Raw genomic sequence first — 288,358 nt, forward strand, 5'->3', positions numbered from 1 at the left:
ATGCTCACTGTGCAGAAAGCTTTGCCTAGCTGATTTTTCACAGGCTGTATAGACCCCTTGCACTGACATCACTTTTATGTTAGCAACCATTGCTACCCTTATCCAGGGGGACAAACGAACTTTGTTTACATACTGAAGACAAGTGATATTGAAGATGTCAGATGTCTATTGTTCAAAGAAAATTACAGCTTAAAAAAACAAATCTTTACTACCAGAATACTTGGGTAATCTAAGTCAGAAAGAAGCAAAGGATAGATATACATGGAAATTGGAGTTGATTAGTGGTTATGATCAATCAACTCCAATTTCCATGTATATCTATCCTTTGCTTCTTTGATTAGTGGTTATGGGGGTGTTTCAATGGGGGTAGCACCTTTGCGGAATGGTGACTGAGTTTCCTTCGGGGGACTGCTGGAAAGCTTTGGTCCTCACACTGGCACCCAGCTCTCACCTGTGGCTCCAAGTAGCTGGGATGGGCTCCAGCAGCCACACCCCGGTAAACCCTCTTGGTCAGGGCGCCAAACCAGGTGAGGGTAGCCAGTCAGATTTCCTAGCCGGTGAAGGGACAGGTCCTGTCCCAATAAACTGCCCTTGGTCGGTAAATGATTTGGGACCCACCAACGACATCAACCTGAAGAGTACTATGGATTCACGGCACCAATTAGAAGAAGATAGGGGCGGCGACCTTGTACCCTCCAGGGGGCTTGCCCCTCTACAAGCTACTGGAGGAGAGGATGGAACAGCCATGGTCAACTCTGTTACTGCTGATGACGTGATGAGCCCAAACCTGATAGGGAGGCCAGCTGCTGATGACCACAGAGAAGTCCAAGGCAGGTTCAACCTATGCAACAGTGTCCAATTGGGTACCTGGAATGTCCAGAAAATTTACCAGACCGGAAAGCTGCACATTGTCATCCACAAGATGAGACAATGCAACATCCAGATCCTCAGTGTTTTGGAGACTCATTGGATGGGTGCTGGGCACTTCACCACAACAGAAGGAGAGCTGGTCGTCTACTCTGGTGGAAACAGCCACAGGACTGGTGTGGGAGTCGTCATCTTGCGACAGGCCTCGAGCAGCATGCTGTCCTACCGGCCAGTCAATGACAGAGTGCTGCACATCAGGATTAAGGCCTTGTCATTCAACATCTCCTGGATCCAAGTCTATGCTCCCACCACGGAGGAGGATGAGGAAATGGTGAAGGCCTTCTATGGATCCGTAAAAGACACCCTGCGCAAATGCCCGAGTAAAGACATTGTATTTGTCGCAGGAGACTTCAATGCCAAGGTGGGAGCTGATTCACCTGACAGAGATGTCTGCAGGCCATATGGGCTGGGAACATGAAATGACATGGGAAAGCGACTGCAAGACTTCTGTCACAACAATGACTTATTTGTCACCAATACAGCATTTCAACATCCGGAGAGGCGGTGCTACACATGGCAGTCCCCACGAGGCAGGTACAGGAACCAGATCAACTTCATCTTGACCAAGAGATGCTGGCTGAGGAGCATCACTAACTCTTGAGCATATCTGGGGGTTGACTGTGGCTCGGACCACAACCTGGTGGGTGCCATGGTCAAGCTCAGGATCAGGAGGGAGAGGCCTCAGACCACCAGGGTCTGCCTCAACCTTGGTGCTCTCGACAAGCCAACCACGAGGGTGGCTTACAACGTAGAGGTTAATAACAGGTTCGAGGCACTGCGGCTGCTAGAAGAGGAGCGACCCCCAGAGGAGATGTTTGTGGCTCTGAAGGAGGTGATCAAGACTACAGCAGAGGAGGTTCTCGGTAGAAAACCAAGGAGGGCCAACCAGCAGTGGATCTCTGAGGAGACTTTGCAACTGATAGAGAGGAGGAGGAAGCTCAAGGATGGGCAGGCCACCAAAGACGGGGAGGAGAGGTACAGAGAGGCGGACAGAGCGGTCCAGAGAAAGGTCAGAAGGGACAAGGAGAGGTGGCTGGAGGAGCAGTGTGCTGCAGTAGAGGTAGGGCTTAAGCACCACAACATGAGGAAGGCCTATGACCTCATCAAGACCTTGAGGAAGGGCTTCCGGCTACAAAAGAGGAACATCAAAGACCTGGAGGGCTGTGTCCTGACAGATCTCCAGGACATCCTGAGGAGATGGAAGGACTATGGTGAGAGTCTCTATCACAACAACAATAACCTCGACACAGACGACATCCAAGAACAAGAACAAGGTCCTGTCATCTTGGAATCAGAAGTACAGGAGGCCATCAGGAGACTACCCCATAACAAAGCCATGGGTATCAACGACCTTCCAAGACCGATAACCCGGAGATGACCAAGGTGCTCTGCAAGCTGTGCAACACAATTATGGAGACAGGTGAGTGGCCGACAGACAGCCTGTAGAGGGGCAAGGCCCCTGGAGGGTACAAGGTCGCCGCCCCTATCTTCTTCTAATTGGTGCCGTGAATCCATAGTACTCTTCAGGTTGATGTCGTTGGTGGGTCCCGAATCATTTACCGACCAAGGGCAGTCTGTCAGTGTTCATCCCGATTCCAAAGACCATGGGGGCCATGGAGTGTGCAGACCACCACACCATCGCCCTGATCAGTCATACCAGCAAGATCCTCCTGTGAGTCCTGCTCCAGAGGACCCAGAAGACCGGCGAGGAGCAGTTTGCAGAGGTGCAAATGGGCTTTCAGAACATGGCCTTCATCGATTACAAAAAGGCGTTCAACTCAGTGCGTCACTCCAAACTGTGGGACGTGCTGAGGAAGATTGGAGTCAGCGGCACAGTAATTAAACTACTGAGGAACCCGTACAGCAGGCAGCAGGGGGTGGTCAGAGTGGAAGCACGGAGTGATTCACCATCGGGAAGGGAGTACAACAGGGCTGCCTTTTGTTGCCCATATGCTTCAACTTCTACTCCGAGGAGGTGATGCGGCAGTCGGCAGATGAACTCAACTGGGTTGGTATCACCATCAGCGGCCAGGAGCTGAACAACCTATGCTTCAATGACGACATCGTGCTGATAGCGACATCACCAGCACGATTACAGGCTCTGCTAGATGAGGTCAACAGAGTCTCCAGGGAGTACCAGCTGGAGATCAACACCAAGAAAACAAAGGTGATGGCAGCCACCAGGGAGCCAGAACAACTTAACATTCACTGCCGAGGTGTCACATTGGACCAGGTGGAGAAGTTCAAGTACCTGGGTTCCATCATTGAGCAGACAGCAGATTGCAGCCACGAGATCAGGGCTCGGCTTGGAGCAGCAAGATCCGCCATCCAGTTGCTCACCACTCTGTGGAGGGACCGTGCTATCCAGAACACCACCAAGCTGAAATGCCTGAGGATGCTGGTATGGCCTGTGGCATTGTACGGCTGTGAGATGTGGACCCTGAGAGCTGCGGACATCAAGAGACTGATGGCATTTGAGATGGACTGCTACAAACGGGCACTGAGGATCAGCTGGATCGACCACAGAACCAATGAGTCAGTCCTGGAAGAGATGGGCACGGAGTGGCAGTTCATGGCAACCATCAAAATGCAGAAGCTACAGTACTTCGGCCACGTCATCAGGGCACAGAACCTCTGCACCCACGTCCTTGAGGGCAGAATCGACGGGAAGCGGTCGAGGGGATGACAAAGACGCCGCTGGACGGACGACATCAGAGACTGGACGGGGAGACCAGGAGGGGAATGTATGACCGTCGCCAGAGAGAGGAGACGGTGGAGAGCAGTGGTGTATGTTGTGTCCATGGTCCCCGACCCTCAACAATGAGGATGGGACTAGACAGACAGACAGTGGTTATGATCTGTACAAAATTCCTCGAAATGATTGGAATGATGTAGATTTGTGGCCTAGCATTACCTACAATGGTGCTTGAAAGTTTGTGAACCCTTTAGAATTTTCTATATGTCTGCATAAATATGACCTAAAACATCATCAGATTTTCACAAAACTCCTAAAAGTAGATAAAGAGAACCCAGCTAAACAAATGAGACAAAAATATACTTGGTCATTTATTTATTGAGGAAAATGATCCAATATTACATATCTGTAAGTGGCAAAAGTATGTAAACCTTTGCTTTCAGTACCTGGTGTGACCCCCTTGTGCAGCAATAACTGCAACTAACAGTTTCCGGTAACTGTTGATCAGTCCTGCACACCAGCTTGGAGGAATTTTAGCCCATTGCTCTGTACAAAACAGCTTCAACTCTGGGATGTTGGTGGGTTTCCTCACATGAACTGCTCGCTTCAGGTGCTTCCACAACATTTCGATCGGATTAAGGTCAGGACTTTGACTTGGCCATTCCAAAACATTAACTTTATTCTTCTTTAATCATTCTTTGGTAGAATGACTTGTGTGCTTAGGGTCATTGTCTTGCTGCATGACCCACCTTCTCTTGAGATTCAGTTCATGGACAGATGTCCTGACATTTTCCTTTAGAATTCACTGGTATAATTCAGAATTCATTGTTCCATCAATGATGACAAGCCATCCTGGCCCAGATGCAGCAAAACGGGCCCGGTGGGCCACAGTAAACTGTGGGTTATCAGCCACCTACTATGCAGCCATCAGAATTCTGATTCTATTATGATCCATAAGAGGATAAATACATGATACTCCCTATTAGTCAGACAGAACTGAGGAAGCCTTTCGGATGAGAGGTGAAACATTTTCAAGAATCTTCAAACAAGTCCAGTTGCTCCCTTCTACCACCCACAGTTTACTATGACCTGGATGACTGAGAATCTTCACAGACATGTTTCTACACACTTTGGGATGAGATCCCTTCGACTGGTGCAGGAGTATGAGAGGACTTCCAGAAAACTGGCAGACATTTTAGCCAGAGAGGATCATTCTTTTTTGTCAACCTGGAACGGCCATCACTGAACAGAGGCGGGGGTCTAAGACATCTTTTATCAGCCACCTACTATGCAGCCATCAGAATTCTGATTCTATTATGATCCATGAGAGGATAAATACCTGATACTCCCTATTAGTCAGACAGAACTGAGGAAGCCTTTCGGATGAGAGGTGAAACGTTTTCAAGAATCTTCAAACAAGTCCAGTTGCTCTCTTCTACCACCGACACTCACAAAGTATGACTGAAAAACCTTTTACTCTGTGGATCGTCAGTGAAGAAAATGGCAAGCTTGTAGCCACACACTGTGACTGTATGGCAGGTCTTGGAGAGAGCTGTTCTCACATAGCATCTTTGTTGTGGGCTCTCAAAGCTGGACTGAAAGAAAGGAATTCACTGACAGTTACAGATAAAAAGGCATATTGAGTTCTTCCTGCTGTTGTCAGAAAAATTGTCCTACTCCCAAATCAGATATTTCCTTTCTAAAGAAATGCCCAAGTCAAGTTCAGAAGCCACCATCAGAAGTTCAAACAACATTCGAGGGAGACAGTAATACCTTTTTTATAATTTTCTCTATTTGAATAATTGGAACAACCAAAAAGAGCACAAAAATGAACCATATTTAAGACAGATTAAGCCTTGCTTACAGGAAAGATGGTGTCTGCTTGTCCCCCAGGAAAACTCATCATGTGATGGGTGACATCACACGCAAGGGGTCTATACACGGAAATGCAAAAGGTCACTCTTTTTGAACTTTGTTTTAGAATGCACATTTTTTTTTGTTGGTGTTCTTTTAATTGGTCCACAATAATTTGACATGATTACACAAATGACCGATCATGCTCATGAGATAGAAATTACATACGGTAGAGATCAATACCATGATGGCAGCTGTCATATGTCTGTAGGCTTGTAAACCCACAGGTCCTATCAAAGCAATCGGAAAATCTTGGCATGTGAAACGCCAACAAGCAGTTTCAGAAGTGGTCATGTAGTCAGACTGTGTTGAATGAAAAGACCAGATTTAATTCGTCACTTGTCAGCATGACCAGCAGAGGTGCCCAATCTACTAACCCCATACATACCAGAAGACATACAGTTTAGGTAAACTGGCTACTCTAAATTGTCCATAGGCATGAATGGTTGAGAGGAGAAAACATCAATAATAATCCAGTAGAAGGCAACAGCAAACCACTACTGTAATGTTCCCTGGAAGCTCTGATGAATGTCAGAGCCGGACCTGCCATCAGGCAGAACATTAAAGAAGAAGATGTATGTGTTTAATATGCTGTTAATCAGTCCAAAACAACTTAGACAAGTTAAACTTAGGTAAATCCTGACAGATCATTGACATTACTCTTTTTAGATTTTTCTGATGCAGGTGTTTTCCCCCCATATCTTGGTGGGTCAGCTGGTTTGGATATCATTTTGCAGGTTTGATCTGCCAGATGCAGGTCACATGGGAGGTTGGGTTATAGCAGGGTTGCAGTGTATTCAGAATTAAGTCTGACCTTTATCAATGACCATTCCTCAACCTATGCAGACCTCCTGAGAACCTTGTACTCAACATTTCTTTCATTTTTGTTTCAAATCCAGAGCACCAGTCATGAATTACAGCTATTTGAGTAGCCCAGGGTGGCAAAGTGGTACAGTGATTCGCACAGTCACCTCACAACAAGAAGGTTCTGGGTTCAAACCTCACAGCCAAAAGGGTCCTTTCTGTGTAGAGTTTGCATGTTCTCCCCATGCCTGTGTGGGTTTCTTCTGGGCACTCCAGTTTCCTCCCACAATCCAAAGACATGCAGATTTAAATCTAAATTGCCTATATGTGTGAATGGCCCTGTGATAAATTGGCAACCTGCCCAGAGTGTACCCTACCTTCACCTCTGACCCTGATTGATAAATGGTATAGATAATGGATAGATTAGTAATCCAGCTCTGCCTCCTTACAGTTGATTGACATGTGGTGGACATATTCTTTATGATCTCTACATGTTTTTGATCATTATTAAGGTTTACACTTTCCTGAGTAGTTGTACATCAGTTTTGTGAAAATTGGCCAAAAATCCAGGGGGTAGTTTGCAAAAATAGGTTTACCACAAATGTACATGGACAGAGCCAAATGGTCCAAAAGGCAACTATTTAGAGTTTGAGCAACTGAATTAAGCTAAAAATAAATAAAATAAATTTCACTGTACAGCTTATTTTCCAAGAAACCTGCTTGTTTTTGTGTGCACAAACATGAATAGCATCCCTGGTGGCTAAGTTTAATTAAGTTGCATCACATAGTAGGGGGCCCATTAGATCAATGGCAACCTTGTTTAGCCGATGACAGCCATGATTTTAAAATAATTACGTCAGCATTTTCACATTTTTCCCCACATAGTGAGCAGACGCTAGGCCATTGCTATTCAGCACAAAAGGACTGTTACAAAGACATTCACCATCCAACTTTTGATAAATCAGATCACAGCAGCATTCTCTTGCTGCCACAGTACAGACAAAGGCTAAAACATGAAGCTCCAGTTTGCAAAATGGTCCATCAGTGAAACAAGGAGCCCATTAGAATGCCAAATGACTGCTTTGAAACCACAGACTGGAAACTGTTCTGAGAGACTGCAAAGGGAGGCATTAACCTCTATGCAGTATTTGTCATCAGCTACACCACTAAGGCTACATCCACACGACAACGGCAACGAGTTTTTTTTTTTTTTTTAATATCGCGTCCACGTGGGCAACGGATCAGTAAAATATCAGGTACATATAGCAACGCAACGCTTGCTGAAAATGATGCAATACACATGCCACACCTCTACGTGCGCTGTAAGATGGTCCCATCGGAGACACCAGAACAATAGAAGAAGTAGACGCATGCGCATAAACCCCTCCTTCTGTAGCATCAGCCACATAAAGTTTTGATTATTAATCAGTAGCGTAAAACGAAAGATGTGGAAAGAGGAATGAATGGGGGTAGATGGAAGCCGGTACACCAATATTCTGATATCCTCCAGAATTCTTTAATGGTCCGGAATAAATTGAATGCTACACGTTGATGAATTACTTTGTTCTTCTACGCCCTTTTTGAGGAATGTATTGTCGGACTTAAACCAACATCTGAAGAGGTGAGATCGCTCCTTTTTTTTTCCCCCTATTTTTGCTGGCGGAATTGTTTTTGTTTTTGGAAAGCGCATGGGCGGTGCGCGGTTTGGTACTGCTTCCGCAGTGTTTGGACTAAAGACTCTGCCCTAAGGGCTATTCTCTCTCTCTCTCTCTCTCTCTCTCTCTCACTTTGCACCATTACACAATAAATATTCACAGTGAAAATATTTTGTAAGTGCGTTTCATGAACCAAGTTATAGGATTTGTTGACAACTCGCATCGAGTTCGCTACACTTCTACCCAGCGTGAAGCACTGACAGTCATGTGGTTGTGACGTCATTGTAAACAAATCCGTTCTACTCATCCAGACGACTTCGCAATGGCGCCGTTGCCAGATTTTTCCACTCTGGAACCCGTTCTCAAAAGATTTCGTTTTGGGGCACCCAAAATGCCGGTGCCGTGTGGATGCCAGGCCGAAACGATAAACAATTTTATCAGATTCACCTGAATCCGTTGCCGTGTGGACAGGGCCTAAGTGCACAGTACATGAAATCATTCCAAAAACCCCTGCCCATGCATTTCCCAACCAAAAGCCCTAGGTCAATATCCGAACAAAACTGAGAGAATGCACTGCTACCTATAACTTTGGTAATCCAATGGTAGATAGAATTAAATTAAATTAAATGTTATTTGTACAGCACATTTAACAATGGACTTTATTTATTTATTTAAATAAATTGATCCCTAATGAGCAAGCCAGAGGAAATGGTGGCAAGGAAAATTTACCTTATGCAACAAGAGGAAAAAAACCTTGAGAGGAACTATACTCCAAAGGGAACCCATCCTTGTCTGGCTGACAGCAGATAGTGTGATTATAGATCTTCAATAACTGTATACTATAAGGTCAAGCAGTGCTTAGTGTGTTAAAAGGAACATGAATATGAGCATCATTAGTGTGTTATGTTTAAGTTTCTTGTATCAAACTGAAGTTATCAACTGTTCAATGCAGTGGTGAACGGTTACTATTAGAGCTGGGACTTCAGCTCAGCCAAAAGTTAGCCCAGATACACCAAAAAAGCAACTGGACAAATGATTTTGCAAGGGATTAGTGGCAGGCTGCCAGGTAGCTCTGTTGTGTGTAGTTGTCGATGCTGATTTTAAAAGTAACTAAGTAAATTACATAAGGAAATGCATACTTAAGTCTGAGTGAAAAATTGTGTGGGCGAGTGTGTGTAACCTACTATAATCAGTCAGTTACTCTAATAATAACAAAGTCTCTGTGTGGCTAACAGATGATGCAAAGAGTTAATCTGTCAGCATTTATTCTGGAAAACAATGAATGACAGGGCTATCAACACATGGAGACAGGGGAAAGAATTCTGACATCCCCCTTTCCAGACATCCCAAGCACGATTGATTTGATTAAATAAATAAATAAATAAATAAATAATAATAATAATAATAATAAATAACATACTGTAGGCTACATACTGTTTGGTAGGCTGGCTACATTACACTATTTGAGATAAAACAATATAATAGTTAAGCACTTAATACTGATCGTATAGTGTAGTTCACAGTGTACAATAAATGAAATAAACCCTACAGTAATTAATAAAATATTTGACAAAGCTTAAGAGTTTCCTTAACATAGTCAGGCAAACATACCTGGAAAACAATGAATGGCAGGGCTATCAACACACATAGACAAGGGAAAGAATTCTGGCATCCCTGCAATATAATACACCAGTTAGCACCCAGCCAAATGGCTACTCAGATAAACACTCGACTTTTCACACGGAATTTTACGATGTTAATTTACATATTTGATCCAATACAAACAGCGGATGTGTGTCAAAACATTCTTACATCAAAAAAATATCTTGGGGGGGATGTACTGTATTAATGAATATTGTCCATGCAGGATTCACGAAGCCAGCTTACCCCTTTCCAGACATCCCAAGCATGATAATGTCCACAGGTGAGTTACACAATTAAATGCCCCATCAGAAACAATACTGGACGGAACCCAACAAATTAAAGCCTCACTCACAACCCGCCGTAAGTGCTTTGAACACGCATGGATTGCACGGTTTGGTAGTTTGCAGTTGTGCCGCAGGGTCGCAGTGAACCCGGGGGAAAGTTTGGGGGAGGAGTATAGGCAAAGTACTTGTCAAGTACAGGTTGCACACCTGACTTCCTCGAGGCGTGGGAAAAATTGTGCTGTTCGCCCTTGGAAAGTGTATATCTGATGCACGTGATCAGTGTGTGTCCAGTGAGTGTGGAGTGTGTGTGACTTGCATTTGACCAGTTTCCTGTGCTTAGAGTTCGGGCTGCGCTTGTGAAGCGTGTGTGATGCATGTGATTAGCATGTTACAATCACTCATAACTTGCGTGTGATACAAGCCAGGAGTAGGTATAAAACCAGCATGTCTGCAGCATTCTGCATCTGTCTTTCGGCTGAAGAACATTGGATATTTTGTGGGAAAAATTTGAAAATTTTCAGTTTAAAGTTTAGAAAATGGGACTCAAGAAGAAGTGAGCAAAAGTGAAGTAACCCAGCCTGAAACAGCAGAGGGGAAGGAGGAGGAAGAATTTGATGATGATGGTAGCAGCACTGGCGAGCCCTGCACGGACAGGGAGAAGTATGCCTTCAAGCCAGCAGAAGGCACAGCATCCCACCAGAGGTATTTTCACAGGTAAATACATGTGCTTTAAACATTAATTTCACTATCTAGATGCTTATGTAATTAATATTATATATGCTGATTTTTCATGTATGTTTCAGCTTACGATGCCCAGAAGTGAGGACATTGCAATCCCATCATCGCTGTCAGGCCATTGTGCCATGCTCAGTGATGAGGACAAGGATATCCCGACACCCCGTCCCACCACTCAGCAGGAATAGGAGCAGGGCAGCAGCTCGGAGTCAGAGTGTGTTTCAGTGCCCAAACTGTTGGGCTATTTAGTTGGGATTTTTTACAGTGTAATAAAATGCGTTATTCCCTTATACTCATGTTTTATTATTTGACGTTTGCATGGTAAATTAAACATATACTCAAATAAAAACAGCAAATGAGGTGGTCTTCTTCCCTTCTACAATGCTACATGCTACATGATCAGTTCCTTGGTTCCTCCCCAATATACCCAGAGTCTTGTCCCTTGTGTCATGTACAGGTCGCGTGCGCTGCATGCAGGTCATGTGCGCTGCATGCACACCACACATGGGGTAGAAAGTGAGATGAACTTCTGCCTTGCACACCGCACAAATAGCAAGTGTGGATATTTGTGTAGTATTTCTGAGGCACATCACTCATGCAATGACCGTGCGTCACTCATGAGTCTTACTGTCATCGCAAAAAGCCCCTACTAGCCACACTGCTGACTTGGTTCAGGCATACAAAAGGAATACGGGTCCCATACGTAGTCTATGCTTTCTTGATTTGTCGCAATACCCGTAGAATTTGCATGTGCAGGACCAAAAGTCTCTATGGGCAGTCTGCAACCTTCTATGGCGCTGAACACATGCAAGTGTCGCGCAAGTCTCAAGCACGGTTTTGCCAATTTTTTTTTATCATAGACCGCCCATAGCAGCCCGTGCAGCGGGTTGTGAGTGAGGCTTAACATATTTCACAATAGAGGGATTTGGGGAAGTTCACACACAAAAAAAGACTTTTTCATGTGAAATTATGACATTGCTACATGTGCATAAAAGAAGAGTTTGGAGACAGAAATCTTAGTTTCTCGGTTGTTAGCCTGTTCTACTTGCTCTCCGACTCATGGTGGGATTCCAGAAGGCTTAGGATGATAAATTGTTGGTCCCTCCCACTATAAATCAAAATCTGATTGGGTAATTCATGTCACTTCTTACATAAACATACACTGACATGGCCTTCTGTCCTGGCAATAAAGTCTTAACCAATGAGTGAGCCAGCTCAAAACTCTTCTCTGCCTAGAGACAACAAACAAAAATAATCTCATTGGATAACTCCTGTTTTAATGTTTTCAGGATGGTAACCCTTTCATTTCTGAAGCAAATTTCATAGAAAATTAGGCCAAATTAAAATTAGAAGAGAATAATTATAATGAAATTATGAAGGAGAGTAAAGAATGAAATAAATTAAATATAACATTTGAAATACTGATATGTTTTGGCCTTTTCTGAAGGCCCTGACAGTTCCCTTCTGGTTCAACGATGGAGATTTGTGTGTAAACCATTTTTAGCTTTTGACATCTTCAGGCTATCCATGTAAAAACATCCACAGACATCTTTAGGGTGTCTTTGTTGTACCATCCACATTAAACCCGAGATGATCTGAAGGCAACACCTTAGAACATAAAGCAGATAGTCTGCTCCACTATCCATCCATTATCCATAACCACTTATCCTGTGCATGGTCAAGGGCAAGCTGGAGCCTATCCAGGTTGTCTATAGGCAAGGTACACCCTGGACAAGTCACCAGATCATCATAGGACTGACACATAGAGAAAAACAACCATTCACACCTACGGTCAATTTAGAGCCACCAATTAGCCTAACCTGCATGTCTTTGGACTGTGGGGCAAACTGGAGCACCTGGAGGAAATGGGGAGAACATGCAAACACCACACAGAAAAACCCCTGTCAGCCATTGGGCTTGAACCCAGAACATTCTTGCTGTGAAGCAACGGTGCTAGCCACTACACCACCATGCTGTCCTGCTCCACTATCAACTCCACTAAATAATAGTGGAAGAGGAAGCATGCAGTCAAGAACATTCAAGTATCCCAGTTTACCAAAACATTCTAGGCCCATGAACCTTCCAGTTCTGAGTGTTCACCTAAGAAAAACGCTATTAATAAAAGGCTTGACTAAACAAAGAGGTTATAAGCCGAGCCTTTTTAAGTCCTGAACACCAATTGGAAGGCTGTTCTATAACTGTGGGGCTTTGTAAGACAAGGCTCTGCTCCCTGCTATTGCCTTCATTATTTGAGGTGCCAACAAATAGTCTGCACCTGTTGATCTAAGTAGGCATGGTGGGTATTTTATAATTAATGCAAAATTTGATTGGGAGCCAATGCACTGTAAAAAAAGAATAGTTGAGAATACTTGAAATTTCAAGGCAACCGTCTGCATTAAGAATTTTATGTTTTGCCAACGATGTGCCCATGATAATCCAAACTATAATAACACTGTTATCTTTATTAAGAATTCTTAATTAAGTCAATTTTCAATTCCTCATTCTGCCAACATAGATTTCTCTTTTTGCTGAACAGTGGCATTCACAGTAGTACAAAAAGGCAATTGAGGTTATCACAATTTATCATTAAACTATACATGCCTTTTTTCATTGTTCTACACAATTACAAAACTTCAATAATGTACAATAAACTTCACACTTTTTTTGAGATTTTTTTTTTTGGGGGGGGGGCTTTTTTCACCTTTATTGGATAGGACAGTGTAGAGACAGGAAATGAGCAGGAGAGACGGGGAGGGATCAATCCCCGGATTTATGGTATGGCACCTTATCCACCTGAGCCACGACGCCCCCAACTTCACACTTTTTTTTAAAAACTTTATTTCAATAAGCACTTTTGAACAAAATCAAGTATTTGTATAATTACAGCGCATGCCCCCTGAGTTCAATCTATTTTCCGTCTTTTTAAGCATGAATAGGCTACATGGGGTTTCATTTCTTTAATCAAAACATGGCCCTTCAGTACTTGAACTTGGTTTCACAGGCCGAGCTACAGTGCAATAATAAGTGCACTTGTAATTGGGGCGTCTTGTCATTCTAATCTAGCTGCTCTAAAACACAAGCTACATCCATGTCAAAACATTCATGTTTAAGGGGGGGACATGGCCCTTCTAACTGTTAAGATGCAGATTGACTTAGAACATGACCCTGCACAGCCTAAATACACACTGGCTGGTTCAGAACATGGGCCTGCACAACTTCAACCGGAGAGAGAACCACATTGCCCAGCCCTTGCATTTGGGAGAGGAAACCCCGTGTCTTGGTCATTAAGAGCATGCGCTGAATAACCACTTGTAGCAATTATGTATTTTCAATTCAGATTATTCACTATTGTATATTTACACATCATTGAGGTGCACCCTATCAGTTTGATGTGGATTTTTCTGTTCGTTAATAATTATTCATATTTTCTTGTCCATTCAATTGTGAATATGGAATTACTTGAACAAAGCGTAATTCTATTTTTTACAGTGCAGTGTGAATAAGATGGGACTGATGTGGTCATGTCTTTTGGTTCTAGTAAGGACACTTGCTGCTTCATTCTGGACTAATTGGAGCTTCTTTATGCACCTATTCTTTATGCACCTTTATGCATCCGGACAGTAAGGCATCACAGTAATCTAACTGAGAGGTAACAAAAGCATGATCTAGTTTTTTCTGCATTGTATAGTGACACTATATTTCTTATCTTAACAATATTTTGGAGATAAAAGTAGGTTATCCTAGTAAGATATGCCCCTTTAATGCTGCAATCTTCTCCATCATAGTCAAAGTCAAAGTCCCTCCTATGCCAAGATCTGGTCTTCTTAAAGGTAGACTGCCTTTCAGATTTTTCAAATTTAGGTCATAAAAAGAATTTTATTTTTGTTTAGTGGACCGAAAGCTACTGAATTCGAATTACAGACTTCTAATTTTATTAGTTTTTTTTAAATAGAACAATTCATGAATTTATGACCATGTGGCCCTAAATTCTCTGCTATTTTTTCCTGCTTCAACATGACCCAATTCAAGATACTACATCATGCATCACTGGTGGGCTTTCCCCATTCACGCAAGGCATTTTGGGATACATATTTGAAACAGGAGAGCAAAATGGAGGACGTGAGTATGAGAATGAAACATGAAAGACCAACTACAGTAATGGAAAGCAAGAAGAAAAGATATGTTGCAAAGGAAAGGAAAACAAAAGACCAAATTAATAAATATCAGCAGTCAGTGAGCATCTCAGTGTAATCTGCTGTTCATTTAGTGACAAAATGATGTAGCTGTCAGTGCATGGTCAAAGGTAAACCTGTGCATGCACACACAGACTTCCTCTGTCTGCTTGACTGCTCGAAGCGAGTGATTTCATGCACATTATTTGCTAGGGAATCCCCTCAAATTAAATAACTTCCCAGCCACAGAATGGCCTGATATTTTGTGAGATATTACAGACATAAAAATATATCACAAAGACCAAATTTCAGAGGGAACTAAATTTCACTGATTTTATAAAATCGAAAGGCCATCTCGCTTTAAACAGTCTATTGTCCTAGTACTAACCAGGCCCTTAAAGTGCATATCCTGGACCAAATTCTTGTTTTTTATATGAAAAAATAGCCCTTTACACACTCATCCAGAAGGATAATTTTGCACAAGGCCATCTGTCTACAGCAGAAAAAAATAAAATAGCAAAACGCGTCTGGAAAAATCCCAAGGGAGTCTGGAGCCAGATTCGTGACGTCACCTGCGGAAGTGCCAGCAGGCTGCGAGAGCTTGCACGGTTTCAGTGCACAGCCTGTGTAGACCAAGTTTAGCAGCTAGCAATTTTGCTTTGAAATATGGAATTGTCACCTGAGCGCAATGTGGGAAACGATGAGTACTAATCCCATCAAGATTGGTGTTGCTATACCCTCCTACGATACATCTGTTAACCATTTTAATAATTACGTGATAACATTGAAGAAATTTGCAGAAAACCACCAGGTCGTTTTCTCATAAACAAACCAACACTGACGTAGGATTCAGAGGGAGGCGTCCCGCACGTGACGTCACGAAAATCAATGTTTCCCGGGAAAGCCAAATGCCAAGTTTTTTCAGAGGCGGACGAATTCACCTCAAATGGCTTGATTTCAACTGAATTTTTCTGGTATTGTGCAAGGTAAAAAAATTGCACAAAATGCAAAATGTGACAGATATTTGACCAAAGTTTAATATAAAATAGGAGAATTACATTGATCTTGCTCCTGAATTTACCCGTGATATGCACTTTAAGGTGCACTGGGTGGCGCTGAGCTCTGTTTCTCTAGCCCTTGACCTCTCGCCTATTAAATAGCTAGGGTTACAGTGGGGGGGCCAGTCCTCTGGTAACCAGACTCCCTCCTCAGATCTGTTGTGCCTTGTCAGATCTCCATCATACAGCTTTCACAAATAAAGCTACTTCTAATGATGGAGAAAGTATCTCTAAATATCCTGCACTCAACACACTGAAAAAGCTGAAAATTTGCCATTTTAAATATACCTTAGTTGAAGCTTTGTTGAGATGATTTTGGGCAGATCCAATGTGGATATATAGCCTCAACTCTGCTGTCGTTAAATGAAAAAAAAAAAGCATTTTTGAGGAAACGAAACTATGGCAGAAAAGTGAAAAATACAAAAAGAAATAATCTCACAAAATTATAGATGAAAAAGGGAAAAATTGTGTAGTTTAAATAATAACATTGGGAAGAAACACCCAGCAAATATTTTTAAAGCAGGAACTATATCACTGATTCCAGTAGGGTTCCCTTAGCCCTTATTGGATATTTTTAATATTTTTTAATCATTATTAATATTAATTGGTGACATGGTGGTGTAGTGGTTAGCACTGTCGCCTCACAGCAAGAAGGTTCTGGGTTTGAACCTTGCGGCCAGTGGGGGGCCTTTCTGTGTGGAGTTTGCATGTTCTCTCCGTGTCTGTATTGGTTTCCTCTGGGTGCTCCAATTTCCCCGACAGTCCAAAAACATGTGGTTTGGTTAGCTGGCTACTCTAAATTGCCCATAGGTGTGAATGGTTGAAAGGAGATTACCTCTGTAATAATCCAGTAGAAGGCAACAGGAAACCACTACTGTAATTTCTTCCCTAGAAACTTTGATGGCTGGTAAAAGCCATCAGCGTGGCCACGTCATTATATTATAAATAAATAATATTATTGAACAACAACAACAACAATAATAATAATAATCTAGCATTAATTTTTGTTCATCAATGTCCACTAGATGTCGCTTTAGCCTTCAATTGTTTAGGTTTTGTTTGTTTGTTTGTTTGTTTGTTTGTTTGTTTGTTTGTTTGTTTGTGTTTTCCCACAATCCTTGGAGTGCATGCTTCAGGACACAACAAAGATTCTAAAAAGTATTTTGACGTCTTTATATCTGTATTTGTATGTCATATATATATATATATATATATATATATATATATATATATATATATATATATATATATATATATGCTGTATTTAAATTAACTGTTAAGCTATAAAGGTTTACACTATAAATGTCTATATGTTAATAAATTGTTTTTGGAGGCCTCTTATGTGAGAATTTGCGGTGGAGTATGATAAAGCTTAATTTCACCCCATTGTTTTATTTTACTGCTTATTTTGGTGATTAAGGCCCATTCTAAATAAAACATAGGCTCATTGTGCACCATTTGGCCTGTTTATGACCTCCATTATCTGTCAGTGGGGTACAAAAAATTCGGAATAACTGAAAATGTAAAGCTTAAAAAAAACTTTGGAGGAGCAGAATGGGATTAACTTTTGGCTCTGGTATTACAATGAAAAATCTTGGTTAGGTGGCATCTGGGATTTATTTATTTATTTATTTATTTATTTTTAACCTGAACAAAGAAAACCGATTCGTAATGCTACTGTCAACATAGTCAGAATTTGACTCATGAAACCACACATTCAGTGTGTTCTTTTTTCTTTTTCATCTTTTTTTTTGCCAATAGTGCAATAACAAGACTGACTTTTTCTTGTGAAACCTCACTTAATTATGGTAGTTAACCCAGCTATATGTAATGCTAGCCGAGTACGCTCTTAGGAATTTTATAGCGCCCTTGCTATATTAATAATAATATTCACATATTATAATATAATGAAATATATATATATATATATATATATATATATATATATATATATATATATATATATATAATTTTTTTTTTCTCTGCACGCTTTGTTCTTTACAGTTTTTGCCCATGTGGCTTGTCTCTCGTTCAAGTGTGGGAGAAAATAGCGCCCGGATTTAATAATTCCTCCCCACTACGAGACGAAGCTGATCAAATGCAATTTAAGGCAGTCTGCAGTTTGGGGAAAAGACGCATGATTGCTAACCGGAATAAATACATATTTATATAATAAAATTTTATAATACAGTTTGTAGATCCGTGTGTTTATGCATCAGTGTAAGCTCAGAGTTGTCACACAGAAACATTACTGGCACCCATGGATTTCTTTCGACCCTCTCGATTACAGTTCCGACATAGAACCTATGAGTGAACCGCACTGAAGGCTCCAACAGCGTGAACTGGGAGCAGTTGCAGAACGCACAGAACGAATTCATACAAAATAAGCTCTTAAGCCTACAAATGTAATATAAAATTAATCTTCGCATCCTTTAAAACCCTATTTACAACAAATAATGTCAACAGACTTTGCTTATTATTTTATTGATTGGAATATAATTGCTGTATATTGGGTTTCTCGCTTTTACAGAAGGACAAGCACAGTTGTACAATATTTTATCGTGTTTATTTTTTATTTATTTATCACGATATATTATAACGACTTTGTGAAGTACATTCCATCTTCTTGAACCACAATAACATTACACATACGGTTGTATTACATTTTCACAGCAACCATCAGATTTAACAAAATGAAAAATGTCCCACGCAAGTCTATTTTTCATAATACAGATTGTTACACGTATTATTTTCAATATCATTGAAAAGGTCAGTATTAGCCTACATACCACACGGTCCGATTGACAGGGAAAGCAATAATGAAATTATAGGCTATTTGATGTTAGGTACTGTGTAAGCGGCTTTCTAACCGCTCACCAGTAATTTTATACCATTTCTTTCTTTCTTTCTTTCTTTCTTTCTTTCTTTCTTTCTTTCTTTCTTTCTGCTTCTATGTTAGCAGTTATGTCGTGTACATATTGTGCATCATTGTTCTGTTACATCCGAGCGTGTACCTTTTCTGGTGCGGAAGAACATTGCTGATTTTATACGATTTCTCATATTGATGCTGCATGATCCCTCATACCTTTAGAATGCATAGCTATAGTAGTCCTGTATGTACGCAGCCCTATTTATCATCAGTTTCATTTCTTAATTTATTAATTATAATTATTACCATGTCCAGAATCTTTACCATAGATCAATAATATTAATATAATCTATTAATCTATAATAATAATAATAATAATAATAATAATAATAATAATAATAATAATAATAATAATTTACTATACATAAATGTCAAGCAGTTTATGGATCAGAAACGTAGACATATAAATCGTATTTCTTGCTCGAAATACTGAGCGTTGTGAAATTATACAATTCTCTCTTCGATATATTCTGTACAGTTACGGCTGACCTACAGAGAATATATATATATATATATATATATATATATATATATATATATATATATATATATATATATTACACACACCACACACACGTGTATATATATATATATATATATATATATATATATATATATATATATGTGTGTGTGTGTGTGTGTGTAAATGCATCCTTATTATTATCTCGCTCTCTCACACACGCGCGCGTGTATTTTGTATATTTTTGAGGCTTGTATGTGAGCATGTTTATTAGTTTCTTTATTTTGCTTGATGTCGTTTGAACATAAATTGAGGACATTACATTGAAGAAACGTTCGTTGTTTAGATGTAGGGAGCCTCTTCTAACACATCACCATACGTCTGGTTCGTGTTTCTAGCAACTAATCATGTATGTTGTATTTGAACGCTTCAATGAGACCTTCCATTGAATGAATGAAACCAGAAATACTGCATATACCTCCAATAACAAATATAGCGACATCGAAAAAGACTTGGTGCCAAAGCAACTTCCTCCAAAGCAGCTTGAGGTGAAAGAGACTAGGGAGAAGAAAACACAAGCCGGCGCCCGTCAGGCTGCCCGTTAACCCCATCAGTAATGCGAAATGCGGCACATATATTGCCATTAACATCGTGAACACCACAAGGCCACATCGCAGAGTTAGACCCCAGGATTTGAGGCGTCCGTCGCCCCCATAGCAATCTGGGAAAAACGCGCGTCGTCCATCCTGAAAAAAAGTCTTCTCTAGTACCTCAACAGCAGCAAAAAACGGCAACGGATATGACAGCAGGGCCTTAGCCACCAGGAAAATGTTGACAACGGCCCTGATACCGGACGGCAAATTGTCTGTGATAACTTCTTTGGTTTCATCTGCCCACGTCAGATACGCCACTAGAGCAAATAGGCCTTTAAGAATACATGCGGCAATATGAGTCCAGTTCATCATGCAGTGGAACTCGCTAGGTTTCTGCATGTTACCCTCCAACGATGGCAAGAAGATCTGTGAGGTATAGCTGAAGACGATGATACCAATAGAGATAGGGAATTTCTTCACGTCGATGTAGAATTTAACCTTATCCCAGGCCCAGTCTCGTGCTCTAGACAGGCAGTAGGCTATCACAAGTATGTTGATCACGAAGTGAGCGAGAGTGCAAAGCAAGCTGAACTTGGAGACGGCTTTTAAGTTTTTAAGAAAGGCGCAAGGCAGAAGCGCGGCGGTGGCAATGATGGCCCATGACCTCTGGGAGACGGGAAGGGTTGGAAAGCTGTTGTACATTAGGTTACCGCTCACTACGACGTATAAAATGCAAGTCATGACGAGCTCAATTATTTGGGCTACATTCACGATGTGACCTCCTAGTGCCGGAAATCTGGGCGCGCAGCAGGCATTGGCAATGTCAACATACGAGTCTCTCACTCTCACGAGCTGTCCGTCTTCGTTTTCTTCATAGAGGCAAGAGATTAGGATTTTTCCTGTGTAACAACATACAACGGCAGCGAAAATGATAAGAAAAAGTCCGAGATATCCACCGTGGAGAATGGCGTATGGTAACCCAAGTACGAACATTCCCTGTGAAAAAACAAATAGTGAAACGTCATTGCAGTTAAAGTATTGAGAAAAAAATCTGATGGTTTGTATAATATTGCGCACTGGGTTATTGGTTAGTCATGATTATAAACAACTTTTGGCTGAGGTCGTTTGCTTTGCTTGAAACGATTCACGTGAACGCGCGTACCTGAACTATCAGTCTATAGCTGAGCGCGCGTTTGCACTTGACCAATTTCCGTCGTCATTAAGAGAGCTCATAGAGACACTGAATGACGCAGAGGACGTTTGGTTTAGAGGGGATTAAATATGCAGTTTGTCTGTGCACACTTTAAACGAATAAATACCGATATTCTCACTAGTTGGTAAAATTACCTACACAGATCCTGACGCAAATACCGTGCATTTATATTATGTCCAGCAATGCTTTATAAAATGACCTGTACAGATCCTGGCTCAACTACCGTGCATTTATATCCATATGTGCAAGATTTTTTTTATGCATATAACCGAAAACCCAGTGCACAACACATTAACTTAATATTCATGCGCATTTAAGATGACAGATGGTAAATAAAGCCTGATTTTCCTCACTCTCCGAATTATAGTAAGATCACACATTGACACGACATTGTCAATCCATGAGTGTATCCAATTAATTAAACGTTTATGTTCCCGACTAGCCTGTTATTTCACATTTAGCCCCAATGATCATATATTCAGTACAAACTCCAAACGTCGAAAAGAAAACCCTAAAATCGGAAGACCTTAAAAATCTTACCTGGATGGCATTAGTGACGTTCCATCCTGCCTCCCAAGCAGTGATTTTCGGTTTATCTGGAGATCCAAATTCATTACAGATACCGCCATCTTTTGCCACAGAGGGTGGGGGACCTGTGCCATCTCTCTGATAATGACTGTCCCCTTCCATATTTTCATCTCCCACGTTATCAACGCCGACCTCTTCCCCCATTTCCTCATTTTTTAGAATGTCCATCTGCAGTCCTTGCCTGTGGTCATAGTCCAGATCATCACAGGCTGCAAATCCCATTGCTTCTTCATCAGTGGCAGCCTGGAAGCCCATTCTGGCGAAGAGACCACTTACCTTCGCCTGAGATTTATTAGTAACCGTCGAAGCTGCGTTGGACAGTTTGTTGGAAATCTTGCTTCGAATTAATGTAGCCATTTTTTTTTCGTAAACGTTACAGCAGTTTCCCAGACCCTTAGGTATATTTTATGTATAATACTTTTAGTGATGGGCAAAGATTTTTTTTTGTTTGCACATCCAGGGAACACGGCGAAATATTTGTATTCTTCGGTTTAGGCGTTACCTTCCGTTTTCGATGAGAAAGTGCCAGATGCGTTTGATAATCTGGTGGATCATGTCACCTTCAGAGGTCGACGTTTGATGTCTGGATTGTGGTATTCCCCTTCTCTCTTTTTATTTCTGTTAACCGTTGCGCATGTAGATAAGAGTTTCTATACAGATCGTGCGTAAAAAGGCAAAATCGATGGACTTTTCTGTTGTCGGTGGCTGGCACTGTTCGTTCGTGACCGCTAATGATGTCACTGCAGTACGGAAGAACCTGAGGGTGGTGAGTAGGAGGAGGCGTGTGTCACCGCCAGTTTGCCAATGCGAAATTAAAAAAAAAAAAAAACTGTCGCGCACGTCTACGGATTCGAGCGCGCGCAGCCACCCGGCAGCAGAAAAAAAAAATAGATTTGGTGCATTTCTGGAGGAGGTGCTTACAGGATCCAACTGTAGACACATCGAACTATCTTTTATATGGGATAAAAAAGGAGAAGATTTAATTAATTTACCTGAAAAAAGCAGCATTTCCTTCAGAAACATACGGTCTCTATTATTTGAATTACTTTGATTTAAAGTGTCGAACAAGAAATTAACATAGCTAGCTTAGCTCAACGAGCTTTCCATAGGTTTTGGAAATAGCTGTAAGCCTACATTACAGTTAATGCAGCTGAAGTATGTTCTACAATGTGCATGTACATTATAACTCATTCGGAGTCTCTAGCTACAACAGCAATTCTCTTTTGTAAAAATTATTTTTCTACCGTATCTAATTGTAAATTATTAGAGTTTACGTATTGTTTTAAAGGCTATTTCTATGTTATATGTAGACATAAATCTCCGATATTGACTATTAAAACATCATTTTAAAGTATTTCCGTAATATTAGCTAAAACGTATTTTTAACCGGCGTTCTTCTGTCATAAATAAAAGGAGCCTGCACTTATTCATGATTTTAATGATACGCTAATTTTCGCATTAAATTCTGATTGGTCGCAATTATTGGTTAGACTATATAAAATAGAAAATAGCCTTTTTTTATTTAACAATGAACAGAAGCGCGATTAAAATCACGTCTTTACTACAGTAGAACTATGCACTTTACAGCAGCAAACCAACCAATTAGGCCTACAAGTAAATTAATTTGACTTGACAAATTATTGAATGTCAAAAAGAGTATCAAAACATATTTTTGGCGAGATATTGGCTAGATATTACTAATATTTTAAGCAATTTACGAGTAATTTTCTGCATGTTAAATAATTCTATGATGAACGTAATTTGGGTATTTAAGGAAAGGTATTTAAATAATTGTCTCAAAGTACAAATATATACTAGTTTTATGAATAAACAAAACAAGTGCATTTATTGGGCAGCACGGTGGTATAGTGGTTAGCGCTGTCGCTTCACAGCAAGAAGGTCCGGGTTCTAGCCCCGTGGCCGGCGAGGGCCTTTCTGTGCGGAGTTTGCATATTCTCCCCGTGTCCGCGTGGGTTTCCTCCGGTTTCCCCCACAGTCCAAAGACATGCAGATTAGGTTAACTGCTGACTCTAAATTGACCGTAAGTGTGAATGGTTGTCTGTGTCTATGTGTCAGCCCTGTGATGACCTGGCGACTTGTCCAGGGTGTACCCCGCCTTTCGCCCGTAGTCAGCTGGGATAGGCTCCAGCTCGCCTGCGACCCTGTAGAACAGGATAAAGCGGCTAGAGATAATGAGATGAGTGTATTTATTTTTGGCATGCCCGATCGTATGGAATTGTTCTTGTCGATGCAGACCAGGTTTGCTAAATTATTGCAATTAATTATGGTCTGAGTTTCACAAATCGTTTCATCCAAATTACCATTAAATGGGTGAAGGACGACAGTTAAGATTATCTTAACTTTACGATGCTTTTGGAAAATTTACCCTTATTGCCACCAAGACAAAGACAGCGACCATCCAATAATATAAGCCGAAAAAAATCTTGTGAGCGAGAAATGCACCATATTGTTCGTTTGGTAATTCTAAGGGAACATATTATACACTAGCTAAAAATAAATAAATAAATAATGTATTATTTACTAATCTCAAGCAGCGCCAGTACCTTTGCCTTTGTATCATTTTATTATCCGATCACTGCCATTTTCGGTTCAGCTGAAAGCGGCCTAGGGTTCGTTTCCCACGAATGGAAAGGAGGGAGTGCAGTCGTAGCTGTGTACTGCAAACCTTCTTTGTTTTGTACTCATGCAACACTGATTTATTCTGTTAACATACAGTTCTGAAAAGAAAAAGACCAAGACCAAAAATCAAAACAGTTGTGTGTGCTTGTGTGTGAAGGTCAGTCTATGTCAAACGCCACAAAAGAGCAGACAACAACACCAAAAACTTATTATTATTATTACGTAGTAGTAGTAGCCTACTTTTGAAATATTAGGTTTTCTCAGTGAAATTTGTATCTTGTAATTTTCCTTTCCAACAGCCTATTTTGCTTTTCAGGTTTTAGTCGCTTTTACACTGTTTGCTATTTTTTTTTTTAATAGGCTAAGTTGTCAAAAGGGAAATCAGGGAAATCAGCATCGTTGTAGGTAGGCCTAGTGTGTGCTACAGTCAACATCAGACACGTGCAAAGGGGCGGGACGCACAAAGGGCGGGGGGGTTGGTTGGTTGTCAAGGGTTGTCATTTACGGGGATGAGGAGCGAGCACCTGCTCCTTTGCGCCTTGGTGTCCGTAGTAAATGCTATTGCCATTATTATTATTATTATTATTATTATTATTATTATTATATGCCTATTTCATTTTTGGAAAGACTGGTCTGAAATCCGTATCAAGAGAAGGCGTTTTAATTAGCATAATAATAATAATAATAATAATAATAATAATAATAATAATAATAATAATAATAATAATAATAATTACTATTAGTAGTAGTAGTAGTAGTTAAATAAATGTCTATCTGTCCCTGTACATTCCGTGACCTACTGTAGCACCACAGCCACAATCTGAAACCATGCCCTGTGTTCCCATTAGCAATGTGAAGAAGGTGTATTTATTCCTTTGCTTTTGTTTAAAATTATTCTGCTCGATTGTATGTTTGTTTTCGAATTTAATTTTATTGTGCTACACTTGTGGGAACTCGTGCAGCAGAACAGTGGGTTATACAGCCTCATCAGTCGTTTCGTGTTTATACTACAGCCTATTATTAAATATTATATATTATATATACAGTAATTTATTAAATTACCCCAATTTATTAAATTTATTTATAAAAAATGTATTAAATTAATTGAGGATGACCTCACACAATTTCGTGACATCACGCAATATCCTAACAACCATATCCCGTCCCAGAAACTTATTTTCTACTTTGTCAGAGAAAATAGTAAAACATAGCGCCACAAAGTACATAACGTTTGTCGGATATCACTGGTTTCTTCAGGAGCTGCAACCTGCAGAGAGATTATGAAGGGCATAACAACAACAACAGCAACAACAAAACGGCAAACAAAACGGTTAATGTTTTTAACAGTGTGCTGGCTCCTAATTCCCAACACATCTGTAGAGTACTAAACTAGTACTAAACTAGTACCACTAAATATTTTATCCAATTTGATCAAAATTTCACACAGCCGTAGGTATCCGATAGGATATAATACTTTTCCTGCACTATTTAGTACCCCAATATGCAGGCCATCTGTACAAATGAAAGATGCTAGTGTGAACGGTGATTACAGAACACGGAAGGTCTGTCTATAACGGTCATTACAATATTTTTTTTTCAAATCTGAAATATTGGGGGTGCCCCAGTTCCAGAACACACATTAAACTGGCGATTATATAACAAATGTAAATAGTGAAGTTATTGCAATTGTGTACCGCAAATTTATTTTTTAATGAAGGGCGGCACGGTGGATAGTGGTTAGCGCTGTCGCCTCACAGCAAGAAGGTCCGGGTTCGAGCCCCATGGCTGGCGAGGGCCTTTCTGTGCTGAGTTTGCATGTTCTTCGCGTGGGTTTCCTCCAGGTGCTCCGGTTTCCTCCACAGTCCAAAGACATGCAGATTAGGTTAACTGGTGACTCTAAATTGACCGTAGGTGTGAATGGTTGTCTGTGTGTCGGCCCTGTGATGACCTGGCGACTTGTCCGGGGTGTACCCCGCCTTTTGCCCGTGGTCAGCTGGGATGGGCTCCTGCGACCCTGTAGAAGGATAAAGCGGCTAGAGATAATGAGATGAGATATATTTTAGAAAATGACTAGTTTTTAACAAATATTTAAATTTCCCAAACAATTTTTCATTCAGAACTTAGGAGAAGCAGTCAATAAGTGCTCTGCCTATTTGGAAGCTCTAAAAAAAGGCTTCTGGGTGTCTCCTTCATGAAACTTATTGAGAACATGCCAGACCTCATCAGGAATACTGTAGAAATTAAAATATAAAATATTTTGTCAAGTATATAAGCAGTAGTTTGGTAACTTTTGATGTTCTTGATACATGTGCCTTTTTTCTAGTTTGAGCACCAGTCTCTGAAGCCTCCTTCTATTGTTAATTGAGGTCTGCCATTGCTAATATGTTTCTGAGTGCAAAATATAATTTTGCAAATTTGAGTGTGTGTGTGTGTGTGTGTGAGAGAGAGAGAGAGAGAGAGAGAGAGAGAGAGAGAGAGATATTGTAAACACCAAGTGTGACACTCAGCTGACAGTGCAGCTCAGTAATGTAGAACTGATATCCTTTTCACTAATGTCAGTCGCTGTATTAACCTACAGAGAGATTATAAAGCACATTACAGGGTCAGGGTGTTTGTCCCAGGAGTCCTTTCTGCACACATTTTTATCTCTCTCATACAGTACTGATTTTAACCTATTTTACAATACAAAACAAACTGACTGCAGTTTTTCCCCAGAGGGTGATGCCTGTTCTGTGTAGCTCTCGTTCTGCTGAGTTGTCTGGATGGAATCTACCATGATTTAATAGTTCACTTGATCCCTGATTCCAGACTAATGCCCATTGTTACTGTATCCTTGATCAGTTACAATCTCCTTTAACTCTCTAAGAAACAGATTAATCATTTATGGAGCTAAAATGTCAGTTACAATCCTAATAAGTGAGAGTCCAGTGCACAGTCCCACCCCCATCACAACCACAATGTCTGTAGCCATTGCTGTCTGTTTTTTCCCATTACACAGTTGACTGAGCTGGGTGATACTCAATGTTACCCCCTCTTCTCTATATTAAAGATCATTTATTGACATCCATAATGCACAGACAGGGTAGGGTGTGGGGAGGTTTAACACACCATATGATATTCAGGCAAGGAAAAATCATTTTAATTAAAGTTTATCCTTTGAATTGTGCATGTAGCCTCAATGGCCAAACATAACATACACAACTGATATGTTCACACAAATGTTATATTACTACAGGTTGTGTGTGTGTGTGTGTGTGTGTGTTGCTTTTATTTCTGTTTTTGAGAGGTTGTGCTGTTCCATTTATAACTGTGATGTACCATTAAAAAAAAAAAAAACCAGTAGCAGTTTTATAATAGGAGTAGGCTTTAGTGCCTCCCTCCCTGACAGGGCAGCAAAGCAGAAAATAGCACATAACATGCTTCAATTAGAATGAATCTAAAAAGACTTATTTCTGGGGGCTAAGGTGCTTCTAAATTAGCCAGTCAATGCACATTTGCTGCTCTCTGAATCCATTATGATTTGCATTACAATTACATCTACATTACAAAGCTCATTGGAACATAGAAAATCTTTGGAAACACAAGTATGTCAGATATATTGCTTGTAAAATATTCATGTTGTTTTTCCCATGCAGTCTTTCTCTCACTAAGAATAAATATTTATTTTAGGTTGAACAGTTAAACATTACCACAACTGAGATCAACATGAAGAAGTCTAAAAATTCTCTTAAACTTCATAAATTTGACTATTTTCTTCTTTATATGTTATTGCTTAATAATCAATCTTAACATAACCTGTTGTGTAAACACTGAACTGTTACTGTAGTGATGAGACTGAAATAAAACTCAGATTCAGATCTTTTAGATCCCCTCATGTTAAATTGTTCTTTGATACACACAAACGTACATACTATAAAAACACTCAAAAACCCAGGAGAGTGAAATCCAGGTGGTTTTGTGGTGACCACTTAAAAGCCTTTTCATTAGTCCTAATGGGATTGTTTAATGGGCTATTATGAGTTCCCAGGAGAAATACAGATTATATTAACCCTGCTCATGCTGGTCTTTCCATGCCATCATAACTCAGTAAACACATGGTTCTATAGCAGCTAAGAATGGCAAATTTAATAGTGAGAAGTCACAAACAAATATTAACCATTAAAAAAAACTTTACCTTATTTAAGCAAATACTATGCACTTTAAACATTTGCAAACAAAATTAAAACTAGTAAGTAAAATGAATATGAATATTTACATGGGATAAGAGAACATCCCCAAACTAATATATTTATGGTCTATAAACGTGTTTTCTTCATTAAATTTATTTCAATATCACTTATGCTTTATTTCAGTGACCTATATTTAGCTCTACTTTGGGTGGCTTGTCCAGATTCTGTCTCACCCTACTCTGATACCCCTTCCCCCTTCTTCAACAAGCCCACCCACTCTACCCCTCCCTGCGATCACATTAACATTGTAATTGCCTGTTAGCCCTTTTTTTGAACACACGGCAAACAGGGCAGGTCTTTGGGGACCTGAAGCCTGAGGCTTACACAATGAACACAGCAATCTGTTTCCATTTTACACAGGTTACAGCTACAACTTACAAGCATAATAAACTGAAATAGACTGTATATTTATTTTCACCACCTTGCTGTTTGCTGGCATTATACTGCTACTTAACATTTAGATTTTCTAAGGAATTTCAACATTTAATTTTGAAATAAAATTGTTCCATTCTAAACATTCTAATCTGTATATTTCTTTTTATTATTAAAAAAAATTCAGAATAAATATTCAGATGCTTGTAAATGTAATTGCAAGACAATGTTAGGACAATACATTCTCTGTTATTTAAAAAAAATAGCTAAGAACTAATCATTACAGTCTTTAGTTTGTTGCCTGGCAGTTCCCGAACTCCAGTTAATTGTAGAACATATGAGTGTGTAAGGGGTGGCATAACTGATAGTATTAAAAAACCCCACACATCCTTAGACTAGTATAGCAATCATAGTAATTGCAGCAACATTGTACACAACAGCCTTTAGAAAATGGCCCTTAGAAAATTTAAGAAAGACTTACAGTCAAACCAAACCAATAAAAAGAAGCCACTGTGACAGTGTAATCCATTTTATTTGGAATTACTATCATTGGCCATGTTTACAACAGTCTGTTTTTGATTTGCATATATTGTCTAATTGGAGTGCTCCATGAATGACTCATTGAAATTCAAATGTCCTGTCCATGCACTTGTCCATGCACAGTGATTGAAAGGTTTCCACTCCATGGTGTGATGTTCACTAAAAAAAAAGTAAAAAGCATGAGTAAAACATAAGGAATCTTACCATGAATAAATAACCATTATTATCTAAAAGCACAGCACCCTCTTAACTCATGCCACCTGCCAGATAATTCAAAGCTTCTTTGCGAGAGAATTATTGATTTTCATGACACCTTGCAAGACACTGTCCAGGGACTGATTTTTCCCTCCCAGAGTGTGAGTAGTTCTGCCATTTTTTTTTTTACAACTGCTCCCTTTAACCCAGTAGCTGGTAGTCTGGGTCAGTTAGTGGCTGACCCAGCATTTCATTTCTACCACCTGAAACACCATCTTTTTGAACTGCTCTCGAGCAATGTTATAGGACAATTAAATGTTCTCACAAAACAATGTTCAGTTTGGTCAATGTGACATATGATAGCACTGTATTTAAAGGGAGAAGATACAGAAGAGTACTAACAATGAAAACAGTGATTGATTGTGACTGCCATCAGAAAATGCAGATGCAGACAGATTAAAGGAAAAATTGTTGTTTCTCTTATGCAGTGGGGGGCATTTTGCTGGCATGGTCTGGGTCCACTTAGAGAGTAGGGCCACAGCAAATTAAGTCATTCTGATTACCTTTATTCTGTGATGAAACATTTCTATCCTGATGAAAATGGTCTCTTCCAGAATGACTCCATCCATCGGACATAAGGACTGACTGTATGGTTTGATGAATATAGGAATTATTAAAAAATAAATAAATCATATACTATGGTCACCATGTCTGAGCCCAAAAGAACATACACTGGGTTTGGGCTGACATGTTAGACAGTGCTCTCCACTGCTCAAGATTTAAAGAATCTATGCCAAGGCACGGGGCGGCATGGTGGTATAGTGGTTAGCACTGTCGCCTCACAGCGAGAAGGTCATAGGTTTGAGCCCAGTAGCCAGCGAGGGCCTTTCTGTGTGGAGTTTGCATGTTCTCCCTGTGTCTGCATGGGTTTCCTCCAGGTGCTCTGGTTTCCCCACAGTTTTAAGACATGCAGGTTAGGTTAATTGGTGGATCTAAATTGACCATAGGTGTGAGTGTGAATGGTTGTTTGTCTCTGTGTCAGCCCTGTGATAACCTGGTGACTTGTCCAGGGTGTACGCCATCTCTCGCCCATAGTCAGCTGGGATAGGCTCCAGCTTGCCTGCGACCCTGTAGAACAGGATAAGCAGCTACAGATAATGGATAGATGGATGGATACCAGGCACATTGATAGTGTTCTGGGAACTCATGGTGATGCAACAACTTAAGTCACAATGTTCCTGGTTTCCTGTGTCACCCATTTGTTATTATGCAATCCCTGTCAGTTGATCAATAAATAATAAATGTATTTTTTCCCATTTAATAAACAAAATTCAGATTCTATTAAGACTCAGATAGTTAATGCATACCTAATTGATGCAGTCTTAAAACAGCAACAAAATTGTTCCCAGGGGCTCACTTTAGTTCTGAACCACAGAGGAATTGGTGCAGGACCCTACAGCTAACCTTGGGGTATGTGTAAACATTGAAGCCCATCAATAAACATTATTGTGTGTGTGTGTGGATGTGGGTGTAGCTTGTTCTCGATGACAACAAACCTAAGGCTATATCTTGGCTATTTTCTGACACATCAGCTGTACTGACCCTGATCTCATTAGGAATTCATACAATGGATTTTGTTCAGTTCAAGATGAAGAAAAATCACAACCTGTTCACAATCATCCTGTATAGACCCCTTTCACTGACGTCAACTGAAACCGGAAGTAAACAGACCCTGCGCCATTTTGGAAGACCAACAAACTCGTGATTAGGGGGAAATAACGGCAGTGGTATGTGAACCCACGAGAATAAAGTGGAGTGGCAAATGACTTAAACAAACAAATCTGAGCTGTTTTATTTATGATTTATTGGCCCAACAGTAGACTTGAAAGAAACCTGTGTGAGACTTGGCAAAAAACTGTGGATATAATGGATAAGTCTGTGCATGATCTGCGGATGCTTTGAGGTAAGCAAATGCAAGGAATTCAGATTTAAAACATGCTAAAGTGGCCCCAAGTTGATAATTGTATGAGGAGCAAGCCTCCCAGACTTCTACAATTTAACAATAATAATAATTTAGGATGGTTTGGGGCTTGCTCACTGCTGCCAGGTTGGTTGTTGAGTAGCCTGACTGTTTTTTTTTCTTGCGTGTGGTATCATTGTTGACGCGAGGTTGTTTTTTGAACATGCCAATGTGGACACGATTTCCCCTGATGAGTTATGACTTCAGATGCGATGCGTGTGTGGAGGTGTGGAGTCCGTGTGATATGTGCGTAAGATAGGCTTCTCATGTGTTTGGAGATCCGCGCTCTGAGACAAGTGCAAGGACACCCCCCCAAGGGAAAAAAAGGGACCCCCCGAAAATATCGGCATAGTTCGAACACTGAGTGTAGGCACTGGGTGTAAACAACAAATAGTTTACAATGTATGGCTAGCAAACAGATGGCAGAATTGGTGTCAGGTCCTCCTTATGTTTCCATTCTCCCTTGCCGCGAGTCTTATCATATGGGTCAAACCCATCAATCACAGCCAGTTTCTCCACATACCGTGCCCTTTCTGCAACTGGTAATGTACTCACATAACCAGAATTATCAGCCATCATGTCACTTCACTCTCGCTCGTAGTTTGTTTTATATTGTGAGTGCATGTACTTGGTCTTCCAATATGGCGCCTAACAAAATCTCGCGGCGCGGTGACGTCATGTGAAAGGGGTCTATATTAGACTATCTACTTGTTATGTGTTAATTACCAAAACAATATATGAATGCTGGCATCTTTTAAAGGTTTTGACTGCAGAGTTGAATTCTGGGCAAAAATGTTCTATTTCTATTGCTACGAGAGTTTCAAAATGTTTCATGAAGATTCGAAGTTGATTTGGGTTGAAATTGAGGAGTTGTGCTGTTGCACACAGAGCGTATCCTATGTGTAAATATTTTGCTGAAATGAAATGCGTCCTAGGGCGGCACGGTGGTGTAGTGGTTAGCGCTGTCGCCTCACAGCAAGAAGGTCCTGGGTTCGAGCCCCGGGGCCAGCGAGGGCCTTTCTGTGTGGAGTTTGTATGTTCTCCCCGTGTCCGCGTGGGTTTCCTCCGGGTGCTCCGGTTTCCCCCACAGTCCAAAGACATGCAGGTTAGGTTGACTGGTGACTCTAAATTGACTGTAGGTGTGAATGTGAGTGTGAATGGTTGTCTGTGTCTATGTGTCAGCCCTGTGATGACCTGGCGACTTGTCCAGGGTGTACCCCGCCTTTCGCCCGTAGTCAGCTGGGATAGGCTCCAGCTTGCCTGCGACCCTGTAGAAGGATAAAGCGGCTAGAGATGATGAGATGAGAAATGCGTCCTGCATGTTACAATTCTGGAGATTGCTGAAGCAAGTGACCAACAATATCACGTGACCACCATGGGGCATGTTTGACCTACTTTTAACCAAAACCGGTATGGGCAAAAATAGTGGACTACACTCTACCACCAAGCCAGAAGAAAAGAAAAGGAAAATATGAGAGTGAATCAGCTAGAAAGTGCTCCAGAAATGTGATGGAAACCAAAAGGTTGTCCGCAATAAGTTTCCTGAAGGGACAGATCAACTGAAGGATGAAACAGGCATGAAATCTCATAAAGAATTTGCAGTGCTTGTCTTGGAATGGTGAGTCTGAGTATGGAGTTATAGACCTAATGGTTTGATCTTACAGAGAAAGAAATGATAAAACAAAAGCAGTAACAGAGAAAATATATATTCATCTTTTGTTTTACGGATCTATTCATGAATGTCGACCACAAATTACATACCTGTGACTCAAAACTCTCTGAGGTCGATGCAGACTCACGATGAGTTCCACACATCGCCATCTTGGTGTGACCCAGTTCCATAATTATGCTAATTAGTTCAAGCTCCTCGTGTTTGGCTATTTCCATGGGGCCATACTGTTTGGCTCCAAGAGGTAGGATATTCAGTCCCAAAACGAAGTAAAGCGACCCTCAGCACATCAAAATGATCACATCTCATTTGTATGATCTTGTTCTTGTAGGACATAGGAAAAGGCCATGCACAATAAAAAATTAAAAAATTTCAGACAACTTTGCAGTTAGTACATTTAAAGATTGTTTTTGGAAGAATTATTGGGTGGCACAGTGGTGTAGTGGTTAGCACTGTTGCATCACAGCAAGAAAGTTCTGGGTTAAAGCCTAGCGGCTGATGGGGGCCTTTCTGTGTGGAGTTTGCACATTCTCCCTGTGTCTGCGTGGGTTTCCTCTGGGTGCTCCGGTTTCCCCCACAGTTCAAAGACATACGGTTAGGTTAACATGGGGCAGCCATGGCCTGAGGGTGGGCTGAAGTGCCCTTGAGCAAAACACTTAACCCCCAACTACTCCATGGGCACTGCAGCATAGCTGGCCACTGCTCTGGGTATGTGTGTGTGCTCATTGCTCACTTGTGTGTGCATGTGAGTGTTCACTGCTTCAGATGGGTTAAATGCAGAGGTTAAATTTCACTGTGTGCTTAAGTCTGTGCTTGAGTGTATGTGTGACAAATAAAGGCTTCTTGGCTTCTTATAGGCTAATGTGAAAATCCACTGTATAATTGCTGAGTTAAATAATAACATAAAAAGTGACATAACATAATGCAAAGACATTTCAAAGAAGTAAATTTTTCTGTGGCAGTTTTTAACTTTATTTGACAAATATTTAAACTGTCTTCTTCTTCTTTCGGCTACTCCTGTTAGGAGTCACCACAGCGGATCTCATCTCATCTCATTATCTCTAGCCGCTTTATCCTTCTACAGGGTCGCAGGCAAGCTGGAGCCTATCCCAGCTGACTACGGGTGAAAGGCGGGGTACACCCTGGACAAGTCGCCAGGTCATCACAGGGCTGACACATAGACACAGGCAACCATTCACATTCACACCTATGGTCAATTTAGAGTCACCAGTTAACCTAACCTGCATGTCTTTGGACCGTGGGGGAAACCGGAGCACCCGGAGGAAACCCACGTGGACAACATTCAAACTCCGCACAGAAAGGCCCTCGCCGGCCCCGGGGCTCAAACCCAGGACCTTCTTGCTGTGAGGCGACAGCGCTAACCACTACACCACCATGCCCCCCACAGCGGATCTGTTTCGCATATTTGATTTGGCATGGGTGCCCTTCCTGATGCAACCCTCCCCAGGCTTGGGACCAGTATTGAGTCTGCACTGGCTTGTGCAACCCTAGTGGCTGGGCATTTTACCTAATTTGCATGTCTTTGAACTTTGGGGGAAACCTGAGCACCTGAAGGAAACCCATGCAGACATGGGGAGAACATGCAAACTCCACACAGAAAGGCCCCAGTCAGCCGTGAGGTTTGAACTCAGAACCATCTTGCTGTGAGGTGACAGTGCTAATCACTGCACCATCGTGCTGCCAACAAACATTTAAACTGTGGTCCTAGTAAATTTGATGCTCATTTTTAGCCCCTGATTGATGCACATGGTGATGCCGATGTCACAAGGCACAGATGGCACACTGTAAAAAAAAATTAGTCAAGCCAACTTAAAAATGTAACGCAACCTGCTGCCAAAGGATTTTGAATAAACTCAACTCTGGGCCAAATAGTTGTGCTGACTTGCTCTTTTAAGTCGACACAGATGAGTATTTTATGTTGACCTTACTTTATTTAGCAAGTTCAGTGCATTCAAATTGTTGAAATAAATTGAAATAATCATTCCCATTAACTTGGAAAAGCAAGTTGGCACAAAAAGCATCAAGTTATCCTAAATTATTCCTTTTTTTAAGACACTTTTTTGGGCTTTTTCCACCTTTATTGGATAGGACAGTGTAGAGACAGGAAATGAGCAGGAGAGAGACGGGAAGGGATCAGGAAATGACCTCAGATTGGAATCGAACCCAGGTCCCTGGATTTATAGCATGGGGCCTTATCCACCTGAGCCACAATGCCCCAAATTAGCCTTTTAAGTTCACATAGAAGAATATTTTATGTTGACTTGACTTGCCGGGCGGCACGGTGGTGTAGTGGTTAGCGCTGTCGCCTCACAGCAAGAAGGTCCTGGGTTCGAGCCCCGGGGCCGGCGAGGGCCTTTCTGTGTGGAGTTTGCATGTTCTCCCCGTGTCCGCGTGGGTTTCCTCCGGGTGCTCCGGTTTCCCCCACAGTCCAAAGACATGCAGGTTAGGTTAACTGGTGACTCTAAATTGACCGTAGGTGTGAATGTGAGTGTGAATGGTTGTCTGTGTCTCTGTGTCAGCCCTGTGATGACCTGGCGACTTGTCCAGGGTGTACCCCGCCTTTCGCCTGTAGTCAGCTGGGATAGGCTCCAGCTTGCCTGCGACCCTGTAGAAGGATAAAGCGGCTAGAGATAATGAGATGAGATGAGACTTGACTTGCCTTTAGAAGTTCAGTGCAGTCAAATTGTTTAGTTGAAATAAATTGAAATAATAATGCCAATTAACTTAGAAGAGCAAGTTGGCACATCATGGTTCTAAGTTGAGTTCACTCAAAATCCTTTAGCAGCAGGTTGCATTACATTTTTAAGTTGGCTTGACTTTTTTTTTTACAATGATTTAGTGTGCATAACATTTTTTAGTTAACACAAACCTCTCAACACTTAAATTCTACTTCACTTTGCCTATTATTACACAAACAGAAACAAATACCGACATACAAGGAGGGAATTCCCTGGCCTCTGTTGAGGAAAGCTTTCTCTATACTCCTACACAATGTCTCGTGTCAGTTTCCACAGACTTCTCAGGCCCTGTCCACACGGCAATGGATTCAGGTGAATCAGATAAAATTTTTTATCGTTTCGGCCTGGCGTCTACACGGCACCGGCGTTTTGGGTGCCCCAAAACGATATTTTTTGAGAATGGTTTCCAGAAAAATCTGGAAAAATCTGGCAATGGCGCCATTGCGAAGTCGTCTGGATGAGTAGAACGGATTTGTTTACGATGACGTCACAACCACATGACTAGAACAAGCAGCAATCACTCATTCACGCCGGGTAGAAGAAGGGGTTTATGCACATGCGTCCTACTTCTTCTATTGTTCTGGTGTCTCCGATGGGACCGTCTTACAGCGCACGTAGAGGTGTGGCATGTGTATTGCATCATTTTCAGCAAGCGTTGCGTTACCATATGTATCTGATATTTTACTGATCCGTTGCCCATGTGGACGCGATATTTTTTTTACCCACTAAAAAAAAATCTCGTTGCCGTTGTCGTGTGGATGTAGCCTCACTCCACCCGACCGTTGAAACTTTCGAACTTGTGAAGTGCGCATGCGCAGTGGCATCGGTTAAGGGGCGTCAATCAGCACTTGAATATATAAGTTCACTTAACTTAATTTTCCAATTCCTATGAACCTGTGGTGAAGGAAAGGCGTCTCAACTATTTTTCTTAGTTACTTGAACAATTAGAAGGGAAATTTGTTCATTCAACTTAGAATCCTTTTTTCACTCAACAATTTTGCAAGTTACATTCTTTACAGTGCAATACATTCAGGTGGAGTGAGATGGTTCATCTAAGCATGTTGTTTCTTGTGTGCCATGGGCAACAACACTGAAGGTCCTCATAGAAGAACTCCAGAAAGATCTTGCCAGACTTCCAGAACACCTTATGTGTGCTACATGGCAGCACCAATAGCTTAGCATATGCATCGATTCTCTTAAAGACAAGACAAACCATGCCACTGTTTTTTTATGGATTACACCGAAAATTATACATTGTCAAAAAAAAGAAAAAAAAAAGATGTGCAGAGTACCTACTTTGACATCACACAAGTCACATTGCTCCCACTTATGGCTTATTATGTGAAAGATTAATTAAACATGTAATCATAAGTGTCATGGATGATTACAGGAAGGATTCTCATGGTGTTGAAGCTTTTCTGAAAATTCTAGTTGCTAAAGTCCAAAAAGAAGTGCCATCACTCAGAGAATTACATATTTGGACGGATGGGTACAGCAAACAATATGAGTACAAAGTAGCATTTTGGGATCTGGTAAAAAGGAACTCTGCAACAATGCACAATTTTTTTGAAACCAGCCTTGGCAAATCAGTGTTTGATTGCTTGGGAGCAACAGTGAAAGGTAGCTGTTTTTGGAGTGTGACCAGTGGCTAGGACGCCATGATATGTTCTGCATTCAATCTGTACAACCATTGTATGAGGTCACTTAAATATACACCCAGAATGAACCGGGATGGCTCAATATCAGTCCGTGATTTTATCTTTGTAAACAAGGGTGGTGTGTAATAACATGAATTTAATTACAGTACTGTGAAAACAACCAAGAAGTTCCTTTCTGTGTGAGTGGAAGCAGGAATTCAAAAATGTATCAAAATTCGTGCACTCAGCTGTTACTGTGGTGAAAACCCATGCAAGAGCACAGCTTTTGTGGAAGCCTGGCTTGAAGTTCCTCTCAAACTACCTGCCTTACCAGACAATGCAGCACCTAAGAAAATGAGATCAAGACCTGTCCTTTGAAGAGGGTGATTTTGTGTTGGTAGAGCTGACTTACCAGCTGAAAAGAAAGGCTTCCAACAGAAAGAAGAACATCTAGCTCAGGTTCTGCTAAGATTGTCTGAATTTCAATTTAACTTGCATTCAGCTGTTTTTTTTTAAATTAACTATTAATGTTGCTCCAACCTCTTCATCTATAAAGCACATATTCATGATGATCATTTTGTTTCTTTGTTTGTTTTCTTCCAGATTCTGTATTAGTTTTAACTAATAATGTTTATTGTTACATGTTACTAGTTGCCCCTATTAACAGGTTGCAAGTTTATATTTTCTCATATACCAAACAAATGGCCTTTTATATTATTCTTTTCACCAAAATTCTATTGGAGAAGTGTTGGATAACAGGTCACTTTCCTCCATACAAAAACAATTACAATGTTATTATTATTATTATTATTATTATTATTATTATTATTATTATTATTCATTTATACTTATTGTTCGAATGCAATGTCTAAGTGTGACACCTTGGTTTTACATTTCATTACATGTAAAATTTGTAATAAACTTTTTTATGAATATAATTTCAAATATCTGGTGCTTTAATGCATTTAATACTGGTATAATAATTTGTACAACAACAACAACAACAACAACAACAACAACAACAACAAAAGCATTATTAAAGTTAATTTTAATAAATTAATAATAGCAACTATATAAGTAAAAATAAATAAAATTTGTAATAAACATTTTTATGAATATAATTTCAAATATTTGGTGCTTTAATGCATTTTATACTGGTATAATAATTTATAAAACAACAACAACAACAACAACAACAACAACAAAAGCATTATTAAAGTTAATTTTAATAAATTAATAATAGCAACTATATAAGTAAAAATAAGTAAAATTTGTAATAAACTTTTGTTTAAATATAACTTTAAATAGAACTAGTGCTTAAATACATATATACTGACATAATATTTTGTAAATATTTTAAAATAAATTCATAATCTTCTTTCTTTGCCATCGTCAGTCGAGAATGACTATGGATGATAAATCCTGTCTTGGTCTAGTTGGCGGCACAATTACTTGAACAGCTATGGCTGTGGCTGAAGAGCCCAATTCTTGAGTGTCAGTCTTTGCCACAATGGTCACAAATAAAGGTGGATTTTGTGCTGTTGGTGTTATTGTGGTCATGATGGCGTGCTCGCCTAGCTGTAGCCACATCCAGGAGCCTGGTCTCCCCTACTTTCATGTGGTACTTTAGGATGTTCTTCCACAATGAGTGGTTGGAGGCAAGATCTTCCCAGGACATGAAGTCTATGTCGAGCGCTCTTCAGTCTCTTTTGCAGACATCTTTGTAGTGAAGCTTTGGGTGACCCATGGGCCTTTTTCCAGATGACAGATGACCATAGAAAATGTGTTTTGGGATACGACCATCCTCCCTTTGGCAGACATGACCCAGCCAGTTGCAATCTGTGCTGTCTGAGGATGGTGTACATACTGGCTTGACCAGCATGGGATAAGACCTCAGTGTTGGAAACTCTGTCTTGCCACAATATGTCCAAGAGTTTCCACATGCACCTTAGATGGAAAGTATTTCACCTTTGTTCATGTCTGGCATAGGTGGTACATGTCTCACTATCATACAGTAGCATGTTGATAACACATGTATTGTACACTGACATTTTGGTTTTCACCATCAGCTTGGGGTTTGTCCAAACTCAGATTGTGAGTCAAGCAAGGGATGTAGCAGCCTTCCCAATTCTCTTGTCAATTTCCCTGTCAAGAGAAAGGCTGTCAGTGATAGTAGAACTGAGGTATGTGAACTCATGGACAGCTTCAAGCCTGTAGTTGTCAATGGTGATAAAAGGTGGATCTGCAGTGCCCTGAGCCAGGACATTTGCCTTCTTCAGACTCACAGAGAGTCCAAAGTCCTTGCATGCCTGGGTGAAGCGATTCATCAATAACTGTAGTTCCTGTTGGGTGTGAGCTACTACTGCTGCATCATCAGCAAACAGTATGTTCCTGATGAGTTCTTCACAAACCTTTGTCTTATCTTGTAGATGGGGGCAAGGTTGAAAAGTCTTCCATCAGATCTGGTCCATAAGTAGATTTCCTTCATTGTGGCACCAAAGGCATATTTCAGGAGGACAGAGAAGAAGATTCCAAAGAGTGTGGGAGCCAGTACACAGCCTTATTTCATGCCACTGCGAATATTAAAGGGCTCAGAGAATATACCCATTATACTGCACAGTGACTTTCATATTGGTGTGGAAGGATTCAATCATGCTCAGGAGTTTTGACTGGCAGCTGAGCTTTGGGAGAATCTTGAAAAGGCCATCTCTGCTTACTAAATTGAATGCCTTAGTAAAGTCAATAAAAGCAACATAGCGTGGCATTTGTTGTTCCCTGCACTTCTCCTGGAGTTGCCAAAGGGAGAAAATCATACCCACTATGGACCACCCAGCCTAGAACCCACACTGTGACTCAGGATAGGTGTGTTCCACCAGCTTCTGCAGGTGAAGCAAAACAACCCACACAAACACTTTCCTTATGATGACAAGGAGTGAAATGCCTCTGTAGTTATTACAGTCACTTCTCTCGCCCTTGTTCTTGTAGAAGGTGAGGATTACAGCATCCCTCATATCCTGCAACACAGCTCCTTTGCACCAAGACTGACAGGGGACATCATACAGAAAGGGCAGCAGGGTATTATTGCAAATTCTTAATAAGATCTGGAGGGATTCCATCATTATCTTGGGCTTTGCCTAAAGCCAAATTGTCAATGACCTTGTTAAGCTTTTACATAGCCAGTTCTGCATCTAGCTCCAGCATCATTGGCAGGCACTCAATAGCATCAAGAGCTGATGGGTACACTGTGATCTCTCTAGAGTAAAGAGCACAGAAATGTTCTCCCCATCTCTCTAACTGCTTACCTTTCTCAATGATTAGTTCCCCTGAGGATTATTTGAGAGAGGCTGTCTTCTTCTGGGTTGGTCCGAGTGCCCTCTTTATGCCATCATACATTGCACTTATGTTTCCAGTTAATGTGGCTGTCTGGATGGCCTCGCTGAGCTCTGTCCAATACCCTTTTGCACAGCACTGAGCAGTCTGCTGGACCTTGCTCCTTGCAGCCCTTAAAATACACAGGTTCCTTTCACTGGGTGACTGCTTGTACACAGCCAGACCAGCATGCTTGACATTGATGACAGGGAACATCTCAGTTGACTAGGCCTCATACTAGTCATGCATATTCGTAGCCATCTTCCCAAATATTGCTAATACTGTGCGATGCATTGTGTCCTGCAGAGTTTCCCATTCCCTGGTAGCAGTGTCTCCAGGCTGGGTTATGCTGAAATTTTTGCAAAGGCCTCAGTAAACTGCCCATTGAGGTCAGGTTGATTCATCTTGTTGACACTGATGCAGAGGTTCCCCTGTTTCTTAGAATGGTGAAACTTTTTTGGTTGGAGTTTGAATTTCCTACACACCAAGGAGTGGTCAATGTCACAGTCTGCACTGTGGTACAAGTGAGTGTGGAGGATGTTCAAGATGGTGGCACATCTGACCAAGATCAGACCCAGTTGGTGCCAGTATTTTGCATGTGGGTTATGCCAGGAAATCTTGTGCTGAGGTTTGGTTCAGAAGTAGGAATTGGCGATGCACAGGCCATGGTAGGTGCACAGCTCTGGAAGTTTCTGTCCATTCTCATTCATTTGTCCTACACTGATGCGGCCAAGGCAAGAGGGCCATGAATTTTGATCTCCTCCCACTATAGCATTAAAATCTACAAGAAGAAGGAGTTGTTCCTTGCTGGGAATTTTCCTGAGGATCATGCTAGGTAGTTGTAAAATGCATCCTTTATGTCTGAAGAGGAGGAGAGTATTGGGCATACACACTGATGAGGGTTACAGGGCTTTTGGTGGTGTTGAGGCAGAGTGTAAGGAGTTGCTTGGAACCACTGCTGCCTCATTTGACCATATCATTGAGGTTGTTTCTCACTGCAAAACCTACCCCATGCGTCCAGGAGGCATCCGAAAGAGATGCCCAACCCACCTCAGCTGATTCCTCTCGATGTGGAGGAGCAGTGGCTCTACTCCGAGCTCCTCCCGAGTGACTGTGCTTCTCACCCTATCTCTAAGGGAGTGCCCAGCCACCCTGCGAAGGAAACTCATTTCGGCCGCTCTTGTACTTTCAGTCATTACCCAAAGCTCATGACCATAGTGTTAGGTTGAACTGGGAATTGAATCCGGGTCGCTGGCATAGTAACCCAGCACACACCCACTAGGCTAAGCAGAGGGATGACTCAAGTGCAGAGGAGTGAGATCAAAAATAAAGTTTATTTGCCAAGGCTCAGAAGTCCAGAAAATCCACAGCTTGGGTTGGAACAAAAATCCACAAAGGAAAAAATATCGGCCAGACAGGTACATCCAAACACACAGGAGATAAAAGAAAAAACATCCAAAAGTTTCAAGAGTTCAAAAAAATCCAAAACCAAGGAAGAGAAAGCAAAAATCCAAATGCTCAGAAGATACAGAAGGCAAAGTTCCAAGTAAAAAAAAAATAGTCAAAAAGTCCCAAAGAACAACTACCAAAAACAAAGGCAAAGGGCTAAGGCAAGCAGTACAAAAGTAACCAACCATAAAACAACACAAAGACTCAGTGACTAGAAAGACAAACTGGGGTAGTATAAATACCCAAAGTAATTGAACACATGACCAGGACATAATTAGCAATTAAAACAAGGTGGGGCACAAGGCACATGACAAACAAAGAAGCACATGGCTGACAAAACAAAACCCAAACCCCCTAGCTGGCAAAACAAACATGACATGGTAAAGACAAAATAGCGGCCTCTCGAGGCCAAGATAGTCCCAAAGCCTAACAGGACCCCCCCCCCCCCCCCCCCCCCCCCAGGAGCATCTCCTGACATTCCCAGGGCGATCAGGATGGGCCAAATAGAAGTCCTGACAAAGTTCTTTGTCTAAAATGTCCCGAGCGGGGACCCAACAGCGCTCCTCAGGCCCATAGCCCTCCCAGTCAACAAGGTACTGAAGACCGCCACAGACCCGGCGGGAGTCCAGCAGGCGGCGCACGGTGAACACAGTCTGTCCCTGGAGGATGCGGGGAGGAGGGGGACTCCTAGGGGCAGGGGCATAAGGGGACGACAGTACGGGCCGCAACAGGGACACGTGGAATGTTAATTCTCAGCGACCGGGGCAACTGGAGCTGGTAGGCAACAGGGTTCACTCTGCACACTACCTTGAAGGGACCAACATAACAAGGGGAAAGTTTGCGGTTCTCCACCCAAAGAGGAAGGTCTTTGGCGGACAACCAAACCCGTTGTCCAGGGCGAAAACTGTGGGCAGGCCATCTATGGTGGTTGGCCTGAGTCTGGTTGGCCCTGGAAGTACAGATTAGAGTCCTCTGGACCTTGTTCCAGGTCTTACGACACCGTCTCAGGAAATGGTTGACCGAGGGCATCCCAGCGTCCTCCTCCTGTTCCGGAAACAAAGGCGGCTGGAACCCGAATTGGCACTCGAATGGAGACAACCTGGTGGCTAATGACTGAGGGGTGTTATGAGTGTACTCCACCCATGGCAACCAGGTGCTCCACGATGTCGGGTTGTCCATCGCCAGGCCTTGCAGGGTGGTTTCCAGGTCCTGCTTGAGCCTCTCAGTCTGGCCATTAGACTGGGGATGGAACCCTGGGGAGAGGCTGGCAGTGGCCCCGATCAGCTTGCAGAATGCCCGCCACACTCGGGAGGAGAACTGGAGCCCTCGGTCGGAGACAATGTCCTGTGGGAGTCCAAAGACTCGGAAGACATGGGTGAATATTAGTTTGGCAGTCTCAAGGGCAGAAGGGAGCTTGCATAGAGGTATGAAACGACAGGCCTTTGAGAACCTGTCGACTATAACTAGAATGACAGCATTACCTTGTGAATCTGGAAGGCCCGTGATGAAGTCGACTGCCACATGAGACCAGGGATGCCGAGGAATGGGCAGAGGATGCGGGAGACCCTGGGGACACTGCCGTGGGTCCTTGCTCCTGGTGCACACTTCATAGGACAGGACGAATGACCTCACTTCTTTCTCCATGTCTGGCCACCAGAAGCCTCTCTTCAAGAAATCCAGGGTCCTCTGAGCTCCTGGGTGAGCAGTGAGAGGGGATGAATGACCCCACTGGAGAACCTTGGCCTGGGTTTGACATGGGACGTACAAGAGACCAGGTGGCCCCATCCCAGGAGCGGGATTCTGGCTTTGAGCTTGTCGGACAGCCTCCTCAACACCCCAGCAGACAGGGGCCACAATTCGGGACACAGGGATAATAGGCCCAACTTCACTTTCCCTGTTAGTGGAAGAGAACTGTCTGGAAAGAGCATCAGGTTTGGTGTTCTTCGAGCCGGGACGGTATGACAGGGTAAAATCGAACCAACTGAAGAACAAGGCCCACCTAGCCTGTCGAGGATTAAGTCTCTTGGCCTGTTGGAGGTACTCCAGGTTCTTGTGGTCCGTCCAAACCAGGAATGGATGTTGAGCTCCCTCCAGCCAGTGCCTCCACTCCTCAAGGGCCAGTTTGACAGCAAGCAGTTCACGATCACCCACATCATAACAGGACTCCGCAGGACTCAGACGGTGGGAGAAGTATGCACAGGGGTGCAACCTTCCATCCGAGCATTGAGAGAGGACAGCACCAACGCCACTGTCCGAAGCGTCCACCTCGACAATGAAGGGTTGCGACGTGTCAGGGAGGACCAGAATGGGTGCAGTACAGAAATGGTGCTTGAGGTCCTTGAAAGCCCTCTCTGCCTGAGGAGACCAGACAAAAGACCCACCTGTCCTTTTGATGAGGTCAGATATGGGCGCTGCTACCGACCTGAAGTTTCTGACAAACTTGCCGTAGAAGTTTGCAAATCCTAAAAACCGCTGGACTTCTTTCACGGACTTGGGAGTGGGCCAGTTCCGGACAGCCAGGGTCTTGGCTGGATCCATCTGAAGTTGTCCCATCCGTACAATAAAGCCCAGAAAGGAGACCTCTGGGACATGAAATTCACATTTCTGGGCTTTCACAAACAGGTTGTTTCTTAGCAGCCTCTGAAGAACCTGACGGACATGGTGGCGGTGCTGATGCAAGGTCTTGGAGAATATTAAAATGTTGTTGAGGTAAACAAAAGCATATTTGTTGATCATCTCCCTCAGGACGTCATTGATAAGGGCCTGAAAGACTGCTGGTGCATTGGTAAGTCCAAAGGGCATCACTTGGTACTCATAATGTCCCGATGGGATGTTAAAGGCAGTCTTCCATTTGTCTCCCTGTCGGATACAGATGAGGTGGTATGTGTTTCGTAAATCCAACTTAGTGAAGACAGTAGCACCTTGGAGCAGGTCGAATGTGGTGGACATTAGCGGAAGGGGATAGCGGTTGCACACTGTGATCTTATTCAGGCCCCTGTAGTCAATACACGGTTGCAGTCCCCCATCTTTCTTGCCAACGAAGAAGAAGCCTACACCAGCAGGTGAGGTGGAGGGGCGGATGAATCCCGAGGCCAGGGCGTCCTTGATGTATTCATCCATGGCCTTGCGTTCTGGCTGAGAAAGGGAAAACAGCCTGCCCCGAGAAGGGGTAGCACCGGGGAGCAAGTCTATGACACAGTCATAGGCACGATGAGGAGGAAGAGTGGCAGCCCTACTCTTACTAAAAACTTCCCTCAAATCCCAGTACTCTGTGGGAACTTGAGATAACTCGGTGAGGTCAGGGGGCTTGGCAGGAGACACAGGAGAACTAGAGAGCAGACAAGAGGCATGGCATGTAGGGCCCCATTCCACAACCTGGCTTGTTGCCCAGTCTATGCGAGGGTTGTGGCTGGTGAGCCAAGGAAAGCCTAGAATCACTGGGAACTCTGGTGAATGAATCAGGTGCAGGGATATTTCTTCTCTGTGACCTTGAGACTGGAGAAAAACTGGAGAAGTTACTTGGGTGACTCTACCATCACGTAAAGCTTGGCCATCCAGAGCAGACACAGACAACGGAGCTTCAAGGGGTACAGTAGGGACATTGATTCATCGGGCAAAGTGAACATCCATAAAATTTCCAGCAGCCCCAGAGTCTAACAATGCTTGGCAAGAGTGGACGGACTCACCCCAGGAGATGGAGACATGGATGTAGACTCCTTGGCCAGGAAGTTCGGGTGAGAGGGTAGTCCCCATCACAACCCTCCCTGAGCTGGACGGGACGGTCCTTTTCTCCAAGAGCTCGGGACATGATGCTCGGAAATGGCCAGGCTTGCCATAGTAGATGCAGCACTTGTCCCTCCTTCTGCACTCCCTCTCAGATGTGGAGAGACGAGTACGGCCAACTTGCATGGGCTCTGGACCAACACTGGAGGAGGTGGCCAGACTCCAGGTTGCAGCCGTGCGGAAAGGGAAGCTCAGGTCTTGGCTACACTCTCTAATCCTGTTATCAAGGCGGATGGCATGTGAGATCAGAGTTTCAAGGTCACTTGGGCAACCTATCGAGGCCAGACCATCTTTGATGAAGTTGGACAGACCACGGTGGAAAGCTGAAACCAGGGCAGTCTCATTCCATCCACTGACGGCTGCGAGCGTCCGGAACAAGATGGCATAGTCTGCGACACTTCCTCCCTGCCGGATGGACATGAGCTTCCTGGCTGCATCTTTGCTGATGTCCGACTGATCGAAAACACAAAGCATCTCCTCTGTAAACATCGTGAAATCGGAACACTCGGGTCCCTGTCTCTGCCAGATGGCTGTTGCCCAAGCTCATGCCTTATCAGCTAACAATGTTATTACATATGCAATCTTGCTGCGGTCAGTAGTGTAGGTGGTAGGCTGGAGCTCGAAGGTGAGTTGACACTGGGTAAGGAACTCCCGGCACTCACCGTGTTTGCCATCATACCTCTGTGGTGCAGGAAGGCGGGGTTCATGAGATGAAGGAGGGAGCGTGGCAGGAGGCACTAGAGCAGGAACAGAGGGAGGAACAGGAGATGGGGACAGAAGAGTCAGCTGTGCAAGGGCCTTCCCAATTTGCTGAAGTAAGGGTCTCTCATTGGCTTACGAGTACTTGTCCATGGTAGCCCCAAAGCTTGTTAAAGCAGCCATTATCCTCTGAAAGACAGCTGAAGAGGCCTCTGCTGAGTCAGTCATGACTGAGTCTTTCTGTTAGGTTGAGCTGGGAATTGAACCCCGGGTCGCTGGCGTAGTAACCCAGCACACACCCACTAGGGTGAGCAGAGGGATGACTCAAGTGCAGAGGAGTGAGATCAAAAATAAAGTTTATAGAAGTCCAGAAAATCCACAGCTTGGGTTGGAACAAAAATCCACAAAGGAAAAAATATCGGCCAGACAGGTATATCCAAACACACAGGAGATAAAAGAAAAAACACCCAAAGTTCCAAGAGTTCAAAAAATCCAAAACCAAGGAAGAGAGAGCAAAAATCCAAATGCTCAGAAGATACAGAAGGCAAAGTTCCAAGTAAAAAAAAAAAAAAATAGTCAAAAAGTCCCAAAGAACAACTACCAAAAACAAAGGCAAAGGGCTAAGGCAAGCAGTACAAAAGTAACCAACCATAAAACAACACAAAGACTCAGTGACTAGAAAGACAAACTGGGGTAGTATAAATACCCAAAGTAATTGAACACATGACCAGGACATAATTAGCAATTAAAACAAGGTGGGGCACAAGGCACATGACAAACAAAGAAGCACATGGCTGACAAAACAAAACCCAAACCCCCTAGCTGGCAAAACAAACATGACATGGTAAAGACATAATAGCAGCCTCTAGAGGCCAAGATAGTCCCAAAGCCTAACACATAGGTGAGAGTCGGAACGTAGATTGACCGGTAAATTGACAGCTTTGCCTTTTGGCTCAGTTCCTTCTTCACCACGACGGACCGGTAAAGCGACCGCCTCACTGCAGAGGCTGCACTGATCCACCTGTCGATCTCACGCTCCATCCTTCCCTCACTCATGAACAAGATCCCAAGATACTTAAACTCCTCCACTTGAGGCAGGACTTCTCCACCAACCTGAAGAGGGCAAGCCACCCTTTTCCGGTCGAGAACCATGGCCTCGGACTTGAAGGTGCTGATTCTCATCCCAGCCGTTTCACACTCGACTGCAAACCGCCCCAGTGCATGCTGAAGGTACTGGTTTGAAGAAGCCAACAGGACAACATCATCCGCAAAAAGCAGAGATGAAATCCTGTGGTTCCCAAACAGGATTCCCTCCAGCCCCTGGCTGCACCTAGAAATTCTGTCCATAAAAATTATGAACAGAACCGGTGACAAAGGGCAGCCCTGCCGGAGTCCAACATGCACTGGGAACAGGTCTGACTTACTGCCAGCAATACAAACCAGACTCCTGCTCCGTTCATACAGGGACTGGACAGCCCTTAGCAAAGAGCCCCGAACCCCATACTTCTGAAGCACCCCCCACAGCAGGGGTACCCAAACTTTTTTCGGTGGAAGCCACATCAACTTTTCTTTCTGTGATGGGGGGCCAGGGTCAGTCTATAACAAGAAATGATATGGACCAAAGTGACAACCAGTATTATTGTGGAGATTATAATGATCATTTGTTGCAGCTGCACTTCGCTTGGCCTTGGCACCACCTGTTGGTTTGTGAAAAAAAAGTAATAAAAAGTCTTCACGTGTTTATTTGAAGTACCACAGATACTACTTTTATTTATAGAAAATAAAAACACAAACTGATGCCAGGTAACAATGAGGTGATGTGATTTTGTAACAGGTACAGGTGAGTTAACAATTGGTAGGTATTTTGTCTTTACAGGTAGTGAAATAATATTAATACAGAATAATAGTAAAAATCAGAAGTGCTGCACAGTGAAGCACCATCCTGTCGTTGTATCCGTGAGACTTTGTAGAGCTGCCAGCTCCTCGGACACTTCAAAATTTGAATTAACTCCCCGAATAAAAATCAGCAGTTGTGCTGTGTCCTGCACGTCATTGCTCTCATCCATTGCCAATGCAAAACACTCAAAATCTTTAGCTTTCTCTTTCAGCTGGACATGTACATTACGTCCCATTTCTTCAATTCGCCTAAAGGTGAGTTAACAATAGTTAAGTCATTTGTCTACACAGGTATATGTGTTTACTAAAGCTACAGTGAAATAACAATACAGAATAATTGTAATAAACAGGTACATAAGGTGATCCGATTTTGTATTTACATGAGCCTTCGATGAGGTTTTTGTGCTGTGATGATGAGGATCCTGGCTAGAGGGTAGGAGCGGTCAACCACAATCTCTCCTCCTCACTTCAGGGTGGTGCTGGAAGCATGCAGGCCCTTCAGGAATGGAAGATAAAAAACACAAGCAGCCCATCAGCAGATGACATGCTGCAGTCTAATTTTCTCTGTGACATCACTGGTCAATAAACATGTTGCCTATAAAAAGAGCATTACTATACTGACATTTTTTCATATTCATAGTTATTGAAATCAGCAGGCTTACCATATCAGTGTGAGCTGTGGGCTTGCTTCTGACTGGTGAGGAGATCGATGGCAGGTTCTACCCCAGTTGCAGCCAGCCCCAGAGACTGATGCAGGTGTTGATTTGAGAGTCTTGATCTCATCGAATTTTTTATCAGCTTCATGTGAGAAAAAGTTTGCTCACAGTTATATGTGCTCCCAAAAACTGTGGACGTCCTCATTGCATGCTTTCTTATGTTGGGGTAGGTCTCGTTTGGGAGGGAAGCATAGTACTCTATGAGACAGCTGGGGTTGAATGCGTCTTTCAGCACATCACAGGTCTGCAACTCAGCCAGTTCAAATTGAAGAGAAGGCAGGGTGTCATTAATGTCGGCAGCAAAAGGGTTCTGGAATATGAGAATTTCTTTAATGTGGTCATGAAGCTCACGGAACCGCACACTGAACTCCGCCCTCAGCATTTCCAGTGCATCCTTGCACTTCTCGGTTGGGAACGCAACCGCTGGTTTCTCAGCTGAGAGGCTTCGAGTAGCAGGGAGATTGGTGAAGTCTTGTTTTTGCACTTGTCCAAAATTTGCACCAGTTTAACCTCAAATGCTTTGACGTGGGAATACATGTCACTGATTAATTTTCCCTTGCCCTGCAGCTGTAAATTGAGGCCGTTTATATTTTCTGTCACATAATCTCATTATCTCTAGCTGCTTTATCCTGTTCTACAGGGTTGCAGGCAAGCTGGAGCCTATCCCAGCTGACTACATCTGTTAAAAATGCGAGGTCCCATTTCCATCCTGCGTCGATCAGCTCTGGGACAGTTTTTCCCTTTGTCAGGAGAAAGGCGTTGATTTTGGGTAGCAAGTCGTAAAAACGCTTCAAAACTCTGCCCCGGCTTAACCATCGGAGTTCAGTGTGGTAAAGCACGTCTCCATGGGCAGACTCCAACTCAGAGAGAAAAGCTTGGAACTGCCTGTGTTTAAGTCCGTTTGCTCTGATGAAGTTTATGCAGGACACAACCACCTTCATGACAGATTCCCACTTCAGAACTTTGCAGCACAGTGCTTGCTGGTGAATCAGGCAGTGGACTTGTAGTGGGGGGGGGTTGAGACCTCGTCCCTGCATTTCACTTTTTATGCGCCCCACTAGCCCCCTCAACACACCAATCATACTCGGAGCACCGTCCGTTGTGATGCTAACCAGCATAGACCAGTCTAAATCCAACTCTTCCATTGTTTGGCATACTTTACAAAAAATATCCTCTCCTGTCGTTGTATCTGTGAGACTTTGTAGAGCTGCCAGCTCCTCGGACACTTCAAAATTTGAATTAACTCCCCGAATAAAAATCAGCAGTTGTACTGTGTCCTGCACGTCATTGCTCTCATCCATTGCCAATGCAAAACACTCAAAATCTTTAGCTTTCTCTTTCAGCTGGACATGTACATTATGTCCCATTTCTTCAATTCACCTGGTGACTATAGATGCGGACAGACTCACTGCGTTCAGGGCATCTTTCTTGTCCGGACACACCTCCTCTGCGACAGCATTCAAACACTTCTTGATAAACTCCCCATCACTGAACGACTTTCTACAGCTTGCTATCAGTTTAGCTACCTTGAAGCTGGCCCAAACAGATGACAGGCTCATCTGTGTTTGGCATAGCATTGTACTCTGCTGGGCAGCTAATCCACTTTTTAGCCTAGCCACCTTGTCTCTCCTCACTTGGCCCGCAAGCTAGCATACTGCCCTCTGTGGCAAGTTTCATAGTGCCGGCGAATGTTAAATTCTTTGAACACCACCACTGTCTCCTTGCAGATTAGGCAAACTGCCTTTTCCTTGCACTGGACAAAAAATACTCATCCGTCCACTGCTGTTTAAAAACTCTACACTCCGAAACTATTTTCCGTTTTGACATTTTGTTTTCTGCCTTTCTTTCGTTAGTTCGCCTCGCCCACACACACTTGACGCTTGATCACGAGCAAAGTCTCTCATTCTCATCTCATTATCTCTAGCTGCTTTATCCTTCTACATGGTCGCAGGCAAGCTGGAGCCTATCCCAGCTGACTATGGGCGAAAGGCGGGGTACACCCTGGACAAGTCGCCAGGTCATCACAGGGCTGACACATAGACACAGACAACCATTCACACTCACATTCACACCTACGGTCAATTTAGAGTCACCAGTTAACCTAACCTGCATGTCTTTGGACTGTGGGGGAAACCGGAGCACCCGGAGGAAACCCACGCGGACACGGGGAGAACATGCAAACTCCACACAGAAAGGCCCTCGCCGGCCACGGGGCTCGAACCCGGACCTTCTTACTGTGAGGCGACAGTGCTAACCACTACACCACCGTGCCACCACGAGCAAAGTCACGTCGGAATATACGATTGTGTGTGTGTGTGTGTGGGGGGGTTGAAAATTAGCTACCACTGTAAATAGTTCGTAAATAAGGTAAATTTTAATTGGAATGCCAACCTTAATCATTAAGTGTGGATATTTTATAATAGGAAAATGCAATTTAAAAAAATAGGCCATGTTTAGAGGAATTGTTTGGGATCATTAAGTGGGACACTCCAATTGTTTAGGCGGGCCGGATGTGGCCCGCGGGCCGTAGTTTGGGGACCCCTGCCCCACAGGATACTGTGAGGGATATGGTCGAATGCCTTCCCCAGAGCCACAAAGCACATGTGGACTGGTTGGGCGAACTCCCATGAACTCTCGAGCACCTTATGAAGGGTATAGAGCTGGTCCAGTGTTCCATAACCAGGACGAAAACCACATTGTTCCTCCTGGATCCGAGGTGCAACTATTGGCCGAATTCTCCTCTCCAGTACCCTGGAGTAAACCTTCTCGGGGAGGCTGAGAAGTGTGATTCCCCTATAATTGGAGCATACTCTCCGGTCCCCTTTCTTAAAAAGAGGGACCACCACCCTGGTCTGCCACTCCAGAGGCATTGTCCCCAACCACCACATGATGTTGCAGAGGTGTGTCAGCCAAGACAGCCCCACAACATCCAGAGACTTGAGATACTCAGGGCAGATTTCATCCACCCCCGGTGCCTTGCCACCGAGGAGCTTGCAAACCACCTCAGTGACTTCGGCTTGTGTAATGGATGAGTCCACCTCTGAGTCATCAGCCTCTGCTTCCTCAATGGAAGATGTGATGGTGAGATTGAGGAGATCCTCGAAGTATTCCTTCCACCACCTGACAATATCCCCAGTCGAGGTCAACAGCTCCCCACCCGCACTGTAAACAGTGTTGGCAGAGTACTACTTCCCCTTCCTGAGGCACCGGATGGTTTGCCAGAATTTCCTCGAGGCTGACTGATAGTCCTTCTCCATGGCCTCACCGAACTCCTCCCAGTTCCAAGTTTTTGCCTCCGCAACTGCCCGAGCTGTGGCACGCCTGGCCTGCTGATACCCGTCAGCTGCCTCAGGAGTCATGGAGGCCAACATGGCCCAATAGGACTCCTTCTTCAGCTTGATGGCATCCCTTACTTCCGGTGTCCACCACCGAGTTTGGGGATTGCCGCCACGACAGGCACCGGAGACCTTGCGGCCACAGCTCCAAATAGCCGTGTCAACAATGGAGGCAGAAAACATGGTCCATTCAGACTCAATGTCCCCCACCTCCCTCAGAAGCTGGGAGAAGCTCTCCTGGAGGTGGCAGTTAAAGACCTCCCCTACAGAGTGCTCGGCCAGATGTTCCCAGCAGACCCTCACCATACGTTTGGGCCTGCCAGGTCTGTCCGGCTTCCTCCTCTGCCAGTGGATCCAACACACCACCAGGTGGTGATCAGTTGACAGCTCAGCCCCTCTCTTCACCTGAGTGTCCAAGACATAGGGCAGGAGATCAGATGAAATGACACAAAGTCGATCATCGACCTCCGACCTAAGGTGTGCTGGTGCCATGTGCACTTATGGACACCCCTATGCTCGAACATGTTGTTTGTTATGGACAAACCGTGACTAGCACAGAAGTCCAATAACAAAGCACCACTTGGGTTCAGATAGGGGAGGCCGTTCCTCCCAATCACGCCCCTCCAGGTGTCACTGTCGTTGCCCACGTGAGCGTTAAAATCCCCCAGTAGAACAATGGAGTCCCCAGTCTGAGCACCTCGCACTACCTCTCCCAGGGACTCCAAGAAGGCTGGATACTCTATACTGCTATTTGGCCCATAGGCACAAACAACAGCAAGAGCCCTCTCCCCAATCCAAAGGCACAGAGAGGCGACCCTCTCGTTCACTGGGGTAAACTCCAACACATGGCGGCTGAGCTGGGGAGCTATAAGCAAGCCCACCCCAGCCTACCACCACTCACCGTGGGCGACTCCAGAGAAGTGGAGAGGGTTCCGGAGCCCAAGCTGTGCGTGGAGGTGAGCCCGACTATCTCTAGCCGGTACCTCTCAACCTCCCGCACAAGCTCAGGTTCTTTCCCCCCTAGCGAAGTGACATTCCATGTCCCAACAGCTATCCGCTGTGTTCGGGGATCAGGTCATCGAGGCACCTGCCTTTGACTGCTGCCCAATCCACACTGCACCGGCCCCCTACGGCTACCTCTGTGGGTGGTGAACCCACAGGAGGTCAAGCCTACATCACCGCTTCGGGCTGAGCCTGGCTGGGCCCTGTGGGCAAAGGCCTGGCCATCAGGCACTCGCATACGAACCCCAACCCCAGGCCTGGCTCCAGGGTGGGGCCCCAGCTGCACCATACCAGGCGACGTCACGGTCCTTGATTTTTTTATTTCGATAAGGGGTTTTGGTGAACTGCTCTTGGTCTGGCCTGTCACCTAGGACCTGTCTGCCTTGGGAAACCCTAACAGGGGCGTAATGCCCCCGACAACATAGCTCCTATGATCATTCAAGCACACAAACCCCTCCACCACAATAAGGTGGCAGTTCTAGGAGGGGTATTTAATTTATTAAAATGACAAAATCAAATGAGAATAATCTGATCAGGTACATTCACTAGTACGAGCAGCAGTTTAACAAATCAAGGCACAAAAATGCTGATATGAGGTAATAAGATTAGGTGTATATATATATATATATATATATACACAGTGCCTTGAAAAAGTATTCATACCCCTTGAACTTTTCCACATTTTTCCACCTTACAAGCACAAACTTAAAAGTTTTTTATTGAGATTTTATGTGATAGACTAACACAGAGTAGCACATAATTGTGAAGTGAAACAAAAATGATAAATGGTCTTCAAAATTTTAAACAAATAAAAATCTGAAAAATGTGATGTGCATTAGTATTCAGCCCCCCTGTGGCAATACTTTGTAGAGCCACCTTTTGCTGCAATTACAGCTGCAAGTCTTTTGTGGTATGTCTCTACCAGCTTTGCACATCTAGACACTGAAATTTTTGCCCATTCTTCTTTGCAAAATAGCTCAAGCTCAGCCACATTGGATGGAGAGCATCTGTGAACAAAAATTTTCAAGTCTTGCCACAGATGTTCAATGAGATTTAGGTCTGGACTTTGACTGGGTCATTCTAACACATGAATATTCTTTGATCTAAACCATTCCATTGTAGCTCTGACTGTATGGTTAGGGTCATTGTCTTGCTGGAAAGTGAATTTCCTTCCTAGTCTCAAGTCTTTTGCAGCCTCCAACAGGTTTTCTTCCAGGATTGCCCTGAATTCAGCTCCATCCATCTTCCCATCAACTCTGACCAGCTCCCTGTCCCTGCTGAAGAAAAGCATCCCCAGGGACATTTCATCCCCATAGCACCACCATGTTTCACAGTGGGGATGGTATGTGCAGGGTGATGAGCAGTATTAGTTTTCCGCCACACATAGCGCTTTGCATTTAGGCCAAAAAGTTCAACTTTGGTCTCATCTGACCAAAGCACCTTCTTCCACATGTTTGCTGTGTCCCCTACATGGCTTCTGGCAAACTGCAAATAGAACTTCTTATGCCTGTCTTTCAACAATGGCTTTCTTCTTGCCACTCTTCCAAAAAGGCCAGATTTGTGGAGTGTACGACTTATAGTTGTCCTGTGCACAGATTCTCCCACCTGAGCTGTGGATTTCTGCAGCTCCTCCAGAGTGATCATGGGCCTCTTGGCTGCTTCTCTGACCAGTGCTCTCCTTGCTCGCTCTGTCAGTTTAGGTGGACGGCCATGTCTTGGTAGGTTTGCAGTTGTGCCATACTTTTTCTATTTTTGAATGATGGATTGAACAGTGCTTCTTGAGATGTTTAGAGCTTGGGATATTTTTTTATAACCTAACCCTGCTTTAAACTTCTCCAGAACTTTATCCCTGACCTGTCTGGTGAGTTCTTTGGTCTTCATGATGCTGTTTGTTCTTCAGTGTTCTCTAAGAAACCACTGAGGCCTTCACAGAACAAGTGTATTTATGCTGTGAGTAAATTACACACAGTAGGACGCTACTAACTAATTAGATGACTTCTGAAGGCAATTGATTGTATTTAGAGGTATCAGAGTACAGGGGGCTGAATACTAATGCACACCACATTTTTTCAGATTTTTATTTGTTTAAAATTTTGAAGACCATTTATCATTTTCGTTTCACTTCACAATTATGTGCTATTCTGTGTTGGTCTATCACATAAAATCTCAATAAAAAACTTTTAAGTTCGTGGTTGTAAGGTGGAAAAATGTGAAAAAGTTCAAGGGGTATGAATACTTTTTCAAGGCACTATATATATATATATATATATATATATATATATATATATATATATATATATATGCGCAGTGGGGCAAAAAAGTATTTAGTCAGTCACCAATTGTGCAAGTTCTCCCACTTAAAAAGATGAGAGAGGCCTGTAATTTTCATCATAGGTATACCTCACCTATGAGAGACAAAATGAGAAAAAAAAGCCAGAAAATCACATTGTCTGATTTTTAAAGAATTTATTTGCAAATTATGGCAGAAAATAAGTATTTTGTCAATAACAAATGTTCATCTCAATACTTTGTTATAGTATACCCTTTGTTGGCAATGACAGAAGTCAAACGTTTTCTGTAAGTCTTCACAAGGTTTTCACACACTGTTGCTGGTATTTTGGCCCATTCCTCCATGCAGATCTCCTCTAGAACAGTGATGTTTTGGGGCTGTCGCTGGGCAACACGGACTTTCAACTCCCTCCAAAGATTTTCTATGGGGTTGAGATCTGGAGACTGGCTAGGCCACTTCAGGACCTTGAAATGCTTCTTACAAAGCCACTCCTTCGTTGCCCGGGCGGTGTGTTTGGAATCATTGTCATGCTGAAAGACCCAGCCATGTTTCATCTTCAGTGCCCTTGCTGATGGAAGGAGGTTTTCACTCAAAATCTCACGATACATGGCCCCATTCATTCCTTCCTTTACACGGATCAGTCGTCCTGGTCCCTTTGCAGAAAAACAGCCCCAAAGCATTATGTTTTCACCCCCATGCTTCACAGTAGGTATGGTGTTCTTTGGATGCAACTCAGCATTCTTTCTCCTCCAAACACGACAAGTTGAGTTTTTACCAAAAAGTTCTATTTTGGTTTCATCTGACCATATGACATTCTCCCAATCCTCTTCTGGATCATCCAAATGCTCTCTAGCAAACTTCAGATGGGCCTGGACATGTACTGGCTTAAGCAGGGGGACACGTCTGGCACTGCAGGATTTGAGTCCCTGGTGGCGTAGTGTGTTACTGATGGTAGCCGTTGTTACTTTAGTCCCAGCTCTCTGCAGGTCATTCACTAGGTCCCCCCGTGTGGTTCTGGGATTTTTGCTCACCGTTCTTGTGATCATTTTGACCCCATGGGGTGAGATCTTGCGTGGAGCCCCAGATCAAGGGAGATTATCAGTGGTCTTGTATGTCTTCCATTTTCTAATAATTGCTCCCACAGTTGATTTCTTCACACCAAGCTACTTACATATTGCAGATTCAGTCTTCCCAGCCTGGTGCAGGTCTACAATTTTGTTTCTGGTGTCCTTTGACAGCTCTTTGGTCTTGGCCATAGTGGAGTTTGGAGTGTGACTGTTTGAGGTTGTGGACAGGTGTCTTTTATACTGATAATGAGTTCAAACAGGTGCCATTAATACAGGTAACGAGTGGAGGACAGAGGAGCCTCTTAAGAAGAAGAAGTTACAGGTCTGTGAGAGCCAGAAATCTTGCTTGTTTGTAGGTCACCAAATACTTATTTTATCAAGGAATTTATCAATTCATTCATTAAAAATCCTACAATGTGATTTCCTGGATTCTTTCCCCCCATTCTGTCTCTCATAGTTGAAGTGTACCTATGATGAAAATTACAGGCCTCTCTCATCTTTTTAAGTGGGAGAACTTGCACAATTGGTGGCTTACTAAATACTTTTTTGACCCACTGTGTGTGTATGTATATATATATATATATATATATATATATATATATATATATATATATATATATTACTCAGCGGAAATGAGTACACCCTCTTTGAAAAGTAACATTTTAAACAATATCTCAATGAACACAAACAATTTCCAAAATGTTGACAAGACAAAGTTTAATATAACATCTGTTTAACTTATAACGTGAAAGTAAGGTTAATAATATAACTTAGATTACACATTTTTTCAGTTTTACTCAAATTAGGGTGGTGCAAAAATGAGTACACCCCACAACACAAACAACTACATCTAGTACTTTGTATGGCCTCCATGATTTTTAATGACAGCACCAAGTCTTCTAGCCATGGAATGAACAAGTTGACAACATTTTGCAACATCAATCTTTTTCCATTCTTCAACAATGACCTCTTTTAGTGACTGGATGCTGGATGGAGAGAGATGCTCAACTTGTCTCTTCAGAATTCCCCATAGGTGTTCGGTTAGGTTCCGATCAAGCGACATACTTGGCCACTGAATCACTTTCACCCTGTTCTTCTTCAGAAATCCAACAGTGGCCTTAGATGTGTGTTTAGTCATGTTGGAAAACTGCACAATGACCAAGGGCACAGAGTGATGGTAGCATCTTCTCTTTACATCTGTGAATTCATGATGCCATCAGTGAAATGCAGCTCCCCGACACCAGCAGCACTCGTGCAGCCCCACATAAGGACACTGCCACCACCATGTTTCACTGTAGGCACCATGCATTTTTCTTTGTATTCCTCACCTTTGTGACGCCATACAGTTTTGAAGCCATCAGTTCTGAAAACATTTATCTTGGTCTCATCACTCCAGAGTATAGAGTCCCAGTAGTCTTCATCTTTGTCAGCATGGGCCCTGGCAAACTCTAGGCAGGCTTTTTTGTGCCTGGGCTTTAGGAGAGGCTTCTTTTGTGGACGGCATCCATGCATGCCATTCCTCTGCAGTGTATGCTGTATTGTGTCACGGGAAATAGTCATCCCAGTTTGGCTTTTTACTTCTTTAGATAACTACAGTGAACTTGCATGCCAATTTTCTTCAACCCTTCTCATCAGAAGATGCTTCTGTCAAGGTGTTAACTTCCGTGGACGACCTGGACGTCTCTGTGAGATGATTGCAGTTCCATCTTTCTTAAATTTTTGTAGCACTTTTCCTGCAGTATTCTGACTGATAAGTAAAGCTTTGCTTTTCTTCTTGAAACCTTCACCTTTGTGGTGTAAAGAAATTATTTTATTTGGGGAATTCTGAAGAGACAAGTTGAGCATCACTCTCCATCCAGCATCCAGTCACTAAAAGAGGTCATTGTTGAAGAATGGAAAAAGATTGATGTTGCAAAATGTTGCCAACTTGTTCATTCCATGCCTAGAAGACTTGGTGCTGTCATTAAAAATCATGGAGGCCATACAAAGTACTAGATGTAGTCGTTTGTGTTGTGGGGTGTACTCATTTTTGCACCACCCTAATTTGAGTAAAACTGAAAAAATGTGTAATCTAAGTTACATTATTAACCTTACTTTCACATTATAAGTTAAACAGATGTTATATTAAACTTTGTCTTGTCAACATTTTGGAAATTGTTTGTGTTCATTGAGATATTGTTTAAAATGTTACTTTTCAAAGGGGGTATACTCATTCACACTGAGCACTATATATATATATATATATATATATATATATATATATATATATATATGTGTGTGTGTGTGTGTGTGTTGTGTGTATAGGCTTAAATAATTGTTTATGTGTGAAAAAGGTGGGGGAGATGCCATAGGCACTCTGTATGACTGATTAGACAAAGGATTCTAGCAAAAGTACATGAGTAACCTTTGGCCTATGCAGAGATTGAACCCACAATCTCAGCATTATAAACACCACAGCCTAACCAGCTGAGCCAACCAACCCTTAGTTTGTTTAAGTCTGATTGTTCAGATGTGTATAATGTAGGTGCAATAGGCTTATCAAATCAGTCTCATGTAAAAAGGGATCAGTCTCATAAATTCATTAATCATTCATTCAAGTATCTAATAGTTTATAGCTAAACTATTAAAATCAATGGAATAGTGGTGATGTTGCTATAGTTTTAGTGAGTATTGTAGCTCTAATGTAATATGTTTACTCTAGATCTATAACATTCATATAACATCCAAATGGGTGAAGGCAATTAGAATACTTGTTTGGCAGAGGTTGGCACTCAGTGAATGTTGTAGCAATATACAAGACATAGTTTATTCTAAAGATACCACTTATTGAAATAGCTGACATGAATTAGCAAACTAATACTGATCAGATATAGCAACAATAGCAGCCAAGGAATCATTCAATATAAATGGTGATACAATCTATACAAATAAGAATCAATAGTGTATAAAGCAATAGTCAGTAGTAAGTAGAATAATAACCCGCAGTAAACAGAGTAAGAAATCAGCAGTGAATATGATGATAACTAAGGCACTAATGGCAATCAGAAGTAATCGGCTATATGCAAGTTTACAGTGGAGGGGCGAGTGGATGTTAAAATGTGAGAGGGAAATCACGTCTTTATGTGTGTCTGTCTGGGTGAGAGAGAGTGTGTGTGTGTGTGTGTGAGAGAGAGAGTGTAGGTGTGTGCATGTGTGTACACAGCTGCACACTAACAAGATGGGGAGGAGCTAGGGAGAGAGGGCATATGCAGGTGCATGACAAGGAGGAGGGGAGTGAGGCTATGTGCTTGCGTGGGCGAGATAGGTGTGTGTGTGAGTATGTGAATGTAATGTGTGAGCCTTGTGCTAGGCCTCGCCTAAAAGGGGATGGGCAACAAGGAGCGCACATGAGGGAGAGAGAGAGACAAAGGATCTGTAGTTTAAAAACTAGTCTCGGCTAGGCCTTAAACCCAACTTCTACTCAACTCTTCGCTACTCCTGAAATCCCAATGTTGAGGGGTGTAGTGTGACAGAGGGAGTTAAAAAGAGAGAGAGAGAGAGAGAGAGAGAGAGAGAACGCCTGCACGATCTAACTAAATAAAGATAGTAAACAAAGCAAATCAAACAACATGCGGTCTAAGACCAACTTTCATGTGAATCAAAATGCGTACATTTAAACCATGAATGAATTCAAATAAACAACACTCTTCACATTAACTAGCCACAACTAAGACTAACAATTGCCCAGATGCCAGTCTTACTTGAGATTGCTCTTGCTTGGCGACTGAAAGTGCACCGTCTGTTTTCCGAAGAATCCACACAGGTCCAGGGAGAAAACAGTTCTGTTCCTTTTGCTTTTACAACTCGTCAGCTGAAGATCTTTGGTGTCCTGTCAGTTGTCCGATGATCTGGAAAGAATCTTGTTTGTAGTTCGTCGATGTTGTGAAAGGGAAAAAGGATCCGGTTGCCTTTTGTCTTTGAAATACTCCATGGGCTGCAGTAACTAACCGGTTCAGTTATTATTACAACTATGCAAAGATCAAATACATTGAACTTTGGCTAAAGGTCCGGTATCAATAGCTCGTTCTTTGTTCTCTGTTCTTTAGCACAGATGCAATGACATCTCTTTCATGCATGGAATCCACCGCCAGAGAGAAGGAATTTCGATTTCACCATGAGTTTTAAGCACAGTCATAACGTCACTGTATTTGGTATCCGGTATCATCTCTGTATCCAATACCATTACAGGGAGTCAGAAGAATGGGCGGAGATAGAACATGGCATCAAGTACAGGGATTGGGAGAAGATGGTTCATAAAGTGAAGCAGGGAATTGGTTACTATGGCTAAGGCATGGCAGCCCCCCACAATAATAATGTTAGAGAGCAAGCAAGCTAAAAGAGATAAAGCATGCAAAATCTATCTACTAGAGTAAAACTGAGAAATACAAGAAAAAGAAATACAAGATCAAACCAAAGCTATGTGATTATTGTGTGCACACTTCAAACAAGCTTAGGTTTAAATAGCACTTTTCACATAAACTAATCAAACTAAGATGAACGTTGCCCAAAATGTCAGCCTTACTTGGGACCACTCTTACATGGCAGCAATGAAGGAGTTCGTCGGTGATTCTCCATTCAGTGTAGTCTGATAGAAGAGCGGCGATATTTCAGTGTAATTTAAATCAGCTTTGCTGTGTTGCAAAAGTCCTTCCCAGGTGGTCTCTCATGATCCAGAAAGTCCTTGATCGGAAGTTCATTGGTTGAAGATGTGGAGGGAGCTTTTTAACAGTGGCCAGTGGCTCATAGAACCATGTGTTTGTCCCTTTGTTCTTCGCTTCCGTTTTGCAGGCTGCAAATGTCTCTTTTTCAATACCGATGATGCGAGGTCAGAGAGCATGAAGCCAGAGAGCGCAAGGCACATCCATAGCTGTGAGAGGTAGAGAGAGTGGCAAGTCGTGTCCAAACGCGCTGGTCCGAAAAGCCAAAGAGAGCCAGAGAGCGTGAGGCGCATCTGTGTGCGCCGGTCCAAGAGGAGAAGCCAGAGGCAGAAAGAACGAGGCCAGAGAGTGCCAGTCAGAGGGCACAAGGCAAAGAGAGTGAACCAGAGACCAAGGTGCAGCTTGATCGTGCCAGTCCAAAAAGCCAAAGAGAGGAGCCAGAGAGAGCGATACACGTCTTGATTGTGCCAGTCCAAAAAGCCAAAGAGAACGAGCCTTACTCCAGCTACCATTTTTATGGACAAACTTGCATCACAATTTATGTGGCACAGTGAAAGATGAGATGAAACGGATATTGTCTGGGGCAGGAACTGAGGGGATTATGGGAAATGTAGTTGCGGAGATTGTGCTGTACCTACACCATGTTGCGGATGGATCCAACAGAACAACAGACCTGTTATAGTTTGGCCCCAACGACATCACAGGAGTTGCCAGGATGGTGTTAGAAGCAACAATGAACTGGTATTTGCATGATGGTCATTAGTTCTATTTTTGAGCTAATCTGCCCTTTGTCAGGTCTTGTTTTTCATCCTGCTGGGTGAATTTAATAATAATAATAATAATAATAATAATAATAATAATAATAATAATAATAAGCCCTGTGATGACCTGGCAACTTGTCCAGGGTGTACCCCACCTTTTACCCGTAGTCAGCTGGGATAGGCTCCAGCTTGCCTGCGACCCTGTAGAACAGGATAAAGCGGCTACAGATAATGAGATGAGATAATAATAATAATAATAATAATTAGTAGTAGTAGTAGTAGGAGGAGGAGGAGGAGTATGCATTAACTTAAATATCTCTGGAACTAATCTCATCTCATCTCATTATCTCTAGCTGCTTTATCATGTTCTACAGGGTTGCAGGCAAGCTGGAGCCTATCCCAGCTGACTACGGGCGAAAGGCGGGGTATACCCTGGACAAGTCACCAGGTCATCACAGGGCTGGAACTAATCTAAATAATTAATAATGATTATCCAATATTTCAGATTCTGGAGGTGAGTGATTCACCTTTCATACATGCTACCAAGTGGGAAAGGCTTCAAGTGGCCACCTGAGCCTGATGATGACTGGCAAGCAACAGAAAGCATCATAAAAAAGGCTCCAGCCATCTGTCTTACTGAACTCAAGGGAACAATTTAAGTTTGTTGATATGTGAACATTTTTTTTAGATGTATGTGCATCAAGGCTCAACATAGTACTTTTTATCAGTTATGCCTCATAATGTTTGGAGCATTTCTAACACAGTATAGTTACTGGTATTTATTTATTGGTAATTCATAATGCATAATTATTTTATTATTGTATTTTGGTAGATCTTATGAAGGTATTAAGAAAACAAGAATGTTACATTTCATAACATATGAGCCTAAAAGTTTAGTTTGTAAGTAAATTTTTAAAACTGTTCAAAATGTTATGTTAAATTAATCAGTTTATATCTCAAAAAGGTGTTGCATTTTATATTATCACACACATTATCAAGGTAGCTTTTCAAGTTTGGTTTGTTGACAAATTTGCAAAATTTACATTTTAAAGTGACTATGATTGTAATATAACTGAGTTGAACTGTAATAGTAATGTAGTTGCTGTGGTAGGTTTTTTTTTAATGTTATGCTAATACATAGAATGTAGTCTTCATACCCCAACTGACCTTTCATGTTTGCACATGTATGTCTACTGTGTTGATAAGCACATATAGTACTTATAATATTAGTAAAACAATAAGGTGTTGTGAGATTTTAGTAATAAAATTGAACTGTAACTCATAAGGGCATGGATTTTTCAATTGTACAGTTCATTGCTCCCTTGAGTTCAACAGAAGTATCCAGTTTACTTAAACTTTAGGGGTCACAAGCTTTGCCAGTGAAGCTTGACAGGTTTAGAATGAGTAGGTCATGTATTTAGATAAATATCTTCGAGTTTTTCATCATACAAACATGATAAACATATTGACAGAAACTTTATACTTTACACTTTCTTATGTACCCACTGCCAAATAATATTATAGTTTTTAAATTACCTAAATTAGATGAAACATAAAACTTGTCACCTTACTCAGTCACACCGGAGTTGGAGCGCTGAGTGCACACTTACGCATTCATAAAAGACGATTCACATAGTAACGGCATGATAATCACTTTCACTCTTTCAGTTTCGATTGGTTTCTCTTTTGCCATGGGAACATGCACCATAAACAGGACAAAATCTGTCAGACAAAGTTTAGGCTATTTGGAGGTAAAACTTGTTGCGTGATGGCATATATGGATTTTATGTCTGTGAAGATTCTCAGTCATCCAGGTCATGGTAAACTGTGGGTGGTAAAAGAGAGCAACTGGACTTGCTTGAAGTTGGATTATATGGATTTTAAGCGCATCGGATGATTTAGGACAGCGATTCAATTCATGATTCAGTTCAATCTTGAGAACTGCAACACTGCGGCCTTTTTTTTTTTTTACTTCGATTGGATCCAGCCAAAGATCCACTCAAGTAATTATAAATATTTCTCCTATTCATTATGAGCAGATGGGTTGATTTGCATGCACTGTAGTGCATACACAGGAAAAATAACTGAGCAATTTTTCCAGAGTTAAAAGTATTTTTCTCAAAATAGTTAATTTTGCTCGATTTTGAGTTTAGAGAGTAAAATTTGGAGTTGGAGTAAAATTACAGAGTAATTGTGTAACAGAGTAACAGAGTTGGTTGTGGCTTTGAACTGAGTAAAATAGGAGAAGAGTTCATTTCAAGACACACTGAATCGAGTCAAATACCAAAATAAAGTCAAATACCAGATAAATGAAGCTGTTGTAAAAAGCAGTTTTAGAACTGTGTTGAAATGTTTGAAAAAACATTACCTTACCCATTGTGACTTGACCTGATGGGATTAAGAGTTAATCTGATGGGATTAAGAGTTGGCAGTGAGAGGGGTTTCCCCTCTTCTCATTGAATGAATAGTATTTTTTTAAACTTCTCATTGAATACCCCTCCCACTGCCAACCCTTTATCCCAAAACAATGGAACATAATTTTTTTTGATGGCCAGTTAATTGTCCAAATCAATGGAGCAGATTTAAGTTTTTGTGCTTGATACATTCCTAAGACTGAACAGAATTACCTCAAGTGACCAAAACAGTTTGACACAATGGGTAAGGTCATGTTTTTTTTTTTTTTTCACATATTCCAAGACAGTTCTAAAACTTTCACAACAGCTTCATTTATCTGTTATGTTTTTAAAGTACAATCATGACATACATATTACATGGATATTATTGTAGCTGAACTTGTGCTGAATACAAAAAAAGTCACTTTGAAAATATTGCTTAGGTTTGTTGAAATTGACAACAAAATCAGAGCATGCCAAAATCATTAGAGTGCCAGAAATTACCCTCAGACCCCAGAGGGTTAAACAAATAGGCCTACATGTTATGTTTTTACATGAATTTTAATAAAGTTGTTCAAAAAATATTGCTGTTTGTGTAGATGTATGTGTATATATGACTGTGGTGGTTTTGTGGTAGATTTTAATGAATGTTATGCTGATAAATATCCAAGGATGTAGTCTCCATACCCCACATGACCCTTCATGCATACTTTGTAATGCTACACAAAAAGTAAAAGAGGATACTTCACAATATTTGGCAGAAAGCTGCAAGATATAATAGGCTACAAACCAGTTATACAACCCCGATTCCAAAAAAGTTGGGACAAAGTACAAATTGTAAATAAAAACGGAATGCAATGATGTGGAAGTATCAAAATTCCATATTTTATTCAGAATAGAACATAGATGACATACCAAATGTTTAAACTGAGAAAATGTATAATTTTTTTTTAATTTTTTTTGGGCTTTTTTCACCTTTATTGGATAGGACAGTGTTTAAAGAGAAAAATTAGGTGATTTTAAATGTCATGACAACAACGCATCTCAAAAAAGTTGGGACAAGGCCCTGTTTACCACTGTGAGACATCCCCTTTTCTCTTTACAACAGTCTGTAAATGTCTGGGGACCAGAGGTGGGTAGTAACGCGCTACATTTACTCCGTTACATTTACTTGAGTAACTTTTTGGATGAATTGTACTTGTAAGCATACTTGCAGCATACTTTTTACTTTTACTTGAGTATATTTGTGAAGAAGAAGCGGTACTTTTACTCCGTTACATTGGGCTATATTCTGCTCATTACTCGCTACTTTATTTTTATTGATCCGTGCGATGCGTGGTCTGTTTGTTTATGTTTTGTCGAGACTTCCAGCAGAGGCTCTGTCACATGACAGCATCTCACCAATCAAATGTAGCAGCCAGAGACATAGTGGGAGGAGCTATGGTTTAACTCCGTTTTGCCAATCAAACAGAGCCAAGCCGCCGCGCGCGCCCACACACAAAATTCCCGTGGCAAGAGCAGTCCAGGTGGAAAAGAGCACGGAAGCAGGAGAAAAATGGCAGAGACAACGGCCAGCATTTCTCATCAAGCTGAAGAGGCACACCCCTGGCCACACATACAAACCATGTTCACTCTCCAAACAACAAAAAATAATAGTTATGTTATGCGGTGTCACATGTGTCTCCCCAAACCAGTGGACGTTTCAGCTTATAAAAACTCAACGTCGAATTTGAGGAAACACATTGCAGTAAGTAGGCTACGTGCTTTTGGCTGTCTTCGTAGGCAGACGTTAGCCCTGTTGTAACATCATAAATAACTGTAAAATTCATTGTATTGTGGAAATGTATTGACGCACTGCGGCCTCAGATGGCAAGATAACACACCCCCACCCCCACCAGAGAACCAAGAAATAAAACTGCAAAAAATCTTCCTAACAATCACTTTTTATTGTTGTGAAACCAAAAAATGCTCATGAAAATAAGGTTGCTCGCCTAATGGCAGCTCCTCAATAGCATTACAGTTGTACACGGCTCTGGTCAAAAACTGGAAATGGAAGACTGGTGAAAACTTACTAAATAACAAAATGCGTAACATATCGTTTGTGAAATCTCCATTTTTCAAGCTATTGTATTTGTTGTGGATTAGAGGGATTTGTGAAGACTTTAGGTGTTTTTTTCTGTGAGATTTGTTTTATTATTTGTCTACAAGTGCTTGTTCACAAAAGAAAGGGCATTAGCTTGTTAGCTTGACCGCTTGCTAGCAATCCCCACCACCACCCAGCCAAGCTGGGCACTGGCAGCTAGTTAGCAACCTTTTTGCTTGTTACTTCCACTTGCTAACTCCTCTGCGAGATGGATCCAGTAAACAACTTTTTGGGAGATGAAAGGATTAACATCGTTGATCGCATCTTACAGGATTATTTCCAGTCTTTTTCATATGAGGAGATATTACGTGTGATGTTCAGCTGCTGTTAAAGCTGAACAGTCACTTCATGGAGTGAACATGTACGCGCACACACACAGTGTTATGGTTTATGTGCAGACTGCCTTTTTCTTCTTTTTCTTTGTAACCTCTACCCACTGTTTTGTTATTATGTTACTTTGTAAAGATTTAATTAATTAATATTTAATTTATTATTGTTTTCACCTGTTCACGGCTAAAAGGTCACAGCTTCACAGTGCAAAATTGAGAGCCAGCTGCTGTTAAAGCTGAACAGTCACTTCATGGAGTGAACACACACACACACACACACACACAGTGTTATGGTTTATGTGCAGACTGCCTTGAGCTTCTTGTTATTGTTAATACACAGAACTACACACACAGTTTATGTGTGTGAAATATATATGAAATCTCTGCCTGTTATGACATCCTGATCAATAAATAAAGAAGTTACTCAGTACTTGAGTAGTTTTTTCACTTAGTACTTTTTACTCTTACTCAAGTAATTAATTGGACGACTACTTTTTACTTTTACTTGAGTAATATTATCCTAAAGTAACAATACTCTTACTTGAGTACAATTGTTGGCTACTCTACCCACCTATGCGTGTAGTAGTCCTAGTGCTGTTGTCCGGTCGGCCTGCAGCGGGATGTAACCAGCCAGCATAAACACAGCACTGAACTCCCTTGGTAGATCAAATCAAATCAAATCAAGTTTATTTGTACAGCGCTTTTAACAATAAACATTGTCGCAAAGCAGCTTTACAGAATTTGAACGACTTAAAACATGAGCTAATTTTATCCCTAATCTATCCCCAATGAGCAAGCCTGTGGCGACGGTGGCAAGGAAAAACTCCCCCAGACGACATGAGGAAGAAACCTCGAGAGGAACCAGACTCAAAAGGGAACCCATCCTCATTTGGGCAACAACAGACAGCCTGACTATAATATTAACAGTTTTAACAGGTATAACCCTCAACTGTCCGCATGGGGCCGTCCTTCACAGGAGTGGGGCGATAAAACTCTGACCAGACACAGGGCACCAGGATGGATCAAGCAGGTCCGAGGGGCAGAAGAGGCCAGCATCTCAATCCCAGGATCAACATGTAACTCAGAGGGACAGATGGGGGGGGGGGAAGAGAGAGAGAGAAAGAAAACACGTTGTTAGGTATGCCCTAAAAATGACAAGTAGTAAATCTGTGTGGTAGGCTCGCAGAGACGAGAGTCTTTACATCAGGCATAACACACAATGGCATGTTAATATGGTAAAAAATATATCATGACCTGCTCTGGCTGGATGCTTGATTGGGTGATGGGAGCACACTCCTCAGCAATGATGAGATGCAGATGGGACCCTTAGGCCTGGCCAAGACAATTCAGTTACATTTCACCGGGTCTGGGACATGCGACAGAATGTCTGACGGCCGATTCCCTGCAGGCTACGATAGCCAGTCGAGGTCCCCACCGTCTCCACCAAAAGATTTCCTGTTGACTCCATGTAACTCAGAGGGACAGATTTGGGGTGGGGGGGAGAGAAAGAAAACACAGGTGGTTAGGTATGCCCAATGTCACCTGAATAAGTAGGAACAGTATACATATTGCACCGAGTACAAGCAGGGACTCCGGCAACTAACTATGACAGCATAACTAAAAGGAGAGAGCCAGAAGGTAACACAGGCATGAGGGAGCCCCGGGACATAAAGCAGCCAGCCACTACACCGTCAACAAACTTGAGTGAGCAAGCGAATGGGGACTGACAGCATCCATACATCCCAGTTTACCAAAACACTCTATGTCTGAGGACCCTCCAGATCTACTCCTTTACCTCATAAACACCATTAACAAAAGGCTTGACTAAACAGATATGTTTTCAGCCTAGACTTAAATGCTGAGACTGTGTCTGATTCCCGAACATTACTTGGAAGGCTGTTCCATAACAGTGGGGCTTTGTAAGAAAAGGCTCTGCCCCCTGATGTAGCCTTCACTATACGAGGTACCAGCAGATAGCCTGCACCTTTTGATCTAAGTAGGCGTGGCGGGTCATAGAGGAGCAGAAGTTCACTCAGGTACTGTGGTGCGAGACCATTTAGTGCTTTAAAGGTCAATAGTAGTATTTTATAATCAATACGAAACTTGATTGGGAGCCAATGCAGTGTGGACAAGACAGGCGTGATGTGGTCATATTTTCTAGTTCTAGTAAGGACTCTTGCTGCAGCATTTTGAACTAACTGGAGCTTGTTTATGCACTTATTGGAACATCCAGACAGTAAGGCATTACAATAATCCAACCTGGAGGTAACGAAAGCATGGACTAGTTTTTCTGCATCATGCAATGACATTAAATTTCTTATCTTTGCAATATTTCTGAGATGAAAGAAAGCTATCCGGGTGATGTTATCAATGTGAGTTTCGAATGAAAGACTGGGGTCAATAATCACTCCGAGGTCTTTTACTGCTGCACGTGAAGAAACAGAAAGGCCATCCAGAGTTACTGTGTAATCAGAAAACTTACTTCTAGCTGTATGTGGTCCTAGCACAAGTACTTCAGTCTTGTCAGAGTTAAGCAGAAGGAAATTAATAAGCATCCAGTGTCTAATGTCCTTAACACATACCTCAATTTTATTAAGCTGGTGTCTCTCATCAGGTTTTGCAGAGACATACAACTGTGTGTCATCAGCATAACAGTGGAAACTAATACAATGTTTACGAATAATATCGCCCAGAGGTAACATATATAGAGAAAAAAGCAGTGGACCCAAGACAGAACCTTGTGGAACACCAAACTTTACCTCGGTACGTCTAGAAATATCACCATTTATATCAACATACTGATAACGATCAGTTAGATAAGACCTGAGCCAGGAGAGGGCCATTCCCTTAACTCCCACAACATTTTCTAGTCTATCCAGAAGAATGGAATGATCAATGGTATCAAATGCTGCACTAAGGTCAAGCAACACAAGTAGCGAGACACAGCCCTGATCAGACGCCAACAGTAGGTCATTTACTACTTTAACCAGTGCTGTCTCTGTGCTATGATGAGGTCTAAATCCTGACTGATACATTTCATGGATGTTATTCCTATGTAAATATGAGCATAACTGCTGTGCCACAGCTTTTTCAAGGATCTTGGAGATAAAGGGGAGGTTTGATATTGGCCGATAATTGGACAGCTGACAGGGATCAAGGTCAGGTTTTTTAATCAGGGGTTTGATAACTGCTAGTTTAAAGGATTTGGGTACATAGCCAATCATAAGAGAAGAATTTATTATTTTTAGAAGCGGTTCAATTACTCCAGGCATTATCTGTTTGAATAGATGTGTCGGTAAGGGATCTAGTACGCAAGTTGAGGCTTTTGATGTAGAGATTAATGAAAGTAATTCAGTTTCTTTTAGGGGAGTAAAACATTCTAACTGATGATCTGATACAGTTATATTGTTAACTACAAGGTCACTTTCATTGTCTAACCTTAAATTAGTAGTTTGAATTTTTTGTCGGATATTCTCAATTTTGTCATTAAAAAAATTCATAAAGTCGTTGCTACTACATACTGCAGGTGTGCATGTGTTGATAGTGGACTTATTCCTCGTTAATTTTGCTACAGTATTAAATAGGAATCTAGGATTATTTTTGTTATCTTCTATTAGGGAGGAGAAATATGTTGATCTCGCAGCACTAAGAGCTTTTCTATACTTCAGGAAGCTCTCCTTCCAAGCTAATTTGAACACTACCAATTTTGTTTGACGCCATTTACGTTCCAATTTTCGAGTGGTCTGTTTTAATGTGCGAGTGTCATCATTATACCAGGGTGCTAATTTTTTGTCTCTGACCATTTTCCTTTTTAGAGGAGCTACATTATCTAAAGTATGGCGGAATGTTGACTCTAAGCATTCAGTTGCCTGATCAAGTTCTGCAGGGGCTGACAGTGACCCAATCAAAGTTGACAGCTCTGGGAGATCATTTATAAAACTCTGTGCAGTAGTTGACGTGAAAGTAAGTTTAATACAGTAGCGTGGTGAGGTGCATATATTATTACTCAGACATATTTTGAATGAGATGAGACAATGATCTGAGATAACTTCAGACTGTGGAAGTATGACTATATTGTCTACATTTAATCTGAATGTTAGTATTAGATCAAGGGTGTGACCACCATTATGGGTCGGTCCTATGACATTCTGCTTAATCCCGACTGAATCTAAGATGGACACAAACGCTGTTTTTAAAGGGTCTTCTGGGTTATCGAAGTGAATATTAAAATCTCCGACAACTAAAGCTTTGTCTAAGGAAATAACCAAATCTGAGATAAAATCTGCAAATTCAGAAAGAAACTCGGAATATGGCCCCGGGGGCCTGTAAATAATAAGCAATGGAATTAACTGGGTAGACTTATTTTTCGAGGCTACATACATTATATGAGTATGAAGAACTTCAAATGTATTAAATTTATAACCAGGTTTGTGTGTTACACCTAGATAATCGTTATAAATAACCGCGATGCCTCCTCCTCTGCCAGTTAGACGAGGCTGGTGTATATAACTGTATCCAGGAGGACTCGCTTCATTTAATGCTATATATTCATTTGGCTTAATCCATGTTTCTGTTAAACACAGTACATTAAACTCCTGATCAGTAATGAGTTCATTAACCATTAGCGCTTTAGATGTAAGAGATCTAATATTTAATAGCCCCACCTTTAGATCAAAGGTGCTGGCAGCTGCTGTACAGTCAGTCTGATCTAATTTTATATTGATTAGGTTACTGGAACAAACTCTCTGAAAATTTCTACCTTTTTGTTGAGCTCGGGGAACAGACACAGTCTCGATGTAGTGGGCCCTGAGTGACGACTCTGTGCAGCTAGCAGACAGTCGGTTTAGCCTGTTCGTCTGCTCCCTGGCCTTGGCTCTGGATTGTCAGAAATTAACTAGGCCTGTTCTGAGACTATGACCTATGCTGCAGGAAATGAGAGCAGCACCTTCCCGAGTGGGATGGATACCGTCCCGCCCTAACAGGCCAGCAGTGCCCTCAAAATTAGCCCAATTATCTATAAAGCCCACACTGTTTTCAGAGCACCACCTGGACAGCCAGCAGTTCAGCGACCATAACCTCCTGTAAGCTACATCGCGACGCCGCATTGGGATGGGGCCAGAGCATACTACAGCATCGGACATCGCCTTCGCTAATTTAAACACCTCTACAAAGTTACTCTTAGTAACCTCAGACTGACAAAGGTGTATATCATTAGCTCCTGCATGGATAACTATCTTTGAGAACCTGTGCTTGCCTAGGACCCTAAGATTACCTGCTATGTCCGGCGCCCTGGCTCCCGGTATACACCTGACTAAAGCTGCTGGTGCCCCTAAAGGCTGAGCTAATTTCACGTGCCGTATGATAGAGTCCCCTATAACCAGAGCTCTTTCAGGTTTCTCAGTGGGTGCATCACTAAGGAGAGCAAACCTGTTCGACACGTGACGCGGAGAGGAGTGGTGCTCCCGTGGGCGAGCCTCAGCGGTAGCTTTGGCTCTACGCTTATGCCGCCGAGCCGTCACCCATTCGCCCCGCTGTAAGGGCTCTAATGCCGGAGTTGGGGGATTGCTAACTCCACCTAGGGCATCCAGACTTTCCCTAACAGAAACTACACTGTTCTCACGCTCACTAACCTGCTCTAAAGCCTGGACACACGCTTCTAGCACTGAAATCTTCTCCGTCAGAGAGCTAACTAATCTGCACTTATCACAAGTAAAGCTAATAGAGCTATCGCTAGTGACGGAGGAAGAATGACTAAACATCCTGCACTCAGCACACTGAACAGGCTGAAGGTGTGCCATGATGAAAAGATTCACGTACCTTAAATGAAGATCTGTTGATATTAAAGCAGATCAGATGGCCTCCGCTTGTGGACTTTACACAGGAGGAGAGAAAAAGGGTCTGCATTTCACCATCAGCACTTCAATGTCCGCACAACAGTGTTTTTCAACCACCTGTACGTCTGTACACCATCTGTTGTTAACATAAACACACACACACCGCCACCTTTGTTTTTACCAGAAGCAGATGTGCGGTCTCCGTGGTGCATGGAGTGGGTCTGTAGTTCAATGGCCGGGTCTGGCAGGCTTGCAGTAGTCCAGGTTTCCGTAAAAATCAGGGCACAACACTCTCTGATCTCACGTTGGGATGTTATCCTGGTTCTCAGCTCATCCATCTTATTCTTGAGTGAGCAAACATTAGCTAGCAGAAGGCTAGGTAGAGGTGGTCTTGTAGCTCTAGCCTTTAGCCTAGCATCTGGCCCGCCTCTCTTACTCTCCATCTGGGGTGCGTGGATCGTCGGCCGTTTCGCCTACTCGAGACTGGTGGTGATGCGGCCTGCCGGATGGTGTCGGTGTGGCTCTGATCAGTGTCAGCAAGGAGAAGAAAGCTACAGTCCAGAAGGACTGGACTGGGCCCGTGGTGAATTTTGCCAATGTCTAGAAGTATGTCTTTGCTGTAGGTGATCTTAGTGTACAAGCGCTGAGCATTTGTCATGATCAAAAGTACTAAAATAAACAATAAAGATGATCGGTGTCGGGAGCACGTCGCAAACACGTTTGCCATGGGGGGGGGGGGGGGGGCATGATCTTGCTGAAGTCCCTGCTTGCACTAGGGTTGCCACCCGTCCCGTAAAATACGGAATAGTCCTTTATTTGGCAATTAAATCTTGTGTCCCGTATTGAACCAATACGGGACGCGATTTGTTCCGTATTTTCATAAATGTCCAATACACGTCTGTCTCACACATATCAACACTAAATCTAACAATAATGAACAAAATAAAACAGGAAATACTACATTGCGGGATCTACCCAGGACACAAACCCCTCCACTCTGTGTCACGCTCTGTGCGTCTGTGCCTGGCTGCCTGCGTCACTGCGTGTGGCGCTGTCACGGTTGCCTAGAGACAGACAACACACACCAGCGCTGCTCAAAAAACCCGGGCCTTTTAAAAATGTCTGCTGCACCCAGGACTCCACCACGTCCTTAAAAGCGTAAACGCTTACAAAAATACAGACGTGAGTGGGAAGAGGCACATCCTTGGCTGGACAGCATGAGTGGAGACGACTACAGAGCAAACTGTAAAGTCTGTTGGCGAGTGTTTTCAGTGGCGTACGGTGGGCTGTCTGACATTAGACAGCATTCGTCAGGAGAGCAACACTGCAGATATGTAAGAACACAGAAGACACAAGCGTCAGTGTCACAGTTCTTTATACCCCAGTCATCTCCTGAGAGTGATACGGTATGGGACATTATGTTATGATTGTCATTTGTTTGAATGATTGTTTCTTTGAATTAATGATCATTCATCCGTCTGACTGGATGAATGATCATTAGGATGACAGAGTTGATCCACAAATCAAGCTCTCACTAAATCTCAGCACCTCACTCACTCACACACAGGACCCCTGTCTTCCACACTCACCCCGCCCCCTCGCTTTCTCATCCAACCACGTACTTGCCCGTACTATACACATTCACTGACAATCAGAAAACACACAACATTATTATCTCATCTCATCTCATCTCATTATCTCTAGCCGCTTTATCCTGTTCTACAGGGTCGCAGGCAAGCTGGAGCCTATCCCAGCTGGCTACGGGCGAAAGGCGGGGTGCACCCTGGACAAGTCGCCAGGTCATCACAGGGCCAACACATAGACACAGACAACCATTCACACTCACGTTCACACCTACGGTCAATTTAGAGTCGCCAGTTAACCTAACCTGCATGTCTTTGGACTGTGGGGGAAACCGGAGCACCCGGAGGAAACCCACACGGACATGGGGAGAACATGCAAACTCCTCACAGAAAGGCCCTCGCATGGGGCTCGAACCCGGACCTTCTTGCTGTGAGGCAACAGCGCTAACCACTACACCACCATGCCGCCCCAACATTATTATTATTATTATTATTATTATACATTATTATTATTATTAGCACACAGCATTCACATTATAATAGTAACAAATAAATAAATAAATAAATAAATAAATTTCCTAGATTAAAAATTTTATTTTATTAGTGTGGTTTACTTTAACTGTTTGGATGACATGACTTCATTTCAAGCCATAAGACAGACAGCAGACAAATACTGTTCAATTTAATTAAGAAATTGTCATCCCACATTTAAAAGTCCATTGTTGCCCACTTGTACATTATACATTTTTACAGCATTGGCAATAAAGCATTTCAAGCTTTAAGTATGAGTAATTGCTTTCTTGATCACCCCTTTACTAAAAACACCTACAAAATAAAACATACCACTGCTGCGGGCACCCCACCCCATGGGAGTCGTGCCCGTGGTGTCATGGCCCCAAGGAGCCGTGGTGGGCGTCCCTTATTTTCATTTCTGAATGGTGGCAACCCCAGCTTGCACTCAGCACACAAAGTGCACTGTTCATAACTGTAATGTGACAGTGAGCATTCCTAACAACCTGTGTGTGTGTGCGCGCGTGTGTGCATTTTGTATCTGTGGTGCCCAAACCATGGAACAAATTACCTAGGGAGCTTTGCAGCACAGGATCTGTAGATATTTTAAGAAATTACTTAAGACTTATCTTTTTAAAGAGGCTTTTCATCACTTATGTTTATATTTAGATGGGTTTTTTAATTTATTTTATTATTATCACGTTTTTAAATAATTTTTGGTTATGTTTTAGGTAATTTTTGGTTATGCTTTGGTTATGCTTTTAAGCAATTTTGGGGTTAAATTTTTGTGTAATGTTGTATATATACTTAATTATTGTAATGCACATATTAACATATTTGTATGAAACATGTGCAATATAAGTAATAATAAACTTAAACCTCTCTCTCTCTCTCTCTGCCTGATCCATCCTGATGCACAACTTCTGACTGGAGTTATCTTTACTTCACTACTGCGGTGTCATGGTCCAGTTTTCCCTCCTCCTCATTCCTCATGTCTCAGCTGCTTCCCCTCCCCTTTGTTTCTCATTTTGTCTGTTTGTGTGTGTGTGTGTGTATGTATCTGGGTGTGGCTCTCCTGTTCTCCTGCTTCAGCCAATTAACTCCTGCTACCAATCTGTCTGCACACCTGCAATCCATCCAGCAATCAAGCTCCAGCAGTATTTATACCCTGACTCTGCAATCCGGTCTTTGCCAGATTATTCAGTCTACTAGTTTGGTACTGTGTGAAGGCCACCTGTAACTGGTGAGGTTGTGGCTTGTATGTTTTGAGTTTTTGACTAACTGTGAATCTCCTATGCTTCAGATCCACTGTCTTCCTGTTTCCTTTCTGCCAGCCACCCCAGTCTGCCTGCTCCGCCTGTTTGCTCAGATCCCCGGGAAAACCCCTGATCCTCTGCTTGCTTTTGGTTCATAACCCTAAATTCTGAACTGCCAGTATTAAGTCTTACTTTTGGGTCCTGTCTTCTCCACATACTTAACAGAATGAGCTGGCCAGCATGGACCCAGCAGATTAAAACCCAGAACCAACCACCACTCTAAAGGCAGTTTCCAGTCAAGAGCTACTACTCAGACAACATGAACAGCTCATTCAAACCCTCACAAACCGCCATCAACCAATGGTAGATCAGATGGCTTAATTAACCAATCAAATTACCTTGCTAACTACTCAACTAACTCCTGCAGCTCAGCCCAAGTCAGCTTGCTCAAACAACTCCACCTCCAGCATCTCCATCGACCAGAGATTCCTATGGTCCAGAACCAGAACCCTTTGCCAGAGACTTGGATAAATGCAGAGGCTACCTCCTCCAGTGTTCCCTGGTGTATATCCAGTGGCCACTGACTTTCCCTTCTGATCCATTCAAAGTACATTATATTGTGGGATTACTGAGGAGAAGCACTTTGGCTTGGGGGGAAGCAATAAATGCTAATCAGCCTATTGCCACTCTTTCACGAGAAAAGTTTGTTGCTAAGCTTAAGTGTGTTTGATCATCCTAACCATTGTGGAGTTGCCTCAAAACATCTGCAAAATCTCTGCCAGGGGACAAGAAGTGTGGCTGATTGACTCTGGTGCTGAAGGTAATTTTGCTGCAGGTAATTTTGCTGAAGGTAATTTTTTAGATGAGGAGTTGGCCCTCCAATTTGGTATTCCCCTTGAACAGCTTAACTCTCCACACATTGCCAGTGCTTTAAATAGAAAATTTCTGTCTTGAATCACTCACTGTACTGTTCTTGTAACTCTGCTCCTCTCTGGCAACCATAGAGAGAGTATTTCATTTAAGATCATATCCTCTCCTAAAGCTCCTATGGTTCTTTGCCATCCCTGGTTGAAACAACACAATCCTCATGTTGATTGGTCTGCTGGTAAAATTATCAGCTGGCATTAATTCTGCCACTCTTTTTGCCTACGATCTGCTCTACCTCCAGTAGAGGTCACTGGCCCTCTACAGACATCTGAGCCCCTAGATTTGTCTTCCATTCCAGTCAAGTATAATGATCTGAGTGAAGTTTTCAGAAAATATTTAGCTCTGTCTTTGCCACCACATCACCCTCATGATTGTGCCATAGATCTGCTACCTGGTTCCCCACTCCCCACAAGTTGTCTCTACAAGCTCTTCTGTCCAGAGAGAGAGGCTATGGAGAAGTATATTAATGATTCTTTGGCTGCAGGTATAATCAGACAATCTTCTCTCCTGTTGGTGCTGGGTCTTCTTTGTTTCCAAGAAAGATCACACATTACACCCCTGTATTGACTACTGTGGGCTAAATCACATCACTGTGAAGAACAAATACCCTCTGCCTTTAATCGCCCCTGCTTCTGAGCCCCTTCAAGGTGCCACAGTGTTTTCTAAGCTGGACATCAGGAACACTTACCACCTCATTCAGATCAGAGAGTAATCTGAATGAAAGACCACATTCAACAAACCCCTTGGACACTTTGAGCATCTGGTAATGCTTTTTGGGTTAACCAATGCTCCTGAAGTCTTCCAAGCACTTGTCAACAATTTACTGAGAGATTTCCTGAACTGCTTTGTGTTTGTATACCTCAACGATATTCTGATCTTCTCTCAGAACATGTCTGATCATGTCTCCCATGTCCACCAGGTTCTTGAGTGGCTGCTGGAGAATAAAATTTGAGAAAGCTGGGAAGTGTGAATTCCATGCCAGTTCTGTGAGCTTCCTAGGCTACATTATTGAGAGTGGGCAGGTGAAGCCTGACCCAGAAAAAAATCTGAGCAATGGCAGAGTGGCCTAGACACTCTACCTGAAAGCAGCTTCAGCAATTTTTGAAATTTGCAAACTTTTACTGCTGGTTCATTTGGGACAACAGTCAGGTAGCAGCTTCTCTCACTAAACTCACTACTTCCTTCTCTCAGTTCTCTTGGACCCCTGAAGCTGAAGATGCTTCTTCCAAGTTAAAGTTGAGGCTGAAGATGCTTCTTCTAAGTTCTTACTCCTGTCCTGGTCCAACCTGATCCATCATGCCAGTTCATTGTTAAAGTGGATGTCTCTGACACCAGAGTAGGGGAAGTCCTCTCCCAATGCTCTATTTGTGATCAAAAACTCCATCCCTGCGCCTTCTTTTCCCAATGTCTCTTTCCAGCTGAACGTATCTACAATGTTGGCAACAGGGAGCTGTGAGCTGTTAAGTTGAATTTGGAGAAGTGGAGACACTGGCTAGAGGTGACAGAATAATCATTCATGGTATGGACTGGCCACAAAAACCTGGCATATATCCAGACAGCAAAACATCTAAACTCCCATCAAGCACAGTGGGCATTGTTTTTGGTTGTTTTAACTTTACTCTCACCTACAGACCTGGTTCCAGAAGCATGAAGCCTGATGCTCTTCCCCACCAACATGTCTCTGATGAGACTCCCTCCTGTCCAGAACCTATCTTCACTTCAGCCTGTGTTGTGGCAACAGTCTCCTGGGAGATGGAGTCCTTGGTAGGAGAGGTACAGCGGATGCAACCAGACCCAAGTAATGGTCTGCCTAACTGCTTGTTTGTCCCAGACTCTGTTCATTCCCAGGTCCTCAAATGGGTGCATACTTTTCATTTTGTCTGCAATCCCAGGATGAACTGCACCTTAACTCTTCTTAAGTGGCATTTACTGTGGCCTACCATGGAGACAGACACCCATGCCTTTGTCTCTGCCTGCACAGTCTGTGCTCAAGGAAAGTCCTCTCATCTCCCACCAGCTGGCCTGTTGCACCCTCTCCCTCTCCCCAGTTGCCCCAGTTACATATCACTCTTGATTTTGTCACTGGTTTACTACCTTCACAAGGTAATACAGTTATTCTCAACAGAGCTGACCATTTTGCTAAGGCAGTTCATTTTGTGGCTCTTCCCAAACTCCCCACAACCTGTGAAACAGCAGATCTTCTGGCTCAACATCTCTTCTGTCTCCATGAACATAGTCTCAATATGTCTTCCATCTCCATGGACATATGTCCATTGGACAGTCTCAGACCAGGATACATATCAGAGGTTTGGAAGGTATTCGGTCAAGCTCTTGATACCTCTGTGAGTCTCACTTCTGGTTTCCATCCTCAGAGCAATGACCAGGCAGAAAGGGCAAACCAGGATCTGGAGTCAACTCTGTGCTGTGTCACCATAACCAACCCCACCTCCTGGAGCTTTCATCTCATCTGGATTGAATACACCTATAATACCCTGACCAGTGCTGCCATAGGTTTGTCCCCATTCAAAGCATTGTGTGGTCATCTTCCACCTTTGTTTCCCTCCCAGTAGAGTGATCTTGCAGTACCATCAGTTCTAGGGCACCTTCACCACTGCTGTAAGATTTGGAAAAAGACCCATGCCACCCTGCTTTGCACTGCTGAACAAAATAAACACATTGCCAACCGCCACAAGACCCCGGCTGCAACATACAAACCAGGTCAGGAGGTTTGAATTTATTCAAAGAATATTCCACTGAGAATTGAATCCAGAAAATTTCCTTCCCATTTCTTTGGGCAATTTGTCATTGAACACATCATAAATCCATCTACTGTCAGATTGAAGTTACCCAGGACTATGAAAATCCACTGAAAATTTCATGTCTCAGTTAAAACCAGTCTTCCAGGCATCTTTGTCCTCCTTCCGAACCCCCTCCACCTGCCTGGGTCATTGGTTATACTCCAGTATACTCTCTCCAGCCGCTCCTGGATGTACATCAACATGGCAGGAGTTTCCAGTACCTTGTGGATTGGGAGGGATACAGTCCTGAGGAGAGGTCTTGGGTCCCAAGATCCTTCATCTTGGATCCTGACCTTATTGATGATTTCCATCAGACCCATCTGGACAAGCCTGGTAGGTCACCTGTAGGCTCCCATTGAGGGGAGGTTCTCTCATAGTCTACTTTTGCCTCCTCCTCATTCATTGTGCCTCAGCTCTTTCCCCTCCCATTTGTTTCTTATTGTGTGTGTGTGTGTGTGTGTCTGGGTGTGGCTCTCCTGTTCTCCTGCTTCAGCCAATCAACTCCTGCTGCCAATCTTTCTGCACACCTGCAATCCATCCAGCAATCAACTCTAGCAGTATTTATACCCTGGCTCTGCAGTTCAGTCTTCGCCAGATCATTCAGTCTACTAGTTTGGTACTGCATGAAGGCTGCCTGTAACTGGTGAAGTTGTCACTTGTATGTTTTGAGTTTTTGACTAACTGTGAATCCCCTATGCTTCAGATCCACTGCCTTCCTGTTACCTGCCTGCCTGTTCCACCTGTCTGCTCAGATCCCCTGGAAAATCCATGAGCTTCTGCATTTAATAAATTCATCCTGCTGAACTGCCAGTCTTGAGTTTTGCTTTTGGGTCCTTTCTTCTCTACACATTTAATATGCAGAAGATGGTTCCATATGGACATCTTAAAGATACACTTAGAAGATGACTTTGAATAAAAATCTTCAAGATAACTTTAGGACTGCAGTTGCCATAAAAAGTTTTGCACTCAAGTCTCCATCAATGAATGGTTGATAACTTCAACAAAATAGACTTCATGCTAAAACTATAATGAATTTCCTGGTTACACAATTGCACTTTATGACTATATATGACAGTTATAGAAGACAGTTATTTATAGTCATATTTATAATATTTTATCACCCAAATGAAAATGAGTTTCCTTTTGAGTCAATTTCCTCTCAAGGTTTCTTCCTCATGCCATCTGAGGGATTTTTTCCTTGCAACTGTCACCTCAGGCTTGCTCATTAGGGATAAGTAAATTTATTAGGGATACTATTAGTTAATATGTTTCAAGTCTTTATTTTTCTGTAAAGCTGCTTTGTGACAATGTCTGTTGTTAAAATCACTATACAAATAAACTGACCTGACTTCACTGTATAGCCAAAATAAAGAATAGGCCTTGCCCTTCCAATACTTTAAGAGGGAGCTGCAAAAATAACATTGCCATAAAATACCTTTGTGACAATTCTACTGAAAATTATTACAATAGTATGTTAATAATATGTGTAAATTGCTTCTTCTTCTTTTGGCTACTTCCATTAGGGGTCACCACAGTGGATCATCTTTCCCAATTTATGATCTGCATATTTGATCTGGCATAGGTTTTTACACCAGATGCCCTTCCTGATGCAGCCCTCCCCAATCTATCTGAGCTTGGGACCAGCACTACCGGTAAGTATGCACTGGGTTATGCAACCCCAGTGGCTCGGTATTTTTACCTAATCTGCATGTCTTTGAATTGTGGGAAGAAATTGGAGCACCCAGAGGAAACCCACACAGACACAGGGAGAACATGCAAACTCCACACAGAAAGGCCCCGGTTGACTATGAGGTTTGAACCCAGAACCTTCTGGCTGTGAAGCAACAGTGCTAATCACTGCACCACCATGTGTAAATTACACTTTTTATTATAAATCTTCATCTTTTCTTTTGCAGGAAACTCCAGCAAACTAACTTGTTGGATCTCACACCAATATCTCTGAGGCCAAAAAATGGAATTTCCACCTGTTTTTGGGTGTCCGTGTTCAGCATTAAATTTGTCATTTCACAATCGAGAGTAGTGGTCAATGGCAAAAAAAACTTGCCAAGATTTTCTGATTGCTTTGTCAAGGCCCGTGAGTTTACAAGCCTACAGACATATGACAGCTGCTGTTACTGCATGTATATGCATATGTGAGTTAATCTTCATAATTATTGATCTCTACCATATGTAATTTATATCTAGCATGCACGATTGGCTTCCTTTTATATTATGTTGTAAAGAGATCCATATGTTGTTACAGCGAAAACTGTTGTAACACGGTCAGCTCATGGTTCCCAAAATTCCCCAAACTCCCAAAGTTCCTCATGTTCACATTATGAAGAAAGCCTTTACTTAAAGAAACCAAAAAAGGTAGGATGAAAGAATGCATGCCATTAAATATGATCAGCAAAATCTACATGATCACATCATCATTAATCCAGCTCGCCAGCTCCAACTGTCATAACAAGAGCAGGAGAAGCCTCTAGTGTAAGCCTGTCTTCGATCACCTTCCACTTAATGTTTAAACTGGGCTAGTCCAGTCCAAGTTCCTTTATTCTCTCTTTTTTTATTCCAGTATATGCCATGTAAAGGATGTTTCTGGGAAGAAATAACAGTATTTTTTTTTCTCCCTGGGTCCACTTGAACTTGCCATCTTGTGAACACTGTGGTCTAATAAGCAGCGGTGAGTGACAGCTGCAAATATGAAGGTCCATAGAAAACTGTCCAATCACATGAAAAAGAAACTTAAATTCAAGTCAAGTCAAGTTTATTTGTATAGCACTTTTAACAATAAACATTGTCGCAAAGCAGCTTTACAGAATTTGAACGACTTAAAACATAAGCTAATTTTATCCCTAATCTATCCCCAATGAGCAAGCCTGTGGCGATGGTGGCAAGGAAAAACTCCCTCAGACGACATGAGGAAGAAACCTCAAGAGGGACCAGACTCAAAAGGGAACCCATCCTCATTTGGGCAACAGCAGACAGCATGACTATAATATTAACAGTTTTAACATGAAGACAGTTTCGTTGATGTTGTAACACTTCATTGATGGAAACTTGAGTGCAAAACTGTTCGTGACAACTGCAGTCCTAAAGTTAGCAAGTCAACTGTAGTCCTCAGCCATGAAAGCATTACTGTAAGAGTCCAGAGCATCCTCCAGGTGTAACTTTCAACTGTCCTCATGGGGCCATCCTCCACAGGAGCGATGAGACTCCAACCAGACACAGAGCAGGTCCAAGGAGCAGAAGAGGTCAACATCTCGATCCCAGGACTGACATGTAACTCAGAGGGACAGACTTGGGGGGGGGGGAGAGGAAGAGAAAACACAGGTTGTTAGGTATGCCCTAAAAATGACACAAGTATTAAGTCTGTGTGGTAGGCTCGCAGAGACAAGAGTCTTGACATCAGGCATAATACACAACATGAAAGAAGCTGTGTCTGGGGTGCACTTTGCTGTGCCCCAGCCAAATCTTGAATCCACCAATTAAAACACAACCTCAGGTCAGCTGCTCTCCAAAAGTTTGTGTAGCCACATGCACACTGCTTTGGCTGGTGCCCAGGCATGCAGAAGTATACAGGAAGTGTTGGTGTTCACATAAAATTTAAATAAATACAGCTTAAAAACTGATAGCTCAGTTAAAAAAAAAAGCTCCTACATGAATAACTATTTTTGAAAATCTGTGGTGAAGACATTTGGATTTGAGATCAAAATATGAATATGAGATAATTTGAAAGAATGTCATTTGAAATAATCCATCATCCCTGCATCAGAACAACCAATTAGAGCCAAGATAGATAGATAGATAGATAGATAGATAGATAGATAGATAGATCTTTATTGTCCCTTCAAGGGAAATTTGTCTTCACCAACTGTCAGACTTGGAACAGCTACAACATATAAGTACAATAAAGACATAACCAACATTAAACATTTAACAGGTATAAAATGTGTACACACAGACAGAAGACATTCAGACAAAAACAAGTGACAGGCATCAGGACATTGAACAGATATCAAATCAAATATCAAATCAAATATGCTCACTTAGACAAGAAACCATTCAGACAGTAGGCCTACAACATATCTGCATCAGACAGTCCGTCACTATTTACCCAGTCCAGGAAAGTCCGTACAGGGTTACTGGGGGAGACAGTTCAATGCATAGATGGCAGACGGTACAAAACTCTTACTAAAACGTGCCCGTCTCCATCTTAAAGTCCTATACCTGCAGCCAGATGGGAGCAGTGTGAAAAGTGGGTAAAGAGGGTGATTGTGGTCTTCAATTATTGACACTGCGAGGCATGTGACAGCTTTGAGGTTGAGCTCAGCAAGGTTGCGTGTGGGGTGGTGAATGATTTTGGATGCTGTGTGTGTGATTTTTGTCAGTTTGTTTCTGTTGGAGGTGGAGAGCATATTATAGAAGCAGAGTGAACAGTACAGTAGAATAGGCTGAATGATGCTGGAGTACAGAAGGGACAGAAGATGAGGGGCGACAGAGAGAGCACTGAGCTTGCGGATGACATAGAGCCTTTGTTGAGACCTCTTGTGAATGTTAGTGATGTGTTGATCAAATGTCAGCTTATTGTCTATAGTGAGTCCCAGGTACTTGAAATGGCTGACCTGTTCAACCTTCTGATTATGGATGAGAGTGGAGGGCAGAACAGTGGTGTCTGAATTATGAAATACCATTTCCTTTGTTTTTGCCACATTGAGTTCCAGAAAGTTATCTGTGCACCACTGGGTAAAAAGGGAGATGGATGATTGGTAGGCCGTGATGGAGTCATTGTCACTCAGCAAACCTAGGATGGCAGTGTCGTCGGAATATTTAAAATATGTGGTGATGGGTGAGGGGCTGATGCAGTCGTTGGTGTAGAGGGTGTAGAGGAAAGGGCTAAGAACGCAGCCTTGCGGAGCTCCCGTGTTAGTGATAATGGTGGATGATGTCACTGTGCCTATCCTGACAGCCTGTGGTCTGTTGGTGAGGAAGTTGTGAATCCAGTGGATGAGGGGTGGTGGAATGTTGAGGTGGCAGAATTTCTTGATCATCTGGTGGTGTTGAATGGTGTTAAAGGCTGAACTAAAGTCTACAAAGAGGATGGCTGCAAAGTTGCCCGGTGATTCCAGGTGTTGCAGGAGGGGGTGGAGAAGGCATGCAACAGCATCCTCCATCCCCCTGCTGGCCCTGTAGGCAAACTGGTATGGGTCCAGCAGGGGGTGGACAATTGGCAGTATGGTGTGGAGGATGAGCTTTTCCAGGCATTTCATGATAATGGAGTTGAGTGCAACTGGCCGGTAGTGGTTGGGTTCACAGGGGCGTGTGTTCTTAGGTACAGGGATGATAGCTGAGGTTTTCCAGATGGTGGGTATGGTTGCTGACCTATACGAGTCCCAGAAGATGGCATGAAGAGGGGGGGCCAGTTCTGTAGCACAGAGCTTCAGCACCCTGGCTGAGATGTTATCTGGCCCAGGTGCCTTTCCAGTCTTGCATCTGCTCAGCTGCCGCTGTACGTCCTCTATTATGAATGGGGGGTGACTGGGTGTGTCTGAGGGTAGGGCGTTGAAAAGCTCCTCACATGTGGCTGAGTGGTCTTGTGTGTTGAACTGTGCATAGAAAGAGTTCAAGGTGGCGGCAAAGTTGGTGGGATCTATAATGGTGGAGTGAGACTGACTAGCTGATTGTCCTGTGAGCATTTTTACTTTATGGAAGGCTTGTTTGGTATTCATGGTGCTGAATTCCTGTTCTAGTTTGTCTTTGTATTCGTGCTTGGCTTTAATGATGTCCATTTTTATTTGTCTATTTAGTGAGTTGACAGTAGCCCAGTCCTTACGTTGAAAAGCCTTATGTTTCTCTCTCAAACTGTTTTTAATGTGATGGGTGATCTAGGGTTTGGAGTTGGGAAAACGTCTGACAGTTTTTGTAGGAATGTTGCATGAGACACAGAAGTTGATGTAGTCTGTGAGCACTGTCGCCCTGTGCTCCAAGTCCCCCTGGAAAATGTCCCAATCTGTGCACCCGAGTGAGCCCTGTAATTATGCAATTGCATCCTCCGACCAGAGGGCGGTGTGATGTATGCATGGTTTGGTGCGCTTCAGTTCCGGTTTGTAGTGTGGCAGCAGGAAAACAACGTTGTGATCAGAGTAGCCGAGTGGTGGGTGTGCATGAGCAATGAAAGCGTCAGCGATGTTTCCATAACACAAGTCCAGCGTGTTGTTCTTTCTGGTGGGGATGTTCACATACTGATATAAAGAGGGCATGACACAGTCCATTCTGCAGCTGTTAAAATCTCCTAGAACGAACGCCGGGGCGTCCGGATACTTAGCCATCATGTGGCTAGTACCCTCGGCTACCAGATCCGTTGCAGCTCTGGTGTTAGCACTTGGTGGGATGTAAACACAGCTGACCACGATGGTGGGGAATTCCCTCGGGAGGTAGAAGGGGCGTAGTGACAGCGACAGCATCTCTAAGTCCGGTGTACAGACTGTGTGGTGGACTTTGATGTTCATGCACCACCGCTTGTTGACAAAGATGCAGATGCCTCCACCTCTGTCCTTACCCGATCAGCTGGTCCTGTCAGCTCGCAAGGTGGAAAAGTTGTCAAGACTGACCTCCGTGTCCAGGACATCCCCAGCTAGCCAGGTCTCTGTCACGGTGATGATACATGCATCCCTGAAGGCCTGCTCCACCCGGCATTTGGCATGCAATATGTCCATCTTGTTCTGGAGGGAGCGTACATTTGCCAGTACTATGGAGGGGAGAGGGGGTCTGAAGGGTCGCCTTCTCAACCTGGTGCATACACCTCCTCGCCTACCTCTCTTCCTCCGACGAATCTCTGGAGGGAGATCGACTTCTGGTTTCGCGTTGCAGAGGGGGGAAGAGCATAGTTGGAGAAGTTCAGCCCAGTTGTAGGTGAATTGTCTATGTCCGCCATCCTCTGGTAGTAACGCCAAGCAGTTGTTGTTTAGGATCTGTTGTTGTTGTTTGGAATCCATAGTAACAGGCATAGCAACAGGCATATAATCCAGAAAAAATATATCATCCAAAAAGCTTTGTAAAGTGTCCTTATCCCGGGTGTGTAACTTAAACAATACTGGACTAAAACAATGACAATAAACGGTCGATCAACTGTACAAAAAATGATAAACGATAACAAAACGCAGACGTGGTGTAGCAAGTTGACAGAGAGTGTCGTCGCAGCAGCGCATGCGCCGAAGAACTGACTGAGTAGTAGCTACCAGCTGTAGTCAATCATGATGACTAACAAGAGAAGTGTCTGACAGAGTGTCAGACACTGCTTGTGCACAAGTCACTAAACCTCAAGTCCAAGTCCAGTCTCAAGTCGTCAGTGTTCAAGTCCGAGTCAAGTCCAAATCATTCAAAAAAAAAAATTGATCCGAGTCGAGTCCGAGAACAAGACTCCAACCACACCGTTTGACGGTGGCTGTTTTAGCGCCATTAACATTAGTTTGTTCCTGAACATGATGTATGAACAGGTGAATGTGCATTCTCTTTGTCAGGGAGTACGACGTATTCTGTCAGAGATGGTTTGGAGACAGGTATAAGTGCAGAAATTGTGTTTATTAATATAAGTGTAGACTGGTAAAAATCCAGAATGGCAGGCAAAATTGTAAAACAGTGAAACAGGCTATAGGTCAAGCAAGGCACAAACAGGCTAATATAGACTAGGTAGAATCAAAGACCAGAAATAGGAAATCAGGGATCAGGAAACCAAACAAGGAAATAAGGCTCAGTAATGTGTCAGCAATGCAACTCAATACTTCACAAAGTAAGTGCATTTTCACAGTTTTTATATGCTAATTGCACCTTAATCCTGTGAGGTGCGAGTCATTTACAGCACACATGCAAGAATCCGCTTGGCACGCTTGCTCTCCAGAGCGTGCTCAAGAGTCTATCTGATGCATGCACCAAGGCATGCAGGTGTGACACTCTTGCACGAAAATAGTACAAAAATTAATGTAGATATAAATATCTTATGCCAAATTATTATGGCATGTTACAAAAAATAAAGAAAAATCTGAGTCCTCATTTCCAATTTACAAGCTCGAATGCAGTTAATGCAGGAGTCTGAGTCCAAGTCCAAGTCATCAGTGCTCTAGTCCAAGTCAAGTCATGAGTCCTTAAAATTGGAGCACAAGTTGGACCCAAGTCCAAGTCCTGGACTCGAGTACTACAAGCCTGTTGTGCACACAAGCAGTGTTTGATAGTGTCAAACACTGCTTGTGCACATAAGCACATTGCAAGCAGCCCCCTCCCTCCCCTCCAGTGGATTAGAACATACTACATGCTCTCAATCATGAACACCTGAAAGGTTTCAAGACCAATGCCCAGTTAGCCACACTTCTGTTTAAGAGTTAATTACCCCTGTTTGATTCAATTTTCAAAAAATTAAAAGTTAAAAATTAACCACAATGCTAAGATGGTAATGGTTAGAGTAACAGATGACATATGGCATATCGCATCTTACTGTGATGTTGCAGTTAGGCTAACATGAGCTTGTCTCTGATGCTTAGGCTACTGGTTACCATTGTTTTATTTGAAAGTTACTGAAAATATCTTGGTGAAGTGCCCAGGCAGTCATATCTGTTTGGTGTTTCTCCTCATATTTATGTGTGCCTGTGCTCTCATAGCTAAATGTTCTCATTAGTGATTTACTGCTTATTTAGCACTATTCATGAGAGTTTCTGTTATCAAACTTATGTTGTGATGGTTACCAGCATGGTTGCACGTGCATGGCAGCTTCCTCTGCAGGAAGAGGCTTTGGAGACAGGGCTGGAGTGTAGCAGAGAAGTAGGGTGAAGGACCTGGAAGTTGTACTCATTCAAATTTTCAAACTATGTCCACTCTCTTCACAAATGTACCAACTGCAACTTTAACTGCCTACTACCTGACTGTTACTGTACATTCTGGTATGTTTGCATACTACAGATGTAACAGATCATCTGGGTACCATACTTGTTTTTACCTGATACATTAATGAGTTTTGTATGTTCAAGGGGCTTTCATCAATTCCAGTCTGGCCCTCCAACTCTTACTGCTGATGAGTGGTTTGCATCTTGTGGTATAGTTTCTCTGATTTTGCTCTTTAAGTCATCTTCGAATGGTGGATTGTGAAATTTTCACCCCTGCCCTGTGGAGGTTGTTGTTGATGTCACTGATTTTTGTTTTTGGATTTTTCATCACAGCTCTCTCAAAGTTTCTGTCTTTGACTGCTATTGTTTTCCTTGGCTGACCTGTTCAATCAGAATCAGAATCACTTTTATTGCCAGGTATGTGAACACACACGAGGAATTTGACTCCGGTTTCACTTAGCTCTCTTAGTACAAACAGATAAAAAGAAGAGTAGACAAAAAAAAAAAAAAGCTATGTACATGTAGAATCTTTTGGTGCAAAATGGTGCATAGTGCAAGGATGACTTAGTAAATATAAATATACAGTGTGCACAGAATGACGGTATGAGTGTGCAGATATTTCACAGTTGATGTTACTGATATTTGAATCCGGTTTTAGCTGTTCATCACAGAAACAGCCTGAGGGAAAAAACTGTTCTTGTGTCTGGTTGTTTTTGCGTACAGTGTTCTGTAGTGTCTCCCAGAGGGGAGAAGTTTAAACAATTTGTGACCAGGGTGTGATGGGTCTGCAGAGATGTTACCTGCCTGTTTCCTGACTCTGGACAGGTACAGGTCTTGGATGGAGGGCAGGCTGACACCAATAATTTTCTCTGCAGACCTTATTGTCCGTTGCAGTCTGTTCTTGTCCTGCTTGGTGACCAATCCAAACCAAACAATGATGGAAGAGCAGAGAACAGACTGAATGATGACAGAGTAGAATTGTGTCAGCAGCTCCTTAGACGGGTTGAACTTCCTGAGCTGGCACAGAAAGTACAACTTCTGCTGGGCCTTTTTGATGATGGTGACTGTGTTGATCTCCCACTTCAGGTCCCAGGAGATTGTGGAGCCCAGATACCTGAAGGTTTCAACAGCAGTCACAGTGTTGTTGGTGATGGTGATGGGTGGCAGGGTGGGGGGCTCCTCCTAAAGTCCACTGTCATCTCCACAGTTTTGAGCGTATTCCGCTCCAGATTGTTCTGACTGCACCAACAGACCAGCCATTCAACCTCTCGTCTGTATGCAGACTCATCACCATCTCGGATGAGGCCGATGACCGTTGTGTCGCCTGCAAATTTCAGGAGTTTAACAGATGGGTCTCTTGAGGTGCAGTCGTTGGTGTAAAGGGAGAATAGCAGTGGGGAGAGCACACACCCCTGGGGGGCGCCAGTGCTGATAGTTTGGGTGCTGGATGTGATGCTCCCCAGCCTCACCTGCTGCTTTCTGTCAGTCAGGAAGTTTATAATCCACTGACAGGTGGAGGAGGGCACAGTGAGCTGGGTGAGCTTGGTGTGGAGGATGTCTGGAATGATGGTGTTGAACACCGAACTGAAGTCTACGAAAAGGATCCTGGCATACATCCCTGCAGAGTCAAGGTGTTGCAGGATGTAGTGCAGTCCCATATTGATTGCATCATCCGCTGACCTGTTTGCCTGGTAGGCAAACTGCAGGGGGTCCAGCAGGGGGTCTGTGATGTCCTTCAGGTGTGACAACACCAGTCTCTCGAAGGACTTCATGACTACAGATGTGAGGGCTACAAGCCTGTAGTCATTCAGTCCTGTGATGGTGGTTTTCTTGGGAACCGGGATTATTGTGGAGCGTTTGAAGCATGAGGGGACTTCACACAGCTCCAGGGATCTATTGAAGATCTGGGTGAAGATGGGGGCCAGCTGATCAGCACAGACCTTCAGATAGGAGGGTGACACACCGTCTGGGCCAGGTGCCTTCCTGATCTTCTGTCTGCGAAAAAGTTGACAAACATCCTCTTCACAGATCTTGAGTGCTGGTGTGGGGTCAGAGGCGAGAGGAGGCAAAACAGCAGGGGGTGTAAATGGGTCTTTAATGTCTGGGGGGGAGGTGTGAATGTGTCAAATCTGCAGTAGAACACATTCAACTCGTCAGCCAGTTGATGGTTCATTGCAGTGTTGGGGGATGGTCTCCTGTAGCTGGTGATATTCTTCAGGCCTATCCACACTGACGCCAGATCGTTGGCTGAAAGGCTGTTTTTGATCCTTTCAGCGTAGCTCCTCTTAGCTGCTTTCACCTCTTTCGTCAGTCAGTGCGTTTACATGCACATAGAGAAAATCGAATTTCTGCCGTTGCTCGTCTGAAGTCGAAGTTCTAAATGGCATGTAAACACCTTAGCTAGGCTGAAATTGAACCGAACTTGATTTCTCGCAATCGAGCTACACGACCTAGATTATGTGATTTCTGCCGAGCTACTTAGTGCATGTAAACCCTATCAAGATACGTATTCGATCTACTTACTTCAGCACTGCCCCTTCCGGAAGTGATGAGTGACGAGACCACAAGCGGGAAACACAACAGCCTCGGTCAGCATGACACGTCACCTTAGCCGCCCACTTTATTAGGAACACTTCTGTTCGTACATACAAACTACAAACACTCTTCTTAGAGTTTAGAGTTTATTTTATTTTTAAAAGGGACAGTGTACAAATTAAACATTATCCTTGTGGTAAGGACAGATGTCTGTACCAGGTTATAGCAGTACATGCTAATTTCCGCCTGTAGTCCCTTTGTTTATACTCTTGAATAGCTCTTCTTCATGATGACAACCGGAAGTGTACCAACACGATGGGGCGTGTAGCACCACCTGTGGCTCGGGTGCACAATGCACCTCACTCAATAGCTCGATTTCACAGTATGCATGTAGGATTGGATTTCTCTGGCACCCCTGCTGGGACCCTTTGCTCGATTACCGACAGCAGCTCAATTTGGATGCGCATGTAAACGTACTGAGTGTGTTTCTGGCCTGTTTGTACAGGACTCTGTCCCCACTTCTGTAGGCCTCCTCCTTGGCCAGGCAAAGCTGCCTGAGTTTTGCAGTGAACCAGGGTTTGTTGTTGTTGTATGTGCTGAAGGTCTTGGTGGGCACACACATATCCTCACAAAAACTGATGTAAGCTGTCATGGTATCAGTCAGTTCATGCAGGTCTGAAGCTGCAGCCCTCAAAAACACTACAATCAGTGCAGTCAAAGCAGGCTTGTAGTTCCACTTTGGCCTCATCGGACCATCTCCTCACCGTCTTTACCACAGGCTTAGCAGATTTCAGCTTCTGCCTATAGGTCGGGATAAGATGAACAATGCAGTGATCAGATAGTCCCAAGGCTGCATGGGGGACAGAGTGGTATGAGTCCTTTAAAACAGTGTAACAATGGTCCAGAGTGTTAGTGTCCCTGGTGGGACACTTAATGAGAATGAGAAGATGGCGGCATGCGTGGTTGCAGCGGCTCACGGCTCTCCTTTTCAGTGCTCTTTTTTTTTGTTTTTATATTTCTTTCTTGCTTGTTTGTGCACCATTGGTTCTGCGAACATCCAGTATACCCGCCAGACACTTTTGGCCATCGGTGACCAAGACCAGATATATGTTTCGAGCGACTTTCACTACACGCATAACATCCCAGATGACATAGCGAGACCGCCGGGCTCTCCGTGGATTGTTGTTGGGTCTAGGAGGTGGTGCAGATGGAGGAGGGAGAGGAAGCAGAAGCAGGGCCGCAAGTCCAGTGCTATGCTAAGGCTAAGAAAACAACCACACAAGCCACCTCTACTGAGCCTGTATCTCTCCAATGCCAGATCCCTGGTGCATAAAACGAATGATCTGGAATTACAACTTGCTGGAAATCGCTATGTTCGGGACTGCTGTGTTTTAATTATCACTGAAACCTGGCTTCATCCGGAAATACCTGATGCTAGCTTGCAGCTAGCAGGTCGCACTCTGCTCTGCTGGGACAGGACTGAGAACTCCAGTAAGAGCAGAGGAGGGGGGCTCTGTATTTATGTGCATGACAATTGGTGTAACAACGGAAAAATTATAGACAGACACTGTTCTCCAGACCTTGAGTACATCTGTAAGATGCCGGCCTTTTTTTCTACTGAGAGAGCTATCTGTAGTGATTGTCACAGCTGTGTATATTCCACCCGATGCCAGGGTTAACACAGCACTGTCTCTCCTGCTGAACACTGTAAACAAACAGCAGCAGGCCCACCCTGATGGTGTTCACATAATCGCAGGAGACTTTAATTAGGCCAACTTGAAGACTGTACTGCCGAAGTTTTACCAACATGTTAAGTGTTCTACTAGAGGGGAGAACACTCTAGATCATGTTTACTCCAACATCAAGCACGCATACAGAGCCATACCCCTCCCCCACCTCGGCCAGTCAGACCATCTTTCCCTCCTGCTCTTCCCAGCCTACACCCCCCTCAGATGCAGAGCCAGGCCCACCACAAGGACTATCACAACCTGGCCTGACAACGCACTCTCCAAACTACAGGACTGCTTTAAATGAACAGATTGGGACTTACTTGAACACCAGGAGCTGGAGACATTCACAGGAACAGTACTGGACTATATCAAGTTCTGCATCGGGAATGTGACGGTGGATAAAAACATCCGGGTTTTCCCAAATCAGAAACCCTGGATGACCAGCCAGGTCCGCTTACTCTTCAGGGCTCACGATGCTGCCTTCAGGTCAGGTGACAGAGATCTGTACAGAGCCGCTCGAGCTGACCTGAAAAGAGGAATTAAAAAAGCCAAGGTAGACCATAGGCTGCGTATAGAGTCCCAGCTGTCTAGCAACAACACACGGGAGGTGTGGCAGGGCATACAAGACATCACGAACTTCAGAGACTGTGATGCATCAACAGGAGACTGGAGTTCACCGCTGGCAGAGGAGCTAAATTACTTCTTTGCTCACTTTGAAACATCTCAGCAGCACTCATCTGCTCCAGCCCTGCCCCCACCACCACACAGTTCCTACACCACTCCATTCACTGTACAGGAGCACGATGTCAGACAGGTGCTCCTGGCAGTGAACCCCAAGAAAGCTGCCGGCCCAGATGGAGTACCTGGTAAGGTGCTCAGAGCGTGCACCCACCAGCTCGCCCCTACCTTCACCAGGATCTTTAACCTCTCCCTGGCTCAGGCAGTCATCCCGTCCTGCCTAAAATCAGCTACAATAATCCCGGTGCTGAAGAAGTCTCCCGTCACCAGCCTGAATGATTACCATCCTGTGGCCCTCATTCCAGTAATCATGAAGTGCTTCAAGAGACTAGTTCTTCAGCACATCAAGGACTACCTCCCCCCAGACTTCGACCCCTACCAGTTCACATATCGTGTGAAAAGATCCACAGAGGACGCCATCGCCGTAGCTCTACACTCTGTGCTGAACCACCTGGAGCAGCAGCAGAGCTACGTCCGCATACTCTTTGTGGATTACAGTTCAGCTTTCAACACAATAATCCCGGACATCCTCATCAGTAAACTGGACACTCTCAGCCTCCCCCCTCTCACATGTGCCTGGATAAAGGACTTTCTTACCAACCGGCCCCAGACTGTGAGACTTGGACCCCACTTCTCCTCCACCTGCACGTTGAGCACTGGCTCTCCACAGGGCTGTGTGCTGAGCCCCCTACTGTACTGCCTCTACACCCACAACTGTAGTTTGACCCACAACAACAACAACCTCATCGTCAAGTTTGCTGACGACACCACAGTGGTCGGACTCATCTCAAAGGGAGACGAGGCAGCCTACAGAGAGGAGGTCCTGAAGTTGGCAGCCTGGTGTTCAGAGAATAACCTCGCTCTGAACACCAAGAAAACCAAAGAGCTCATTGTTGACTTCAGGAAGCACAGCACCGACCTAGCCCCCCTTTACATCAACAACGAGTATGTGGAGAGGGTCCACACCTTCCGGTTTCTCAGCGTCCTCATCTCTGCCGACATCTCCTGGTCAGAAAACATTACAGCAGTCATTAAAAAGGCTCAGCAGTGGCTACACTTCCTGAGAGTCCTCAGGAAGCACAACCTAAACTCCAACCTGCTGCTGACCTTCTACTGCTCATCCATCGAGAGCCTGCTGATGTACTGTATCACAGTATGGTACAGCAGCTGCACTGCTGTAGACAGGGAGAGGCTCCAGAGAGTAGTAAAGGCAGCACAGAAGATCATTGGCTGCCCTCTCCCCTCACTGATGGACATTTACACCTCCCGCTGCCTTAGCAGAGCTAAGAACATTATCAAGGACAGCTCCCACTCTGGCTTTGATCTGTTTGACCTGTTGCCCTCAGGGAGGCACTACAGGTGCATCAGGACAAAAACAAATAGATTCAAAAACAGCTTCTTTCCAAAAGCCATAACCACCCTGAACTCGGATATGCTCTGACTTTATAGTCTAACCCCCCTGTGCAATACTTCATAATGTGTAATATTTTATTTTATAATGTGACTCTCTTCATGCAATAATTTATAATGTGCAACACTTTATAATGTGACTCTCTCTGTGCAATAATTTATAATGTGCAATACCTCACTCCATAATGTGAAACACAACACATACACCTCAGGATGGGGCACCTTACCTTACCCCCCTTACACCGTCTTTTTTTTTCCTCTACACGCTGTTTGCACTGTTATTGGAGTTGCTTTTAATCTCATTGTACATGTGTATAGTGACAATAAAGGCATTCTATTCTATTCTATTCTATTCTATTCTATTCTATTCTATTCTAATGTGCTGTTTAGATTTTGGCAGTTCGTGGCTGAGGTTTGCTCTGTTAAAGTCCCCCAAAACAATGAGCAGAGAGTCCGGGTGATTTTTCTCCATGTTGTTTATCTGGTCAGCCAGGTGTTGTAATGCCTCAGTAACACAAGCCTGAGGAGGGATGTAGACTCCAACCAGAATAAACGAGGAAAACTCTCGTGGAGCATAAAATGGTTTGCAGTTTATGAATAATGTTTCCAGATGAGGACTGCATGATTTGTTTAGAACCGTGACATCAGTACACCAACCTTTGTTAATGTAAAAGCAGACTCCACCTCCCTTCGTTTTCCCCATGAGCTCCATTTCGCGGTCCGCTCGGTGCAGGTGAAATCCAGGCAGGTGGAGAGAAGTGTCCAGGATGTGCTCACCGAGCCAGGTTTCGGTGAAGCACAAGGCAGCAGATCTGTTAAAATCCGTGTTGATTGTGTTGAGGAGCAGCAGTTCGTCCATCTTGTTGGCCAGAGAGCGGACATTAGCCAGGTGAATAGATGGGAGCGCAGTGCGAAACCCCCGCTGCCTCAGCCTGACGAGCGTGCCGGCTCGCTTCCCCCAGTGTCTCCGGCGTCCTCGGCGGAGACCATAGAGAGCTGCTGCTCCTCCAACAAGTAGCTCTGGAAAACTTTCTGGATCGATCCGATGAAAAAACTTTACTGGTAGTTATTCCAATGTTTATGAGTTCTCCTCTGGAGTATGTGATCAGAGAAGAAGTGCAAGAAACACAACAAATACATAAAAACATAAAAAGTACGAGAGAGCGAAGTACCGAGGCAACCGTCCGCGGCGCCATCTTGGTATGGGATTCAATGTCTGTTTATCAGTACACCAGTGCTTTCTTTTGCAGCATAAATTGTTGCTTTGGTTATGCCAAATGTTTGTGTGTGTACTTTCCTGTCTTCCACAGTGGGTTTCTTTCTTTGTCTTTTTTCAGGGTTATGATGGGAAATATAGGGTAATTTAGAAGCAAACATTTCACTGGTTGCGATTATTAGTGTTTTTCAGTCTTTTGTCTCCCTCAGTGTGAGCAAATCTCTCACACACACACACACACACACACACACACACACACACACACACACACACACGGGAGAGAAGGGGTTATAGCAAAAATGCTTTTTTTTTCACATTCTGCTCTTAAGGGTATACCTTATTCTCACCCCTACCCCCATCTCTCTCTCTCTCTCTCTCTCTCTCTCATGTTATCTAACCTACCAGTATATCCTCTGCACTTAATAACAATCACCCACTAATACTCCCAGTCTTATCAGCAGCTACAGCTGCAACTCAATAAAAAGTGTGAAAGGGAACACCATTAATAGCTCTTCCTTTCATTCACTCCCTCCCTATCTCTCTTCTCTTTTTTCCAACTGGCAAGGAAGAAAGGCTCAAATTTCATAGTTTTATTTGATTGTGCAATTAGCTGCTGCGAATATTCTCGGTTGCTCCTAACAGTTCTTTACCAAAACCCTTCCACTCATCTAATACTTGAATGTTGTTTTAATCTAATATTTGATATAAATTATTTTTAGTCTTTTGATCTTGAATGGGCTAAGCTTGTTTGATCTTAAGATGACTTATTTGCAATGGCCATATGATTTTGCCTTATAAATGTATTTATGACTTTTTCCTGTTCTGAGATTCTGTCTAACATAAATAAGCCAGTGTACCTAAGGCAGGGTACTTAGAGTAAATATGTATCCAAAAGCTGAACGTGTCCAATTTTGACTGAGTAAATTACAACAAGGTGGTTACTGTGTCATAAAATATCAAGTCCTTATTTTACATATGAGGATATTATGTGACAACAACTGATGCATGCTTTGAGAGCCCATAAGCTTCTGAATTAAAGCAGCAAATCACAAATAAATAAAAAATGTCCAATTGGTAGAGGAAGGAGAAATAATCTTTGAAAATATTTTGCATTTTCAAGGATTTTTTTTATTTTTATTTTTGCTAGTTACAGTCAATACAGCTGTCAGTTGTTTGTCACCATTTGTCTTCCCCAGTTCACCAAATGAGTATTGGGGATGAGGAAGGCACGGAAATTAGAGTACAGGCAGTAAAGGCTCGATTAGGAATAAAAAGACAGACATACAAATAAATAGATAGTAGTTGGTTGATGCTGATTAGCCAGCTGCTCTTTGTGCCCACACAATGTGTGTGTGCTTGTGTGGTTGAGTCTGTCCCCATTATGCCAGAGGGATACTGTATTTAACCCATCCCCCATTGGATCCCAACACAGAAGAGCTGCGAGTGGATAAAAAATACATAAATTCATCCCATTCATCCATGCATCAATATATGTGTGCACACATATTTATGAATAAACAAAAACATAGATCCATACTCGATCTTTCTTACAATTCCACAGGTATTGGTAGTAATATCGGGTGTTCTTCTTCAAAAGTGTAATACAGTGCAAAGTCTTTTTGGCATATCTTAACAACTAAAGTAAAATAGTAGGAATAGGATTGAAATTGAGAAAGATATTTGGAAAATAGGCAGAATATAGAAGACAATCCTGCAGTTATTCTATAAAAGAGACTGGAAGTACATCTTTTTGGCATCATGATTTTAGCAGTCACTATTACAAACCATTAGTAAAAATGTTTAGTTGTATATTTAGCCTTGTCTCTAGACTTAAGTCAGCAATGGCTTCTGTGAAAATAGGGTGGCTAGAAAGGAATGAACAGAGAGAATTTTTAGGAAAGCAATACAGAAGCTTTTTCTGGGCTATAGTCCAAGATCGTTGCCATGGTTACAGTAATTGGGCAGCAAAATAAGGTCAGGAAAAGGATATAATTTTTTTTAAAGAAAAAAATAGTCAGAAAAAGTAACAGTGTAAAAAAAAAGATGCAACACTAGAGCATACTACTGATGCAGCAAGAGAATACATTTCAATTTAAATAAATACCAACCCCAATTTACTGAAAGCTTCAAAAGGACATTTCACAAAGACAGTATGCTTGTGTGTACAATTGAAAATCAAATATTATAGAGTAATGATTTGTGTATATGATATACCTCAAATTATATACAGTTTCTCAAATATTCAAATGTTCAAAAATTTAAAAAATACCATGCTATACCTGATATATTCAATGTGACACTGATTGATGAATTCTATCTGAAAATGGGAGCCATTCTACACTTTGACAAGCTCTAGCCAATTTTCCCGTTGAAAATATTAAATATACAATTTTAGCAAAATGCAAAGTGGTATTCAAATATTAAGTAAAAAAAATGAAAACAACAGGAATCAAATTGCTATTGGACTAATATTGGGAAAACATCAGCAGTTTAGTGGGGCCAGTGTGAGATGCCAACATTGATTAACCATTTGATTTCAGGATAAGAGTCTTTCTTTAACTCCCTTAAATCCACTTTGCTATTGTTGGGCCAAGAGTCATAATTTACATTTTCATTTTTGATATAAGCACTCATAAAACTAATTTCTGAATGCATCTATGAATCTATGAGGACACTGAAGAAAATATATACCCAAATATTATTCAATATCTCTATAGGTAAAGAATGTTGCTCATATTTTTTTCTTGTACAAATAAAATATGACTATAATGAAACTATGCTAATTATCCCCCCCCCCCCATTTTAGGAAAATAAGGTCCTGGTTGTTGAACACATCCCTTAAAATGGCCAAAGTACAGTACGGCCAATGTCATTAAAAGAATTAGTTCAAACTAACAATTAGTTCACAAATCAGACATCACTAGTATCTAACTTATTCCTCATTTTATTTTTATTATTAAAAAGTTTTGAGAACCATTTTTATTCTAAAGAAGGAGATGCTTTTAAGGAGCCTAATACAACCAAATGATTGGTAAATGAGTACTAGTGAATATAAACATTAGCAACATTAGCTATTACAAAGCTGAAACTGTGGATGAACCACTTTTAAAAGTTAGCAAAGCTCAGAAATGGTGTAGAAAAGGGTATAGAAGAAGGTGTAGGCCAGTCTCTGACTGTACTAATCTCCTTGGAGTCCAATTGGAGACTTCCATTAGAGGCAATGAACCCCAAGAAGGAGACTTCTATGCAATGGAACTCACACTTCTATGGATTTATTAATTGATTTATTAAAAAAAGCTTTATTAAGTAATTCCTCAGGATGCATTGCAAGACTTGCAAGACATGACTGATGTATTTGTGGAGCAACTTGGAAAATTTGTCATTTAAGTGTCATTCATTTACTTACATGTCATTTAAGTAAATGAAGACAAAGTGGTTGAGCATATCATGTAGGACATAATTGATGAGGGCCTGGGAGACTGATAGGGAATTCATTAGGCTGAAGAGCATGAGCAGCTACTTTTAATGACATGCAGAGGTGTTGAATGCAGTATTCCACTCCAATGTCTAGATTGTCCAAAATCCTACCAGGTAACCCAGGATGCATTGGAAGCAAGGCAGGATTATGGACTGGGCCAGTAATGACAGGGTGAATACAGCATGAGCTGACCATTAGGTCCCCTTGGCACATAGAACTAGGGCTGGTCATTAGGACCCCCAGGCCCCTCTGCCCCCAGATCTCTTATATAGAATATAGTCTCATTCTCATTATCTCTAGCCGCTTTATCCTTCTACAGGGTCGCAGGCAAGCTGGAGCCTATCCCAGCTGACTATGGGCGAAAGGCGGGGTACACCCTGGACAAGTCGCCAGGTCATCACAGGGCTGACACATAGACACAGACAACCATTCACACTCACATTCACACCTACGGTCAATTTAGAGTCACCAGTTAACCTAACCTGCATGTCTTTGGACTGTGGGGGAAACCGGAGCACCCGGAGGAAACCCACACGGACACGGGGAGAACATGCAAACTCCACACAGAAAGGCCCTCGCCGGACCCGGGGTTCGAACCCAGGACCTTCTTGCTGTGAGGCGACAGCGCTAACCACTACACCACCGTGCCGCCCGTATAGAATATAGTGTAGGATCAAAAGCTAGCCATGACCCAACGTCAGTATTTCCAATGTCAAGTAAAGTTTGTTTGTATAGCGCTTTTAACAATAGACATTGTCCCAAAGCAGCTTTACAGAATCGGAATGACCCAAGACATGAGCCAATTTTATCCCTAATCTATTCCCAATGAGCAAACTCATGGCAACAGTGGCAAGGAAAAACTCCCCCAGACAACACGAGGAAGAAATCTCAAGAGGAACCAGACCCAAAAAGGAATCCATCCTCACCTGGATAACAACAGACAATATAACTATAACATTAACAGTTTTAACATGAAGTCAGTTTTGTTGATGTTATAACTCTTCATTAATGGAAACTTGAGTGCAAAACTGTTCATGACAACCACAGTCCCAAAGTTAGCAAGCCAACTGTAGTCCTCAGCCACAAAAGCATTACTGTAAATGTCCAGAGCATCTTCCAAGTGTGTCTTTCAATGGTCCATATGGGGCCATCCTCCACAGGAGCGATGTGATGAGACTCCAACCAGACATAGGGCATCAGGATGGATCAGGCAGGTCCAAGGAGCAGAAGAGGTCAGCACCTCGATCCCAGGATTGACATGTAAATCAGAGGGACAGATTTGGGGGGGGGAGAAGAGAGAGAAAACACAGGTTGTTAGGTATGCCCAATGTCACCTGAATAAGTAGGTACAGTATATATATTGCACTGAGTACAAGCAGGGACTCTGGCAAAACTAACTATGACAGCATAACTAAAAGGAGAGAGCCAGAAGGTAACACAGGCATGAGCGAGCCCTGGGACATAAAGCAGCCAGCCACTACACCGTCAACAAACTCGAGTGAGCAAGTGAGTGGGGGAATGACAGCATCCATATATTCCAGTTTACCAAAACAGTCTATGTCTGAGGACCCTCCAGATCTACTCCTTTACCTCATAAACACCATTAACAAAAGGCTTGGCTAAACAGATATATTTTCAGCCTAGACTTAAATGCTGAGACTGTGTCTGATTCCCAAACACTATTTGGAAGGCTGTTCCATAACTGTGGGGCTTTGTAAGAAAAGGCTCTGTCCCCTGATGTAGCCTTCACTATACGAGGTACCAGCAGATAGCCTGCACCTTTTGATCTAAGTAGGTGTGGCGGGTCATAAAGGACCAGAAGTTTGCTCAGGTACTGTGATGGGAGACCATTCAGTGCTTTAAAGGTCAATAGTAGTATTTTATAATCAATACAAAATTTGATTGGGAGCCAATGCAGTGTGGATAAAACAGGGGTGATGTGATCATATTTCCTAGTTCTAGTAAGGACTCTTGCTGCTGCATTTTGAACTAACTGGAGCTTGTTTATGCACTTATTGGAACATCCAGACAGTAAGGCATTACAATAATCCAACCTGGAGGTAACAAAAGCATGAACTAGTTTTTCTGCATCATGCAGTGACATTAAATTTCTTATCTTAGCAATATTTCTGAGATGAAAGAAAGCTATCCTGGTAATGTTATCAATGTGAGTTTCGAATGAAAGACTGGGGTCAATAATCACCCCAAGGTCTTTTATTGCTGCATGTGAAGAAACAGAAAGGCCATCCAGAATTACTATGTAATCAGAAAACTTACTTCTAGCTGCATGTGGTCCTAGTACAAGTACATCATTCTTGTCAGAGTTAAGCAGAAGGAAGTTAATAAGAATCCAGTGTCTAATGTCCTTTATACATTCCTCAATTCTATTAAGCTGGTGTCTCTCATCTGGTTTTGCAGAAACATACAACTGTGTGTCATCAGCATAGCAGTGGAAACTAATACAATGTTTATGAATAATATCACCCAGAGGTAACATATATAAAGAAAAAAGCAGTGGACCCAAGACAGAACCTTGTGGAACACCAAACTTTACCTCAGTATGTCTAGAAAAATCACCATTTACATCAACATACTGATAGCGATCAGTTAAATAAGAGCTGAGCCAGGAGAGGGCCATTCCCTTAACTTCCACAACATTTTCTAGTCTATCCAGAAGAATGGAATGATCAATGGTATCAAATGCTGCACTAAGGTCAAGCAACACAAGCAGCAAGACACAGCCCTGATCAGATGCCAACAGTAGGTCGTTTACTACTTTAACCAGTGCTGTCTCTGTGCTATGATGAGGTCTAAATCCTGATTGATACATTTCATGGATGTTATTCCTATGCAAATATGAGCATAACTGCTGTGCCACAGCTTTTTCAAGGATCTCAGAGATAAAGGGGAGGTTTGATATTGGTCGATAATTGGACAGCTGACAGGGATCAAGGTCAGGTTTTTTAATCAGGGGTTTGATAACTGCTAGTTTAAAGGATTTGAGTACATAGTGTGGCGACCCCTGCTGTTGAGGCAGCAGCTTCCTGATGAGACTTTGGTTTGTGGGCTGGGTTTGGTGATCAGGGGCACCAGGGCTCGGTGCTCTGAGATTATAAATACCCATGATTGATTTATTCTCACTCTCTCTCCTCTCTCCAGCAGACATCCCATGAGGTGATGTGGCTGCCACGGTGTTTCTTTATTTTCAGTTTATGCATTTGACAATACACATCCATTACATTTTACACATATGCGCACCCTACACTACTGATAATACTGATGTCCATATTCTATTTTGTAATGTTTGTTCCATTTTTCATTGTTGTATTGTCACGGCTTGGCTCAAACCATGACAAAGAGGAAGACACAGGGGGTAAAGTTCAAATAATAATTAATTTATTATAATAACAAAATACAAGAAAAATCAACAAAATCAGCAAAGTGGAATGCATAAATGCGTGAACAATGAGCTTGTGTGTGTTACATGCAAAATAAAACAAAAGGAAGGAAAAAAAAGAAGCTCCCATTGAAAACGGGGAAAAAAGTGGCTTTAAGGACGTGGCGACACCGGGCCCAGGTGTCGCCAATTCCCAGGATGGTCTGCAGCCACGCCTACAAGAAACACACATACACACACACACAAAGCAAGACAAACACATACAAGGCCAGCAGACCATCACACCCCCTCCCACAAAAGCGGGCTCCAAAAATGGAGTCCCGCCCACCAGTCAGGGCTAACAAATAAACAACCATCCCAACAAAATTAAACATAATAGAAATTAATTTGAACATTTGAACACATTAGACCAGCTACTATACAATTATCTAACCCTCTTAATAAATTCACAAACCATAACCTGGGGATGTTAACGTCTGTCCCACAGCTCAACACACACAACCTCTCCCCAACTCGGCAACTGGTGCACCTAGGAAGCACATTCAAGAGTACAGGAAGGGGCAAAAGGCAAAGAACTGTGAGAATAGAGAAGTCCACCACGCCTAGGGGGCCCTAGCCAACGCGTCTGCCACCACGTTGTCTGTCCCCTTGATGTGGCGGATATCCAGGCAATAAGACTGCAGGAAGAGAGACCATCTGATTAGTCTCTGATTCGGACAATGTAAAGAATTAAGAAATGTGAGTGGATTATGATCTGTAAAAACCAATACAGGAGTACTACCACCAACATACACATCAAAATGTTTCAAAGCAAGAACCAATGCCAAAGTCTCCTTCTCCACAACAGAATAATTCCGCTGATACGCATTAAACTTTCTTGAGAAGAAGCTAACAGGCTTGTCTATGCCACGCTCATCCTCCTGAACCAAAACAGCCCCTGCACCCACAAGACTAGCATCGACAAAGAGCTTAAAGGGACAATCAAAACATGGTGCTGCCAAAACTGGTGCATCACAAAGGAGCCTCTTCACCTGTTGGAAAGCCACATGACAAGCAGGAGACCAGACAAACTTTTCCTTCTCCCTCAAAAGATTAGTAAGAGGGGCCACAACCGTAGAAAAGTTCTTACAAAAACTCCTATAATAGCCCACAAGACCAAGGAACCGCATCAACTCCTTTTTAGTTGCTGGTGCAGGAAACTGTTCAACAGCCCGGACTTTTGCATCAATGGGACGAACCTGTCCCTGCCCCACCACCCGGCCAAGGTAGGTCACAGTCGCCCTCGCAAACTCACACTTTGCGAGGTTGACTGTGAGCCTTGCCTCCGCCAAACGAGTGAAAAGTTCCCGCATCCGCTGCATATGAACATCCCAAGTATCTGAAAAACACACTACATCATCTAAATACACCGCACAGCCTTCCATATCACCGACAACGCGATTCATAAGACGCTGGAATGTTGCTGGAGCATTTCGAAGCCCAAATGGCATAACTGAATAGGAATACAATCCCTTAGGTGTTATAAAGGAAGCAATCTCCTGAGCACGGTCTGACAAAGGTACTTGCCAGTAACCTTTTAACAAATCAAGTTTACTGACAAACTTCGCAGAGCCCACCTGATCTACACAATATTCCATTCTCGGAAGAGGAAACAGATCAGGTTTGGTGACGGCATTGACTCTGCGAAAGTCTGTACAAAAGCGTAACGTACCATCTGCCTTTGGAACCAGCAAACAAGGAGACGCCCAACTAGAGGAACTAGGTTTGGCTATACCATTCTCAAGCATATATGCAATTTCACTGTCTAGACATTTCAGTTTCTCTGCATTTGCCCAATAGAACCTTTGCTTTATTGGCTTAGCATCTCCAACCTCAATGTCATGTTCAATCAGATGTGTATGACCAGGTGTATCAGAGAACAAACAAGGGAAGCTACGTATCAGATCTATTAGCTCAGCAGAACGGGATGTGGGCAAGTATGCCAGCAACTCTTCAAGATTAGCAAGGACCTCAGAGTTTTTCAAACGGCCAAGCAAGAGCGCCTGATCAGGCGCAATAACTTCATCCTCCTGTTGATCACAATAATTGGTGACCCAGTTAGCAGGTCCAGCTACACAAGCTGCTTGCGGAACACTTACTTTGGAACCACAGGATGACGGACGGGCGTAATAAGGTTTTAATAAGTTAACATGGCAGAGCTGTGTGCTCTTCCTACGCTCCGGGGTAGCGATTAAGTAATTCTGCTCCGTGACCTGCTTCATCACAGAGTACGGCCCTGAAAACTTGGCCTGGAATGGAGACTGAAGCAGGGGGAACAAAGCCAACACCTGATCTCCAGGGACAAACACCCTACGCTCAGTATTTCGGTCATACCATGACTTCATTTTTTGTTGCGCTGTACCCAACTTCTCTTTCGCCAACGTACCCCCCAAATAAAGACGATGCCTAAACCCATTCACATACGCAATCAAATTGGTTGGAGGAGTCTCCTCCCGCCAGGCATCTGCCAGGACCGCTAATGGACCCCGCACCGAATGAGCGAACACAAGGTCATTTGGGCTAAACCCTAAGCTTTCCTGTGTCACCTCCCTAGCCGCAAGCATTAGCCAAGGTAAACCCTCCTCCCAGTCTCGACCCAACTCTGTACAATAAGCCCGAAGGAGAGACTTAAGTGTTTGGTGAAATCGCTCCAATGCCCCTTGACTTTGAGCATGGTACGCTGAAGCCTTGTTATGCTGAATACGGAGTTGCTTTAAAACCTGAGCAAGTACACGAGATAAGAAGTTCGACCCTTGATCAGATTGAATAATTTTGGGAATACCAAAAATTGAAATAAACTGTGACAGAGCACGAACTACTGATCTGGTTGTAATCGATCGCAGTGGATAAGCTGCCGGATACCGAGTGCTCTGACACATGACTGTTAACAAGTAGTTAGAACCAGACTTAGAGCGCGGTAGCGGCCCCACACAATCAATTATTAAATGCTCAAACGGCTGACTAATTGCAGGAATGGAATATAATGGTGCCGGCTTTAGATGCTGATTTGGCTTATCGGTTAGTTGGCATATGTGACAAGTCTTAATGTAGGCTGAGACGTCCCTTTTCATGCAAGGCCAAAAGAAATGTCTCAACAATCAATTATAAGTCTTCTTAACGCCAGCATGTCCTGCTCCATCATGAGCAACTTTCAACGCAGACTGACGCAACTTAGTGGGTAAGACAACTTGAAAAACAGGGTCCCCAACAAACAAATCTGTGTGCCAAGCCCATTTTCTCACCAATAGTGAATCTTGAAGAAAATATCCACAAACACTGTCCCGCATTTCACTTTCAGGTTGGACCAACTCATACAACCCAGCCAGGGAAGAGTCAGCTTGCTGCTCAGCAACCAACTCACTACGAGACACAGACACAGGGAAATAAGACAGAGGCAGTGAAAATTTCTCCAACAACTTGCTCTCACCAGACTGAAGTGTCGGCTCAGACTCTGCCCGCATCATAGCACGTGTTACTGCACAAGCAGGAAAAGTCTCAGGAAAATTTTGTGCACACTCATCGAGTCCAGCTCTCAGCTGTGGCACAGGATCTACTACCAAAGCAGGAGAAACATCAGACCACAGTTGAGCACCTACCAAGCCATTGCCAAGAATCACAGAGATCTCTTCAATTGGCAATGCAGGACAAACAGCAAGTGCAGCCTCACCCTGAAACAAGTCACAATCAAGCATTACTTTGTGTAGTGGCACACGCATAACATTTAAACTCATTCCCTGAACTGGCACTGAACTGCCCAGTTCAGAATTTTCAGACAGAGGCAACACCTCAGCTTTAATAAAAGAGTGAAATGCCCCTGTGTCTCTCAAGATTTTAACAGGCACTTTTACATCACTGCCAACCATAGACACAAACCCCGTTCTAATGAATGGCAAATAAGAATCAAGTGCATTGACAGAGTGTATTAGCTGTGGCTCGCCATCAACCATATGGCTATCAACAGCAACAGGTTTATTAGAACATCCAGGTGCAGCCAGGCCTGCACCCTTAGGGCGCGAACCTGGAGGTGGCTTAGTATTACCAGACTTGAGCATGTAATAATCAGCTTTCCAGTGGCCACGTTTATGACAAAAATTACAAATCTTATATGCATTACCAGAACCACTAGGCCCACTAGTAGGCAGAGGAAATCTGTTTGAACGATTAAATAATTCAGCAGGTGTACTACCACTATTGGCCTGAAAACGACGATCAGATGGAATGTTTTGATGGATTAACACATAATCATCAGCTAAAGCAGCTGCTTCAGCTGCAGTACGAGCCTTGTGTTCACATACATAAGTGGCAATATGATGAGGAACAGAATTTTTAAATTGTTCTAACACAATTAGGTCACATAGACCATCAAAATCGGACACTTCGACAGAAGAACACCAGCGGTTAAAATAAGTTGTTAAATCCCGTGCAAACTCTAAATGGCTCTATTTTGGCCCCCTTTTCCACGATCTAAATTTCTGCCTATAATGCTCCGGAACACGCTCATACGCTTTCAGTACAGCTAATTTTACCTTATCATAGTCTTGACTATCACCAGGCGACAAGGCTGAAAACGCCTCTTGCGCCTTACCAGTAATCACACACTGAAGCAATAATGCGCGAGCGGAATTGGGCCAGCTTTGTACATCAGCTAAACATTCAAACAAAAGAAAAAATGTACCAGGATCGCTCTCGGAGAATTTAGGCACTAAATGCAAATTACCCCGCATGTCAAAACCCAGTGTGTCAGATTGATCGACGCTAAAATGTAAGCCAGAGTTTAACCGAGGCGCAGGTGTAATTTTGCCCTCCCTGATAACTTGGAGCTTATATTCTAGATCTAAACGCGTCTGTTCAGTCTCCTGACGCAACTTTTCAACTGCTAGATCTTTCTGGAACTCCGCCTCAATCTTATACTTCTCATGCTGAATTTGTAACAATAACAACTCTTTCCGCTGATCAAAACTCAAGCCTTCCATTGATATAGCCAACGGAGATGTAATTGAAACTGGTTCACGCTCAATTAACACACCTGTAGCGACTAAGTTACTCTTCACGATTGCCTTAACCTTATCCTTCGCAAATTGACCATTTACCTCCAGCTGATAATGCTCTGCTAACTTAAGCAGCTGATCCTTCGTACACTGGTCTAATATCTCCTCTGACGGAGAAGCAATAAAATCTTTAACTTCCACCGTCGGCATTATACCGCAGTGCGCAACGTTAAACAAAACAAACAAAATTAAGTGTCTGACTCCATGCACAAGCCCCCCAAACTGAAGGCCAAACAAAAACAATGCCTGTCCCGCTACCTACAAAGCCCCACAACCTATTTAAGCTGCGGCCTAGCTCTTCATGTAGCTACTGGTGGTGGGTAATTAAGTGCCAAAGCCCAGTAGGGAGAAAAAGCAACCAGAAACTGGCGACTCCTCTCACACTATGGAAACACTCCCGAGACAATTGCTCTGACCGCTTTCACCACAACACTACAAAACCCCCCCCGACGAAGTCCAAAGGGACAACGCCGCTCCACCTAACAAGGGACATTCATCGCTCATTTAAATCGAACCAGTGCAACAAGTCAAAGACTTACCTTATTAAGCATTGCACACCGAGGCAGAGCTTCCAAACTTTACCTCAAACAAAACTGCGCTTCCTCAAACAATAGAGATTTCCCGTTTCATTAGCTCTACACCTGTAACCTGAGCTAAACGTGAGGGAATACCCACTACGAAGTGACGTACCTAATGACGACATGCCATTCACAAAATTGACCCGCAACGCTTGCAGATCAAAAAAACTGCATCAAACAATTAAAAAAAAAACAAACGGGTTCTAAATTTGACGAGCCCCCATTTGTCACAGCTTGGCTCAAACCATGACAAAGAGGAAGACACAGGGGGTAAAGTTCAAATAATAATTAATTTATTATAATAACAAAATACAAGAAAAATCAACAAAATCAGCAAAGTGGAATGCATAAATGCGTGAACAATGAGCTCGTGCGTGTTACATGCAAAAAAAAAACAAAAGGAAGGAAAAAAAAGAAGCTCCCATTGAAAACGGGGAAAAAAGTGGTTTTAAGGACGTGGCGACACCGGGCCCAGGTGTCGCCAATTCCTGGGATGGTCTGCAGCCATGCCTACAAGAAACACACATACACACACACACAAAGCAAGACAAACACAGACAAGGCCAGCAGACCATCACAGTATGTGAAATTAATAAACATGTTAACCCTTCTAACATCGGTGCAACTCCGGTCTTGTCATGGCCCAAAGAGCCAGGTTGTGACAAATGGGGGCTTGTCCAGGATTGTCAATGATTTGTTGAATCATTGGGTGTGTAGATTTTTTGTGGTAGGTGTTTATGTTTATGCATTGATCAGCTAATGAGAGTCTGGTGTGTGTTTGGTTCAGTGGTGATCGCCATTTTGTCTCCGTGTTACCGGAAGTTTGGGGTATCATGCTGGATTTTGAAGGTTTAGCATCTGTGGAAGCATTTGGATTTGTTTTTGGAGGGGTTTTTTTCTCTTCGCTTTTCTCTTTTGGCTGAGGCAGTTGTGTGTAGTTTAAGGAGAAGGTAAGTGTTGCCACCTCGATACACTGTGTTTGGAGGTTCCCTGTTAGGCTGTAGTGGCATTTCCCTTTTGGGTTATGTCATTTTTTTTCTTTGTGTAGTGTTGTGGCAATGTGGTTAGTGTCAACTGTCTATGGATGGTTGTCTCGGGAGCACATCCGTGGGATTCTGCATGGTGGCCTGCTTGCAGGTGGCTTCTCAGACCTGTTTCTAGTGCGTAATTACCCACCACAAGCTGCATGAAGATGAGTGGTGAGTTTAGTAAGATTTTGGGTTAGGCAGTCGGGGGAATACTCCTTGGGGTAAGTTGCCTCATTTGTGTGTGTCTGGGGTTAATACTGTATGTTCTGTTTGCTCTGTTGTTATGGCTTCTTTGTCTGAGTTTTTTGATGCGCCCTCGGAGGCATTTGTTAATAGCTGTACTAAAGAACAGTTGTTACAAATAGCTGAGCATTATAATATCAGTGTGGCAGATATAAAACATAAGACTGATGTTAAAATGATTGTTTTGTCCGCTTTAGTGGAGAGTGGCGTTTTGAGGATGGGAGAGTTTTTGTAGGACGTGGCAGCTGTGCCAATGCCTGTGTTGGTGTCTGCATCCGTGTCGGGGCTGACTTTTGCACAGCAGGAAGAACTGCTGATGTTATAGTTTGAGCAAGAGAGAATCCGGTTGAAGGTGGAAATGGAACGGCAAATTGAAATAGAAAAGGTTCGAAATTTCAGCAGAAAAAATGAAATTGGACTTGCAGCAGTATAAATTGAGTTTGATTCATGATGGTGTGTCAGAGGAAAAATTCTCTGAATCGGGGCAGTTTATGTTTGATGTTAGGGCTAATTTGCATTTAATGCCTAGGTTTAATGAGAGTGATCCTGATACTTTTTTCACTTTGTTTGAGTGGATGGCATATATAAAAAATTGGCCTGACACTGACAGGACTTTGATGCTTCAGTGATCTTACAGATCTTACAGGTAGGGCCCAGGAAGCTTATTCGGCGCTGAGTGCAAGTGAGTGTATGAGTTATGCTAAGGTAAAATCTGCTGTTTTGAAAGCATATGTTGGTCCCTGAAGCTTACTGCCAAAAGTTCAGGAATTGTGAGAAAAGTGATAAACAAACTAATGTGGAATTTGCTCATGATTTGCTGTGCCATTTCAACCGCTGGTGTTCTGCGATGAGTGTCAACAGTTTTGATGGGCTTTGTGAGTTGATAGTGTTGGAACAATTTAAAAATTTGATTCCTCAGTGCATTGCGACTTACGTAAGTGAACAGAAAGCAATCACTCTATATAGAGCGGCTGAGCTGGTGGACAATTTTGTGTTAATGCACAAGAGTGGTTTTGGTGAGGTGTGTTCGGCTAGTGATGAGAGACGTGGAGGTAACAACTACGGTAGCTCTCCTTACTGTGTCCAGTCTTCAGTAACGGGTCCTGCGCATGTATTTAAAGCCTCATGTGTGAGAGATGATGGTGGCAGAGGTGGTTTATGTCATTATAGTCAGGGTGCGGGTCACTGGAAAGATCAGTGTCCTGTGCTGCGGAGTAGGAATAAATGTAGATCTTATCCACCTGCTCCAGCTCTAGCCCTGTCTTGTTCCTGTGCTCAGGGACCAAGTCCTGAATGTGTTGGTCCAGAGAGTGATGATTTTGAGCCTTTCATTGCTGAGGCTGTAGTTTCTCTGGTGGGTAGTGAGGAGTGTGTGTCTATAAAGTTTTTGAGAGACACAGGCACTAAGCATTTGTTCATTTTGGAATCAGCGTTGCCTTTTTCACCTGCAACAGAAATGGGGGATTTTATTCTGATGCAAGGTATGGAGATGGGTTTGGTACCTGTACCTCGGCACAAAAGGGTGCTTGATTGTGACCTGGTGCAAGGTGTTATTATAGTGGGCATGCGTCCAGCATTGCCAATTGGTGGGGTGGAGATGATTCTGGGAAATGACCTAGCTGGTGGCGTGGTATGGGCTAGTGTGCCACCATCTCCTGTGGTTACTTCAAAGCTAATGGTAACTGTTGGGCCTGATGAGTGTGGTCGGAAATATCCAGGTGTTTCCAGCCTGCACTGTGACCCATGCACAGCATGCTAGGGCTGCTTCAGATTTTGTTAGTGGAAAGCAAATGGAGACGAAAGTTGTGATTCCTTTACCTGATCTTCCCCCATCCATCCCTCAGATGGAGTGGGTTAAAAGTCAGCAGGTTGATCAGTCTTTGTCCAGTTTGTGGACCAGTGTTTTGTCTGAGAGTGAATTGGGAAATGTGGCTCATGGCTATTTTCTCCAGGATGACTTGCTTGTGAGGAAATGGGTGCCTTGTGAAAGGGATTTTGTTGTTGAGCCAAAGTTTCAGATTGTTGTGCCTGAAAAATTCCATGATACAGTATTAAAGATTGCACATGACAAATCAAGTCATTTGGGTGTGAGGAAAACTTATGACCGGGTCTTGCGATATTTTTTTTGGGTGAAGTTAAAGCATGATGTTTCCAATTACATAAAATCATGTCATACATGTCAACTTACAGGTAAGCCGAGCCAGTCAATCAAGCCAGCACCTCTTTGTCCCATTCCAGCTATCAGTCAACCATTTGAGCATTTGATTATAGATTGTGTGGGACCCTTACCAACCTCAAAGTCTGGTTGTTCTTACCTGCTGACTGTGATGTGTCAGACGACAAGATATCCTACAGCATATCCTTTGTGTTCGATTTCTGCAAGATCAATAGTCAAGGTGTTGACACAGTTTATTTCCATTTTTGGCATTCCGCATGTGATTCAGAGTGACCAAGGTTCTAATTTTACATCGCACTTATTTGCACAGGTGTTGAAGCAATTGAAGGTGAAGCATAACCGTGCGTCTGCTTATCATGCACAGACTCAAGGAGCATTGGAGCGTTTTCACCAAACATTAAAGTCCTTGTTGTGTGCGTACTGCACAGAGATAGGGAGAGATTGGGAGGAAGGCCTACCTTGGTTGATGTTGTCAGTCCAAGAAGTTGTGCAGGAGAGCACTAGGTTTAGCCCCAATGACCTTGTTTTTGGCCATACAGTGCGTGGTCCCTTAGCAGTCCTGCGGGATGGCTTGGGTGACACTAATCCACCCAAGAATTTGATAGATTATGTAAACAGTTTTCGCTATCATTTGTGTACAGCGGCTGTAAAGGCACGTGAAAATTTGGAAGTGTCTCAGTCTAAAATGAAGACTGTGTATGACTGCCAGACAGAGCATTGCCAGTTTAGTTCTGGAGACTAGGTTTTGGCTCTCACTCCAATTGTAAGTTCACCATTTCAAGCAAAGTTCTCAGGCCCATACACTGTGCAGTGACAAATTTCAGAGCAGAATTATTTCATTTCCGCTCCAAAGCGTAGGAAGTCTTCTCATCTCTGTCATGTCAACCTGTTGAAGCCTTATTATTCATGTGAAGTTACTGTTGTGCCTGAGTCTAGTGCACAGAGTTTAGGTGCCAGTTCAGTACTCACTGTTGGTTCTGTGTCCTCAGTTTTGCAGGCTCTGCATATGGTGAACAGGGAGGAGGTGGATGTCCGAGCACCTGATGACCCTGTGATGTGTGGTAGGCTAAACAATTCAGAGACATTGTGTAATTTGGAGAATTTGTTTGCTCACTTATCTGTGGTTCAAAGTAGTGGGCTGACAGAGTTGATCAGGGGGTATCTAGTTCTGTTTGGTGATATACCATCACACACACACCTGATAGAACATGATATTGATGTTGGGGACAGTACACCAATTAAACAGCATTTCTATAGGTGTGCACCACACAGAAAGTAATGGCATCTGAGATCAAATATATGCTGGACAACCACATTGCAGTTCCATCATCATCGAGTTGGGCGTCACCCTGTCTGTTGGTTGATAAATCTGACAAGTCTCCTAGATTCTGTACTGACTATTGAAAAGTAAATAAGGTCACTAAGTCAGATTCATTCCCGTTGCCTCGAATGGAGGGCTGCATAGATCAGGTTGGTGCAGCAAAATTTGTGAGCAAGTTTGACTTGCTCAAAGGGTACTGGCAAGTTCCTTTGTCTGCTCATGCTAGGGAGATTTCTGCATTTATAATGCCTACTGGATTGTATGAGTACACTGTGATGAGTTTTGGACTACGGAATGCACCCACAACTTTTCAGCGGTTGACGAATATGGTTGCAGTAGGTCTTGAATGCTGTGCAGTTTATCTGGACGATGTGGTTATCTTCAGTGACACTTAGGATGCTCATGTTCAGTGCATCCATGCCTTGTTCAGTCGTTTAGCTGAGGCACGACTCACAGTCAACCTGGCAAAGTGTGAGTTTGCCAGGGCGATGGTGACCTATCTTGGCTGGGTGGTCAGACAGGGGAAGGTGTGTCCAGTCGATGCTAAAGTCAGAGCTGTTGTGCAGTTTCCCATTCCAGCTACAAAAAAGGAGTTGATGCGTTTCCTGGGCTTGGTCGACTATTACAGGAGTTTTTGGAAAAACTTTTCAACTGTAGTCGCACCATTGACTGACCTGTTGAAGGGCAAGGTGAAATTTCTGTGGTTTCCTCATTGTCAAAGTGCATTTGAGAATGTGAAATCCCTCCTGTGCTCGGCTCTAGTCTTGGCTGCACCATGCTTGAATGAGCTGTTTAAGATCTAGGTAGATGCCAGTCAAGTGGGTGTAGGGGCAGTGTTGTTACAGGAGGAGGGGGGAATTGATAAACCCATGTGTTACTTCTCGAAAAAGTTAAACTTGTACCAACTAAACTATTCAACAATAGAACACCCAAATGGCTCTCATTTGGGCGTTGCAGCACTTTGAGGTTTATGTTGGTACTGGTGGGGAACAAGTAGTTGTGTATACCAATCATAACCCATTGATCTTTTTGAGTTCACTGCACTGCCCAAACCAGCATCTGATGCGGTGGACTTTGTTTTTGCAGGGCCATAATTTAGAGGTCAGACACATTAAAGGCAAGGACGATATAATGGTAGATGCTTTTTCTCGTGCCCCTGTGGACTAAATAGTCTTAGAACAGAAGTTGTGAGGGTTAATATTGTGATTATAAATTGTTGCAAATTCTGTCATTCTTCCCTCTGTTCCCGTCTCCCTCTTAAAATGCTTCTTTTTCAGGTACCTGGTTGCAGAGGTGGGGGGTAGGTTCAAAGGGGAGGTAAGGTAGTAATTTGTTTTCATTTATTTTTTGGGTTTGCGGTGATCCCTGTCAGGATCCCGTCTTAAAGGGGAGGGTGTGGCGACCCCTGCTGTTGAGGCAGCAGCTTCCTGATGAGACTTTGGTTTGTGGGCTGGGTTTGGTGATCAGGGGCACCTGGGCTCGGTGCCCTGAGATTATAAATACCCATGATTGATTTATTCTCGCTCTCTCCTCTCTCCAGCAGATGTTCAGTGAGGTGATGTGGCGGCCACGGTGTTTCTTTATTTTCAGTTTATGCATTTGACAATACACATCCATTACATTTTACACACATATGCACACCCTACACTACTGATAATACTGATGTCCATATTCTATTTTGTAATGTTTGTTCTATTTTTTGTTGTTGTATGTGAAATTAATAAATGTGTTAACCCTTCTAAAATCAGTGCAACTCCAGTCTTGTCATGACCCAAAGAGCCAGGTTGTGACAATAGCCGATCCTAAGAGAAGAATTTATTATTTTTAGAAGCGGTTCAATTACTTCAGGTATTATCTGTTTGAACAGACGTGTAGGTAAGGGATCTAGTACACAAGTTGAGGCTTTTGATGTGGAGATTAATGAAAGTAATTCAATTTCTCTAAGGGGAGTAAAACATTCTAATTGCTGAACTGATACAGGTATATTGTTAAGTTCAGGGTCACTTACAATGTCTGACCTTAAATTAGTAGTTTGAATTTTTTGTGGGATATTCTCAATTTTGTCATTAAAAAAATCATGAAGTCGTTGCTACTACATACTGCAGGTGTGCATGTGTTTATCGTGGACTTATTCCTGGTTAATTTTGCTACAGTATTAAATAGGAATCTAGGATTATTTTTGTTATCTTCTATTAGGGAAGAGATATGTTGATCTAGCAGCACTAAATGTCATGCTCCCGGGCTCACCTAACACTCTGGACTCCACTTCCCACAATCTCACTCACACACCTGACACTACCATGTGCACCCAATCCACCAATCCAGAGACACTTCCTAGGAGTGGCTTCCCCGAATTCTAATTATCACCTGTACCTTTTTGATTGTTTGTATTTATACCCCTCTGTTTGTTTCGTTCTTTGCACAGTATTGCCTCCACATTTTCCATGAGCCTACTGAGCATTTGTATCTGATTGCATTTCCGTGTAAGATTTTTTGCCTTCTGTTTTTTTTCCCATTTCACCTAGCCCTTCTGTTTGTTTGCTCTTTTCTCTTGCTTCCCATTTTCTTGATCTCCGCCTGTTTCTCGACTCCGATTTGCTGAGCCCTTGTGTTTATTCTGCCTGTGTTTTGCAGATTTCTGGTTCTTGGACTCTTGCCCATTTCATGACCATGATTTGTCTATCCCTCATTACTCAGTTGGATGTCCCGGTATTGACATGGCCTGGTTATTGTACATTGCCTTCTCTCACTGTGTCTATTAAAACCCTGTGTAATGGTTCGTAAGGGTGGGTGGAGCACAGAGGACGGCAGGACAGAGATCAGGTTCGAAAACAGGGCTTTTATTGCCACACTTTTCAGTGAACAACTTTAAACACACCAGACAGACACACACACACACACACGACCGGCATCTGGTTCAGGAATGAGATCCCTCTGCTCTCGCTCTCCCTCCTTAAGTAGGGCACGGTCACTGGGAAGACACACAAACACAGGTTAATTGCCCTCAGGTGTAGTGATTCTGCCACTTACCTTCCCTGACTCCACCCTCCTGTCACAGAGCGGCGCTTGACCACACCCCCACTGCCACATACCCCCACCACCCGACTCAGGCCGGGCGGCCATCCGGCCTGCAGCCGACTCCCCCCCCCCTTGACGGGAGAGGAAGTCCGCCACGACCACCTGCACCCCCGGCCTGTGGGCCACCTTGAAATTAAAGGGTTGGAGTGTCAGATACCAACGAGTGATCCGCGCGTTGGCATCCTTCATGCGGTGGAGCCACTGGAGGGGCGTGTGGTCCGAACAGAGGATGAAAGGGCATCCCAGCAGGTAGTAACGGAGGGCAAGGACCGCCCACTTGATCGCCAAGCACTCTTTTTCGATGGTGCTGTAGCGCCCCCCCGCACCGACTGCTTCCTGCTGATGTACAAGACTGGGCGGTCCTCCCTCTCGACCTCCTGGGACAAAACAGCACCCAGCCCTCTGTCCGACGCATCCGTCTGCAACATAAAGGGGAGAGAGAAGTCAGGGGAGTGTAAAAGTGGCCCCCCACACAGTGCAGCCTTTACCTCAGAGAAAGCCCACTGGCATTGCTCCATCCACTGGACCGGATCTGGTGCCCCCTTTTTAGTCAGATCAGTCAGCGGGCTGGTGACATCTGAATAATTAGGTATAAACCTACGATAATAGCCAGCCAGCCCCAGGAACTGTCTCACCCCCTTTTTGGTCTTGGGCTTCGGGCAGGCCACAATTGCTGCGGTCTTGTTAATTTGGAGACGCACCTGCCCATTGCCCAAGTGGAAGCCCAGATACCGTACTTCCACCCGCCCAATCGCACACTTCTTTGGGTTGGCTGTGAGACCCGCTTGCCTCAGCGACCTACGGATGGCCCTCAGATGTTCGAGGTGCCTCGGCCAGTCATTGCTGTAGACGATAATGTCATTGAGGTAGGCGGCCGCATAAGTGGCGTGGGGGCGGAGGACCCTGTCCATCAGCTGCTGAAACGTAGCGGGCGCCCCAAACAGCCCAAAAGGAAGTGTGACGAATTGGTGTAATCTGAACGGTGTGGAAAAGGCCATTTTTTCTCGGGATAGTGGAGTCAAGGGGATCTGCCAATAACCCTTTGTTAAATCCAGTGTTGAATAAAAGCGAGCCGTGCCTAGTCGATCGAGCAACTCATCAATACGAGGCATTGGGTACGCGTTGAATTTAGACACCGCGTTGACTTTTCTATAGTCCACACAGAACCGGACTGACCCGTCGGCCTTGGGTACCAAGACCACCGGGCTGCTCCAGTCACTGTGGGACTCCTCGACAATGCCCATTTTGAGCATGGCCTCGAGTTCTTCCCGAACCACCTTTTTTTTGTGTTCGGGTAGCCTGTAAGGGCGGCTACGCACTACCACCCCTGGGGGCATCTCAATGTGGTGCTCTATGAGGTCGGTGTGACCGGGCAGGGGCGAGAACACGTCCGAAAACTCAGTCTGCAACTGGGCAACCTCCGCGAGTTGGGTCGGGGAGAGGTGGTCTCCACAGGGGACCGGAGAGGTACGTGATGCCAATGCCCCTTTTTGAACCTCCGGGCCCCAGCTCCGCCTTCTCTGGAACCACTGACACCAACTCCACGGGGACCTCCTCATTCCAGAGTTTAAGCAGATTGAGGTGGAAAGTCTGTAGCGCCCCACCCCTGTCCGTTCGCCTCACCTCGTAGTCGACGTCCCCAACTCGCCATGTGACCTCAAAGGGTCCTTGCCACTTGGCGATCAATTTGGAGCTCAATGTGGGCAACAGTACAAGTATTTTATCTCCCGGTGCGAACTCCCTAAGGCGCGTACCCTTGTTGTACAGGCGGGCTTGCCGTTCTTGGGCCTGCCGCAAATTCTCCTGGGTCAGGTGGGTGAGTGTGTGGAGTTTTGCACACAGGTCAATAACATATTGAATTTCATTTTTACTTTGTGAAGATCCCTCCTCCCAATTTTCCCGCAGCACATCTAGAACGCCTTGCGGCTTATGCCCATATAATAATTCGAATGGGGAGAACCCCGTGGAGGCTTGGGGGACCTCTCGCACTGAAAACAACAAGGGCTCGAGCCACTTATCCCAATTACGTGCATCCTCACTTACGAATTTTTTAATTATATTCTTGAGGGTGCGATTGAACCGTTCAACTAAACCGTCCGTTTGTGGGTGATACAAGCTGGTGTGGATTGGCTTAATCCCCAATAACCCATACAGTTCGCGCAGTGTCCGTGACATAAACATGGTGCCTTGATCAGTCAGAATCTCTTTCAGGATTCCAACTAGGGAGATAACGCAGAAGAGCGCCTCCACAATACTGCGTGCTGAGATATTGCGCAGAGGCACTGCTTCCGGGTATCGCGTTGCATAGTCCACCAGAACTAATATAAAGCGGTACCCTCGTGCTGACCGATCTAATGGCCTGATGAGATCCATCCCAATTCTTTCGAACGGGGTCTTGATTAATGGTAGAGGGTGCAAAGGCGCTTTTGGAATGGCCGCTGGATTTACTAACTGGCATTCGCGGCACGCCATACACCACCTATGAACATCGCCGCGAATCCCCGGCCAATAGAATTGGGCCATTATTCGGGCTAGTGTCTTATCCTGCCCTAAGTGTCCAGCCATGGGATTAAAGTGAGCCGCCTGGAATACCAATTCCCGGCAGCTCTTTGGAATTAAAAGCTGGGTGATTTGCTCTTTCGTCTGAGTGTCCTGCGTCACTCGGTATAATCTATCCTTCATAATAGAAAAATAGGGGAAGGACGGGGTGACGTTCGGCGGGAGCGTTTGACCATCGATTACTCTCACTTGGTCAAACGCATGCCGCAGAGTCTCGTCTCGCGACTGTTCTAATGGGAAATCCGCAAGGGATTCCCCGAGAGAGAGAGGAGGAGCCTGCGGCTCTGTGACAGCTTCTCCCGCCAAGGCGACACCGGGACCTCCCCCTGCTGAAGTATGGCAGGATCCACTCTTCACTAAATGGCTCATCAACTCCCCGAATCCTGGCCAATCAGTCCCCAAAATTATCGAGTGGGTGAGGCGAGGATTAACCGCTGCCTTTACTATAAATTTTTCCCCTCAGAAAAAAATGTGGACCGACACCAAAGGGTAGCTGTGAACATCCCCGTGCACACACAACACCTTCACCCCCTGTGCTCCCCCCAATGCCTTGTTTTGCACCAGGCTTTTCGTGAATTGAGGTTTGATTACAACCGGAATCCACCAACGCCTGATATGTATCCCCTTGAATACTCACCGGTATGCGATATGCTCCGGCCCAATCGAGGATGGCTCCTGGCGCGTCGGGGATCCGAACCACCACGCCCACCTCCCTTGCCGTGCACTGCTGTTGGAGGTGGCCCGGCTCCCTGCAGCGCCAGCAAACCGGCCCGGGCTTCCTCTCCACACCAGTGTTCTGGGGCTCACTCACCTGAGGGGGGGAGAGACAGACACAGAAGGGAGAAACGGGAGGGCACCTCGGGTGCAGTGGGCCGGCTGGAGTGGTGCTGGCCCCCGCCTCTGCGGTGGGGGAATGGGGCGAGGACGGGACACAGGAGGAGAGGGAGAGGGAGAGAGAGAAGAGGAGAGAAGAGAAGAGGCTGTCTGCTGTCCTGCTGCCGGGACAGCCACCAAATGGTCCTCTGCCAGCTCAATGGCCTGATCCAGGAGACGCCGGGCAGTGGCACTGGACCCACTCCGCGGTTCCTGCTGGCAAGCGTGCGATTAACTGTTCCAGTACCACCTGGTCAATGATCTCCTTGGCATTGCAGTTGTCGGCCCTCAGCCACCACCAGCAGGCGTCCCGGAGTTGCTGGCCAAACGCGAACGGCCGGCCGACTTCCTCCAAGCGCAAAGCGCAGAAGTGCTGACGCTGCTGCTCAGGGGTGCGCCCCACACGCTGGAGGATGGCCTGGCGGAGGTCCACGTAGGCCAGCCGGTGGTCGGCGGGGAGCTGTAGCGCGGCCAGCTGCGCATCTCCCGTTAGCAGTGGGAGGAGGCGCGCCGCGCTCTGCTCCATCGGCCACACCGAGGTCTCCGCGACTTGCTCGAAGAGTGTGATAAATGCCTCGGGGTCGTCCTGCGGGCCCATCTTGGTTAGGGTGAGGGGGGACGGGCCTGCGATGGGAGCGCTGGTGGCCCCCGCTGATGCAAGGAGGTGCTGGAACACCTTGCGATCTTCTTGCTGGGCCAGCACCAGGGCCTCGAACCGCTGTTCCTGTTCCTTTTGGAGGGTGACTAGCGCCTGGTGCTGGCTTTGCTGGGCCATGGTGAGGGCGTGGACCAGTTCGGCGAATGGGGCTGATCGGCTGCTGCGCTCCAGAGCCCGGGTTTCAGCACCACTGTAACGGTTCGTAAGGGTGGGTGGAGCACAGAGGACGGCAGGACAGAGATCAGGTTCGAAAACAGGGCTTTTATTGCCACACTTTTCAGTGAACAACTTTAAACACACCAGACACACACACACACACACACACACACGACCGGCGTCTGGTTCGGGAATGAGATCCCTCTGCTCTCGCTCTCCCTCCTTAAGTAGGGCGTGGTCACTGGGAAGACACAAACACAGGTTAATTGCCCTCAGGCGTAGTGATTCTGCCACTTACCTTCCCTGACTCCGCCCTCCTGTCACAGAGTGGCGCTTGACCATGCCCCCGCTGCCACACCCTGAGTTTGTTCTTAAGCCACGAGCATCTGGTCTGTCATTGCTGCATTACAGAATACTGTGCTGACATGCAGATGGCGGATTACCCAGAGCTACAGGTGGTGCTTAGCAGTCAATGACAGATGCTTGGACAACATCACCAGCGTTTTGACTCCATGACCCAGTCCATCCAGAATCTTACTCAGCAGCAGGGTGAGCAGCAAAAACAGTTAGTACAAATCCACAGATGCAGCACTTTGGCACCGACCCCGGGAAAGCACGTGGAGCCTGCTCCACATGCTAATTTGGTGAGTACACCCACTAAGGGGTTGGTCTCCAAGTCCTTCCTCCTGCCTGTGACAGTTTACTGCCCCCCATCTGTCTGTGTGTTTTCAGCACTCATTGATTCCGGAGCTGAGGGGGATTTCATCCACGCCAAGCTGGTGGAGCAACTCCAGATTCCCATGGAGCCGCTGGAGTCACCACTGAGACTGACAGCTGTTGATGGGGACCCAGTTGGAGAAGGAATTGTTACTTGGGTCACGAAACCCATCAAGATGACTGTCAGTGCTTTGCACTCTGAACAGATTCGTTTTTTTGTGTTAAACGCTTGTGAATATGCTATTATTTTAGGTTTGTCTTGGCTCAAAAAACATAACCCTGTCATATCCTGGTCTGATAAGGAAATTCTCTCATGGTCCAGTTACTGTTATGATCATTGTCTCATGCTTCCCACAACCCTGGTATCGTCTACCACTATAGAAAGCCCCAATGACAATGCCATAGTTTCCGTACCCCCTGAATATAGTGATTTGCTAGAAGTATTTAGTAAAAAGAATGCTCCCAAGCTTCCCCTCATAGAAAATACAACTGTTCTATCAAGTTACTAGATGGTGTGGTCCCACCTACATCTAGGGTATACCCACTTACTTAGGCAGAGGAGAAAGCTATGGAGGAGTATATTCAGGAGGCCTTACAACAGGGTTTCATCCGTTCTTCTACTTCCCCCACCACTGCAGGGTTCTTTTTTGTCCACAAGAAAGATGGGGGACTTAGGCCCTGTATCGACTATCGTGGGTTAAACCAAGTCACGAGACCATATTTCTACCCGTTGCCCTTAGTTCCCACAGTGCTAGAACTTCGTGGAGCCCAAATCTTTACAAAACTTGATTTAAGAAATGCTTACAACCTAGTCCGAATAAGGGAGGGTGATGAATGGAAAACAGCATTTCTCACCACCAGGGGGCACTATGAGTATTTGGTAATGCCCTTTGGGTTATGCAATGCCCCGTCTGTCTTTCAGACATTCGTAAATGATGTACTCCGGGACATGCTTGGCAAATATGTCATTGCATACATCGATGATATTTTGATCTACTCCCCAAATCTTGAAACCCATATTCGTCATGTCCCTTCCATTCTCACACATCTACTTGAGAATCAGTTATTTGTCAAAGTAGAGAAGTATGAGTTTCACCTTCCTTCTATCTCCTTCTTAGGTTATGTCATCAGTCCAGAAGGTGTTGTTATGGATGATGAGAAAGTGAGAGCCATAACTAATTGGCCCGTCCCTACATCCATAAATGAGCTCCAATGCTTCCTTGGGTTTGCTAATTTGAATTTCTACCATCGATTCATCCGTAACTTCAGTAGTCTCGCAGCTCCCCTTACCACCTTATTGAAGGGCAATACCAAGTGACTCTTGTGGAACCCCCGGGCACAGGAGGCATTCGAAGCCCTCAAGGTCGCCTTCACCACTGCCCCTATCCTGAAGCATCCTGATCCCACTCAGCCTTTCGTGGTTGAGGTAGACACCTCTGAGGTGGGCACTGGGGTGGTGCTGTCCCAGCATGCAGGTGACCCCTGTAAACTACATCCCATTGCGTTCTACTCTCATAAACTGACCCCTGCCAAATGCAATTATGGTATCGGGGATCGAGAGCTGCTGGCTATTAAATTAGCCTTTGAAGAATGGCGCCATTGGCTAGAGGGAGCTACGCATCCCTTCCTTGTGTTAACCGATCACAAGAACCTAGAATATTTATGTTCAGCTAAGTGGCTCAACCCCCGTCAGGCCCGGTGGTCCCTCTTCTTTTCCCGGTTCAATTTTTCCATTTCTTATGGCCTTGGTTCCCATAACACAAAAGCCGATGCCCTTTCCCGCATATATCCCAGTCCCAAAGCCTCCTTGGAAGCAATCAATATACTACCCCCATCCATTGTGGTCGCCCCTATTAGATGGGAAGTAGATGAAGAGATCGACTGAGAACTATCTGTCACTCCTGTCCTGGAGTCTTGTCCCGTCAGAAGTAAATATGCACCCACTCAATGCAGGGGTAAGTTAATTATGTGAGCCCATTCCTCTCTGTCATCTGGCCACCCAGGTGAGACCCGTATGCACCAGTTATTAGCTGGCAGATATTGGTGGGAGAACATGTTATCCAATATCCATAAGTTTGTTTCCTTGTGCACCACCTGTTCCCAGTGTAAAACACCCAAAACTCTTCCTGCCAATAAACTCATGCCCTTGCCTGTCCCTTCTCACCCATGGTCCCATGTAGCAGTAGACTTTGTCACTGACTTCCCCCCCCCTCACAGAATTACACGGTCATTCTGACCATTGTGGATAGATTCTCATGTGGGGTTAGATTTGTTCCTTTCATTAGCCTGCCCACTGCCTTTCAGACAGCGGAGACCCTTTTTAACATGTCTGGTCAGCATTCTTTGAGGGACTGGGGGTTAATGCCAGCCTCACTTCTGGTTACCACCCCCAGTCTAATGGTCAATGTGAGAGGGTTAACCAGGAACTGGGACAGTTTTTGAGGCTTTACTGTCATGAGAACCCAGCCGATTGGTCAAACTATTTGCCCTGGCTGAAATAGCCCAAAACTTGTTAAACAGCTCTGCTACTGGCCTCACCCCCTTTCAATGCATGCTGGACTACCAACCTCCCTTAATGCCCTGGTCGGCCACACCCTCTGACAACCCGGCCGTGTATAGTTGGATGCAACTGAGCGAGCAGGTCTGGGAGCAGACCCAGCAGCAGGTCAAGAATGCTCTCTGCCAACACAAGAGGAAGGTAGATCACCATAGAGGGGACACCCCTACCTATCTTCCAGGGGACCAAGTGTGGCTGTCGACCCAGGACTTCAGGTTTCCTGAGGGAGGTAGAAAGTTATTACCAAAATACATAGGACCATTCAAAATTCTCCAGAGAATTAATGAAGTTACATATAAATTGGATCTGCTTGCACATTACCATGTTTCTAACTCTTTTCATTTGTCCCTCTTGAAACCTGTTGTACCAGGTCTGTTGGACAAGGCCACACCTGATGTCACACCCCCACTGCCGGTGGACGTTGAAGGTACCCCAGTGTATGCAGTCCACTGGTTGGTGAACTCCAGAAGGAGAGGTGGGATTCTGCAGTACCTTGTGGACTGGGAGGGCTATGGGCCTGAGGAGCGTAGCTGGGTTCCTATATGAGATATCCTGGATCTGGGGTTGGTGGAGGAGTTCCACCAGCGTCATCCAGAGAAGCCCGTGCCTTGGCCTCGGGGCCATCCCAGGTGCTATGGGCACAGCCCTCCTGGCGGTCTGCACAGCGGTGATTTCAGGGGTCATCTGTGACAACGACCCTCTGTCCAGCACTGTGGCAATTCTGACGGCTCACTCAGGAGTCTTCCCGGCAGCATGGGTGGTGGTCGTCGTGGTCACCCTCGTCCCTTGGCCTCCTTGGACTCCTTGGGGGGGGGGTACTGTCATGCTCTCAGGCTCACCTAACACTCTGGACTCCACTTCCCACAATCCCACTCACACACCTGACACTACCATGTGCACCCAATCCACTGATCCGGAGCCACTTCCTAGGAATGGCTCCCCCGAGTTCTAATTGTTATCACCTGTACCTTTTTGTTTATGTCTGTATTTATACCCCTCTGTTTGTTTCGTTCTTTGCACAGTATTGCCTCCACATTTTCCGTGAGCCTACTGAGCATTTGTAACTGATTGCATTTCCGTGTATGACCCATTTTGCCTTCTGTTTTTTTCCCATTTTGCCTAGCCCTTCTGTTTGTTTGCTCTTTTCTCTCACTTCCTGTAGTCATCCTGTAGGTGTAGGTCACTGGGGGCCAGGTGTGAACAGCGTTAGAAGTCTAGAGAGTCATTGGGGTGATCTGTGGGTCTTTGGCTCTCTCTGCCATCATGTGAGTCATTGAAGTCAGCTGAGTCTTGGTGTGGATGTGTATTCAGTTTTCTGGGAAGTGTGCCAAGGACTGGATTGTAGGTGGCTGATAAGTGGTGTTTCAGACCACCTCCTCTGTTTCATGATGGTCATTCCAGCTTGACAAAGACGGCCTCTTTTCCTCCTCTTTCAAACCACTGGTCTTCTCTGGCTAAAATGTGTACATTGCAGTCCTGAAATGAGTGTCTTTTGTTATTGAGATGAAGACAGACTGCAGAGTCCTGGCCTGAGGAACTGGCTCTCCTGTGTTGAGCCATGTGCCTGTGAAGCAATTGTTTTGCTTCCCCAATGTACAGGTCCATGCATTCCTCACTGCATTGAATTGCATACATAACAGGACAACATAGTGTACACAATTCAATGCAGTGAGGAATGCATGGATCTGTACATTGGGGAAACAAAACAATTGCTTCACAGGCACATGGCTCAACCCAGGAGATCCAGTTCTCCAGGCCAGGACTCTGCAGTCTGTCTTCATCTCAATAACAAAAGACACTCATTTCAGGACTGCAATGTACACATTTTAGCCAGAGAAGACCAGTGGTTTGAAAGAGGAGGAAAAGAAGCCATCTTCCTCAGCCTGGAATGACCATCACTAAACAGAGGGAAGTGGTCTGAGACACCACTTATCAGCCACCTACAATGCAGTCCTTGGCACACTTCCCAGAAAACTGAATACACATCCACACCAAGACTCAGCTGACTTCAATGACTCACATGATGGGAGAGAGAGACAAAGACCCACAGATCACCCCAATGACTCTCTAGGCTTCTAATGCTGTTCACACCTGGACCCCAGTGGCCTACACCTACAGGATTACTCAATGACCCATGTGACCTCAACAACCCTCCTTAGGGTTGCTTTTAGTCCGCTAGAGGATAAATACCTGGAACTCCCCACTAGTCAGACAGAACGGAAGAAGCCTTTCGGATGAGAGGTGAAATGTCTTCAAGAATTTCAAGCAAGTCCAGTTGCCTTCTTTAGCACCTATGGTTTTACTATGACCTGGATGACTGAAAACCTTCACATACATACTCCTACTTACCCATCCCTAGGTTTTGCACAATGGCCACTGGCTCACAGGGAGCTCATCCAACTTTTGACAGGTCTTGCTTTTCGTCATGCTGGGTGACATGCCACCCTCCTCACTAGCAAGCTAGTGGGGGAACCAGTTTTGATGCCAACCACCCATCCATGCAGCAGGTTGTACTGGGTTATATTGTTAGCAGTAGCAGAGACACCAATCTCTGACCTGACCTTAGTGAGATATGAGGTGTAAATGAGAAACAGATTCAAGATACGAGAGCAAGAGGATATGGCCACATCTAGATATGACCATTTTGTCAAGGCTCACAAAGAAGCAGCACAGGAGATACTAACATCTGCCCCAAAGAGAAAGAAAGGGACACTTTTCTTTGAGAACCCACACATAAATAAAGCAAGACAGAACATGGAACATGCTTATGTTGCATATACAGCAACTGATAACCAGGATGGTGGGGTATACTTTTCTAAGAAAGAGGAACTATCAAAGGTTTATAGTGAGGTTATGGCTGAAGACCTTGCTGAGAAAATTCAAGAAGTCGAAGCCTGCCATGTGAGCAGCCAACATGTGTAAGTTTGGAACCTGGTTAAAGAGATATCAGGAAGAAAATCATCAAAACCAAGCCAAATCAAGGGGGAAAACTGTTGAAGATCACCTTGATGTGTGGTACAGCCACTTCAAGAATCTGCTTGGCAACCCAGCTGTAATTGAAAATGAGGGTGAAGATATTGAACAAATCCACGAAGACCTCCCAATCTACGATGGGCCATTTACTATCAAGGAATACAAAGTTGTTAAAAAAATCGCTGAAGGCTGGGAAGGCCTGCAGTGAGGATGGTATTGCCCCAGAGGTGCTGAAATGGGTACTCACTGATGACCTTGTCCTTTACATCATCAATAGAACTTGTGAATCATGAGGTTCCAGAACAATAGACAGTCTTCAACATCATACCAACCCCACAAATCGGGGGACCTTACTAAGATGGACAACTACCAGGGAATCAGGCTCATCTCTATTGTTGCTATGCTGTACAATCAAATGATTTTAAACAGAATCTGCCCAGTCCTACTACAAACCAACCAGAAGGGATACCATGAAGGAAGGACCACCATTTCTCAAGTATTGGCACTCCAACATATCATTGAAGCCATGAAGAAGAAAAAACTTGACTACAATGATAACATTTATAAACTTCAATAAAGCATTTGATTCTATCCATCATGGAAAACTCATGCAGATACTCAGAGCATATGGTATTCCTGCAAAGATTGTTCAGGCTATGAGTGACATCTATATCAAAACCTCCACAAAAGTCCAGTCACTGGACAGTAAGATTCCTTCTCAATCCTAACAGGTGTCTTACAAAGTGATACCCTGGCTCCCCATCTGTTTATTATCACCTTAGACTGTCCTTCGAAAGGTGATTTCCAGAAAGGAAGATGCATATGGCTTTACCAGCAGTCCCAGGAAAAGCAGGAAAGTTGGCCCAGTTAAAATGACTGTCTTTGACTTCATGGACAACATTGTCCTTGTCTCAGGTGAAGTATTCAAAGCACAGGAACTGCTTCACAGTGTTGAGCTCAAGTGTAATAAGGTGGGCCTAAGGCTGCATGTGGTGAAAACCAAGGTGATGACCTACAACATAGATGGTAACTTTGCAATATCTAGCCTTGAGGGCTCGACTCTTTGAGACTGTCAATGATTTTAAGTATCTTGGGTCATACATAAGTTTATCTGAAAAGGAAATTAGAATCAGAAAGCCTGGCAAGTTCTCCATAACCTGAAGCAGATCTGGAAATCCTCCATGTCCGATGAGCTGAAACTTCACCTGTTCATTATCACAGTCAAATCAATCTTACTGTATGGGTGCAAAGCTTGGACCCTAAACACAGAACAGGAAGCCAGACTGGCTGGATATTATACCAGAATACTGCAAGTAATCATGAATGTGACATCATTATGAAATCAATTCTCTATGGAAACCTACCCAAGCTCTTGTCTAACATAAGGACCCACAGACTTAAACTAGCTGGCCAATGCATCAGAGATGAAGATCTCCCAGCAAACTCATTGGTACTCTGGGAGCTGAAGCACTGTTGGGCCTCGCGAGGGGGACAATTCCTTAAATACATTGATCAGCTTGAGTAGGATACTGGTCTTGAATCCACAGCAGAATTATACTCCATTATGTGGGATAACAGCGTGTTGCATGCTTTCGTAGTTGCTGAGTGGATTTACCATGATGATGATGATGATGATGATGAAGATGTAATCAAGATGGCGGTGCATACAGATAGAGCGGCCCTTCTCTCTTCACATTTAGTGTCTAAAAGTATGTGTTCTAGTGTATGTCTGTGTGCTTTATGTCTACGTACGCATGTGAGTAGTGCACTGACAATGTCGGTGTGGCAGCGGGGGCGTGGTCAAGCACCAGTCTGTGACAGGAGGGCGGAGTCAGGGAAGGTAAGTGGCAGAATCACTACACCTGATGTCAATTAACCTGTGTTTGTGTGTGTCTTCCCAGTGACCACGCCCTACTTAAGGAGGGAGAGCGAAAGCAGAGGAGCTCATCCCTGAATCAGACGCCCGTTGTGTGTGTGTGTGTCTGTTTAGCCTAAGAGTTGTTCACTGAAAAGTGTGGCAATAAAAACCCTGTTGCCGAACCTGATCTCTGTCCAGCCGTCCTCTGTGCTCCACTCACCCATACAAACTGTTACAGTGGTGCCGAAACCCGGGATCTGGAGCGCAGCAGCCGAACAGCCCCATGGAGTCCTCCCCGTTTGCCGAACTGGTCCACGCCCTCGCCACGGCCCAGCAAAGCCAGCACCAGGCACTAGTCACCCTCCGAAAGGAGCAGGAACAGCGGTTCGAGGCCCTGGTGCTGGCCCAGCAAGAAGATCGTCAGGCGTTCCGGCACCTCCTCGCGTCGGCGGGGTCCACCAGCGCTCCCACCGCGGGCCCATCCCCCCTCACCCTAACCAAGATGGGCCCGCAGGACGACACCGAGGCATTCATCATGCTCTTCGAGCAAGTCGCAGAGACCTCGGGGTGGCCGATGGAGCAGCGCGTGGCGCGCCTCCTCCCCCTGCTAATGGGAGAGGCACAGCTGGCCGCGCTACAGCTCCCTGCCGACTGCTGGCTGGCCTATGCGGACCTCCGCTGGGCCGTCCTCCAGCACGTGGAGCGCACTCCTGAGCAGCAGTGACAGCGCTTCCGTGCTTTGCGCTTGGAGGAAGTCGGCCGGCCGTTCGCGTTTGGCCAGCAACTCCGGGACGCCTGCTGGCGGTGGTTGAGGGCTGACAACCGCGATGCCGAGGGGATCATCGACCAGTTGGTACTGGAACAATTCGTCACACGCTTGCCAGCAGGAACCACAGAGTGGGTCCAGTGCCACCGCCCGGCGTCGCTGGATCAGGCAATTGAGCTGGCGGAGGACCATATGGCGGCTGTCCCGGCGGCAGGACAGCAGACAGCCTCTTCTCTCCTCTCCTCTTCTCTCTCTCTCTCCCTCTCCTCCTGTGTCTCGCCCTCACCCCATTCCCCCACCGCGGAGGTGGGGGTTGGCGCCACCGGTGCCGGCCCGCCGCACCCGAGGTGCCCTCCCGTTTCTCCCTTCTGTGTCTGTCTCTCCCCCCCTCAGGTGAGTGAGCCCCAGAACACTGGTGCGGAGAGGAAGCCCGGGCCGGTTTGCTGGCGCTGCGGGGAGCCGGGCCACCTCCAACAACAGTGCATGGTAATGGAGGTGGGCGCGGTGGTTCGGATCCCCAATGCGCCAGGAGCCGCCCTCAATCAGGCCGGAGCATATCGCATACTGGTGAGTATACAAGGGAATACATATCAGGCGTTGGTGGATTCTGGGTGTAATCAGACCTCAATTCAACAAAGCCTGGTGCAAAATGAGGCATTGGGGGAGCACGGGGGGTGAAGGTGTTGTGTGTGCACGGAGATGTTCACAGCTACCCATTGGTGTCGATCCACATTTTTTTCAGAGGGGAAAAATTTATAGTGAAGGTGGCGGTTAATCCTCGCCTTACCCACTCTATAATTTTGGGGACTGATTGGCCGGGATTTCGGGATTTAATGATACACCTAGTGAAGAGTGGGTCCTGCCATTCAATAGGGGGAGGTCCCGGTGTCGCTTTGGTGGGAGCAGTTGTCGCAGAGCCGTCTACGTCATCTCCGCATCAGAGTGAGGAGCTGCCGGCCCCTCCTCTCTCTATTGGGGAATCCCTCGCGGATTTCCCATTAGAGCAGTCGAGAGACGAAACTCTGTGGCATGCGTTTGACCAAGTGAGAGTAATCGATGGTCAAATGCTCCAGCCGAATGCCACCCTGTCCTTCCCCTACTTCACGATTTTGAAGGATAGATTATACCGAGTGACGCAGGACACTCAAACTAAAGAGCGAGTCACGCAGCTTTTAATTCTGAAGAGCCGCCGGGAATTGGTATTCCAGGCAGCTCACTTTAATCCCATGGCTGGACACTTAGGGCAGGATAAGACACTAGCCCCAATAATGGCCCGATTCTATTGGCCAGGGATTCGCGGCGATGTCCGTAGTAGGTGTACGGCGTGCCGCGAATGCCAGTTAGTAAATCCTGCGGCCATTCCAAAAGCGCCTTTGCGCCCTCTACCGTTAATCGAGACCCCGTTCGAAAGAATTGGGATGGATCTCGTCGGGCCATTAGATCGGTCAACACGAGGGTACCGCTTTGTATTAGTTCTGGTGGACTATGCAACGCGATACCCAGAAGCCATGCCTCTAGCAATATCTCAGCACGCAGTATTGCGGAGGCACTCTTCTGCGTCATCTCCCGAGTTGGAATCCCGAAAAAGATTCTGACTGATCAAGGCACCTCGTTTATGTCACAAACACTGAACGAACTGTATGGGTTATTAGGTATTAAGCCGATCCACACCAGCGTGTATCACCCACAAACGGACGGTTTAGTTGAACGGTTTAATCACACCCTCAAGAACATAATTAAAAAATTCGTAAGTGAGGACGCACGTAACTGGGATAAATGGCTCGAATCCTTGTTATTTGCAGTGCGAGAGGTCCCCCAAGCCTCCACGGGGTTTTCCCCGTTTGAATTATTATATGGGTGTAAGCTGCGCGGCATTCTAGATGTGCTGCAAGAAAATTGGGAGGAGGGACCTTCACCCAGTAAAAATGAAACTCAATATGTTATTGACCTGCACGCAAAACTCCACACCCTCACGCACCTAACCCAGGAGAATTTGTGGCAGGCCCAAGAACGGCAAGGCCACCTGTACAATAAGGGTACGCGCCTTAGAGAGTTCGCACCAGGAGATAAAGTACTTGTACTGTTGCCCACATCAAGCTCTAAATTAGTCGCCAAGTGGCAAGGACCCTTTGAGGTCACACGGTGAGTTGGGGACGTCGACTACGAGGTGAGGCGAACGGACAGGGGTGGGGCGCTACAGACTTTCCACCTCAATCTGCTTAAACTCTGGAATGAGGAGGTCCCCGTGGAGTTGGTGTCAGTGGTTCCAGAGAAGGCGGAGCTGGGGCCCGGAGGTTCAAAAAGGGGCATTGGCATCACGTACCTCTCCGGTCCCCTGTGGAGACCACCTCTCCCCGACCCAACTTGCGGAGGTCGCCCAGTTGCAGACCGAGTTTTCGGACATGTTCTTGCCCCTGCCCAGTCACACCGACCTCATAGAGCACCACATTGAGATGCCCCCAGGGGTGGTAGTGCGTAGCTGCCCTTACAGGCTACCCGAACACAAAAAAAAGGTGGTTTGGGAAGAACTCGAGGCCATGCTCAAAATGGGCATTGTCGAGGAGTCCCACAGTGACTGGAGCAGCCCGGTGGTCTTGGTACCCAAGGCCGACGGGTCAGTCTGGTTCTGTGTAGACTATAGAAAAGTCGACGCGGTGTCTAAATTCGACGCGTACCCAATGCCTCGTATTGATGAGTTGCTCGATCGACTAGGCACTGCTCACTTTTATTCAACACTGGATTTAACGAAGGGATATTGGCAGATCTCCTTGACTCCACTATCCCGAGAAAAAACGGCCTTTTCCACACCGTTTGGTTTACACCAATTCGTCACACTTCCGTTTGGGCTGTTTGGGGCACCCACTACGTTTCAGCGGCTGATGGACAGGGTCCTCCGCCCCCACACCAACTATGCGGCCGCCTACTTCGCCGACATTATCGTCTATAGTAATGACTGTCCGAGGCATCTCGAACATCTGAGGGCCATCCTTAGGTCGCTGAGGCGAGCGGGTCTCACAGCCAACCCGAAGAAGTGTGCGATTGGGCGGGTGGAAGTACGGTATCTCGGCTTCCACTTGGGCAATGGGCAGGTGCGTCCCCAAATTAACAAGACCGCAGCAATTGTGGCCTGCCCGAAGCCCAAGACCAAAAAGGGGGTGAGACAGTTCCTGGGGCTGGCTGGCTATTATCATAGGTTTATACCTAATTATTCGGATGTCACCAGCCCACTGACTGATCTCACTAAAAAGGAGGCACCAGATCCGGTCCAGTGGACGGAGTAATGCCAGCGGACTTTTTCTGAGGTAAAGGCTGCACTGTGTGGGGGGCCACTTTTACACTCCCCTGACTTTTCTCTCCCCTTTATGTTGCAGACGGATGCATCAGACAGAGGGCTGGGAGCTGTTTTGTCCCAGGAGGTGGAGGGGGAGGATCGCCCAGTCTTATACATCAGTAGGAAGCTGTCGGTGTGGGAGGGGCGCTGCAGCACTATCGAAAAAGAGTGCCTGGCAATCAAGTGGGTGGTCCTCGCCCTCCATTACTACCTGCTGGGATGCCCTTTCACCCTCTGTTCAGACCATGCACCCCTCCAGTGGCTCCACTGCATGAAGGATGCCAATGTCTGGATCACCCATTGGTATCTGGCACTCCAACCCTTTAATTTCAAGGTGGTCCACAGGCCGGGGGCACAGATGGTCATGGCAGACTTCCTCTCCCGTCAAGGGGGGGGAGTCGGCTGCAGGCCGGACGGCCACCCGGCCTGAGTCGGGCGGTGGGGGTATGTGGCAGTGGGGGCGTGGTCAAGAGCCTGTCTGTGACAGGAGGGTGGAGTCAGGGAAGGTAAGTGGCAGAATCACTATACCTGAGGGCAATTAACCTGTGTTTGTGTGTGTCTTCCCAGTGACCGCACCCTACTTAAGGAGGGAGAACGAAAGTAGAGGAGCTCATCCCCGAACCAGATGCCGGTTGTATGTGTGTGTCTGTTTAGCCTAAGAGTTGTTCACTGAAAAGTGTGGCAATAAAAACCTTGTTGCCGAACCTGATCTCTGTCCAGCCGTCCTCTGTGCTCCACCCACCCATACAAACTGTTACAGTCGGTTACAAGATATTATCACCACTGCCTTCTAGCTATAGGAAATATGACCAAACATCTCGTCTTGGACCAGAAAGTCATAGAGGAACTTCAAGGCATGGGTCTTCTCCGCCGGACTACTACATCACCAGACTTGCCTGCTGTGTCTTACCCAGAGAGGAGGTGCTGGAAGCGGTGTGACAGAAAACAGAAGCATGGCAAGCAGGGAGGTATCCGGGCTAGGCTAGCCCGCACAGACCCATGATACCATCCCTTATTCTGGCCAATGTCTGCTCACTAGACAACAAAATAGAACTCATGAGATCTGTGCTATGTGATGTGAGGGATTGCTGTGTTTTCATCTTTATGGAATCCTGGCTGATTAACAACATCCTGGACTCTGCTATCCAGCTAGCTGGGCTAACATGCTTCCGCACTGACCGAGCCTTTATGGAAGGAGGCAAGACTCGTGGCGGGGGAGTGTGTGTTTACATCAGCAACGCTTGGTGCCGGAATGCTACTGTTGTGCACAAACACTGTTCTCCACTGGTGGAGTTTATCATCATCAAGTGCCGACCCTTCTACCTACCAAGGGAGTTTACATCGATTCTGCTCATCGCTGTTTACATCCCTCCCACCGCTAACACCAATGTTAGGAGCGAGGCACTCAGTGAACTCTACCAGGCCATCAGTGAGCAACAGACAAAGCACCCAGACGGATTCCTCATAACAGCAGATTACTTCAATCATGAAGATTTAAAGGTTTTACTGCCCAAATTATATCAACATGTGGACTTTCCAACAAGAAGTGACAACTCACTGGACTTGGTGTACACAACTCATAAAGGAGCTTACAAGACCTCCCCCCTCCCCCACATGAGTCTCTCTGATCACATCACCATCATGCTGAGACCTAGACCCAGAGTGAAAGCCATAAGACCATCACAAAAGGAGGTACATGTGTGACCAGAAGGGGCCTCCGATGCTTTGAAAGACTGTTTTAGCACTACACACTGGGACATTTTCCAAGAAGCAGCCACTTACAATGACCACATAGACTTAGAGGAATACACCGAGGTCATCACAGCATACATCTCTAAATGCACTGATGATGTCACTCACTGCAAAACAATCACTGTTCATATTAACCAGAAGCCTTGGCTGACAAGAGAGGTTCACAGGCTCCTGCAGGCTTGGGACGCAGCCTTTAGGGCCAGTGACACCACAGGTCTAGCAACAGCCAGAGCCAACCTGTCCCGTGGCATCAGGGAGGCAAAACATCAGTACAGCAATAAAATATCTGGACACTTCAGCAACACCAGAAATGCACAGTCTCTCTAGCATGGCATTCAAACCCTCACAAACTACAAACCCCCAACATGGACCTGTGAGAGTGACATCACATTGCTAAACAGCCTAAATGACTTCTTTGGACACTTTGAAACACAAAACAACACATGAGCACAGAACACCACTCCTCCCCTGGATAAGCAGACCGTATGTCTGGCTCCAGCCAGCATGGAGAGGACCCTCTCCAGGATCAACCCACGTAAGGCAGCTGGACCAGACAACATACCTGGTCGTGTTTTGAAGGACTGTGCCATGGAGCTCAAGGATGTTCTAGCTGACATCTTTAACATCTCCCTGAACCAAGCTGTTGTCCTCATGTGTTTCAAAGCTACAACCATAATACCAGTGCCAAATAAGCCCCTCCCATCCAGCTATAAAGACTATCAGCCTGTAGCACTGACTCCCATCATCATGAAGTGCTTTGAGCAACTGGTCATGCAGAACATCAAGTCCATTCTCCCTCCCTCTCATGACCTGTTCCAGTTTGCATATAGGTCAAACAGGTCCATAGAGGACACTATCTCTGCTGCTCTACACCCAGCCCTCACTCACCTGGACTCAAAGAACACCTATGTGTGAATGCTGTTCTTGGATTACTGTTCAGCATTCAGCACAATCATTCCCCAGCAGCTAATACAAAAACTCAGACATTTGGGACTCAACACCTCTCTTTGTACCTGGGTGCTGGACTTTCTTACAGGGAGGCCACAGCATGTTTGGGTCAGCAGTAACACCTCCAGGACCATCATGCTGAGCACAGGGGCCCCACAAGGGTGTGTGCTCAGCCTGCTGCTCTTCACCCTGCTGACCCATGACTGTGTACCAATCTACAGCACCAACCACATCATCAAGTTTGCGGATGACATGACTGTGGTGGGCCTCATCACTAACAACGATGAAGCCAACTACAGGAATGAGGTGAGCCAACTGGTCCAGTGAAGTAAAGACAACAATCTCTTCCTGAACATGGAGAAGACCAAAGAGATTGTAGTCGACTTCAGAAGAGGTCACTCACAGCATCCCCCTCTGACCATTGATGGTGCTGCAGTGGAGGGGGTGAGCAGCACCAAATTCCTAGGGGTGCACATCGCTGAGGACCTCTCCTGGTCCAACAACACTGCATTGCTGGCCAAGAAGGCTCAAACTCACCTCTACTTCCTCCACAAACTGAGGAGTGCACGAGTCCCACCCCCCCATCATGTGCTCTTTCTACAGGGGCACCATTGAGAGTGTCCTCACTGGCTGCATCACTGCGTGGTATGGAGACTGCAGTGCCTCCTGGCGGAAGACTCTGCAACACATAGTGAACATGGCCAGCAAGATCATTGGTACGTCTCAGCCCTCCCTTATGGACATCTATCACTCCCGTTTCACCTGCAGAGCCATCAGCATCACTGGTGATACCTCATACCCTTCACACTCACTCTTCAGCCTCCTGCCCTCAAGGAAAAGGTACCAGAGCCTCCAGGCCCACTCCACAAGACTGCTGAACAGCTTCATCCACCAGGCTGTCAGGATGCTGAACTCTGTCCACTACCTACCCCCTACCCCTGGTCTGTAACACATTCATTCACACAAGAAACTCTATCTCATCCATTTGCACATCACACTACAATCATTTGCATTACTCCTGTATCTGCTGCTATTGCTCATTTGCACTACTGTTCATATACACCTCATAAGCTACTCTTCTAGCACCTTCTCTGTTCCAGATATTGTACTGTATTTGCACTACTGCTATTTTGTACATTGTTCAATGTTAGAGTGTAATTTTACCTCAATTATCTATATTTATAAATATTTATGTATATTGTTTTTCTTAATATAAATATTTTTTAAAAATCTTTATCTGTTTTTACAAGTAAGGTGTGAGAGAGAAATGGCATTTTGATTCTCCTATATGTCCTGGATATATAGTGAATTGACAATAAAAAAATATTTGAATATTTGAATCTTTGAATAATGATGATGATTTCTAATCTAATAGGTATGTTTATGCCAAATATCTAATAATTTGGGAGTGGATAGAAATCTTTAAATGTGTTTGATGCTATTGTGAAGCTCTGACTCTTCCCGGTTTCAATCTGATACATAATTTGCCTTAATAATCCATGAGTTTTTTCAACAAGTATAAAACAAGTTTAAAAATTTTGCTTCCAAGAATGCCTAGATTCACATTCACCCAGACCTTATCCCAAGGGGTGAGGTCAAAACCTCAATGGCCAGATCACTATTTTCATGATTAAATATGCATGACCAGCTCACAAAACTGTCATGCACACCCAAAACTTTGAGCTCTTCATGTTTAGCATTGATAGGAATCTCCAAGCTGCAATTCAAGAAAACTGGAGCGCTTTGTTGTTTCCATCAATATGAATCTCCAAGCTGCAACACAAATATTTGCGGCTTCCATCTGCAACCATCAAGATTCACTCTTCAAGAAACTTTAGCCACAAGACCCATGGAACTCCATCAACCTCAAGAAGACTTTAAATGCTCCAGCCTTGAGCTCATCTTCAAAGCAACATGAAAACTTCCAGACAAATGAGCGAATAACAAACTTCTATGCAATCATTGTGATAAACAAGATGCTTTTTGATTGTTTTCTCTATGAGTTCCTCTCCATAGATTGTTACTCTGTTTAAATCTACTGCAACTGCACTGTTTAGGGTCTCAAGCATCTGACTGGTTAAGACAGCAACTCAGTCTTATGGTAATATTAATAATTTCATCTTCACAGTCCATCCATTCCTTCCATATTTTTGTGCTTGTTAATGTTTGTGTCATAATTGTTTTGTAGTTTTAGGAATAAATGTTGTGTGTGTTATAAAGATTTATGACTTGGTGTTTGTATTTTTTAAAATATTTCCTTTAAGTTATAAGGAACTCTTTGACTGCATAGTAAGAGGAGTTTCTCAGTTCTTCAACATCTGAACTGGACATTCTGCCCACCAACTTTTTTAAGTCTGTTCTTCATCTTATAATTACAGATGTGCTTCAAATTATAAATACATCCTTGGAGACTGGCGTTGTTCCTGTGTCCCTAAAAAAAGCTGTTGTAAAGCCCCTTCTTAAAAAAATAATCTGGATCCTTCAGTGTTAAATAACTACAGGCCAATATCAAATCTACCATTCATCGGGAAAATCCTGGAAAAAATTGTCTTCAATCAATTAACTGCCTTCTTGATATCAAACAGCCGTTTTGATAATTTTCAGTCAGGATTTCGTGCCAATCATAGCACTGAAACAGCGCTGATTAAAGTTATAAATGACATACGTCTTAATACTGATGCAGGCAAAACATCGGTCCTGGTATAACTGGACCTCAGTGCAGCTTTTGATACTGTTGATCACAACATACTGCTATATCGACTTGAACACTGGGTTGGATTGACTGGTAAAGTTATCAATTGGTTAAAATCATACTTAAAAGATAGAAGCTTCTTTGTTACCCTGGGAAATTGTTCCTCAACGTCAATGCCCTTGACCTGTGGTGTCCCCCAGGGGTCGATTCTTGGACCATTACTTTTCAACCTTTATATGCTCCCACTTGGGCAAATTATCAATAAAAATTCAATTTTGTATCACTGCTATGCAGATGATACCCAAATTTATTTTGCTCTATCACCTAATGACTATGCCCCCCTTGAATGTCTCTACCAGTGTATCGATCAAATCAATAGCTGGATGTCACAAAATTTTCTTCAGCTGAACACAGATAAAACAGAAGTAATTCTATTTGGAAAAAAAAGACGAAAGACTCAGGATTACCACTATTCTTGACACAAAAGGGATTAAAACTAAAGAAATGGTTAAAAATCTTGGTGTTTTCATTGACAGCGAGCTAAACTTTGACAGTCACATGAAAGCAATCACTAAAACGGCATTTTATCACCTAAAAAACATTTCCAAACTAAGAGGACTTATGTCAAAAAATGATCTGGAAAAACTAATACATGCCTTCATCTCTAGTAGGGTTGATTACTGCAATGGCCTTTTCACAGGCTTGCCAAAAAAGACCATCAAACGACTTCAGCTGGTTCAAAATGCAGTGGCGAGGGTTCTCACATGAACAAAAAGAACAGAGCACATTACTCCAATTCTAAGGTCCCTTCACTGGCTTCCAGTAAGCTACAGAATTGACTTTAAAGTATTGCTGCTGGTATACAAATCTCTAAATGGTACAGGGCCCAATTACCTCTCTGATATGTTGCAGCGGCCTAACCCAATCAGATCTACCAGATCGCAACAGAAAAATTTACTATTAAAACCAGTTGTTAAAACAAAGTGTGGTGAAGCAGCTTTTAGCTACTATGCAGTACATCTATGGAACCAACTGCCAGAGGACATTAAAAATGCTCCTGCTGTTGGCAGCTTCAAATCTAGGTTAAAGACCAAGCTGTTTTCAGATGCTTTCTGTTAAATAATTAATATTTTTACATTTTTTATAATCTTTACTTTCTCTGCATGTTTTAAATTTACTTTAATTTATTCTATTTTATTCCACTGGTTTCTTTTTCTTTTTCTCCTTTTTTTCTTTTTGGCATTTTATTATTTTATTATTTTATTTTATTATTTTATTTCTACTATTGTTTAATTCTTATTATTTTCTTTTAATTCTTTTAATTAATTGTTTTAGAATAAAAATAAAATTATTTTATGTAATTTTATTTCTCTATTGTTTACTGTTTTTGCTTCTGTAAAGCACACTGAACTGCCATTGTGTATGAAATGTGCTATATAAATAAACTTGCCTTGCCTTGCCTTGCCTTTCACTGCAGTCTTATTACAAACACCTATTTATGACTAATTTCAGTGGATGAAATAGTTCCCATCTAGATTATGTAATAATTGTTACTATTTAATTTCCCCTTTAAGTTGAGCTACAAAATTTCCTTATGATAGTGTCAGCCCAGGGTTCTCAGCACATACAGTGAAACTGATGACCCCTGGGCCTCTCTGTGAATACTTTGCAATGGACAACAATGACCATGGGCCTCTTGGCAAATAAAGAGAGGTTGATCACTGTGACCCCCAGGCTTCTTGCTGAATATAGTATGAGCTGAGCAGTAGGACCTCCTGATCCCTTGGCACATACAGCATGAGCTGACCACTAGCACCTCCAGGCCTCTCAGTGTATTCAACATGATCTGACCACTAGGAATGCCATTTTTCTCACTGAATATAGCATGAGCTGACAGCAGCTGCAAGGTAGTCATACAGCTTGGGAAACAGCTCACTCCCAATTCCTCCCAAGATGCGCTTGTGGCAATGCTTAGAGCCATGGCTTTAAGCCACGTGGTTAGTATGCCCAACTCTCATGTTTAACCTAAGGAGTTAGAGCCCCATCAGTTATGGTGGTACCATAAGCCCAGGATGGGACCAAGCTTTGGTAGACAAAAAGTAAGTTACTCATACAGCTTGGAGAGAGCCTCATTCCTAACCTCATGTGACATACTATCAGTCTCATTAATGTCATGGCTTGTAGCCTTGTGGTTCATATGCCTGACTCCCATTCTAAAGGTGAAGGAACTGAATTCCATTGGTTGCACATGTGCAGTGAATGTTGGGACAGTGCATTGTGCCATTTATATCAAAGCTAATAGCAGTGTTGAGTCATGACAATACTGCCCTAAATACTTTTTTCCAGTAGCTTGTCAGCTGGTATTCCACATTTTTCTGATTATTTAAGTCATACAGCACACATATTTAATGTTGCCCCTTGAAGCAGCTTCTGTCAGTCCTGCACACTGTGGCTTGTGCACCTGAAGGCGCACTTTGGGCTGCACATGCCGAGTAGACTTCAGCATGCGCGCCGTGAACGATGCACACCTGAACTTCATTAAGTAACTATGTGTGCACCTATTTAAGGACTGTGCTGATGCACAATCAGTGTGAAGTATTATGCTATGTCTGTACATATTACTGAGCCTTTCTACCTGTGTTCTTGATTTCCTGTTTTCTGATTCCTGTGCCTGTTCTTGTTCCTGTTCTCGCTTTGCCTCTGATATCCTGTTTGCGCCTCACCCAACCCTTTGCTTGTTTAACGTTATTGATCTAGTCTGCCGTTTTGGATTGTTTGCCTGTGTATAGTTGTTCACTGTAAATAAACTGATACTTCTGCACTTACTTCTGCACTGCCTACCTCGCGTACATGAGAGAATACTTTGCCTTTGTCATGCTCCGCCCTGGACATCCACTCCGGAGATTACAGACCTCTCATGCCAGCACTGATCTGGATCCAGGACAGGAATTCCTTCTCCCCTGAACTCACTTTCTGATTTTCACTGCTGCTTATTTAAAGGCCATTCTCAGACTCTGTTTTTGCCAGAACATCTTGTTTGCTTCTCTAGCCATTTCTTTGCCTCTCTTGCTCCTCATGGTTTTTCCACTCTAGTGATTTTCTCTTGTCCATGGTTTTTGCACTAATGTTTTACTGGTTCTTGTTTTTTTGCACTAAGGGTTATTTCTGGCTCATGGTTTCTTGCACTAAGGGTCTTTTCTTGTTTATGTTTTTTTGGGCTAGCATTTTTGTCTTTACCTGTCTCATGTTTTTGTCAAGTTGTTTGTTCTCATTTTGTCTGGACTATTTCTGCTATTTGTTTTTCATCCTGTTTGTTTATCTTTTGCCATACCCTTTCTTCCCTGTATTAAATCATCTTATTTATTGGATTACTGTCTGTGTTCTGTTTTTGGATCCTAACTTCACCATACCTCCACCAGCCCTAACAGCCTTATAATGGATGTAGCAGAAGCCTTTCAGTACGTGATTCCACGCCGCTTCCAGGTTTCCTTGTCTCAGCCCCTCACCTCATATTTCCGGCTGGAGTCCCCTGGCACCCTACTACAGAATATATCACCCTATGGGATTCAGCATGCAGTGTGACTTCTTGTATGAGGACCTCCAGGAGCCCAAGCCACCAGAACATATCTGGGTAAGCTTTATCCTAATGTTTATTGCTGGACGAGCACGCAAACGGGTGGATTACCTGATCCAAGTCAAGCACCCATGCATTCAAGGCTCACAGACTTTCTTTGCCATGCTCAAGCTCATTTTTGAATCATTGGAAAAGGAGGAATCCCATGAAAATTTTTTTTGGGGGGCAATCATTCCGATGGCTGATGCAGCGGAGGAGGCCGTTGCTCCAGAGCTCCCTCCAGTGGCTGATGTAGAGACAGCAGAGGAGGCTGTAGTTCTGGAGCCCCTCTTAGAGGCTGTCTCTCCAGAGCTGGTTTCTCAGCCAGAACCAGCACCTGGATCAATGCCTGAACCAAAGTTTGTATCAGAACCCAGGCTGGAACCTGAGCTTGTGCCAGCATCTGTTCCAGTGCCAGCGTCTGTTCCAGTGTCAGCACCAGCATTCATGCCAGTGTCTGCTCCAGAGTCAGAGTCAGCACCAGTGTCCACATGGCTTGAAATTCGCGGTGGTCCCGTCGCCCGAGGTGACTTAATTTGTCATTTGCAGGTAATTCCTGTCACTAGCCAGCCCAGCTGGCTAGTTGAAAATAAAAAATATATATGAAGCGGAGATTCAGACTGGGGCTGTGTGATATATTGAACATACTTGATATATCTCTGAAAATTCTGTGTGAGATACATAAAATTATTATATCATAACTATCGAGTATTTTATGGTCATCTGCCGACGTGTTTTGTTTCGTGTTTGTTGCATTTGTTTAAAACATTTTCCAGTGGTTTTCTCCCTGTCCCTCAGACAGTAATGTGAGAGGCTGCCTAAGGGTGAAAAACAAAACAAAACAATAACATCACACACTTACCAACCAATCCCAGGCGACATCTAGGTGCTGAAAGGAACTTGCGGGAAGATTTTCTAGTTTCAGTTTACAGCGCTGACTCAGTTCATGCAATCGCTGGTGTTGCATAGGCTACCGTGTAAGCTCTGTCAATTACAGTGACAAATTAAAAATGGAAGCGGATGAATTGGTTCCTAAAAGAACTAGTAAGCGGTCAGTCATCTGGCATTTTTTTTGGATATCGTGAGGAGGACTTGGAACAGCAAATGCCAGTTTGTAAAGTTTGCAAAAAAAAACTGTCATCACGAAAGGCAGCAGCACTACAAATATGTTCCATCACCTGAAAACTCACCCGGTACAGTATGAAGAGTCTCTTAAACTCCGAACTACTTGCCCATGAGCTAACCCCCCCCCACAAGCTTAACAAATGACCATAGCGTCCTCGTTCTCCAAAGCCACCCCATTTGAGAAAATGAGTCAGAGATCACCAAAAAAACCCCTATGGAGAAAAAATCCAGGACCGTGATGTCGCCCGGTAGGACGCAGCCGGGGCCCCACCCTGGAGCCAGGCCCGGGGTTGGGGCTCGTATGCGAGCGCTTGGTGGCCGGGCCTTTGCCCATGGGGCCCAGCCGGGCTCAGCCCAAAGAGGTGACGTGGGCCCGACCTCCTGTGGGTTCACCACCCACAGAGGTAGCAGTAGGGGTTTGGTGCAGTGTGGATTGGGTGGCAGTCGAAGGCAGGGGCCTCGACGACCTGATCCCCGGACACAGCGGCTGGCTGTTGGGACATGGAATGTCACTTCACTGGGGGGGAAAGAGCCTGAGATTGTGCGGGAGGTTGAGAGGTACCGGCTAGAGATAGTCGGGCTCACCTCCATGCACAGCTTGGGCTCTGGAACCCAGCTCCTCGAGAGGGGCTGGACTTTCCACTTCTCTGGAGTCGCCCGTGGTGAGCGGCAGCAGGCTGGTGTGGGCTTGCTGATAGCTCCCCAGCTCAGCCGCCATGTGTTGGAGTTTACCCCAGTGAACGAGAGGGTCGCCTCTCTGCGCCTTCGGATTGGGGAGAGGGCTCTTGCTGTTGTTTGTGCCTATGGGCCAAATAGCAGTATAGAGTATCCAGCCTTCTTGGAGTCCCTGGGAGAGGTACTGAGGGGTGCTCAGACTGGGGACTCCATTGTGCTACTGGGGGACTTCACTGCTCACGTGGGCGATGACAGTGACACCTGGAGGGGCGTGGTTGGGAGGAACGGCCTCCCCGATCTGAACCCGAGTGGTGTTTTGTTATTGGACTTCTGTGCTAGTCACGGTTTGTCCATAACGAACACCATGTTCGAGCATAGGGGTGTTCATAAGTGCACGTGGCACCAGAACACCTTAGGTTGGAGGTCGATGATTGACTTTGTAGTCGTTTCATCTGATCTCCGGCCCTATGTCTTGGACACTCGGGTGAAGAGAGGGGCTGAGCTGTCAACTGATCACCACCTGGTGGTGAGTTGGATCCGCTGGTGGAGGAGGAAGCTGGACAGACCTGGCAGGCCCAAACGTATGGGGAGGGTCTGCTGGGAACGTCTGGCCGAGCACTCTGTTGGGGAGGTCTTTAACTCCCACCTCCGGGATAGCTTTTCCCAGCTTCCGAGGGAGGTGGGGGACATTGAGTCTGAGTGGACCATGTTCTCTACCTCCATTGTGGACGCAGCTGTTTGGAGCTGTGGCCGCAAGGTCTCCGGTGCCTGTCGTGGCGGCAATCCCCGAACCCGGTGGTGGACACCGGAAGTAAGGGATGCCGTCAAGCTGAAGAAGGAGTCCTATCGGGCCATGTTGACCTCCGGGACTCCTGAAGCAGCCGACGGGTATCGGCAGGCCAGGCGTGCTGCAGCTCGGGCAGTTGCGGAGGCAAAAACTCGGAACTGGGAGGAGTTCGGGGAGGCCATGGAGAAGGACTATTGGTCGGCCTCGAAGAAATTCTGGCAAACCGTCCAGTGCCTCAGGAGGGGGAAGCAGTACTCTGCCAACACTGTTTACAGTGCGGGTGGGGAGCTGTTGACCTCGACTGGGGACATTGTCGGGCGGTGGAAGGAATACTTTGAGGATCTCCTCAATCCCACCGTCATGTCTTCCACTGAGGAGACTGAGGCTGATGACTCAGAGGTGGACTCGTCCATTACCCAAGCCGAAGTCACTGAGGTGGTTTGCAAGCTCCTCGGTGGCAAGGCACTGGGGGTGGATTAGATCCGCCCTGAGTATCTCAAGTCTCTGGATGTTGTGGGGCTGTCTTGGTTGACACGCCTCTGCAACATCGCATGGCGGTCAGGGACAGTGCCTCTGCAGTGGCAGACTGGGGTGGTGGTCCCTCTTTTTAAGAAAGGGGACTGGAGAGTGTGCTCCAATTATAGGGGACTCACACTTCTCAGCCTCCCAGGGAAAGTTTACTCCAGGGTATTGGAGAGGAGAATTCGACCAATAGTTGAACCTTGGATCCAGGAGGAACAATGCAGTTTTTGTCCTGGTCGCAGAACACTGGACCAGCTCTATACCCTTCATAGGGTGCTCGAGGGTTCATGGGAGTTTGCCCAACCAGTCCACATGTGCTTTGTGGATCTGGAGAAGGCATTCGACCGTGTCCCCCATGGTATTCTGTGGGGGGTGCTTCGGGAGTATGGGGTTCGGGGCTCTTTGCTAAGGGCTGTCCGGTCCCTGTACAAACGGAGCAGGAGTCTGGTTCGCATTGCCGGCAGTAAGTCAGACCTGTTCCCAGTGCATGTTGGACTCGGGCAGGGCTGCCCTTTGTCACCGGTTCTGTTCATAATTTTTATGGACAGAATTTCTAGGCGCAGCCAGGGGCCGGAAGGAATCCTGTTTGGGAACCACAGGATTTCATCTCTGCTTTTTGTGGATGATGTTGTCCTGTTGGCTTCTTTAAACCAGGACCTTCAGCATGCACTGGGGCGGTTTGCAGTTGAGTGTGAAGCGGCTGGGATGAGAATCAGCACCTCCAAGTCCGAGGCCATGGTTCTCGACCGGAAAAGGGTGGCTTGCCCTCTCCAGGTTGGTGGAGAAGTCCTGCCTCAAGTGGAGGAGTTTAAGTATCTCGGGATCTTGTTCACGAGTGAGGGAAGGATGGAGCGTGAGATCGACAGGCGGATCGGTGCAGCCTCCGCAGTGATGCGGTCGCTTTACCGGTCCGTCGTGGTGAAGAAGGAGCTGAGCCAAAAGGCGAAGCTCTCAATTTACCGGTCGATCTACGTTCCGACTCTCACCTATGGTCATGAGCTTTGGGTAATGACAGAAAGAACAAGATCGCGGATACAAGCGGCTGAAATGAGTTTCCTTCGCAGGGTGGCTGGGCACTCCCTTAGAGATAGGGTGAGAAGCACAGTCACTCGGGAGGAGCTCGGAGTAGAGCCGCTGCTCCTCCACATCGAGAGGAACCAGCTGAGGTGGCTCGGGCATCTTTTTCGGATGCCTCCTGGACGCCTCCCTGGGGAGGTGTTCCAGGCATGTCCCCCTGGGAGGAGGCCCCGGGGAAGACCCAGGACACGCTGGAGGGACTATGTCTCTCGGCTGGCCTGGGAACGCCTTGGTGTTCTTCCCGAGGAGCTGGCTGAGGTGTTTGGGGAAAGGGAAGTTTGGGCTTCCATGCTTAGACTGCTGCCTCCGCGACCCGGTCCCGGATAAGCGGAAGAAGATGAGACGAGACGAGTCAGAGATGGAGAGCTATAACGGATGCAGTCACTAACGTCATTGCCGAAGATATGATCCCGATTAGTATAGTGGAAAAATCAGGCTTCCAAAAATTACTAAACACACTCGATCCCAAATATGAGTTGCCTGGTCACAGACATTTTACAGAGAAGGCAATACTGGAATTATACACATCTGAGAGGCAGAGCCAGAAAACATTCAGTTCAAAAGTGTGCAAAAAGAGAAATTATGTTTTGCAGATCTCTCTTCTCTCCCTCAATCTCTCTCTCTATTGTGAACGTTCCAGTGATTCTCAGTAGTCAGGTTAATAGCTTGGAGATCTACCTCTATTTTTTAAAATAATTTAATGAAAGAGCACTTTTCTTATTTAGGCTAAATGTCTTTTTCAGTGTTGAGCTTGCTTTTTATTGATTTGAGCTCTGAGCAGCTCTGTATTGTATTGCCCCTTTGTTGCAATTTTCAAGATTGTTTTTTTTTAAGTTTGTGCTACATCTTTGTTGAATAAAAATAGTCTTATTTCATCTCAATTGCGATTAATCACGAACATGAAAATTTAAAACGTGTTGTTGAAAACCACCTGTAAACTTAACCAAGAATGTTATTTAGTCTGCAGGGATTGTAGTGAAAACAGTAAAGAGTAAAAGTTTGTTAGGACTAGGACTGTTTTGGCCTCTAGAGGCCGCTGTTATTTCCTTTTCATGTCGTGTTTATTTTGGCCTCTAGAGGCCGCCACTGTTCCTGTGTTTTGTGTTTGTGTTAATTGCCTAATTATCTTCACCTGTGTCCTTTATTAGTTTGTCTATTTATACCCCTGAGTTCAGTCCTCTTGTCACGGAGTCTTTGTGCTGTTATGTTTATCTCCAGTTTCCTTTGTACTGTGTTTTTTGATCTTCTTAGCTTTTGAATTTTTGCACTTTGCTTTTCTTTTGGATTATACTCTTTGTTTTTTTTTGTCTTTTGTTTTGCCCTGTATATAGTGTATATAGTTTAAATAAACCTTTTGATTCTTTTTCTACTTCCGCCTCACGCCTCTGCATTTGAGTCATCCCCCTGGTGGCCTAGTGGGGGTTTGCTGGATTATCACACCAACGAACCAGGTTCGAATCCCAGCAAAACCCTAACAGAAAGACTCCGTCATGACCGACTCAGCAGAGGCTGCTTCAACTGTCTACCCGGCCAACCTTCAGGGAATTATGGCAGCTTTGACACGCTTCGGAGCGACCATGGACGCTCATGGACGTACGCTCACCAGCCAACGTGAGGCCCTCGCTCGCCACGAGGAACTGCTTCAGCAAATTGGGAAAACCCTGGCACAGCTGACATCTCTGCCTGCATCTCCTGCTCCTGATCCAGTTCCTGCTCCTGATCCAGCTCCCACTCCTGCTCCAGTGCCTCCTGCAATGCTGCCTTCTTCACCTCGCGAACCCAGCCTTCCTGCACCACAGAGGTATGACGGCAAGCACAGTGAGTGCCGAGAGTTCCTTACCCAGTGTCAACTCACCTTTGAGCTTCAGCCTACCACCTACACTACGGATCGCCGCAAGATTGCCTTTGTGATCACCTTATTAGCTGGTAAGGCGCGAGCCTGGGCTACTGCTATCTGGCAAAGACAGGGACCTGAGTGCTTTGATTTCCAGCTGTTTTCTGAAGAGATGCTTCGGGTCTTCGATCAGGCAGACATCAGTACCGACGCAGCCCGAAAGCTCATGTCCATCCGGCAAGGAGGAAGCGTCGCAGATTACGCCATCTCGTTCCGAACACTCGCAGCAGTAAGTGGATGGAACGAGACTGCCCTGGTGTCAGCCTTCCACCATGGTCTGTCTGACCCCATCAAGGACGGTCTGGCCTCTATTGGATGCCCAAGTGACCTCGAAACCCTCATCTCACATGCTATTCGTCTGGACAACAGGATGAGAGAACGCCACCAAGCCTTGAGCCCCCCCAGCCTCCCTACCTCTACCTGGAGACCATCTACCTCCTTCAGTGACTGTCCAGAACCCATGCAAGTGGGTTGTACTCGCCTCTCCGCATCTGAGAGGGAGCGCAGAAGGAGGGACAAGTGCTGCATCTACTGTGGCAAGCCTGGTCACTTCCGAGCATCATGTCCCGAACTCTTGGGAAAAGGACCGCCCCGTCCAGCCGAGGGAGGGTTGTGACGGGGCCTACCCTCTCTCCCGGACTCCCTGGCCAAGGAATCTACATCCCGGTCTCCATCTCCTGGGGTGAGTCTGTCCACTCTTGTCAAGCTTTGATAGACTCAGGGGCGGCTGGGAACTTTATGGATATTCACTTCGCCCAAAGCATCAATATTCCGACTGCACCTCTTGAAGTCCCTCTGTCTGTGTCTGCCCTCGATGGCCAAGCGTTAGGTGATGGAAGAGTCACTCAAGTTACTTCTCCAGTCTTCCTCCAGTCTCAAGGTCACAAGGAAGAAATATCCCTGCACCTGATTCCTTCACCTGAGTTCCCAGTTATTCTAGGCCTTCCTTGGCTTACTCGCCACAACCCTCGCATAGACTGGGTAACTAGCCAGGTTGTGGAATGGGGCCCTGCATGCCATGCCTCTTGTCTGCTCTCTAGCTCTCCTGTGTCTCCTGCCGAGCCCCCTGATCTCACCGAGTTATCTCAAGTTCCCACAGAGTACTGGGATCTCAAGGAGGTATTCAGCAAGAGCAGGGCCGCCATTCTTCCTCCGCACCGGGCCTACGACTGTGCCATCGACTTGCTCCCTGGGACTACCCCTCCTCGTGGCAGACTGTTTTCCCTCTCTCAGCCAGAACGCAAGGCTATGGAGGAATACCTCAAAGATGCCCTGGTCTCTGGGTTTATTCGACCCTCCACTTCACCTGCTGGAGCCGGCTTCTTCTTTGTCGGCAAGAAGGATGGGGGGCTCCGACCATGTATTGATTACAGGGGCCTGAATAAGATCACTGTGCGCAACCGATATCCCCTTCCGCTGATGTCCACAGCTTTCGACCTGCTCCAAGGCGCCACCGTCTTCACCAAGTTGGACCTACGGAACGCATACCACCTCATCCGTATCCGACAGGGAGACGAGTGGAAGACTGCCTTTAACACCCCGTCTGGGCACTACGAATACCAGGTGATGCCCTTCGGACTCACCAACGCACCAGCTGTTTTTCAGGCCCTAATCAACGACGTCTTAAGGGACATGATTAACCTATACGTTTTTGTCTACCTCGACGACATCCTTATCTTTTCCAAGACCGTGCAGGAGCACCGCCACCATGTCCGCCAGGTTCTCCAGAGGCTGCTACAGAACAATCTGTTCGCCAAGGCCCAGAAATGCGAATTTCATGTTCCCGAGGTCTCCTTTCTGGGATTTATTGTACGGACAGGCCAACTCCAAATGGACCCTGCCAAGACCCTGGCCGTCCGGGATTGGCCTACTCCCAAGTCCGTTAAGGAGGTTCAGCGGTTCTTAGGATTCGCTAACTTCTACCGCAAGTTCATCAGGAACTTCAGTTCTGTGGCAGCACCCATGTCTGACCTCACCAAAGGGACAGGTGGATCTTATGGCTGGTCTCCTCAGGCAGAAAAGGCGTTCAAAGACCTCAAGGACCGCTTCTGCACGGCACCCATTCTGGTTCTCCCGGACACCTCCCAACCATTCATCGTGGAGGTGGACGCCTCGGACAGTGGTGTCGGCGCGGTGCTCTCTCAACGTTCGGAAGGAAAGCTGCACCCCTGCGCTTACTTCTCCCACCGCCTGAGTCCTGCTGAGTCCCGGTACGATGTGGGGGATCGAGAACTGCTAGCGGTCAAACTGGCCCTTGAGGAGTGGAGGCACTGGCTGGAGGGAGCACAACATCCATTCCTGGTTTGGACTGACCACAAGAACCTGGAGTACCTCCAGCAAGCCAAGAGACTGAACCCTCGACAGGCTAGGTGGGCCCTGTTTTTCAGTCGGTTTGACTTCACCCTCTCATACCGCCCCGGCTCCAAGAACACCAAACCTGACGCACTGTCCAGACTGTTCTCTGCCACTAACAGGGAGAATGAAGTCGGGCCTATTATCCCTGTGTCCCGGATTGTGGCCCCTGTCCGCTGGGGTATTGAGGAGGCTGTCCGACGAGCCCAACGCCAGGACCCCGGTCCTGGGACGGGGCCACCAGGCCTCTTGTACGTCCCACATCAAGCCCGGGCCAAGGTTCTCCAGTGGGGTCACTCTTCCCCTCTCACCGCCCACCCGGGAGCTCGGAGGACCCTGGACTTCCTGAAAAGACGCTTCTGGTGGCCTAACATGGAGAAGGAAGTAAGGTCATTTGTCCTGTCCTGTGAGGTTTGCACCAGAACCAAGAACCCACGACAGCGTCCCCAGGGTCTCCTGCATCCTCTGACCATTCCCCGGCGTCCCTGGTCCCACGTGGCAGTCGACTTTATCACGGGTCTCCCTGAGTCACAAGGTAACACGGTCATTTTGGTCTTAGTTGACAGATTCTCCAAGGCCTGCCGCTTCATACCACTGTGCAAACTCCCCTCTGCTCTTGAAACTGCGAAACTTTTGTTTAATCATGTCTTCCGAGTCTTTGGTCTTCCACAGGACATCGTCTCAGACCGAGGGCCCCAGTTCTCCTCCCGAGTGTGGCACGGGTTCTGCAAGGTCATCGGAGCCACTGCCAGCCTCTCCTCTGGGTTTCACCCACAGTCCAATGGTCAGACGGAGAGGCTCAACCAGGACCTGGAAACCACCCTGCGAGGCCTGGCTATGGATAACCCGACATCGTGGAGCACCTGGCTGCCATGGGCGGAGTACGCCCACAACACCCTGCAGTCATCGGCCACCAAGCTGTCGCCATTCCAGTGCCAATTCGGGTTCCAGCCACCTCTGTTCCCGGACCAGGAGGAGGACGCGGGGGTGCCCTCGGTCAACCAATATGTGAGACGGTGTCGCAAGACCTGGAGCAAGGTCAGGAAGACCCTCATACAGACCTCCAGAACCAACCAGACTCAGGCCAACCGCCATAGAAGACCTGCACACGCTTTCCGCCCTGGGCAGCGTGTTTGGCTGTCCACTAAGGACCTTCCACTGCGGGTGGAGAACCGCAAGCTTGCTCCTCGCTACATTGGCCCCTTCAAGGTGGTGCGCAGGGTGAACCCTGTCTCCTACCGGCTCCAGTTGCCCCGGACTCTGAGGATCAACCCCACTTTCCATGTTTCCCTGTTACGGCCCGTACTGACGTCTACGTATGCCCCTGCCCCTAGGAACCCCCCACCCCCCCGCATCTTCCAGGGGCAGACTGTGTTCACTGTGAATCGCCTGCTTGACTCCCGCCGGGTCCGCGGCGGGTTGCAATATCTGGTGGACTGGGAGGGCTATGGTCCTGAGGAGCGCTGCTGGGTTCCTGCTCGGGATGTCCTTGATAAAGAACTATGTCGGGACTTCCATTCGGCCCATCCGGATCGCCCTGGGAACGTCAGGAGACGCTCCTAGGGGGGGGGTCCTGTTAGGACTAGGACTGTTTTGGCCTCTAGAGGCCGCTGTTATTTCCTTTTCATGTCGTGTTTATTTTGGCCTCTAGAGGCCGCCACTGTTCCTGTGTTTTGTGTTTGTGTTAATTGCCTAATTATCTTCACCTGTGTCCTTTATTAGTTTGTCTATTTATACCCCTGAGTTCAGTCCTCTTGTCACGGAGTCTTTGTGCTGTTATGTTTATCTCCAGTTTCCTTTGTACTGTGTTTTTTGATCTTCTTAGCTTTTGAATTTTTGCACTTTGCTTTTCTTTTGGATTATACTCTTTGTTTTTTTTTGTCTTTTGTTTTGCCCTGTATATAGTGTATATAGTTTAAATAAACCTTTTGATTCTTTTTCTACTTCCGCCTCACGCCTCTGCATTTGAGTCATCCCCCTGGTGGCCTAGTGGGGGTTTGCTGGATTATCACACCAACGAACCAGGTTCGAATCCCAGCAAAACCCTAACAAAGTTAGATTTCATGGGGTCCTTTAGAGGAGATTTCAATATATTGTGAAATGGAGAAAATGTATCGGGATATTCATTTTTTCCCATATCGCACAGCCCTAATTCAGACACATCATCAACTAAAGCCGCCACATATTAAGTGTGTGCCGTGTCTGTGTTAATCGATGTGTTTATCGGCAGGACGGAAAATACCGAAGAATTCCGAATTATATCGTGTATGAGTCAGGCTGTCAGTTTTTTCACTACTGCGCATGCATATAACGCATCTCGTTGAATATTGCGGTAATCACGTTATCAAATTCAATAGATGTGGCCACATTATTGCCCATTTAAACATGTGTTTTTGTTGTTTACATCTACATCTGCCAAAGCTACGTTGCAATGTGGAATTTTCTGATGGGGACAAAGCGACCTTGGTCTGAAGAGGAGAAAAAGGCAGCCGATAAAGCATACGAGAAGGAGAAACGACAAAGGACTTATAAGCAAATGTGGGAGCAGGGTAGGCCTTGGCTGCGATGCGATTTTTATGGAATAATTAATTTAAGTTGATTCCTAGTCAATATGAAGCTCCTAATGCTTTCTCTCTCATAAATGGTTAAATACAGAAAGCATGTTGGACATATTTTGGGTGCTATAGTCATGATAGTAAGTATATTTGTTTTCAATACTTGTACACCAAGTTGCCAAGTTTTCCAATATATTATTATTTGTTATTATATTATGGTGCTCTGTGTTCTCATTTATGTATTTAACAACAGTATAAAAATACTCGGGTCTTGAAATAAATGCACATTAGTCATGAACAATGGTAACTACTCTCTTTTGTGTTATTTTTGACAGAAGTAAAATTCATACATGAACAAATTTTGGCTAGTTGATTTTCTGTTTGTCTAGTTACTTTGGAAGGTAACTAGTTCTGCTGGCTGGTGAAAAAATATATGAATTTCTAGGCCTGGTCTGCTCTAGAACCAGTGCCAGAGTCAGTCAATGCCAGTGTCTGCTCCAGAACCAGTGCCAGCGTTGGAGTCAGCTCCAGTGCCAGAACCAGTGTTAGAGCCTGTGCCAGTGTCTACTCCAGAACCTATGCCAGTGCCAGTGTCGGCATCAGCTCCAGTGCCAGAGACAGCATCAGAGCCTATGCCAGAGTTGCTGCCTACACCAGCTTCAATGCTGATGCCAGAGTCAAAGCCTGTTCCAGAACCCATGTTGGAGGACGTCAGAACGACCTCTACCTCAGCCAGCTATGAAGACATCGTTGTTCCTCCGCTGCCCAGCTATGAAGATGTCTGCATCATCCCACCACCAGGTCCTAACCAGGACCAAAGCAATGGACTGACAGAGTTCAAGCTCATGCCTGAGTCCAGTCCTGAGTTCAAATTAGAGCTGAGTCCAAGTCATGTCCCGAGTTCAAGCTACATCCAGAGTTCAAACTAGAGCAAAGTCCACAGTCCAAGTCAAGTCCAGAGCTTGAGTCCACTACTGAGCCTGAATATAGCCTGGAGCCCGAGTCAAAGTTCGCTCCCTGCCCTGAGCCTGAGCCAATTCCAGAACTTCAACCTGAGTCATTTCCAGAGCCTGAGCCAGAGTCCAGTCCAGAGCTCAGGCCATCTCCAGAGCTTAAGTCATCCACAGAACCCAAGTCATCTTTGGAGCCTGAGCACAATTCCAGCCCTGTGTCCAAGCCAGTTCCAGAACTCCAGCTTGAATCATCTCCTGAGCTGGAGCCAGAGTCCAACCCTGAGCTCAAATTGTTGCCAGAGTTCAAGCCCAGCCCCAAATCTGAGCCAGAGCTCAAGCCTGAGTCACCTCCTGAGCTGGAGCTCAAATCCAGCCCAGAGCTTGAGTCCACCTTCAGTCCTGGATCTGAGCCAAGTCCAGAGTCTGAGCATGATTCTGGCCCAGAGCCCAAGTCAAGTCCCAAGCTCAAGCCTACTCCTAGTCAAGAATTCAAGTCTTGTCCTGAGCCTGAGCCCAAACACCCACCAGAGCCAAGTATGATGGATTTTTGCTCCCAGTGGGAACTCTTTGAGAGGGGGTTCTGTCAGTCCTGCACACTGTGGCGCATGCACCTGAAGGCATGCCTCAGGCTGTGCGTGTGCTGAGTGGACTCCAAGCACGCGTGCCGTGAATGATGCACACCTGAACTTCATTAAGTAACTGTGTGCACCTATTTAAGGACTGTGTTGATGCATAATCGGTGCAAAGTATTACGCTCAGTGGCAATTTTAGGCTATTTTTAGGGGTGCTCAAACACCCCTAAAAATTTTCTTAGCACCCCTAAAAATAAGTAGCCGATTCAAATTTTGCCTCTCGAAGGCCGCACCTGTTCTTCTCTGTGAGATTACTCGCGGCATCTTTGTCACACAGATAGCATATGCATATCACATGAAACTGCATGGTCCAAATCATAGGTCCAAATGGACCAGTAAAATCTATTCCTCCTCCTTGCATGAATCAGAGCCTCTTCTGATTGGTTTGGGCATCTGCGTGATTGCCTGATTTGTTTATTCAAATGGAGGCATACTGCAGAGTGCAGATGTTAGTCAGCACATCTGTGTGTAGTTGTCAACAACACAGCGAGATGTAAAGGTATGGCTATAGGAGTTGTGATTACATTAAAATACAGATGCAATAGTAGTGTCCCCTGTAGACAATTATTAAAACAAACTTAATCCCATTTATTACTGAGACCATTTTTGTGCACAACTGGGCAATGTTAACGTCGTTACAGAGTTGGCCACCTAGCTCACCAACCGAATATGTAGATAACGTTAGCTTATCTAGCGTTCACATTGGATGATCATTGTTTCACATAAGCTAGGTCATTTAGGTGATAATGTGGTTGGGCTATCATGTATTTGTTTCAGACAGATGTCAAAGTTTGCCTACTGTATGAAGACAGCTTCATACAGTAGGCTATTTTTTTTTTAAAAGTTACCCTTCTTAGCCTAGGGATAGAAGGGGAATTCGTTGTAACACTGTGATAGCCTACAACATTCTAATGGCCCAGGTTGATTAAACTAGTGCCTTCTGAGGCCCATGTTCCTAGCCACCTAGCACAGGAGAATGAAAATACAGGAGATTTTCCCACAGATGGAGAGGTCAGTACAGTATGATCCAGGTCAATTTGTATCTCAGGTATTATTTGAAAGGCAAATAGCCTACCTTGGTCAAGAAATGCCTGGTTCATTATGTATATAGACCTACCCCATGGATAGTGAACTGAAACACTGGGAAAATCTGACCCATAAATGCCTGCTTTTCCATAGATGGACATGTGTTCTGTTTTTTTTTTTTTAAAGAGAATAGTACAGTCACATTCAGGTGAGAAAATAAATTAATCCTACTGAGCACTTTACCATAGTCAAATGAATGGTGAAGATAATGTTGTTTACCATAGCCTCTGTAGATGAATTCTAACATTAGGCTACTTTTTTTGATAGCACAAGGAGGAGAGGATGATGGAGAGGGGGGAAAGGAGAGAGAGAACATGATGAACCAGGTGAGAAAAATAATGGTAGCCTATTTAAGATAGCCTTTTGCTCATAATTATTGGGTCAGACTTGACTTTTGTTTTGTCTAAAACCGTACTTGCACTATGAACCTGGCATGCTGTTGACACTGTCTGTAGATTCTTACCAAGCCCTTACATTTGCTGCATTTACTTCATGTTTTATTTATTTGAAGATGACTAGTAGCTCACCACAAAATATTTGTATGTGTGCAAAGAGGAAGAGAGGAGGATGGAGAGAGGGGGAGAGCAAAGGGCACGGGTGGAGAATAGAGAGAGAGAGAGAGAGACCTGGAAACAGAGAGAACAGGGAGAGTACAGTGAAGGTGAAAGGCAGCAGACCAGAGAGGTGCATGGAGAACAGGTGCATGGAGAAACAGAACTATAAGAGCAGGCTGGAGTATCAGGAGAGTCTACAGACACCACTTTAGATTTAGGTGACAGGGAGAGTGGTCCTAAACAAGTAAAGCTGCCCCAGTACCCGCAAGGTCTGTTTGGCACACAAAAGAGAGCCTTTCAATATAACTGATTCCAGAGCTACAACTGGCTTGAATACTCCTATAGAAGGAATTCTGCATTCTGCTATGGTTGTAGGGTGTTTGGGGTCAAAAATTGGAGGAAGGCGCTGAACTTTTTTCAGAAACATGAAACCACTCAGTCTCACAAAGACAGTGTAGTTTGCTGGCAAAGATATCAAGCTAGTCTGTTAAAAGGCAGTGTTGTGCAGCAAATAGAGAGGGCAAGTTCCTCTGAGGTAAATGAGAGAAGGGAGTACTTGAAACGTGTTGTGGCAGTGACCTGCATGCTGGGTAAACAAGGTATTCCATTCAGAGGTCACGATGAATCATCTGAAAGCCACAACAAAGGGATTTTCTTGGCATGCAAAGAACTTCTGAAACAGTTTGACCCTTTCATGCAAAGTTACATTCCTCCATCAAATACTACTTATCTTTCATCTGCTAGTCAGAATGAAATGATAGTGTTGTTCAGAGGAGGCAACTGCAGCTGTTGTAAGCAAGATGGAGTCAAAGATGTATGCCATTATGGCTGATGAAGCCAGAGATGGAAAAGCGGAGCAGCTGTCACTCTGTGTTAGGTATGTTTCAGGGGGTATAGTGAGAGAAAGGTTCCTAGCCCTTACAGAATTAACGAGTTTCGATGCTGCATCCATAACCACCACAATTGAGGATCAGTTGACAGTAAAAGGCATTGATGACTTGAAATGTGTGGCCCAAACCTATGATGGGGCGGCAGTCATGAGTGGGGCAATGGGGGGGTGTCCAGGCCCATTTTCAAAAGAAGCACCCTGAAGCAATTTATGTGCATTATGCCCATGAATTAAACCTTGTCTTATGTCACACATGCAGAGCCATTTCTGAGGCCAACGAGTTTTTTGATATGCTGGAAAGTGTCCACTTTTTTTTCCCTCCCCCTTCAGTGTCTCACTTGTGAACCACCACAAGTTTGCAGACACACAAAAAAGCTAGGGTTGCAGCCAAGTCAACTCGTCCAGTTGTCAAACACACGTTGGGCATGCCAACTTCGTTCAGTGAATGTAGCACTTGACAACTTCCCTGCCATCATTGAATGCCTACTTGCCATCAACACACCTTTAGCAGTGGGACTGACAGCAAAACTCTCTAAATTCTCATCAGTGTATTTGCTGTTTGTTTTTCACCCTCTCCTGTCTGTAACAGCATGTTTACACATGTATCTGCAGAAAGAGACCATTGATCTTGCCCAAGCTGTGGAATACAAAAATGCAGTGATTGAGTCCCTTAAGAAGAAATGCAGTGATGCCACTGCTGCAGATCTTCATGCCAGAGCTATGGCCTTATGTGAGGATAACGAGATATCAGTCCCAGATCCATCATCTAACTAGAGGCGTAAGACAAAGCGAATGGAGGAATATGTTGTTGAGTCTGCTTGTGGGGCAGGCAGTGAGGCTAGTGGTTCTTCAAAGTCAGAAGACCTTAAACAGCAGTTACTATTTCCTTGCTTGGATAGAATGGTAGCAGAACTGGAAAAGCGTTTTTCTGATGCTGGTGAGGAACTGCTCAGTGGAATTCATGCATGCAGTCCAAAATCAGATCAATTCTTGTCTGAGCCACATTTGTCAGCACTAGCACTTCACTATCACATTGACCTTAAAGGAATACTCCAGAGTGAAATGCTTTCTAGGTCTATTTTCGCATTATTGGGAGTGCATAAGTTGAGTTGCTACCACAATCACGTCAATTGGATGTGTTTTGAGAAAATTCATTTTTTGCAATTTCAACCGGAAAGCGCTAACACAGCAGTGCGTACAGACAGTCTGTAAAAGTCAAGTGCTGAGTGCAGAGCCCATCCCGCTGGAAATGTACAACATACCACAATTGTGCATTTCCAGCAGGATGGGCTCTGCACTCGGCACTCGACTTTTATGGACGGTCCCATGAAGATGGCGTCTGGAGAAGACCAAATTCAGGTAAGGTCACTGGCTTTGTATTTACTCTTCTACACACTCTATCCGTGCACTTGCAGAGCCAGGGACACTTCGTTTTGTTTGTAGGAACCCTCTACTCACTTCCACAGAACTGTCATATTTTGAGCTTTGCAATGGTTTTAAAACTAGCGTTTTGTATCAGCAAAAAGACATGCCCCGCGCACTGCTGTGTTAGTGGTTTCCAGTTAAAATCGCAAAAAACTAATTTTCTCAAAACGCATCCGATTGACGTGATTGTGGTAGCAACTCAAGGAATGCACTCCCAATAATGCGAAAATAGACCTAGAAAGCATTTCACTCCGGAGTATTCCTTTAAGTCAGAGGAGGTGATGGTAGCCAAGAACTTTTTTTTTAGGCGCAAGAGAGAGGCTAGTGATGTTGAGGACATGCTGACTGTGTACAACCTACAGGATGCTGACATGTTCCATTATCATGTTCCCCTTTCTGAAGACTTGGCTCCTTGGGGTACGCCCATGTCAATGAGGCACATAAAGTTCTGTCCATCATTTCCCTTCTCTTAAAGCTACTGTTCAGGCTGCTTTAACCATTCCTGTTAGCAGCTGTAGTTGCGAGAAGTCTTTCAGTGCCTTGTGTCATCTCCATACCTGGCTCAGGAGAACCATGGGGCAAAACAGACTCCATCATTTGGCTGTGATGTCAATTGAGAAGGATCTACTTGACAGCATCAGTTATGAAAATGTGATTGATAGATTTGCCAGCTTTAAAGTGAGACAACACAGCTTAGTTCACCCAAAATAGAGGGGATGATTTGCTTAGCAAGCCAGAAGAGAGGTTAGGTTTTGGTGTGGTATGAATCAAGGCAAGGCAAGGCAAGTTTATTTATATAGCACATTTCATACACAGTGGCAGTTCAATGTGCTTTACAGAAGTAAAAGCAAAACAGTAAACAATAGAGAATAAAATTACATAAAATAAATGGGAAGAAATATGATAAGAAATAAACAATAGTAGAAATAAAATAATAAAATGAAGTAGAAGTTCAAATGGGGGAGAAAAAGAAAGAAAAAAACAGCAGAATAAAATGGAATAAAAGTTAAGTAAAATTTGAAACATGCAGAGACTGTAAAAGTAAAGATTATAAAACATGTAAAGAAGACAATATTAATTATTTAACAGAAAGCAATTGAAAACAGCTTGGTCTTTAACCTAGATTTGAAGCTGCCAACAGCAGGAGCATTTTTAATGTCCTTTGGCAGTTGGTTCCATAGCTGCACTGCATAATAGCTAAAAGCTGCTTCACCATACTTTGTTTTAACAACAGGTTTTAATAGTAAATTTTTCTGTTGCGATCTGGTAGATCTGACCAAGGCCACTGCAACATATCAGAGAGGTAATTGGGCCCTGTACCATTTAGAGATTTGTACACCAGCAGCAATGCTTTTAAAGTCAATTCTGTAGCTTACTGGAAGCCAGTGAAGGGACCTTAGAATTGGAGTAATGTGCTCTGTTCTTTTTGTTCGTGTGAGAACCCTAGCCGCTGCATTTTGAACCAGCTGAAGTCGTTTGATGGTCTTTTTTGGCAGGCCTGTGAAAAGGCCATTGCAGTAATCAACCCTACTAGAGATGAAGGCATGTATCAGTTTTTCCAGATCATTTTTTGACATAAGTCCTCTTAGTTTGGAAATGTTTTTTAGGTGATAAAATGCCGTTTTAGTGATTGCTTTCATGTGACTGTCAAAGTTTAGCTCGCTGTCAATGAAAACACCAAGATTTTTAACCATTTCTTTAGTTTTAATCCCTTTTGTGTCAAGAATAGTGGTAATCCTGAGTCTTTCATCTTTTTTTCCAAATAGAATTACTTCTGTTTTATCTGTGTTCAGCTGAAGAAAATTTTGTGACATCCAGTTGTTGATTTGATCGATACACTGGTAGAGACATTCAAGGGGGGGCATAATCATTAGGTGATAAAGCAAAATAAATTTGGGTGTCATCTGCATAGCAGTGATACAAAATTGAATTTTTATTGATAATTTGCCCAAGTGGGAGCATATAAAGGTTGAAAAGTAATGGTCCAAGAATCGACCCCTGGGGGACACCACAGGTCAAGGACATTGACGTTGAGGAACAATTTCCCATGGTAACAAAGAAGCTTCTAAGTATGAATTTAACCAATTGATAACTTTACCAGTCAATCCAACCCAGTGTTCAAGTCGATATAGCAGTATGTTGTGATCAGCAGTATCAAAAGCTGCACTGAGGTCCAGTAATACCAGGACCGATGTTTTGCCTGCATCAGTATTAAGACGTATGTCATTTATAACTTTAATCAGCGCTGTTTCAGTGCTATGATTAGCATGAAATCCTGACTGAAAATTATCAAAACGGCTGTTTGATACCCCTCCTAGAACTGCCACCTTATTGTGGTGGAGGGGTTTGTGTGCTTGAATGATCCTAGGAGCTATGTTGTCGGGGGCATTATGCCCCTGTCAGGGTTTCCCAAGGCAGACAGGTCCTAGGTGACAGGCCAGACCAAGAGCAGTTCACTAAACCCCTTATGGAGAAACCATCAAGGACTGTGACGTATGGCGCAGCCGGGGCCCCACCCTGGAGCCAGGCCTGGGGTTGGGGCTCGTATGCAAGCGCTTGTTGGCCGGGCCTTTACCCATGGGGCCCAGCCGGGCTCAGCCCAAAGAGGTGACGTGGGCCCGACCTCCTGTGGGTTCACCACCCACAGAGGTAGCAGTAGGGGTCTGGTGCAGTGTGGATTGGGTGGCAGTCGAAGGCAGGGTCCTCGACGACCTGATCCCCGGACACAGTGGCTGGCTGTTGGGACATGGAATGTCACTTCGCTGGGGGGGAAAGAGCCTGAGCTTGTGCAGGAGGTTGAGAGGTACCGGCTAGAGATAGTCGGGTTCACTTCCACGCACAGCTTGGGCTCTGGAACCCAGCTCCTTGAGAGGGGCTGGACTTTCCACTTCTCTGGAGTCGCCCTTGGTGAGCAGCGGCGGGCTGGTGTGGGCTTGCTTATAGCTCCCCAGCTCAGGCGCCATGTGTTGGAGTTTACCCCAGTGAATGAGAGGGTCGCCTCTCTGCGCCTTCGGATTGGGGAGAGGGCTCTTGCTGTTGTTTGTGCCTATGGGCCGAATAGCAGTATAGAGTATCCGGCCTTCTTGGAGTCCCTGGGAGAGGTACTGAGGGGTGCTCAGACTGGGGACTCCATTGTGTTACTGGGGGACTTCAATGCTCACGTGGGTGACGACAGTGACACCTGGAGGGGCATGGTTGGGAGGAATGGCCTCCCTGATCTGAACCCGAGTGGTGTTTTGTTATTGGACTTCTGTGCTAGTCACAGTTTGTCCATAACGAACACCATGTTTGAGCATAGGGGTGTCCATAAGTGCACGTGGCACCAGGACACCTTAGGTCGGAGGTCGATGATAGACTTTGTTGTCGTTTCATCTGATCTCCGGCCCTATGTCTTGGACACTTGGGTGAAGAGAGGGGCTGAGCTGTCAACTGATCACCACCTGGTGGTGAGTTGGATCCGCTGGTGGAGGAGGAAGCTGGACAGACCTGGCAGGCCCAAACGTATGGGGAGGGTCTGCTGGGAACGTCTGGCCGAGCACTCTGTTGGGGAGGTCTTTAACTCCCACCTCCGGGAGAGCTTTTCCCAGCTTCCGAGGGAGGCAGGGGACATTGAGTCTGAGTGGACCATGTTCTCTACCTCCATTGTGGACGCAGCTGTTCGGAGCTGTGGCCGCAAAGTCTCCGGTGCCTGTCGTGGTGGCAATCCCCGAACCCGGTGGTGGACAGCGGAAGTAAGGGATGCCATCAAGCTGAAGAAGGAGTCCTATCGGGCCATGTTGACCTCCGGGACCCCTGAGGCAGCTGATGAGTATCGGCAGGCCAGGCGTGCTGCAGCTCGGGCAGTTGCGGAGGCAAAAACTTGGAACTGGGAGGAGTTCGGGGAGGCCATGGAGAAGGACTATCGGTTGGCCTCGAAGAAATTCTGGCAAACCGTCCGGCGCCTCAGGAGGGGGAAGCAGTACTCTGCCAACACTGTTTACAGTGCGGGTGGGGAGCTGTTGACCTCGACTGGGGACACTGTCGGGCAGTGGAAGGAATACTTTGAGGATCTCCTCAATCCCACCGTCATGTCTTCCATTGAGGAGACTGAGGCTGATGACTCAGAGGTGGACTCATCCATTACCCAAGCCGAAGTCACTGAGGTGGTTTGCAAGCTCCTCGGTGGCAAGGCACCGGGGGTGGATGAGATCCGCCCTGAGTATCTCAAGTCTCTGGATCTTGTGGGGCTGTCTTGGTTGACACGCCTCTGCAACATCGCGTGGCGGTCAGGGACAGTGCCTCTGCAGTGGCAGACTGGGGTGGTGGTCCCTCTTTTTAAGAAAGGGGACTGGAGAGTGTGCTCCAATTATAGGGGACTCACACTTCTCAGCCTCCCAGGGAAAGTTTACTCCAGGGTACTGGAGAGGAGAATTCGACCAATAGTCGAACCTCGGATCCAGGAGGAACAATGCGGTTTTCATCCTGGTCACGGAACACTGAACCAGCTCTATACCCTTCATAGGGTGCTCGAGGGTTCATGGGAGTTTGCCCAACCAGTCCACATGTGCTTTGTGGATCTGGAGAAGGCATTCGACCGTGTCCCCCATGGTATTCTGTGGGGGGTGCTTCGGGAGTATGGGGTTCGGGGCTTTTTGCTAAGGGCTGTCCGGTCCCTGTACGAATGGAGCAGGAGTCTGGTTCGCATTGCCGGCAGTAAGTCAGACCTTTTCCCAGTGCATGTTGGACTCGGGCAGGGCTGCCCTTTGTCACCGGTTCTGTTCATAATTTTTATGGACAGAATTTCTAGGCGCAGCCAGGGGCCGGAAGGAATCCTGTTTGGGAACCACAGGATTTCATCTCTGCTTTTTGCGGATGATGTTGTCCTGTTGGCTTCTTCAAACCAGGACCTCCAGCATGCACTGGGGCGGTTTGCAGTCGAGTGTGAAGCGGCTGGGATGAGAATCAGCACCTCCAAGTCTGAGGCCATGGTTCTCGACCGGAAAAGGGTGGCTTGCCCTCTCCAGTTTGGTGGAGAAGTCCTGCCTCAAGTGGAAGAGTTTAAGTATCTCGGGATCTTGTTCACGAGTGAGGGAAGGATGGAGTGTGAGATTGACAGGTGGATTGGTGCAGCCTCCACAGTGATGCGGTCGCTTTACTGGTCCGTCGTGGTGAAGAAGGAGCTGAGCCAAAAGGCGAAGCTCTCAATTTACCGGTCGATCTATGTTCCGACTCTCACCTATGGTCATGAGCTTTGGGTAATGACCGAAAGAACAAGATCGCGGATACAACCAGCCAAAATGAGTTTCCTTCGCAGGGTGGCTGGGTGCTCCCTTAGAGATAGGGTGAGAAGCACAGTCACTTGGGAGGAGCTCGGAGTAGAGCCGCTGCTCCTCCACATCGAGAGGAACCAGCTGAGGTGGCTCGGGCATCTTTTTCGGATGCCTCCTGGACACCACCCTGAGGAGGAGTTCCAGGCATGTCCCCCCAGGAGGAGGCCCTGGGGAAGACCCAGGACATGCTGGAGGGACTATGTCTCTCGGCTGGCCTGGGAACGCCTTGGTGTTCTTCCCGAGGAGCTGGCCGAGGTGTCTGGGGAAAGCGAAGTTTGGGCTTCCATGCTTAGACTGCTGCCTCCGCGACCCGGTCCCAGATAAAGTGGAAGAAGACGAGACGAGACGAGGCTGTTTGATATCAAGAAGGCAGTTAATTGATTGAAGACAATTTTTTCAAGGATTTTCCCGATGAATGGTAAGTTTGATATTGGCCTGTAGTTATTTAATACTGAAGGATCCAGATTATTTTTTTAAGTAGGGGCTTTACAACGGCTTTTTTCAGGGACACAGGAACAACGCCAGTCTCTAGGGATGTATTTATAATTTGAAGCACATCTGTATTTATAAGATGAAGAACAGACTTAAAAAAGTTGGTGGGCAGAATGTCCAATTCAGATGTTGAGGAACTGAGATTTTGTACAGTTTTTTCAAGAGTTTCATAATCAATTAAACAAAATTCTGACTTTGTGTTGAAGTTATCTATCTGTCATTGGTGATTGCAGTTTTTCAATTTTTTGCAACTGAGATATATTATGAGCAATATTTTGCCGTATTTTATCAATTTTACCTTTGAAGAAGGATGCAAACTCATTGCATTTATTAACTGAGAGAAGTTCAGGTAATAATTATGGTGGGGGATTAGTTAGCTTCTCTACTGTTGAAAATAGCATAATCAAGGTTAAAAACAGATTTTTATTTTATTTATTTATTTATTTATATCTTTGACATGATTCAGTGTCTGTTTTAGAGTGTGAAGAATAAGTGGTTAATAGATATGCCACCCTTAAGGTGAGGCAACACAATTCAATTTTTATTTTTTATCCCAAAGTTAGATGTTGTAAGTTGTATGCAAAAAGAATAGGGGAGATTTTGGTTTCAGATGGACCAGTATTTTTGACTTTGTAATTTATTAGGCATATATTCATTGACCCATCTGGCTTTATTACATGTTTTGCAAAATGTCAAATTTATTTGTATAGCGCTTTTAACAATAAACATTGTCGCAAAGCAGCTTTACAGAATTTGAACGACTTAAAACCTGAGCTAATTTTATCCCTAATCTATCCCCATATACAATGGGGCAAAAAAGTATTTAGTCAGTCACCAATTGTGCAAGTTCTCCCACTTAAAAAGATGAGAGAGGCCTGTAATTTTCATCATAGGTATACCTCAAGTATCCCTGCAAACACGTACAGTTGGGGCCCACATGGGTCTCATCTGGGCTAGTTGGGCTTCGGGTGGGCATGGGCTTCGAGTGGGCTTTGTTGCTGGGCCCCACATGGGCAATGGGTAGGCATTGAATGGGCTAAATTAACATGGGCAATAGGTGGGCTTTGTTGTTGGGCCCCACATGGGCAGTTGGTGGGCATTAAATGGGCTATTTAGCATGGGCAATAAGTGGGCTTTGTTGTTGGAGCCCATATGGGCAATGGGTGGGCATTGAATGGGCTAAATTAACATGGGCAATAGGTGGGCTTTGTTGTTGGGCCCCACATGGGCAGTTGGTGGGCATTAAATGGGCTATTTAGCATGGGCAATAAGTGGGCTTTGTTGTTGGAGCCCATATGGGCAATGGGTGGGCATTGAATGGGCTAAATTAAGCATGGGCAATAGGTGGGCTTTGTTGTTGGGCCCCACATGGGCAGTTGGTGGGCATTAAATGGGCTATTTAGCATGGGCAATAAGTGGGCTTTGTTGTTGGAGCCCATATGGGCAATGGGTGGGCATTGAATGGGCTAAATTAAGCATGGGCAGTAAGTGGGCTCCAGCAAGGCTCCATTTCAATTCAATTCAAAAACACAATAATTTTACTCCCACACCTCTAAGATGCCATAACATAATATAAACAATACAATGTTAATTACAATTGAAAATAAAATTTCTCAATTTTAGAGCATAAAAGATAAAGTTTGCTACAACCTAAAGCACACATATTCCGAGCACAACAAAGTTTGCAATAACTGAAAAGAAAGCAGGCATATTCCAGTGCAACTCCTGCAGTATAACAAAAGCAAGAAGCAATGCAAACTGGGAAATCTCCACCCCCTGTGAAATGGATACATTTCGCGCAGTTTCTGCTGCTTGCTGACCGGCTTTTGTCTCTGCTGCCTGTGAAGAGAAGAGTGCACGCACGAGTTGGATCACTTAACAAAAGGTTGGTAAAATCTTTCTGCATGATACGAGTGTATTTTGGCAATAACTATGCTATTTCTGCAACTATGTTTTCACTGCATCATGTTAACCAAAAGGACAGGAACTAACTGGCTTTAAGTTAATGTAAATGAATGAGGTGCTGTCGTTAGCTAACTTTGGTAATCAAGCCTGGTGAAACTTTGGATATTGATTCTGATCTTTAAGTCAGTATCAAGCTATTTTCGTAGTTACTATCTTCAGTAAGGAAGATAAGCTGTGAAATTCGTGAAGGTCAGCGATATTTTCAAGGCTAGATGATCGGGGCTCCCATTAGCAATGCTTGTACTGATTCTCCACTTTTACAATATGGCCGACCTCAAAGACCCTTTTCACGTGACGTCACGACAAACGCGGCCGCCATTTTGGACGTGTACTACCAGTAGTTTACCACAGCCAGCACTGAGGAACGGCAGCAAAGAAAGTGTTTATTTTCAGCAAGACTTCCATCATGCCACTATATTGTTGTGCACCTGGATGTAGTAACCATCAACAAACAAGGCAAGGGTTATCATTTTATCGGATCCCGGTAGATGCTGACCGACGGAGAAGATGGATAGCGGCACACCAACGCTTGTGCAGTGACCACTTTGTTGGAGGTAAGACGAATAAAATTAGCCAGAAAAGGCATTACATCGCTGTTAACATTCTGTGGCGGCGAGTGTGTAACCAAATAGGCTAAAATAACCCATTGTAACCTCTTTGTTCTTCTGTAGTAGCTATTAGCTAACGACATTAGCTAGCGTTGTGTTCCTTTGCTGTTGGTAGACTGTAGGACAGATCAGAGGCAGTGTCCTACAAACAGCGCTTAATTTGAGGGGGAGCAAGCCGGAGCGCGCTCCGGAACCTCGGGCGTTGGCTCCGGCAGCTATTTACACTGGATCCGGTGATCCGACACCTCTTTTGACTATGTAACAAAACAAAAAAAAAATAAATAAAAAAATGCAAGTTTATTTAGTGTTAATGTCTGATTTTGATATCTGTCTTGTTGGTGATTTCCCTCATGAAACGACATCCACAAAATATCTGCAGATGAACTTAATTTGCAGTGTTATTACAAAACATGCCCAGAAGCGCCGCGCCGCGCCCCCCTCCCCCCCTCTTTTTTTCCGCACCGGAGCCGCTCATCCTCTGCGCTCCGGGACCTCCCACTTTACAAATTAAGCACTGCCTACAAATAAGTGTTCAAAACAAGAGGAACATGTATTTGTCTCTTAAATCCAGGCCGTTCCCTGTAATCTGTCACAACGGTTGGAGAAAGTAATGGCAAATAGTGAGTGCACAAACCATAGAAGGTAAACTGTACACAGCGCCAGGGCAGTGTGATGGTATGTCTACTTTTAGATTGTGTTAGCTTATCAATGAACACATTCGTCACTCGACGAGTTTCACGTCTTTACGACGGATACTTAAATGTGTGTTAGGTATTATTGTTGCAGTCTAAGCAGTCATTGTAGCAGCTAGATGAGCGAGAACCGAAAGGGTCTGTGCCATAAACCGTTATTTCTGTACGGCGTTGCTAATGTGTCGTTACTGTTGTTATTTCTCCCTCTGCTCGCCCTGTAAATGTCCTACGTCGCTGGATAGCGAAGGTGTTTTCTGCATCTCGCTCCTTTTTCTTGTATGTTCTCCGTTTGTCGCCTAGTCTTCACCAACGACCTTGACTGACTGACTGACTGACTGAGCGCGGGAACATGAATAGCATACTCGACGCACATTGGACACATGAACATAATTCGCCTTTGGCTAAGTCCCGCCCCCTTGGGTTACAGTTGCAAGAATTTGCGCTGTCAAAAACTGTAGACCTCTGTCGGACCTTTTTTTGCACTGTGATTGGTCAATCAACATTCTAGTGTGGGCCTTAGCCAAAGGTGAATTAACAGGCAGTCTTTCCAACACTGAGCATATATTTTCAGGAAAAAAAATTAACAGAATTGTCAACAGTTACTTAAACCTTCATTGCTTAGTCTCTGAAGCAGGTAGTTAGATGTATTTTATTAAAAGATATGATAGAAATCTTGTCATCACTGTAGAATAGATGCATAAATTAAATACATTGTTGGGGCCTTTAAATGGAGACATTACAATGGCATAATAAAGATGATTGTCATGTCCTAGATAGTTGTCATATTTTGGGCAGTGGGGTTTTCATTAAAGCCCAAAACTTTATGAACTCAAAAAAATATTCTTAACAATGTATAACCACATCCAGTGGTATAGTTATTAAGATACTAATCCTACACTATCAATGACTTCTTAGTTTTATTAGATTCTGAATTACTGCTGGTTTGACCAATCTATAAACTGATCAAGGGGAGTTGCTCTACAGTTTGATACAAAAAAATTCAATAGTGTTAAAAAGCATGCAAGAACTCATTTTCCATCTTAAAGGTGCTGTGTGTAATATCTTTAGTAGTTTGTTTCCAGAATTCATGCTGCCCATTCACAAATGTTACCTTTTTCACAAATACTTACCATCACCATCAAATTCTATGTAGTCATTATGACTGGGAAAATTGCACTTTTCGTACATGAAAAATGGGATCTTCTCCATGTGTGCCATTTTGGATTTCCAGAAATGGGAATTTTTAGCAGGAAAACTTACTGTATTTTGGTCATACTAGCAAATATTAAGTATATAAGTAAGTATAATAATTATATAAGTAAATATTCATGGCATCACATTTTCAATGAACAGAGTAGTTGCAATACCTACTTTGGCCACAATGTTACACACTGCACCTTTTAAAATGTTATCTGAATGACAGTAATTGCCTGATTTATGCCTGATAATTGCCTGATTTACTGATTTATCTGTCTCCCACAGCAACATATGAAAGTGCACATGCAAAATTATTGCAAAAGGAACGTAGACATACTGACGTAAGTACAGAGCCTGAGTGTTCAGACAGTATGGGCCGGGGGAAGTGAAAAAAGCGGTGAGTCTATTTGAATTTTATATATATAATATGGTATATACACAGTGTTTACTGTATATTAACTAAGTCGGCGTGTCGTCACTGTCGCGTTGCCAAAGTACTGCTACAGTGCCTATACAAAGTCTACACACCCCTGTTCAAATGTCAAGTTTTTGTGATGTAAAAAAATAACAAAGACAAATAATTTCACAACCTTTTTCACATTTAATAAAAGTGATAACATGTACAATGCAATTAAGAAACAAACTCCAAACTTTAAATGGAAAATATAGAAAATAAAAAACTTGAATTAATATGGTTGCATAAATATGCACAGCCTTATACTAATGCATTGTCTTAACATCGTTGGCTTTTATTACAGCACTCAGACTTTTTGACATGGTGTCTATCAGCATAGCACATCTTGATGTGGCAATATTAGCCCACTGTTCTTTGCAAAGGTACTCCAAATCTCACACATCGCAAGTGCATGCCCTGTGCACAGTCCTCTTCACATTACCTGACAGATGTTCAATGGGATTCAGGTCTGAACTCTGTCTGGGCCATTCCAAAACCTCAATCTTATTGTGGTGAGGCCATTCTTTTGTTGATTTTAGGTGTGTGTTCGTGTGTAATTGTTGTTCTGAAAGGTTAAGTTCTTCATCTTCAACATTATAACAGGGAGACGAAGGTTTTGTGCCACTACCACTGCCAATGTGGAGCTGTCCATAATTCCCTCCTCCCTGACTAAGGCCCCAGTTCCAGCTAAAGAAAAACAGTCACAAAGCATGATGTTTCCACCACCATGCTTCACTCTAGGCATGGGGTTATTTGGGTGATGTACAGTGTTGTTTTTGCACCAAACATACCTTTTGAAATGATGTCCAAAATGTTCAACCTTGGTTTCATCAGACCATAGCACATTTTCCCATATGCTTTTGGGACATTAAAGATGTCTTTTTGCAAAATGTACTCCACCAAGGGTGAACATTTTGGATATAATTCCAAAAGAATATTTGGCCAAAACACCACCCAAATAACACCATACCTACAATGAAGTATGGTAGTGGCAGCATCATGCTTTTGTACTGTTTTATTCAGCTGGAACTGGGGCCTTAGTCAGGGAGGAGAGAATTATGAACAGGTCCAAATTACAGTCAGTATTGCCGCAAAACCTTCGGCCCTGTTAGAAAGTTGAATATGAAGAAAAACTTAATCCTTCAGACGACAAGTACCCTACACACATTCCTAAATCAACAAAAGAATAGGTTTCACCAGAATGAAATTGAAGTTTTGGAATGGCCCAGCCAGAGTTCAGACCTAGATCCCATCAACCCATCAGATTTGGAATACTTTTGCCAAAAGAAATTGACAAATTTTGCCAAATCAACATGTGCCATGCCGATAGACTCCTACCCAAAAAGTCTGAGTGCTGTAATAAAAGCCAAAGGTGCTAAAACAATGTATTAGTTTGACAGTGTGCATGTTTATGCAACCATGTTTATTTAAGTTTTTTATTTTCTACATTTTTCCTTTAAAGCTTTGCGTTTGTTTTTCAATCGCATTGTACAGGTAATAATTTATAGTAAAGATGGAACAAGTTGTGAAATTATTTGTCATTGTCATTTTTTTTACATAACAAAAACCTGGCATTTCAACAGGAGTGTGTAGACTTTCAATATCCACTGTATATTGAAATTGGGGAGATATTTAAATTAAGGCCCTATGGGAGGAACATGATGATTAATTTAGCTTAATGTCATCAAACAGTTCGCAAATTGTATTATTGCTGCCTCCCAAAACATGAGTAGTATGTAGTATTGCTGCCTCCCGCCAATGGGGACATAAACGGCACATGCAGTGATTTTTCAATGCCAATCAAGTCCTAATTTTTGTAGATGTCACTTCTTACCATGTCCCAACAACTTACCTTCATGTTCATTCATTACCACTTCACATAATTTAACATAACACCATTCAAATTGCTTTCAAATAAGACACCTAACCTACGATTCTCCTGTGGTTCCCCCAAATGAGTATGGTGGGCGCCTGATTTTGGTGCAAACATGAGAAATGCCTGGATGCCTGACTTAGTGAATTCCTTTATAAATATAAGCTAATGCTTTAGTTGAAGTAGTTACAGTTTAACTGAAAAGCTCTAACTTATTGATTGTGCTTGATTATAATATGTGTTTAGGCCAGTTGTCATGTCCAGCGAAGATGAGGAGAATGATGACATCCATCCTCTTCCTCCTCCACCCGGGGCTCTGCGAACGCCTCCACCTCTTCCTCCTCCACCCGGGGCTCTGCGAACGCCTCCACCTCTTCCTCCTCCACCCGGGGCTCTGCGAACGCCTCCACCTCTTCCTCCTCCACCCGGGGCTCTGCGAACGCCTCCACCTCTTCAGCGTGCACCCGGGGCTCTGCGAACGCCTGCAGAGACGCCTGCAGCTGCCGAGTCTTTCATCCCAAGACAAAATATTCGGGATGGCATGTTTCGGCGTATTTTGAGACTACTGGAGGACCTGAAAGACACTCAAGTGGAACATGGGAGAATTCTCCAGGCCCTCGTGCAAAATCGTCAAAACATGCCTGACCTAATTCGCACCACTCCTGAAGGTTTCCCCCAAAGACAATTACTGATCTAATGTCCATGGAGGAGAAACTGCAAGACCCCACCTTCATGGCAGAACTGGTATGTATTTTAAATGTACTGTATGTGAACTGAATCTATCTGTTGCTTCCTGTAGCCTATGAACGGCTGTTATTTAACATGCAAAAGCCCAATTGTTTTAAAAATGGCTACACCAATAGCATACTGCAGCTTACATTCGTATGACATGAACTTTATCCACACGGCTTTCCCTGTCCATAATAACCACGTAGCGACTGCAGAAAACTTTTAAGGAAGTAGCAGGACATACGTAAAGTGGCTGTGGCTACTGCCAGTGGTGGTGGAGCAACTGGGTTTGTGAGACTCACACAAGCACGAGGGGAGGGGTTCAGGGGGGGACGAATCAGGCACTATATGCGCAGCGCAAACCTGGAAAACTGAGGTTAAATACTTTTTTTAATATTTTTTATTTTTTATTCGAGGAAAGTTTACTTATGGTGATGTAAAAAAAGTGTTAACATATTACATTTTGGCCTAGATCAGGCCTATTCAATTGGCGGCCCGCTTCAAAAATTTAACAGCATTCGCGAGTCTCCAGAACAAACATACATTTTAAACTCTCACTTACACTAGTTAGTTTGCCTCCCTCTCTAATTTCCAATCCGTTTTACATTCTTAATATGCTTATTTGCATTCTTAAACAAGTCTTTTCAATCAATGTCGTTGGAAGAGTGTCGGGCGTTGCGATGTGCAGTAACAAGCGTCTCGCATCATGCCAAAGCAGCACTGTAGTACAAGGTGCGTGCGTTTGTGATGTGTCTGAAATCAGTCCATAAACAAATGTTGACTAGGCAAACAATCTCCCATCTTCAATAATGAGACTGAGCTAGCACCACGTCCATGGTTGCTGTGGAAGAGTCCACTGGAAAATTATTTATGGGGCGTCGGACAACAGAGATACACAGATTTGACAACCGACTTCAAAGATTAAACACGGAGGCGGCATCTAGCAGTTTCGTAGGACTACTTTATGGGTAAAGAAATTAAACCTCCAAAGTCAATCAAAACGACATGCCAATGATGACCATTGCACAATAAGCGTGAGCATTTGAGATGTGTTTGTGGAATGTCCGTATCATACACGTGAACGAAAGAAGTGTGAGCGTCAAGTTGGGAGGGAAATACAGTTACGAGACCAGCCTGGCTTTGTGATCGCATTGACGAGACAATGGGCACATCCACGCTTGTAGTAAGCTAGAGTCCGGTAAAAAAAAATATTCGTGAACACAGCTTCGCAGACTTGACAACTCACTTCAAAGGTCCTTCAAAAAGGATGGGGTGTGTCTGCAGTAGTGTTCATATGGCTAAAGGTTACAGTTGGTCACTCAGAATGCACGTAACGTTAACGTTCCATATCAAGTTCTGATGCGCCCGGTCACTAATCATTTAATTATTTCAAGATCGCTTGCAGTTATGTAGGCCTATGCTACTGCAAAAATCCTCTGTAGCCTGCTGTACACATCTTCCTCCCGCGATTTTTCCCCTGGTGGTGTTTTATCACAACCACATATTCACTTAAGAGGACAGATAATTTCTGTTTGGTAAATTTGTGGGGTCAGATAACAGTAAAGTTATTGAACTTGCAATACTGGGATGTACTCTGTCCAAAATATTGCAGTAAAGAACAATGCACGAATTGCATTGCACAATGTATGATAGTTTTTTTTTCCCCTGCAGTTTACTGCAGCAACAGCTTTGATATTGCAGGACAACAAATGATCTTGTGTTGTGATTCTCTGGCTTGTCTTTTAAGGCTACATTGAACATTCAATGTTAAGATAATATTTAGATAGTTTTTACTGGTTGAAAATTGCTATTGCCAGTTGTTAGTGACCGCTGAACATGTGCGGCCCAGCTTAAGTTCTTGGTTTCAAAATGTGGCCCGAATGAAATTCTAATTGAATAGCCCTGGCCTTGATGAAATGAAATAAATTAGATGAAGATACGAAATTGTATGGACTGGTTTCAATACAACTTTTGAACAATACAATGTTTGAACATGTTTGTGAAGCTTTCCATTCATCAAGATCATGTTAGTCAAGAGTTAAAATTCATGACTGGATGTTGTAACTTGAACAACGATTCGGTTGCTCGTGGTGGCTTTGCTGGCTGGCGACATGATTATAACTTGCATCAAAAAATCGCTTTGTGGGGGCTCTTCGCATTGTAAACATTAAGTTTTCTGAGTATCAATACAGACTGCTTTGAATTGGTGGCCCCAGGTCTAGCTTAATGAAACGCAACTCACTAACAGTGAATTTTATATGAAACTTCTAAAGTGTGCTCATATCCATGTATCTGGCAGTGCTTCCATATTGAGAGGTTTACTCCAGTGAGCAATATAGATTAACCTGCCTAGTGCCTTGTATTGTGTTTGTTACCCCTCAGATTGCAGCTGTGGCTGACATTGGAGGGGCCACTGTTGACGGGGCCACCCGCCGTATGATGGCCTTCCTCCTTGAACACAAGTTTTCAAGAGGGTTCAACTTCTTGGGAAGAAATGGCAAGAGGGGCTTCAAGCCCCTCAAGCTGTTTGAAGTCGTTTATGGTAGGTGGACAATACAGTATTACAAATATAGAGAATACCAATCATGCAACTACAGGTGTGTAAGGGTGGGCATAGGTCATGTCTGGGGTAGTTAAGAAGTCGACGGTTCTTGTTTTATTTTTATTTAACTGAATGACACCCCCCTACCATTTAATATGCAGACATGAAACGCAATATTTGGCTGAGAGTTGTCACATGATGTAAGTCACTGCTATATTTGTGTCTTGCAGGAGCCTTGAAGAACAACACGATGACTCGTACCATCACAAGGAAGGATGCGGAGAAGGCAGTCTCCAAATGGCTCATTGGGGCTAGGGACGGGGGGGGGGGGGGGAATAGACAGGCCCGTCAGGCCAGAGTAGCAGCTCCTCCAGAAATTTAATTTTTTTTCTTTTTTTTTTTTTTCTTTCACGCATACATGCGTGCACACACACACACACACACACACACACACATACACATGCAGACATACAGATACACACACACACACACACACACACACACACACACACACACACCTTTTATCGGCCCACCTTTTTGGCAGGGAGCCAGGAGTGGGAGTCTGCATTAACAGCTCCTCCAACTGTACTTTTTCTTTCTTTTTTAAAATTAAAATTAAAGCTTGTGTTAACCACATTCTCAAGAGTCAGTGTTATGTTTCAGTTTTTAAGATATTGGCACGCAAAACATGTATTTAGAGTTGTTAGCAGTTGAAGTAAAAGTATTTGTTATTGCTGTTTGTGTAAAGAACTGTACTATGGGCTGACTGTAATAGGCCCACACAATACCTGAAAGGGTAAAATAAGGGACCCATAATGAGCCCGCATGGGACAACTCCGTGTGGGACCCAGATGGGAGAAACCTGGGTTGCCCAAGTAGGTTTTAGCTAGGGCCCATATGAAACCCACTTTTAGCCCAACTGGGCTTGCCCACATGGGGCCACCGCATAACCCTTGGCCAAAACCGACTGGAGCCCAGCTGGGCAGCCCACATTCAACCCATGTGGGACCCAGATGGGAGAAACCTGGGTTGCCCAAGTAGGTTTTAGCTAGGGCCCATATGGAACCCACTTTTAGCCCAACTGGGCTTGCCCACATGGGGCCACCACATAACCCTTGGCCAAAACCGACTGGAGCCCAGCTGGGCAGCCCACATTCAACCCATGTGGGACCCACATGGGTGTGTCGTGTGGGACCCAGATGGGAGAAACCTGGGTTGCCCAAGTAGGTTTTAGCTAGGGCCCATATGAAACCCACTTTTAGCCCAACTGGGCTTGCCCACATGGGGCCACCGCATAACCCTTGGCCAAAACCGACTGGAGCCCAGCTGGGCAGCCCACATTCAACCCATGTGGGACCCACATGGGTGTGTCGTGTGGGACCCAGATGGGAGAAACCTGGGTTGCCCAAGTAGGTTTTAGCTAGGGCCCATATGAAACCCACTTTTAGCCCAACTGGGCTTGCCCACATGGGGCCACCGCATAACCCTTGGCCAAAACCAACTGGAGCCCAGCTGGGCAGCCCACATTCAACCCATGTGGGACCCACATGGGTGTGTTGGCAGGGATGAGAGACAGAATGAGAAAAAAAATCCAGAAAATCACATTGTCTAATTTTTAAAGAATTTATTTGCAAATTATGGTGGAAAATAAGTATTTGGTCAATAACAAAAGTTCATCTCAATACTTTGTTATATACGCTTTGTTGGCAATGACAGAGGTCAAACGTTTTCTGTAAGTCTTCACAAGGTTTTCACACACTGTTGCTGGTATTTTGGCCCATTCCTCCATGCAGATCTCCTCTAGAGCAGTGATGTTTTGGGGCTGTCGCTGGGCAACACGGACTTTCAACTCCCTCCAAAGATTTTCTATGGGGTTGAGATCTGGAGACTGGCTAGGCCACTCCAGGACCTTGAAATGCTTCTTACGAAGCCACTCCTTCATTGCCTGGGCAGTGTGTTTGGGATCATTGTCATGCTGAAAGACCCAGCCACGTTTCATCTTCAATGCCCTTGCTGATGGAAGGAGGTTTTCACTCAAAATCTCACAATACATGGCCCCATTCATTCTTTCCTTTACATGGATCAGTCATCCTAGTCCCTTTACAGAAAAACAGCCCCAAAGCATGATGTTTCCACCCCCATGCTTCACAGTAGGTATGGTGTTCTTTGGATGCAACTCAGCATTCTTTCTCCTCCAAACACGACAAGTTGAGTTTTTACCAAAAAGTTCTATTTTGGTTTCATCTGACCACATGACATTCTCCCAATCCTCTTCTGGATCATCTAGCAAACTTCAGACACACCTGGACATGTACTGGCTTAAGCAGGGGGACACGTCTGGCACTGCAGGATTTGAGTCCCTGGCAGCGTAGTGTGTTACTGATGGTAGCCTTTGTTACTTTGGTCCCAGCTCTCTGCAGGTCATTCACTAGGTCCCCCCATGTGGTTCTAGGATTTTTGCTCACCATTCTTGTGATCATTTTGACCCCACAGGGTGAGATCTTGCGTGGAGCCCCAGATCGAGGAAGATTATCAGTGGTCTTGTATGTCTTACATTTTCTAATAATTGCTCCCACAGTTGATTTTCTCACACCAAGCTGCTTACCTATTGCAGATTCAGTCTTCCCAACCTGGTGCAGGTCTACAATTTTGTTTCTGGTGTCCTTTGACAGCTCTTTGGTCTTGGCCATAGTGGAGTTTGGAGTGTGACTGTTTGAGGTTGTGGACAGGTGTCTTTTATACTGATAAGTTCAAACAGGTGCCATTAATACAGGTAACAAGTGGAGGACAGAGGAGCCTCTTAAAGAAGTTGTTACAGGTCTGTGAGAGCCAGAAATCTTGCTTGTTTGTAGGTGACCAAATACTTATTTTACCAAGGAATTTATCAATTAATTCATTAAAAATCCTACAATGTGATTTCCTGGATTCTTTCCCCCCATTCTGTCTCTCATAGTTGAAGTGTACCTATGATGAAAATTACAGGCCTCTCTCATCTTTTTAAGTGGGAGAACTTGCACAATTGGTGGCTGACTAAATACTTTTTTGCCCCACTATATCTTATAAAATATAAGATGATTGTAAAAATATAAGTGATTGTATAAGCTATGTGATTTCAGCTTACCATTAAAGCAGTGGCGATTTTAGGGTATTTTTAGGGGTGCTTTAATGATTAAAGGTAGTTCTCTTAGATGAAAGGTGTTTTGGTCATATAATTGAATAATGAGGATATGCAATGGTAAACTTCCCCCACCTGCTTCAGAGGAATTATTGCATTTGAGTTTTCATCTGAGTATAGGTTGACTTACAGTGAACCAACTACAACTAGCAACTAAGACAAAGAGCCTAGTGGTCCTTGGGTCAAGTTTTTCCTTACCACTTTACCACCACCACATTTCACCAGAGCATTAACACCCAGAAACTGACACAATGTTTTCTCATGCAGTAGGCCTATTACTCTTACTTACTTTGACATGACTAGCCTTGTCAATTTATAATAAGCCTATTAATTCACTTTTGGAGAATGATGATGCATTCTTAACCATTACTATCATACACCCATTACCATTAGCCTAACCATTACTATCATACAAGTTTTACCAAACGTTCTAGGTCTTATTTAGTGAAAACCTTTAAATCTGCATGACCGTGCTTGTGGATGGGTAGATATTGTAGCTTGTTGGGCGAGCTTTTGTTTAAAAATGTGTCGATTCTAAAAATCTTAAATCTGGACTAAAAATGGAAAGCCTGTTGTTCAAGCCAGGAGCCACTGTCAACACTGGGGGCTGAGCATCTAGTCCCTGGATGTCCAAAACACTGCACCAACAGAATCAGTCTGTGTGCTGCAGAGAGGAAGTGGAGAAAATCCAGGTCCCCTGCTGACCTGTCTCGATACCAGTCCGTCCTTGCTGAGTTCACAGCCTCACTCAAATTGGCAAAGATCAAGTTTTATCACTCCAAAATTAATTCCTCCATCTTCAGCCCACATCAGCTGTTTTGTTTTCACATCTCTCTTCAACTCTCCACCAGCTGCACCTCAGTCCACCATCATTGCAGAGGACTTCATGGTCTTTTTTGAGGAAAAGGTCATAGCCATCTGCAACTCCCTCACCATGCCTGTCTCCCCTTCCCACCTCCTTCACACCCTCCCTGTTGCTTCCCCTTGCTAGAGCAGAGGCTTTTCCTCCTCTTTCCACATCAGATGTTTCCCAGTTCCTGCTCTCTCACCATCCAATCACCTGTGCCCTTGACCCTGTCCCCTCATCCCTGCAACAGATCACTCCTGACATCATCCTCCCTTGTCAACTCCTCCTTGTCCTCTGGGCACTTTCCCTCCAGCTTCAAATGGGCCCACATCACTCTCCTGCTAAAAATAAATACAAAAAAAAACATAGACCCCTTTGTCATCCAAAACTACTGCCCTGTTTCTCTTCTCCCCTTCCTATCAAAGATGCTTGAACATGCTGGTGCTAACCAACTCTTCTCTTTTCTCTCATGGAACAACCTCCTGGATCCTCATCAGTCTGGCTTCTGAGCTGAACACTCAGCCAAGACTGTGCTTCTCTGTCAGTGAGGCACTTCATGCAGCACGTGCTGCCTCCATCTACTCTGTCCTGATTCTCCTTGACCTTTCTACTACATTTGACACTGTTGACCACCCCATCCTCCTGGCATCCTTATCAGCTCTAGGGATCTGTGGGACAGCCCTAGATTGTTTCACGTCCTACCTCTTTGGTCACTCTTTCCAGGTTACTTAGTCTGATACTTTATCAGCACCATGTCCACTTACCACTGGCATCCCTCAAGGTTCAGTCCTTGGTCTACTTCTCTTCTCCCTCTACACTCAGTCTCTTGGCCCAATTATCTCTGCTCATGGTCTATCCTACCACTGCTATGTTGATGACACCTAATTGTTTCTCTTTTCCTGATTCTGACACACAGATCTCTGCTCACATCTCTGCTTGCCTGTGTGACCTCCAGAGCTGGATGGATAATCATCACCTGAAGTGCAACCCAGGCAAGACAAAGGTAATCTACATTCCTGCTCCATCCTTTCCATCCATGCACATCATCATCTCCCTGGGGGACATCTCTAGATCACCTTCACCCACTGCAAAGAACTTGGGGATTGTGTTCAATGACAAACTCTCCTCTGTGAATACTGCTGCAGTGACCTGGACGTGATCTGCCTTTTTCTCACCATCTACTCTACTCAGCTCCTGGTCAGCTCACTGATCCTCTTCTGCTTGGACTACTGCAAATCTATCCTTGCTGGCCTTCCATCTTCTGTCATCAGACCCCTGCAGCTCATTCAGTACCCTGCAGCTCACTTGGTCTACAACCTGCCTCATTTTTCCCATGTCACCCCTCTGCTTGGAAGCCTACACTGGCTACCTATCACAGCGCTTATCAAATTTAAGACATTGGCGCTAGCTTACCAGGCTGAAAAGAGATTAGGGCCAGCATACCTCCAGAGTTTGATCTGCCCCTACATGCCAGCCAGATCCCTATGCTATGCTACTACTGGCTGCCTGGCCCCTCCTCCTCTCTGCTCTTGTCCAGCCCATTCAAGACTGCTGTCTGTCCTGGTTCCCTGTTGGTGGAATGACCTTCCCATTGAGGTCAGAACTGTCGACTCCCTGACTACCTTCAAGTGCAGACCAAAGACTCACCTTTTCAGGCTGCACCTCTGCCCTGCTTTCCTGCCTGCTGTGTAACTGTGTTTTGGTCTAGACCAACCCAGGCTGTGTACTGTCTAGCCTGGGGTTAGCCGTTTAAGTTTCTACTTAGTTGTACAACCCCGATTCCAAAAAAGTTGGGACAAAGTATAAATTGTAAATAAAAATGGAATGCAATAATTTACAAATCTCAAACTGATATTGTATTCACAATAGAACATAGACAACATATCAAATGTCAAAAGTGAGACATTTTGAAATTTCATGCCAAATATTGGCTCATTTGAAATTTCATGGCAGCAACACATCTCAAAGTTGGGACAGGGGCAATAAGAGGCTGGAAAAGTTAGGTACAAAAAAGGAACAGCTGGAGGATCAAATTGCAACTCATCTCTCATCTCATTATCTCTAGCCGCTTTATCCTGTTCTACAGGGTCGCAGGCAAGCTGGAGCCTATCCCAGCTGACTACGGGCGAAAGGCGGGGTACACCCTGGACAAGTCGCCAGGTCATCACAGGGCTGACACATAGACACAGACAACCATTCACACTCACATTCACACCTACGGTCAATTTAGAGTCACCAGTTAACCTAACCTGCATGTCTTTGGACTGTGGGGGAAACCGGAGCACCCGGAGGAAACCCACGCAGACACGGGGAGAACATGCAAACTCCACACAGAAAGGCCCTTGCCGGCCCCGGGGCTCGAACCCAGGACCTTCTTGCTGTGAGGCGACAGCGCTAACCACTACACCACCGTGCCGCCCAAATTGCAACTCATTAGGTCAATTGGCAATAGGTCATTTGACTGGGTATAAAGAGCATCTTGGAGTGGCAGCGGCTCTCAGAAGTAAAGATGGGAAGAGGATCACCAATCCCCCTAATTCTGTGCCAACAAATAGTGGAGCAATATCAGAAGGTGTACGGTGTGCTGCAAATGCCAGTTAGTAAATCCTGCGGCCATTCCAAAAGTGCCTTTGCACCCTCTGCCATTAATCAAGACCCCGTCTGAAAGAATTGGGATGGATCTCGTCGGGCCATTAGATCAGTCAACACGAGGATATCACTTTATTTTAGTTCTGGTGGACTATGAAACGCGATATCCGGAAGCAGTGCCTCTTCACAATATCTCAGCACGTAGTATTGCAGAAGCACTCTTCCGCATCATCTCCTGAGTCAGAATCCCCAAAGAGATTCTGACTGATCAAGGCACTACATTTATGTCATGCATACTGCTTGAACTGTATGGGTTACTGGGAATTAAGCCTATCCACACCAGCGTTTATCACCCACAAATGGATGGCTTAGTTGAACGGTTTAATCGCACCCTCAAAAACATAGTTAGAAAATTTGTAAGCAAAGATGCATGCAACTGGGATAAATGGCTCAAGCCCCTGTTATTTGCAGTGCAAGAGGTCCCGCAAGCCTCCATGGGGTTCTCCCTGTTCGAATTATTATACAGGCGTAAGCCGCGTAGCATTCTGGATGTGCTACAGGAAAATTGGGAGGAAGGACCTTCAACCAGTAAAAACGAAATTCAATATGTGTCAGAAAACAGAATCCAGACACATGTCTGCCTGGGGGCATTTTGAGTTATTGACAGATTCAGAAAGTACAGTTTCTAAGCTTTCCAATGATGCCTTCCATGTGGAGATCTGACAATATTTGAAGAATGTGTGGCCTTTTGAAAGTGTATACTTCTTAAAACAGAAAAGGGAGAAAATCGCCCTCAAAATTTTCCATCTCAGCTACTCTGGGTGTAGGGCGGGCACATAATGGTGCTCATTTGCATGATATTAAGGAAAGCTCTACCCCCTACAAGCTAGCACGATACTACTTTCATGTAAACAAAGATCACCACGTCAATTTTCCTTCCATGCAAAGTATGCCCAACACAATTATGAAATACAAAAATAAATCCTAAAGTATACTTTAACGTTTTGTGGTTGAAAAATTACTCACACCGTAAGAAAGAAAGATAGCATGATGATGTCACAACTAACACAACACTAGTTTCATGTAAAGCCTTGGTCACAACCGGCCGTACAGTACATGCTCCTATGGCCGGTCTACATGCAAAAAACGCAAGAAACACACGGAGAGCGCGTGTGTGATGTGCTGATTTTCGAGCCGCAGACCAGCCGCAGAGGTTTGTTGTCATGTCAAACAAACTCTACGGGCGCTTACGTTTTTTTCAGGTTGCAAGACAAACTTACGGCCAACGCACGTCTTTCTCCGTGAACAAAAAAAAAACCGCAGCGATTTGGGAAATGCCAAAAATCACACGGCCAAAAAATCATACATCCAGTTGTGACCTAGGCTTAACCAAACCACAACACTCTCCATTACATGCAAAAATAACCACACAGCCTTAGATTAATAAACTTACCCCATCAGAAAGAGAAACGGTGCCTTGCACACACCAATGCCTCCGATGGAATGTAATCCTACAACGGTCCGTGTATCATCCGATCATTCAAGTATTCCATTCAATCTGGAAAACGAGGTTGTGGTTTTTTTTTTTGCTAGAAATGGTTATCTCCGATGTAAAAACCGTGTGTCTGTTTGCTTCACGGTGTTTCAGCTCCTCTGCGCTCTGTTTAGTAACTCATTCCATAGTGAAATTACATGCCTGTATGCAGTTAAGTAGCCATGCGTTCAGCTCGGATCATACAGCTGGTTCGCGAAAAAAAAAAAGACTTAAATCATCATGTGAATGGCCCATATGGTAATTTACCCACACACCCCAGCAGGCTACAGTCCTGACAAAAATGAGACAATTTGCAACAAAAATGTATGCTTTTCCAACAAAACAATCTATTATCTGAAATACTGATTGCATTCTTCAAGATCTCAACTTGCACATGATGGAAAAAAACAAAAATCACAAATTTAAAAAAAAAAATGCTTCTTTTGCGATTATCTCGGATTCGTTTCAGCCGACATGTGTCCCTGGATTCGGTGAGGGGTCACATATGTTATTGACCTGCACACCAAACTCCACACACTCACTCACTTAACCCAGGAGAATTTGCAGCAGGCCCAAGAACATCAAGTCCCTCTGTACGACGTGCCTTAGGGAATTCACACCGGGAGATAAAGTACTCGTGTTGTTGCCCATGTTGAGCTCCAAATTGATCACCAGGTGGCAAGGACCCTTTGAGGTCACACGGCAAGTTGGGGACGTCGACTATGAGGTGAGGCGAATGGACAGGGGTGGGGCATTACAGATTTAGGAAGAAAGAAAGCATTTTGACGCGTAGCCAATGCCTTGTATTGACGAGTTGCTTGATCGACTAGGCACAGCTCATTTTTATTCGACACTGGATTTGACAAGGGGATATTGGCAGATCCCCTTGACTCTGCTATCCCGAGAAAAAACAGCCTTTTCCACATTGTTTGGCTTACACCAGTTCGTCACACTTCCTTTTGGGCTGTTTGGGGCACCCGCTACATTCCAGCGGCTTATGGATGGGGTCCTCCGCCCCCACGCCACCTACGTGACTGCCTACTTGGATGACATTATTATTTACAATAATGACTGCCCACGGCACTTAGAACACCTAAGGGCAGTCCTTAGGTCGTTGAGGCGAGTGGGTCTCACAGATAACCTGAAGAAGTGTGTGACTGGGAGGGTGGAAGCATGGTATCTGGGTTTCCACTTGGGCAATGGGCAGGTGCGTCCCCAAATTAATAAGACCGCAGCGATTGCGGCCTGCCTGAGGCCCAAGACTGAAAAGGGGGTGAGACAGTTCCTGGGGCTGGCTGGCTACTATCATAGGTTTATACCTAATTATTCAGACGTCACCAGCCCGCTGACTGATCTCACTAAAAAGGGAGCACCAGATCCGGTCCAGTGGACGGAGCAATGCCAGTGGGCTTTCTCGGCGGTAAAGGCTGCATTGTGTGGGAGGCCACTGTTACACTCCTCTGACTTTTCTCTCCCCTTTATTTTGCAGATGGACGCATCGGACAGAGGGCTGGGGGCTGTTCTGTCCCAGGAGGTGGAGGGGGAGGAATGTCCAGTGCTGTACATCAGCCGGAAGTTGTTGGTGCATGAGGGTAGGTACAGCACAATCAAAAAGTAGTGCCTCACCATCAAGTGGGCAGTCCTCACCCTCTGCTACTACCTGCTGGGGCGCTCTTTCACCCTCTGTTCGGACCACGCACCTCTGCAGTGGCTCCACCGCATGAAGGATGCCAATGTGCAGATCACCCATTGGTATCTGGCACTCCGTTTAAGTTTGAGGTGGTCCACAGGCCTTGGACGCAGATGGTCATGGCAGATTTCCTCTCCCATCGGGGAGGGGGAGTTGGCTACAAGCCGGATGGCTCCCTGGCCTGAGGGGGTATGTGGTAGTGGGGGCATGGCCAAGCTTCGGTCTGTGAATGGAGGGCAGAGTCAGGGAAGGTAAGTGGTGGAATCACTGCACCTGATGGGAATTAACCTGTGTTTGTGTGTCTTCCCCAGTGACTGCGCCCTTTTAAAGGAGAGAGCAGAGAAAGGGAGCTCTCTCCCCAACCAGAACACTTGTGTGCATGTGTGGCTGGGAGTGTGTGAAAGACAAGCTGAAAAGCTAAAAAAAAAGTTCTTGAGAACTTAGTTCTGGCCTGCCATGCTTCTGTGCTCCACCCACCTGGTCAGATACTACAGTGACATTTCCTAATGGACTGAACTCTGACATCCTAGCTGAAATGGCTTGTAAGGATGACGGTCTTTCACTGGAAAAGCTGATTTCATTGGCCATTCACCTAGACCAACTGAAACATGGGAGAGGTCCTTGTAAATCTCCTATGGCTCCATTTTCTGCATTGACCCCTCGCCACTCATATCCACCAATGACCTGGACTCGTGAGGATCTGGAACCTATGCTGTGGGATGCATCTAATTTCTCTGTGGAAGAAAGGCACCGATGTCTCCATGATGATTTATGTCTCTATTGTGGAACTGACAGTTATGTTCTGCATGACTGTCAAATCCATCAACACAAAACTCCGGTGCCAACCCCGGGAAAGCGCATGGAGTCTACTCAACATGCTAATGTGGTGAGTACACCCACTAGTGTGGTGAGTACACCCACTAGGGGGTTGGTCTCAAAGTCCTTTTTCCTACCAGTGACAGTTAACTGCCTCCAGTCTATCTCTGCGTTCTCAGCGTTAATTGACTCTGGAGCTGAAGGGGACTTTATTCACTCCGAGCTGGTGGAGCAACTCCAGATTCCTGTGGAGCCACTGGAACCACTGCTGAGACTGACTGCTGTCGATGGGGATCCTGTTGGAGAGGGACTTGTTAACTGGGTCACGAAACCTATCAGTATAACTGTCCGTGCTCTACATTCAGAGGAGATCTGTTTCTTTGTATTAAATTCTTCGGAGTATGCTATCATTTTAGGTTTGCCCTGGCTTAGAAAACATAACCCAGTGATATCTTGGTCAGATAAAGAAATACTCTCTTGGTCTAGTTACTGTTATGACACTTGTCTCATATTCCCCACAGTTGTGGTATCATCAACTACTATTGAAAGCCCCAATGCTAATGTCGCAGTCTCCGTTCCCCCTGAATATAGGTGATCTGCTAGAGGTGTTTAAGAAAAGTGCTACTAAATGTCCTCCTCACAGAGAATATGACTGTTCCATTGAGTTGATAGACGATGCTATTCCACCTAAATCTAGAATTTATCCACTCACTCAAGCAGAGGAGGAAGCTATGGAGGAGTATATTCAAGAAACTTTAGAAAAGGGTTTCATCAAGTCAAGTCAAGTTTATTTGTCTCATCTCATCTCATTATCTCTAGCCGCTTTATCCTTCTACAGGGTCGCAGGCAAGCTGGAGCCTATCCCAGCTGACTACGGGCGAAAGGCGGGGTACACCCTGGACAAGTCGCCAGGTCATCACAGGGCCAACACATAGACACAGACAACCATTCACACTCACATTCACACCTACGGTCAATTTTAGAGTCACCAGTCAACCTAACCTGCATGTCTTTGGACTGTGGGGGAAACCGGAGCACCCGGAGGAAACCCACGCGGACATGGGGAGAACATGCAAACTCCACACAGAAAGGCCCTCGCCAGCCCCGGGGCTCGAACCCAGGACCTTCTTGCTGTGAGGCGACAGCGCTAACCACTACACCACCGTGCCGCCCAAGTTTATTTGTATAGCGCTTTTAACAATAAACATTGTCGCAAAGCAGCTTTACAGAATTTGAATGACTTAAAACATAAGCTAATTTAATCCCTAATCTATCCCCAATGAGCAAGCCTGTGGTGACGGTGGCAAGGAAAAACTCCCTCAGACGACATGAGGAAGAAACCTCGAGAGGAACCGGACTCAAAAGGGAACCCATCCTCATTTGGGCAACAACAGACAGCCTGACTATAAAATTAACAGTTTTAACATGAGGACAGTTTCGTTGATGTTATAACTCTTCATTGATGGAAACTTGAGTGCAAAACTGCTCATGATAACTGCAGTCCTAAAGTTAGCAAGACAACTGTAGTTCTCAGCCATAAAAGCATTACTGTAAGAGTCCAGAGCATCCTCCAGGTATAACCCTCAACTGTCCTCATGGGGCCGTCCTTCACAGGAGCGGTGCGATAAAACTCCAACCAGACACAGGGCACAAGGATGGATCAAGCAGGTCCGAGGGGCAGAAGAGGCCAGCATCTCAATCCCAGGACCAACATGTAACTCAGAGGGACAGATTGGGGGGGAAGAGAGAGAGAAAGAAAACACATGTTGTTAGGTATGCCCTAAAAATGACAAGTATTAAATCTGTGTGGTAGGCTCGCAGAGACGAGAGTCTTTACATCAGGCATAACACACAACAATGGCATGTTAATATGGTAAAAAATATATCATGACCTGCTCTGGCTGGATGCTTGATTGGGTGATGGGAGCACACTCCTCAGCAATGATGAGATGCAGATGGGATCCTTAGGGCTGGCCAAGACAATTCAGTTACATTTCACTGGGTCTGGGACATGCGACAGAATGTCTGATGGCCGATTCCCTGCAGGCTACGATAGCCAGTCGAGGTCTCCACCCTCTCCACCAAAAGATTTCCTGTTGACTCCATGTAACTCAGAGGGACAGATTTGGGGTGGGGGGGGAGGAAAGAAAACAGGTTGTTAGGTATGCCCAATGTCACCTGAATAAGTAGGAGCAGTATACATATTGCACCGAGTACAAGCAGGGACTCCGGCAACTAACTATGACAGCATAACTAAAAGGAGAGAGCCAGAAGGCATGAGGGACCCCCAGAACATAAAGCAGCCAGCCACTACACCGTCAACAAACTTGAGTGAGCAAGCGAGTGGGGACTGACAGCATCCATACATCCCAGTTTACCAAAACACTCTATGTCTGAGGACCCTCTAGATCTACACCTTTACCTCATAAACACCATTAACAAAAGGCTTGACTAAACAGATATGTTTTCAGCCTAGACTTAAATGCTGAGACTGTGTCTGATTCCCGAACATTACTTGGAAGGCTGTTCCATAACTGTGGGGCTTTGTAAGAAAAGGCTCTGCCCCCTGATGTAATCTTCACTATACGAGGTACCAGCAGATAACCTGCACCTTTTGATCTAAGTAGGCGTGACGGGTCATAGAGGAGCAGAAGTTCAATCGGGTACTGTGGTGCGAGACCATTTAGTGCTTTAAAGGTCAATAGTAGTATTTTATAATCAATACGAAATTTGATTGGGAGCCAATGCAGTGTGGATAAGACAGGTGTGATGTGGTCATTATTTCTAGTTCTAGTAAGGACTCTTGCTGCTGCATTTTGAACTAACTGGAGCTTATTTATGCACTTATTGGAACATCCAGACAGTAAGGCATTATAATAATCCAACCTGGAGGTAACGAAAGCATGGACTAGTTTTTCTGCGTCATGCAATGACATTAAATTTCTTATCTTTGCAATATTTCTGAGATGAAAGAAAGCTATTCGGGTAATGTTATCAATGTGAGTTTCGAATGAAAGACTGGGGTCAATAATCACTCCGAGGTCTTTTACTGCTGCACGTGAAGAAACAGAAAGGCCATCCAGATTCACTGTGTAATCAGAAAATTTACTTCTAGCTGTATGTGGTCCTAGTACAAGTACTTCAGTCTTGTCAGAGTTAAGCAGAAGGAAATTAATAAGCATCCAGTGTCTAATGTCCTTAACACATTCCTCAATTCTATTAAGCTGGTGTCTCTCATCAGGTTTTGCAGAGACATACAACTGTGTGTCATCAGCATAAGAGTGGAAACTAATACAATGTTTACGAATAATATCACCCAGAGGTAACATATATAGAGAAAAAAGCAGTGGACCCAAGACAGAACCTTGTGGAACACCAAACTTTACCTTGGTACGTCTAGAAACATCACCATTTATATCAACATACTGATAACGATCAGTTAGATAAGACCTGAGCCAGGAGAGGGCCATTCCCTTAACTCCCACAACATTTTCTAGTCTATTCAGAAGAATGGAATGATCAATGGTATCAAATGCTGCACTAAAGTCAAGCAACACAAATAGCGAGACACAGCCCTGATCAGACGCCAACAGTAGGTCGTTTACTACTTTAACCAGTGCTGTCTCTGTGCTATGATGAGGTCTAAATCCTGACTGATGCATTTGATGGATGTTATTCCTATGTAAATATGAGCATAACTGCTGTGCCACAGCTTTTTCAAGGATCTTGGAGATAAATGGGAGGTTTGTTATTGGCCGATAATTGGACAGCTGACAGGGATCAAGGTCTGTTTTTTTAATCAGGGGTTTGATAACTGCTAGTTTAAAGGATTTGGGTACATAGCCAATCATAAGAGAAGAATTTATTATTTTTAGAAGTGGTTCAATTACTCCAGGCATTATCTGTTTGAATAGATGTGTCGGTAAGGGATCTAGTACACAAGTTGAGGCTTTTGATGTAGAGCTTAATGAAAGTAATTCAGTTTCTTTAAGGGGAGTAAAACATTCTAACTGATGATCTGATACAGTTATATAGTTAACTACAAGGTCACTTTCATTGTCTGACCTTAAATTAGTAGTTTGAATTTTTTGTCAGATATTCTCAATTTTTTCATTAAAAAAATTCATGAAGTCGTTGCTACTACATACTGCAGGTGTGCATGTGTCGATAGTGGACTTATTCCTCGTTAATTTTGCTACAGTATTAAATAGGAATCTAGGATTATTTTTGTTATCTTCTATTAGGGAGGAGAAATATGTTGATCTCGCAGCACTAAGAGCTTTTCTATACTTCAGGAAGCTCTCCTTCCAAGCTAATTTGAACACTACCAATTTTGTTTGATGCCATTTACATTCCAATTTTCGAGTGGTCTGTTTTAATGTGCGAGTGTCATCATTATACCAGGGTGCTAATTTTTTGTCTCTGACCATTTTCCTTTTTAGAGGAGCTACATTATCTAAAGTATGGCGGAATGTTGACTCTAAGCATTCAGTTGCCTGATCAAGTTCTGCAGGGGCTGACAGTGACCCAATCAAAGTTGACAACTCTGGGAGATCATTTATAAAGCTCTGTGTAGTAGTTGACGTGAAAGTACGTTTAATACAGTAGCGTGGTGAGGTGCATATATTATTACTCAGACATAGTTTGAATGAGATGAGATAATGATCTGAGATAACTTCAGACTGTGGAAGTAAGACTATATTGTCTACGTTTAATCTGAATGTTGGTATTAGATCGAGGGTGTGACCACCATTATGGGTTGGTCCTATGACATTCTGCTTAATCCCAACTGAATCTAAGATGGACACAAATGCTGTTTTTAAAGGGTCTTCTGGGTTATCGAAGTGAATATTAAAATCTCCGACAACTAAAGCTTTGTCTAAGGAAATAACCAGATCTGAGATAAAATCTGCAAATTCAGAAAGAAACTCAGAATATGGCTCCGGGGGCCTGTAAATAATAAGCAATGGAATTAACTGGGTAGACTTATTTTTCGAGGCTACATACATTATATGAGTATGAAGAACTTCAAATGTATTAAATTTATAACCAGGTTTTTGTGTTACACCTAGATAATCGTTATAAATAACCACAACGCCTCCTCCTCTGCCAGTTAGACAAGGCTGGTGTATATAACTGTATCTAGGAGGCCTCGCTTCATTTAATGCTATATATTCATTTGGCTTAATCCATGTTTCAGTTAAACAAAGTACATTAAACTCCTGATCAGTAATGAGTTCATTAACCATTAGCGCTTTAGATGTAAGAGATCTAATATTTAATAGCCCCACCTTTAGATCAAAGGTGCTGGCAGCAGCTGTACAGTCAGTATGATCTAATTTTATATTGATTAGGTTACTGGAACAAACTCTCTGAAAATTTCTACCTTTTTGTTGAGCTCGGGAAACAGACACAGTCTCGATGTAGTGGACCCTGAGTGACGACTCTGTGCAGCTAGCAGACAGTCGGTTTAGCCTGTTCGTCTGCTCCCTGGCCTTGGCTCTGGATTGTCAGGAATTAACTAGGCCTGTTCTGAGACTATGGCCTATGCTGCAGGAAATGAGAGCAGCACCTTCCCGAGTGGGATGGATACCGTCCCGCCCTAACAGGCCAGCAGTGCCCTCAAAATTAGCCCAATTATCTATAAAGCCCACACTGTTTTCAGAGCACCACCTGGACAGCCAGCAGTTCAGTGACCATAACCTGCTGTAAGCTACATCGCCACGCCGCATTGGGATGGAGCCAGAGCATACTACAGCATCGGACATCACCTTCGCTAATTTAAACACCTCTACAAAGTTACTCTTCGTAACCTCAGACTGACGAAGGCGTATATCATTAGCTCCTGCATGGATAACTATCTTTGAGAACCTGTGCTTGCCTAGGACCCTAAGATTACCTGCTATGTCTGGCACCCTGGCTCCCGGTATACACCTGACTAAAGCTGCTGGTGCCCCTAAAGGCTGAGATAATTTCACATGCCATATGATAGAGTCCCCTATAACCAGAGCTCTTTCAGGTTTCTCAGTGGGTGCATCACTAAGGAGAGCAAACCTGTTCGGCACGTGATGCGGAGAGGAGTGGTGCTCCCGTGGGCAAGCCTCAGCGGTAGCTTTGGCTCTACGCTTATGCCGCTGAGCCGTCACCCATTCGCCCCGCTGTAAGGGCTCTAATGCTGGAGTTGGGGGATTACTAACTTCACCTAGGGCATCCAGACTTTCCCCTACAGAAGCTACACTGTTCTCACGCTCACTAACCTGCTCTAAAGCCTGGACACACACTTCTAGCACTGTAATCTTCTCTGTCAGAGAGCTAGCTAATCTGCACTTATCACAAATAAAGCTAATAAAGCTTTCGCTAGCGACGGAGGAAGAATGACTAAACATCCTGCACTCAGCACACTGAACAGGCAGAAGGTGTGCCATGATGAAAAGATTCACGTACCTTAAATGAAGATCTGTTGATATTAAAGCAGATCTGATGTGGATGGCCTCCACTTGTGGTCTTTGCACAGGAGGAGAGAAAAAAAATGGTCATCTGTCCTTCTACATCTCCCACAGCTGCAGGGTTCTTTTTTTTGTCAATAAGAAGGATGGGGGGGCTTAGGCCCTGCATTGATTATCGTGGCCTTAATCAAATCACCAAACCCTATTCTTACCCTTTGCCTTTGGTCCCCGTAGTGCTAGAACAACTTTGTGGAGCATCCATTTTCACGAAACTTGACTTAAGAAGCGCATACAATTTAGTCCAGGTGATGAATGGAAAACTGCATTCCTTATTACTAAGGGGCACTACGAGTACTTGGTAATGCCCTTCAGGTTGCATAATGCTCCATCCATTTTCCAAGCATTCATAAACAATGTTCTAAGGCAGGGGTCTTCAATCCTATCTGCAAAGGGCCGGTGTAGCTGCAGGCTTTCATTACAGCCAAATTGGAGGCTCACTTGATTGTTGACTGGAGACGAGGGTGAAATGATTAAACAAGTGAAATCAGGTGTAGCTCCTGCTTGGTTGGAATGAAAGCCTGCAGCCACACTGGCCCTTTGTGGATAGGATTGAAGACCCCTGTTCTAAGGGATATGCTTGGTTATTATGTCCTTGCCTACATTGACGATATCCTGATTTATTCCCCCAATCTCAAAACTCACGTTCGACATGCTCGTTCTGTCCTTGCATGTCTGCTTGACAATCAGTTATATGTCAAAGGAGAGAAGTGTGAATTTCATCTCCCTTTTACTTCATTCCTAAGTTACATCATCAGTCCAGAGGGTGTTGTGATGGATGACTGGAAGGGAGAGGCTGTAGCTAACTGGTCCATCCCCACTTCCATAAAGGAACTCCAGCGATTTATTGGGTTCGCTAACTTCTATTGCCGATTTATCCATAATTTCAGTAGCATAGCAGCCCCTCTTACCACCTTATTGAAGGGAAATGCCAGAAAACTATCATGGAACCCCCGGGCACAGGAAGTGTTCGAAGCCCTCAAGGTAGCTTTCACCTCAGCCCCCGTTCTGAAGCATCCCAATCCCACACAGCCTTTCATAATAGAAGTGGATGCCTCTGAGGTAGGCACTGGAGCTGTGTTGTCCCAGCGCATCAGTGATCCCTGTAAATTACATCCGATAGCCTTCTGCTCCCATAAATTAACCCCTGCCAAATGCAATTATGGTATAGGAGATAGAGAATTGCTGGCCATTAAGTTAGCTTTTGAGGAATGGCATCATTAGCTAGAGGGAGCTACACATCCATTTCCAGTTTTAACAGATCACAAAAACCTTGAATATTTATGGTCAGCTAAATGGCTCAACCCTCGTCAGGCCCAGTGGTCCTTATTTTTCTCACGATTTAATTTTTCCATTACTTATCCTAGTTCCCATAATACTAAAGCAGATGCCCTTTCATGTATATATCCCAGTTCTGAGTCCTCTACTGAGGTTGTCAATGTACTACCCCCGTCAGTTGTGGTCACCCCTATTAGATGGGAGATAGATGAGGAAATGGATCAGGAATTAATGGTCACTCCTGCCCCTGAATCTTGCCCCGTGGGAAGGAAGTATGTGCCTCTTCAATGCAGGGACAAATTAATTACGTGGGCCCACTACTCTTTAACTTCTGGCCACCCAGGGGAGACACATACTCACCAGTTGTCTGGCAGATATTGGTGGGAGGACATGCTGTCAGATATCCATAGGTTTGTCTCCTAATGTACCATCTGTTCCAAGTGCAAAACACCAAAACTCTCCCTGCTGGTAAACTCCTGCCCTTGCTTGTCCCTTCTTGTCCATGGTCACATGTCGTGGTAGACTTTGTTACTGATTTGCCCCCCTCGCAGAACTACACTGTCGTTCTGAACATTGTTGATAGGTTCTCACAAAGAGTTAGATTTGTCCCCTTCGTTAGCCTACCTACAGCCTTTCAGACAGTTGAAGCCCTTTTCAACTGTATGTTCCATATATTTGGTATTCCTGAAGATATAGTATCAGATCAAGGGCCTCAATTCACCTCTCATGTGTGGTCAGCATTCTTTGAGAGACTGGGAGTTAACAAGTCTCACCTCCAGTTACCATCCCCAGTCTAATGGTCAATGTGAAAGAGTCAACCAAGAACTAGGAAAGTTTTTGAGAATTTGTCACTATAATTAAGCCAACTGGTCAAGATATTTGCCCTGGGCAGAAATGGCACAAAATTCATTGATTAGCTCGGCTACAGGTTTGACACCATTCCAATATATACTTGGGTTATCAACCCCCCCCTTAATGCTATGGTCTGCCACACCCTCTGACAACCCTGCCATTGACAGTTGGATGCAACAGAGTGAGCAGGTCTGGGAACAGACACACCAGCACATTGAGAATACTCTCCACTGACACAAGAGGCAGGTGGATTGCCATAGAGGTGACACACCTACCTACCTCCCTGGGGACCAAGTGTGGCTGTTGACCCAGGACTTCAGGTTTCCTGAGGGAAGTAGAAAATTACTGCCCAAGTACATTGGTCTGTTTAAGATTCTTCAGAGAATCAATGATGTTACTTACAAATTAGATCTGCCTGTGCATTACTGTGTTTCCAACTCACTTCATGTATCTCTCTCCTGAAACCTGTTGTCTCAGGTCCATTGGACAAGGCCACACCCAATGTCACACCCCCACCTCCGATGTACATGGAAGGCTCCCTGGTGTATGCTGTCCATTGGTTGCTGGACTCCAGGAGGAGAGGTGGGACCCTACAGTACCTAGTGGACTGGGAGGGCTATGGGCTGGAGGAGCGTAGCTGGGTTCCTGCATGAGATGCCCTGGCTCCAGGGTTGGTGGAGGAGTTCCATCAGCATCATCCAGAGAAGCCCGCACCTCGGCCTAGGGGTTGTCCCAGGCACCTTGTGTCCAGCCTTCCCGGCAGTCTGGCAACAGTGGTTCCAGAGGTCATCCGCGGTGATGGCCCTCTGTCTAGCACAGCGGCAGTTCTGATGGCTTGCTCAGAAGTGTTCCCGGCAGCGTGGGTGGTGGTCGTCATGGTCATCCTCATCCTTGGCCTCCTTGGATTCCTGGGGGGGAGGGGGGTTACTGTCATGCTTCTGGGCTCACCCTCCATCTGCCTCAACCCTCAGGACTCCATTTCCCATAATCCCCCTTACTCACCAGCAAATATCACATGTACTCCATCATCCAATCCGGAACCACTTCATAGAAGTGGTTCACCTGAATTCTAATCACCATCACCTGTACCTTTTTGTGTCTGTAGTTATACCCCTTTGCCTGTTTTGTCCTTTGCACAGTATTGTCTTCACTTCTCACTTGCCTAGCCCTTGTGTTCTGATTGCCTGTATCTCTTGACTCCTGGTTTTTTGACTATTGCCTAGTTTTTGACCATGATTTGTCTAGCCCCTGTTACAGTCTTGGATTTCTTGGTTTTGACTTGTCCTGGCTTTTGTACATTGATTTCAGATTGTCCTTCTCTCATTAAAGCCTTGTTTTCACTTTACATCTGTGAGCGTCTGGTTTGTCACAGCCTCGTTACAGTACCAAAATTCATGAGAGTTGTTAGTCAATTAAAAAAAAACACTTCTTAACACAATATTTTAGGCCTTTCAAAATCTACAGTACATAATATTATGAAAAGATTTTGGGAATCTTGGTGCATAAAGGACAAGTTTGGAAACCATTGTTGAATGTGCATGTACTTTGAGCCCTCAGGCAGCACTGCCTGAGAAACCATAATGTTATAGCCACATGGCTATAACAAATAGGGTTCAAGAGTACTTTGGAAAACTGTTTTCACTTCAAGTCTGCAGCTGCATCCAGAAATGCAACCTGAAACTGTATTACTGTATCTCAGATGGACTGAAAGACCGTGGAAAAATGTGCTGTGGTCAGATGAGTCCACATTTCAGCTTGTTTTTGGGAAAACCAGTCTTTGAGTTCTCAGTGCCAATGGTGACCATGACCATCCAGTTTATCAGAGAAAGGTGCAAAAGCCAGCATCCTCTCCTCAGGACCATAGCCCTCCCAATCCACCAGGTATTGGAGGCCCCTGCGCCGTGACTTCAGCAGTCGCCAGACGGAGTAGACCGGGCCACCATCAATGAGATGAGGAGGAGGAGGAGAAGGTGCAGCTGGGACCAGCGGGCTCTCGTGCACTGGCTTAATCTTAGAAATGTGGAAGGTGGGGTGCACTCTCATTGACTTGGGCAGTCGGAGCCGGACAGCAGACTGGCTGATTATCCTCTGGATCGGGAATGGTCCGACGAACCAAGGTGCCAGCTTATGAGACTCCACCTGGAGGGGCAGGTCCTTGGCTGATAACCACACCTTCTGGCCCACCCGGTAGGTGGGCGCAGGTGTCCTCCGCCAGTTGGCTCCAGTAGAGTAGCTGGTGACTGACTTGAGGAGTGCAGCGTGGGCTTGAGACCAGGTGCAGTGGCATCGGTGTGCATAGGTGAGGGCAGCCGGGCAGGTGACCTCTCCCTCCTGGCTGGGGAACAGGGGGGGTTGGTAGCCATACACGCAGTGGAATGGGGACAGCCCAGTGGCTGAGCTGGTGAGGGAGTTGTGAGAGTATTCCACCCACAGCAGGTGTTCGCACCAGGCCCTAGGGTTGCATGACGCCATGCACCAAAGTGCCTTCTCCAACTCCTGGTTAGTCTGCTCTGACTGGCCATTGGACTGGGGTCGGAATCCGGAGGTGAGGCTGGCGGTGGCCCCGAGTAGGTGACAGAACTCCTTCCAGAAAGAGGAGGCAAATTGCGGCCCCTGGTCTGAAATGATGTCCTTGGGCAGCCCATGGATGCGGAAGACATGCTGCAGGACGATCTGGGCGGTCTCTTTGGCCAACGGTAGTTTTGGGAGGGGAACAAAGTGTGCCATCTTGCTAAAGGGGTCCACGATGGTGAGTATGACCATCATCCCGTTAGAAGGGGGCAGACCCGTAACAAAATCCAGGGAAATGTGGGACCAGGGTCGCATGGGCAGAGGCTGGAGCAAACCAGCAGGAGGCCGGCTGGAGGACTTATTTTGATTACAGGTAGGGCAGGCTCGGACAAAGTCTCACACATCCCTGCTCATAGTAGGCCACCAGAATCGTTGGGCGAGCAGGTGGTAGGTGCGAGTGGAACCAGGGTGGCAGGCTAGATGGGAGTCGTGTCCCCATTGTATAACCTGGGATCACAGGTCTTCAGGAACAAAGAGGCGACTAGTGGGGCATGCACTGGGGCTGGGTTGGTCACGGAGGGCTTCCCGCACTCGTTCTTTGATCTCCCAGGTCAGAGCAGCAACGATACAGGGGTCAGGTAGGATGGGAGCCGGATCCTTGGAGGGGGCATCATCCTTCTGGAACTGGCGGGAGAGTGCGTCAGGCTTGGTGTTGTGAGATCCGGGCCAGTACGAAAGGGTGAAATTGAATCTGGTGAAAAAGAGAGCCCAGCGGGCCTGTCTGGGGTTGAGTCGTTTGGCGGTGCGGATGTATTCCAGATTCTTATGGTCTGTCCAGACCAGGAATGGGACTACGCACCCCTCCAGCCAGTGATGCCATTCCTCCAGGGCGAGCTTGATCATCAGCAGTTCCTGGTTGCCTATGTCATAATTGCGTTCGGCCGGCGATAGCCGGCGGGAGAAGAACGCACAGGGGTGGAGTTTGTTGTCATCCGCTGACCTCTGTGAGAGCACTGCCCCGACTCCCACATCCGAGGCGTCCACCTCTACAATGAATTGCTGCTCCACATCTGGCATCCGGAGGACGGGAGCAGTGGTGAACCGAGCCTTGAGGGTGGCAAAGGCTTCATTGGCAGCCGGAGTCCAGGCGAAGGGCTGTTTGGTGCTGGTCAAGGTGGTGAGGGGTGACGCAATGGTGCTGTAATTATGAATGAATTTCCTGTAGAAATTAGCGAAGCCCAGGAACTGCTGAAGCTTCTTCCTGCTCTCTGGTACTGGCCATGAAGTCACTGCTGAGACTTTGGCAGGGTCCATCTGGATGCTCCCCTCTGCCACGATGTACCCCAGGAACCCCACAGACTTGACATGAAACTCACACTTCTCCACCTTGATGAAGAGGGAGTTTTCAAGGAGATGACGGAGCACTTGCTGGACATGCTGGGTGTGTTCGGACAGGGTTTGGGAGAAGATCAGGATGTCGTTGAGGAAAACGAACACGAACTTGTTCAACATATCTCGCAGGACATCATTCACCAGAGCCTGGACTACCGCTGGCGCATTGGTAAGGCCAAACGGCATCGCCCGGTATTCATAATGACCGGTGGGGGTGTTGAATGCGGTCTTCCACTCGTCTCCCTCCCTTATCCGAACCAGGTGGTAGGCATTCTGGAGATCGAGTTTGGTGAAGACCGTGGTTCCCTGGAGCAGCTCGAAGGCGGAGGTGAGCAGTGGGAGAGGGTATTGGTTCTTGACGGTGATGTCGTTGAGACCCCTGTAATCGATGCAGGGGCGCAGGGATCCATCCTTCTTTCCCACGAAGAAGAACCCAGCGCCGGCAGGAGAGGAGGATGGACGGATGAGGCCGGCAGCCAGAGAGTCACTGATGTAGTCCTCCATCGCCTTCCTTTCCGGGGCGGACAGAGAGTAGAGACAGCCCTTGGGTGGTGCAGTGCCTGGGAGGAGATCAATGGCGCAGTCGTAGGGCCAGTGAGGAGGCAAGGAAGTGGCCTTGGCTTTGCTGAATACCTCCCGAAGGCTGTGATAACACACTGGGACATTAGTGAGGTCGGGGGCAGAGCTGGCAGTTGGAGTACGGGGGTGTGAGCAGCTGGAGTGCTTGGTCCAGTCGTTGTTGCTGTTGCTGATGACCAAGCTGGATCAGGGCTGCAATGTCGGCAGACATCCGACTGACATCTCCTTCAGTGCGCTGCAGCCGGTCTAGGGCAGAGGGTTCGGGCACTGACTCCACGTCAGGTTCTGACCTGACGTGGAGTCAGTGCCCGAACCCTCTGCCCTAGACCGGCTGCAGCGCACTGAAGGAGATGTCAGTCGGATGTCTGCCGACATTGCAGCCCTGATCCAGCTTGGTCGTTCTGTCAGAGACCAGATAGGAGAGGAGATCAAATGCACTCGAACCACAGTTTATTAATAACAGGGGAAAAGGGAGTTGGGAGAACGTGTGTGTGTGTGAAGTTCAGTGGCAGGAGGACTGAGAGGCAAGGATGGCTGGTGGGAGCGTGGTGGTGACGTCTGAGGTCTCCTATCCAAGTACTGACCAGGCCTGACCCTGCTTAGTTTCTGAGATCAGACGGGATCAGGCGTAGTCAGAGAGGTGTGGCTGTAGGCTGACAGCTCTTGGGTTTCAGGCAGTCTCCCAGTAAGCAGTCCCTCAGCAGGCAGGAGATAGAGAGCAGGCTGGAACACAGAGTCACAAATCAGGTAGCAAGAAAGGGGACAGAAATGCAGGGTCAGGTTACCAGGGCAGAAGAGTAGGGCTCCAGGCAGGGCTGCTCACACCAGGCAGATGGAGAGGCAGGCGAGCAGCAGGGCTGGGTGAGCTGGAGATCAGACGAAGGTACAGGAGAGGCAGGCAAGAGGCACAGTCGACAGGACAGAAGGCAGATCAGGTTACCGGGGCTGGAGAGCAGACAGAGTCAGACGGAACAGAATGTCTTCAGGAGTCAGAGTAGTAGGAACGCAGAGCAGGTTATCAGGCTGAGAGTTGCAGACGATCTGACACAGAAGCTTGGGAGAACTGCAGTATAAATACACACAGGGGGAAAGCAGGTGATTGGCAACAGCCAATGACAGTCACTAAAAGTAAATAAGAGGAAGTGAGTGCGGGCGTGGCCGGTAATGCTGAGTGGAGATGTTACCTGAAGAGAGAAGCCCACAGGTAGGACCATGACATTGATATGTTGTCTTTGTACTATTTTCAATGAAATACAGGGTTTTCATGATTTGCAAATGATTGCATTCTGTTTTTATTTACAGTTTACACAGCATCCTAACATTTTGAATTGGGGTTGTCATATATCCAGCCACTGGGGTTGCACAAACCAGTGCATTGTTAGGGCCGGTCCCAAGCCCAGATAAATGGACAGAGGAAGTGAGTGCGGAAGGGCATCAGGAAGGGCAGCTGGCATAAACCTCATGCTAAATCAACTATGCAGATGATGAAGACGACTTTCATACTGGATTGGTCAAGGCTCAGGTTAACAACGACCATCACTGGAGCTGCTTCCCAGCACAGTAACTGGAAACTGCTACTGGTGGGAAAAGTAGGAGAAAGAGACATGGAAGGCGAATTTGAAAAACAAACAAACAAAAAAACAAGAAAATAAAAAAAGCAGGAGAGTGGAATTGAAAGTTGGATCTCTAAATGTTGGCACAATGACTCAAAGGAAGAGAACTGGCTGATATGATGGAGAGGAGAAATACTGACATCCTGTGTATAAAAGAATAGTGGAAGGGAAGTAAGGCGAGGAACATCAGAGGTGGTTTCAAGCTTTTCTATCATGGTGTGGACAGGAAGAGAAATGGTGTAGGGGTAATCCTAAATGAAGATTATTTTAACAGTGTGTTGGAGATAAAGAGAGTGAGTGACAGAGTTAATGTGAAGCTGGAAATTGAAGGGGTGATGATGAACATTCAGAGATGTCCACAAGCACCGGTGACCGGCAGTTTTCTCTGCCTACATACAGTAGATGGTCTGTGCCAGCTACTCGAGCCCAGAAAAAATAAAAACTTGCCTTTCAGTGTGCAAACAATTTATATAATCTACACCACCTATAATTTGCTGCAAATCCAATTATTTCACCACGAAATTGTCTTCAATTTGGGCCTAGCATAACTGGAAGCAATGACATTTGTTGAGCGATTCTTGCACTCTGATAGGCTGAGCTGGACCATGTGACCATGCCGTAGAGGATAACTTAGCAGACGACAGTAAAGATGCAGTTGGTTGTCACAGACAATTTCACTGGGTCTTCACAAAATACCACCAAAGAAGAAACTAAAACCTTCAGTGGGCCAAATAAATATAATGTAGCTGGCGCTGATGGGCTGTATGGGAGTATGTGACCATTTTTTGAACATTGACCTACAGGGAGATAAAGTTCTGTTGTGATTTTGTTTTTTTTTTTGTGTATGATTATTTTATTGTGTAGGTTGATACGAATGTATTTTCTCTTTGAGTTTGTTAATTTTATTTCTATGTTGCATCTCCTGGTGAACTATGTATGTCATGCGACCTGAGTTGACCTGATTTAACCTGGAAGTGTTAGTGTCAGGTAAATGACTTGAGTGAATGGACACGCTCGGCGTTTTAGCGCTCCATGGAATTCTACCGCTGGTACAAGGCGTACACGGTAATTGCTTTGAATTATACTGTGTTTTTTTTTTAAATATTTTTGTATCTTTGGTAGTATGAGTGGCTTGTATCTTTCTTTGTTGTTTGCCAGTTTTCACGGTGCTTCATGACGAGCAAAGAAAATAAAGAAAGAGTCATGACATCAGTTTGAAGCGTGGACGAGATTTTATTGAAACCAGCAGTAGTTACAGTGAAAACGTGGCCTTCTGACCAAGGATTGCAGTGCTCCTGTGGCGAATCATCAGCGACGCTTTGGCATGCCAACCTTTTTCGTCTTCCTTCCTGGGTGACCGCGCAGCTGTTCTCTGGCAGGCCGATTGTTCTTCGGCCCTATGGCTCCTCTGCAATTCATGTGTTGCTGTCTCCTGTGGTGGGCTGGATTGCTAACTCCGGTAGCCATCACTGCAGGCCTTCGTGTGCAATTGGCTCGCTTCACGCAAATTGGGAACTTAATAGCGTGGGTGTGCCATTTCTGTGGAATACGGGACAATCTCCGCATCTTCAGTGGACTTCAGCGTTCAGCTCCGCGTTCGTTCATTGTTGGACAATTGAAGGCTCACCTGCTGCATTCTTGCCGTGGACTATAGTTCCTCTTCGGACTCTTTCATCTGCCGTGCCACAGGTCGTATTACACACACACAAAATGCTACCTTGGTTAATTTTGATGTCATATTAAAGTGAAATAAGAAATGCTAATATGAGAAATGCAATACATCTTACCTCCTAGTCATATTCTCATTTGCCTTAAGACAATGGTTTGCCTACACATTTAAGAAGAATTTAACTTTTATTTATCATCTCAAGTGTTATGCTGTGTGAAGAGCGCTGCTTATGAAAAATGTGGGTTTGAGTGATTTGCTGCAATTTAAGCACATTTTGTATTGTATTTTGTCAACTTTTTAGATTGTAAAATGTCTCATCAAAACGAACTAGCGCTAGTTGATGAATATGTGTTAAAAGAGCATGAGTGCAGCGTTTGTGGATAAAACAAAGAGGTTATCGAAGCTGATGTACCAGAAGGTGAAGGTGCAAAGAATGCCGTTAGACATTTTTCATGTATGTCATGCACAGAAAAGTTAGAGCTTAGTGCTGCTGTTACACAGACAAGCGAAACTAGAAGGTCTTCCCATGACAAACGTTTAACACCAAAGATGCAGGAATTAAAAGAGCAAGAACTCACCCAGAAAAAGTTTAAGTCTGCCTATGAGAAATGGAAAGTCAAAGTCAGAGACGTAAGATCAGAGTTGAAGTCACAGTGCTCTGAGGCAACCTTGTTTGAGCTGATGGATACAGTGGAGAAACAACAGGCCGAATTGACAGAGTTATATGACCGCATACGACATATAATGGCACCAAGTCAAGAGATTAAGAGAAAAATCGATGCATGCACTGCAGTAACTATGGACCTGTTGAAGTTAATGGGGGTACGCTTAACTGAAGATGAGATGGAGTTTGATGCTGAGGCAGAGAAGGCAAGGTTATGTATGCTGCTTGACGATGAATATGCACGATCAATATATGGATCTACTGTTTCTAAAGTCACAACCCATAGCCATCGCTCTGGCCATCCTTCAGAAGTTGTAAGTATTTCTGTTAAAAGAGCAGAGGTTGCTGCACAGCTGGCAGCGAAAAAAGCTGAACTTGAAATGGAGGCCAACATGAAGCAAAGCGTCAGCAACTAAAAAAAGCTAGAGCAGCGCAGAGACATTGAGGTCATGGAAGCAAAACTCAGAGTATACACCAAGAAGGATTTAAGAGATAAAAGTGAGCAATGTAGTCCAGCATGTGATGGGGTGATCAATCCAAGTCCACCTCCCCCTAGCATTGCGTGTTTGGCAGGACAAGCCATAAAGAATGAAGCATATCTAGTGCAAGCTCTGCAGGAGTCAATGGTCTTAACTCAACTTCCCATTCCAGAACCTTCTGTATTTTCTGGAGATCCACTGAAGTTTATAGAGTGGAGTACAAGCTTCAAAGCTCTTTTAGAGGGATGATGTTTCAATGCAGCAGACAGGTTGTTCTATTTGCAGAAGTACATTGATGGTGAGGCAAGGTCAGTTTTGGAAGGTAGTTTCTATAGAAAAGATGAACAGGCCTATCAACAAGCATGGAAAAAGTTGAATGAAAGATATGGTCACTCTTTTGTGGTGCACCGTGCCTTCAGGGAAAAACTTAACAGATGGGTAAAGATTGGTCCAAGGGAGTATATTAAGTTAAGGGAATTTAGTGACTTTTTACAATCTTGCAGCGATGCTATGCCTCACGTCAAGGGTCTTCAGGTTCTGAACAACTGTGAAGAAAACCAGAAGATGCTGGCTAAACTCCCTGATTGGGTGACAAGTAGGTGAAATCATCATGTCACAGAAGAACTAGACCAAGGTAAAGACTATCCTGGCTTTAGTGAGTTTGCTGCATTTATTGCAAAGGAGGCACACATAGCATGTAATCCAGTGTCATCATTGCATGCAATTAAGAATACAGAGGAGAAGATGGTTAGAATACAGAGGAGAGGATGGTTAGAGAAACAAAACAATCATGAGCAAATACTTTTGCAACCAATGTAAGCTCCTCAGAAGCAGTGTGTTCCACAGCTAAGTCCAATGATAGTGACACTGAAGATTCTGACTCACTCTTGACAACAGTGGTGCATAACATTAGATCAGTTAATTGTGCATTTTGTGGAGAAGGTCATACTACGCATAAATGTGGGAAACTAATGGGAAGACCAGTGGAGGAGAAAAGGAAATTTGTGCTGGATAATAAGTTGTGTTTTGCATGCCTGAGAAAGGGACATACCTCTAGAGATTGCAGGAACAGAGCCACATGTGCACTATGTAAGAAACGCCACCCTACACCATTGCATGAAGATCGTCCTGCAGCAAATGCATCCTCACAAGCCATTCTGCCAGCTGAAGAGAATACAGTCTCACTGCCATGTTCTGTTAGTGGAGAAGCAGGCAGCAGTACATCAATGATTGTTCCAGTATGGCTTTCATCACTCAATACAGAGTCTGAAATCCTTGTTTATGCCTTATTGGACACTCAGAGCAGTCATACATTTGTTGATCGGGAGGTGTGTGAAAAGCTGCAGATAGAAATGGAACCAGTAAGACTAAAACTCTCCACAATGATGGGTGTAGACTCAGTTGTAAAGAGTCAAAAGGTTAGTGGACTCAAAGTTAGAGGGTTTGCATCAGATTGTTCCATCCACTTACCTCCCACCTATACAAGAGACTTTATTCCCCTGGAACAAGCACATATTCCTACTCCTGAGACAGCCAAGAGGTGGAAACATCTCATACCCATAGCTGACAAAATCCATGCTCTGATGGAATGTGAGGTTGGACTTTTGATAGGCTATGATCGTTCTAGAGCCCTGGCACCACGACAAGTTGTTACAGGCGGTGACTATGAGCCATACGCCATTAAGACAGACTTAGGATGGAGTATTGTAGGAAGTGTGCCACAGAGAACTAATCCTGAGAGCGTGACTGGTTTTTGCCATCGCATATCGGTCAGAGAAATGCCTCCAGTGACACCAGCTTCTGTCATAAAAGCACTTGAACTAAACTTTGCAGATACTCGAATGGGAGAGAAGAGTATATCACAGGAGGATGTTCAGTTCCTTGAGGTCTTAAAGGAAGGTGTTCATCAAAATGAATGTGGTCACAATGAAATGCCCTTACCTTTCAAAACATGCCCTCACCTTCCAGACAACAAGAAACTTGCATTAGTTCGACTGAAACATCTAAAACGGAAGTTGAATAGAGATTCTAAGTTCAAACATGACTATGTGAGATTTATGGAAGGCGTCTTTAGAGATGGTGATGCAGAGAAGGTAGAGGACCAAGCAAAATTAGGCAATGTGTGGTATATTCCGCACCAAGGCGTTTTTATCACCCCAGGAAACCAGATAAGATCAGGGTAGTTTTTGACTGCTCTGCTAGGTATGAAGGCACAGCCTTGAATGATCATTTGTTGACTGGGCCTGATCTTACTAATGGGCTTACTGGGGTGCTCTGTCGATTTCATAAACACCCAATCGCCATCATGTGTGACATGGAAAAAATGTTCCACAGATTTCATGTCTGTAGAGAAGACCAGGACTATCTGCATTTCCTATGGTGGGAGAATGGCGATACAAATGCAGAACCCACAGAATATCGCATGAAGGTCCACCTTGAGAGTCACGTGGGATTGCGAAGCAGGATGGATGTGTGAGGGAGCTGCTCCGTCAAACCCCCAAAATAAATTGATTTTATGACACGATAGACTCCAGAATTTTGGGGAAAATATTGCATCAGAGGCAGGAGTACCACTACGAGTTTAGTAGGGGATAAGTTGGTGAAGTTATATTTGGCCATTATGAGTGCAACGTTGAAAACACGCGCTGCTAAGCAAGGGGCTAGTCATGCTAGCATACAGAGCTCCGCCAAAAGCTCCGATCCCGGGTCGACGTTGCCTTCAGAAATGGCCAAGGCACCGCCTGGATTTGCCGAACTGCAAGCAGCACTTCAGAAAGCAATGGAGGAGATGTCTCGATTCAGTGGTACTCTAACAACCCTACAAGCAGATGTGACAAGTGTCAAGAATAATCAAGGTAAAATGAAGACAGAAGTGGAATCTATTGTCCAGCGATTGGGCGAGGCTGAGGGTCGGATCTCAGAATTGGAAAACGAGAGAGACAAATGGAAGAAGATGGCTAAAACGAGTGCCAAAGAGTGCGCTGAGCTACGTGAGAGGGTGAATAATATGGCCAACAGGGAAAGACGTCTTAATGTGCGAATCTTCGGGTTGAAAGAAAAGAAAGGAAGTCAGATAAAGCTGCGTGAACGTGTGAGGAACTTTTTTACTGATGCTTTGGGAGTGAATGTGGCTGACTCGGAGCTTCAAATGGTGCATCGAGTGTTTTCTGAAACATCTGAGCCGAATAAGCCACCGCGCCCGGTCATTGTTCGCTTTCAGAGTTTTCTGGAGAAGGAACGTGTCATGACGGCGGTGAAAACAAAGGCTCGCATAGGTGAAGGGATACATTGGGATGATTCCAACATTTCTGTCTTTCCTGACATGACCAAGGACGTGTCGGCCAAAAGAAAGCAGTTTACTGAAGTAAGGAGGAAATTACATGAGATGAATATTCGTTTCACACTGGCGTTCCCTGCAACCCTTCGTTTTACATGGAAAGGGGAAAAGGTGAGCTTCACAGACCCACGTGAAGCACTGGAGCTTTTGAGTGACGCACAAGCGCTGGCAACTGTGGACGACGCTGAACAGGGCTAGGAGATGCGGTGGCAAATGTCGCTTGTTTTCTTCTGGAGGCGGACTGCGCGGAGCCAAAGTTTGAGGATTACAATATATTTCTGTTTTTGTCCTGGGCTAATGAGCCTTGGATTTTAATTGGTGTTCATTCCTTGGACTTGGGCGGGCGCATAGGTTTGCTAAACCAGATGACTGTGAGTAGCCTATTTGATAGACCCACAGAGGTCTAAAGTGGTCCTTAGTTTTTCATTTGATTATACGGTATGTTCATGTAAACAGCTATAGCCTAATGGCAACGTGGTTTTGTAATAGCTGTCAAGAGAAAGGTTGAGGCTAATTTGGAGTTGTAGTAAGAAATGTTGGCGTGTTAATTATTGTTAACAAGTATTAAGAAAGGGGGTTTTGTGGAGTCTGGAGGTATCTGGCTGTTGCGCCTTACGGACCATGTATGGGTGGGGATATTTCTTTTTTGCAAAAAGAAGTATTGGGAGATGTGGGTGGGGGGTGTTAGGGTTGCTTTGTGTGTGTGTGTGTGTGTGTGTGTGTGTGTGTGTGTGTGTGTGTGTGTGTGTGTGTGTGTGTGTGTGTGTGTTTTCTGTTCTGTTTATTGTAGTCTGCACAGCTGGGATTGTGGGTGGGTATTCCCCTCTCTGGGCACACCTTCAAATGTTCAATGTATTATTACCAAATGGCTAAAATGATTAAAATTATAACATGGAATATAAATGGTTCCCAGAATCCTATAAAAAGAAAGAAGTGGTTAAGCTATCTGAAGTCTCACCAAGCAGATATTGCTTTAATTCAAGAGACTCATATGGAGGGTAAAGAAGCAGAGAAGCTTAAACGTGATTGGGTAGGACAGGTATTTCACAGTTCGTACAGTAGTAAGATGAATGGGGTGGCAATATTGGTGCACAAAAAATTAAACTTAGTAATGCTCAATCAGAAGAAAGATGAGGAGGGTAGGATGATTTGTATTCATGCTGCCATTGAGGGAGTGAAGATGAATATTTGTAATTTGTATGCTCCAAACAAAGATGATAGCGACTTTTTTCATATGGCTAATAAGAGTGTTGGGGAACTTGAAGAGGCTCAGATAGTGATGGCTGGTGACTTTAATCAAGTACAGGATGCCTATATAGATCGAACTACATATCATAAATCTGTGCCAAGAGATAGGTTAGCTATACAACTGATGATGAAAGACCATGGCCTGATAGATATCTGGAGGGTGGTCAATCCTAGAGAAAAAGAATATACTTTTTTCTCCCATGTGCATAAATCATACTCAAGGATAGACTATTTCTTGGTTTCAAGAAAAATGACTGAGGTTGTAGCTGAGTGCAAGATTGGAGCAATAGCTTTGTCTGATCATGCTCCAGTAGAGTTGATATTAGAGCTGAAATCAAGTAAGCCAAGTGGAGGTTGGTGGAGACCAAATGCGTCATTTCTTCAGGATCCCACACTTAAGGCATTTATGGACACCCACCTTAAGAGCTTTTTTGAGCAAAATGTAGATTCAACAGAGAAGATCTCAAGTGTATGGGAAGCTTCAAAAGCGTTTATGAGGGGCCATTTCATCTCAAAGTCAAGTTATTTTAAAAAAATGTCTTATTTGAAGATTAAGGAATTAGAATACCAGATCAAAAGTAAGGAAACCATGTTGTCACAGTCTTATAGTGAACATCGATTTAAAGAAATATGTAACTTGAAATTTCAGCTAAATGAAATTTATAATAAGAAGGCAGAATATACCCTTTTCAGATTGAAGACCAGCTTCTATGAGAGTGGTGAGAAGGCAAGTAAATTGTTGGCCTCACAACTGAAGAGGAAGGATGCTAGCCTCTTAATACCAGCTATTAATAATGATAGAGGGGAGGTGCTGACAGAGAATGCAGAAATTAATGGGTTATTTAAGAATTTCTATGAAGATTTATACAGATCAGAAATCCCTGTTGATAAGGATAGGTATACAGATTTTTTTTCAAATGTAGAGATCCCTGTTGTGTCACCAACACAAGTGCATATGATGGATGCCCCTGTAGATGAATTGGAGGTTAGAGCTGCCATTCTGTCAATAAAATCTGGAAAGTCACCGGGTCTTGATGGTTTTACGGCTGAATACTACAAGGTCAATATTGACACATTGGCTCCCATTTTAACAATGGTTTTCACAGAAGCATTTGAGGAGGGAAAACTCCCTCCCACCTTTAATGACGCAGTAATAACTGTTCTACTGAAGAAAGATAAGGACCCATATGCACCAAGTAGCTATAGGCCGATTAGCTTGGAGAACGTAGATTGTAAAATTCTGTCGAAGGTATTGGCAATGAGACTGGAGAAAGTCTTACCAACAATCATTAATGGTGATCAGGTTGGTTTTGTTAAGGGTAGATCTTCTGCAGATAACCTTAGGCGCCTATTACATCTTATGTGGATAAATCGTGATGAGAATGTTCCTGTGGCTGCTTTTTCTCTGGATGCTATGAAGGCGTTTGATAGAGTAGAGTGGGGGTATTTGATACACACACTGCAGGCCTTTGGTTTTGGGAAGGGATTTATCAAACGGGTTAAGGTTTTGTATTCAGCACCACGGGCAGCTGTTCTAACGAATGGCATCATGTCCCCTTTCTTTCATTTAGGAAGAGGCACAAGGCAGGGGGACCCATTATCCCCACTGTTATTTACCTTATTTGTGGAACCGTTGGCAGTCGCTATAAGAGCTGATCCAAAAGTTAAGGGAGTGTTGGCAGGGGGGCAAATGCATAAGATGTTTCTATATGCTGATGACATCTTACTGATGTTATCAGATCCAGCCTCCTCTATTCCAGGGGTTATGAATATTATTGAGAATTTCTCAAGAATTTCAGGCTATAAAATCAATTGGCAAAAATCTGAAGTAATGCCAGTGTCCAGTAGTTGCTCAAAGGCAGATATTGGGGCATTTGCATTCACTTGGATACCATCAGGAATGAAATATCTGGGCATAAGGTTGACCATGGATTTCCAAACATTGATACAAATTAATGTGAATCCAATTCTTCAGAATATTAAGACCAGCTTTGATAGGTGGAAAGTATTACATTTATCTTTGTGGGGTAAAATAAATACAGTTAAAATGATGCTCTCTTCAAAGGTCAACTATGTTTCCATGATGATTCCTCTGACTATTCCTGATTTGTTGATAAGGCAATATAATGATATGGTTAAAGAGTATTTGTGGGAGGGAAAGAAGCCTAGGATTAGTTTAAATAAATTATTTACTACTAGGAGAAAGGGTGGACTGGCTTTGCCAAATGTGGAGCTGTATAGTATCTCCTTTGAAGTGTTCAGACTGTGTGAGCACTAGACACAGAATGACTTAAAATTGGGATGGTTGGAAATTGAGAGGTCTCTGACCTTTCCATTTAGATACACAGATGCTTTGTCTCAAAAACTACTAGATGCCCAAGAAGTCAATCCCATATTTCAACATTCCAGGTATGTCTGAACAAAAGTCCATAAATTGCTTGGAGTGAGTCCTTACAAACAGGCTTACTCATCTATATGGGACAATCCTGCAATTAAAATAGGGAAGAGACCAGTGTTCTGGAAGACATGGCACGATAAGGGTATTACCACTATTGCTGATCTTTTTGAGGAGGGAGTGTTTGTTTCATTTCAAGGGCTCAAAGACAAATATAATGTAAATGACAAGGGGGATTTTTGGAAATATCTTCAGTTACGAAGTTCTGTATTGTCTATGGGTTATAATACAAGACAGGTTGAGAATGTCCTGCAAAGTTTCCTTAAGTTTCCAAGGTGTGGGCAGTCATCTTCTGTTTTTTATAACATGGCTGCTAATGCTCTGTATGGTAAAAATGAAAATCTGAGGTTAATATGGCAAAAAGATTTAGGTCTTGAATTGGAACAAGGTGTTTGGGATGATATTGTGCATAACATGGGTTGGTCAGTGAGAGATGTTAAGACAAGATTTGTACATTACAAAATAATTCATAAATACTACTGGACACGGGGCGGCACGGTGGTGTAGTGGTTAGCGCTGTCGCCTCACAGCAAGAAGGTCCTGGGTTCGAGCCCCGGGGCCGGCGAGGTCCTTTCTGTGTGGAGTTTGCATGTTGTCCGCGTGGATTTCCTCTGGGAGCTCTGGTTTCCCCCACAGTCCAATGAATGAATGAATTTATTTATTTCGAACATGTATAAAAATGTATGTAACTATTTGTACATACAAAAGAAAGAAAATGAAAAAAGTGACAAAAAAAGAATAAATAAAATAACATAAAGAGCTAATACATTACAATACACCGCACATTGTTCGAAAAAGGAGTGGGAAGAAGTACAATACTTTTTTTAATTTCCCACCCCTTTTTAACTACCCCGAAATCCAAACTACATTAATACACCTATAAAAATATATACCATATATACACTTCATGATTATCCATATAAATATATAATTACAAAAATAAATATATACTACATACCATATCCATATACATATATATACATATACACATATACACACACACACACATATATATATATATATATATATATATACAGTGGTGCTTGAAAGTTTGTGAACCCTTTAGAATTTTCTACATTTCTGCATAAATATAACCTAAAACATCATCAGATTTTCACACAAGTCCTAAAAGTAGATAAAGAGAACCCAGTTAAATAACTCAGACAAAAATATTATACTTGGTTATTTATTTATTGAGGAAAGTGATCCAATATTACATATCTGTGAGTGGCAAAAGTATGTGAACCTTTGCTTTCAGTATCTGGTGTGACCCCCTTGTGCAGCAATAACTGCAACTAAACGTTTCCGGTAACTGTTGATCAATCCTTCACACTGGCTTGGAGGAATTTTAGCCCATTCCTCCATACAGAACAGCTTCAACTCTGGGATGTTGGTGGGTTTCCTCACATGAACTGCTCGCTTCATGTCCTTGCACAGCATTTCAATTGAATTAAGGTCAGGACTTTGACTTGGCCATTCCAAAACATTAACTTTATTCTTCTTTAGCCATTCTCTGGTAGAACGACTTGTGTGCTTAGGGTCGTTGTCTTGCTGCATGACCCAACTTCTCTTGAGATTCAGTTCACGGACAGATGTCCTGACATTTTCCTTTAGAATTTGCTGGTATAATTCAGAATTCATTGTTCCATCAGTGATGGCAAACCGTCCTAGCCCAGATGCAGCAAAACAGACCCAAACCATGATACTACCACCACCATGTTTCACAGATGGGATAAGGTTTTTATGCTGGAATGCAGTTGTTTCCTTTCTCCAAACATAACGCTTCTCATTTAAACCAAAAAGTTCTATTTTGGTCTCATCCATCCACAAAAGATTTTTCCAATAGCCTTCTGGCTTGTCCACGTGATCTTTAGCAAACTGCAGATGAGCAGCAATGTTCTTTTTGGAGAGCAGTGGCTTTATCCTTGCAACCCTGCCATGCACACCATTTTTGTTCAGTGTTCTCCTGATGGTAGACTCATGAACATTAACCTTAACCAATTTGAGAGAGGTCTTCAGTTGCTTAGAAGTTACCCTGGGGTCCTTTGTGACCTTGCTGACTATTACACGCCTTGCTCTTGGAGTGATCTTTGTTGGTTGACCACTCCTGGGGAGTGTAACAATGGTCCTGAATTTCCTTCATTTGTACACAATCTGTCTGATTGTGGATTGGTGGAGTCCAAACTCTTTAGAGATGGTTTTGTAACCTTTTCCAGCCTGATGAGCATCATCAATGTTTTTTCTGAGGTCCTCAGAAATCACCTTTGTTCATGCCATGATACACTTCCACAAACGTGTGTTGTGAAGATCAGACTTTGATAGATCTCTGTTCTTTAAATAAAACAGGGTGCCCACTCACACCTGATTGTCATGCCGTTGATTGAAAACACCTGACTCTAATTTCACCTTCAAATTAACTGCTAATCCTAGAGGTTCACATACTTTTGCCACTCACAGATATGTAATATTGGATCATTTTCCTCGATAAATAAATGACCAAGTATAATATTTTTGTCTCGTTTGTTTAACTGGGTTCTCTTTATCTACTTTTAGGACTTGTGTGGAAAATCTGATGATGTTTTAGGTCATATTTATGCAGAAATATAGAAAATTCTAAAGGGTTCACAAACTTTCAAGCACCACTGTGTATATATATATATATATATATATATATATATATATATATATATATATATATATATATATACATATATACATACATACACACATATACACACACACATACATATATACACATACATATATATACACACACATATATACATACACATACATACACACATACATACACACATTATATATATATATATATATATATACACACACATATACATACATACACATGCATATACATACATAAACACACACATACATATATATATATATATATATATATACATACATACACACATATACATACAAACACATACACTTAATAAATATCTATATAAATATATAATTACAAAAAAAATCTACTACATACTTATCCCTGTAAATATGAAGATATCTATCCCCATAAATAAATATATACCATATACTAAGCTAGTTCTAATATAACAATCAACCCTATTCTATTTATCCCTCATCATCCTCCATTAACATACTTCCTCTGCAATATACTTGTTTAAAAATTTTTTTTGTACCTTTTTTTAAACAGATTTACATTTGCACTTTGTTTTATTTCTGTCTCCAGTCTGTTCCATAAAGTCACCCCACAGCTCGATACGCACATGCTTTTCATATTTGTTCGAACCTTTGTTTTTTTAAAATTTAGGTCTCCCCTTAGATTATATCCCCCCTCTCTCTCACTAAACATTCCTTGTATATTTTTCGGCAATAGATTATTTCTTGCTTTGTACATTATTTGTGCTGTTCTGAATTTGACCAGATCCATAAATTTCAACATGTGTGATTTTATGAATAGTGGGTTTGTGTGATCTCTGTATCCTGTTTTGTTTATTGTCCTTATTGCTCTTTTCTGTATTGTACATATCGGCTGCAGAGTGGTTTTGTAGGTGTTTCCCCAGACTTCGACACAATAAGTCAGATATGGCAAAAATAATGAGTAATATAGAGTATGCAAAGATTTACAATCAAGAATATATTTTGTTTTCCACAGAATTGCCAAGCACTTTGCCAGTTTTGCTCGTACGTATCCTACATGAGGTTTCCAGCAGACTTTAGGATCCAAAATCACACCAAGAAATTTAATTTCCTGTACCATTTCTATCTTAGTATTGTCTATTATCAATTCTACATTACAATCTATTTTATGTCTCCCAAACAACATAATCTTTGTTTTGCTTAGATTTAATGATAATTTATTTTTGTCAAACCATAGTTTTAGTTTATTTATTTCAGTTGTGATTATCTCTAAAGTCTGCTGCAAATTCTCACCGGAACAAAAAATATTGGTGTCATCTGCAAACAAAACAAATTTCAGTTCTTGCGAAATTGTACATATGTCATTGATGTATATTATGAATAATTTCGGACCTAATATTGACCCCTGTGGTACCCCGCATTTAATGTTCATGAAATCAGATTTATGGTCACCTATCTGCACAAACTGTTGCCTGTTTCTTAGATAGCTCGACAGCCAACTCCACCCAACTCCCCTAACACCACACTTTTCTAGTTTACTTAATAATATACTATGATCAATAGTATCGAATGCTTTTTTTAGGTCCACAAATACTCCAATTGCTATTTTTTTATTGTCTATACATTTTGTGATTTCCTCTATTAGTTCCATTACTGCCATCGATGTTGATCTGTCCGTTCTGAATCCATATTGACTGTCTGTAAGGAGGTTGTGTTTTTCAATGAATTTGTCCAATCTATCTGAAAAAAGTTTTTCGAGTATTTTGGAAAATTGGGGGAGTAAAGAAACAGGCCTGTAGTTTGTGAAATGGTGTCTATCTCCAGTTTTAAACAATGGTATCACTTTTGCAATTTTCATTTTGTCTGGAAATGTACCTGATTGAAAAGATAAATTGCAGATGTGGGTGAGTGGTTTCACAATTCCCTCAATAACTGTCTTTACTGTTAACATGTCTATATCATTCCAGTCTGCAGAAGTTTTGTTTTTACATTTTCTTACAATTTGGATAATTTCTTCCTCATCAGTTGCAGTTAGAAAAATTGTACTTGGATTTCTGTCCCCCATATCTTCTATGTTCCCACATTGTGTTGTCTCAGGTTCCTTTATTTTTGCCGCCAAATCTGGTCCCACATTTACAAAGAATTGATTAAAACCATTCACCACATCCTCCATATTATTTATGGTCTTATCATTTTCAGTGTAGTACTCCGGGTAATTTGTAGTTTTGGATCCATTTCTCACAATACCATTTAATACAGTCCATATACCTTTAATATTGTTTTTATTTTTCTCCACTAATTTATTATAATAGTCTTTCTTACATATCCTCATAATATTAGTTAATTTATTTTTATATTTTTTATATTTTTCCTCTGCCTCTATAGTTCGATGCTTTAAGAATTGTCTGTATAATATATTTTTCTTTTTGCAGGCATTTTGTAGCCCCTTGGTGACCCACGGACTATTTGTATATTTATGTATATTACTGTATTTCTTTATAGGACAATTTTTATTATATAGTTCATTGAATATTATTAAAAATTCCTCATATGCTTTATCAACATCTTTTTCTTTATAAACTACATTCCAGTCCTGTATTATTAAGTCATTTTTTAGTGCAATCATGGTTTCTTCAGTTTTCACTCTTATATATTTATAATTTTTAGTATCCTTTTTCTTGCTATAATTACAGTAATATACATTAAAAATAGGTAGGTGGTCACTGATGTCTGTTAATAGTAGACCGCTCTCTATATTATTTTCCAGGATATTAGTAAATATATTATCTATTAAAGTGGTGCTGTGAGAAGTGATCCTGCTTGGTCTGGTAATAGTTGGGTACAGTCCCATACTGAACATTGAATTAATGAACTCTTCTGTCATTTTGTGTTTCTTATGATTTAAGAGGTCGATGTTAAAATCACCACAGATGTACATGACCTTCTGAGTTGATTTTATAAACATACTTTCCATCCAATCTATAAAAACTTCTATGCTTGATCCAGGACATCTGTATATACAGCTCACCATTATATTTTTCATTTTTTCACAGCATATTTCTATTGTAATACACTCCATCCAATCATCAACAGCTACCGTCATTTTATTATTAATTTTATATTCCAAACTATTATCAACATATATTGCCACTCCCCCTCCTCTTTTGTTCTTTCTATTGATATAATTTAATTCATACCCATTCAGCTCAAAATCTACTCCCATCTCATCGTTGATCCAAGTTTCTGATATGGCTATTATATTGAATGGAGTATTGAACTGACTGAGATATTCCTTCATTTTATGGAAATTGGCATACATACTTCTGATATTGAAATGAATAATTGATATCTTATTTCCGTCTCTGATCTTTGCATTGTATTGATATTCAGTGTAATACCGGCAGCTGATATTGATGTTGCTGAAAAGATTATTTTCCGGATCAATATTATTTTCCATATCTTGTATTTTGTGCTCAGTATAAAGGAAAGTGTCCAGTTCTTGTGTCCAGTGTTCAGTGTCCAGTCCTTGTGTCATGATTGTAAATTGCTTTATTTGGCTCCCTCAGAATTTGTCCAGTTCCCCAATATCTCGCAGGTTAGGTTAACTGGTGACTCTAAATTGACCGTAGGTGTGAATGTGAGTGTGAATGGTTGTCTGTGTCTATGTGTCAGCCCTGTGATGACCTGGCGACTTGTCCAGGGTGTACCCCGCCTTTCGCCCATAGTCAGCTGGGATAGCCTCCAGCTTGCCTGCGACCCTGTAGAAGGATAAAGTGGCTAGAGATAATGAGATGAGATGAGATGAGATGAGACTACTGGACGCCTGTTAGGCTTAAGCGACTTGGTCTAATCAATAGCGATGAATGTTGGAAATGTAAGAATTCTAGGGGTACTTTTCTACACCTCATGTGGGACTGTCCACTTGTCTCTCCCTTATGGACTCAAGTGATTGGGACTATGGAAGAGTGGTTGGAGCAGCCCTTGCCGGGTTCACCTCGGCTCTGCTTGCTCGGCGATCGAACGGTGCTAACGGCTGATCTTACAAAGGCACAGTTTGGATTAATTCTTGCAGGCTTCCTTACTACAGCCAAAGTTATTTTAAGGAAATAGAAAAGTACAAGTGCACCTTGCTATAAGGACTGGATCAAGCTCATGACAAGTACAGCCTCTTACGAACTAATGTTTGCCAAAGTGAAAGACTCTGTGTCAAAGTTTTCTGCTATGTGGGATAGTTTCCTTACATATATTAAAGGGGAGGATCAGTGAGAAATGAGGTACAATACTAACTGACCTAAGGTATTGTGCATTGTGATGTGTGCTGGGGGAGGGGAAGAAGGGGGGATCTGCTGTGCGGCTATGTTGTGTTTGGGTGTTGTAATTGTCCTTATGTATATGTTTGAAAAAAAAATAAAAAATGTGAATTACAAAAAAAAAAATGAAGGTCCACCTTTTTTGGAGCGTCATCTTCTCCAGGTTGTGCCAATTACGCTATGAAGCATCTCGCCAGCCTGAATGAAAGAGAGTATCCGTTGGCTGCCAGCTTCATCAGGAGCCATTTTTATGTAGATGATGGACTCATAAGCTTGGAATCTGTTGATGAGGCAATTAAGTTATTAAGGGACGCTCCGGCTGTGTGTGCTAAAGGAAAATTACATCTCCACAAATTCCTTTCCAACAACAGGAATGTACTGGAGTCAATTAGTGTGTCTGATCGTGCTGCTGAGGTGAAGAATGTCGATCTTAACCATGACCATCTTCCTGTGCAGAATGTGCTGGGAGTGAGGTGGGATGTAGAAAATGATGCCTTCTCCTTCTCAATCTCCCTTGATGAGAAATCTGCTACTCGCCGCGGAATCCTCTCAGTCGTGGCCTCCATTTATGATCCCTTAGGCTTCCTGGCCCCATTTGTCCTTTTGGGGAAGAGGGTGCTGCAGGAAATGTGTCAGAAGGGCATTAGTTGGGATGCACCCTTACCAAGTGAATTAAGGCCAAGGTGGGAGAGTTGGCTGGAAGATTTACCAAATCTGCGCAAATTACAGATCCCAAGATGCTTCATACCTCAAGATTTTGGAAAGATCTTGAGAACTGAATTACATAATTTTTCTGATGCCAGTAGCCAGGGCTACGGTCAGTGCTCATATGTCAGGCTAGTGAATGATGAAAATGTACATTGTGCCTTGATTATGGGGAAAGCGAGGGTTGCCCCTACTAAAGTTGTCACTATACCACGATTAGAGTTGACCGCAGCAGTCATTTCTGCGGCAGTGAGCAACATGCTGAAGGAAGAGCTTGACCTCAAAGTTGACAGAGAATACTTTTGGACAGACTCACAAGTAGTCCTTGACAATATCAATAATGAGGCCAGAAGATTTCATGTCTTCGTTGCTAACCAAGTACAAAGAATTCGTGAAACCACAGACCCAAAACAATGGCACTACATAAGCACAGAGGAAAACCCTGCTGACCATGCCTCTAGAGGCATTAAAGTAGAAGAATTGATCAATTCCAACTGGTACACAGGGCCTAGATTCCTCTGGGAAAGAGAGGTAGTTGCCAATCAAGGGATGCCAGAGTTGTTGGTGGGAGACCCTGAGGTCAAATCTGTCCAAGTGTTGGAAACTAAGGTTGCAGAAGAAACTGATTTCTTGCAATGCTTGTCACGCTTCTCAAAATGGACTCTGGCTGTGAACGTCGTGGCTCGGATCCAAAGATTGGCAAAGAGGTCGAAGACACCAGTGCCCTTGAGTGTGGAGGAAAGAAGGAAGGCTGCATTGACTCTCATCCAGCTTGCGCAGCGATAAGCCTTTGGAGAGGAGATGCGAACGCTCAGCCAAGAGTGTGGGAAGGTCACTCGCAGCAATCAATTGTACCAACTGGACCCATTCTTTCAGGATGGTGTGATAAGGGTGGGAGGAAGACTAAGGAGAGCAACAGCACCATTTGAAGTAAGACACCCAGTAATCCTTCCCAAAGAAAGTAATGTCACACGCCTTGTTCTTGTACACCACCATGAGAGAACACAGCATCAGAGTAGAGGACAGGCCCTCAATGAACTTGGAGCAAATGGCTACTGGGTTATTGGTGGTAGCAAGGTTGTAGCCCAGTATATAAGGAAATGTGTCTTGTGTAGAAGGGTTCGTGGGCCACTAGAGCAGCAACGAATGGCAGACCTCCCTAGTGACCGTATAGATCCTTCCCCACCTTTTACCTATTGTGGTATGGACTGCTTTGGTCCATTCTACACCAAGCAAGGTCGCAAGGTACAAAAATGATATGGCCTTCTCTTTACCTGTCTCAGCTCCAGAGCGGTTCACATAGAGATGCTGGAAGATATGACCACTGATACTTTCATTAACGCTTTGCGATGTTTTATAGCCATCCGAGGAGCTGTTAGACATCTTCGATTAGACCAAGGAACCAACTTTGTTGGAGCAAAAGGTGAACTGGGGAAAGCACTAAGGGAAGTCAGCAAGGAGAGAGTGACTGCATATCTGGCAACCAAACAGTGTAATTTTTGTCTGAATGCACCTAGTGCAAGTCATGCTGGTGGCACCTGGGAGCGGCAGATCAGAACAGTGAGGAGTGTGATGAGCTCAGTTCTAGCACAGTGTGCTGGGCGTCTAAATGATGCTTCCTTGCTGACATCCTTTTATGAAGCAATGTCTATAGTCAACAACCGTCCACTTACTGTGGATAGCATCACTGATCCCACAAGCTTAGAGCTGCTCACTCCTAACCATCTGCTTACCATGAAGTCATGTATCCCACTTCCCCCACCAGGTAGATTTGATAAGGAAGATCTTTATACAAGAAAACGGTGGAGGCAGGTGCAATATCTGTGCGAGCAATTTTGGTGCAGGTGGAGGAAGGAATATCTTGCCAACATCTCTCTAAGGCAATGGTGGCACTCTCCCAGGAGGAATGTGCAGGTCGGGGACATTGTAATTGTAAGGGATGATGAAGTTCCTTGCAATGAATGGAAGCTGGCCAGGGTTCTGGAAGTCTGCAAGAGTGATGATGGACTAGTACGCAAAGTTATAATACAGGTGGGGGAACGAAGGTTTGGAAAAGGGGTGAACGTCTCACCAAGCCCTCCATTATTGAGCGGCCTATACAGTGGTGCTTGAAAGTTTGTGAACCCTTTAGAATTTTCTATATTTCTGCATAAATATGACCTAAAACGTCATCAGATTTTCACACAAGTCCTAAAAGTAGATAAAGAGAACCCAGTTAAACAAATGAGACAAAAATATTATACTTGGTCATTTATTTATTGAGGAAAATGATCCAATATTACATATCTGTGAGTGGCAAAAGTATGTGAACCTTTGCTTTCAGTATCTACTGTGATCCCCTTGTGCAGCAATAACTGCAACTAAACGTTTCCAGTAACTGTTGATCAGTCCTGCACACCGGCTTGGAGGAATTTTAGCCCATTCCTCTGTACAGAACAGCTTCAACTCCGGGATTTTGGTGGGTTTTCTCACATGAACTGCTCGCTTCAGGTCCTTCCACAACATTTTGATTGGATTAAGGTCAGGACTTTGACTTGGCCATTCCAAAACATTTACTTTATTCTTCTTTAACCATTCTTTGGTAGAACGACCTGTGTGCTTAGAATTGTTGTCTTGCTGCATGACCCGGCTTATCTTGAGACTCAGTTCATGGACAGATGTCCTGACATTTTTGTGGCAGCGGGGGCGTGGTCAAGCACCGGTCTGTGACAGGAGGGCGGAGTTGGGGAAGGTAAGTGGCAGAATCGCTTCACCTGAGTGTCATTAACCTGTGTTTTGTGTGTTCTCCCCAGTAAACCGCCCTATTTAAGGAGGGAGAGCGAGAGCAGAGGGAGGCCCGGACGAGACGCTGTGTGTGTGTGTCTCTCGCGCTATTTTGAAAACAGTATTGTAACCCTGAAAAGTGTGGCAATAAAGCCGTTAGACAAACCTGATCTCTGTCCTGCCGTCCTCTGTGCTCCACCCACACGCGATTCTCGCTACAGTGGTGCCGAAACCCGGGATCGTGGAGCACCTGTCCTGCAGCCCCATGGAATCCTCCCCGTTCGCGGACTTGGTCCACGCCCTCGCCACGGCTCAGCAGAGCCAGCACCAGGCGCTCGTCACACTCCGGAAGGAGCAGGAGCGCCGCTTCGAAGCCCTGGTGCTGGCTCAACAGGAAGACCGTGAGGCATTCCGGCGCCTCCTCGCGTCGGCGGGGTCCACCAGCGCCCCGGCCGCGGGCCCATCTCCCATCACCTTGACTAAGATGGGCCCGCAGGACGACCCCGAGGCGTTCATCGCGTTGTTCGAACAGGTCGCCGAAGCCTCGGGGTGGCCGATGGAACAGCACGCGGCGCGCCTCCTCCCCCTCCTGACGGGAGAGGCGCAGTTAGCCGCACTACAGCTCCCCGCCGACCACCGGCTGGCCTACGCCGACCTTCGCCGGGCTGTCCTCCAGCGCGTGGGGCGCACGCTGGAGCAGCAGCGCCAGCGCTTCCGCGCGCTGCGAATGGAGGAAGTCGGCAGCCCGTTCGCGTTCGGCCAGCAGCTCCGGGACGCCTGCTGGCGGTGGCTGAGGGCCGAAGATCGCGACGCCGAGGGGATCATCGACCAGGTGGCGCTGGAGCAGTTCATCGCCCGCCTACCCGCCGGAACCGCGGAGTGGGTCCAGTGCCACCGCCCGGCGTCGCTGGATCAGGCCATAGGACTGGCGGAGGATCATCTGGCGGCTGTCCCGGCGGCAGGACAACGGATGTCTTCTTCTCTCTCCTCCTCTCTCTCTCTCTCTCTTCCCCCTCCTCCCGTGTCCCATCCTCGCCCCATTCCCCCACCACGGAGGCGGGGGCCGGCCCCACCCCAGCCGGCCCGCCGCACCCGTGGTGCCCTCCCGTTTCTCCCTTCTGTGTCTGTCTCTCCCCCCCCTCAGGTGAGTGACCCTCAATCCACAGCTGCAGAGGGGAGGCCCGGGCCGGTTTGCTGGCGCTGCGGGGAACCGGGCCACCTGCAGCAACAGTGTGCCGCGATGGAGGTGGGGGCAGTGGTGCGGATCCCCGACGCGCCAGAGGCTGCCCTCGATCAGGCCGGAGCATATCGCATACCGGTAAGTGTACAAGGGGCGACCTATCAGGTGTTGGTGGATTCGGGTTGCAACCAGACCTCGATCCGCCAAAGCCTGGTGCAAGACGAGGCATTGGGGGGAGCACAAGGGGTGAAGGTGTTGTGTGTGCACGGGGATGTTCACTGCTACCCGTTGGTGTCGGTCCACATACATTTCAGAGGGGACAAATCTATAGTGAAGGCGGCGGTTAATCCTCGCCTTACCCACTCTTTAATCTTGGGGACTGATTGGCCGGGATTCCGGGGGTTGATGGCACACCTAGTAAAGAGTGGGTCCTGCCGGTTAGCCGGGGGGGGTCCCGGTGTCGTTTTGGCTGGAGCTGCGGTCGCAGGGCCGTCTACGTCATCTCCGCGACAGAGTGAGGGGCCCCCGGCTCCTCCTCTTTCTATTGGGGAATCCCTCGCGGATTTCCCACTGGAACAATCGCAAGACGAAACTCTGCGACACGCGTTTGACCAAGTGAGAGTATCGATGGTCAAACGCTCCAGCCGAATGCCACCCCGACCTTCCCCTATTTTTCCATTTTAAAAGATAGGTTATACCGAGTGACGCAGGACACTCAGACGAAGGAGCGTGTCACCCAGTTGTTAATTCCAAAGAGCCGTCGGGAATTGGTATTCCAGGCGGCTCACTTTAATCCCATGGCGGGACACCTCGGGCAGGATAAAACACTCGCCCGGATAATGGCCCGATTCTATTGGCCGGGGATTCGCGGCGACGTCCGTAAGTGGTGTACGGCGTGCCGCGAATGCCAGTTAGTAAATCCAGCGGCCATTCCAAAAGCGCCCTTGCGCCCCCTACCATTAATCGAGACCCCGTTTGAGCGAATTGGGATGGATCTCGTCGGGCCATTAGATCGGTCAACACGAGGGTACCGCTTTATATTGGTTCTGGTGGACTATGCAATGCGATACCCGGAAGCGGTGCCTCTTCGCAATATCTCCGCACGTAGTATTGCAGAGGCCCTCTTCCACGTCATCTCCCGGGTCGGAATCCCGAAAGAGATTCTGACTAATCAAGGCACCTCGTTTATGTCACGAACACTGGCCGAACTGTATGGGCTACTGGGTATTAAGCCGATCTGCACCAGCGTGTATCACCCACAAACGGACGGTTTAGTCGAACGGTTCAACCGCACCCTCAAGAATATTATCAAAAAATTCGTAAGTGAGGACGCATGTAACTGGGATAAGTGGCTCGAACCCTTGTTGTTTGCAGTGTGAGAGGTCCCCCAAGCCTCCACGGGGTTCTCCCCATTTGAATTACTGTATGGGCGTAAGCCGTGCGGCATCTTAGATGTACTGCGGGAAAATTGGGAGGAGGGACCTTCGCAGAGCAAAAATGAAATTCAATACGTTATGGATCTGCGCGCAAAACTCCACACGCTCACCCACTTAACTCAGGAGAATTTGCGGCAGGCCCAGGAACGGCAAACCCGCCTGTACAACAAGGGCACGCGCCTTAGAGAGTTCACTCCGGGAGATAAGGTACTCGTCCTGTTGCCCACGTCGAGCTCCAAATTAATCGCCAAGTGGCAAGGGCCCTTCGAGGTCACACGGCGAGTCGGGGACGTCGACTATGAGGTTAGGCGAACGGACAGGGAGGGGGCGCTACAGATCTACCACCTCAATCTGCTGAAGCTCTGGAATGAGGAGGTCCCCGTGGCGTTGGTGTCGGTAGTTCCAGAGAAAGCGGAGCTGGGGCCGGAGATCCAAAAAGGGTCATTGGCATCTCGCACCTCTCCGGTCCCCTGTGGAGACCACCTCTCCCCGACCCAACTCACGGAGGTCGCCCAGTTGCAGGCCGAGTTTTCGGATGTGTTCTCGCCCCGGCCCGGACGCACCAACCTCATAGAACACCACATAGAGACGCCCCCGGGGGTGGTAGTGCGTAGCCGTCCTTATAGATTACCCGAACACAAAAAAAAGGTGGTTCGGGAAGAACTTCAGGCCATGCTCGAAATGGGCATCGTCGAGGAGTCCCACAGTGACTGGAGCAGCCCGGTGGTCTTGGTTCCCAAGGCCGATGGCTCGGTCCGGTTCTGTGTGGACTATAGAAAAGTCAATGCGGTGTCTAAATTCGATGCGTACCCAATGCCTCGTATTGATGAGCTGCTTGATCGACTAGGCACGGCTCGCTTTTACTCGACACTGGATTTGACGAAGGGATATTGGCAGATCCCCTTGACTCCATTATCCCGGGAAAAAACGGCCTTTTCCACACCGTTCGGCTTACACCAGTTCGTCACACTTCCGTTTGGGCTGTTTGGGGCGCCCGCTACGTTTCAGCGGCTGATGGACCGGATCCTCCGGCCCCACGCCACCTATGCGGCCGCTTACTTAGACGACATAATCATTTATAGTAATGACTGGCAGAGGCACCTGCAACACCTGAGGGCCGTCCTTAGGTCGCTGAGGCGGGCGGGGCTCACTGCCAACCCGAAGAAGTGTGCGATTGGGCGGGTGGAAGTACGGTATCTGGGCTTCCACTTGGGTAACGGGCAGGTGCGTCCCCAAATTAATAAGACAGCAGCGATTGCGGCCTGCCCGAGACCCAAGACCAAAAAGGGGGTGAGACAGTTCCTGGGGCTGGCTGGCTATTATCGTAGGTTTATACCTAATTATTCGGACGTCACCAGCCCGCTGACTGACCTCACTAAAAAGGGGGCGCCAGATCCGGTCCAGTGGACGGAGCAGTGCCAGCGGGCTTTCTCTGAGGTAAAGGCTGCACTGTGTGGGGGGCCACTTTTGCACTCCCCTGACTTCTCTCTCCCCTTTTTGTTGCAGACGGATGTGTCGGACAGAGGGCTGGGGGCCCTTTTGTCCCAGCAGGTGGGGGGAGAGGACCGCCCAGTGTTGTACATCAGCCGGAAGCTGTCAGTGCGTGAGGGGCGCTACAGCACTATCGAGAAGGAGTGCCTGGCCATCAAGTGGGCGGTCCTCGCCCTCCGTTACTACCTGCTGGGGCGCTCTTTCGCCCTCTGTTCGGACCACGCGCCCCTCCAGTGGCTCCACCGCATGAAGGATGCCAACGCGCGGATCACCCGTTGGTATCTGGCGCTCCAACCTTTCAACTTCAAGGTGGTCCACAGGCCGGGGGCGCAGATGGTCATGGCGGACTTCCTCTCCCGTCAAGGGGGGGGGGGGAGTCGGCTGCGGGCCGGACGGGCGCCCGGCCTGAGTCGGGCGGTGGGGGTATGTGGCAGCGGGGGCGTGGTCAAGCACCGGTCTGTGACAGGAGGGCAGAGTTGGGGAAGGTAAGTGGCAGAATCGCTTCACCTGAGTGTCATTAACCTGTGTTTTGTGTGTTCTCCCCAGTAAACCGCCCTATTTAAGGAGGGAGAGCGAGAGCAGAGGGAGGCCCGGACGAGACGCTGTGTGTGTGTGTCTCTCGCGCTATTTTGAAAACAGTATTGTAACCCTGAAAAGTGTGGCAATAAAGCCGTTAGACAAACCTGATCTCTGTCCTGCCGTCCTCTGTGCTCCACCCACACGCGATTCTCGCTACAATTTTCCTTTAGAATTCGCTGGTATAATGCAGAATTCATTGTTCCATCAATGATGGCAAGCGGTCCTGGCCCAGATGCAGCAAAACAGGCCCAAACCATGATACTACCACCACCATGTTTCACAAACGGGATAAGGTTCTTATGCTGGAATGCAGTGTTTTCCTTTCTCCAAACATAACGCTTCTCATTTAAACCAAAAATTCTATTTTGGTCTCATCCGTCCACAAAACATTTTCCAATACCCTTCTGGCTTGTCCACGTGATCTTTAGCAAACTGCAAACGTGCAGCAATGTTCTGTTTGGAGAGCAGTGGCTTTCTCCTTGCAACCCTGCCATGCCCACCATTGTTGTTCAGTGTTCTCCTGATGGTGGACTCATGAACATTAACATTAGCCAATGGGAGAGAGGCCTTCAGTTGCTTAGAAGTTACCCTGGGGTCCTTTGTGACCTTGCCGATGATTACACACCTTGCTCTTGGAGTGATCTTTGTTGGTCGACCACTCCTAGGGAGGGTAACAATGGGCTTGAATTTTCTCCATTTGTACACAATCTGTCTGACTGTGGATTGGTGGAGTCCAAACTCTTTAGAGATGGTTTTGTAACCTTTTCCAGCCTGATGAGCATCAACAACACTTTTTCTGAGGTCCTCAGAAATCTCCTTTGTTCATGCCATGATACACTTCCACAAACATGTGTTGTGAAGATCAGACTTTGATAGATCCCTGTTCCTTACATAAAAGACGGTGCCCACTCACACCTGATTGTCATCCCATTGATTAAAAACACCTGACTCTAATTTCACCTTCAAATTAACTGCTAATCCTAGTAGAATTAGTAGAGTAGTAGAGTAACTTTATTGATCCCCAGAGGGAAATTAAAGTGTCAAGTAGCTTACACAAATGTACAAAAAACACATATTAAGATACAGAGAGGGAAGAAATTACACTAGATCAACATTACACTAAATTACACTAAATCAACAATAAATTACACTAATTCAACAAAGAGCAAAAACAAAAACTTCTGGTATAGTGCAAAGAAAGTTATTAAAGGGAAACATTAAGTGAACAAATAACAAGTGAACAAATAGCAAGTGTCAGCCATGATAGGGGGGATGCTTCTCAATTGTCACAATAAAAAGTCCAGTGAAGAAAGTATTGCACAGTCAAACCCCCCCCCCCACACACACACACGCCCACATACATACACACCACACATGCACACACACACACACACATGCACACGCACACACACGCACACACACACACACACACACGCGTGCGCACACACACACACAGGGATTACAGTGAACAAGAACAGACTTATCAATTTTCACAATGAGAAATCCAGTGAAAAGTGTATTGCACAGTACACACACACACACACGCCAGCTTAGGCACACATGTGCACACACACACACACACACACACACACACACACACACACACACGCACACACACACAAGCATAGAAGCCTGGAATAAATGGAGGACATGGGTGTTAGGCAGTCCAGTCCCCAATGATGATGTCCTTGTTATCCTTCTGTGTGCTACTGAACAGTTGAATGGCCCGTGGGACAAAGGACCTCCGTAGCCTGTCTGTCCTGCATGAGGGGGCACGGAATCTGTGGCTAAAAAGACTCATTTGGTTGGTGAAAATGGTGTGAAGGGGGTGGTTTGGATTGTCCATTACAGAATCCAGTCTGTTCAGAGTTCTGTTCTCTGCTGTTGAGGTGAGGGTCTCTAGCTCCATGCCCACCACCAAACCTGCCTTCCTCACCAATCTGTCCAGGCGTCCAGCGTCCCTCCTCCTAATGCTACCACCCCAGCATGCCACAGTGTAGAAGAGCACGCTGGCCATGACAGTCTGGTAAAACATCAGCAGAAGTCGGTTGCAGACATTGAAGGACCTCAGCCTCCTGAGGAAGTAGAGTCTGCTTTGGCCCTTCTTGTAGAGTGCCTCGGAGTTTGTAGACCAGTCCAGCTTATTGTCTAGGTGCACCCCCAAGTACTTGTAAGTGGAGACAATCTCCACATTCTCTCCCTCAATAGAGACCGGCACCACAGGCGGGGTGGATCTCCTGAAATCCACCACCATTTCCTTGGTTTTGGTGGTGTTCAGGTGCAGCTGATTGGTCCGGCACCATCCCACAAAGTCCTCCACCAGACCCCTGTACTCCTCTTCCTGATCCTCCTTGATACAACCAACAATTGCAGTGTCATCTGAAAACTTCTGCATGTGGCATATCGCAGAGTTGTAGCTGAAATCAGTTGTGTACAGAGTGAAGAGCACCGGGGAGAGCACCGTTCCTTGTGGCGCTCCTATGCTGCTGACCACCGTCTCAGATGTAATGCCTCCCAGTCTAACAAACTGGGGCCGCTCGGTGAGGTACTCTGTGATCCAGGTTACCAGGCCAGGCTCCACTCCCATCTGCACCAGTTTATCTCTCAGCAGCAGTGGTTGGATGGTGTTGAAAGCACTGGAGAAGTAAAAAAACATGATTCTCACAGCACATCCACCCTTGTCCAAGTGAGAGTGTACCCTGTGAAGAAGATACAGAATAGCATCCTCCACTCCTACGTTCTCTTGGTAGGCAAACTGCAGAGGATCCAGTGCATGTTGTACCTGGGGTTTGAGATGGTTGCGCAGCAGCACACGTTCTAATGTTTTCATTAGGTGAGAGGTGAGGGCAACCGGTGTGTAATCATTGAGTTCTTTGGGATGTGCTTTCTTTGGGATCGGTATAAGACACGAAGTTTTCCACAATGTAGGTACCTTGCCTTCCTGCAGACTCCTATTGAACAGGTGATGGAGTGGTTCGGCTAGTGACTCTGCACATGACTTTAGCAGTCTTGCACAGATGCCATCAGGCCCAGCCGCCTTGGACTTCAGTCCTTTCAGTGCCCCCCTCACTTGGCCTCTGGTGACTGTAGGTGGTGGGTGTGCTGGGTTTGGGTGTGGGGAGGTGGGTGGTGGGTAGGTTGTTTCTGATAGCAGAGATGAGAGGGCAGGGTGGAAAATGGAGGCAGTGGGAGTTGGTGAGCCAGTTGTGTGAGCTTGGGGACGGGGGGATGTAATATCCATGTCCACACTGGGGGTGGGGGGTAGTGAGTGAGGGGGATGGGAGCTGGCTGAGCAGCCGATGTCCGGGTCATTGTCTGAGTCGTTATCACATGGGGGTAGCGGGGGTGGGGGGGCTATAGGGGTGACAATAGAATTGGCTGCCCCCATCACAGAGTTGCCAAACCGGTTGTAGAAGTGGTTTAGGTCGTTGGCCATAGACAGGTCGCCATCAGCCATGCCTCTCTTCTTCCCACAACCAGTGATGTTTTTGATCCCCTGCCATGCCTCTTTAGTGCTGTTTTTCATTTTCAATTCCACCTTCCTCCCATATGCCACCCTGGCCTCCCTCAGGCTGCTTTTGAGATCCCGCTGTACATCCCTCAGCTCCGTCAGGTTGCCCTCCTTGAAGAATTTATTTTTCTTGTTGAGGAGTTGTTTGACATCCCTGGTTATCCAGGGTTTATTATTGGGGTAGCAGCGCACAGTCTTAGTTGGTGCAACAATGTCCATGCAGAAGTTTATGTAATCCGTTGTACATGCTGTGGCCTCCTCCAGGTCATCACTGCCCTGTAGTAAACTCCAGTCAGTGGTGTCGAAGCAGTCTCTCAGCGCCTCCTCTGCTTCTGGTGTCCATACCCTGAAGGTGCGTGTGGTAGCTGGTAGCCTTTGTACTTTTGGAACATACACTGGCCGAAGGTGGATCAGATTGTGGTCGGATAAACCCAGTGGGGGAAGGGGAGTTGCACTGTATGCTTCCCTCATGTTTACATAAAGGAGGTCAATTGTTCTATTTTTCCTTGTAGCACAGTTGACAACCTGATGGAAATTTGTTAGGGTGCAGTCGAGGGTAACATGGTTGAAATCTCCAGTTATTGCGAAGAAAGCATCTGTGTGTTGTGTTTGTAGCCTCGCAACAGTCATATGAATGATATCACAGGCATTGTCGGGTACGGCTCGTGGTGGTATGTAAACACAGATAATGACGGCATGTGAGAACTCTCTTGGGATGTAGTAAGGATGCAAACTCACTGCCAGTAGCTCCACATCTTTGCTGCACACTGTCTCCTTCACCGTAACATGTCCCGGATGGCACCACTTGTTATTAATGTACATGATCAGTCCACCACCTTTCTTTTTCCCCCGAGAGTAAAATATCTCTGTCCAGTCTAGCCACACTGAAGCCCGGCAAATCAACATTAGCAGTAGGCGTGAGACTAGTTAGCCACGTTTCCGTCAGGCAAATCAGACTCGACTCTCTAAACAACTTTTGATTTCTTACCAGGGCAGACAACTCATCGGTTTTGTTGGTCAGTGAATTCACGTTTCCCATCACGATTGCTGGAACAGAGGGCTTAAATCTCCACTTCTTCTCACATCGCCTAGCTTTGACTGCGACTCCAGCTCTGCATCCATGAAAACAAAACAGTTCCTTAGGGATATCCCCGTGTGCTGCTCTGCTGGCAAACTTGCGTAGCGAAAACAGCTGATTCCTTGTGTAAACAAGTTTGCTGTTGCTGGAATGTTGCATAGTATTATCTGTATCCATGGGATAGAAATAAAAAACACTTCTTGCAGCAAGCAGAAGTTAAAAAGAAAAGAGACAGAATTATAAAATTATAAAAAACGGCACAAAGACGAACTAAAAAGACAAACAAAACACGGAGCTACTGAGACCTGCTGCCACTCTCGTCGGCGCCGGAAGAAAAAATCCTAGAGGTTCACATACTTTTGCCACTCACAAAGATGTAATATTGGATCATTTTCCTCAATAAATAAATGACCAAGTATAATATTTTTGTCTCATTTGTTTAACTGGGTTCTCTTTATCTACTTTTAGGACTTGTGTGAAAATCTGATGATGTTTAGGTCATATTTATGCAGAAATATAGAAAATTCTAAAGGGTTCACAAACTTTCAAGCACCACTGTACAAAAGTTGGTTGTCCTGGTAGCCAAAAGTTGAAATCCAGTTTTGCTACTTTGTGGTATATGCCAATTATTTTTATGATATGGTGTATCATCCTTCTTGCTCTGAATTTCAGTGTTAAATTCTATGTGGTGTGCAATGTTTTAAATCTTTTTTTATAATACTGTGTGGGAATTTTTAAATGAATGCGATTATGAATTAAAGTGTTTCAATTATATGCTGGGTCTAATGTACTGTGAAACCTAGAAATTACCATTGATTGTATTTTCGTATGTATAATTCAAGGTAATTTGGTGGGAGTGTAGCTGGCGCTGATAGGCTGTATGGGAGTATGTGACCATTTTTTTGAACATTGACCTTAAGGGAGATAAAGTTCTGTTGTGATTTTGTTTTTTTTTTGTGTATGATTATTTTATTGTGTAGGTTGATACGAATGTATTTTCTCCTTGGGTTTGTTAATTTTATTTCTATGTTGCATCTCCTGGTGAACTATGTATGTCACGTGACCTGATTTGACCTGATTTAACCTGGAAGTGTTAGTGTCAGGTAAATGACTTGAGTGAATGGACACGCTCGGCGTTTTAGCGCGCCATGGAATTCTACCGCTGGTACAAGGCGTACACGGTAATTGCTTTGAATTATACTGGTTTTTTTTTTTATATTTTTGTATCTTTGGTAGTATGAGTGGCTTGTATCTTTCTTTGTTGTTTGCCAGTTTTCACGGTGCTTCATGACGAGCAAAGAAAATAAAGAGTCATGACATCAGTTTGAAGCGTGGATGAGATTTTATTGAAACCAGCAGTAGTTACATATAAAGTCTATATTTTCTGCAGGTTTGTACATATAAATTGTAATTAATATTTTCTTTCATATACTGAAGCTACCTGGAGTGCCTAAGTTCCCACAGAAATGTATGGTCTCTTAGCTAAGGCTTCATACTTATAAACTGCAAATAACTAATTGTGTGTAAATATTTTTGCTGAAATTAAAACTATACAATACACAATACCAGACCAGAAGCATATCAAGTACATTACACATGCACCAAATAAGCTCACAATGATTAAATTGTGTAACATTTGCATGAAATTCAACAACCTCATATGAATTAGATTAATTCATGTTAAACTAAACCGAGGCTATCTAGTTTCAGCATGTAACCAGGAAAATCAAGGCCATTATCATGGAAGATATCGCGAGAGGAGAATAATAATAAAAGAAGGGAAGCAGTGTGCTCTATTATTTATCAGTTTTTCATAAAAAAAATGGAGGCACAAACTATTTTTTATTTGTGTTATTTGCAAGGAATTGCCAGTGTTAATTTTTGCACGATCATTGCCTATTTTAGGAAACAATTTTATGGCAACATCTTTTGTCTTGTTAGGTTTCTGCTATTGATGCCAAACAAGCTGTAAACTTAACACTTAAATTGCAGTCAATGTTCACTGTAAATGTTGTGCAAATATTCAAAGGGAATGTGATTACAAAGACATGAGGCCATCCTTAAAAAAATCCGTTTCCTGTCCACCGGGTGAGCAAAAAAATTTTCAGTAGGGAGGGAGGGATTTTTTTTTTTATTATTTTTTTTAAATGGATGGATAAGAAATCACAATGCTGTGTTTTGCTTTTTCTTTCGGTACTTTTTTATTACAAAAGCAGACACATTTAATAAAATGACCGTTTAATCAACTGAAACTTGTACAAAAACTTTAAGTTAGTATTTTAAATGCTGACTGCAACATTTGCAAAACTTTTGCAAAGGTACTTAAAATGTCCGACACACAGACTTTTTGTAGTTCTAAATCAACCGTTAGGCCTAGTTCGGATGAAATTACACTATTAAAATGATCACTGAATGATTTGTTTTTCTGAATCTTTACTATTTTGTTGTTCGCTAGAATACCATTTTGCGATTTCACACTTAAGCAAATGTTTGAAAACTCCGGATCTCCTTCCTTCATGGTGGCTGCCATTTTTTTGTGATGCACGGTGCATGTGCAGAGCTGATTTGACAGGGCTTTCCACAAGCGCCGGCTGCCGGCCATACAGCCGACTACACAATTAAGTCCAGCCGGCTACTTTAATGACTATTTATTTTTGTAGCCCACAGGCTCTAAGTATTAATTTTTGATTTTAATAAAATTAAATGTTTATCTAACGGACTGACAATGTCAAACTGAACCGCACTCATTTAAGTTGTGATTCGCGCTGTTTGTACCGATAATAACCACAAATTCCCCGCCGACTTCGTTGATCAAGGGAGAGTAACTCATCTGCGGCCCCAACATGCGGTGTGCGCGCGCACTCTGTGGAAGCAGTAGTGTGTCGGGGCCGTCGGAGGCGACATCAGAGGGAACAGAAGCAGAGATGACTCTTATTTTGTCTCCGGTAAACCAGTCTTCTCTCGTTCAATTACGTGCTGGCATCAAAAGACACCGCTGGTTGTAAATGAAACCAAACTGAATCGTTGGAGTGTATTTTCATACACAAATGGAGAAATGTTCGCTGAGTGTTTAATTGTGTAGCCGCCACTGCAGACCGTTGTCGTTAATTCATAGCATGCTCAGCTGCGTGAATGTGTCATGCACCGAAAATAAGAGATTTACAAGCCAGGAACGCCTCATGATGCAATACGCAAGAAAAGAAAGATGATTTACTGCCATTTTACTTTGTATTTGAGTAAAGTGAATAAATAAATGGTCTGTGGAAAATACATTTAATCCTGGGAACTGCGTGCACAGGAGTTTATTATTAGTGATGCAGTGCTATGCATTGCAAACTATTGACTCCCATATAGGGAGCAAAGCGCAGCAAACTCTTGTTCTTCCGTTTTTCATCTTCTGTACAAATTTCGATTTCGAATAACCCAATAACCGTACATCGCACACAGACAAACAATACATCAAAACGTGTGGCTCGATCAGACTCGCTATGCTATTACTTTTTCAGCATTCTACGATTTTTTTTCATGACGTAGTCGCGAAAAAAAATCACACAATTTCCCATTCATTTTCTATGGAATTAATTGAAAAAAAAATCGCACATTTTCAATGTTTTTCAAACATCCGCTGCTCTGGCATGCTTTCACCTAGAGACATGAATCAAACTTTAAAACGTAGACAAACTTCTACTGTGTGGATCTGGCATTCAACTTTTTTGCTAGGTTCTATACTTTTTGATCAGTCACAGATCAAACATGATCAAATCTGGAGAAATTCAGGCTTTATAATGGGTGTCTATGGCGTTACACTTCAGTGGAGCTCGTAAAGTTAGAGTGTAGAGAGCTTGAAAAAGTAGCTCAAACTTTCTCATTTAAACTGTGTTTTCAGCCACAAATTTCACTCTACACACAATTTTCTCAAAAGTTGTAGTCACACTTGTCTTGATTCACACAATGTGTAAACCTGAGTGATAGGATTTACAGTTTTTGAATGAGAAGCCTGAAAATAAGGAGAGGACAGGCGTGCTGCCCCATTCACTCCCATTATAACCCTGGCTGCGCTCTGACTGCAAAATCAGAAAAGTCACTTGTTTTCAACTCGCTCTATTGTCCACATTTTTTAGACTAGGGACAAAAAACTTACATCAATGTGTTCATGGGAGCCTTGTAGCGCTCAATGTGCAAGAATTTTGTGAATAGCTCCTTTTGTTTCTGTGTAAATCACCGTTGTTCGAGGAGAGGGAACTCAGAAGCGCTCTTTGCTTGTCATATTGTGTCCCTTCCCTGAACCTTAGCACCGTTACCAAGGCGACGAGCTCCACTCAGGGAGCAGAGAGGGGAGGGGCTGCTCTCTCTCTCTCACACACACACACACAGGCTCACAGCATCAGAGCCTCATAGAGATTGTCATCTCTAGTTTTGTGTTTACTCCCCCCCCCCCCCCCCCCCCCCCCATGTTAAAAAAAAAATTTCACCCGCACAAACGGCACTCACATGGCTGGTGGACTGGAAACAGAACATTTTTTAATAATGGCCTGAGCACATTGTTACACTTAAATATAGTTATGTTTTTATTGCAAGATCTCCTGTTTGTGTTTTGTTTCCACCCTTGACACTAAGCAGGGTATAGATTTTGTTGTTTATATTCAAAAGTTAGTATTTGAAGTAATATAATTGAATCATGGAAAGTATTTCCACGTGATGAAATGACATTCTTTCAGCATTAAGCAATTCTGTTGGCCCAACTTATTTTACTCGGGGTAGCTCAATCTAATTCGGTAGTGTAATTTTACAATTTTAAAAATTAGTTGGACTAACCCAATTAAATTAAGTTTGACTGAATCCTTATGGGGGTTTTTTTGTACTCATTTTTTATTAGGCTTTGAGTATATACATGAAATAAACATCTTACAAAGGATTATAATGAATACCTTTCTTTCCATCCCTCCCGCCCTTTCCCCTCCAATCCCCATCCCCCCACCTCTCTGCATGGGAGTCACAAATAGTCAAATAAAGTCAAATAATGCACAAATATTTACACATACAATTCCATTAGTTGTTTTCTAGTAAAATGTCTTTAACTCTGGCAATTCCATTGCTCCATGCTTGTAATGTCCTTGGTTTGGCACCATTAACCCTTGCAGAGGAAAGTTCAAGAAAAAGAATATCCAAAAATGTGTAAAGCCAGTGGTTCAACGATACATTGTGGGGAGGGAGCCAAACTTGTACAATGATTTTCTTGGCTGCAGTCAAACCAGCAAGCCAAATCTTCCTTGACCTTTCAATAATACTGTAACGACCCTACGTGTGGGTGGAGCACAGAGGATGGCAGGACAGAGATCAGGTTTTATCAACTGGCTTTATTGCCACACTTTTCAGTCTAGCAATACTTTTTACAGAGACACACACACAACTGGCGTCTGGTTCAGGGTTGCGCCCCTCTGCTCTCGCTCTCCCTCCTGATATAGGGCGCAGTCACTGGGAAGACACACAAACAGGTTAATTGCTCTCAGGTGACGTGATTCTGCCACTTACCTTCCCTGACTCCGCCCTCCTGTCACAGACCGGCGCTTGACCACGCCCCCGCTGCCACATACCCCCACCGCCCGACTCAGGCCGGGCGGCCGTCCGGCCTGCAGCCGACTCCCCCCCCCCCCCTTGACGGGAGAGGAAGTCCGCCACGACCATCTGCGCCCCCGGCCTGTGGACCACCTTGAAATTAAAGGGTTGGAGCGCCAGATACCAACGGGTGATCCGCGCGTTGGCATCCTTCATGCGGTGGAGCCACTGGAGGGGCGCGTGGTCCGAACAGAGGGTGAAAGGGCGCCCCAGCAGGTAGTACCGGAGGGCGAGAACCGCCCACTTGATGGCCAGACACTCTTTCTCTATGGTGCTGTAGCGCCCCTCACGCACCGACAGCTTCCTGCTGATATACAGGACAGGGCGGTCCTCCCCCTCCACCTCCTGGGACAAAACCGCCCCCAGCCCTCTGTCCGACGCATCGGTCTGCAACATAAAAGGGAGAGAAAAGTCAGGGGAGTGTAGAAGTGGCCCCCCACACAGTGCAGCCTTTACCTCTGAGAAAGCCCGCTGGCACTGCTCCGTCCACTGGACCGGATCTGGTGCCCCCTTTTTAGTGAGATCAGTCAGCGGGCTGGTGACGTCCGAATAATTAGGTATAAACCTGCGATAATAGCCAGCCAGCCCCAGGAACTGTCTCACCCCCTTTTTGGTCTTGGGCCTCGGGCAGGCCGCAATTGCTGCCGTCTTATTAATTTGGGGACGCACCTGCCCGTTGCCCAAGTGGAAGCCCAGATACCGTACTTCCACCCGCCCAATCGCACACTTCTTTGGGTTGGCTGTGAGCCCCGCTTGCCTCAGTGACCTAAGGACAGCCCTCAGATGTTCGAGGTGCTGCTGCCAGTCATTACTATAGATGATTATGTCATCTAAATATGCTGCTGCATACGTGGCGTGAGGGCGGAGGACTCTGTCCATCAGCTGCTGAAACGTCGCGGGCGCCCCAAACAGCCCAAACGGAAGGGTGACGAATTGGTGTAAACCAAACGGTGTGGAAAAGGCCGTTTTTTCTCGGGATAGTGGAGTCAAGGGGATCTGCCAATATCCCTTCGTCAAATCCAGTGTAGAATAAAAGCGAGCAGTGCCGAGTCGATCGAGCAACTCATCAATACGAGGCATGGGGTACGCGTCGAATTTAGACACCGCGTTGACTTTCCTATAGTCCACACAGAACCGGACCGACCCGTCGGCCTTGGGTACCAAGACCACCGGGCTGCTCCAGTCACTGTAGGACTCCTCGACGATGCCCATTTCGAGCATGGTCTGAAGTTCTTCCCGAACCACCTTTTTTTTTGTGTTCGGGTAGCCTGTAAGGGCGGCTACGCACTACCACCCCCGGGGGCGTCTCTATGTGGTGCTCTATGAGGTTAGTGCGACCGGGCAGGGGCGAGAACACATCCGAAAACTCGGTCTGCAACTGGGCGACCTCCGTGAGTTGGGTCGGGGAGAGGTGGTCTCCACAGGGGACCGGAGAGGTACGCGATGCCAATGTCCCTTTTTGAACCTCCGGCCCCAGCTCCGCCTTCTCTGGAACTACCGACACCAACGCCACGGGGACCTCCTCGTTCCAGAGTTTAAGCAGGTTGAGGTGGTAAATCTGTAGCGCCCCACCCCTGTCCGTTCGCCTCACCTCATAGTCGACGTCCCCGACTCGCCGTGTGACCTCAAAGGGTCCTTGCCACTTGGCGATCAATTTGGAGCTCGACGTGGGCAACAGTACGAGTACCTTATCTCCCGGAGTGGACTCTCTAAGGCGCGTACCCTTGTTGTACAGGCGGGCTTGCCGTTCCTGGGCCTGCCGCAAATTCTCCTGAGTTAGGTGCGTGAGTGTGTGGAGTTTTGCGCGCAGGTCCATAACGTACTGAATTTCGTTCTTACTTTGTGAAGGTCCCTCCTCCCAATTTTCCCGCAGCACGTCCAGGATGCCGCGCGGCTTACGCCCATATAATAATTCAAACGGGGAGAACCCCGTGGAGGCTTGGGGGACCTCTCGCACTGAGAACAGCAAGGGTTCGAGCCACTTATCCCAGTTACGTCCGTCCTCACTTACGAATTTTTTAATAATATTTTTGAGGGTGCGGTTGAATCGTTCCACTAAACCGTCCGTTTGTGGGTGATACACGCTGGTGCGGATCGGCTTAATCCCCAATAACCCATACAGTTCGCGCAGTGTTCGTGACATAAACGTAGTGCCTTGATCAGTCAGAATCTCTTTCGGGATTCCAACTCGGGAGATGACGCGGAAGAGTGCCTCGGCAATACTGCGTGCTGAGATATTGCGCAGAGGCACTGCTTCCGGGTATCGCGTTGCATAGTCCACCAGAACTAATATAAAGCGGTACCCTCGTGCTGACCGATCTAATGGCCCGACGAGATCCATCCCAATTCTCTCGAACGGGGTCTCGATTAACGGTAGAGGGCGCAAAGGCGCTTTTGGAATGGCCGCTGGGTTTACTAACTGGCATTCGCGGCATGCCGTACACCACCTACGGACATCGCCGCGAATCCCCGGCCAATAGAAACGGGCCATTATTCGGGCTAGTGTTTTATCCTGCCCCAAGTGTCCGGCCATGGGATTAAAGTGAGCCGCCTGGAATACCAATTCCCGGCGGCTCTTCGGAATTAAAAGCTGCGTGACTCGCTCTTTAGTTTGAGTGTCCTGCGTCACTCGGTATAATCTATCCTTCATAATCGCGAAGTAGGGGAAGGACGGGGTGGCGTTCGGCGGGAGCGTTTGACCATCGATTACTCTCACTTGGTCAAACGCATGCCGCAGAGTCTCGTCTCACGACTGCTCTAATGGGAAATCCGCGAGGGATTCCCCAAGAGAGAGAGGAGGAGCCGGCGGCTCCTCACTCTGACGCGGAGATGACGTAGACGGCTCTGTGACAGCTGCTCCCGCCAAAGCGACACCGGGACCTCCCCCTGTCAAATGGCAGGACCCACTCTCGACTAGGCGTGTCATTAAACCCCGAAATCCCGGCCAATCAGTCCCCAAAATTAGAGAGTGGGTAAGGCGAGGATTAACCGCCGCCTTTACTATGAATTTTTCCCCTCTGAAAATAATGTGGACCGACACCAAAGGGTAGCTGTGAACATCCCCGTGCACACATAACACCTTCACCCCTTGTGCTCCCCCCAATGCCTCGTTTTGAACCAGGCTTTGGCGAATTGAGGTCTGATTACAACCAGAATCCACCAACGCCTGATATGTAGCCCCTTGGATACTCACCGGTATGCGGTACGCTCCGGCCCGATCGAGGGCGGCCTCTGGCGCGTCGGGGATCCGAACCACCGCGCCCACTTCCGTTGCCGTGCACTGCTGTTGAAGGTGGCCCGGCTCCCCGCAGCGCCAGCAAACCGGCCCGGGCTTTCCCTCTGCACCGGTGATCTGGGGCTCACTCACCTGAGGTGGGGGAGAGACAGACACAGAAGGGAGAAATGGGAGGGCACCGCGGGTGCGGCGGGCCGGCTGGGGGGGTGCCGGCCCCCGCCTCCGCGGAGGGGGAATGGGGCGAGGACAGGACACAGGAGGAGGGGGAGAGAGAGAGAGAGAGAAGAGGAGAGAAGAGAAGATGCCATCTGCTGTCCTGCCGCCGGGACAGCCGCCAGATGATCCTCCGCCAGCTCGACTGCCTGATCCAGCGACGCCGGGCGGTGGCACTGGACCCACTCCGCGGTTCCGGCTGGTAAGCGGGCGATGAACTGTTCCAGTACCACCTGGTCGATTCCCTCGGCGTCGCGATCGTTGGCCCTCAGCCACCGCCAGCAGGCGTCCCGGAGCTGCTGGCCGAACGCGAACGGCCAGCCGACTTCCTCCAGTCGCAGCGCGCGGAAGCGCTGGCGCTGTTGCTCCGGTGTGCGCCCCACGCGCTGGAGGACGGCCCGGCGAAGGTCCGCGTAGGCCAGCCGGCGGTCGGCGGGGAGCTGTAGCGCGGCCAGCTGTGCCTCTCCCGTGAGCAGGGGGAGGAGGCGCGCCGCGCGCTGCTCCATCGGCCACCCCGAGGCTTCGGCGACCTGTTCAAACAACGTGATGAAAGCCTCGGGGTCGTCCTGCGGGCCCATCTTGGTGACAATGAGGGGAGACGGGCCCGCGGCCGGAGCGCTGGTGGACCCCGCCGACGCGAGGAGATGCCGGAACGCCTCGCGATCTTCCTGCTGGGCCAGCACCAGGGCTTTGAAGCGCTGCTCCTGCTCCTTTCGGAGCGTGACGAGTGCCTGGTGCTGGCTTTGCTGAGCCGTGGCGAGGGCGTGGATCAGATCGGCGAACGGGGAGGATTCCATGGGGCTGCGGGTTTGGTGCTCCACTGTCCCGGGTTTCGGCACCACTGTAACGACCCTACGTGTGGGTGGAGCACAGAGGACGGCAGGACAGAGATCAGGTTTTATCAACTGGCTTTATTGCCACACTTTTCAGTCTAGCAATACTTTTTACAGAGACACACACACAACTGGCGTCTGGTTCAGGGTTGCGCCCCTCTGCTCTCGCTCTCCCTCCTGATATAGGGCGCAGTCACTGGGAAGACACACAAACAGGTTAATTGCTCTCAGGTGACGTGATTCTGCCACTTACCTTCCCTGACTCCGCCCTCCTGTCACAGACCGGCGCTTGACCACGCCCCCGCTGCCACAAATACAATTTGCGAATCATCATTAAGAAGATGTAACGCAGGATCCATGGGGAGCTGGGCATCGATCAGATCGGACAATGTCTGTACCACTATTTTCCAGAAATTATAGATCTTGGGGCAATCCCAAATTATATGCATAAAGGTCCCTACTGTATTTTGTGAGCAAAAAGTACAGAATGAATGTGGGGCTTGTCCCATTAAGTGTCTGATTCTGGGGGTAAGATAAGTCCTGTGGGCTATCTTCATATGTATAAACTGATGATTAGGGTTACGAGAGGAGCAACATATGTTTTCCCAACTTGCCTCCCAATCTATCTCTCTACCCCATTGTGCCATTGAGCGGTCCCATTCCAGTGTACTAAATTTAGTAGACAAATGTGAAATAAGCTTGGAATACAGAAAAGAGACAACACTTTTAGGAGCAATATGCATCCAATGAACAATGGGATGCTCTTTCAACTCCAGGCCCCAAGTCACATTGTAAGTTTTAAGAGCCCATCTAAGTCTAAAATAAAAGAATAAAGAATGCCTAGGAATATCATAAAGTGAAACCAACTCATTAAAGCTGAGCATAGAATCCTTTCCCTTTAAATCTTCAAGCACATGTATACCCCTCTCTGCCCACAGATTTTGAATGAAAGGTTTATTACCTGATAAAATATTATTATGCCAAATAGTTGATTTATGCCATTTTGATGTAATTCCCACCAACTTTTGAGCCTTTCTAAAGGTCTGTAACATGTATGTTAATAATGGGCCATACCTCAATGTACAATGTTTGATGGAGAGACCAGAAAATATAAAGTCTTGGAGCCTTATTGGGGCAATTAAGTCTTCCTCAATTTTCTTCCAAGAAGAAATAGAACTGGGATCTAGCCAGTACTTCAGAGAACATAACGTAAATGACCAATGATAGAATTTGAAGTGAGGCAATGCCCAGCCTCCCTCCAGTTTACTGCACTGAAGTGTAGTTCGTTTTATGCGGGGACGTCTACCATTGCATATGTACTTGGTAAGTAAAGTGTCAACTTTAAACCAATATCCAATGGGCGGGGGCAATGGTAACATAGATTAAATGAAATTAATGTGGGGTAAAATATTCATTTTCACTACTGCTATATGGGATGGTACAGAGGCAGGTAAGGCAGCCCACCTCTTTGTATCCTCCTCCACCTTCTTAAGGACAGTAGTATAATTAAGTTGGCAATGGCTGGTACAGAAGTTCAAATTAAAACCCCTAAGTATTTGACTTCTTTGGTTACTGTTATAGAAGGGGGTAAAACTACTTGACCCCTTTCCCCATTAACTAACATCAAGGCAGATTTTGATAGATTAATTTTAAAACTGGACAGGGCACCAAACTTCTGAAGTACCTTAATAGTATAAGGAAGAGAACTTTGGACATGGGACATATAGAGCAATGTGTCATCTGCATACATTGACATAGCGTGAACAGAAGAGCCGATTTGAATAGGGGAAATTTGGGCACAGTTACGAATATATGGCTCCAGAAGCTCTATGGAAAGTTTAAAGATTAAGAGATACAGGGGGCAGTCCTGTCTTGTGCCACGGTTTATTGTAAACAAGTCTGAGGTAACACCTCCAATACAGACTCTGGCAGAGGGGTTTGCATAGAGCACCTGAATCATCTCTCTAAACTTTGAGCCAAAATTAAATTCTTTTAGAACATGCTATAGATAATGCCACTTGAGCCTATCAAAGGCTTTTTCGGCATCAAGAAATAAGAGGCCACATGTGGAGGGGATTTTGTGAGCTTCACCCAAAATATGCATCAGTTGCCTAATGTTATCTGAAGCTAAACAACCTTTCATAAATCCAGTTTGATCTGGATGTATAAGGTCTGGCAGGACTGATTCTAGTCTACGGGCCAACACACGTGGGTAAATTTTAAGATCGGTATTAATAAGTGATATTTGCCAGTAGCTTGCACAGTCTGATGGATCTTTACCAGGCTTGGGTATAACTGAAATAAGCGCAGTATTAAGATCTCATCTCATTATCTCTAGCCGCTTTATCCTTCTACAGGGTCGCAGGCAAGCTGGAGCCTATCCCAGCTGACTATGGGCGAAAGGCGGGGTACACCCTGGACAAGTCGCCAGGTCATCACAGGGCTGACACATAGACACAGACAACCATTCACACCTACGGTCAATTTAGAGTCACCAGTTAACCTAACCTGCATGTCTTTGGACTGTGGGGGAAACCGGAGCACCCAGAGGAAACCCACGCAGACACGGGGAGAACATGCAAACTCTGCACAGAAAGGCCCTCGCCGGCCCTGGGGCTCGAACCCAGGACCTTCTTGCTGTGAGGCGACAGCGCTAACCACTACACCACCGTGCCGCCCCACAGTATTAAGATCCCTGTGAAAATGCCCTGTGTCAATAGCAAAGTTTATGGCATCAAGCCAAATCAGACCTAGAATGTCCCATAAGGCCAAGTAAAGTTCAGCCGGCAAACTGTCTACACCTGGGGCACGGCCTCTATTCCTATGTTCTACTGCCAGACGTAATTCCTCCAGAGAGATGGGTAAATCAAGCTCTTCCACATCCTCTGTAGACAAAGGGAAGGTTCAAATTCTTAAAGAAATCTGTGTAGTCATTTTCAGATGGATAACATTTGCTAGAATAAAGTTTTTCAAAAAAGGATTTGAAGGATGCATTAATTTCAGAAGCAGCTGTCACAATATCTCCTTGGGTTCTTTTAATGGAGGTTATTGTTCTACTCTTTTCTTGCTGCTTTAAAGTCAAAGCAAGGAGATGACTTGGGCGACTTCCTTGGGAGTAATATTTGTTTTGTAACATGCATTAAATATTTTACCCTGTGCCTCAGCAAGTCATTTAATTCAGATTGGCATGTTTTTAATTCAGAATCCAGCTCTTTATTATAACTCTGTTTAAGTTGATTTTCAATTTCTTTACATTTGTCCTCTAAAACTGAGATCTGGTGTTCCCTGCTTTGTTTTAGATGTGAAGAAAACCTAATCGCATTGTTCCTGAGGCAACCTTTAATGGAGGCCCACAGGAACATTGGGTTCTCCACACTATCTTTATTCATATCTATAAAGTAAGTTAATTCAGGTTTTAATTGGTTAAGAAAGTATTCGTTTTGTAACAATGAGGAATTAAACCTCCATCTAGTTGTCTTATTCCTTTTAATTATGTCAAAATTAAATGTTTCAATAGGGTTATGGTCTGAAATATGCCTGGGAAGAAGGTTCATGGAGGAGGAAGCAGAGGTTATTTCATTAGAAATAAGTAAGCAGTCTATTCTAGAAAAGGATTTATGGTATGGTGAATAGTACGTATAATCCCTAGATGTGGGATTCTGAAGCCACCATAGATCTACCAAATTCAGGTCTTTAGCTAGATTACACAAGGCCTTGGAGAAGACACCTGAGAGTGGGTAGGTAAAGTAGTGGACCTGTCTAAGTTGTTGTCAAAAACTGCATTCATGTCTGCTCCAATAACCAAATGATATTCATCTAAAGATAGCAGGTCATTTGTGATGCTCTGAAAAAATGTTAGATCAAAAATGGTTGGGGTATAAATACTAATAAAAACAACTTTCCTCCCTTCTATGGATGTACAGCAAAATGCTAGTCTTCCTGAAGCATCAGAGCTAACTTTAATAATACTTATATTCAGTGTGCGTCTCATTAAGACAGCTAGTCCCTTAGAGCTACTTCCATCTGAGGAGGCTGCTACTAATTTAAATCTCTTGTTTTGTAGTCTTATAGTATCAGTAGGCTTAAGGTGAGTTTCTTGTAATAATGCTATATCAACCTTTTTTCTGTGAAGAAAATCTAAAACTGGATCTCTTGAAAGGAGAGTTCAGCCCCCTCACATTAAATGACCTAACACTATATCTATCCATTGTCAATATTGAGGTATGGCAAGCATACACTTGCAAGGCGGAAACAACTTATTACTGTGTTAACTGGAATCTGAGAAACTATTGTGTAAATGTATTTGACTATGTTGGAACAACTCTTTCCCATGTAGAAACCTCCCCTAAATGACCCCTCCCACCTCCCTTCCCCATCATCTCTCCCCCTCCCCCCACCCTTCAAATAAACAAAAAACAGAAAAACATTATCTTTGCAGACCGGACACAGAACAGGCCCAGAACTGCAACACTCCCTCTTAATAATCCGTGACATCACCGACGGTTTGCACGCACTCATAGTGCCAACACCAGCCCAGTTATCTGAACAAAGAAGTCTAATCACGTCTGTAACCAGAAGCTAATTATAATCTAACATAAAAGTATCCTAGTAGGCTTAACTCATTAGATTACAAAACCATACTGAAATTTTCTAGAAAATACATTTAGGTGCCTGAAATGCACATTAAGCCCATCTGGGGGGAAACAACGCCTAATAAAGCCAAATCAACTTCCCCAATAAAGTGCAAAAACCTCATCCGATAGCGTTGACATAAGTAGTAAGCCGTAAACTAAAGCACAGAAGATTCAACCTGCTAGTTTAAGTCAGCAGGGGGAAAAATAAAAATAAAGTAAAATAAAATGCAAATGGCTGACCTATCCCGGTTATGCACAATGACTAACGTTTTACGGACTAAACTAGGCTATGAAAACAATCTTTTGGTAGACATGAAAGTCCAAAGGTAGCCTAGCAGACTGCAATTAGTCAGAAATACCTGTATGGACTGCTACAGAGTCCGATAATGAGTCCAGGAGTAAACGTGCCTCCTCTGACGACTGCAAAAGTTTTGTCTCTCCCCTCACGGTAACTTTCAGATTCGCCGGATACTGTAGAAAAATTTGAATTCCTTTTTCTTTCAACTCCCTCCTTACTGTAATAAAGGTGCTCCATTTCTTTGCCGTCACCGGAGAGTAATCAGGGAAGAAACTGAGGGTCACTATCATCAAGATGAACAGGACCATGGTTCCTGGCTTCGCATAGAATGAGATCTCTATCATTGTAGCGGAGAAGTTTAAAGATGACAACCCGGGGTTTTGCATTGTTAGAAGTATTCCCATGAATGCGATGGGCACTCTCGATCTCAATTTCTCTATTTTCCAGCGTGGGCAGCCAATCCGGTAGAGGTTTTTTAAGAATGCCCACCATGTCATCCTTCTCCGCACCCTCAGGCAGGCCAAGCAGGCGGAGATTGTTACGTCGGCTGTGGTCTTGCAACTCAACTAGTTGTTCTTCAACTGTGTCCACTCGCCGGCTATGACTATTCAAGATTGATTTCTGCTCTTTTTGTTCCTCCGCTAACAAGTCGATTTTAGAGCACATGGTAGACATATGGATGGACAACTCACTCCTCATTGCAGACATTTCGGATTTCACCACAGATTCGAGTCTTGTCAGGGAGTCCTCCATGCTAATGCTAGCTGTAGTTTCAGAACTGGTCACCGACTTCAGTTTCCTCTTTTGCTTTGTCGACGTGGGGGTTAGGGTCAGTTGTTTTCGTGCCAACGACATTTAAAGAGATAAATTGACAAAATTCAAACAAAACATTCGTTCAAAACGAGGTAATATTTATAAAAAAGAGGGCTAGATGCTCGGAGCTCCTTCAGCGAGCATGCAGCTCCATGGGCGCGTCACGTGATCTCCCTGAATCCTTATAGTTAAGTTGGATCAACCCTAATAAATTTTATCAACTGAACCCAAGTACATCAAATCAGACCCAACCATAGTAAATAAGTTAATTCAGCTGAAAAAAAATTATATTGATTCAACCCAAGTATATCAAGTTGGACCAACAGAACTGCTTAATGTTCAAAGAAAGCCATCTAATTGTGTGGAAATACTTTCCATGATTTTTTTAATGTTCATTCAAGAGTCATTTTTTTGAGTGTAATTATGACACCATAACTAAAAGGGCAGAGCCAGAAAGTAACACAATCATGAGGACATAAAGCAGCCAGCCAGTATACCATCAACAAACCTGAGTGAATGGGGGGGGGGCAATAGCATCCATACATCCCAGTTTGCCAGAAAACTCTATGCCTGAGGACCCTCCAGATCTACTGCTTTACCTAATAAAACTATTAACAAAAGGCTTGACTAAAAAGACACATTTTCAGCCTAGACTTAAACACTGAGACTGTGTCGGAGTCCCGAATACTACTTGGAAGGATGTATACACATTCCCTTCAATTGAGGTGTGAGACGGAGGAGAAAGAAGAATTCTGGAGTGAGTTGGATGAACTGGTTGAAAGCATACCCAAAAAGGAAAACGTGGTGATTGGAGCAGATCTAAATGGGCATGTTGGGGAAGGGAACAGGCGTAATGAGGAGGTGGTGGGTTGGTATGGAGTGAAGCAGAGAAATGTGGAAGGGCAGATGGTGGTGGATTTCATAAAGATGATGGAAATGGCTGTGGTGAATACATCTTCTTCTTTTGGCTGCTCCTGATTAGGAGTCGCCACAGCAGATCTTTCGTCTCCATTGCTCCCTGTCTTCCGCATCCTTCTCTACCACACTTGCCACTTTCATGTCCTCTCTCACCACATCCATGTATCTCCTCTTTGGCCTTCCTCGTTTTCGTTTGCCTGGCAGCTCCATCCTCAACATTCTCCTTCCCACATGCTCTGCATCTCTTCTCAGGATGTGCCCATACCATCTCAGTCTCATCTCTCTTAGCTTAATTCCCAAGCTCTCCACATGTGCTGTCCCTCGGATGTGCTCATTCCTTATCCTGTCCAACCTTGTCACTCCCATCGCAAACCTTAACATCCTCAACTCTGCCACCTCCAACTTTGCCTCCTGTCTCTTCGTTAAGGGTATGGTCTCCAATCCATACATCATAGCTGGTCTCACTACTGTCTTATACATCTTACCTTTCACTTTTGCTGGGACTTTCCTATCACAAATGACTCCTGAAATCCTTCTCCAACTGCTCCACCCTGCCTGCACTCTCGTTCTCACCTCACTATCGCAGCCCCCATTTTCCTGCACAGTTGACCCCAGGTACTTGAATTCACCAACTTTCTTTATGTCTACTCCTTGCATCTTCACTACACTCTCATCCCCATTCTCACTGATGCACATGTATTCTGTTTTGCTACTGCTCACCTTCATTCCTCTTCGTTCCAATGCATACCTCCATCTCTCCAAACCCAACTCAACCTCCTTTCTACTTTCACCACATATCACAATATCATCCGCAAACATCATGTTCCATGGTGACTCTTGCCTCACTTTGTCCGTCAAGCTATCCATCACTATGGCAAACAAAAAAGGACTCAAAGCAGATCCATGATGGAGTCCCACCTTCACCTTGAACCATTCAGTTGTTCCAACTGCACACCTCACTGCTGTTTCACTGTTCTCATACATGTCTTGCACCACTCTAATATACTTCTCATTCACTCCACTCTCATACAATACCATAACTCATCTCTCGGCACTCTATCGTATGCCTTCTCCAGGTCTACAAATACACAATGTAGCTTTCTTTGTACTTCTCCATTAACATTCTTAAAGCAAAAATTGCATCCGACATGCTCTTCCTTGGCATAAACCCGTGCTGCTGTTCACAGATTGCTACCTCTCATCTCAATCTCGCCTCCAATACCCTTTCCCATAACTTCATGGTGTGGCTCATCAATTTTATTCCTCTGTAATTACTGCAGCTCTGTACATCTCCCTTATTTTTGCATATTGGGACTAGCACACTCTCCATTCATTTGGCATTTTCTCATTCTCTAGGATCTTATTAAACAATCTTGTTAGGAACTCCACAGCCATCTCACCCAAACATCTCCAAGCCTCAATTGGGATGCCATCTGGTCCGACTGCTTTCCCAGTCTTCATTCTTTTCATGGCTGCCCTCACCTCATCCTTACTAACCAACTCTGCTTCCTGATTTGCTGTCTCCAACGAATCTGACCTTTTCTCTCTTGGATTCTCTTCATTTAATAAATCCTCAAAGTACTCTTTCCACCTTCTTAATACACTGTTTGTTAGCACATTTCCATTTACATCTTTCATCACTCTTACCTGCTGTACATCCCTCACGTCCCTGTTTCTCTGCCTAGCTAGTCTGTACAGGTCTTTCTCTCCTTCTTTGGTCTCCAGTCTTTTGTACAACTCCTGGTATGCATCTGCTTTCGCCTTCGCTTCCGTTCTTTTTGCCTTCTGTCTCGTCTCTCTGTATAACTGCCTGCTTTCCTCGTCTCTCTGATCATCCCAATTCTTCATTGCTAGCCTCTTCTCTTTTATAATTCCCTGCACTTCTTTGTTCCACCACCATGTCTCCTTGTCTTCCTTCCTCCTTCCCGATGACCACCCTAGCACCTTCCTTGCCACCTCTCTTACTAGTAGAGCAGTAGTATTCCAATCTTATGGCAGACTTCCATAACCATTCGATGCTCATCTCATTTCTTCCCTAAACTCCTTCTGATGTTCAACCTCTTTTAGTTTCCACCACTTAATCTTCGGCTCCACCATTTCACACTTCCTTTATTTCACTTTCAAGCTCATCCTGCACACGACCACTTGATGGTGTCTAGCTACACTCTCCCCTGCCATCACTTTACAGTCTCCAATCTCCTTCAGGTTACCCCTTCTGCAGAGTATGTAGTCCACCTGTGTAGGTCTTCCTCCACTCTTAAATGTCACCATGTGCTGCTCTTTCTTCTCAAAGTATGTATTGACCATTGCCAAATTCACCCTCTTTGAAAAATCAACCACCATTTGCCCTTCACATTTCTCTCTCTTACACCATATCTGCCCATCATGTCCTCATCTCCTCTGTTTCCCTCGCCAACATGTCCGTTGAAATCTGCTCCTGAGCAATTCCAGCATTATGGACGTGACACTTGAACTCAAAATGGCAACAAATGACCCAGTGCATGTTTTATTGTCTCCCAGTATTTAAACAGGTGTTGCATATTTTAAGGCTGTACCATACTGGAGAAGTGATAGAACAAGAACAATTCCCATAGTACATCTAGGGCATGCCAGAAAATGCCAATAAAAGATGCGTTATGGATGTGACAGAAAAAGTATCACACTTCTTGGGTGACTGTACATTTTTTTCAAACTCTGTGAAATCGTAAACCTAATGTCGAAATGGAGATATCTGTTTGATAGAGGGGTCCAAGGTGAATATTAAAAAATCTCTGTTTAAAATATTTTGTATTTCATGCAGAGTTTCGGAAGGAAAAGTCAGCGTTATGGATGTGACGAAATTCCATTATGGATGTGACGCGTCTGAAATAGACATGGCATATGTTTAGAAAATCAGCAATTTAACCACCATAACGCTTTGAAAAACTCTCTAAATATCAGCTAAAACTATCAAAGTTCTTAAATAATATTTAGGATGGCTATTGTTTTGCTGTTTTGTGGATTTTAGCATACATTTCTGTGGCTTGTGGCAATAATATAGAATTGTACATGATCAAAGTTGATTTTAGCTTGGGTTTTACATTATAAGAAAGAAAGACTGACTGTGACATATTAGGTTGGTTACAAATTGGTTCAACTTATTCACATCTGTAAAATACAGGCCTAGGTGATATCTCTGGGAGTGGTTTTGATGTATTACATGTTGCTTTATTTTTGCATGGTGAGGTTGACATTTACATGGAATTGCCCTCCTATCAGCACACACTCCTCCCTTGGTATACTTTCTACCACTTCATCCATCTTTTCCCAGAAAGACTCTTTCTCTTCATTTTCACATACAACCTGTGGGGCATATGCACACACAGCATTGATTATCACTCCTTGAATCTCCAACTTCATGCCTATCACTCTATCTGACACCCTCTTCACATCAATCACACTGTTGAACAACTCTCTCCTCAAAACAATACCAACACCATTTCTCTTTCCATCGACTCCATAATAAAACAACTTGCATCCATCTCCAATGTTCTTGGCCTTGCTTCCTTTCCACCTCGTCTCCTGCACACACAAAATGTCCAACTTCCTTCTTTCCATCATACCTGCTAACTCTCTTGCTCTGCCAGTCAATGTTCCCACATTCAGTGTTCCTACCCTCAATTCTAAGCTCCTTCCCTTCCATCTTTCATGCTGTTTCCTAATATGCCTCCCCCCTCTCTCCTTCTCCGTTTTGATGCAACAGTAACACTTTCCACCAGCACCCTGTTGACCAACAGTACCAGAGGCGGTCGTTGTTAACCCGGGCCCCAACTGATCCGGTATGGTATTTCTCTTTTCATTCCACATGTTAGATTTGGCACAGTTTTACGCTGGATGCCCTTCCTGATGCAACCCTCTCCAATTTATCTGGGCTTGGGACCAGCACCAAAAGTATGCTTATGCACCCCCAGTGGCTGGATTGCTGTGGTTAATACATACTTTAAGAAAAAAGAAGAGCATAAAGTAACATATAGGAGTAGAGGAAAATATTTTCAGGTGGACTAATATTTTATGTTGGGGATGCAGTCTGAAGTGGTTGGGAGGATGATCTTGGAAATAAAAAAGAGGAAGAAAGACAAAACTAAACCAAAAATCAGATGGTGGAATTTGAAGGAGGAAGATTGTAAGTCAGAATTTAGGGATATGGTGAGACAGACATTGGATGGAGATGATTGGACAACTGTGGCAGAAGTGGTGAGGGAGACAGCTCGGAAGGTACTGCGAGTGACATCAGGACAAAGAAAGGAAGACAAGGAGACTTGGTGGTGGAATGAGGAAGTCCAGGAGAGTATAAGGAAGAAGTTGGCAAAGAAAAACTGGGATAAAAAGAGAAACCAAGAGACCAGACAAAAATGCAAGGAGATGCAAAGGAAACCAAAGAGAGCAATGGATAAAGTGAAGGAAAAGGCATATGATGAACTATATGAAAAGTTAGACACTAAGGATGGAGAAAAATACCTGTACTGATTAGCAAGACAATGAGATCAAGCTGGGAAGGATGTGCAGCAGGTTAGGCTGATAAAGGATGCAGATGGAAATGTGCTGACAAGTGAAGAGTGTATATTGAGAAGGTGGATGGAGTACCTTGAGAAGCTGATGAATGAAGAAACTGAAAGACAGAGAAGGTTGGCCAAGGTGGAGATAGTGAATCAGGAAGTACAACAGATTAGCAAAGAGGAAGTAAGAAGAGCTATGAAGAGAATGAAAAGTGGTAAGGCAGTCGGCCCAGATGATATACCTGTGGAGGCATGGAGATGCATAGGAGAGATGGCAATTTACTTTTTGACTAGATTGTTTAACAAGATCTTGGAAGGTGAAAGGATGTCTGAGGAGTGGAGAGGTAGTATATTAGTCCCAATATTCAAGAACAAAGGTGATGTCCAGTGCTGAAGTAACTATAGAGGCATAAAGTTGACCAGCCACAGCATGAAGTTATGGGAAAGAGCAATGGAACCTAGGTCAAGAGGAGAGGTGTTAGGGTTTTGCTGGGAATTGAACCCAGGTTGCTGGTGTAGTGATCCAGCAAACCCCCACTAGGCCACCAGGGGAATGACTCAAGTGCAGAGGTGTGAGGCGAAAATAGAGTAGCAAAAAACAGTTTATTTACAATGCAAAAAATAAAAAAAAGTATAATCCAAAACGCTCAGAAGATATAAGGGAAAAAATAAAAAATCAAAAAGTTCAAAGTCAATACAAAAGGCAATAACCAGAAAAGAAGGGGTAAAAATCCAAATGCTCAGAAGATCCAAAAAGTCAAAAACAAAATCCACAAAGTCCAAAAGAAAGCAAAAATACAAAAAACACAAGGACATAGGCAAGGCACACAGGACAGAGATAACTAGCACTAAACAGCATAGCAAAAAGACTCCGTGACTAGAGGCTAAACTGAGGGAGTATAAATACACAAACTAAATAGAACACAGGTGACAATAATGAGGACTAGGCGGGGCACAAGGCACATGGAAAAACAAAACACAACACAGAAACAATAGCGGCCTCTAGCAGTCAAAACAAACATGACGACAAAAAAGGAATGATAGCGGCCTCTAGAGGCCAACAAAGTCCAAGTCCTAACAGGACCCCCCCCCAAGGAGCATCTCCTGACGTTCCCAGGGCACTCAGGATGGGCCAAATGGAAGTCCCAACAAAGTTCTTTATCTAAAATGTCCCGGGTGGGGACCCAACAGCGTTCCTCAGGGCCATAGCCCTCCCAGTCCACTAGGTATTGGAGCCCACCGCAGACCCGGCAGGAGTCAAGCAGGCGGCGCACAGTGAACACAGTCTGACCCTGGAAGATGCGGGGGGGTGGGGGATTCCTAGGGGCAGGGGCATACGTGGATGACAGTATGGGCCACAACAGGGAAACATGGAATGTAGGGTTGATTCTTAGAGTCCGGGGCAACTGGAGCCGGTAGGTGACAGGGTTCACCCTGCGCACCACCTTGAAGGGGCCAATGTAGCGAGGAGCAAGCTTGCGGTTCTCCACCCACAGCGGAAGGTCCTTGGTGGACAGCCAAACCCACTGCCCAGGGCAGAAAATGTGGGCAGGCCTTCTATGGCGGTTGGCCTGAGTCTGGTTGGCCCTGGAGGTCTGGATGAGGGTCCTCCTGACCTTGCTCCAGGTCTTGCGACACCATCTCACATATTGGTTGACCGAGGGCACCCCAGCGTCTTCCTCCTGGTCCGGGAACAGAGGTGGCTGGAACCCGAATTGGCACTGGAACGGTGACAAGTTGGTGGCCGATGACTGCAGGGTGTTGTGGGCGTACTCTGCCCATGGCAGCCAGGAGCTCCACAATGTCGGGTTATCCATCACCAGGCCTCGCAGGGTGGTTTCCAGGTCTTGGTTGAGCCTCTCAGTCTGGCCATTGGACTGGGGGTGGAACCCAGAAGATAGGCTAGCAGTGGCCCTGATGAGTTTGCAGAACCCACACCACACTCGGGAGGAGAACTGGGGCCCCCGGTCTGAGACGATGTCCTGTGGGAGACCAAAGACTCGGAAGACATGGGTAAATATAAGTTTGGTAGTTTCAAGAGCAGAAGGGAGTTTGCACAGCGGTATGAAGCGGCAGGCCTTAGAGAATCTGTTGACGATAACCAAAATGACAGTGTTACCTTGTGAGTCAGGAAGACCCGTGATGAAGTCGACTACCACGTGGGACCAGGGATACCGGGGAATGGGCAGAGGATGCAGGAGGCCCTGGGGATGCTGTCTTGGGTTCTTGCTTCTGGTGCACACCTCGCAGGACAGGACGAATGACCTCACTTCCTTCTCCATGCTTGGCCACCAGAAGCGTCTTCTCAAGAAGTCCAGGGTCCTTCGAGCTCCCGGGTGGGTGGTGAGAGGGGACGAGTGACCCCACTGGAGAACCTTGGCCCGGGCTTGACATGGGACATACAAGAGGCCTGGTGGCCCCGTCCCAGGGCCGGGGTCCTGGCGTTGAGCTTGTCGGACGGCCTCCTCAACTCCCCAGCGGACAGGGGCCACAATCCGGGACACAGGGATGATAGGTCCAACTTCACGTTCCCTGTTGTTGGACGAGAATAGCCTGGAAAGCGCATCCAGTTTGGTGTTCTTAGAGCCAGGGCGGTACAATAGGGTGAAGTTAATCGGCTAAAGAACAAGGCCCACCTACCCTGTCGTGGATTAAGTCTCTTGGCTTGCTGGAGGTACTCCAGGATCTTGTGGTCTGTCCAAACCAGGAATGGATGTTGTGCTCCCTCTAGCCAATGCCTCCACTCCTCAAGGGCCAGTTTAACTGCGAGCAGTTCCCGATCCCCCACATCATACCAGGACTCCACAGGGCTCTGGCAGTGGGAGAAGTATGTGCAGGGGTGCAACCTTCCATCCGAACGTTGAGAGAGGACTGCGCCGACGCCACTGTCCAAGGCATCTACCTCGACGACGAATGGTTGCGAAGTGTCCGGGAGGACCAGAATGGGTGCTGTGCAGAAGCATTGCTTGAGGTCCCTGAATGCCTTTTCCGCCTGAGGAGACCAGACAAAGGATCCACCTGTCTTTCTGTGAGATCCAAAATGGGCGCTGCTACAGAACTGAAGTTCCTGACAAACTTGCGGTAGAAGTTAGCAAACCCTAAGAACCACTGAACTTCTTTAATGGACTTGGGAGTGGGCCAGTCTCGGACGGCCAGGGTCTTGGCTGGATCCATCTGGAGTTGTCCCGTTCATACAATAAAACCCAGAAAGGAGACCTCAGGGACATGGAACTCACATTTCTGGGCTTTGGCAAACAGATTGTTCTGTAGCAGCTTTTGGAGAACCTGGCAGACATGGTGGCGATGCTCTTGCAAGGTCTTGGAAAAAATCAGAATGTTGTCGAGGTAAATAAAGACATATAGGTTGATCATGTCTCTCAAGACGTCGTTGATAAGGGCCTGAAAGACAGCTGGTGCATTGGTGAGTCCGAAGGGCATCACTTGGTATTCATAGTGCCCTGACGGGGTGTTAAAGGCAGTCTTCCACTCATCTCCCTGTCGGATGCGGATGAGGTGGTATGCATTCCATAAGCCCAGCTTGGTGAAGATAGTAGTGCCTTGGAGCAGATCGAACGCTGTGGACATCAGCGGAAGGGGGTAGCGGTTACGCACAGTGATCTTGTTCAGGCCACTGTAATCAATACATGGCCGGAGCCCCTCATCCTTCTTGCCGACGAAGAAGAAGCCGGCACCAGCGGGTGAGGTGGAGGGTCGAATGAACCCAGAGGCCAGGGCATCCTTGATGTACTCCTCCATGGCCTTGCGTTCTGGCTGAGAGAGGGAAAACAGTCTGCCACGAGGAGGGGTAGCCCCAGGAAGCAAGTCGATGGCACAGTCGTAGGCACGGTGCGGAGGAAGAACAGCAGCCTTGCTCTTGCTGAAAACTTCTTTAAGATCCCAGTACTCTGTGGGAACTTGAGAACTCGGTGAGATCAGGAGGCTCAGCAGAAGACACAGGAGAGCTGGAGAGCAGACAAGAGGCATAGCATGCAGGACCCCATTCCACAACCTGGCTTGTTACCCAGTCTATACGAGGATTGTGGCAGGTAAGCCAGGGAAGGCCTAGAATGACTGGGAACTCTGGCGAATGAATAAGGTGCAAGGATATTTCTTCTTTGTGACCTAAAGACTGGAGAAGTAACTTGGGTGACTCTTCCGTCACCTAAGGCTTGGCCATCCAGGGCAGACACAAACAGTGAGATTTCAAGAGGTGCAGTCGGGACATTGATTCTTTGGGTGAAGTGAACATCCATAAAGTTTCCAGCCGCCCCGGAGTCTAACAAGGCCTGGCAAGAGTGGACGGACTCACCCCAGGAAGTGGAGACTGGGATGTAGACTCCTTGGCCAGGAAGTTCGGGAGAGAGGGCAGGCCCCATCACAACCCTCCCTCAGCTGGACGGGGCGGTCCTTTTCCCAAGAGTTCAGGACATGATGCTCGGAAGTGGCCAGGCTTGCGACAGTAGATGCAGCACTTGTCCCTCCTTCTGCGCTCCCTCTCAGATGCGGAAAGACGGGTACGGCCCACTTGCATGGGCTCCGGACAGTCGCTGGAGGAGGTAGACGGGCTCCAGGTTGAGGCGGTGAGGCCGGGGAAGCTCTGGACTTGGCGGTGCTCTCTAATCATGTTGTCAAGACGAATGGCATGTGAGATCAGTGTTTCGAGGTCACTTGGGCATCCGATAGAGGCCAGACCATCCTTGATGGGGTCAGACAGACCATGGTGGAAGGCTGAAACAAGGGCAGTCTCATTCCATCCACTTACTGCTGCAAGCGTCCGGAATGAGATGGCGTAGTCTGCCATGCTTCCTCCCTGTCGGATGGACATGAGCTTCCTGGCTGCATCCTTACTGATGTCCGCCTGGTCGAAGACATGAAGCATCTTCTCCATAAACAGCTTGAAATCAGAGCACTCAGGTCCCTGTCGCTGCCAGATGGCTGTTGCCCAAGCTCATGCCTTACCAGCTAACAAGGTTATCACAAAGGCAATCTTGCGACGATCTGGAGTGTAGGTGGTAGGCTGGAGCTCAAAGGTGAGTTGGCACTGGGTAAGGAACTCTCAGCACCCACTGTGCTTGCCGTCATACCTCTGTGGTGCAGGAAGGCAGGGTTAGCGAGGTGGAAGAGACAGCGTGGCAGGAGACACTGGAGAGGGAGCAGATGGTAGAGCAGGAACAGGGTCAGGAGGAGGAGATGGAAGCAGAGGAATCAGCTGTGCCAGGGTTTTCCCAATTTGCTGAAGCAGTACCTCATGACGAGCAAGGGCCTCACATTGGCTTGCGTCGTCCATGAGTGTCCATGGTAGCTCCGAAGCGCATTAAAACAGCCATAATTCCCTGAAGGTTGGCTGGGTAGACAGTTGACAAAGCCTCTGCTGAGTCGGTCATGATGGAGTATTTCTGTTAGGGTTTCGCTGGGAATCAAACCCGGGTCACTGGTGTAGTAATCCAGCAAACCCCCACTAGGCCACCAGGGGAATGACTCAAGTGCAGAGGCGTGAGGCGAAAGTAGAGTAGCAAAAAACAGTTTATTTACAATGCAAAAAATCCAAAAAGTGTAATCCAAAACGCTCAGAAGATATAAGGGAAAAAAATAAATAATCCAAAAGTTCAAAGTCAATACAAAAGCCAATAACCAGAAAAGAAGGGGTAAAAATCCAAACGCTCAGAAGATCCAAAAAGTCAAAAACAAAATCCACAAAGTCCAAAAGAAAGCAAAAATATAAAGAACACAAGGACATAGGCAAGGCACACGGGACAGAGATAACTAGCACTAAACAGCATAGCAAAAAGACTCCGTGACTAGAGGCCAAACTGAGGGAGTATAAATACACAAACTAAATAGAACACAGGTGACAATAATGAGGACTAGGCGGGGCACAAGGCACATGGAAAAACAAAACACAACACACAGAAACAATAGCGGCCTCTAGCAGTCAAAACAAACATGACAACAAAAAAGGAATGATAGTGGCCTCTAGAGGCCAACAAAGTCCAAGTCCTAACAAGAGGTGGATATATGTGAGCAGCAATAAGGTTTAATGCCAGGAAAGAATACTACAGATGCAATATTTGCTTTGAGAATGTTGAAGGAAAAGTATAGAGAAAGCCAGAAGGAGCTGCATTGTGTGTTTGTGGATTTAGAGAAGGCATATGACAGGGTGTTGAGAGAGGAGTTGTGGTACTGCATGAGAAAATCAGGAGTGGCAGAGAAATACAGGTGCTGGTCATATAATTAGAATATCATGAAAAAGTTGATTTATTTCAGTAATTCCATTCAAAAAGTGAAACTTGTATATTATATTCATTCATTACACACAGACTGATATATTTCAAATGTTTATTTCTTTTAATTTTGATGATTATAACTGACAACTAATGAAAATCCCAAATTCAGTATCTCAGAAAATTAGAATATTAATGTAACGCTTCTTAGTTAACGTGATGTATGAGACCACTATATTACCGGAGTAATCAGAGCTAGGTTCGACGATAAGGAGAGAATTGGCAATGACCACTATTTAAATGAAGAAAGAGGTAGTAACATTTATTAAACACAAAAAGATATTGAACCACAATAGAAAAAAGTAAAGCCCTTAGTAGTCAGTCAGTATAAATGTTTAGTCAGTCAGTTACCCAATGTTCAATACAGTTCAATAAAGTTAAATCTCAAAGTTCGATGTCCAATGTTTTACCCCAATGTTCAAGCTCAAAAGCTTCAGTTGAAAGTTCAATAAGTGTCCTTTAAATCCTAAAAAAAGGGAAAAAAAGTAGAAAAATGGAAGAAAAGGATCTTCCTTGTACGTACTTTGTATTGTTGAATAAAGCAAAAATGAAAACAAGGCCTTTTAAATCACTACCCGGGTAGTATATAAGTGATGGAGATTTCAAAATCTTATCTGTAATCCAAGGAAATGTAGCCAGGATGCGTCCAGGTCACGGCTTCACAGATTGATGGACACACACAGTCACACTCCTCAGAGGAATCACTGGCTCGCCGTATCTCTCTCTCTCTCTCTCAAATGTGGCAGAAGAATGCACAACAAAAAACCCAATCTGCACACAGCAGTGTAAAATACCTCATTAGTGCCATGCAGAATTGTTTCACTTCATACCTTAAGTATAAACACTTAAACTCAAATATCACCTCTATATCTTATGAAAACCAAATACTGAAGCAACTGTGCAATACAGTACCAGTTCAGTAAAATGACAGTGTGTCATTTGTAATCAAAGTGAATACATATACATTCATAGTAAACCAGATCCCATATCAACAGTAAGCCATTTGCAACTTACTTTGTGTATAACACATCAAATTACATTCATAACATCATTACAATGGCTTTGAGCCTGTAAACATTAGCCCTATAGAGTAACCTCGTAGCTGTAAACATTATCTACACGCGCTTGCATCGTGTCACGGCATGCCATGCATGCCCACACGGTACACGTGATCAGAAAAGAAAGCGCCGTTCTAAACTAACATGGCGGTTTAAAACAATAAAATTACGTTTCAAAATATCTCCGACTGTTTTTTTTTTTTAACTCTACAGATGTCACACATAACATAAAGTACAACATTAATCCATCAAAATAGTTCGTTTTACCTCAAGAGTAAAAGGAAGCTAGCCAGTGCTAATACACTGGCATGCACTTTTTTTTTTTTTTACAGGGACACTCACCAGAGATGAAATGATAAAAACACAAAATACAGCTTCAGAAACGGTACATCAACTGAAAACCTCTTCTTGAATGTTAGAAACAAGGGATTACTTCAAAAATTAACTCGAGTATCAGAATATTGTTCAGTCTCTCATCTTTTCCCGCTCGTTGCAACTCTATCTGCCGCTGAAAACAAAATGCCGCCATGGTGTCTTCTTCTAGAGTGTAATGCACTGATTTACTATCGGCACAGCGCCATCTAGTGACAGGGGGGAAATACTTCTAACTACATGCAATAACCCAGTGCAATTTAGGTGGGCTGCATCCTCCCCTCCTGAATGTGCATGCGCCTCTGCATGTACTCCTAACTTAAACAGTGGTTAAGTGGCCTACGTCTAAGAGAGTAGGACTAATCATGGGAGATAAATCTAAAGCTTTAGTAAAAGCTTGGTCAAGTCCTTTGAATAAAGACTGCATTACTAAAGTCAGGGGATTTCCTAACGTCTGGTACGTAAGTCGGTCAGGTTCTGCCCTATGTCTGGTTGATCATCTCACTTCTGTGTCTTCCCTCTCTTGGACATCATCCACTCTAGGATCCTCAAGCTCATGTTCAGATGACCCATCATGGTTTCTCTCTTTTCCAGATTCCTGCTCAACTCTTCCTTCTGTTTCAGGCACTGTTTCCGACTCGTTCTCCTCTTCCACAAGGCTTGTCTTTTCCTTCTCCTCTTCTAGATCAGCAGACGATTCACTCTCTTCCAGTTCATCTTCATGGGAGTTAGAAGACTCATCCGCGCTGAGCTCTTACTGCTGACTTCCAGCAGGCTGGAACACCTCGGCTTCAGGTCGGCGGTTGGACGGTGCAGGATTCATTGGAGCAGTTGCTCTAGTCTGAGGGATTTCATGCACAATGGTGATTGACGGGTAAGTTGTGTCAGGGGCACCAGAGTAGTCGACTTCTTCCTCACTTTCACAGGGATCTCTCAACAGCTCGCCCTCCTCACATGCTGGACTCTGAGCAGGTTGGGTTGCAGTTTTCTTTTGCTTGTGCTGAGTCACTTCTGTTCCGATGGATGGCACCAGGAAGCCACAAGGTAAGAGCAAGTCACGGTGCAGCGTCCTTTGGGGACTATCAGAGTTGACTGGGGCGACGACATAGACAGGAGAATCATTGATGCGCTTCACCACTTTGTAAACAGTTTGGCTCCAATGATCCATTATCTTGTGTTTTCCCCTCAATCCAACGTTCTTGACCAAGACACGGTCTCCTTCCTCCAGGACAGTTTCTCTTACTTTCATGTCGTATCTTTCTTTGTTTTTCAGGGCGATTTTCTCACTGTGTTCAATTGCAATTTTGTAGCTCTCTTGCAGGTTCTCCTTGAGATGTTTCACATAGTCTGTGTGAGTAACTTTGTTCTGACCTGCTGGATTGAGGCCAAATGCAACGTCGATAGGTAAGCTTGGCTGTCTCCCAAACATTAGCTGGTAGGGAGAAAAGCCTGTTGTGTCATTTTTGGTGCAATTGTATGTGTGTACTAAAGGTTGAACATAGTCACGCCACTTGACTTTGTTTTCTTTCTCAAGGGTACCCAGCATCTCCAAAAGCGTACGGTTAAACCACTCCATGGGATTACCACACGGATGGTAGGGAGTAGTTCTTGTCTTTTTAATTCCTAAGAGGAGGCAAAGGTCTTTGATTACTGCAGACTCAAAGTTGTGACCTTGGTCGCTATGTAAACGCTCAGGCAGGCCATAATGGACAAAAAAGTTGTTCCACAAAGCCTTGGCTACTGTCTTGGCCTTTTGGTCAGTGGTCGGTACGGCAACAGCGTACTTCATAAAATGGTCAGTGATGACGAGGATGTTCTTCGTTCCGCGGCCATCAGGCTCCAAGGACAAGTAGTCCATGCAGACTAGTTCAAGCGGTCTGCTGGTCCGGATGTTTACTAGACGGGCCGTTTTCTCAGCTTTTGCTTTGCGACGAACGCATCTCTCACAGGTTTTTACTTTCGCATCTACGTCCATGGCCATCCTCGGCCAATAGAAATGCATGCGGACGAGATCGATTGTTCTTTCAAATCCCATGTATCTAACTAGGTCATGGAGACTTTCAAGAGCCGTTTCACGATACTACTTGGGAAGAACCAGTTGGAACAATGGCTCTCCTTTGTTGACCCTCTTGTGATAGAGGACGGCATTGTCAATGATGAGTTGATCCTGGACCCGTAGCATTAGTTGGACTTCTCGGTCCTCTTTCTGCCTCACCCTGTACGACAGCCTTTTTCCTCCACTGATGATGTCAATGACCCTGCTGATTACTGGGTCAGCCCTTTGCTCAGCAGCCCATTCCAGCTGTGACATTCTGGGAAGGGTGCTGAACCCTGGAAGCAAATCAGTGTGGGTGAACTTAGGAGGGATAGCGTTCGTATCCATGGCAAGGGACTCGACAATCACAGGTAAGTGGTTACTTTCTTCCTCCTTAAAGGGTTTTCCTAAGTTTTGTCTTTGGCACACAGCCTCGACTGTCTCTTGAGGGAACGTGGCACCACTTTCATCCCTCATGAACTTCGTCAGGAACTGCTGCACTCTGTCGTCTTCGGCCTCAGCACTGGAATCTGCCTGCTCGCAGTCGTGGGGGCGCCTGGATAGACCGTCTGCATCCTGGTTCCTCTTGCCGGCCCGGTACTGAATGTTGAAGTTGGACAGGGCGGCAAGCCACCGATGTCAGGCAGCATCAAGTTTGGCAGATGACAGTACATAAGTCAAGGGATTGTTGTCAGTAACAACGGTAAACTCAGCGCCGTAGAGGTAGTCTGATAGCTTGTCGGTTATAGCCCACTTAAGAGCAAGAAACTCTAGCTTGTGAGTGGGGTATCTTCGCTCATATTTCGACAGCCCTCTACCGGCTTAGGCTATGACTTTCATTTGCCTGTTTTGTTGCTGATAAAGGGCCACCCCAAGACCATGGAGGCTCGCATCAGTGTGCAATATGTATGGTAGACTCGAATCGGCAAAGCCAAGGATTGGGGCAGTGGTCAATTTCTCAATGAGGGTTTTGAAAGCTTCCTCGCACTTAGACGTCCACTTCTCTGCAAAAGGTGACTTGAGGTCAGCGTTTGAGAAGAACTTAGTTTTGTTCTTTTTCCTTGCAGGGACATAGCCAGTAGTCAGGTCATTGAGGGGCTTTGCTATTTTCAAAAAGTCTTTGATGAATCTTCTGTAATATCCGGTGAACCCGAGAAAAGACTTGAGCTCCCTGATATTGTTCGGTCTGGGCCAAGTTGTGAGTGTTGAAATCTTGTCAGGGTCAGTTTCAACTCCATTCTCCGAGACAACATGTCCTAAGTATTTCACGGACTTCCTGAAAAAATGACACTTCTCAGGCAACAACTTGAGCCCGAATTCTCTTAGACGGTGTAAGACTCTCATAAGCCGCTCTTCATGCTGTTCAAGGGTTTCTGAGAAAACAATAAGGTCGTCTAGGAAAACAAGAACTTCCTTCAAGTTTAGGGAACTCATGCATTTCTCCATGACTCTCTGGAAAGTGCTCGGAGCATTGGTTACTCCCTGCGGCATCCTATTGAATTCCCAAAATCCCATGGGAGTGACGAAGGGGGTTTTGGGTTTATCATCCTCTTCCATTTCCACCTGATAGAAGCCTGACTTTAAATCCATTACAGAGAACCATCTGGATCCTGTTAGGGCTGCAAAGGTTTCCTCAATGTTCAGCAAGGCGTAAGTATCCTTGATAGTCTGCAGATTCAATTTCCTGTAGTCGACACATAGTCAAATTTTGCCACTTTTCTTCTTTACGATGACGACCGGTGATGCGAACGGACTTTCAGACTCTCTTATGATGTTGGCATCATACAGCTCTTTCAGGTGGAGACGGACGGCTTCATAATCAGACGGGTGGATAGGCCTCACCCTCTGCTTGAAGGGTGTTGGATCGGAAAGGCGGATTTTGTGCTTGACTGCTGTTGTATGTCCATAGTCAAGGTCATCTCTCGCAAAAACTTCAGGAATGGAATTCAGCTTTTCCTTAATCCTTTCTTTCCACTCCTCAGAGAGAGGCAAATCACTGAGATTGAAGGTAATGGGGCTCTCAGTAGGCACGGAGTGCTCAGGGTGGAACTCTGTTGGGCCTTCACCTTTCAGGGAGGTAAGTGGAGAAACGGACAGCGGAGCTGTAAGGTCTGCCAGAGTGCAGTGTGCTGGCACTGTGACATCATGTGTGGTTTCGTTCTTGTACAGACTGTGAAGGTGCTTGACGAGAACGGCATACGCACAGGTTTCTTGAACAGGCACACTGGCACTTTCATCAAACCCTTCGTACAAAAGATCCAGAGCATTAGTGCCAATGAGGACGGAGATGGCACTGTAATTGGGAATGATGAGGGCCAATGTAGTTACAGTCTTGGGCCTACCGACAAAATTTTCAGGGAACGTTATCTCAACTTCAATGTAGCCTGTATAAGGCACACGCTGGCCTGCTACTCCCTCTACATCAATTATGTTGTCTAAGGGACAAACCGGATGAGAAGGTAAGTAGGTATCGTGGAATGACTGGGAGATCGTGGTCACTTGCGAACCTCACTCAATTAGGCACTCATGCTGGATTCCTCCAATGGTGACACTAACCATGGACCTTGAGCCGACTAATCCAGTCATGAGCTCCTCTCTTGTGGGCGTAAGGGAGCAACATTTGGCTTTTTTCTTTTTCTTGGGACAATGGGACAAGTGTCTCTTTCAATGGCTCCAGGATGCCCCTCTCCTGAAGCTGTGCTCAGTTTAAATGAACACCATACCTAGCTGCACACTCGTCCTGCTTCGCTTTCAGTTCCTTGTACTTCAGGTCGACAGCAGCCTTGTTCAGGGAGTTCTCACATGCTTTGGCTATGTGGCCGTCACCTCCGCATCGAAAACAAAACCAGGCCTTGGGCTGAGGTCTGGGCATAACTGGAGGAGTTGCTCTGTGGACTTGGGCCTCAGCTTGGATTGTGGGTTGGTTCGGGGCAGACTAGGTTCCTTGGAGTCAAGCTGCATTTGCAGCTCAGCAACTTGTTTCCTCAGATTCTCAGTCTCTAGGACGTACGCTTGTAGTATAATGGCTTTGTATTCAGAGACGCAGGGGGTGTTCACCACAATCTGAGCGTTCATTGAGGTCTTGGCTTTGGAGGAGCCCAAGTGGCAGTTCATGTGGTCAAGCTTGGTTGCTCGCTTGTCTTCCTCAGTCCGCAACTGCAAGAGAAAGTCAGCGAAGTCGAGGGACTCTTCACTTTTCAGCTGCAGCTGCAGGACAAGGTCATGGTCCCAGCAGCCACGCTTAAACTGCTTCATCAGGTGGCGGTTGACAGCAGACGCCTTGACCCCGCCTCTTTTCACAGCAGTGCTCAGTAGAGTTTGCAGCCTCTGCAAGTAACTGGAAGCTTTTTCTCCAGGGTCTTGGTTTGTATTGAGAAACTTGGTGAATATTTCTTCGCCATCTTCAACGATGCCATAAGCAGACTCTAAAAGCCTAGTGTAGTCTCTTGGGTGGGCAGAAGAACCTAACTGCCTCACGACATCTGATGCTGGGGGAAGCAAGCTTTCTAGGATTTTCCTTCACTGCACCTCGATGGGGGTTTGATCATGGAACATCAGTTCTACATGGAGCAGCCATGTTTCAAAGTTAGCTTCGCCTGGTGGCTTAGGCACTTTGCCTGAGAAGGAGCGCAACCACTTGGACTGATTCTGAGAGTTGGGGGCATTATTCTTGATCACATGTTCAACGACGATGCGTCTCACCTCTGGCGGGTTCAGCACGTTCTCGTCCAGCTCTTCAAACGCGGGGAGCATGTCACTCTGCTTTGCCACAGTGTGGGGTTTCGCCTTAGCCTGCTTAGGTGTCTCTAAGTAGCATGTCATAGAGAGGGAGGTCTTTCTAGATCTAGTGATGAGGGGAGTCACACTATGGACAGAGTCAGTGTCGCTACTGTCATCTAGGTTGCTGGAGTCGCTAGAGTCTTGAGCTGTCAGAGTGAGGGCTTCGACACCATTTATGTACCATGTTACAGTGGTGTTGGTGATATTCTGTATGCTAGAAGGCAATTGGGGTTTGATTGAAGCACTTGCAGCATCAGATTCAAATTCTACAATGGCAGAACATTTACCATCTACTCTGCTTGGTAATCTCACGAGCTACTTTAACGAATTTCTCGAAAGTTTCGATGATGTCTGCATCAGTATCAGTTTGGTTAACGCTGAATAAGGCGACGGAACGCTCACGTTTAACACCATACTTCTGCTCAAAATCCATGTCTCAAGTTTAAACAATTTCACTCAATGAAACAAAAACCTAAAAAAAAAAAAGTGATAATTCACGTAATGCTCAGAAAACACCTTGGAATGCTAAATTAAATGGCAAGGCCGTGCTCAAAACTCTCCTGGCTGGCTCGCCATGGAAAGAGATGTAACGCTTCTTAGTTAACGTGATGTATGAGACCACTATATTACTGGAGTAATCAGAGCTAGGTTCGACTATAAGGAGAGAATTGGCAACGACCAGTATTTAAATTAAGAAAGAGGTAGTAACATTTATTAAACACACAAAGATATTGAACCACAATAGAAAAAAGTAAAGCCCTTAGTAGTCAGTCAGTATAAACGTTTAGTCAGTCAGTTACCCAATGTTCAATACAGTTCAATAAAGTTCAATCCCAAAGTTCGATGTCCAATGTTTTACCCCAATGTTCAAGCTCAAAAGCTTCAGTTGAAAGTTCAATAAGTGTCCTTTAAATCCTAAAAAAGGGAAAAAAAGTAGAAAAATGGAAGAAAAGGATCTTCCTTGTACGTACTTTGTATTGTTGAATAAAGAAAAAATGAAAACAAGGCCTTTTAAATCACTACCCGGGTAGTATATAAGTGATGGAGATTTCAAAATCTTATCTGTAATCCAAGGAAATGTAGCCAGGATGCATCCAGGTCACGGCTTCACAGATTGATGGACACACAGTCACACTCCTCAGAGGAATCACTGGCTCGTCGTATCTCTCTCTCTCTAATGTGGCAGAAGAATGCACAACAAAAAAACCAATCTGCACACGGCAGTGTAAAATACCTCATTAGTGCCATGCAGAATTGTTTCACTTCATACCTTAAGTATATACACTTAAACTCAAATATCACCTCTATATCTTATGAAAACCAAATACTGAAGCAACTGTGCAATACAGTACCAGTTCAGTAAAATGACAGTGTGTCATTTGTAATCAAAGTGAATACATATACATTCATAGTAAACCAGATACCATATCAACAGTAAGCCATTTGCAACTTACTTTGTGTATAACACATCAAATTACATTCATAACATCATTACAATGGCTTTGAGCCTGTAAACATTAGCCCTATAGAGTAACCTCGTAGCTGTAAACATTATCTGCACGTGCTTGCATCGTGTCAGGGCATGCCATGCATGCCCACACAGGGTACACGTGGTCAGAAAAGAAAGCGCCGTTCTAAACTAACATGGCGGATTAAAACAATAAAATTACGTTTCAAAATATCTCCGACTGGTTTTTTAACTCTACAGATGTCACACATAACATAAAGTACAACATTAATCCATCAAAATAGTTAGTTTTACCTCAAGAGTAAAAGGAAGCTAGCCAGTGCTAATACACTGGCATGTACTTTTTTTTTTTTTTTTTTTTTTACAGGGACACTCACCAGAGATGAAATGATAAAAACACAAAATACAGCTTCAGAAACGGTACATCAACTGAAAACCTCTTCTTGAATGTTAGAAACAAGGGATTACTTCAAAAATTAACTCGAGTATCAGAATATTGTTCAGTCTCTCATCTTTTCCCGCTCGTTGCAACTCTATCTGCCGCTGAAAACAAAATGCCGCCATGGTGTCTTCTAGAGTGTAATGCACTGATTTACTATCAGCACAGCGCCATCTAGTGACAGGGGGGAAATACTTCTAACTACATGCAATAACCCAGTACAATTTAGGTGGGCTACAACAAAAAAATACAAAAAAAGGATTTTTAAAAATTTTGGCCAACTGAAAAGTATGAACATGAAAAGTATGAGCATGTACAGTACAGCACTCAATACTTAGTTGGGGCTCCTTTTGCCTGAATTACTACAGCAATGTGGTGTGGCATGGAGTCGATCAGTCTGTGGCACTGCTCAGGTGTTATGAGAGCCCAGGTTGCTCTGATAGTGGCCTTCAGCTCTTCTGCATTGTTGGGTCTGGCGTATCGCCTCTTCCTCTTCACAATACCCCATAGATTTTCTATGGGGTTAAGGTGAGTTTGCTGGCCAATTAAGAACAGGGATACCATGGTCCTTAAACCAGGTACTGGTAGCTTTGGCACTGTGTGCAGGTGTCAAGTCCTGTTGGAAAATGAAATCTGCATCTCCATAAAGTTGGTCAGCAGCAGGAAGCATGAAGTGCTCTAAAACTTCCTGGTAGACAGCTGTGTTGACCTTGGACCTCAGAAAACACAGTGGACCAACACCAGCAGATGACATGGCACCCCAAACCATCACTGACTGTGGAAACTTTACACTGGACCTCAAGCAACATGGATTCTGTGCCTCTCCTCTCTTCCTCCAGACTCTGGGACCTTGATTTCCAAAGGAAATGCAAAATTTACTTTCATCAGAGAACATAACTTTGGACCACTCAGCAGCAGTCCAGTCCTTTTTGTCTTTAGCCCAGGTGAGACACTTCTGACACGGTCTCTTGTTCAAGAGTGGCTTGCGAAGGAATGCGACAGCTGAAACCCATGTCTTGCATACATCTGTGCGTGGTGGTTCTTGAAGCACTGACTCCAGCTGCAGTCCACTCTTTGTGAATCTCCCCCACATTTTTGAATGGGTTTTGTTTTGCAATCCTCTCCAGGGTGCGGTTATCCTTATTGCTTGTAGACTTTTTTCCTAACACATCTTTTCCTTCCCTTCACCTCTATTAATGTGCTTGGACACAGAGCTCTGTTTAGAGTTTAAAGTTTATTTATTTTTAAAAGGGACAGTGTACAAATTAAACATTATCCTTGTGGTAAGGACAGATGTCTGTACCAGGTTATAGCAGCACATGCTAATTTCCACCTGTAGTCCCTTGGCAGGTGGATGTAATAAAAAGATATATAAAATGTACAGGAAATATCAAATCTGTCATTAGAGCAATTTGTAGTGATTTAGACCAGTAAAATAGAAGTGGGTAGCCTCATAAAGCATACATAGCAGCGTCATTTTTCACAGTTGCACACGCACGCACTCACAAACACACACACCATAAGTTACACACATCCACAAACACACTAAAAAGTGCAAGATCTGCATACCCCCCCACACACAATACCCCCACCCCCCACCACACACCATTCAATAAAATGCCCTAACTATCCTTTTCTATTCATGTGTGCATAATTGAGTTGATAATATCCATTTCTTTGTCAAATGTGAAAAAGACTTAAAATTTGTACAGGATATTAATTCTGTTGGGAGGTTATTCCACTGATTTGTGGCTACAGAAGAAAAAGATGATTTACCAAATGCAGTCTTTCGTAGTGGGACACTACATTCCCCCCTCGACACTGATCTAGTGGTACGTGTTGATACCTCTGAGCATAAAGAAATAAATTGTTTCAAAGGTGGTAGTGCATCATTATGTATAATTTTAAAAAGCAGGCAGAGATTTGCATGCCTAATTAGATTTTCAAGGCTCAATATGTTATATTTACAAAGCACAAGACAGTGGTGGTAAGAACGTTTTCTTCTGGCATGGATCTTTATGGCACTTTTGTAAATTGAGCTGAGGGGTCTTAATACCATTTTGCAGGCTTGTGACCAACTTGTGATGCAGTATAGAAAATGAGACATAATCATTGCATTTAAGTATAAACTAGATGCATCAGTAGTGAGAGAGTTGCGTATGTATCTGAAATTTGATAGACTGAACTTCAGTGTGTTACTGAGTTTTTTTACATGAGATTTAAAACTAAGAGTTGGGTCAAGAGTGATGCCTAGGTATTTAAACTCAGTTACATTCTTTATGGCTTGCCCGTTGATTGTGATTTCAGGATAGTTTCTGATTTTGGTTTTGCTTGTAAAGAACATGGATACTGTTTTATCAGTGTTTAAGACAAGACAGGAGCTATGCAGCCATTCTACAACCCTTTTCATTTAATTTGAAAGTATAGTTGCAACCTCAGATGCATTATTACCGTGCACATAATACAGTATCATCTGCATACATTACAATATTAACTCGGTCACATACAAGTGGGAGGTCGTTAATGTAAATACTAAACAGCAATGGCCCCAAAATAGACCCCTGTGGCACCCCCATTTCACATGCCTTGGATGAGGAAAGTGCACTATTAACTCGCACACACTGGTAACGATCACCAAGATGAGATTTAATCCATTTTTGTGTGTCAACAGACAGATCGTAATTAACTAGTTTATTAGTTTCTTGTGGTTAACTGTATCGAAAGCCTAGCGAAGATCAAGGAAGATTGCTCCCACCACCCCTCCTTGATCAAGATATTTTTTTTATTTTTTCAATGAAATAGCAACAGGCAGTTTCTGTGGAGTGCTTTTTCCTGAAGCCAAATTGCACTGGATGTAAAAGGCTATTATAATCAAGATGGTCTGTTAATTGTTCAACAACTACCCTTTCAAATATTTTTGAAAGGGCTGGGAGAATACTAATAGGTCGATAGTTGCATACTTCTTGTGCATTACCTGCTTTAAACACAGGTGTCACTATGGCATTTTTAAATACACTAGGGAAGATGCATTCATCAATAGATTGGTTTACCAATTTAGTCAAAGGGGTAATTATGCATTCTTTATGTTTTTTTATCAAGGCAGTGTCCATTCCATAGATATCTTTTGCTTTACTATTTGTAAGTGTAGATAAAATCTTTGCAACCGTTGACTCATTTGTGGGTGCCAAGGTTAATGAGGTTAATGAGGATGTAGTACTAATGGGTATTTGTGAGGTGCTTATTTTTCCAAATATCTGACCTAGCTGTTGCACAGAGTTTATAAAATAATTGTTAAAATGAGTTGCAACAGCCAAGCTATCATCTACAATACTACTGTTTATTTTGAGTTCTAATTTACCACACTTGCGATTTTCCTTTCCAAGAAGTTTGTCAATGTGTTTCCATAGTTTTTTGCTATTTCCTTTTGCATCTCTTACGATGTCAAGGAAAAAGTTTGCTTTTGCCTTTCTGAGCTGTGTTACAACTTTATTTCTTAAACTTTTAAAAATTAAATTATCGGTAACCAACCTTGATTTTAAAAACGTTTTTAAGGCGGCATCTCTTTTCTTCATTAGGTCCCAGAGGTCATTGTTAAACCAGGGGAGATTTTGTTTTGGTTTTTGTGTCAGTGTTTTAGTGTGTTTTAGTAATATATCTTTATAGGCTGTTACCAAGTCATTGCATGAATGTTCACATGATTTACTTCCAATAATTTCATTCCATTGTACCTGCTTTAGATCATGCTCAACTAATTTTAGATTTTTATTTGGAATGGAGGATATAGTGTTGTGACTTGTAGAGTTGAGATTCCTGTACCTTGACTTAGTTAACTTCCTGGTAGTCAGTGTGAGGTTGTGATCTGACAGACCAGTGACTAAGTTATAAGTTTTAATAATCCTATCTGGTTTATTGGTAAAAACTAAGTCTAATAATGTTTGTGACGATTTTGTAATTCTTGTGGGTTTACTAATCATTTGTGTCAGCTTAAAGGCACTGGCAATGTTCTTTATCTTCTTCCTGCATGCATTATCAAGCCAGTTTAGGTTAAAGTCACCCATTAGCAGGATTTCTTTCCCTTCAAGTTGTTTAAGAACAGAGAAAATGCTGTCAAAGAAATCATTTGAAGCATTTGGTGGTCGATACACTGCAAGTATAACGAAAGACATTTCAGGTGACAGTGAGACACTAACCCCTACACACTCAAGATTTTCAACATGGATGTCTATTTGCTTGCATTGTATTTTCTTCCTTACATAAATCAAAACCCCACCACCCTTCTTATTCCTATCTCTTCTAAACTTCTTATAGCCTGGAACATTAAATACAGCTACAGGAGTTGCTGGAGTTAGCCATGTTTCAGAGAGACACAGATAGTCCAAGTTTGAGTCTGTCAGCAAATGCATGTTACAGACCCTCCAGGATTTCGCGATGTTGCGATTTGCAACTTCAAAGCAAATTCAACCAATCCCCGCGAATTCAGGGTGGTGTTGCAATTATATCCAATCACCGCAACTTTCCCGCAAATTTGACCAATCGTTGGCGTCGTCTTGAGGTGGCATCGACAAACTACCTTCAGCCTTACTTCTGTGTTTTCATTCAAGAGAAGCAGCATGTGCGCAGTGTTGCCAGATTGGGCGGTTTCACGCACACTTGGGCAGTTTTAAGTGCATTTTGGCGGGTTTTGAACATGTTTTGGGCTGGAAAACATCAGCAGTATCTGGCAACATTGCATGATATGCGAGTCAGTGTTTATATAGGCTTAAATTCTGTTACTGAAGGTGTGTTATGTTTATAGTGAAGGACTGTGCGCACTTTATTTTTTTTACTTAATACAAGAAATTAATGGATGCCAACATTTTTGCCAAAATGATATTTTATTTTCCATTGTTTAGGCAGCTTCAGCATCATACTGAGATTCTGTTCAAATTGTTTTTTCTTCTATGAAGCCTGAGCCATTTATTTTATTAGTTTATAATTATTGTTTAATTTAGTCTTCAGGAGAGACTGCCTGCACACAGTACTAGTCTCATCTCATTATCTCTAGCCGCTTTATCCTTCTACAGGGTCGCAGGCAAGCTGGAGCCTATCCCAGCTGACTACGGGCGAAAGGCGGGGTACACCCTGGACAAGTCGCCAGGTCATCACAGGGCTGACACATGGACAACCATTCACACTCACATTCACACCTACGGTCAAATTAGAGTCACCAGTTAACCTAACCTGCATGTCTTTGGACTGTGGGGGAAACCGGAGCACCCGGAGGAAACCCATGCGGACACGGGGAGAACATGCAAACTCCGCACAGAAAGGCCCTCGCCGGCCACGGGGCTCGAACCCGGACCTTCTTGCTGTGAGGTGACAGCGCTAACCACTACACCACCGTACCGCCACAGTACTAGTATTAATAGTTTTTTTCTTACATGAAAGCTGAGGCATTTATATTATATTTTAAGGTAAGGCCATTATTAAAAAATGTTCTGTTTCCGGTCCACCGGCTGGGTGAGTGCCGTTTGTGTGGGTGAAATTTTTTTTTAACGCAGGGGGGGGAGGGGAGGAGTAAACACAAAACTAGAGATGACAATCTCTATGAGGCTCCGATGCTGTGAGCCTGTGTGTGTGTGTGTGAGAGAGAGCAGCCCCTCCCCTCTCTGCTCCCTGAGTGGAGCTCGTCGCCTTGGTAACGGTGCTCAGGTTCAGGGAAGAGACACAAGATGACAAGCAAAGAGCGCATTTTCTCAGAGTTCCCTCTCCTCGAACCACGGTGATTTACATGGAAACAAAAGGAGCTATTCACAAAATTATTGTACATTGAGCGCTACAAGGCTCCCATGAACACACTGATGTAAGTTTTTTGTCCCTAGTGTAAAAAATGTGGACAATAGAGCGAGTTGAAAACAAGTGACTTTTCTGATTTTGCAGTCAGAGTGCAGCCAAGTTTATAATGGAAGTGAATGGGGCAGCGCACCTGTCCTCTCCTTATTTTCAGGCTTCTCATTCAAAAACTGTAAATCCTATCGCTCAGGTAGACACATTGTGTGAATCAAGACAAGTGTGACTACAACTTTTGAGAAAATTATGTGTGTAGAGTGAAATTTGTGGCTGAAAACACAGTTTAAATGAGAAAGTTCGAGCTACTTTTTCAAGCTCTCTACACTAACTTAACGAGCTCCACTGAAGTGTAACGCCATAGACACCCATTATAAAGCCTGAATTTCTCCAGATTTGATCATGATGTTTGATCTGTGACTGCTCAAAAAGTATAGAACCTAGCAAAAAAGTTGAATGCCAGATCCACACAGGAGAAGTTTGTCTACGTTTTAAAGTTTGAATCATGTCTCTAGGTGAAAGCATGCCAGAGCAGCGGATGTTTGAAAAACATTGTGCGATTTTTTTCAATTAATTCCATAGAAAATGAATGGGAAATTGTGTGATTTTTTTTTTCGTGACTACGTCGTGAAAAAAATCGTAGAATACTGAACAAAGTAATAGCATAGTGAGTCTGATCGAGCCACACGTTTTGATGTATTGTTTGTCTGTGTGCGATGTACGGTTATTGGGTTATTTGAAATCAAAATTTGTACAGAAGATGAAAAACGGAAGAACAAGAGTTTGCTGTGCTTTGCTCCCTATATGGGAGTCAATAGTTTGCAATGCATAGCACTGCATCACTAATAATAAACTCCTGTGCATGCAGTTCCCAGGATTAAATGTATTTTCCACAGACCATTTATTTATTCACTTTACTCAAATACAAAGTAAAATGGCAGTAAATTATCTTTCTTTTCTTGCGTACTGCATCATGAGGCGTTCCTGGCTTGTAAATCTCTTATTTTCGGTGCATGACACATTCACGCAGCTGAGCATGCTATGAATTAACGACAACAGTCTGCAGTGGCGGCTACACAATTAAACACTCAGTGAACATTTCTCCATTTGTGTATGAAAATACACTCCAATGATTCAGTTTGGTTTCATTTACAACCAGCGGTGTCTTTTGATGCCAGCACGTAATTGAACGAGAGAAGACTGGTTTACCGGAGACAAAATAAGCGTTATCTCTGCTTCTATTCCCTCCGATGTCGCCTCCGACGGCCCCGACACACCGCACACCGCATGTCGGGGCCGCAGATGAGTTACTCTCCCTTGATCAACGAAGTCGGCTGACTATCACACGCTTTGCTCTTGGAGTGATCTGTGTTGGTCGACCACTCTTGGGAAGGGTAACAATGGTCTTGAATTTCCTCCATTTGTACACAATCTGTCTGACTGTGGATTGGTGGAGTCCAAACTCTTTAGAGATGGTTTTGTAATTTGTGGTTATTATCGGTACAAACAGCGCGAATCACAACTTAAATGAGTGCGGTTCAGTTTGACATTGTCAGTCCGTTAGATAAACATTTAATTTTATTAAAATCAAAAATTAATACTTAGAGCCTGTGGGCTACAAAAATAATAGTCATTAAAGTAGCCGACTGGACTTAATTGTGTAGTCGGCTGTATGGCCGGCAGCCGGCGCTTGTGGAAAGCCCTGTCGAATCAGCTCTGCACATGCGCCGTGCGTCACAAAAAAATGGCAGCCACCATGAAGGAAGGAGATCCGGAGTTTTCAAACGTTTGCTTAAGTGTGAAATCGCAAAATGGTATTCTAGCGAACAACAAAATAGTAAAGATTCAGAAAAACAAATCATTCAGTGATCATTTTAATAGTGTAATTTCATCATAACTAGGCCTAACGGTCGATTTAGAACTACAAAAAGTCCGTGTGTCGGACATTTTAAGTACCTTTGCAAAAGTTTTGCAAATGTTGCAGTCAGCATTTAAAATGCTAACTTAAAGTTTTTGTACAAATTTCAGTTGATTAAACGGTCATTTTATTAAATGTGTCTGCTTTTGTAATAAAGTACTGAAAGAAAAAGCAAACACAGCATTGTGATTTCTTATCCATCCATTTAAAAAATAAATTAAATAAATAAAATCCCTCCCTCCCTACTGAATTTTTTTGCTCACCCGGTGGACAGGAAACGGATTTTTTTTAATGATGGCCTAACTTCATGTTGTGCTGTGAGGTTCTCTGCACTTTAACTTTTGAACCAACAGGTGCATTTGGATAAGTAAAGCCTATTTTTCTGCATTTTTGTAGTCCTGGTAATCTTTTATATTGGTAAAGATGTTTATAGGACCATTTCTCAGTGTCTTTGGTTTTTTTAATCAATAGTTTTTCAGTAATAACTTAATATTTAACATATCACTCAATTTTAATCACAAAAAGAGAAAATTGCAACAATTTCTCGCAACTTTCACTTCCTCCCGCAATGTAATCGCAACAAAAACCTAAAAAACACCGCAACTTTCATCGCAATTTTTTGGAAAACCCCCGCAACATCAGACATTTTAGCCCGCAACAATCACAAAAAAGGCCCACGAAATCCTGGAGGGACTGGTATTACTTGACTTCATGATCTCAATATCGAAAATATTGCACAAATATGCAACTTCCAACATAATTATCTGGATATTCAACAGATTTCAGCATCGGATGAATTTGTTTTGACCGCCGCCATATTGAATATACTTCGGACCCGTTCGTGTATTTATGCCGCCCCATTTGTAGCGTTCCAAGCGAGTAAAACCTGATCCAAGTCTTTCACTAGGTGGCGTCTTATGGTCTATGTACGAATATTCAAAAGAGACAAGACAACATGGATAAGAAAAAAAAGAAAAAATACATCTATTTTGTCATTCTTCGGCAGAAAGAGAGTACATTCACCTGAAAAAACTGATACCCAAGGTAGTCATACTAGATTTACAACAACAACTACTACTGCAACATCAACTACTACAACAGCTACTACCACCACTGCCACTACCACTGGTGACTACTACTACTATAGACCTACACCAAACTGAAAACAAGTTAAAATAAATTATAATTTACAAGGAGGAGATAATATAGATGTGATATATAGTGGCCTGTGGTTGAATTCCAAAATATCTCAATATATTTGGTTGAAGCATTGATTTTTGTCATCTACATTGCTTCATATGGCTTCTAATACCAAAAAAAAACCCAGAATTGAGAAGAAAAAAACAGCCCCTGGGCTACCCCAGCTGTTCATTGGGCTCGCTTCGCTCACTAGGTTCGCTTCAACTGAAGGATAATCACTGGGCCCCCCATTGTAGAAATGGGCCCCTGTTTTTCCCCAGGAGGGGCCCTGTGGGCCCCTTGACCTGCAAAACAATCTGAGTCTCTGCTTTTGTGTCTTGCCCTCCTTGTGCAAGGTGTCAATGGTCGTCTTTTGGACAACTGTCAAGTCAGCAGTCTTCCCCATGATTGTGTAGCCTACAGAACTAGACTGAGAGACCATTTAAAGGCCTTTGCAGGTGTTTTGAGTTAATTAGCTGATTAGAGTGTGGCACCAGGTGTCTTCAATATTGAACCTTTTCACAATATTCTAATTTTCTGAGATACTGAATTTGTGGTTTTCATTAGTTGTCAGTTATAATCATCAAAATTAAAAAAAAACCCACTTGAAATGTATCAGTCTGTGTGTAATGAATGAATACAAGTTTCACTTTTTGAATAGAATTACTGAAATAAATCAACTTTTTCATGATATTCTAATTATATGACCAGCACCTGTATGCAAGATTGGTGCAAGATGTGTATGAGGACAATGTGACAGCAGTGTGATATGCAGTGGTAATGATGGAGGCATTTAAGATGGATGTTGGATTGCACCAGGGCTTGGCCCTAAGGCCTTTCTTGTTTGCAATGGTAATGGGCAGGTTGACAGACAGAGGTGGACAGTAATGAAGTACATTTACTTGAGTACTGTACTTAAGTACACTTTTTGAGTATCTGTACTTTGAGTATTTTTTTTTTTTTTGAAACTTATGACTTTAACTTAGGGCGGCACGGTGGTGTAGTGGTTAGCGCTGTCGCCTCACAGCAAGAAGGTCCTGGGTTCGAGCCCCGGGGCCGGCGAGGGCCTTTCTGTGTGGAGTTTGCATGTTCTCCCCGTGTCCGCGTGGGTTTCCTCCGGGTGCTCCGGTTTCCCCCACAGTCCAAAGACATGCAGGTTAGGTTAACTGGTGACTCTAAATTGACCGTAGGTGTGAATGTGAGTGTGAATGGTTGTCTGTGTCTATGTGTCAGCCCTGTGATGACCTGGCGACTTGTCCAGGGTGTACCCCGCCTTTCGCCCGTAGTCAGCTGGGATAGGCTCCAGCTTGCCTGCGACCCTGTAGAAGGATAAAGTGGCTAGAGATAATGAGATGAGATGAGAGACTTTAACTTCACTACATTTGAAAGGCAAATATCGTACTTTTCACTCCACTACATTTTCTATCAAGGTCCTCGTTACTTGTTACTATGAAGCAGGTTTGAAAGTGGATGTTTTTTCTTTTCTTTTCTAAAACGTGATTGATTTTTTTCACAGGTGACACTGAGACAGCCGATCAGTAATCACTAGGGTCACGTCACATCTATAGACTGGATAAAATCAAGTTCAGTGATTTCTCAGCGGCATTATTTAACATGATCAGTTGATGGCAGAATGGAAGGAGGCAGTTCTTCTGGGGAACACATGCACCCATGGCCATACTTAGAACCTATGTTTCAGTTTTCTGAAAGAATTAAAGATTCATGTAGTTTTAAATGTTTGCTTTGTTTGCCGAAAACGAACCACATCATGGCCTACAAAAACTCGCCGTCCAACCTGAGGAAGCATGTTGAGGTACAGTGGTGCTTGAAAGTTTGTGAACCCTTTAGAAATTTCTATATTTCTGCATAAATATGACCTAAAACGTCATCAGATTTTCACACAAGTCTTAAAAGTAGATAAAGAGAACCCAGTTAAACAAATGAGACAAAAGTATTATACTTGATCATTTATTTATTGAGGAAAGTGATCCAATATTGCATATCTGTGAGTGGCAAAAGTATGTGAACCTCTAGGATTAGCAGTTAATTTGAAGGTGAGATTAGAGTCAGGTGTTTTCAATCAATGGGATGACAATCAGGTGTGAGTGGGCACCCTGTTTTATTTAAAGAACAGGGATCTATCAAAGTCTGATCTTCACAACACATGTTTGTGGAACTGTATCATGGCACGAACTAAGGAGATTTCTGAGGACCTCAGAAAAAGCATTGTTGATGCTCATCAGGCTGGAAATGGTTACAAAACCATCTCTAAAGAGTTTGGACTCCACCAATCCACAGTCAGACAGATTGTGTACAAATGGAGGAAATTCAAGACCATTGTTCCCCTCCCAGGAGTGGTCGACCAACAAAGATCACTCCAAGAACAAGGCGTGAAACAGTCGGCGAGGTCACAAAGGACCCCAGGTGAACTTCTAAGCAACTGAAGGCCTCTCTCCCATTGGCTAATGTTAATGTTCATGAGTCCACCATCAGGAAAACACTGAACAACAATGGTGTGCATGGCAGGGTTGCAAGGAGAAAGCCACTGCACTTTAAAAAGAACATTGCTGCTCGTCTGCACTTTGCTCAAGATCACGTGGACAAGCCAGAAGGCTAATGGAAAATGTTTTGTGGATGGATGAGACCAAAATAGAACTTTTTTGGTTTAAATGAGAAGCGTTATGTTTGGAGAAAGGAAAACACTGCATTCCAGCATAAGAACCTTATCCCATCTGTGAAACATGGTGGTGGTAGGATCATGGTTTGGGCCTGTTTTGCTGCATCTGGGCCAGGACAGCTTACCATCATTGATGGAACAATGAATTCTGAATTATACCAGCGAATTCTAAAGGAATGTCAGGACATCTGTCCATGAACTGAATCTCAAGAGAAGGTGGGTCATGTAGCAAGACAGCGACCCTAAGCACACAAGTCATTGTACCAAAGAATGGTTAAAGAAGAATAAAGTTAATGTTTTGGAATAGTCAAGTCAAAGTCCTGACCTTAATCCAATCGAAATGTTGTGGAAGGACCTGAAGCGGGCAGTTCATGTGAGGAAACCTACCAACATCCCAGAGTTGAAGCTGTTCTGTATGGAGGAATGGGCTAAAATTCCTCCAAGCCAGTGTGCAGGACTGATCAACAGTTACCGCAAACGTTTAGTTGCAGTTATTGCTGCACAAGGGGGTCACACCAGATACTGAAAGCAAAGGTTCACATACTTTTGCCACTCACAAATATGTAATATTGAATCATTTTCCTCAATAAATAAATGATCAAGCATAATATTTTTGTCTCATTTGTTCAACTGGGTTCTCTTTGTCTACTTTTAGGACTTGTGTGAAAATCTGATGATGTTTTTGGTCATATTTATGCAGAAATATAGAAAATTCTAAAGGGTTCACAAACTTTCAAGCACCACTGTATATAAATGTTTTATTCCAAAAGAAATCTTGCAATGAAGTTGTCTGTGCTTTAGAGCTAGCAATAACGTTGCAATAGCTATGCAGTCCGGTTAGTCAAATGACTTCCTATGGATTTTCCCGCCAAGTCACCATCGCCTTGTCCACGGCTAACACTTACACATAGCTAGTTAACTTGGACACTGTTAGTTAGCATGTAAAAACAGAGTTACTCTAACATGAATAATGTTAACTTATCTGAAGTCCTTTCAGAAATATGTTTTAGCATAATCTTGCCAAATAAACAGAATGTAGAAATATTTCTTTTCTAGTAGCATTCGCTACCCAATATGAGTTCGAATTTGAAAAGAGTTTGCTAGCATGTCAGGTGGCGTTTCACTGACTAGCTAGCTTAACGTTAAACCACCATGATGGCACAGCATGCGTTCATTTTCTGAATTCACATTTCTGTCTTTGGTAATGGTGTTAGGTTTTGTAAGCATTGTGGCAATAATACAATGGTGCGTTGACAGAAAATGTATGTGGCAGCGGGGGCGTGGTCAAGCATCGGTCTGTGAATGGAGGGTGGAGTCGGGGAAGGTACGTGGCGGAATCACTGCACCTGATGGGAATTAACCTGTGTTTGTGTCTTCCCCAGTGACCGCGCCCTATAAGAGGAGAGGTAGAGCGGAGGAAGGGAGCGACTCCCAACCTGGATACTTGTGTGCGTGTGTGTGTGGTATGTGTGTAGTTAAAAGCTGAAAAGCTACAATAAACAAGTTTTTAAGAACTCAGTTCTGGCCTGCCGTGCTTCTGTGCTCCACCCACCTAGAACACTTGCTACAGTGGTGCCGAAACCCAGGACAGAGCACAGGAAAGAACAGCCCCATGGAGTCCTCCCCCTTCAAGGACCTGATCCATGCCCTCGCTACAGCCCAACAGAGCCAGCACCAGGCACTGGTCACCCTCCGGGAAGAACAGGAGCAAAGGTTTGAGGCCCTGGTGCTGGCGCAGCAGTAAGATCGCCAGGCGTTCCGGCACCTACTCGCGTCGGCGGGGTCCACCACCTCGGGCCCTTCCCACCTCACCCTAACGAAGATGGGCCTGCACGACGACCCCGAGGCCTTCCTCGCTCTCTTTGAGCAGGCAGCAGAGGCGTGGGGTTGGTCGGTGGAACAGTGAGCGGCGTGCCTCCTCCCCCTGCTCACGGGCGAGGCGCAGCTGGCCGCGCTACAGCTCCCCGCTGACAGCCAGCTGGTCTACGTGGACCTCTGCAGGGCCATCCTCCAGCGCGTGGGTCACACTCCGGAGCAGCAGCGGCAGCGCTTCCGCATGCTGCGCCTGGAGGAGGTCGACCGGCCATTCGCGTTTGGCCAGCAACTCCGGGACGCCTGCCACCGGTGGCTGAGGGCTGACAACCGGGACGCCAAGGAGATCATTGATCTGGTGGTGCTGGAGCAGTTCGTCACTCGACTTCCAGAAGGAACCGCGGAGTGGGTCCGGTGCCATCGCCCGGCGTCGCTGGATCAGGCCATTGAGCTGGCGGAGGACCATATGGCGGCCATTCCAACGGCAGGACAGCATGTCTCCCCTTCTCCCCTCTCCTCTCTCTTCCCTTCTGTTCCTCTCCCTCACCCCATTCCCCCACCGTGGAGGCAGGGGCCGGCTCCACCCCAGCTGGCCCACCGGACCCGTGGTGTCCTACCATTTCCTACTTCCGTGTCTGTGTCTCCCCCCCCTCAGGTGAGTGATATCCGGAACACCGGTGCAGAGAGAGAGCCTGGGCTGGTGTGCTGGCGCTGCGGGGAGCCGGGGCACCTCCGGCATCAGTGATTGGTGATGGTGTGGGCGCGGTGGTCCAGATCCCCGACGCGCCAGGAACCGCCCTCGATCGGGCCGGAGCATATCGCATACCGGTGAGTATCCAAGGGGATGCGTATCAGGCTTTGGTGGACTCCGGCTGTAATCAGACCTCAATCCACCAAAGCCTGGTGCAAAACGAGGCATTGGGGAGAGCACAATTGGTGAAGGCATTGTGTGTGCACGGGGATGTTCACAACTACCCTTTAGTGTCGGTCCACATTCTGTTTTGAGGGGAGAAATTTAGTGTTCAGGCGGCAGTTAATCCTCTCCTCACCCACTCTATAATTTTGGGGACTGATTGGCTGGGATTTCAGGATTTAATGACGCACTCAGTGAAGTTTGGGTCCTGCCATAGTTCAGCGGGGGGAGGTCCCAGAGTGGCATTGGTGGGAGCAGCTGTCACAGAACCGTCTACATCATCACCACTTAAGAGTGAGGAGCAGCAGGCTCCTCCTCCCTCTCTCGGGGAATCCCTCGTGGATTTTCCATTACAGCAATCACGAGACGAGTCTCTGCGGCATGTGTTTGACCAAGTGAGAGTAATCGATGGTCAAAAGCTCCAGCCAAACGCCACCCTGTCTTTCCCCTATTTTTCCATTATTAAGGATAGGTTATACCGAGTGACGCAGGACACTCAAACTAAGGAACAAATAACCCAACTTTTGATCCCAAAGAGCCGCTGGGAATTGGTACTCCAGGTGGCTCACTTTAATCCCATGGCTGGACACTTAGGGTAGGATGAGACACTAGCCCGAATAATGGCCCGGTTCTATTGGCCAGGGATTCGCGGCGATGTCCGTAGGTGGTGTACGGCATGCCGCGAATGCCAGTTAGTAAATCCAGTGGCCATCCCAAAAGTGCCTTTGCGCCCTCTAGCATTAATCGAGACCCCGTTCGAAAGAATTGGGATGGATCTCGTCGGGCCATTAGATCGGTCAACATGAGGGTATCGCTTTATTTTAGTTCTGGTGGACTATGCAACACGATATCCGGAAGCAGTGCCGCTTCGCAATATCTCCGCACGTAGTATTGTGGAAGCACTCGTCCATGTAATCTCCCAAGTCGGAATCCCCAAAGAGATTCTGACTGATCAAGGCACTACGTTCATGTCACGCACACTGAGCAAACTGTATGGGTTATTGGGAATCAAGCTGATCCGCACCAGCATTTATTACCCACAAACGGACAGCTTAGTCGAACAGTTTAATCGCACCCTCAAAAACATAATTAAAAAATTTGTAAGCGAGGACGCACGTAACTGGGATAAATGGCTCGAACCCCTGCTTTTCGCAGTGCGAGAGGTCCCACAAGCCTCCACGGGGTTTTCCCTGTTCGAATTATTATATGGGCATAAGCCGCGTGGCATCCTAGATGTGCTGCGGGAAAATTGGGAGGAGGGACCTTCCCCGTGCAAAAATGAAATTCAATACATTATTGACCTGCACGCAAAACTCCACACACTCTCACACCTAACCCAGGAGAATTTGCGTCAGGCTCAAGAACATCAAGTCCGCCTGTACAACAGGGGCACGCGACTTAGGGAATTCACCCCTGAGACAAAGTACTCGTGTTATTGCCCACGTTGAACTCTAAATTAATCGCCAGGTGGCAAGGACCCTTTGAGGTCACATGGCGAGTCGGGGACGTCGACTATGAGGTGAGGCGAATGGACAGGGGTGGGGCATTACAGGTATACCACCTCAATCTGTTAAAACGTTGGAGCGAGGAGGTCCCCGTGGCGCTGGTGTCGGTGGTTCCAGAGAAAGCAGAGCTGGGGCCGGAGGTTCAAAAGGGAAAATCGGCATCACCCACTGCTCCGGTCCCCTGTGGAGCCCACCTCTCCCCGACCCAGCTCACGGAGGTCGCCCGGTTGCAAACAGAATTTTCTGACGTGTTCTCACCCCTGCCCGGCCGCACCCACCTCATAGAACACCACATTGAGATGCCCCCGGGGGTGGTAGTGCTCAGTCGCCCTTACAGACTGCCCGAACACAAGAAAAAGGTGGTTCGGGAAGAACTCGAGGCCATGCTCGAAATGGGCATTGTCGAGGAGTCCCACAGTGACTGGAGCAGTCCGGTGGTCTTGGTTCCCAAGGCCGACGGGTCGGTCCGGTTCTGTGTGGACTATAGAAAAGTCAACGCGGTGTCTAAATTTGACGCATACTCAATGCCTTGTGTTCACGAGTTGCTCGATCGACTAGGCATGGCTCGTTTTTATTCGACACTGGATTTGACAAAGGGATATTGGCAGATCCCCTTGACTCCACTATCCCAAGAGAAAACGGCCTTTTCCACACCATTTGGCTTACACCAGTTTGTCACACTTCCGTTTGGGCTGTTTGGGGCGCCCGCTACATTCCAGCGGCTCATAGATAGGGTCCTCCGCCCCCATGCCACCTATGTGGCCGCATACTTAGATGACATTATTATTTATAGTAATGACTGGCCGCAGCACCTAAAACACCTGAGGGCCGTCCTGGGGTCGCTGAGGCGAGCGGGGCTCACAGCCAACCCGAAGAAGTGTGCGATTGGGTGGGTGGAAGTACGGTATCTGGGCTTCCACTTGGGCAATGGGCAGGTGCGTCCCCAAATCAATAAGACAGCAGTGATTGCGGCCTGCCCAAGGCCCAAGACCAAAAAGGGGGTGAGGCAGTTCCTGGGGCTGGCTGGCTACTATCGTAGGTTTATACCTAATTATTCGGACGTCACCAGCCCGCTGACTGATCTCACTAAAAAGGGGGCACCAGATCCAGTCCAGTGGATGGAGCAATGCCAGCGGGTTTTTTCTAAGGTAAAGGCTGCACTGTGTGGGGGGCCACTGTTACACTCCTCTGACTTTTCTCTCCCCTTTGTTTTACAGACGGATGCATCGGACAGAGGGCTGGGGGCTGTTCTGTCCCAGGAGGTGGAGGGGGAGGACTGTCCAGTGCTGTACATCAGCCGCAAGCTGTCGTTGCGCGAGGGCAGGTACAGCACCATAGAGAAGGAATGCCTTGTCATTAAGTGGGTGGTTCTCACCCTCTGCTACTATCTGCTGGGGCGCCCTTTCACCCTCTGGTCGGACCACGTGCCCCTGCAGTGGCTCCACCGCATGAAGGATGCCAACGTGCGGCTCACCCGTTGGTATCTGGCACTCCAGCCATTTAAGTTCGAGGTGGTCCACAGGCCGGGGGCGCAGATGGTTGTGGCGGACTTCCTCTCCCGTCGGGGGGGAGGGGGAGTCGGCTGCAGGCCGGACGGCTGCCTGGCCTGAGTCGGGCGGTGAGGATATGTGGCAGCAGGGGCGTGGTCAAGCATCGGTCTGTGAATGGAGGGCGGAGTCAGGGAAGGTAAGTGGCGGAATCACTGCACCTGACGGGAATTAACCTGTGTTTGTGTGTCTTCCCCAGTGACCACGCCCTATAAGAGGAGAGGGAGAGCAGAGGAAGGGAGCGACTCCCAACCTGGATACTTGTATGTGTGCGTGTGTGTATGTTTGTAGTTAAAAGCTGAAAAGCTACAATAAACGAGTTTTTGAGAACTCAGTTCTGGCCTGCCATGCTTCTGTGCTCCACCCACCTAGAATACTTGCTACAATGTACTTTTAATACTTAAGTATTTTTAAAAGCAAGTAATTCAGTACTTTAACTTAAGTAAAAATTTGACTGTACAACTTTCACTTGTATCGGAGTAACATTTGATTACCAGGGATTCTTGAGATGAGGGACAAAACCTGTCCGGGAGATAAAACTCATTGTAATAATTAAAATGTGTTTAGAAAATGTCAAATAACTTGATTAAACAATAAAACAACAACATATATATACTACAAAATGTTAATGTTTTTTTACACATATATTGTATTTTAAATAGCCTAGTGTGCTGCCTGAACCTAAAAATACCCATGTCCGAAAGCACGTTTCATGACTTCACAATACTTAAATAATTGTTTAAAGTACATTAAAACAAACAAAATTGCTACTGTGATCATGTATTTTAAATGAATATTCAACCTGCGTAGGAACCAACCATTTAAAAAATATATTTATGTACTTTTTACGGGATTGAAATCGTGTCCGGACTTTCTGTCAACACCATAAGATTTTTCTAAAAATGCAAAAAATCAGGCATTATAGTGGCCAACTCACATTCTAAGGACCCCTTTTCTGCTCCCTATGTGGTGGACATGCCATGAGGGCTCTGCTCTGGTAAGTTAATATTTCACATATTTGTCTTAAATTATCTTCTTTTACAAAACCACCTATGTCACAACCATAGAGTGTCAACACCATGGTCGATAAAATTCAAGGTTTATGTGATTTTATTCAGAAATAAAAGTTTAATCTAACTTTATTTTGGAGGCCATAAGCAGCTGGTGAAAAACAAGATGGCTCCTGCAAAGAAAACACATGTTATGATGAAAAGTTGAAGATTTCGTCAACTCCATAAGAAAATTTGTCTTATGGAGTTGACCACTTAACTTATGGTGTTGACAAATGGGACTTGAATGTATTATTTACCCATTTAATTAAATTTTATACATTGACATTGTAGTTTTATTATTTTATATTTTAATAACATATTCAATATGAAATACACAGAAGATAATTATTTCTTTTGTAATACTGAATTCAGTCTGTATGTACTGTGTGTGTGTGTGTGTGTGTGTGTGTGTTCATTATGTGAGAAATAAGTTACAATACAATACACGTTATGTTTTCCATTTAAGGTGCTTAAATAACGAAGAGCTTTTGTATTATTTGAACAATCATATTTGTTGAATATGGTATAATTATTATTATGCTGATTTCAATCTGCCTATTATAAGGAAAGTAAGTCAAGTACACACATGTATACATGTACATGTTTTGAGTCTCTCTCTCTCTCTCTCTCTCTCTCTATATATATATATATATATATATATATATATATATATATATATATATATATAGTAGAGAGAGTCTCAAAACATGTATACATGTGTGTACTTGACTTACTTTCCATATATGTATGTATGTGTGTGTGTTCATGCCATGACATTGGATGAGTTCAAGATTTTCAGAGATGTTTACATTCAAAGGCTGAATTACTGAATGTTCTGAATGTTCTTTGTCCATGATCCACATATTTGATGAGATGGACTGTTCAAGAGATTAGAAAAGTCTACTGCCCAGTTACTGTTTTTAAAGTGGGTGTGAGTGCAAAAAAAAATGAGTTTTTGAAGTTCAATGGTCATGGTAAATGAAGTTATACCCTGTTCTCTTCTAATCCGTCAACACCGTAAGATGTGTGTCAACTCCGTCAACAGCTCGTCAACTCCATAAGATGAGTTTTCTTTTCATTTTTGTTTTTAAAAGATTTTATTATATTGTCTCAGATTATCTCAATAAAAACACTGCATTTCCTAAATGAATTTGTAATTTTTATATAGCTGAATACCATTGTCTGTTTTTTAGATTAAAAACTAAATGTGAAAATGTATATTTCCCCACTAATAATAAGCGATAGCTCCATAATTTATTTATTTTAAGTAATCGTAGTAGTTTGAAAATGTGGATAGATCAGCACAGATTAAAATTATCTCCAATATTCAAAAGAACTGCAATAATTTTATTCAAAATACATATTTTCTAGGTTTCTGTGTGTCTTATGGTGTTGACAAAATTCCATGCTTGTCCAGCAGTCATGACAAAAATGTTAAAAATGTTAAACCTGGGAGATTGTATTTTGACAGCATTAAAAGGCCAACATCTGGGGCAACTATAATATATAAATATATTTTGGAAAAATCAACATTTTATTTTTAGAAATTAAAAACCCATTTTATCCCTTGTCTCAAGAATTCCTGTTACTTAAGTCATCTGTACTTTGACTGACTTAAGTAATGAAGTTGGGTACTTTGTCCACCTCTGTTGACAGACAACATCAGGCAAGAGGCCCTATAGCCAATGATGTTCGCAGATGATATTGTGATCTGTAGTGAGAACAGGGAGCAAGTGGAAGAACACTTAGAGACATGGAGGTATGCACTAGAGAGAAGGGGAATAAAAGTCAGTAGGAGAAAGACAGAGTACATGTGAGTGAATGAGGGTGAGGACAGTGGACAAGGTACAAGGAATAGCAGCTACAAGGAATAGAGGTGGTCAAAACAGATGAGTTCAAACATCTGGGGTCAACTGTACAAAGCAACAGGGAGTGTGGAAGAGAAGTGAAGAAGAGAGTGCAAGCAGGTTGGAATGGATGGAGAAGAGTGTCAGAAGTGATTTGTGACAAAAGGTTGCCAGCAAGAGTGAAAGGGAAAGTTTACAACACAGTAGTAAGAGCAGCTATGTTATACGGTTTGGAGACAGTGGCACTGACAAAAAGACAGGAGGCTGAACTGGAGATGGCAAACCTGAAGATGTCAAGATTTTCATTGGGAGTGAAAATGTTGGACAGGATTGTGAATATTAGAGGGACATCACATGAAGGACAGCTTGGAGACAATGTGAGGGAGGCAAGATTGAAATGGTTTGGACATGTACAGAGGAGAGATCCAGGGTATCTTGGGAAAACAATGCTGGAGATGAAGTTGCCAGGAGATGAGATTGATGGATGTAGTGAAGGAGGATATGAGGATGGTTGGTGTGACAGAAGATGACCCCTAACGGGAATAACCAAAAGAATATTATGTATATAAAATGTATTTATTCTATCCACATTCACTGGATATAAGCAATCGTGCGCTCTAATTGGTTACTCCATTACTAGGATATCAGCTCATATACCGTGAGTAGAGAAAAACAAAATGGTGGAGCTTATTGCTGAACCAACCGAGGGCGAAATAAAAACTCTACTCAACAACAAAATACAAAAAAAAAAAAAACACAACAAAATATGGAATAAAAGTATTTAATGGTAAGAATGTACATTTTATTTATCAAATTTGCAAAAAATAAAAATGCTCTGTTTCTCAAAATCCAGCGAATGTGGATAGAATAAAACAGTTACTCCATTCAATCTCATTGTACCGGTACATGGCTTGTAGCCGACTCAGCACTATGTGCCTTGTTGGCTATCAGCTCATATATGACTCGATTTCGTGGAATAACTGATATATATGAATGTGTGTGAGATCTATCTATCTTTGTTTTTATTTCGATTTCATTAGATATGTTCTCAGTGGATTGTTTGAATATCATTAAACAAGATCTGGTTCTTTCCTGTACTGTGCTTTCCATGCTGAAGGTAGCATTTTGCCAGCCTGTCTACACTGTTAATTTAAATGCTAATTAGCCTAAATGTCTATGACTCATTGTAAAAATGTGCCTGGCACACGCAATAAAAGAAAAATACTCCCCCCCCCCCCCCCCACACACACACACACACAATAGGATGAAGGAAATGGGCAACTTAATGATCCATGCCATGTTGCTAGGTAACACTAGGTCTGGATGCTACAGATAAACGAAAGCA

The 288,358-nt window shown here is 44.7% G+C and overlaps 1 protein-coding gene across 1 annotated transcript; it reads right to left on the reverse strand.

The window, feature by feature from the left end:
• Window positions 1–19,678: 19,678 nt before the first annotated feature.
• Window positions 19,679–22,028, reverse strand: slc32a1 (solute carrier family 32 member 1). The gene is made up of 2 exons (XM_060918185.1): window positions 21,624–22,028; window positions 19,679–20,866 (listed from the first exon to the last, which is right to left on the reverse strand). The coding sequence occupies exons 1-2, from the start codon at window positions 22,026–22,028 to the stop codon at window positions 19,679–19,681; spliced, it is 1,593 nt and encodes a 530-aa protein (XP_060774168.1).
• Window positions 22,029–288,358: the final 266,330 nt, after the last annotated feature.

Source organism: Neoarius graeffei, chromosome 4, assembly GCF_027579695.1.
Source record: "Neoarius graeffei isolate fNeoGra1 chromosome 4, fNeoGra1.pri, whole genome shotgun sequence".
Lineage (NCBI taxonomy): Eukaryota > Metazoa > Chordata > Actinopteri > Siluriformes > Ariidae > Neoarius > Neoarius graeffei.

Bases quoted from the DNA above. Each gene is read 5' to 3' on its own strand.
- slc32a1 (XM_060918185.1), bottom strand. From the start codon at position 22,028: ATGGCTACATTAATTCGAAGCAAGATTTCCAACAAACTGTCCAACGCA. The intron at 20,867-21,623 runs GTAAGATTTTTA...GTTTTTTCACAG, and splicing joins ACGTCACTAATGCCATCCAG to GGAATGTTCGTACTTGGGTT.